The 285,391-nt window shown below is 48.3% G+C and overlaps 3 protein-coding genes and 4 non-coding genes across 10 annotated transcripts; 3 read left to right on the top strand and 4 right to left on the bottom strand.

The window, feature by feature from the left end:
• Positions 1-8,805: 8,805 nt before the first annotated feature.
• LOC144153630 (uncharacterized) lies at positions 8,806-72,192 on the top strand. Of its 3 annotated transcripts, XM_077685281.1 has the most exons (9): positions 8,806-9,003; positions 40,433-40,528; positions 52,418-52,722; positions 54,594-54,776; positions 58,103-58,237; positions 59,383-59,472; positions 63,547-63,643; positions 63,734-63,800; positions 68,844-72,192. In XM_077685281.1, coding segments are annotated over exons 1-8 (957 nt in total). In that variant the 5' UTR covers positions 8,806-9,001; the 3' UTR covers positions 63,783-63,800; positions 68,844-72,192. The 3 variants fall into 3 exon arrangements, with proteins under 3 accessions (XP_077541407.1, XP_077541405.1, XP_077541406.1); XM_077685279.1 differs by lacking the exon at positions 63,734-63,800 and having other exon boundaries at positions 8,808-9,003; XM_077685280.1 differs by lacking the exons at positions 8,806-9,003; positions 63,734-63,800 and adding an exon at positions 27,857-28,320.
• Positions 72,193-72,515: 323 nt separating this feature from the next.
• LOC144151416 (protein 5NUC-like) lies at positions 72,516-116,400 on the bottom strand. 2 transcript variants are annotated; one of them, XM_077682460.1, is made up of 9 exons: positions 116,265-116,400; positions 115,661-115,798; positions 109,477-109,702; positions 101,405-101,667; positions 100,791-100,917; positions 99,309-99,590; positions 92,023-92,193; positions 76,796-76,996; positions 72,516-73,266 (listed from the first exon to the last, which is right to left on the bottom strand). In XM_077682460.1, the coding sequence occupies exons 2-9, from the start codon at positions 115,796-115,798 to the stop codon at positions 73,091-73,093; spliced, it is 1,584 nt and encodes a 527-aa protein (XP_077538586.1). In that variant the 5' UTR covers positions 116,265-116,400; the 3' UTR covers positions 72,516-73,090. The 2 variants fall into 2 exon arrangements, with proteins under 2 accessions (XP_077538586.1, XP_077538587.1); XM_077682461.1 differs by lacking the exon at positions 76,796-76,996.
• Positions 116,401-150,836: 34,436 nt separating this feature from the next.
• LOC144153609 (protein 5NUC-like) lies at positions 150,837-263,499 on the bottom strand. Its single transcript, XM_077685258.1, has 9 exons — positions 262,778-263,499; positions 172,015-172,152; positions 168,333-168,552; positions 165,159-165,344; positions 163,937-164,137; positions 162,536-162,796; positions 158,992-159,147; positions 153,490-153,684; positions 150,837-151,390 (listed from the first exon to the last, which is right to left on the bottom strand). Exons 1-9 carry the CDS (start codon positions 263,030-263,032, stop codon positions 151,197-151,199), a joined length of 1,806 nt encoding a protein of 601 aa, XP_077541384.1. The 5' UTR covers positions 263,033-263,499; the 3' UTR covers positions 150,837-151,196.
• Trnat-ggu (transfer RNA threonine (anticodon GGU)) lies at positions 215,627-215,699 on the bottom strand. The gene has a single exon. It is a non-coding gene; the product is annotated as a tRNA-Thr (tRNA).
• Positions 216,091-216,163, bottom strand: Trnat-ggu (transfer RNA threonine (anticodon GGU)). Its single transcript has one exon. It is a non-coding gene; the product is annotated as a tRNA-Thr (tRNA).
• Positions 216,933-217,005, top strand: Trnat-ggu (transfer RNA threonine (anticodon GGU)). Its single transcript has one exon. It is a non-coding gene; the product is annotated as a tRNA-Thr (tRNA).
• Positions 217,397-217,469, top strand: Trnat-ggu (transfer RNA threonine (anticodon GGU)). Its single transcript has one exon. It is a non-coding gene; the product is annotated as a tRNA-Thr (tRNA).
• Positions 263,500-285,391: the final 21,892 nt, after the last annotated feature.

The following is a 285,391-nucleotide window of genomic DNA, read 5'->3' as shown; positions in this document are numbered from 1 at the left end:
GGATACTCGCGAACAAGTTAAGTACGGCAATATCTCATGTACAGTATCACACCGCCAAAGCAACGAACCCGAATGTCAACGGGCGCGCGCGTTTCGAAAGAAGCCATTAATAAAAACAGCGCGCAAAGGACGGGACACGAGTGAAAACAGACAGGGACAGCGCCCGTCCCTGTCTGTATTCACTCGTGTCCCTTCCTTTGCGCTGTTTTTATTAATGGCTTCCTACCGACTCGCCCAGCTTCGCACTCTCGTTTCGAAAGAAGGTTGCTATGAATGTGTGATATCGGCTCCCTTTTCTCTCGTAGTTATCTCTCATCACTGCGGTAGTTGATAAGCATATTAGGTCCCCAAAATCACGGAAATGGCTCGTGCCATGTTCAAAATATTCCCAGTAACGCACTACGTGCGCGGTGCGGAGTAACATACGGCTGCGGGGTAAGGCACAGCGGAAAATTCCGTTAGAATGCTGGTTATAAGATTAGAATGCCGTTAGAAGATTAGAATTCTGGTGGATGAAAAGCAGTGAGGGGAATATTTCCAAGGACAGTTACCACCTCTATTAGGAAAAGAAGTATTTTGTGGCGAATAAGTTTTTGGTGCCTGCCCTAAGCAGCGTTAGCATTGAACCAAGAGTGGAAAACATCGGTATATTAATCTTTTTTGGTAAGGTGACACGTCATCACCCCGCTACAAAGGAGAAACCAATAGCAATCATCATCATCATCGTTGATATTTTGAAGTTGTAACCGAGTATAGTGACGGAACGCGTCTTGCTCCCGACCGTCAAATTTTGCTCTTGTGTGTACGGCTTGGTTGAGTGTGCACGGCCAGAGCTTATCAGTTATAGTCGCAATCCAGAATGTGAAGAGCGTGTTTCAGGATGTTTGACTGCGTTTTAGACTTCGATGTAGTATCAATTGTAGTCAAGTGTGTTTTCACGGGGTATAAAAACCGTTCCCACGCAAAATAAAAAAAAACGACTGTAGATCGCTTCGTCGATCAAGAGCGGTGAACAGAAATAGGAAATAAAGCAAACAAATCTTAAAAGTAGTTGTTGCTATGCCTTCCTTCGTAGCACATGGCCAATTGCTAGATTTACCCGTAATTGGGAGCTTTGAAGAGCTAGTGTGTCAGGTTCGCAAAATTCATAACACTGCGAATTTGAAAAGTAAATGCTGTAGAATAGTGCGTGCCGTGCGACACGTGACCATGACGTCAGGACAACGCGACAGGTGCGCACCACCCTCGCTGAACCACGATTCTAGGGAGGCTGCGGCGTGCTCCAGTGTGGTTGCTGACGCAATTTACGCAGCAATATTAACAAATAAAACAGAAGAAACTGACGCCTAAACGTTATAGCAGAAAAGAAGCCGTTGGAAGTAAGGTTGCGAAAAAACAAAGAAACAAAACCGAGAAAAAGGCGCAGGCAGTCGTCAATACGTATCGCCATGCGCGTAAGAATATTGAGTTCCAAGATAAAATATTGCATCGAAAAAACGTAACACCGAGAAGCAATAATTTTTAAGGTGGCGCGCTTCCATTACCGCTTTATTTTTTGGCAGTCGGCCATAGTCACGTGATAGTATTGTGTGCCACCGACGGCAGAAATTGCCTGTCCGGACCGAAAATTTCGAAGAAGAAGCCTATATTAACCCCTGGAATGAAAATTATTGAATTTTGTAGTGAAATACTTCTTAATAAATAAAAAACGCAATTAAGTAAAGCAGTTGGATTTGCTTGCCTTCAGAAGCCTAAGGCGTTGCGCTGCTGAGCACGAGGTCGCGGGTTCGATTCCTGGCCGCGGCGGCCGCTTTTCTGATGGAGGCGAAAAGCAAAAACACCCGTGTGTACGAGATTTCGGCGCACGATAAAGATCCCCAGGTGGTCAAAATTAATCCGGAGCCCTCCACTACGGCGCGCCTCATCGCCTGCGTTGCGTCGGCGCGTTAAACCCCACAATCAATCAATCATCAATCAATTGCCTTCAGAAGCCAGTGGTTTTAACAGTGGAACGAGAGAACGCACCAAAAAAATGCGCCACGCCCTACTCGCGCATGCTTGAAGCGCGCTGCCCTGGAGTGGTTACGTCACCTCGATAATCAACAAATAGAATGAATTGCATTTTAAAGTGCTTTAAATCTTCCGCGAAATGTTATCATGAGCTTATTATTGTTACCGCAGCTCCGTTTTGCCGGAGTGTCGCTCAAATTCCGGCCTTGTGGAATAGCACCCCAGAGCTATAACAATACGCAATACTAAGCATTTCCTTCCGCGTAGACTCACTCTAGCAACACGGCATCCAACAATTCAGCATTTGTGGGCGCCGTGAGTAACCATGTTTGTTGAGAATGCGAAGAAACGAAGTTAATAAGCGCACAGTTGCGTCATGGGCCCGCCTATCTTAATCGACCCTGAGTTACACGTCATTTATGAACAATGGTATATTCCTCGCCCAAACACATCTGAAAATCTGTTCACGTACGGTTGAGGAGGCATTCTCACGCATTGCTAAAGGAAATGATACGCAAGATTAGGCAGGACATAACTTACCGAACCCATGACTTTCGCCAGCCAGTTTTCTTCTTCGCTTTGATCGATGACTGCGATAATGAGGATGGTGAAAACCCTCGTAGGCTGACACATACCCAATTAGGAGACTTGGATGGGCAGCTTTCATTTTTAGAAAGAAGTCCTCAAGGCCGTTAGGAGCGAGGGGGTTGAGTGGGTACGAGGAGGGACGGTCCTTTAGAGCAATCCGTTTGGTTCAGCTGAACACGTGACCTAACTCGCAATGGGCATGCAGTAGCCGCGCGGAATGGGCAGGCCCAGTCTCGCACAAATATACCCAGAGAACTGTTTATTACGACGACGGGCGTTTGAGAAGCCTGCTACCAGAGAGTTAAAAAGAGAGGGGATATTGCCGCCAACCATGCATTAGGTTGTTTATTTATGCTTTGTTTTTACCGTCCTGTCGCGCCGGGATGTGTTATCTGTGTGCCAATGGAGCGCGTGTTCCATTGAAAATTTTGTATGCCGCACTTCTTATCTCTTTTATAGAGAAAGTGTTTCACGAGCCTAGAATAACCTTGTTTGATCGACATTGTTCTCTATGTAATTCGAGGGTTCGAGAAACACCCGCGCCGAAAGATAAATACCCGCAGAGCAGAAGCCATGGTATTCAATTCTCGCCTGCGAACGTCACTTTGTTGACTGCTCTTTCGCCGCCTGTGTAATCGTTGAGTAGCCAGGCAAGTTCGCTCGAATAAACTTGTTTTGACTTCAAGTCAACCGCGTCGTCTTTGGCTACGTGACAATATTTTAAGTGCGATTGCCCAATTGGGCCCGACCCGTTACCCCTATATTTCTAGGTTCTTCGCGATGAAATCCCGAGAAATGCACTCGACAGGCATAAATCCCTCACAAGAAGGAGAAATCACACTTAGACAGCTACAGACCAATACTTTTCTTTCCCAGCGACGGCGGCTGTGAAAAAACTCAAGAACACGTCGGAACAGATTACGAGCATGATCAGAAGAGTTGCCAACCGCAACAGAGGACTCAAGGAAGAAGACGCCCTGCGCCTGGAGCAGGCTTTCGTCGCGTCGCGCGTCACCTACTCCCCCCCTTACCTACGGCTGGCGAAAACGGAAAGGGAAGCTGTCAACGCGACCATCAAAAAAGCAACAAAGACCGCCGTGGGCATGTAGATGTACTCGTCGACGCAACGTCTGATGGATATGGGCACGCTGAACGCCGCGGAAGAGCTGCTCGAGGGTCACCTGTCGAACCAACGAATACGGCTGAGCAAGACCGAGCACGGCAGCGCCGTCCTGAGAAAGATCGGATGGCAGATCAAACCACAGCCAGAGACGGCGGCGCTCCCCAAGGAGAGGCAAGAAGCAATCGAGGCTAAACCCCTCCCTATAACATCCAAGCGGGAAGGCACGACGAGAGGCGATCGGCACGGACTCGGCAGCTCTAGCCCGGCAGCTGGAAGAGGACCCTCGGGTACTCAACGTCGACGCTTCGCTCCCGAAACACGGTACGAAGGCAACGGCGGTCGTCACCACCATCGACAAGCTGGTCACCCGCGCGTAGGTGCGCATGACGGCGGACAACGACAACGACGAGGAGGGAGGGAGAGACACAGCCCCGAGCATGAGAGGCTTCGCATCTAAAAGCCTGAAAGAAGAAAGACTACCATGCACTGTTTGCGGCAGCTGCACCAAATAACAGCAGTGACGTCAATAGAAGATACTACGTGATTGGACAATGTCGAACTATAAAATTCAGACCAGTTTCGGTTTCGGTTCTGGGAAACAGCATGCTTGGCATCCGACGTTATTGTTGGATGGGCATTCTCAATATCTCAGTAATCGGCATACCATGCTTCTGCCATGTTGTCGGCTGTAAAATGCGTCACTCAAGCCTACCAGCACGGCTTGGAATCGTAACAATCACTAGTCGAGGCGTACGCAGTGTATCTCTCCGCTCATCTGCTAAAGCTCAAATGCGATGCGCTTTTACCCCATCTTGAAAACTTGCCTGGCTCGTACATCGTAACAGGCGTGTGCGCATCAGGTCAATGGTCGGCTGATTCGAGACTGTGATCGCGAACAGTCGGTGCTATGGCAGCACCACGCCAACGAGAACTCGCCTGCGCGTCAGTGTCAGTCTGCACGCTTTCTGCCAATTCACTCAAGCAATGAACGTTACAACCAAAAATTGTGAATTTAGTATACGAGAACACTAGCCAAAAACGAATAAATCAACTGAAAAAAACATTCCTTATTAGGCATTCAAACTAGCGACTTGAAAAGCAATATTACCAGTGTTCCAGACCACTCGGCCAGTGATGTCAGGGGCCGAATATACAATAAACTGGCTATACAATGTATAACCAGTTTACATTTCTATTTAGTTTTAGCATGTCAAGCACCTTAGATGACTGTTTATTGCGCTCGGCTGTAAGCGTCCCCCAAATTCCCACAATATGACTACATACTTTAAACGAAAAAGCGTTCGCAAATGTGCCGTCGTGCTGCTGACCGATGTGCTAGTTCACCTAGCGCAAAAACTCCTTGCCGCGCCATGGTTTCACGTTGTACAACCAACGTTTTGGTTGATTTTAATTCCTTATTACCTATATTAACTTCGCTGACTCTTCTCCCGCCTTCACTTGGCCTTAGAGGTTTCTACTTGCGCACCAGTCAGCGAAGCGTCGCATGTGCGCTTGTGGAGAGTGACTTGGACTCAGAGCTTTATACAGTCTACAAAGTAATTGATTGATTGTGGGGTTTAACCTGCGGACGCAATGCAGGCGATAAGGCGCGCCGTAGTGAAGGGCTCCGGGTTAATTTTGACCACCTGGGGATCCTTAACGTGCGCCGAAATCTCGAACACACGGGCGTTTTTGCTTTTCGTCTCCAGCAGAAAAGCGGCAGCCACGGTAGTCTCCTTAGTAACAAACTAAAGGCGCATTATTTCTGGTGCAAACGCGCCATTGTTTAGTTTTAACTGAGCGATCAAATTCCGACGACCCGCGGGCCGCAGACCGACTGATTTTGTCGGAGGGTCGGCGAGCCTTGAAGTAGCGCAGTCAAGCCAAGCCAAGCCATCTTGTTTTGACGCCATTAGAAACGTCATAGGAAATCGGAAAGGAGTATGCAGAGAGGAGGACAGCATATTCGATTTCATTTTTCTACTGAATAAAGTCGCGTAAACGCAGCGAGAGTGGTCGAAACATTACTTAGAGACTCCAGACTACAATTTCCGCTCGTAATCCCGCAATGTTTACAAATCACTTCAGTGTCTCTTTAATAGATTCTCGTCCTTACATATTGCTCGTGATGACATTTTTCTCTCTAACGATAAATTACTGCCACTGAACCTTTTCGAAGGCCTCCCATAGGACCATCAGAATGATTTCTCTTACCACACCCTTATTGCAACCGATGCCTCTGTTCGGAATGAGAATGTAGGCGTGGGTATTTTTTCTCCCGGTCTGAAATGGGCGTTTTTCCTGCAGTTGCCTAACTTTGTTACTTCTTTCCACGGAGAGCTTTTCGCAATGGTCTTGGGCGTTCGTAGTCTTGGCTCTTCTAAACAATGGCAATAATTCTTACGGATTCATTTTGTTTCTTCTGCACTTACTTCCAGAAATTCATCTCCCTTACATCGAGCTCTTGCTTCTGTATCGCCCTCCTCCCTCCGAGAACTTGGTTTGGTTTGGGTGCCTGGACACGCAGGTATCTGGCTCAATGAATCGGCGGATACTCAGGCGGGAATGGCACGTGGTGGTTCACTAGTGGAGGTTCTACCGCCAATTCACCTCATCACTTAGGCTCCCTTTCATAGGCTGTGCCTACTTCCAAGTATGACTGGTTAGATTTGCGAAGACTCGGAGCTGGAGCACCTCCGGTACTCGTGGAATTGCACCATAAGCCAGTCGCGAGCTTGCGAAGCAACCGTCACTAGTTTTCGGAGTCGGGTGCCGAATTCAAATTTTTACTTGCATTGCAGTAATTTGGACCCTTCACCACTATGTGCATTCTGCAACGAACCAGAAATTACTGTTTTTTTTCTTCTTTTGCTAACGGCTCTCCTCTATACGACGAAGGTACTTAGAAAGCATACGTAAGCGGCTAAACCTCGCACTGTCTGCGACGCTATTTTTTATTTTTTTCATTTCGGTGTGAAGGTACAGGGATTCACCCAAAGGGATCTTTGCCGCGCGTTACACTCATTCATTCTAGAATCGGTCGTCTGCCGTGATAGCTGTCAATTGGCTCTGCTGAATTCCCTTGTCAAGCCTACGCGCAGTTTGCTCAGTTACTCGTACCCCACTCTCTCCCCATTATCTCTTTGTAATACTTACTTTCTGCTTTTCCTGCAACTGTGTTTTCTTTTACTTCTGTTTATAGTCTCTTCACGTTTATTTCTCTAGTAATCTACTGCTGATGCATTTTCATATTTGCATTTTCCCCCCAAAAAACCTGTATTGTTTCTTTTCTCAAAGCACACATGTCCTGGCCAATTCCCCTTAAGGGGTAAGAGCCACCTCATTGGTACAACCACCATGTTGAGTGATTGCGGGCACAAGTTCACCTGGTAAAAGACCCACTCTACTCTTCTTACTTAAGTTCATCGCTACGACATGTCGAAAACGTTGAGCCGGGAACAGCGCGTTTGAAGAGAAGGGGGGGGGGGGGGGGTTAAATAAAGGCGGATGCTCACACTATCAAATTAATGCTGATCGGCAAGGATATTGCGTTGAACAAGCCCATCTGTAAACTGGTTCTAAGGAAACTGGGGTTGTTGATAGACTGTGAGCTTACCATTTATTGCGGGTGCCTGCAAAGGGGGGGGGGGGGGGAGGGGGAAGGGGGGGGGTCAGAAATCGCTTTTAGTTGTGGCGCTTTTTGCAAAGACTATGCAGTTCAACTGCCACACCACAAGAAGTTAGTACGAGCTACTCATCACTGTCCATTTCGGCTTCGGGCAGAGGGTATTTGTAACGGAAAATTGGCGGAGGGAGTATTGTAACTCTGCACTCCTTTGGTTTAGCGTACAATATGTGGCCGCCTGCTTGACCAAGAATGTGTTATGGAGGTGTAGGTATTCATCCCGCCGATAATATATTGTTTATTCAAGCGTAGAATTCATTTCGTCCTGCGTAGTAACTGGCACTGGGCTAGTCGCGGTCCGGTAGCGCCTTTCGGCTGGTGGTGACCATACCTGCACACACACACACACACACTAACTGCTGCCTCCACGAGTTCAGTGCTAGGCAAACAACTTTTCCAGCCAATATTAGCCCCAATGATGCTGTTCATGCCGAAGAAAGAATTCAGCATCGGCATGATTCTTGCAGCATACATGACATACAGCCACACCATGTACACCGCATTATGTCACAAACATGTGCCGCGCGGACCCCTTTGGTTGTACTACTACATTTTGTAACACACTTCCAGTTCCCTGTTTTGTTTGTCACCGTAGCCTGTTGTTGACTGAAAGGACGAAACAAATTTCCTAGAAAAACCTGGACAACCCGCGGTGGTGGCTCAGTGGCTATAGTAGGATGCTACTGAGCCCAATAACGTTGGTTCGATCCCAGCTGCAGTGGCCGTTTTCCTGATGGAGGCGAGAAACGAAAACGCCTGTGCGTAGAGGCTTCGGTGCATGTTAACAATCTCCAGTTGGTCAACATTAATCCAGAGCTTTGCACTACGGCACCCGCATTACCAAGGTGTAGCCACGGCTGATGAAACCTACACAATTCAATTCCAAAGCCGAAACACTCGCCTTATCGCACTGCGGGAAAAAAATTGAAAGAAAGTACGATTCGTGTTTGGAAGAGTTTATTTGGTTCATACATAAGAAAGTGGTAAGGGAAAACATAAGGTATCGCCTCCATCTGCGCGAACAAATAATCTCCGCCGCACTGGTGTCGCATAGTCACGTGTCATCCACAACACGCATTAATTTAGCAGACAAAGCGAACGCAGGCCGTGAAAATATCTGCTGACCCTTTAGGTCCTTAATCACTGCACATAGCGACTCACGTAGACAGAAAAAGTACGACTATGCAATCGGACAATAGGACGCCCGGTGCCGTATGGCACACAGACTACACACCTTCCGCTATCGCAGCACGCAAGATTTTTATGTTCGTCTCAGTGCGTGCGTGTTCGGTGAGGTAACGGTATCTCCAACGCAACCGCCGTTGCCAGGCGCGGCGCGCGATAAGGTCGATAGCCTGGATAACGGCATCAAGGTTGGCGTCTCGTGGAAGCCGTTCGAGCAGCGACGACGAACTGCAACAGCGGGGACCTCCGGTGAGGCATGTGTGGCCGAAGAACATCTTGCGTAGATTCATCCGATTCTAATACCGCACGAAATGTGACGCGGAGGTGGTGAATACAGTGCAGTGACCTGGATACCTTGCGAAGAGGACGACAATGCGCCCGGATTGCACCTTTAAGCGTCATCCCGAGAAATGTAAGCTTGTTTGCGCGAGGGCTGCTCAGGACCTGTCCCGTAACTGGGCCGAGTCATGTAGAAAAGCACGCTCAAAGCGGAGAGTATCTACCGCGGGCAGTGTGACTAACCTGAAATGAAGGCGCGTGGGATGTGTACCTTTTTCTGGCTGGCTGCACGCTACAGGGAACGCCTAGTGTATTCGACCGATTAGATGTGCCTTCAAAATTCCGATTGAAAATTGCAATTATGAGAACACGCAGTCTACTCAAGTCTTTAAATTAGATTAAGGGAAAAGAAACTGTGCGAACATAAGTTTGTTGAGTTCACAGGCATTTTTTTTGCGTTATTGCAGCATGACTTCGGCTCTGGATAACGATGAAGGAGCATGGTTATCTAAAACTGCGAACATTAGCAGGAAGAAGTTCCTGGAACCTGCCGGAAGGTGTAGTTCAAATTTATTTCTTTAGTCGATATAAAAGAGCTGATCCACAGCCGCGGTTGCATAGGCGGGATTCAATTCGGGTGGAAGGGTGGCTTGGCCGTTCCCCCCAAAAAGGGAGCGGAGAAGCTTCAGGGAGAGACAAAGTCAAAAATGGAAGTAAAGAGAAGCCCCACAAGGAAGGAAATCAAAACTGAAATGAGTACTATGGACTATAAATGGGTTTGTTCAGCATTGCCTTTCGGATGAATTGACCATTTTTTTCATAAAAGCACTGAGAAACGTCTTGTGTTGGTTACAGCGGATTTCAAAACCACATGGCGCGTAGCTTTCGAGACAAAATGATTATCGGTAGTAGCTATTCGGGATATGCAAAATTTGTGACCTCGACCCTTGCTCGAAAATTTGAAGTTCAGGGGGTCGTGGCCGCCACGCCCCGCCTCTCTGCGTGCGGCAGTGCACGGCCGTGTATTTTATTTTATATATTTATCATTTCCGATTTCAATTAAATTTTAAATGCACTGCCAAAGACATACTAGCATTGCCTTCCGTCAAAGGAGAAGCCTGGAAGAGGTTACAGCCGAAACCAGGTAGGAGCGCACGATAACAATTTCGACAGCTCAGAAATAAACACATATACAGTAAAGCTTCCATTAGCAAAAATACAGACTTCTTTGACGTAATACGTAAGCTACCGGGAGATGTAAAGTGTACATTGTTGTAGCGAAACGACTTGCTGAATAGGGACATTGAATCGTGGACGGATTCAGACATTTTCAGGGGTTCCGGAGATAGCTGTCCACCGATATTATCATGGGGTTACATTTCATTCTGTATTTCTCGGTAATTGTATGCTCTTTAATGACTAAGTGGGGATCGCTTAGCCTAAAATTACCAATAGCTCAGCATTGTTGGCTGAGCCTTCCTCCCTGACATGTACTGCGGAAGAATGGCAAGTTGGGCTAGCTGGTTCATGGTGACCATATCGAACAGACAGCGCAAGAAGGACGGGACAAAAGAATTAACGACGACACAGCGTTGACCAGCTCTGTCGTCGTTAATTCTTCTTTTGTCCCGTCCTTCTTGCGCTTCCTGTTCGATATGGTCCCTGAAATGACTGTTTGCGACCTGCACAATATTGTTGCTATAATTACAATCACAAAAAGCCGGGCATGATAAGACCCGACCTCGAGATATTGCAGTTCATAAAGATAAATTGGTCCCGCCGGTTGTGTCAGTGCTACCGCACCTCTACGACTGCTAATATTCCAGGATCGTGAAATAATCGATAGCATGCCCTAAATATCAGCACGGGAAAAACCACATAACAAACTACCGCCCAGAATTCATCCTGTACCTTCTGACACATGTTCTAGAAAAATATATTTTAACGGATATACCGAAATTCTGTAGCAAACAAACTGCGCGCTGCCTTCAAAGTCACTCATAAACACACAAGCAGACTGTTACATTGAATGCTTGAAAACTACATGCAAGGCAACAAACACAAATCAAATTTTTATGTATCGGGAGCCCTTACATGAAAATGCAATTGCAACGGAAATTGTTTCTCCACTTTTGAAGCTATAATGAGTTCTTGTTCATCTGTAGCGTAGAGCTAATGAGTAAGATACTTTAGTTTGTACATAGAGGGGTTTTTAAATTTGAAAAAAATTGATAAATTGAACTTGTAAAATGCCAAATAGGGTATCTGCGTATATTTAAAATACGGACGTGCTAGTCGCTTGACAAAAGAATTCGGCGCAACGACATAAGTGCATGTGGAAATTGAGAAATTAGTAAGCAGGAAAGGGTAATATTTTCTTTTCGCAGAATCGTCAATAACGTTGCCTACGTTACCCACCCGCATGAAAGGAAAACAGCAGACGACATTTGCTAACTGCGGATACTAATGCTTTGCCATCTGCATACCGCGATGTTGTGCCAAGTGCAAACTCTCATTCATGGAATATAAAATAGTAATTAGAGACCGCACGTTAAGGCACTAGGTTAGTTTTCACACACCACGAATTTTCACGACTGGCGGAAGAAGTAGAAATAATACGAGCCATCTTTGTCCAATACTGGCAACCATGTAGGATTTTTTTCAATAAAGCCCCCCACCCCCATCTCCCTCCCTCCCTCCCTCTCTCTCTCTCTCTCTCTCTCTCTCTCTCTCTCCGTTCTATTCGAGATTCTTAAGTTAAAAAGCCTAAAGCGGCGTAATACGCTAATAAAAACTGGGGTCTTATTTTATGAGGATCCCTGATGAAGTTTTTATCACGGCCAATTTCAACAGCTCATGGTTCTTGCGTTCCACTGATTACACTCCACGGCTACGTCACAACGGCCTCATGGTGGGTCGCTGCATTCAACTGTACATACGGTCATACATTTCTTTACTGTTTTTAAAGACAATTTTTTTTATTGGGCTACCTAAGCACGAAAAGTTTGGTTTGTCCGTCACACGCTTCAGCCGCAAGGCCAAAATTCAGGGACACTTAAACGCGAAGTATCTAAAGACCGTTTCAATTTACTATAAGGGCTGCTGGCACGGGTAATGCATGCCCATAATACTTTGCGCGAAGGCAACCCCACGTCCATTTTAGGCAAAATATAAGTTCATAACCAAGAGTGCCCGTGTTTCTTTAAGAATAATCTCTGGGTTGTTTTTTTTTTTCGGCAGCTGATGCAAGGCCGAGGCGTTAAAAATGGCGTAGAAGGGCGGGATAAGAGCAAACACACAATGAACACAGCTCTGGGCATTTCTGTTCCTGACAGAACGAGAAACAAAGGACAAATATGCCTGTTGTCCCAACAGATGTCGCGCGAGTAGTGCGAAGGCGAGAGAGAGAGAGAGAGAGAACAGACTTTATTGTCATCCCTTTTAAGACGAATGTACCGTGCGGAAAAGTCCGGTATCTTCGTCCCATTAGACGGCGGTCAGGAACCCGTGGTCCCTGGCGGCGTCCTCTGCCAGTTGGATGACAGCAGCTTGTATCCCGGGAAGAGAGCTGAGCAGAGCGGCCTCCCACTGCTCACTACTTCTTATATGTATTACTTGTTCAAAGGCCCGTGGTTTATTGGGACATTGCCAGACCATATGTTGTAGTGTGGCTGCTGCAATGTTGCACCACTTGCATCTGTCCGTGTACCTATCCGGATAGCTGCGGTGACACAGGGCGGGGTGAGGGAACGTATTTGATTGTAACCTGCGCCAAGCAACTGTCTGCCATTTGTTTAGAGCAGTGTGGGCAGCCGGAAATTTCAGTCGGCTCAGCCTATAGTGTTGAGTAATCTCTCGGTAAGTTGCCAGTCTCTCCCTCCCCCCCGTCACAGACGGCACGTTGTCGGATTCGAAGTCAGCCTGGTTCGTGTATCCTCGGGCTGCTTCATGTGCCATCTCGTTCCCCGGGAGAGACGAGTGAGCTGGCGTCCATACCAGGCGGATGTGCCTTGAAACTGGGGTCGCGCTGTTCGTAAGGATTTTGGCGGCTGTGGTGGAGATCCTACCGCGCGCATAGTTGCGCAGGGCGGCCTTCGAGTCCGAGATGATGGTAGTAGCCTGCGTGCCCGCAATTGCAAGAGCTATGGCCACCTCTTCACCCGTTTATGGGTTGGACGTAGGGATTGAACAAGATGAGGTTGCATTTCCCTGCTGATCTACCACCACGGCCACTACCGCACGTTGGACAGGGTAGCTCGCCGTGTCGACATAGCATACCGCTGGGTTGGCACTGTACTGCTTGTGGAGCGCCTTCGCACGGGCAAGCCGTCGGTCTTGATGGTACTCCGGATGCATATTTCTAGGCAGTGGGGCCACACTTATTTTGTCTCGTAGGTCCGCTTCAATGACGCCTTTGGTTCCATTCTGGTCCGCGAAAGGTATATGCAGCGACTCCAGAATGGCCCGCCCAGTTGGGGTCCCCGCCAGCCTGTTGTATTGGGCAATGCGTTGTGCTTCTATAAGTTCATCCAACGTGTCGTGAATGCCCATCTCCAGTAATTTTTCTGTGGAGGCAGCCATTGGAATGCCTACAGCCGCCTTGGTGGCTTTGCGAATTATTCGGTCTATTTTCTCTTTTTCTGCTTTCTTGAGTTTCAGGTACGGAGTAACGTAAGTTATTTTGCTGATGATAAAGGCTTGAACTAACCGAAGGAGATTATGTTCCTTGAGGCCATGGTGTTTATTGGCTATCCGGGCGATGAGTCTGCCAATTTGTACGGCTGCATTGTGCAGGCCCTGTATGGTAACCGTGTTGGTTCCTTTCTCATGTATTCTAAGCCCTAGAATTCGTATGCATTCAGTTCTGGGTACTGGGCTGCCCTGCAGCAGGATTTCTATGTTGGGGTCATGTCTTTGTCTCCGGCCGGGCCTAGCTGGGTTGTAGAAGAGGACTTCCGATTTTTGTGGTGAACATTCGAGGCCTCTTTGGGTTACGTATTCTTGAACCGTGTCAGCGGCTGCTTGCAGGCGTTCTTGTATGTCCCCATCGCTTCCTCCTACGGTCCAAATCGTGATGTCATCAGCATAAATGCTGTGACTTACATCCGGAATTTGTCGTAGTAAAACAGGTAGCTTAATCATTGCCACATTGAAAAGAAAGGGCGATAAGACCGAGCCCTGTGGTGTTCCGCGGCTGCCCAAGCGTATGGGATCCGACTGGAGGCCTGGTACGGTTAGTTGTGCGGTTCGTTGCGCTAAGAAATCCGCGATATAGTTATAGGCCTTCTTGCCCACGTGGAGGTCGCTCAGGTTGTGGAGAATAGCGCTATGTTGCACGGAGTCAAAAGCTTTGGTCAGATCTAAGGCCAAGATTGCTCGAGTGTCTAGTGGGGATACAGCGGAGTTATCGATGATTTGATGCTGTAACTGGAGCATGACGTCTTGCGTTGATAGTGATGGCCGGAAGCCCACCATGGTATGGGGGAAGAGTTGGTGTTCTTCCATGTACCGATGCAGGCGGTTCAACACTACGTGTTCGAGCAGTTTTCCCAAACACGAGGTCAAAGAAATGGGCCTAAGGTTCTCAAGCTTCAGTTGCTTTCCGGGTTTGGGAATAAACGTAATGAGGGCGCTTTTCCACGTAGGAGGAAGACGGCCGTTGTCCCATACTTTGTTCATGTAAGCTGTGAGGTCTTCTATGGATGAGTCGTCCAGATTGGTAAGTACCTTGTTAGTGATGCCATCAGGCCCTGGCGCAGAGCGAGTGTTCAGTTTAGTAATGGCTTCACAGATTTCAGCTTTGGTAATAGGCCTGTCCATTTCGGGATTGGGGTTACCAGCATATGGGTTTGCTGACTCCTGAGGGGCTTCTTGTATGTAAAGCTCCTGCAGTTTCTTCAGTAAAGTAGATCCCTGTCCTTGATGTGCATGTAGGATGGTCAGAAGGTTGCTACGCTGGGTTACCCGCCTTCCGTCCGGGTTCAGAAGGCTGCGGATGCTGTGCCATGTTTTAGGCATATTCATTTGTACGTCCATTCTTTCGCACAGTGCATTCCAGTGTTGGTTAGTAAGATATGCCGCGTGCTTCTCGATCTCCTTGTTTAGGCGCGCTATCCGACGGCGTAAGGACCGGTTGTGCCGCTGCCCATGCAGCCGTTTCTGAAGGCTGCTCTTCGCTTCCCACATGTGAAGGAGGCGAGAGTCGACCTTGTCTAGGTTCGCTTCCTCTGGTACGATTCGAGTAGCCATCGTGGCGTGTTCCTGTAAGCATTCGACCCATTTTTCCAGATCTTCAATGCCGGAGTTTTCTACTTTTGAAATCTCGGCCCTCCGTATATTACGGAAAACATCCCAGTCGATAATTTTTTGTTCCCGGCCGCTGTACTTTGGCGGCCCCGCAATGAGTGCGGTTTCCACTATATAGTGGTCACTGCCTAAGTCTTCAAGGGTATTTGTCCACCACGCATCTGAGACATTTTTCACGATGGTAAGGTCAGGGGTGGTGTCGCGTTGGACACTGTTACCTCTTCTCGTGGGATGGGCGGGGTCCGTCAGAATTGTCAGGTTGAGTTGCTGTATGGTGTCCCATAATGTCTGGCCCTTTTTTGTGGGCCTTGCATATCCCCAGGCGGGATGTGGCGCATTGAAATCCCCCACGATGGCTAATGGATGACCATGGGATGTGTGGAGGGCTTGTTGGAGGAGCTGTGTAAGGTTACGGGAATGTCGGGGCGCACTGTATACATTCAGTATGTATAGCCTCCGCTTTTGCCTTGCTGATGTGGGAAGGATTTCCAAGAAAACATATTCTGGTCCTGTGCTGGAAACATGCAATTGATTAGCCGGTATATTCCTATGCAACAAGGTGGTTACTCCTCTAGCTTGTGGAGCATTCATGGTGGATACGGATGAGTGGTACGCTTTGTATCCCGATAACTTGGCCGGTATTGCTGTCTCTTGCAACGCTATGACATCGGGTGCCGATTGGGAGTTTTGAACCAAGTGGTTAATGTGTTGTTGCAATGCTCCCCGTTTAGATCTGTACCCCCGACAGTTCCATTGCCATATGTAGTATCGATGCTTATCTCTGTTCGGGTGCATATTGTCCAATGTTTTGACCTGAAACAACTTCTTGGATGGTGGCACTAGTATGTGGCCCTTCGGTGCTGGTAAAGATGGACGGATGTACGAGCCCAGTTGGGTTGTTCTGCGCTTGCGCCAAGGTGTATTCCAGGGCGGTAACCTTTCCGCTGATCATTTCTCTGAAATTAGCGAGGGCTCCCGCCAGGGTGGTAATGCTGTGATTCATCTTGTCGAAACGCTGGTCGAGTTTCTTTTCTAATTTAGCTTCAAGAGCATATAAGGCCTGTTGTCCTGTTGGCTGCTGGTCAGCGGTTTCCTGGGCACGTCTTTTCGGGGGGGAAGGGTTGGATTCCGAGGATTGTGAATGCTGTGCTGTGGGCAGCCTTACGGTAGTCGTCGTGGGGGTGCAGCTACTTTTAAGTTGTGCGAGTTCAGCTCGAAGCTGCCTGTTCTCCGCCATAACCTGTTCTAATGTGGCTCGTATGCTATTTAGTTCAGCAGAGGTGGTGTCGGGGGGTGTTTGTGAGGGAAGTGTGAATGTATGTGCTCCTGAATTTCTTATGTGGGAGGCCTTAGCTGCCCAGCTCACCTGTGAGGTTGCCGCTGGGGTCCTGGTGCTGCTCTGGTCTCTTAGTTGAGCCGCCCGGCCCTTGTCGGAGCCTCGTTTCTTTGACTGGGAGCGAGACTGTCGTTGGGCTTGAGCACGGTTGTCGTCTCGCCTTGGTACTGTGTTTGAAGGTGTCTCGGCGCGGGACAGTCTTGGGAAGGAGGCGGAGCGATCTCGTTGCAGCCTGGCGTCCCCCGCATCGCGGCTGTGCTCTCGTTCTCTTCGCCAGTGGCGTTGTTTTGCAATGAACGCAGGGCGGTAACGTTTCTTGCACTGTTTGTCCCCGGTGACGTGGTCGTTTCCACATAGGGCGCACTTTATTGTGCACACATGCTCGTCCATGGGGTTCGCAAGTCCGCAGGAACTGCAAAAGGCTCGATCCGGCCAGGGGCAAACGTCCATTCGATGCCCAAGCCTTCCGCATGACGAGCAGACTTCGTGCTTCCTTTTGTGAATATAGCAGCGATATTCCGCTCCCCGGTAGTACACAAAATAAGGAACTCTGTAACCGGAAAATGCAATAATGGCAGAGTTGGTGCGGCCCATGCGCCGTGCATGCAGGGCGGTAGGGTTTCTCGAGTAAACGACGCTCTTGACGATGTCCTCCGCCGAGTCATATTCGGGGATGTTATGGATTACTCCTTTGACCGCGTCATCGGGTGTCGTGACGTAAGCCCGCGTAGAGTATGAGGTTTCGCCTATCTTGAGTTTCTCTATGCGCGCATATCGCTCTGCTCTGGCAAGGAGTGGAGTGCTCACCACGAGGATGTTCTGCTCGGGATTAGCCCGGAGGAGATCTTCAGTGGCTGTTTCTGGCTCCAGACCGGCAGCTAGCAAGATGCTGTCTCTCAGCGTGGCGTCACTAACTCGTGCCACGTTCAAGCCGTCCCGTGGACGGATGACGACTTTGATGTCATCCCTGGGTAGTTTGGGGCACCGAGGGCGTCGGGATTTGGTGGGGTGGACTCTCTGCGTGGTAGCTTGCGCTGTAGTGTTGTTCCTTGCGGGTGTGGAATTAGCTGGTCCGGTAGTATTTTGCTGCAGGTGGTGTAGGTCTCGACCACGCGTGCGCCGGTGGCATTGAAGCCAGCCAGTAGAGTCTTCATACTCCTCGGTGGGGATGACTTCGCCGTCCACTGTAGTCACCATCCGTAAAGCACCATCGACTATTTGTTGCGACGTAGAAGGAGCGCTAGCTGCAACCACGCTTGCAGCCGCTGGGCCTGCTCGCGCCACCGCCAGTTGTTCTGCCATAGCACGTGCGGCCTCCCTGCCGCCTCGCCGAGGCTTAGCGAAGCTGCAGTGTAAAAGCCGTGCTTTCGGTGGTGCTGTAAAGGCTTCAAAGGGTCCTACTTGGTGCTGTTTGGCCTCCCTGGGTGCACGAAGCCATCAGGAAGGTCATACGATGATCTGGCAAGCGATGTTTTGTAGGGATCCGACGCTTGTTCTTGAAAACACAGAGCCGATGTGAAGATCGACCACTCCGCTCTGGAACCTGCGAAGGCGAGAAATTCGAGTTGCATTGAACAAACCTTCATTAAACTCATGGTGATAGAATCGAGGGAGATGAATAACGTGAAGAATGGGAAACGGAGAGCCGAGAAAGAGTTACGTGCCAGGGTCAACAAAAGTTAATTGTCTTTGGACAATTAACTTTGGACAATTAACTGCTAGTTAGGCAAGTTGACACCCGGGACTTTTCTTGCTTTTGCTTGGAACTGGTGGCCTTTGTTTTCTATTTCAATGACGACTTCCCTGTGCAACGCGGGTGTATAGATGTTTCTTAATTTTTTTACCTACTGCAGCATTCTACAAGAATGCACCGTATACTATGCCCTATTGCTGTTCTACGCTCTGCTATGTTGATATTGCGGAATTACATTACTGTTAAATTTTGTTAGTGTAATCTACCGCTTTTTTTACGGAATTCCTTCGCAGTTTTTGGAAAATATAAAACACCGTGTCGCGGTATAATTGGTTCATTTGTTTCTTTTGTATTCTAAACGTAACAAGCTACATGTTTCTCGCGGTATAATTGGTCCATTTGTTTTTTTTTTTGTATTCTAAACGTAACAAGCTACATGTTTCTCTTTTGTTATCGCATTTGTCGTTGCGCCCCTCATCTGCATGCAGGCTCACAGGCCGCGCGTGTTTAGTAAGTCCGTAAAGGGTGCATTTAATAAATAAATATTACAGCCCTAATATCAATACTGTTTCATCTAATCATCACTAGTAGATTGAATTATTACCATTATAAACCGAAATGAGTGAAGTGCGTACGTCAAAGCCTTTTATAGTGATTTTGTTTTGATATGGCGCCCAATGAAGGTAATGCTAACGGTTTCCCAATAGAAAGGGAACATAACTAATACTGCATTCATTCCCGCTGACTATAGAAAGTTTAGAGACAAGTAACACTGCTTAAGCTTGTGATTTGGAAGATGTGCGATGCTGTTGGCTTAAGTGCGCGTGTGTCCTCATTACTGTATACCTCCGGTTTCGACAATGTCTTCATTATCCGCGGGACATATGTCTGACGTGTAATCTGCGCATAGAAATGCTTAGGTGGTGTCGGCAGGGGCGGAATTAGGTGCAGCAAGCTTCCGTCCCTTTACTTGCCAGGTGTCATTTTTTCCCTGCTGAAGCGTACTTCATTAGGCGCCCCAATTCCGAGCTGCCGCACAGGAATTAGTAGATCCTTCTGACTGCATCGCCGTACGGACAACTGACGGCAGAGTGGGGTGACCATACCTCGGCCAAACTGGGCGCCGCTCACTCACACTAACAGAGAAAAATATATATTTCCTCCCTCACTCACTCACTCACACTCACGCTCACCAGTCACCCACACCACTCGCACTCACACTCACTATGCGTCCACTAAGGCTCACACCTCGCCGTTACCACTTGCGCTCACGCTTACCATACGCCGTCACCACTCGCACTCACTCTCGCTCGCGCTCAACACTCGTCGTCTCCCCTCGCACGCGAGTGTGTGCAGCATACCCTCCGTGAGTCATGAAAACGAACAGTATTAGTGCATTACGGCATCAGAAGGCCATCGAAATCGTATTTTTAAATGAACCCGCCACCAGAGAATTAATTCCAGGGTGTACTATAGCAGGAGCTCAGTGAAGACGCAATTCAAAGCTAAAAGCACTCGCGCCATTAACAATCATCATAGCGAGTGGCTCCTGCGACGAATAACAAACAGCGAGAACAATTACAATAGTGGCGATCACCGCGGTAAGCCCCGCAAATGGCGGGAGTAGCGCGAGTGCACTGGCGAGTGGTCAGCGTGGCTCACGGCGAGTGGAACTCGCCCTCGCGTGGGATGAGCCGGGCTCCCCGCGAGTTGCTTTCGCACTCGCGAGTGGTGAGGGGGGCTCGCCGCGAGTGGCGCTGTCACTCGCGAGTGGGGAACGGGGCTCAGCGAGATTGGCGCCCGCACTCACTCGCACTCACGCTTGCAAGTCCAAAACGATGGCGAGCCTCACTCAACACTCACTCATGAGTGGTGAGTTGGGGTGTGGGAGTGCACTCGGGAGTGAGCCGGGCGACCTTTGGGAGTGACAGTGTCCTTTAATTACAATCGTCATGATTCTCCTCCCATCACGTCTTCTTCTTTCTGTTCTTTCTATAAGTGAGAGGTTTGGGCAGTCGCCCTTGTCTGCTTTCTACGCCCGGTACTAGGTGATTGTTACTTCCTACTTTTGCAAGCAGCATGTTTAAATTACTTCTGTGTGCCTCCAGTGGGGCGAATGTGACCTTTCAGGACCGTCGTCCGTATCCTTTCCCTTTCGGTCGTTTTCTTCCCCTTCGCCCTTGTTAGCACTGTATAAGTGCTATAAGCCTAAAATAGCTTTGCTACTTGGGTACTTACCCTGCTCAAATTACTCTTGTAAGCCTCGTGCACTTCTTTGACATCCGTGACTACGTCGAACGCCATAACGCATTCATTTGGTCCAGGTTAATGGGTACAGCTTGTAGCACCCGTACTACAAGTGTAGAGGGACCCCGAAGCTGAAGCTGTCGAACCCCGAAGCCGAACCCCGAAATGTCGAAGCTGTGTAACTTTTGAATCCCATGTTATGCCTCCGCATAGCTGCGGCTGCTAAACCCAACCAGCCAATCTTCTCCGTACATCTAGAGTGGGAGTCATTGATTCGCGGCGCTTACAGTTGTAAAGCGCAAAACGCGGGCATGGATGGGGCCGGAGCTCTCGAAATTTTGGCGGCTGGAGTCTGCAGTGTATTTCTAGTTTCTAAACTTGTTTATGTCATGTGCAGGTCTGTGCTGCGCTCGAGATAAGGCTCAAATGTTCCGTAGAACGTCGGCTACTTTCGTGTGGCGGTCCAGGTGGGAGCCAATGTGTCGGGATAACTATTTAACAGTGAAGCTGTTGAGAAAGTTGTTTAGGTATGGTCTCTGCAGTAAAAATACTAATAAAATGGCGGACGCTGTGCGCGCGTGCCTCGAGCCATCGCCTCCTGTATTTTTACAGGAGGCGATGCTCGAGTGCACATTCTTCAGTCTAAGCATATCCACTTTGGGAGACAGGTGAACATTGGCCAGAAAAAGGAAGTGTGTTTACAGTAAAACAATCAAAAAGAAAAAAATTCTCAAAACATCCCCCTCGCGAGGGGCACGGTCAAATGCAGAGCATTTTATCTGGTTCGAAAGAAATTGACAGTGAGAGCGAACGCCGAGGACCGCCCCATCACGGCACGACCGCGCCACGACCACATCACGACTACGTCACGATCACGCCACAACTGTTGTTGCTCCCGCGCCAAACTACGACGCATGCGCGCCCCACCTGTTGCTGAACGCGATCCGAGCACGCAGAGAACACGCGAGGAGCAGCGGAGAGCAGGCGAGGAGGAGTGGGGGAGAGGGTGCACCTGGAACGGCTGTTGCGGACGCCGAGGCACGCCAACGCCGACAACGCCGGGTGACATCGTGAGTTAAAGAAATGCTCTGCATTAAAAAAAACTCAAGCGCTCGCTATATCCGGGCAACACTTGCTCGGAAGGAGAAATATACGTCACAGCGTATGCCCCTCGTTCGTCCGTCCTCGTGTCGTCGTGCGCATGCGCTCTGTGCCGTATAAGAGCCTCGATATAAATGTCGAAGCTGCGGTAGGTGATCATTGACTCCACATGGCCCCGCCACGGATAGTTCACAAGGCCGTCGAAGAAGACGCGCTTTGAGAGACTCGTCGTGCAAAGCATAAGCTAGAGTCGATAAGTCGCGCGTGCAGAGTGGCGTGCGTAAACGTCGAGCAAAGCGACGAGGTCACTCTGGCCTTGCTCAACATAAGGTGATTCTAATGCCGTGCCGCCGGCGTCAACCACGACACTACAACGATACGAAAACTCAACGTTATGTCCGCCAATGACCACCTACAAGAGCATCTCCAGTGTAAGCTTCCGTTATTTTTTGAAAAATACGGCCAGTGACCCGTTTTTAAGGTTATCGCTTCAGAATCCCTTGAGTGTTTACTTGCAGTACTTTTATTTGCTCCTACGTGCATCGGAAATCCTAAGCCACCTTGGGGTTCTCGTAAAAAGGTGGCTGACACCAAGTTGCTCAGTGTGCGTGCTTCCTAGAATGCCTGTACGAACTCTCCAGGAAGAACTTGACGCGTGCATGACTTGATAGTTTAGTCCATGCGCCCATTTACTGTCAACCGTACATAAAGACTTTAGAGAGTAGTGTGGTACAGTGTGTCAACCGCATGTTCCTTCAGTCGAATAGGAAAACTTTCTTTTCAAGGTGCATACATCTACGTTTCCTGTGAAAACGTGACCCAATAGTAAAGGGGTATTTGTTTTTTTTTGTCTGTTAACTGCCTCTTATGCAACCACCCCGAGATAACTGACCATAGCTTCGTTTCATTCCGGGATGGTGTGGTTTTTGGGACGTTCTCCAGCGCACTCCCAGAAAAGATATAGACATCACCTCACATATCAGGCGAATTCCTATACTATACTACGGTTACTTGCGGAACCACCGCTGCGCCATCCCGCACGCAAGATTCGTGAGTAATCGCGCATTTAATGTGTTGGCCTTATGACCATCGTCTTTTGTAGGCACCATTCCGTTTGCGTGGCGTGCTGGAATGTGTGCCTTACGGCCTATGCACGTGACGAACTCACCCATGGTCGGTAACTGACGTCGCCGGGACAACGTGGTCAATGCAAACGCATGGGAAATTCAAACTCGGATTCGAGCAGTAAACGACAGTGTGTTCGTCCCAGCTTACGGTCGTTGCCACACGCTGACATGGCAGCGGGGAGAGAGAGATAAGGCATCATGCGAGAACGACCCTTGTTTGCGACAGCACTGACTTCTCCAAGTTTGGGAACGCGACAGGCAAAAGAATACAAATGTATGACAGCGCGCATCGACTGGCCAGCGTTAGGAAACCTAGTATGATTAGTAGCCGCTGTGTTCTTAAAAATGCACAACTATTTCTGGTAAGAATAGTGGAACAGCGCTGACGATTATTGGTCCGTGGTGTCGGCAAACGAGCGAATGAGTGCAGAAACCCATGGAGTTGTGCTACAAGGAGGCGATCGACTCAGTCACTGGTTCGGTCCGTCTTCTGAGGATTACCTCTCGGTCTCACTGAGTGGCATCGCCAGACCACAATTTATTATCTGAGTGGTTCGTAAGGCTGAATGTCATTCTGTATTAATATAACTGGGTTAAACGTTCGTTTAGTTATCAATTAGAATACGAAAGATCCCGGCAACCACTCAAAACACTGTTAACCGAAGTAAGTCTTCCGTTCTTATTCGCAAGTTACCAAGGGTTCAGAATTTTCCGGAAAATATTGGGAAAATTTCAGCAAAGAAAACCGATTACGTTTCGGGAAATAGAAAACCGGAATGGAGTATGATTTTCTTTAACATATTCTGGACTTCGGTTTTTGCATAAGCGAGAGCAGAATGAAAATTTTCAGCAGGAATGCCTTTCGTGACACGGGAAGCTTAAAACACGCAATGTTGGCTAATCACGGTTAACATCTGAGAACAAGAGTTTCAAAACCTGAATACGTCCGTAGACCATTACGGCGTCGAGTTTTAATTAAGAAGGGCGTTAGCGCAGCACCACCTCCGGGTTAATGTGAATGCCTCGTCGCCTTCACTGAATGCCAATACTTGCTTTAGCCATTCTTTTCAATAGCAATGAAGAGCCTTACAAATAGGTTTTCGGAGCTATCGCTGCAAAAGGTGAGATTTTGAAACGGTCATACACTTCCCCATTGTTACTTCTGTGATTGGGATTGGCCATCATTCTCAATGTGTCTTGGTAGGTCCAATGCTCCCTTAAGTAACCGCCGCACATTGCAGCCCAAAACATTTTTGTCGGAGAAACACTTTCGCGGGTCATCTGGAAGAACCCAGTGTACGTGTATATTCGACTTGGAGAATCCGACGGAATATTCCCAGTTTAAGTTAGAATATTGACGATGGCGTCATTCACCGCAATCAAACGAAGATATTGCACACCAAGGGATAGTTATCATAAAAAAGCATCTCGTAATTACAGTCATTTGACGCATGAGCTCAGTGTTATACTGTACGTCCGAGTTTAATGAACGCTAGTAAAATGGGTTCAAATCTTCCAGTTTCTTCGCTAAAAAACTTGGCCAAGGGGTTTTTTGTTGTATATTTGGCGTTTATTTGTCAATATCTTGCACACACACTAAACTCTTTTACACCCTTTTTGGCCGAAAAGGGTGTACAAATCTTGTCCCATGGCTAGCACCCTTAAAAGGTGTTTTGGCAAAAAAAAGGTTGTACAGATGAAAAAAGCGTGTTGAGCCCAACACCCTTAAAAGGTGTTCTGGCACAAAAGGGTGTACGGATGAAAAAAGGGTGTTGAGCTCAACATCCTTTGTTGAGCATCTTCACACCGCTTTTTAAAGGTGATGGCATGCGCAACGGCAATCTCAATCGGCTGATCGCGTAGCATTCAACACAAGCAGTCAATACGCACAAGTTACATTTGGAACACAAATTAATTGAGCAAGAAAACCAACGGGACGCAAACGATACAGGGAGTGCATACTTAGTAATATATGTGCTGTTGTTGCTTTAAATCCAGCAGAGTAAAGCCCCCGATCGAGTCGGTGGGCTTGTCGCAAAAAAGAGATATTTTAGCGCTAATTTTGGAAGTATGGATTTTACTATGAGAATGTACAAATCAACACGCGGATTTGCAAACATTTTTTAATCCTGAGGTAGTTTTTGTATTCCATAACTTACAGAATTTTATTAAATACCAAACAAATCTTTCCTGCTACCTCAACACCCTTCAAAAAGGGTGTTCAATATTTCAACCCCCGTCTTCCCAGAAGGGTGTAAAGCTACAAATAAGGGTGTTCGAAACGAAGAAAAAGGGTGTAAAGAAAAAGGGGTGTAAGAAAAAGGGTGTAAGAAAAGACCGCCAACAAAGAAAAAAGGTGAAGAGACCTCCAACTTTGGAGTCATTTTGCACCTGTTTACACGGGTGGACTGAACATTTTCTAAAAGCGGGGAGTGTTTTATACCTCACGATGTTTAAAGCAATATGATTCGGTGAAATTTATTATCAGTGGAGCTCTTTAAGCTTGAGCTAGTTTCGGTGGCGTTAGCAAAAAAATACAAGAAAAACTGCGGCACCTGTAAAGGGTGCACCACCGCAGATAGAGTATTATAACAGTGAATTCGGCTTTCGAGCTTGTTGGAGTGTGAGCACAAGGGGCGTATTCGTATGCTCATCTCTTGCTGTACCATTTCATAGGTACTATCCTTTTTGGATTCTAAAAGGCAAAAAAATTGGCGCAGCCAGCTTGCAATAGTGGTGCAACGCTGGAGAAACAGCATAGCTGGGGGCCGACCTAGCTTGTTTCCCCCTTGGACCCCTGGCAGTGGGGAGGGGGGGAAGACACTGGAACAGCCTTGTAAAATCCTGTTAAACTTGGCCTCACCTTTCAGTGGTCATCCTAGCTTAGCTAGAACATTGCAAAGCTTTGCAAACATAACAAAACTTAGTAACACCGGAAGAAACTACGTCGACCCTCGGCTCCGCTGTTCTTTTTTTGCAACTGAACACCTTTTTTACACCGTGTCAACAACCTACAGAAAGCCAAGCGTGTTGCAGTCGATAAACATCCTTTTCGCCACACGACTAGTCTTTTTGATTTTGAAGGTTCAAACTGGTGTTTCACCTGGCAAAGCTAAACTTGGGGCATGAGGTGCACCGCATATAGAAAGAAGCAATCATTGCATACGAGCAATTATTTTTTTGCGTTTGAAAATTTTTTGCGAGTAGAGGAATATATAAGGGGATGTCTTGTACTTTACAGTGCTATTATGCATCCAAGCATGGCCTTATTCAATGAACAGCTGAACACCTATTCCACACCCTTTCAACACCCCCCCCCCCCAAAAAAAAAACCAAGGGTGTTGAAGTTTATCAACACCCTTGTTTTCACAGTAAAATGGTGTAGGGCTAGAAAAAGGGTGTTGAGATTAAAAAAAAGGGTGTAAAGGCCTCCCAACACCCTTTTTCACTTATGATACACCCTTTTTGGCTAAAAGGGTGTAAAAAGTTTAGTGTGCACTTCTTGGTAATAGAGTTTTAGCTTAGCGTGTTACCGTGCCACCGTACTGTTTCTGGTGTACCGTGAGCTGATTGCGCATGCGCGCGTGGGCGCGGAAAGGTGGGCCACCCCTCGGAACGAATGCGCGGTCATGGCGAGACGGGCCGCCCGTCCCCGGAACTAAGTCCCCTTACCGGAACGAATACGCACATGTCACGTCTGACCGAGGTAAACAGAAACGGTAGCGTAAAACGGTAACACGCCAAACTAAAACTCTCCAAGCATGGCACGGGCGCAGCTACGGTAAAGTTGCTCGGAGAAAGCAGTTTATTTTGTTTTATCAGCTGTGCTAATCATTGCACACGAAAGGCTGCAGGGATGTTTTAAGCTAGGTGATAGCTCTATTAGGATCAGCTAGGCGAGCAACATTCGCGCGTTTCTCTTGTGGGCTCCATTTATTATCCCGTGCCCCCTAAAATGTAACTGGGCATTTTGCTGATTGAAAAGGGGAAAAGAAATGTGCTTAAACCAGTAATGACGCTACAAAGTCTAATTGGCCCTCAGTTTTTTTTAGATGCTGTTGTAACTTATATCTAGGTAGGATCACTTTTCCCGACGTATCCAGCTCAAATGTGCAGCGATGCATTTACAGTCGAACCTCGTTATAGCCAACACTGTTATAACGATTTATCGGATACAGCAAACTAAATACGAAGTTTAGTTTAGTTTACGCTTCATTTCAGTGACACCTATTCTTTTTACAAGAAAACCGAAACCTCAAGAGCCGCGCGATAGAGGCTCTTGATGAAGCAATAATGAAGCAATGAAGCAATATTTGGTTCCCGCGAGGCTCAAAACTCGACAGCTGGCATAATAAAAGCAATATTTAAAGAAAGTGAGACAAAACAACCGGTTTTTTAGCAGCTTGAGTCCCTGTATTGCGTTGACTCTGTGAAAAACTTCATTCCGCTCAGACTGTAAAAAGCCACTGTGAAAAAGAAGGCCGACCTGTTTTGCCGAATGAACTTTGATCTGTTGTAATTTCACGCCCTCACGTTCCGGTCTGTTTAGTTTGAAATGCCACCAGGAGACAGATAAGGACTAGCTCGTAAAGAGTGGGTTCGAAGCCTAGAACAATGCACTTTTTATCTAGGATTGTGGCGCGAGCCAGATTGCCAATTTATTAGAGCCGCTTTTTACCTCAACGGTTATAACCAGTATCGGATATAACGAACGAATGTACTGCCCTGACGCAGCTTCGTTATAACGAGGTTCGACTGCATTAGACTTCCAATGAGAAATACTGTTTGGTTGTCCATCTTTCACCGCAGCTCTAATAAATGAGTTTTACCCTCCCCCACCACCCCTCTCGTCCTTTCTAAACATCTCCTTCCTCTCGTAAACAACCGTTTACGGTCCCCCGCGTCGCACATCATTCCGCATTCGCTAACGTCCCAATCAATCAAGCGACGTTTCGCGCGAGACAGCGGTGGATCGAGGACTCCCATATGGACGCCATCTCCGCAGCTGGCAGCGCAGAACGCCGCGACCGCTAGGTTCGCGCACGCGCAACCTCCGTTCCACAAAAACAAAGCCCGATGGCAAACAGCTTCTACCACGGCAGCGGCTGCAGTGGTTGCGCAACGGAATTATTGAAAGGGCAAAATCCTCCGGAAAATCTGGGCCGCGCGGCCCGTGCATCTGCCGTATACGCGGGAGAGCCGACGCGAGTTCCGGTCGCTTTCCGGGTTCCGGTCGGGGCCCCGCGCACGCTGCGCCGTGCCGGCAATCGGGCGTGGAGAACGGCCGCCGGTGACGCCTTCCCGCAAGTGCACACACCGCCGGCGCCGGCAGCGAAACCCCGTGCGCGCGAAACTCCCGACGCCGACGCCACGCCAGCGGCGTTCTCTGCGCTCTCGAGAGCGCTGCTGCGTCTTGCGCGGCGGAGTTTCGAGCTATGGCTGGCGCGCCGTCGACGCTGACAGCACTGCACAACACGTCGTGCGCACGGTCGCAGCGTTTCCGGCTGCTTCGATCTGCGGCGGTTGAACCTCAGCCTGGCGGGGATGGTGGTGCGGGCCTAACCGCAAGCGGTGATGCCGACGAAAGTTGCCTGACGCTGCCGTCGTTGGTCTCGTCGGGACGGTGTTCTGAACGCAAGTGTGAGTTGGTTTTCTCGTCAGGTTTCGAGCCATGTTCGCGGTTCAGTTTTTCTAGCAAGCCATTCTGCATGACTTAAATGGCCTTTGGTAAGAGTCACGGGGCCCCGCACGGCTGTGGTATTACAGTAGCAGTTCAACTTCCACTTTTAGGGTTGGTACTACGTTCATTTCCGTTTGAATAAGTATTTCCCGTGAAGGCTGGCTTTTAGATAGCAGCTCTGCGCCCTATTCCGTTCACGCAGGAAAAAAAATGATCCCTCGTGCACGAAAATGAAACTTTTGGACAAATTTATGACACTCATGGTAGGTTCCAGAGCTCACATCGCAGAAAAAATTTTCGCACAAAATGCACCAAAAATTTTCAAATATTGCTTCTGACATAAAGCTAACGGACACTTTTAGCCAGCCATGTTGCAATCGTCCAAGTTTCTATTTTTGCAGGGGTTATGATTGGAACCCGCCAGTTGTCGTCATTATTGGCAGGAAGAAGAGCTTTGAGTAATTAGCACACAGTTTTCCACACATTTCGCTCCGCGTAATTCGGTAAAAGCTAGGTCGATGTGCAGATTAGTTAATGTCAGTAGACACGTCATTCAATGAGAAATGCCAACGTCCGCAGACAATTCTCAACTACAATGCTTTTCGATTAAGGAAACATAAAAAAGCCTATTTTATTCGCACGATTCGGTTGAATGTTTGCGATGTTTTAGTGCTTTTATTTTGTTAAGGTCATCTTTCTGCTATCGTAATTGTAGATCAGTAGGAGCATGTAACCAAGATGAAGGCTAAGCAAGCAGTCATCCGCGTACACTTGGTGCATTTGTGTAAGGCTAACTTTTACGTCGTCGTCTTGCCTAAAATACATTGTTTTCCTTCTAAGCCGCTCACGTGCAAGGCGAAACACAGTATACATTTACGTTCACTGGTTTTATAGCCGATGGCCTCTCTTGAAATGTATACCTTGACGCGGAACTTTGGGTTTGTCTGCCTCTACGAGACTCGATGCAACCGTCCGTCCATAAAACAGGTGGAAGAGGGCTTCAAGAAGTATGTGCTCACACGGCCATTCTAAACTAATAAAACTGCTGTCTAGAATCACGTCTGTTCTGTGCAAAAAACAAACAAAAACACCGGCATAGGCAACAACATTCCCGCATTTGTCCTGCGTGCATCCTTTAATGTCACGTATTGTCACATGCTTCCTTTATTGTCGCGAACCGAGTACCAGCGTTCTTTTATTAATAAGCTCAGGTAGGATTTCTTTTAGGGGGGACGCCCTGTAGGCGTTCGGGCTTTCGGTGTCTCATGTCGTCGTCATCGTCCCTATCGTCTCATGTAGTCACGTTGCTAAAACACCCGGACACTCGTTTACGCCTCGTGCTACAACGCTTCGTGCTTTGAATACACAAGACTTTTACAGCAAAGCTCTACCTCCCAATGGTTTCACCTCCTTTGGCAAAAACGCCATGGCGCCAAGAATGCACCCATACAACGCACACTTCACCCTTTCCCAGGTTTCACGCTAGAGGAGATGGCACGGGTTTTTTTTACGTTTGCAAATGACAAAACAAAATCTCGGCAGAGAAGGTTCTAAAGAGCTAAGCTTACGGCAAAGAACAAAACATGTCGGTTCGAGCTGTTAACTGTTAAAAGCTTAACAGAAACAAATGGTTACACCAGATGGCGCGCGAACTGTGGGAACGTGATCACCCTGCTACAAAGGGGAAACCAATAGCAATCATCATCATAATCATCATAATTATCATCGTGAAAAAAATGGATTTTCACAGAGCAAAAACTCGTGTCACTCATCATAGGAGCAGCCAAAGTGGAGAGGAAAGCCATGAGGAGTGGGAAGGAAAGAAATTGCACGTCAGCAGAAGGACACCATTTTAGCGAAGCAAGCAGACCCTCTGCCAATTGTTGGCTCAGTACATACGCTTTTGCGTGCAATGGATCCCGCGGCTTGTTGAACAAATATCGGCGAAAACTGCTGCTTTATCACAGCCGGTGTCGTCCTGTTAGGACGCCGATCGGAGTCGACATCGGGGCCGACATCGGGGTCAGCAATCAGGTGTTACAAAAAGAATAAGCAAGCTTTTCTAAGGATTAGACAGGTGACAGTAGTACCTCGGCAGTGGCGCTTGGGCTTCTATGCTGCAGAAAGTGTATCGGTGAGGGCAGCCGAGCCGGCTAAAGAAGTATCCCAATAGGTCACCGGTGAAACTATAGGAAGGAGAATTCCCTTAAGAAGAAGAGATGGCAAAAGAAAGAAGCTTTTGAGCGAGAAATATGCAAGCTTTATTATAGAGTCGTATGTGGTGGCAGCTTTTTCAGTTATAAATCACTGATTTTTCATTATTTTGGAATCTATTTTATTGTAAACGGTTACTGAGGACCCAATCATAAAAAAAACTGCAGTGCAGTTTCACGGCGATGGCCGGTTTTCTTGGAGTTTTGTCCTGTCAATTACTAGCGGACGCATTTAAGGAACCAAAATAGGCTGCTTGAATATGACTAGGTGCAGTATAAGGTTATCTGCCTCAATAGTGCGCTAAAATAATATGTGCTTCAGCCGCGAAATGTAATGAGCAGGTCTTATGCACATTTGTGAATTGTAGGTTCGTGCTTGCGTGCATGGACAAGCGCAGTTGCAATTCCACAAAGGAAATGCGTTCTCCATAGCCGTAAATGAGAGACGAACACACTTCGCAATGCTTTAGAGGGGATTAATTAATTGTAGGGCTTAACGAGCCGACGCAACGCAGGCGATGAGACACGCCGTAGTGGATTCAGAATTAGGGACTCGTTGAATGAACATAGCAGAGAATGCCATCTGTAAAGCGAAGGACACCAGTGAGTGCAAAGAATGAGCATAGTAACGTAACCGCTCCATTCCCCTTCTTTCAAAATTTGTAGTTCACACTAACAAGGAACAAAATTTCAAGTTTATTTCAAGTTTATTTCAAGTTTTTTTCCAGCATTACAGTGTTGGGGGTCCACCAGGCGAAAAAGCCTGTCAGTGACCACTTTTTCGCCTTATGGACCCCCAACACTGTAAAATCGTACTACTTGGCCCTCCCTGGCGTTCTGTTGCTGTTGTGTGCGTGAATGTGTATGGAAGAGAGAGAGAGCGAGAGAGAGAGATTCAGTTTCAGGGAGTTTTTTTTTCTTTTAGATTTAACATTTGAGGAAGTGGATTTCCAGACGACTCTGCGCAGGAATACTGCAGACGCCGATGACCCGTGAATGCGATGTCTCCAGTTTTGGTCAATGTTTGCGAGGCACAAGTAAACGGCCAATTAATGCAGAGAACGGCTGGGCTCAGACGACCGAATCTAAACAATTTTGAGCAAACAGCACAAGTTTATGTACAACAACTAGAATCATAAGCAAACAAAACAGCAACGGACATCAACGTGCGCATATTCTTGAACTTCTGCAAATACCATCTGTGCACCCCGCTGTGACACACGTCGCGCGACAATCCCGAGGCGGGCGCCGACCTGAGCGACGACCTCCGTACACTTGGCGCCGGGCGCCATCGCAGCTGCGCGGCAGCCTTAAGGCGCTCCAGGTGGCCCAGACAAGCCCAAGCGAACAGCAACAACAGAGGCGTGATTGAAGGCGCGAGTGACACCTCGGCCACGTGTGCGCGTTCCTGGACACAAAACGTCTCGAGCGGCAGCCCAGCGCGGTTTCTTTTCAAGGCTCCGTACACGGACTGATTGGTGTTCGCACAGCTGCGTTTTCTAAGTCGCCCAGCAACGGCGCGCTCCTATACGCTTGCATTTATTGCAGAGAAGAATGAAGAAAGTTCAAAAGGATTTTTCTGTCAGGAGCGTTCAACAGCTGCCGAGCCTGCCAGGGCATGGACCGCCGGAGATTGCTTATTTGTTCGAATTACAGTGGAAACTGCGAGTTCGTTGGAAGTGTTCGGCACTTAGCAATGTCACACAGTTGTGTTCACAGCCAAAGACGAAACACATTAACCTCATGGAAATTGAACGCGAGTAGCAGTCGCTTTCTAGGAACAAGCTCTGTATTATGAAGGTGGTTGTCTGAAAGCCAGGTCAGGAAATATGCTCAGATTAAGCCGGAGCGGGGTGAACAAAAACTAAAATTACCCACTTTGTCTTCTGACCATTAGTTGTATATTGGGACAGCACTCACCATGTTTCGGTGAAAAAAAGAACTACTGAACTGCACTAACCTTGAAAGTAGTTACGATTAGTCGACCGTTGCTACAAATTTGCGATACTGAACTATGGTGGCATTTCATGACTGTTTTAAAATGAGCCCAAAATTTTAGCTGACGCATACAAGGAAGTGAAGCAGCGAAACAAGGAACTAATTGGTACTCGTTTAACATCGTGGATTCGACATTGGGACGAAAACGAACTGCTGAATTTCGGTGGATCTTCGTTATTCTTTGTATAGCAAAGTTATAGTTGCGTAAAGGTACTGACGAAACTACTAATTAGCAAGGAAATTCACGCTGCTCACAATTTGATCCAGGATCAAATATACAGCTTTATTAGCACATTCCTCATGGGTAAACTTTCCGAGAAAAAATAAACGAGCATAACTACGCGCAACTAGGCTAACTGATAGTTTAGTTGGTTAAAAGAAATTTGTCTCGAAGTTAATCTACGTTATGCTAAGCTATATATGCGTTAATCTACGTTAAGCTGCATTTAAACTATGAATGGAGTACGAAGTTGGCAAACAATAAAAGTAATTAAGCGGACGAACTAAAATGCAATATTTAGATTTATGTAAATAATTCCTTTATTAGACAAATAAAGGTAACAGAAATGAGAAAACACGCTCACACTAAATATAAAGGTTAACTTTGGAGAACGAAGTTCTCAGTTTTTTTTTCTTGTTTACTCAGCTACTAGAGGTTCGTTTCAATCGTGGAAACGACCAAGTGGCGGCCGCGACTGCTACCATGTGCTTAAACTTTAAGCAGTATTACCGAGTCTCACGTTATCAGAACACGCGCGTGATGTTCACACCATACAATAACTACATTTTCACAACAGGCAGAACCCAGTGAAATGGAGTTTTATTCGGGTGACCTTTGTGTATGCTCCCAGAGCTTATTTTTCAATGGCAGGAAAAATACTTTTGTTGTGTTTCGCAGTGTGAAAAACTTCCCTACCGCAACAAATCCTATAACATACGCTGAGAATTGTTTAGAGCAAGTTCAAAAGCATTACGATTAAGCGTGTTCATGTGCAAGAAGCTGGAGGCGCCAGCTGCACACGCTACAATCGGGTGCACGTTAACATCGGCAATAGCACATGCTGTGCGTCACTTCACAGAAGAAGCCAAACCGTGACGTCACGCGCGCGACCTTTGAAATGAGGCTAGAGATGTAAGTTTTCATAAAATTTTGAGGGGCCTGAAAAAACAGACACTTCTCATTTTTTTTTTCAGAAAAATATGAAAATTTTTAAAAAGACGATTCTACAAAGATGTATAAAATTTCGAGAAATTTGTTGAGGCGAAAGCCCTACATGTCTCATCAAACGCGAAAAGTGACCATAGTGGCTGACGACTACACGAATGGAACCAAATTACGTGCCCTGTGAAAAGAAAATGTCTCTAAAATGAACATAGAGCCTCAGTTAGATTCTAATGTAATGTGAACACGGGTCGCCAAGAGCCGGAGCCAAGTGTGGTAACCACAGCACTGACACTGTATCGTGCCAGGATGGAACAAGAATTATCTGGACGCGTGCCGCATGACAAGTGAACGTGACGTCACTGCAAACACGATGTAGCAGTGAAGACGTCTTCGATAATCGCTGGGTTTTACCTTCAAATGGCTTAAGCGACTTAAGTGCCCTATAAATTTTTTCGTGAACGCTGAAAAAAAGTACAATTGTTACATGCTGCATCCCAAAAGTCCGCCCTCAAAATCTGCGCATGGTTCCACGTGAAGGAATTGATTTCAGAAAGAGTTTTGATCGCTGCAGATTGGTCGCATCAAAACGAATTTCGGGGTGGAAGCGGTGTTTGTTTTAAATTGCTTCGAGTTGCTTTTTTCCACCAGGAAACAAAGCAACAAAAAGTGTTTTAAGACTTTCTTGTTTTTGTTTTTCGACCGCTCACGTGTCTAAACAAGACTGGGCTGATTGTGTGGAAGCATGGGTTCTCTAACAAGTTTGAGTTCCAAATTTACTCTTCTGAGAGCGCGAAGTGAGGCAGTTTCCTTTTCGCACTTTCACTTCGCACTTTCGCACTTTCACAACAGCGGACGCTCGGCTCCTTGCGGGATAGCCGTCATTTTCGGTAATAATGCGCGCAGGTAACTCTCGTTTTCGTTCTGAAGTCGTAACCGAGTATAGGCCGCAATTTTCCCACCGAAGCTGTAGGTGACTAGTTTCCGACTAATCCTGCATCAGCCGACACAGTCGCGCAGTGTACGAATCTGCGTCTCCAGAGGTGGTGTAAAATGCTTTCTAGCTTTCACATAATGCTAATATCTCGCTACAAATCTTACTAAATTTCACCACTAAAAAGACTATTATTACGCCGAGCGTCCTTGACATGTCATAATTAGTTCAGAGTGAAGTTGTCAACTTTAGAGCATTCCCGTTTTCTGCCACCCCATGGCCGTCTACGTGTAAAATGTACGGTTACAGAAAATGGCGGTACATTGTGTTTTCTTGTCCATTCCATGTTGTGAGAATTGCGATGAGATTGGAGTACATCAATACACCCGCAAACGTTCAGCTTAAAAATCAGTCTTCTTGCTGTTTCGTCGTGCTAATTTCAGAAAGATTGGAAGATAATTGCACAGCCGCAAACGTTCAGCTTAAAAAGCAGTCTTCTTGCTGTTCCGGCGGGGTAATTTCAGGGAGATTGGAGTAGAGATGATTGTGCACCCCCAAATTTGTTCAGCTTAAAGACCAGGCCGCTTTATCTTCGGACAATAGGAACTGCAGATGTGCCGTACACTAAGCTAAGCTGCTTTTACGGCATTCCCTGGCTGACAGCAAGGTTATGGACACTGAAGGGAACGAGAAAAAAAAAAAAGGAACAACAGAAGGAAATCCACCTGACAAGCGAAGGTCGCGCAGGAAGAATGAGAGGATTGTTCCCAACGATCACGTGACGGATTGGCAAGCCCCTCACGACGGCCCGTTGCGAAAGTCCTCCCTGTTGAAGCCATCTTTCCTGAAATACCCAGCCTCGGAGAACAGCGTGGCTAATAAAATGCTGAGGAAACGAAGAGTAACTTCAGAAGCGTAAAGGGACCGTGCAACCCGCCACGGTGGTTCAGTTGCAAGGGCGTTGCGCTTCTGAGTACGAGGTCGGGGGTTCGATTCCCGGCCGCGGCAGCCGCTTTTCTGATGGAGGCGAAAAGTCCGTGTGTACGAGATTTTGGCGCACGTTAAACATCCCCAGGTGGTCAAAATTAATCCAGAGCCCTCCACTACGGTGCGCCTCATCGCCTGCGTTGCGTCGGCGCGTTAAACCCTACAATCAATCAATTAAAGGGACCCTGCAACACCTTCGATAAGCGCTTTCACTCTTTCTTTCGCGTCTGGAACCACCGAGAAAGCTATAGTTATCGCCAGCACGGAGCGGCACTGCATTATTTGATCGTCGCGCCAGATACACCTTCCGTTTCTGGTTTGTTTTTGTGGCTTTATTCTTGAAGTTGCTGTCGAAAAGCGTTCATTGCTGCAACTGAAGTAAAACCAGCCAACAGCCGCTACATGGCCTCAGTGACGCAATTGGAGACGTCGAAGAACGTCAAGACCAGAAAAGCGAGAAAATTCTTTTGAGCGATTTTACAAGTTATCTGATGGACATAGAGGACTTATTTTTGGCTGAGGTACTTTGCTACCCCCTAATCTAAGTACTGGGTGTGTTGTGTGGCCATGTTCTGCAAGCATTTAAGATTTCAAAAAAAAGTTGAGAACGTTTTTCAGGGGCCCTGTAACAGAAACATCACAATGTGGTCTCCGTAATTTCAGATCTTGCTAGCCAAAGACGTGCGCGAAAAAGATGCTGGCTTCCTGGGTGTACTTATTACACGCACATAAAATAAAAATTTCGTTCTTAATGAGGAACAGAAAAATGCTTCGTGATTGCTGTTCTTCTTGTGCAATGAACAAACTCCGATAATACTGTTGTATTTGGTGAACGGAATGCTCCTTATCGCTGTTATCGATTTAGCTCTTATGGGCACAACGAATTACAGGAGCAGTTAATTTACAGCGATTGACATCATTCGGCGTAAGTGGCAGTGCCGTTTCAGTGCAGTTCTCTGTTACACCATGAGCGGGATAATGAGTGAAGTCATGCACCATCTTCGCACCTGATAAAAATGCCGACGCGTCTCCAGGCTATCGATGCAGACGTAAAACATCCAAAAGGTGCCCAGCAATGCTCCTAGCAGGGCAAAGCAAAACAAAAAAACAAGAAACAAGAGTCGCATTATTAGCATGTGCCCAAAGGTGCTGGCGTTCATCCCTGTACAATAAGCAAAACAAGTGGGCGTGTACTGGCTAAGCAGGAAATTGTAAGCGATTCTGTTTTGTATATCACCCCTCTCACACGCGGCCTCCGTTTAGCGAGTTAGGAGGGCGTTGATAATATTATAACATAGCATTAGTCAACTGATCAAATACAATTCCTGTAACTGCCCGAGTAAACCTGGAATCTAACCTCAAACGCCATTAATCATATAACGCCACCGAATTAGTAAACTTATCAAATGAATTCCGCTGGCTGCCCGAGTAATGCAAGAATTTAACCACAAACACTATTAAATATGTACGTCACCGTATACATAAATCCTGTGCGCGGCCCTGCCACTATTGAAAACCTTTACGGTCATTACAGGTACATATTGATTGCCGTGCCGCGCACAGTCAAAATTTCATCAATTTTACATACCATCCAATCTTTCCTCTGTACATGTCAATTCTGTGCGCCGGTCAAGAATAAAAAAATGTTTACGTGGAAACCCAAGCAATAATGTACAGAGTTTTAAAAAATTCTGCAAGGCTTCATCGTGTTGACAAACGGTGACAAAGCAAGAATGTTTACCGCCAATAGCGTCTAAATTACCTTGCTTACTTATGGAAAGATAAACGTCAGATTCCGCATTTATATATGAGATAACGGCACCTATCACAGGCCGAGAACAGTATCTGCCCACGTTCACCAATCACCACGCTGGCGGGCTAATTGAAACGGTGTTTTTTGAGGTCGGTCGTTCATATGATGTAAGTACAAGGCTCGAAGATGGCTAGGCAACTCAAGTGCTGGGCGGGATGTGCACCAGGGGCGTAGCCAGGAGGCGGGGGGGCGGGGTGTATGGGTGTCAGGGCAGCCCCCGAAATTATTCTATACAGAAACATAACTTGTAATTTTTGGGATTTCGGCGCTGTCTATCTTTCTTATTATTTTTTTATTTTCCGAGTGGTGTATAACACCTCCCGAAATATCTTTCTGGCCAGGCCACTGGCGTCACGCTTGCTGAGGTCCACCAACTGCACGCAAACTGATTTCTTAACGCTTACTGCGTCATGTGTTGTCTAAGAAGACGGCAGATTGGGGGGTGCTGAGAAAAATTTTGCTGTGGCCTAACTTTGTGCCTTTAGAAGGCGCGCATCTATTTCATCAATCTCCATAAGCTGATAGAACTAATCCCTCTAGTTCTGGGCTATTCACACCGCATACCAGAGGTCTCCATCAACGTGGAAGGAAAATTTTAACTATCCAAATACATCTTTAAACCATTTATAACTGCAATACAAGTTATTTCTTGAATTTAACAAGTCCTTAACAGTGTTTTTCGGCCTGACGTGCGGCTGACTGAGGGAATCTTCATCAGGGTTTTTGCATATAATTCTTCGCACTCGGTTCACCCATTCTTTGCGAAAAAACTTTTAGGGTGCATAACCTTCACCATTGAGCATAACACATGATAACACTCATGGGACACATTCGCATCGCGTGAAAATTTTCTTAGTGGTGAAAACTTTCCGCTCCTGCTTTCACGCCATCTGTTGGAGCAGCACCATAAGATACCAGTGGTATCAGTGGGCGCCGCAAGGTGGTGCTACCGCATTTATTGCTCACAGAAACACCGACGACAGCCCACTTTGTGCTGCACTGGCCTCGTCACGCCAGCGTTGAAACTTGGCTGACGCGTCGTTTGGTGTCATTGCGTCCGGTAAAGGAGAGATGCCTGCGGCAGGCTGCATGCAAAATACAACGGCAGGCCTAGTCGCAGGAAGTCGGACATCGGCACAGCGGTGACAGGCAGGTTCAAGCTCAATGCTCCCTGTTTTTCTTGCATTGTCTGGCGCCAGCAACACGACGCCTGTGGTTTCTGTTTTTTTTACCCTTCTTTCTGTGGCCGTCAACGTTCAAACTTGTTTTTTGTTGCCGCTTCAGGCAACGCGTAACGCGAGTAACGGTGCGGTCCAGAGGCGGCAGTGTCGACAGTGGAAACAGGAAACTCGCGGGCGCAGTGCGAAGTCCACGTAATTTGCGGATGGGAGGGACCGCGGGTGAATGACGCGTCGGGGAGATAATATTCCTATCAATGTCGCTTGGGCAGTAGAGTGGTTTTCTCCTGCTACTTCCACTGTACAGTTAGAAACTACAGAAAGAGAAAATTGTAGCGACAATGCTACTTTATTTTGGGGGAAGATAGAAGCAGTACCGATAGGAAAGGAGGCTACCAGGAACTTTAGCGACAGCGAACTCAAAATGGAGGCAACCAGAAGAATGGGCCACACCCTATTATATTTGTGTTGTGTTCTCCTCTTCTTACCGGAGAACACGTTTACTTTGTTCTTTCATCATCAATGTATACTAACAATCTCAGATCTCAACGACCTGCAATACGAACTATACTGCTGTCCATTTTATCTTAAAATAACTGTTTTGGTTACAGAAACTAACCTTTATCCGCATTTTGCACAAATTACGATGTTTTGTTTGCGTTTTTCATTTTTACAGTTCCGGCCTGTGTTCTGTCCCGGACCACGAAGAGCCCAGTTTAGCACGCAATGGGGCATTTAATGCATTTCCCTTAGAAAAGAAATACGCGAGCTGCCTCGTGAAATAATTTTTTTTTCTTGTCGCCTATTCCGACGTACAGTAACGTGTGTCATCCTACTAGACGACAATTAGCCGTTATAGCTAAAATATCTTTATCCTCAACTCTACTCATACCTAACCCTGGTCTAGTGAGCCACTGGCTGGCTTCGAACATTTCCTTACTACCAGTATGTCTAGCAGGGTGGCTGAAATCGTGATATGACGCCGCAGCTTTCTGCCATACTCGGGGACAACTTAAGAACAAGAACGAAAGTTGCCCCGGCGCCTCCTCACCGCAGTGGGCTGTTATTCCACGCGGCGAAAAAGTGTCTTACTAGGAGTATTTTCAAGGTGACACGAGTCATTTTCGTGATTTCTCGCAATTAATCTGCTTTTAAATTCCTGCAGCGGCTGCAGAAAGACTAGGTGTGGAAACGAAGACGATGTTGCGCAATAAGCGCAATCTCGTTTCAAAACGCACGCGCTCTTTGACATCCGGGTTCGTCGCTTCGGCGGAGTGATACAACACATGAGCTATTGCTGTTGTTAACTTGTACCAGAATATAGAACAGCTAGCACTAACTAATGAAATGTGTCGCCTTTTTACTTTATGGAGGGAAAAGCACCACGGGTGAGTCCCCGCGCGCCGATGTCTTCACGTGTGCAAATTGTAGCAGGAAACATTCTTTGAAATCACCGACGAGGTTTGCTGACATCGTTTGGAGCACTGAAAAAATCGCATCATAAAGCATACGAGGGCCTCCGGGTGTCAGTATCGACAGGCGTCGGTACACAGGATGGTCCGAGCGCGTTCGGTCTCTGGAAAAGGAAGTTCGGGTTTAACGCAAGCGTGTCGACGCCGAGAGAAAATATCAGCGGAGCCGATAGCAGACATGCATTGGACTTCAACGCCCGTCAACAAATGATATCCATTATTGCATGAGCGTACTTTGTGGCAAACACGTTTCGACGAGGCGATAAAATGCTCCGGTAACGTACTGAGTGTCCCGATACTCTGCTTTTTGCGCAGGACTTGGAGGATGCCCCGGTGTCTCCCATTGCTCCTTGAGCTGCTTTGGATGCTGACGCCGTCGCGGGCCTCTGACACCATTTTGCTCTACCCAACGTGAGTGGATATGTTCCCTTGCTTCCAAAAAGATACTTCTTGCATGCGCTGCGCTGGAAGCACAAGTTGTGCAGAATTGTGCCACCTAAAGTGCAGAAAATGGCGCCAAATTATTGTGCCAGAGTTTGTTCTGGAAACCAGTTTGTTCCACAGCGGAAGTCGTGTATATCACTTAAAAACGAGGAGGCAGGAGGGCATTCAAGCAAGCAAGATTGACGGCTTGATCAGACCTGCCATGAGAAATTACAGACAATTGGGTTTTTTTTTTCGATGTGCAGAATTTCTACCTATACAACGAAGCTTGGAGGGAGCATTGAGTTTGAAGAGGGGAATCGAGGAGCGCTGGTTCATTATTGTATTTAAAATTTATGTATTTGAGCAGTATCCAACCCATCTTAAGTTTTGCCGCTTGGTAGGACACTGATACGACACATTTAAAATATCAAACATATGTTAGTACTGTGCATCGCAGCGAATTTCCAGCGGGTTGTTAACTGGAACGAATAACGCACAGATGACGAAAATAAAATGTCGTGGTTTTATTAACATTTTATCTGTCTTTATGACGTGGGGAAGCCGGGGAATATTGTATCATGGTCTGTGTAAATTGCTGAACGAGGCAGTACGAACACAGGCACTTGGTAGATATATAAAGGCGCTCACCGGGTGCAACGCAAAGCTGCCCCATGCCCATAGTCTCATATCGCACATACCTACGGGGAGCATTTACCGAGTGTTCAGTGAGCGCCATTTGGTTGCTAGACGGCCTTGTAGAGGGAACTGCTGCGAATACAAAGAGGTTCAGCTTTCCGGCTCACCACAGTTCTTGGATAGGTGAATGACATTGTTTATTGAAATGTAAATGATTTTCTTTTAGATAAAATTGATGGAAAAGTGTTGCTTTATGCGCAGTCTCAAGTTGAGCACGACAATGTACCATGTCACAGATCAATGATAACTATCCCGCTAAATGGTATGGGACGTGACTTTTGAAACAAAAACTATTTAGAATTTTTCAAAGTGTTTATACACCGTCCATGTCCATGTAGACTCCTTTCTCTCTGCCAGAGAAAAAGAAAGAGAAGCGAGCATTAATTACACTGGTGAGCAGGAGGATGTTCTTTGGGCCTCCACCCAGTGAGAGGCACCCTTAGCCTGGGATGCCTTGGTGCTAGCTGGTCGTCCGGGCTCGTTTCACCAGTCGGCGCTGTTGCAGCTAAATATCATTTCTTGCGATGGTTCGTCGGTATGGAATTTTGAGCGAGAAAGCAGGGGATGACATGTGGATCACGTGGTGTCACTCCATATACAGCGTAAACGGAGTGGTATCTGACCATGTCACACTTTTAGGACAAAAAGCGGGGCGGTAGTCTGCGTTCGTAATAATGCCACTAATTGTTTTTATCCGTCGTACCTAATTGAATTTTGTTCGTTAGTAGAAAACCGAGGAGATACAGAAGAAAAAGGCTGAAAGGAAATGTGGAACACAAAAAAAAACCAGCAAACGTTTCCCTCTCGTTCATAATAATTGAATTTGGATGCCCGGACTTGTTTTTGTTTTAATTTATTTTGTTTTTCCCTAAAATAATGAACTTCAGCTACCTTCCATTATTTTCTGGAAAATTATTTTTATTTTTATTAGTAGCTCTCCGAGCTAATAAATATATCCATCCTCCTAAATATCTCTTATACAGGCGTCATCGAATGTTTAAACCACCTAACAATATGTTTAATTGGGGGAATAATAACTAACTGCCGGTACGCTAAAATAATACTCAGCATATTCATTCTTGAGGCTTTCTGTGTAATTAGTATTTACAGTTTTTCTGCACGTACAATCTTAGGTAGTCAACGTTTTGTTCATGACGTCAAGAAATTCTTTTTTTATAGATCGGCGCTCCGCGCGCAGTGTTAGCGCATTCTATGTTGGCTTCACGGTAAATCAAACGACCCCTTTAGTGTCGCCGGTCGGTATGAACTTCTGGAAAACCAATGATTTGTTTGCAGACGGAGCGTAAGCGCTAGTACTTTTAACCGTGAACGAGATGGTACTTTCAAACAAAACGTTTTTACAAAAAACAGTTTCCTTTTCATTACGCCATACTCGCGGCGCGACCCGCGTCCATTGAAGGTTAGGAAATCATGCTGTGCTTGCCTAGGTATTCAGGAGATCGGTTCAAATTCAAAACCTTTGTTTCAAAACAGGCACCACAGTACCCGGCCCCCGTATTGCGCACGGCTGTTTTCGAAGGTGGAATTCCAAATTTTAGAGGGAGATTTTACATGTCAAACTACACGTGGTCGATGAGGCGGGTCGTATTGGAGGGCTCGGGACAAGTTTAGACCACATGGGGATTTTTACGGGCACTAGAATCTCGACGCACGAGTGTTTTTAACCGCAGAGCTGTTTGGGGTTTTGGTTCCGCCTCCGAGCGTGACCAGAAAACTCAGCCCCGCCGAGCGCACGTGAGAGTGCCCCTCGAGAGGAGCGCCCGGCGTCGGCCACCTCGACCTTCGAGAACACTGTGCCCAGCATTCGTGGCGTCATCTCTCGCGTGATGTTCTGTTCGCCAGTTCACGTGCGTTAGCGTCTAAAGTGGGGAGCACAGACGCCGAGTTTGCGATGCAGACGCCTGGTTCGCGAAGCAGGTTCATACGGCTTCTAGCACGGCCCATTTTTTGAGAGATTTCAAAGGCTGAGGACGAGACTATCCGGGCCTACCAGTTATGGAGAACTTACAGGGCAATGAACTGCGTTAGAACGGTGGTTTGGGCCAGTTGGTGGTGCATCTTATATATTGTGTGCGATGTTCGATGCACTTCTTTTTTTTCGTGCTCTTTTTCGTGCTTCTTTCTTTTTTATCGTGTTCCTTCTCGCCTTCGTTTCTGGGTATATTTCGCAACCCGCGCAATAAACCAACCAGTTGTTAGTCAGCGCCTTGTGTCGTCGTTTCCTTGTCCCGTCTTTTTGCGCTGTTTCGAATTTCAGCTTACAGGGCAAAATTGGAAATCCATGTGAGGTCCAGCCTCTGGTTCTCCGACGAAGGGAGAGGGGCTTCCAGCTCTGCTATTTCTCCAGCCTTGCACCACTAGTGCAAGCTGTGCCTCTTTTTTTTTTTGCTGTTAATCTCCATCCATAAATTGGCAGTAGCGGCCAGGGTAAAACCCGCGTCCTTCAGTTCACCAGCCGCCGCGCTACAATACATGCTCAAACTGACACTACATGCTCAAACTGAGCGTCCAATTTGAAGTAAGTGGCTTCGCACATTGTCGATGTAGTACTGCACGTGCGTTAATTAGTATGTTGTCCATGTCGCTATTTATTCCGGAGAATTTTTCAGGTAAGCTGGAGCACAGCAGATTTCTAGCAAGGTGAACTGAACCAGACCTTTCCCGAGCGACATATGAGGCCAGTCTGTGACTTACATAAATCCCTACAGCTGTGAAAGCATGCTGGTGTGTCGCTTGAGGCCCCGAGTGGCTTTCATAGATTAGTGATAGTAGCAGCGGACTCGTGATTTGATGTGCAATCATAGACATCTACGGCACGCTAGTACTAGGAATGGTAAAGTTACAAAAAAATGCTTCTTGTTTGACAAATCGTTACCCGAATTGGAACTCGTAACTGAAATATTTATAAGGACAGCAGGAAAAATAAATATGCGTGGAGGGGGAGCAAAGGAATCCACGCTCTTAGAGCAAAGTTGTTTGGTTGACCACAGGGGAGGCGGGGGCTGGGGAGGCTACTGCTTAGTCCAGGAAGCCCGGGGTCTGCGGGGTCTGTCTTTGAGGCTCTACCAGATGTAGCTTGTGTTCCGGATTGCAACTGGTCATCCGACCCTCCTAGTGTTCAAATGAGGGGCTGGCACTCGGGGGAGGGTGTTGGGCGGCACTCCCACACCATGCAGTAAAAGGTGCATAGCTCTAAGCAGAATCCCCAATTGTATGTGTCGGGGGTATAAAGTGTAGTAATGTACCACATTGAAACGTGCACTTGTCTGGAGTTGTCGATAGTTGACCGCATCTTCGCGAGGCATTTTGACACGTCGATGCGAAAATGTTCTTCGTCCCATGCAGTAATAAGGCATGATGGCGGTGTATCTTCTGGGAATAACTTCGTGTGTTGGGCTCATGGAATACTGGCTGCATTCCCAGAAGCTGACACCGAATTTGTGTCAGCTCGCTGTGCCGCACGAGTCTGGTAATTACTTTTGTTGTTGAGCACGCCAAGGTGGGACTGCCGGTCTAAGAAAATGCGAAATATCGTTTTGTGTTTCGTAAACTTTAATTAGTTGCCTAACTTCCGGAATTCTTCACTGATCGGTGCTATTTTTAATACAGAAGATTCTCTGGCTACTCATCTCCTAAATCTGTGTGTCGTTATGTTAGGTGTTGCACGGCGCGCTTGATAGGTACACATGAGGTCACATGGGTATGTGAGAAAATGCATTATAGCCTCCATATTCATGCGAGAGTACTGGTTAACTCAACAGGTCGAAAATATTACGTTCCCAAAATGGCCGACAAATATCACAGAAAATGGCTACAACAACAACAAAAAAAGAAGGCTAGGATTATTAAAAAACACTTCAAGATCTAACGTATATTTTTTAAAGAAACTTCAGTAATTGGGATGACCAAAAAGACAAATTTGGTGTGGGTGGGCTTAGAATGTATGCCTCGGTAATGCCAGAGAAGTACTCAAACCCTACACCATAGCAGTGCCTAAATGCAAGTCAACAATGACGGACCAACTGAATGCGTTAAAGGAGCCATGAAGAGAAAACACAAGTTTGGTTCATTCAAAAGATTGTCTCGTTAGAATCATACTGACACCACTTTTAACGTAAACTTCGCTCAAATAAGCTACATAATTAGGAAAAATGGGAATGGTCATGCGAACCACCAGCTCATTTCCCGCAACAGAACCTGTGATGTCACATGGGCTAAGCTCTGCGATTGGCGGAGGCTGGCAGAAGCAGACGCAAATTAGGTAGAGCTTACAAACTAGACGAACGAGCGATTTGCGCTTAAATTTAGGGCACATTCTTTACAAAGCAATAAGAATGATGGGACAAACAGTGGAAGTTACGAAAGCACATGTAAACATAGAAGTACTGATGCGTTCTGCTGTTCGTACTGCGCACAGCATGCTTTGGTTTAGCTGCACAGCACTACGGAGCTTGGGGTTGTCGCAGACGACACTGGCCGATTGACGCAAGCAACGGTGTCTTACGTGACCCCATTTGTCGAGCGAGCACTGTTTCAGGGAACGAATATTTTCTCCCAGAACAAAAACAAGGCAGGTTTAAATGAGGGCAAAAACAAACCAACGCTTGCCACGGTATGGTGGCGCCATCTAGGTTACAGAACGTAAAGAAACGCGGGAACAAACCAACACCGCTGTACAGGGTGGAGACAATTTTTGAACGGTCCCGTGCCGCCGCAATTGGGCCAACGGGCTCAACGCGTTATTCTTTTCGTTTCCCACGAGACCTAGCAACGCGAAACAGACAATATGATTCAAACTTCTTCAGTAAACCGCGTTGCGGCTATAATTTTAGCGCGGTTTTGACACAATGACTTGCTTCGGCGGCGAGCGAGCAACCGAACATGGCGGCGCCAGCGTTACGTGTCTCTAACCCTGTACGGCGGATGCGTGAATGAAGGTACTCTAGGCTGCAGAGTGGTCGGTTCCTGTGATGTCACTTGGGACCACGAAAACGCACGATTGAGCGGGAAAATCAAAATTTTAACCTAAATTGTTTAATTTCTCAGTGAATAAAGCACCGTTTGTATCCGGACAAGCGCTGGGGGCACTATAAAACACGAAATCTTTCGAATAAAACCAACTTGCATTTTCTCTTCATGGCTCCTTTAAGGCCTCCCACATAAAAACATGACCTTAAAGAAAAGTGCCCAACGCTGCAGGAGGACTTTCGGCCAGTCAAACTGAGGTAGCGAAGAGGCGAACACCAAAGCATGTTTCCCCGTATAGAATACGCCTCGAGCTTTGCGATCGCTGCGCCACCTGCCGCCGCTTCTCCGCGTAGTTGACGGGACTAGCGCTGCGCGGCCCATAGGGGCTCATGCAGTGTTTTGGCCCTCTTTCGCTTCTTTTTGCCCTTCCAAGCGCTAAAAAACTTGTTATGGTGACGTCTATAAGTAAACAGTACGTTTAGGTCACTTCAAAAGTCGCTGCGTCTTGGTGGGGTGCTCAAACACCAACAATAGCTATCCGGGAACGCGGCTCTGCGTCCTCCTCGGCCGCTGTTACGGGCGTCGGCGACGGCAGCAGCATACCACCACTGTCACCTCCGAATACGTTCGGCACAAGTGAATTTTATTGTCGCCTCGTTTAAACCTGATACTGGCACAGTGAGAGGTGTGTTTTGTTTTATAGTGCGGACAACGAATGCGGCCTCATTACGAATATATGCTTCGAAGAAAAATATATTTCGGGGATGCGATTACCCAATACCTGATAATAACTTGTGCCTTTTATAAGAATATAAGCCACGCGAAAATGTTAAGTATATTCCAAGGCTCTGCGTCGTGAAAGAGGTGCACTCATGCCTTATAGCAAGGACCAAGAAAAGTGAATTAAACCACTAAAAAATTAATGGTCTGCAAGCCCGGAAGAAATAAATAGCTCGTACAGAAATAAAAAAAAACCTCAGCGCAGCTTCTGAAATGCTAAAGACGTTCGTATAAACTTAACCCGGGTAGGACTTACGAGACCAACTAGTGTGCGAAATGCACTGCTATTTCGCGAGACATGGGGAGGAGGAGGGGGGCGCTTACGAATTGTTGTGTACGACTGCGGAGCGAAATAAAGGAAAGAACGTTTTAGTAATCACACACACAAGCTACTCGTTCACGTCACTCTAGTCTTTAGACTTCAACTAGCAGCTGATCCCTCGGCGAACGCATTTTTTGAGGTATACAAGTTCAAAACTGATAAAAGGTGTCGTTAGAAGAGTGGGATACCTGATAAGGCCTTCTGATTTCCGTTTGTGCTAGATTCTGCAGGCTCCCTGCGTCATATGACTACGCTTCGAAGAAACGTGTAGTCGCGAACGGGCATTACTGTAGAAGCTCTTCTCCGGCCTGCTCGCGGAGGATATATGTAACATATATGAATGGTTGTGGGCGCTCAGCTCACGACAGACGCCACAGCATTTTTTTTGTCGTGCGCTGATCCCGGTTATAATTTGGGATTATCCAACGTACGTATTTCGTAGAATGTTCGTGAAATTTATGTCCAGAGTAGTGATCAATATCTGAGGTATGATATTGGCAAGCATAAATGGCGTGCTGTCAGGTATGAGCGCTCCACTAGGTTATACAAGCGCACAAAACTGATTTACATCGTAGTGTATAGTCATGGCATGACCATCTAGGGTTATTATGCTTACAGAGACACTGTTAGTAAATTTCAGGGCAGGGGAGCGGGCCGGTGACTCCCGCGGCTGCTTTCGAAACGGGCCGCTAGGGGGATTTCATTGGCGCCCCTACAGGCCGCGCTCGAGGCGTATACACATGACTAACATACGTGATTGGCCAATCGTGTCATTCATAGAAACAAAGATAGGAAGCAAATTTCAAACATAAAGAGGAAATGATTATACTCACAATGAGATGCCACGGCGAAAACACTCGATGCTTGCCATCCAAGCTGATAACAAGTTTGTTGGCTATGTAGGCACCCCCTCATGACAGCATACATAAACTGGGAGCTGTTCCTTATACGCAACACTTGTTCAAATTTTGTTCGGAATGGTGCATAATGCGATGGATTGCGAAATGTTGACAAAAACAGCAGCAGGGGAAGGTGAATGCGCGCGGCACAGCCTCGCAGAAGGGGCGGGAAAGAGAGCCTCACCACCAGCCAACCCAACGCCAAAGGAGTGGAAGCGAGGCAGAGGAGATGGTTCCTAGGATGAGCTGGGATGTGCCTAGGATGAGCTGGGAAGCTACAGCGATGGACTATGAGGCGTCTACCTCTCTGAAACAGCTGCGACCTTATAGCGCTGCCCTCACAGATGGTGCGCAATCAAACACGCCACCATGCCACTCACATTACAGAACTACGGCGCACAGAAGACCGGGGCATCCGTTCCAAAATTCAACACTGATGCTTTCGCTTTCACTACTTGATAAGTGGGACTTACATGTTCTAGGAACTTTTTGGTTTAAAGCGACCCTGCAAAATTTTTAGGCGCGAAAGTGTTTTATGCCGGGGTACACAAACCTCATCAATGTTATATCCGTCACGGAAATGATATCAGCAAAAAAAGTTCTACTGGCACTGCCGCGCCAGGTTTCGAGCCCACGATCACCACGGCCGCAACGGGAGGTGTGAAACGCTCTACCGACTGAGCCATGAAGTCACGCCCGGGAGGCTGTACGAACGCGCGTTATGTCCTTTTGTCTAACTTTTCCATTCAGATGGTACTGCCGTCTAGGAGAGGTGAAGCGAAGTAGTGCGTCATCACCCTAATGAGCGCCGACAGTTGGCGCCTCGACAGGGCAGTGTATAGCAGCGGAAGCTGCTGTGTTTATCCGTCCGCCGCCTCCGTGGAACGCCGTCCGCTAAGCTTGTGGAACGTCGTCGACGCGTTCCACAAGCTGAGTTCGTCGCAACGCAAGTGTCTGGCGTATACGCCACAGAGCAGGACCAATGTGGTCGCACCTTTGCCTAAGCGACCCCCCAGCAGACATTGCTCGTCAAGCACACCCATATGACTCCTGCCTACCCGGAAATCATGCTCCTTTCACTGTAGCGTACTGTGACTTCACCAAACGATTGGCTGACAACCCGTTCGGTTTCGTTCGCACAGTTTGCGAGCGTCTGGGTTTCCAATCGAATTTGCGCAATGCTCCGGTGCCTGTAATCGAGTGTCTAATGTTGATGCGTGTAACGGTGCCATACCGACGAAATGCAAATAGCGAAGTGCACGTTTAAATCGAGCCACAATAACCCCTCAATAGCTCCTGTGATGGCACATTTCACTTTCGTGTTTTACGATTCCTATTAAACCAAGATCAACCACATTTTTTCAACTTTTTTTTAGTTTTAATTACTTGCGGAACTTAGCCAACCAACACATCCAGTGCTTAAATTAAGGGGGAGCAAGGTACTTCAGCCAAAAATTACTGCTTTATGCCCACCAGATAACTTGGAAACTAGCTGAAAACAGTTTTCTCTTTCCATATGGAGTTCTTCGAGCGCTGAAATCACGTCATTACAGCGGTGTAGCGGCTACTGGCTGGCTTTGGTTGAATTAAAACAATGAATGCATTCGATAGACAATTTGCTCGATAGACGATTTGCTCGATAGACGAGCAAATCACAGAGTGCCGCTCCGTGCTGGCGATAACTACAGCTTTCGCACTGCTTTCAGACGCGAAGAAAAGAGTGAAAGCGTCTATCGGAAGTTATGCAGAGTCTGTTTTCTTTCTACTTTGATTCTGTGGCGATATTTTAAAAGTGGCTGCCGAATTCCTTAATCGCTCCAACTCGAAGCAAGCCGGCCAATACACCGTTCTAATGACGCCGTTCGAGCTGTCGAAGACCGGGAGAGAGAGAGAAATCTTTTGAGCAGTTTCAAAGTTATTTAATGAGCGTAGAGCAGCATTTCTCGGCTGATGTAGCTTGTGACCCAAGTACTGGATGTGTCTGTGGAGTACGTTCCTCAAAGCACGTTTTGGTCGCCCGTTTCTGCTACTATGTTCACGCTTACCTTCTAAGCTTCAGGTTCACCAAGTACTCTAACAGAGTATTCTTCGAGACATTAATAAACACCATCATATATTTTTTAATAAGAGCGGAGGTGGTAGGGCGCTACTCTGTGGTCTTTAATAAGGAATGAATCATGGGCCATCTAGCTGAAAGTACGAGAGAGAGAGAAAGAGAGAAAACTTTATTCTCTATACAGCCCTAGTCCGGGCCGTCGTGTCATAGTCACTTCATTAGGAGATGGATGGTCCGTAGAATTCCCAGAGGTCCTCACTAACACGAAGGTAGTGGGTCGCCAGGAGTTCTTGTGTCCACTTGACATCCACGCTAGGACCCGGGTTCAACCAGTCTTCCCAGGAAGCGATACGGGAACGCAGGTCTGGCGGTAGTTCTGGCGGATGACACTGGCAGTAAAGGTGTCGTACTGATGGGTAGGAAGGGCAGTTGGGTGTAGGGCAAGTGGGACGAGAGAGGATGCCTAGTATGTAGTGGATACGGGATAGAGGGATAAGAGAGGATGTTGTGCTTTCGGGACTACAAATGCAGCTTCACGGAAGAGGGTTAGGCGGGGGACCGGAAAACACTACCTACTTGCACATAGCGCGCATAGAGGCTGTTGGCCTGCCTGACGTTCTAAAATCTTTTGAGTGCCAGTGTGGTACACATTTGGCCACAACATGGACAGATCTGGGGAGAGTTCTCGGGCAAGCACGCGTACTCGAGCATTGCCGTCCAAGTTGGCGTGGCCAGGGACACACACCAGCGTTATCTTGTAGGGAGGCCTGACACCTTAAGCCGCGAAAGGCGCAGTTTAAGGTGTCAGATGTATAAGGGTATGTGGTGTGTCGAAAAATACTTCGTAGTGCCTTGTGCGAGCGCTAAACACGAAAATTGGGATGGCAGGTGGTTCGACTTCGACAGCGTATTCGACGGCTGTGGCTGTTGAGAATTTTTCAAGGGTTGTACAAGTTGGGGCGTTTTTGAAGTGGACGATGGTGCCTACGGATCCGTACGGCCATGGAAGGCGATAGCACCATCTTGAGGAGGGGAGTCAAGACAGGTGTGCGCGAAGTAGATTCCCGCTCCGTGCTGTTTAAGCCAATTTATGCGACTGGTCAATGCTTTGGTGTGTTGTTGCCTGCGGACCAAGTTGTGAGCAGGGTGCATGTGGCGAGTAATATGCCAAATTAGTATATTTGGGAATAAGGACCAGAGAGGAGGTTCGAGTGGTATTTGGGGACGACTGTCTGTTGGGTAGTTTAAGTTGAGAATCGTCCCACCTGAAGTAGAGAGCTTTAAGCGTTCGATCTGAGCCTAGAGGTGAGAGGCCATCCGTTCCTCGAGGGTATTGTGGATTCCCACGTCTAAGACGCCTTGTGTGGTGGCATAAAGAGGTATTCCCAGTGCCAAACGATACCGGGCACGGAGGGCTCCTTCTGGGAAAATTTGTCTGGGCAAGTGAGAGGCGGAGGTAAGGTACTGTGTACAGGACGCGAGATGCCGCGAAAGAGTCCACAATGCAGAGAAGGTGAGGCTCCTTGATGCCTCGTTTGCGGTTAGAAGCGCGCTTGGGGAGATGGGAGACCTGAGAGATCTGGGAGTGGAGGATTTTTAGTTGAGTAACAGCAGATCCATTGCAGGTAAGGGTGAGGCCCAAAGTTTTAGTGAATCCACTGGTGGTACGGATCCCCCTGCGCAGCAACTTTTTTCACGTTCATCTCAAACGCGGACGATATTACCCTTTAGTTGTCAGTAAAAAAAAATGCTCCACAGCAACACAGCACACATGCACTCGTACCCCTCCAGCAAAATAGAAAAAATAGAAAAATATCTTCTAAACATTATCCAGGAATGGTCTGCTGGCTGGCTTTCTTGCTTGCTTTCTGCCTTACATGATCGCTTATTTGCTTGCTGCGTCACTCAGTGAGACAAAGTTCTTTTTTTTCATTTTTCACTCTGTAGCCTACTCAGAAAAATGCCAACTGTAGATTTTGGTGGGTGGCGCTAATACAATTAATGTTCCTTGCTCAGACAGGCTTTTTCGGTAAGCTGGCCACAAATATGTGTCAGCGCGCGCGAATTCCGGTTCGGTGCTTCAGAATGTTAGGCTCGTCTTGGCTGATGTCGGCCATTCCCCTCTATCGCAGGATTATATGGCCAAGAAACATCACCATGGGCTTCGGCACGTTCGTGAATTTCCGCTGCGAGCTCAACATCAGCGCTGGTTCTGCCTCCGAAGTGTTCTGGCTTCACGGCGGAGTTCGACTGCCTAACGATAGCCGCCACTACATGCGGCTGGAAGAGCCCGCCAATGGACAGTACGTCAGCTACCTCGAGGTGCGCGACCTGGAAGAGGCGGACGCCGGCCGCTACACGTGCGACGCCACTGCACGCCTCAACAACCTCAACAGGCTGCGAATTATACCAGACAACGTGTACCTTAGTCTCGCAGGTTTGTACCCGGAACCGCTACTCGGTCGTTTCTGGTGCTTCTTTCTGTGGTTATCATCATTATCGCATTCATGTTCTCTTCTCAACTACAGGCACATGCTTTCCGGGTAGCTTCTATTGATTGCAACCTGTTGTTTAAAGGAGGCTAGGACAGACTAAAAGAGAGGAATAATATTGATAGTTACCCAGAAATTGAAACTGAAACAGGTTCGCATTAAATTTGCGTTTCACCTGCAACAAGTACGCATAAATTTCGAGGCACGGCCGGTGGATGGGCATGTTTGAGGTGTGCTGTAGGGAGAGGCTGCGATCTATTCTAGACCACTGAGGGATCGTTTCTGTTTGCGGAAACATCGCCGCAACAGGACTTCCCTTCTTCGCATACGTTCGGAAAACAGCTGTAGTGTCACAGCCTCGGACCGGGGCATCCTGCTAAAGAGCGAAATGTCTGATCCACTCAGCTAGGAGCGTCGGTGTGAGGGGAAATAAAAAAATGCCCCCAGGCACTGCGTACATATGTTTAACCAACGTCCGGCAAGGTTACAAAAACGGGAAAAATTCCTACATTTAGCCTTCTGCCAAAGCCGACACCCCGAAGATTTCGGATTTGTTTTCGTCTTGCATTTTCACTCTTGTCAGTTATTAGTAGCTGGATGTTTCCTTCGTTCGAAAGATTGCTGGATACAGAAACTGACGCCTAGCTCCAACTCTTCGGGCTCCCCACAGGAACGGCTTCACAATGTTCTTCCGGAGCGGTATGAAAAACTTTACTTAAACTAATGCCTCAGGCTAGTGTACGCGATTTTGAGGCTTTTATTGTGATAAAAAGTTATGCACATTCAAAATCTGGTGCGGCCAAGCATCAAAATTCAACCGAGCGCAAAGAAACAGCAGTGAGAGCGAGCCCGAGGGAAGCAGACGACAAATGCGAGAATCCCTAAGCCGAAGTCACGGAGCGCCGCCTGTAGTGCTCACCGCTCGCTGTTTCAGACACGTGTGTCCAACAGCGTTTGTGCGCGCTCTAACCAAATCAAAATGCGTGGTAACAACTGCAGAAGCAAGATAGAAAATGCAAGTGGGCTTCTGCTATCGCTCCGTAAGGTTAGTTAAATCTGGAAAATTATTGAGTTTGCAAAATTCTTTCTCTCAAAAATGTCTGCTCATATTTCCCCTGTGAGGCTGCGTGAATGTATGGACAAAAACAGATGCCTTGTCAGGATCTATCGTCTGAAATTGCCATTCGTCTCTTCACTGCAAAATCCCTTCATATTTCTTGTGCTGTTACGAATTACACTTGGTTTGGTTCGTATATCAAGCACTGGCGAGGGGTGAGAACAACTGGCATCAGAAGCTCACGCCCTAACGAATTTCCCTTGACTGCGCCGTGAGCATACTAACCCACAATCCTCGTAACACTACTGACGGGCATTTTCCAGTGAAAATGACATCTACGGGCAGCTCATGAACGTTTTCCCATTTCCATTGACTGCGACGCCAACATACAAACCACAATTTTCGAATACCAGTTATGGGGACTGGCCAATTACGCTAACACCTTCAACCAGAGGCTCACGCGTTATTGACCGATTCCCATCTGCTCCAGCGACATCATCACGACGCACAATCTCACATTCACATACTCGAAGTAACAGGCCAGTGATGCTATAGCCTTTAATGCACGTGAGACGTTTTGAGTGTTGCTCCATATTTTTGTTCCGCTGGCCTTGTCGGACACGTACCTTTGCGCCACATGCGGCACCTGGAGGGCGGCGCATAAACCAGGATTGTAACCGACTACGGAGGATATAGTGATCTAATCAAAGGTCACAATCAATCCTGGCATCTGTATACAGCTTCTTTCTTATCATGCAGACTACCAGGCCGCGCACTGGGGCGAGCCGTGCCTGTCGCTGTCCGGCAAGGAGACCTGCCTGGACGCCAACACGGGATGCTACCCGGACCGGCGCTTCAACAAGACGGTGGCCACGGGAAACGCCTGCCAGTGCAACTACGGCTTCCCCATTCACATTCCACAGTTCAGCAGGTGTGACACTGGTGGGTGCGCAAATCCGCTTCTCATTATGTCTAGTGAATGAGGGCGGTTCATGTTAGAAGTAGCTCCGGAACTGGTACCTTCAACGCAAAAGCTATTGTTCTAAGCAAGGCTTTGACCGAGGGTAAAATTCAGGCGCGCCCCAGCAGTGTTTCTACGATAGCTGTGTTAGCAATATAAGGAATACAACGATTGTGGATGTCCTGCACAACCAGGCATGAGAGTCTTGTATGCCTGTAGAGTACAGATTATGTTGAACAATTTTAGCACTAACTGCAAAACAATAAGAGTGTACGGTTGTTCGTTATAGTAACCTCTAAGCTGAGTATTTTTAACAACATTACGGGCATAAGCCCCTTTCGAGTAGCCCAGTGCGCTGATGAAAAATGACTGCCTTATTTATGGCAGGAAAAGATAGCGAACTATTTAGGTTGACTTTTACTTCTTACCATACCAACGAAAGTGTACCTGAGCACTGAATAAACACACTGCTATTGCCCTTCTTCTGCTAACGTGAAAGGTGACCTGCTCTTACGTCCTTGGCAAAAGTAACAGCGGCACCCACACTTCACCCTACGCAGCGCGCAGACTGGGCCGTAACTGGTAATTACAATTTAACCTTGCACCTTCGCGGCAAACTAGCACATTACGTCTTATCAAGAGCTGGCTCAAGCGAAACGCTCTAGCACTTTTCTTGTTCTCGTCATGTAAAAACCAAACCTGCTGTTGCTTTCCCGCACACCTTCAGTATTATTCCAATTCTTGCCGCCATAAACACTGCAAGCTTTATTTTTTGGCGCAGCGAAGCTAGGCTTTGCTTCCCACTCTTTGCTTTAATATTCGGGGTCGAATCTCTCCACGCAAAAAGGAGATGTAAAATGAAACAAGTATACAAAAGGAGTGAACGCATAATGAAATACTAGGTATAATTGGGCCGTGTGAGTGGCAAAAAACTTGAGTAATGTACTAAAATGGCATGGGTCGTTTTTCAGCTGTCATTTATTGAATCCTTCATTTCGCGGACATATGTTGAAAGCAGATCAGAAAAGTACAGCAGTATTGAGTTTTATTTGGAAGTGGAAGCCCGAGAAAATAATAGCGTGCCTTTCGTACTAAACATTCCGCCTTGTGGGTCCACTTGTTATGTTTGTTGTGCCAGAATGATGAAATATATTCAAGACGCTCAGACGTCTATCTACTCTTTGAACCTTTGCTTCTTCCGCAGTCTCTTATTTTGTAAAGTCTTTGAACACAACTGCATCATTTCCTTCCGAAAGACACTATATTAGTTTGCTCTCCACAACGCAATATAAGTGTTTAGAGTGGTTTTGGAATAACAGGAGAGGAACGTGTTTGTGCAGTGCTTGGCCATATAGAATAGCTGAAAGGAATGTCGCTGCCGGAACCGTGTAGAGACGTTAATTGTTTTTTTAGTTCTACCAAAAGTGTAGAACAACACCAAGACAACCTTTCCAGTGGCACAGACGTACACACGGAGCTCACCAGAAAAGAACACATCATGTACTTTTTCCCCACCTGTACCTCATCCTTAAATGGTCTCTTCAATACTGAGGATACATTATTTCACTCTTTCCTTTATTTCTAGAAGCGCTCCGAAAGTTACAGCCATGAGCAAAAGAGACTAGCATTGGTGATTTGGTCTTTTCCGAAGATATTTCTTCCAGTTTCAGCTTTTCTTTTGTTGCGATTTTTTGAAGCGGCTATCCATATCATCAGTCGCTCGAATAGAAAGAAAGCTGCACCATATCTGCGATATAGCTTGAGGTACATCTTTCACGCGTGCGAACAATGCCAAGATTGAGCAAGAGGAATGGAGCGGATGATTTTGAGCATGCAACTCGCGTATCCGATGGGTTTACAGCAGTAATATCTGGTTGGGGTACTTTGTGTCCGCGAAATTTAAGTACTAGATGCAGCTGTTGAGTACGCTCTGAAAGCAATTCATACTTCGAAAAATGTATTTAAAGTGTTGCAGGGTCCCTTGGGAATATTCACATCTCTGCGCAGCTAAAGCTTCGATAACTGGTCTGGCATAATACGGAAATTGAAGCCACTATCGAGGACTCACTCGTACGTATATGCTACACCTGGCCAGACTGTAGTAGGCGCGCTTAACAACGCAGTATTCAACTCACTCGCACGAATGCCCCTCGGCTAGTTAAGCAAAGCGTGGAACAGCGGTACATCAACAGAAACGTAAAGAATCAATTGCGCTTCCGCAAGGCATATTGACAAAGCCGCCACAGAACCTTCAACACAGTTCCGTTGATGAGGTGGAACACCAGAAATTTTATGAATTATGAATCTAAATGTTCCTGGCCGCACCAAAACAGGCATCGGTGCGAAGTAAGGCACTTGTCCACGTGCGGGCGGGATTTACACCTCATCCTAGCGCTCTCAACAGCTGTCATGTACCTCCCGACAGTAATCCCTAGCCGTTATCTACAGTGCTTTTGGACTTGAGGTTATATAAAAAGTAAAGCCGTTCCACTCAATGTGGAAGCTGCCGTAAGTGCAGATCAGGTATTCACCATAATGGGCTGTAGCGCCGTCATCCGCTCACTGCTACTACCCAATGAAGTTCAAATTTCCCGCCCTCGCAGTGTTCGCGCGCCCCCTGCCTGAAGCTGCGCCAGCGGGAGTTCTGTTCTTTCTGTGCTTGCCTTTCCTACCGCACGTGGCGACGTTGCACTGCCACTTTTTTTCGCTTACTATCGTCAAAACCAACCCAACGAGCGTTCCTAACTAAATGAACAGGGGCGCTGCCGGTTACTTACGTATATTTTGCCTCAAATTTACCTACAGTTTTCTTTGCGCTAAACAACGGGAGATGTATGACAAGCGCAAGCGGTTCACGAGTTTCGAACGCTTAGGACAATATTAATCGCTTGGCTTTCAAGGCCTCTGGGTTATGCCGTGAAGACAGCCGCTACGACAGAACACCGTGTGGTTCTACTTGGGTCCGGCGGGCGAGCTACCACGACAAGGCGAGCCCCTTAAGTGCTGTGTACTTAAGGGCGCAATATACTGCAGGCCTTGGTTTCTAAGCCACGTATTCTGAATCCCTCCCCCACGTGAGCCTCCAGTCAAGGAGATCCTTGAAAGCTATTTTCACATGCACAAGCATTTTGGTATCCTCCCCTCAGCCGAGTGGAGGAAATGCATGGAGTGGAAGGCTGACTGGGAATATGGCCTTAAGTGTCTCATTTTTTGTTGCAAAATATTTAAGCTGCGCGTACACTGAGAGCACGCAAGTGTCAAAGTAGATTGAACAGAAAAATATATTTTTTCGACCCCTTCACATCAGGTGCGCACCTGGGAGGTAGCTGCGTTGACGACAGCCAGTGCACCTGGTTTACGCAGTATGCCGTTTGCAGATACGGTTACTGCCAATGCGCCGACGCCTACGTGACCAGCCCAGACGGCACAGAGTGCAATCCTGGTAAGTGCAATGCGACCACTTGAGAAAGCGAAAGGTTTTTTATGGGACCGATGGTGTCCTGTCAAAAAAGTAATCCATTTTTCCATAGACCTGTTGCCCTACGGAAAAGATCGATAAGATATCTGGACACCCGGTGTGTGCATAAAACCGGGCTTACATTGTGTCAAAACGACTATTTGAGCATCACGAAAAAGCAACGGTTCCCCATAGGAGTATACAGGCATTGATCATGAAGGAGCAATGCAATAGTGTACCTCTATCTCATAAACCTCGTGTCGGTATACATTTAGATCATTCGCAGATGTGTTTACTTAGTGCGCCAAAAATTGCCGCATGGGTTGGTTCTTCGTTTGTGGTTTGGTTCTTTGAAGGTTTCACAATCGATTGGACGCACTTTAAGCGAAGTTTGGATGCACTTTTTGCTTTCCAGCTTCTCTCAACTTTCCCTTGGAAATGATGGTAAATGTTTTTTTATGTAGCAGGAATTCAAATGGCTCATTTGATGACTTTAACTATGTTGTAGCCTGACATTGCAAACTTGGAAGCTTGGTATCGTGACGTGAGTAGATCACGTGGTTTTTGTTTTCCCTGAGCCACCGCTATAAAAAGGCGAGGCTCATAAAATAAAGCGTTCACTATCACGGCGATCTGCGTGCTGTGTAGTTATCGTCCGGCCACCCTCAGTCCCCGCCGGCCCAGGCGGGATAGAAAACTACTAGCCGGCTATCGTTAGAACACTATGCTCGATTCAACATATCATAAGGTAGACATAATCATCTGGACCCTTAATATGCACATGCATATAAATGCTAAACAAGTTTTCAAGGCCGGTATTCCAGACTGGTGTCATGGGACTGTATTGAGTGTGTTGCAGCTGCTGCGCACCGTTTTTCTCCTTTCTTCAGTTAACAATGCATAGGCTTCATATTAGGCTATGTTTACTGTGCTCAATTGTACCGGCTGTCTACTATAATGCTTTGGAAACAATCACCTATTTTTAAATCTCCTGGTAACCATAGAAATAGAAGAAAGAATGAAACTCTGGCAAAAATTTTTGTGCACCCTGCTAGAAATCTACTTTTGTTCCTTACTTTCCATATCGCGTGTGCTATTAACACATGTTTTTGCCTGATATTTCTGTACAGTGATACCAGAGGGTAAAGAATGCAACATGGACTGGGAGTGCGAGCGCTCCGGCATGCTTTGCATGGAGCGCCAGTGCCGATACAAAGTCGGTAAGTCTCTTTAAGATCATTTCCATATCTATTGACATTAACTGGCCTTTATTTCCTGTTGGTTTTCCTCGTTCTTGTTAATTTTTGCTACTGATGTACGTTAACCACTATTACCGCCTTTATACGTACTTGTAATACTCTTGTACGTATTGATGTATAACTTACCACTACCCTCATTAAGCGTTGTTAATACCGCCTGCATCTTGCCCGCTGCCATGTAATGCCTTCTGGCCTTAACATTCAAATAAAGACAAAATGAAAGAAAAAAATGAAACTTCGCCCGGTACGTTCATGTTGCTAGACGTTATAAGAAAAACTCAGGACCTATGTTTATGTCAGGCTGCGGATTTCCTGTCATGGAAAAGAATCGAACGTTCAGTATTTTTTCCCTCCGACATTACTTTTACTACTACAAATGAATGTATAACCTTGTTTGCTTTAGTAAGATCTAACAGAAAAAGGTCGTCAAAGAACCCCACCATTGCCTGAATCTTTTATCCTTATAGGTATAATTCTTCCTGTGATCACAGTATAAAGAGGAGGGCAACTTGTTCTTTAACGATATGATTTATGCCAACTTACACTCAATTGTAAGCATGGGTGCCTCAGTACCGTCAAAAATATTCTACACGCGTTGACCGGCCACACGGAGAAGGTTTAGAATACGCGAACAAAGGTGAATACCTACTGCAAACCCAGTCTAAAATCACAACAGGAATACCGCTGAAAACATAAAAAGAATGTCTGTCGTACGACAAAAAACTTTATTGGGACAACAGAAGTCCGGTTATTACGACAAAGCCATATGTTGTAACGACACACGTTCCTCTCGTAACGATGAAGTCAAATTTCTCAACGACAAACATTCCTGTAGTCCCTACAGAACTGCAGTTTATGCTGCTTTTCACAGTGGGCCATAGCATTCAAACCACGTGCAACTACTAATGTAACACGAGGATCACGACAAGACAGGAATTCGGCTTGACGGAACATCAAAATCGGGACAGAAATACGACATGCAACAGAAAGTCAGAATCATCACACGACAAAACAAGAACATGATAAGAAGACAGTATACGCGAAAATACGACAAACTACAGACATTTTTCTTGTCGTGATTTTCCACTGCAAATCCCCATTGTTCCCTTCTCTCCTAGCATGAGTGAGGCTTCACAGTTCACTGAGCGTCACAGCTACAAAAAGGAAGGCTCGACTGGGGTGGCCGAATAATTTCACGGTGTTTTGCTTTTGTCTTTCACGTTAATTGAACCCTATCTAAATGGTTCAGTCGTTAGTTGTTACTCTAGTTTTCGCCTTTTAATATGTGCTGGGCAATGTCCGGAGGCGACAAGAGTGAAAGCTTTCTTTAGAAAGCCAGTATATCGCCACAGGGGAAGCACTTCAGCTTCACTTGGTCAGAATGCTATACCTACCAATGTCTCTTTTTTTGTTTCAATATACGAAATCAAAGTAATGCATACATTTGAGGCCTCCACTTCCCACTGGTCTATTTTATTTTGAATACACGCTAAGGCATAGACACGCTTGCAATTTTATTTAGTGGTATTCTCGCGTACCTCCTCCAAATTCATAAGGTTCTTGTATGCGGAAATTTCTTATATACCCCTGTGCACGCTTTCAGCGAAACTTGTGTGAAGAACTTGTGCTTTCTCTGCGTTTATTACAGGCAGGGATCGTGTTGTGCCTCAGAAATATTTCTGGCAAAATTTATACAATTCAAGAGCTAGCGGGATGCTCATAGTAACATGGCTTAATCGGAACTTCGTTCTGCCGGAACATACAACCGGATATTTTAGATCCCCTTTGTGAAGGCAGAGATTGCAAATGCACTTTTAACACGAGTTACACACCAGATTATTCATAATGACAAAACTGCGGTTTAGAAGATGTAGTCGCAGGCCCCGTCCTTGCTTGCTTCTCTGTACATGATATTCCTGAGGCTATACATACAGAATTCCTAAGCGACGGACACTGATGGACGCGCTCAGTTGTTCCCTTCAGCTGAAGCACGCCATGCTACGTACATCGCCCCACCAAACCCAAGCTCCCTAAATTTTGCCCTCTATCACCACCATATGCTAAACTGTCTGTGCTCCTCATGGCTTTGGCTGCATGGCGTGTACCGTACCACTGAAAAAACACATTAATAGTATAATGGGGGGGTACTAAATAGCCACACTACCTCGTGTGTTGTCTCTCCCTCCCTCAAGATATTTTGTTATTGAACAGCCTGTCCACCAATACATATTCATCGCGTCCTAACGTATATGCCTACAGCCGCCTTCCTACGCACATCACCACGGCTTTTCACAGAACATGTCAGTAAAGTTGTGGTGATATTCGTTTCCCCGAAGTTCCGTGTCCATCAGGAACACGATTGCCTAGGCTTCGATTGATTTGGGAGGAGTCTGAGCAGGACGATGGTGTTGATGTTCTCGAAGATGGTGGCCGAATTGACAAACTCGAGACGGTGTTCATATTGCCACGGGAAGAAGAGAGTTGTGTCCACAACCTAAGGTAAAGAAGAAGCTGTGTGGGACGCGAAACTTGCTTGGCCATCTTACGGCTTCCTTGTACAAAATATAAATAGATTTCACATCCCTCTTAACCATGGTCCCTGTCACTTCTATTCCGAGGCCACGTACCTTGTTTGGGTGGGGATTGAGGCTTTCATTGCCATCCTGGCCCCCAGCTTCGCCCCGTCTCGGCTCCTTAAGCGATCGTCCCAAGGTTCATTTATCGCGTCGGCCCGTCCCCAACACCGCTGCCATAAGATTTTACTGGGCGAGCATGCCGTAGAACAATGTATTTGCAGTAATTACAAGACAAGATGCTCGCCGCCATTAGCACACAAAACGGATTGCGCAACCACACCTCGTCGTCTTCTTTCGCCTAAACCCCTCGCATAATCTAATTTTCTTTCAGCTGTGGGAAATCCCCCCATAACCATGTAGTTTTCTATCGTCCTTTTCGGTGCTTCGTATCAATATAAAAGGAAAAAGCGAAAAGCTTGTACAAAACTATTTGCAATAAATAAACGCCTACACGAGTAATAAAACTAAAACTTCAAACTCCAACTAGAGCCTAACCTTAACTGCGTACAATCCACTTGAGTGCCCCGTACTTCGCCGCCAAACTTACCTATGCTCCAACTGTACTTAACGGCAGCGACTGTTCCCCCCGCGGGGCCTGTCTAATTTCCAGGTACCCCGCTGTACCCTTAAATTCCGAGGCGGACACCAACTCCGGCTCTTCGTCTTGCCGGGTCTACTTATCTCAAACCTATACCTTCAACGGAAGATACCCCCATTTTGCAGCAATCTACTTAGCTCGAATGCTGAGACAAGAACGCTCTTTTTGAGAAAGTTTGGCAGCGTAGAACCTCGGCCTTTCTTACGCGGCTACGCCCCCCCCCCCCTCAACTTCCCTACATGCGTAAGGGGACGGTCCAAAGTCATGCGAACAGCTATCACTCAGGCATCTGCCGAAGATGCCGAACAAGTCACCACCGCTTGCGGGCCAAACGCCTGTACGTTATCCGCTCAGACGAGCAAGAACGCGTAGGCGGTTAGAACGCGCGTCGATTTTGAAGAAAGGGAAGTCGTTTGCGAAGAGCAAGCGTTCTCACGGTCACTCACAAGAGTGGAATGTTTCGGAAGACGTCTCGGCTGCCGTGAGACGTCTCGGCTGCCGTGAGGCCAGACGACGATGATCGGCCGTGTTTGTCCATTCCGCACGCAGTCATCGGAATTCAGAGGATGCCGCTTTGGTCGCGACGAAACCCACCAGCCCAGTGGCCTTTTCGTCCAGACAAACTGGCGCCACGAGACGCCGCAACGGATTGAGACGTGATGAGTTGTAGTTTCGTAATGCTAGTCTCCACGACAGCCGTGCGGCCACGGCTATTGTTACCTCGGGAGGAGCAAGTTGAAAGCGAACGACCTCGCCTGTGACCTATCATTGCCCATTACTCCCCCATAATGTCATTATGTCTGAATTACGGACATAATTTAAGAGAGTTTTTGTCCGTCTTCCCTTTTCTCTCTTCCGCAGTTGTATCCGGTGGCCAAATTGCGGTTCTGGTACTGTTATCAGTCATCGGATTCTGTCTTCTAGTCTACCTGGTCATCCTTCTAGTGCGCCGTTCGAGGTAAGCTGACACTCATTTAATGGCGCACGCAAGTGCGCATTAGTCTGTTTAAAAAATGGGCGCTCAAACACCAACTTGTGAACATCACAGGCGACGAACTAACAGGACTAAGCCCCGAATCCTTTACCAAGAGGTATGAGAACACACGAAACAAAAGGTAAAAACGTGCGGGAGTGCTGCACTATTTTTTTTCTTTTATTCTTTTAGCCAGAATTGTTGTAATGTTTGGAATCAAAATAAAAAACGAAACAATCGAAAAAACGAAACAATAGAATGTGAGGGTATTCATGCAAATCTACATGAAGGGAATATTGGGCTTCCAGAAGCCCTAGGATTTAAGGGTATCACAGAGGAAGTTAACTGCAAGGCTGTCGAGGGGACGAAAAGAAGATTAGAATGCTGGTGGACGAAAAGCAGAGAGGGGAATATTGCCTAGGGCAGCTACCACCTGTAACAGGGAAAAAAGTATTTTTTGCCTAATAAGCTTTTTTGCCTACCCTAAGCAGCGGTAGTATTAAACCAATTGGGTGTAAAACATGGGTATATTAGTCCTTTTTGGTAAGATGACATGTCATTACCCCGCTACAAAGGGGAAACCAATAGGAATAATCATCATCGTCGTTGTCCCTTTATCGTATACCTCGATCGCCAGACCCGTAAGGGTGAGGTGTAGTGACCACCGTATGGTAAGATCTTGAATTAGGCTGTATTTGAGGATGGACCGTAACAAGTTAGTACGAAAGAAGCCCATGAACTGCTAACTGTAAGACGGAAAGTTGAAGAATTCAGGATCACGCTGCAGAACCGATATTCAGCTCTAACCGAGGAAGCAGAGTTTACGACACAGGAAGCCAGCGACAATCTCAAAGGCATTATCACGGAGTGTGCAGTAGAAGTCCCAGGTACGATCGCTAGACAGGATACTGGTACTTTCCCAGGAGACGAAAGATTTCATTAGGAAATGGCAAAGCATGACAATCTCCACCCCAGATGACAGAATAGCACTAGCGGAGCTTATTCAAGAAGCGTAAGACGACTGACATATGGAAGTGTAATATGGAGAGGGTCGATCATGCTCTAAAGAACGGAGACAGCCTGAAAGCAGTGAAGGCGCGTCTAGGTGTGGGGAAAAATGAGATGTATGCACTTAAAGACAAGCAAGTCAATGACATTACAAATAGGGATAAAATAGTATAGTAGCTGGCGAGTTCTTGAGGGATCTGTGCCGTAGCCGCGACATCCAGGATAATACCGAACGAGGAAGTAGTTCAGAGGAGATAGACATCCGACCAGTAACGACCGAAGAAGTAAAGAAGCCTTTAAAAGACATGCAAGGGGGCAAAGCACCTGGTGAGGATCAGATAACAGCAGACTTCTTGAAAGATAGCGGGCAAACTGTACTAGAAGAACGGGCAAACCTGTACACCCAATGCCTAATGACCGCCGGTGCACCGGAATCTTGGAAGAACACGAACGTCATCATAATCCATATGAATTGCAATATTAGGGCTTGAAAAAATACAGGCCGATCAGCTTACTGTCAGTCGTGTACAAGGTACTTGCCAACGTAATCGCTAACACAACTTCTGCCACCTTAGACTTCAGTCAACTTAGCGAACAAGCAGTTTCTTAAGGCTATTAAACAACGGACCATATCCACACGATCAGTCAGGTGATAGAAAAATGCGCGGAGTGCACTCAATCCCTATATATAGCCTTCATAGATTATGAGAAAGCATTTCACTCGGTCGAAACCTCGGCAATCATTGAGTCATTGCGGAATCAGGGTGTAGACGAGCATTACGTGAGAATTCTAGAGGGTATCTACAATTGGTCCACAGCCACAATCTTCCTCCATAAGAACAGCTGTCAAACACCGGTAAGGAAGGGCGTAAGGGACACAATCTCTCCAATGTTATTCACAGCATGTTTACAAGTGTTATACAGAACAATGGACTGGGAACAGGTGGGCATAAGGGTTAATGGAGAATACCTCAGTAACATCAGATTTGCTGATGACGTCGCCTGGCTCAGTAACTCGAGGGACGAATTGCAAGGCATGCTTACCGCACTGGAAAAGCACAGTACAACCCTGGGCCTGAAAATTAATATGCGTAAAACTAATGTAATGCTTAATAACTTCGGGAGAGCACAGCGGTTCGAGAGAGGTGGCTAGGCAGTGGAAGTGGTAAGCGAATATGTCTACTTAGGCCAAGTAGAGACCCCGGATCCCAGCCGTGAGGCAAAAATATTAGAAGGATCAGAATGGGGGGGGGGGGGGGTGCATTCTGTAGGCACTCTCGGGTAATGAATGGCATCCTACCGTTGTCCCTGTAGAAGAAAGTGCATGAAAGCTGCATCTTACGGGTACTCTCCTACGGGGCAGAAACTTGGAGGCTCACCTAAAGGGTTCAACTTCAACTGAGGACGACTCAGCGAGAAGTGGAATGGAAGACGATAGGTGTATCATTACGGGACGAGAAAAGAGCAGAGTAGGTCTGGGATCAAATTTGTGTTAAGGACATATTAGTAGAAATTATAAAGAAATGGGTGTTGGAAGGGCACGGAGTTACTTGATATATACGAGTTGCGAAACTCCCCATAGGCCCCATAGGCACAATGTATCAAAAGCCGGTCTTTGGTTTCCCCCCTGCGGCGGGACAAGCACGGGGCAAGTTGACTAGCCTGTCGTCTGCCGGGAGAACGTTGAAGTAGCACTCCAGTGCTTGCGGCTGCTGCCGTAAGTCACAAAAAAATTCCGCAAAAACACAAAAAAATTTCACCTAATTAATGTATTCTCATTTAAAAAGCAATATTTATTTTGTGAAAAAATTTGAATAACAGTAGTTTAGCGAAGTTCAGCTTTTGTCTCCTAGGTCCCGCGCGCTTCGTCTTGCCCCTCACCTTCCATGGAGCAGGGAGGCTCGCGCCGCCAGGATTCTGAAGCGGAGTTTCGCAACTGTATATATTGAGTAACTCTTGGCAAGGCATGTAATGCGAAGGCAAGATAACCATCGGTCATATAGGGTAACAGAATGAATCCCTAGAGAAGGGAAGCATGGCAAGGGGCGGCAGAAGGTTAGATGGATAGATGAGATCAAGAAGTTTGCGGGGATACATTGGTTGCAGTTAGCACAAGACCGGGAAAATTGGAGATCAACTGGAGAGGCCTTTGCCCTGCAATGGGCGTAGATAGGAAGGTGATGATGATGATGATGGTGGTGGTGGCGGTGGTGGTGGTGAAGATGAATCACCAGACACGAGTCTAGATGTGGAGTACCGCTCAACTCTGTTTTATATTTTGTAGGACTAGAATTTCGGACTTTCTTTGAGTCGTTGCTCTCTGAAAAATATTTGTGCGCATACAAATTAGAAGGAAAGACTTCACTTTTAGTTCTTTGAGGTTTGATCATAGCACAAAAGTACAGTCTGGTGGCCATGCTTGGTATCTTAGTGAGTTTGGGATCTTTTTAAACATCAAAACAATGTTTTTACCGGTTCAACGTGGTTACGAGTAAGAAGCGTGCTTAGATTCAAAGTATTTGCCTGTAACTGATGTCCAGTGGTACTCCAGTGGTTAGTTTTTTCTACTTTAAACATGCATAAGTCTTACGCTCTCTCACTAACCCAAGGTTAACAGGTTAACAGACATTTTTGTAATTTAAAGCTTCTTGGAAGTGTCATTGAAATTCTATCAAGTGTAACCATAATTTCTTTAGTTATTTAGGATGCGCTCATTCTAAAGGCAACACAGCTTTGTGCGCGTTTTGTTGGTATATTTTCACATAAGGAAGCAAAGACCAGAGAAAGTAACAGAAGCCGTATGAATAAAGTTTCCATAAGAATCCTAATAGAAGATGTTGAAATTCTATGAACACTTTCATAGAGGTGTGTCTCCTAGATAAATTTTTGATTAGTATGCAGCGTAAGATTTGTTTCTCAGATTTTGCTTATTTTTGAAGAATTGAACCGAAAGTGAAGAGATGGAAAAACGCACATACGAATCGTTGCGTTCGTTATTTCCATAATTACAGGTGTTAAGCAAATGGAACGGCTGATGTAGTCACATGCCGCTGTTACAATCCTCATGATAACGAGAACTCCGTAACCTCGGAATTCCTGAATGTAGGACACACCACGATGTTAGTGAATTCCGAAAACAAAACAGGGCAATGAACCTGCTTGTGACGTTTAAAATTAGTTTAAAGGTAATGCACCTACGGAAGTGACAGATTATGGTCCTTAATATATTTGATACATAGTTCCCTATTGCATTCTGGCCGATGTCGAGAACACGAAAACACTGTAAAACAAGCTTAATGACTGAAACAATTTTTCGCTCGTGCCTTTCTCGAGGATATCTGCTTCAGTGAAGCTCAAACCCTCGAGCTCTGCAAGAATTCCAAATTCCGAACTTTTGTTTTCATAGTTCCTGCAGAAAGGGTGTAATGAATGGGAAGCATATCCGTAAATATAAGGACAAAACTACACGGCTCTGTTGAGGTAGTCAATATGGATGTACGGCCGGTGAAACGTTTTTTTAAAAAAAATTTGGGATGTGGCGAATTATTGAATTGGATTTTTTATTACATTGCGAAAGCGTTTTCGAGTTATATCTAACAGCCCTGCCATCAATTAAATTAAAAAACCTAACCAGAAGATTCATTGCTTTCAATGCGTTCTTTCAAAACAGACCGTCGGTACGGTCTGTTTTATACTCTTCGGGTGCTCTTGGTCATTGCACAGCCGCAACATGCAACATGCATCTGGTGCAAATGAGCGTATGGGCGCTATTGACCAGCTCCATTTTACTTACCAAAAGAAACGTATGTGGTATTTGGCAAGTAAAATACCAGAGTAATAAACGTAAAGCAGATGTAAAAAAGTGTCTGCAACAGTAAGTTTAGTAGTAGTCCTTCGCGCTGGCAAGAATTCAGTGGATTAGAACACGAAAAAACATTCTCTAGTTTGGTTATGAGGCCTCTACGATGCCATAATCGTAATTCTTCTACCAGCTACATGTGGTATTACACTGAGTAAACCCTGGAAGTGAAGTGTGTGGACGAACGGCTCACCTTTAAAACGTCATCTTCTTTTGGTATGCAAAAGGAATCCATAAAGGCCTATTTGAACTTTCGTTTATAGCAAACTTTGACCAGCTTCATCAGAACAGGATCACGCATTACGATCTACATTACAGGCAGAAGAAGAAGATGCAATACCCGAACGGACCACCCATCTACATAGTACCATTGAGGACGTGACGTCAGGTGCGACCTACAAGATACAGCCCAAGTGATGTGGGACGGTGTGAACTCATCTGCAAATGTTTGCGGCTGCAACGGACATATCTTCCTTGCCGGTGGCCACGGTAGCGCAGTCCTGCTCGTAACAGTTCCTGCCCGCACGAAATTTGTGCATTACGTTATAGGAGGTTGCAACAGCATTGTCGTATTTTTCTGATTTGTTTTTCCTGTGTTCCAAACAATTCCGCGTTACTGCCATTTATGATGTATTTACACTCCAGTTTACTAATGACAATTTGTGCTGAGTTGAAAGCAAATGGCACAAAGTCATATTTATTCACCCTTCTGCTTTACTATTGTTGGGGGTCATTCCATTGGTACAGGAATGATGGAGCTCAAGCACATACCTATATGCTGATCTCTTTTGTTTACTTGGGCTCTTGCGAAAACACTTGCCGTGCCATCTTTTCCGGATATAATCATTTGCGTGGTAGGCCGTTTCCACTCCTTGCACTGCTTATTCTCTTATTAATTTATGGCAGACCGACAGCAGCAAAATGAGTTAACCCTAGTCGTAATCCAAATTAGCATTAGATAAGAACACGAGTGCCGTATTATGGTTAGCGACATATACGTCCAGTATTGGTAGAATATATAGCACCCGTACACTATAAAGATTATAATACTAAAGCAGAAGGGAAAAGAAAGTCCCTGGTATACTTTTAATGATAGACAGGGAACGCGTCTTCAGGGACGAGAGCATTCTAAGGATGGACGCACCCCATAAAAAATGCTGGCTAGAAAACTCCCCGTAATCTCAGGTGAATATGCCGGTTGGTGACAACACAGTGAGTGGATACCACAGTATACGCACACACAATATTAATATTGCACGAACTTGGTAAAGTTATTCCGCAGGATTCGGCTACGAGCGTGATTTCACCGCAATTGAAATGAACTTGAAAGCTTTAATTAAGCAAATGTCTCCCCCCCCTTTACGCGAAAACGCCTAAAGTTAGGTTGTGAAATCACCGCACGGTGTTCATTTTCCGCAGTTCACAACACAAGTAGCGTTGTGGAGACACGCGTTCGGGAGAGGTTGTCTCGAGGAAAGCGGTTTTGTAACATTTAAAGTTAACAATATTCATACATGGATCCGGTGTTTACATGCAATTGTACGTTTTGTGCACAACAAGTCATTGGGGTACCAAATTTATAGCCCTAGGATTATAGCGCAGCTAAGGTAGTTTTTGTAGAGATAAGTCGTTGGTAATCATTTCGGTAATCATTTCTGCGGCCCTAGTGGGTCTCATTAAAACATTGCGCAGTACCCACCTCCACTAACCCAGAAGTCGCGAGCGACCACTTCACGTTACCTTGTTCACCATCCATATTCCAGTCATGCAGAATTGCATACGAATACACTGTCGTCGCACGAAAGTTAACACCCATCAAGCTCAGAAGCCTGCCCCACTTCCCCATCCAATGGTGAAGGTGAGCTCGCCATGTAGGCGCGCTGGTACTGCTGGTTTCCCGCTCACCTGCTTCATTTAAAAGTTTCATGGGGACACAATAAAAGTTTGCTTCACTAAAATAGCTGCTCTGCCTTGATAACAACGATACCATGTTTATCGCAAACTTCGAGTAAATAAGGAAGATAAGAAAAAAACTCGAAGCAGTGGCGACTCCCAAAAATTTTCCAGCAACTTTTTTATGACGTCATAGAATTTTTTTTGTGCGATTGGCGGCACCCAACCTAAATCATCGTCAAAACACATAGCTTGGTAATGGAAGTGGGGCCTCTAGTTCTGTTTGATTGCAGCACAGGAACGTTAACGTGCAGACAACAGACTGAAAGTGAGGTTTTTAGTGCTTGCCTGTATGACGTCACTCCCGCCTATTGCACCTCACTGCAGTGCGAAATTTGAAAGTTCTTCAATCCTTCATGCATTATTTTCTGTTAGATAACGTCTTTCGTGGGTGGAATAGAGCTGCATGAGGTGCTGAAGCGTAGTTCTTTCAAATTGAACGAAGCTGTGTTTTGTTTTCGTGCCGCCTTTAAGGCGGCAGAGCCATTCATATAAAATGCATTCCCACATATTCACATTGCGTAAAATTGCGCTATATGGTTCAATATGACTATCACGCCCACCCTTCTGAATGAGAGATGAGGCAACAGAAGGTAGCCGTAGTGACCCGTCAGTCTAACATTATTTCTTTGTGTTCTTTCTATGACGACTGTTTGTTTTTTGGTTCCTTGATGACGGTCGCAACTTCTAAAAGCAACTTGTTTTCATCCTGTATGAGTTTACGTATAATGCTTCCCTAAAAAGCCATGGCGGTAGAATCACAGCTTGAATGCAGAACTCATAATAAGCACGAAACTCAAACTGACAACGTGGGAAAAAAAACAGTGAAAAGTACCTCAATTAAGCAATCGACAATTTCAAGCCGATAGGTACACATGAACGTTCGAAGCCAGCGGAGCCACATTGTTGTTCCGTTGGTTCTAAACTTTGAACGTACTGGAAGTTTACCGAGGACCGGCAACGTTGCTTAGGACCCTCGTGTTGAAAGGAGCTGCCAAATAAGGGAGAATGAAAAATGTGCGGTGATAAAACAGAAGGTCCTGTATTGTTTCTTCATGCATGCAAAACTGGCCGAGTGCCAAATCAATTGTTCTGCACGCCCAAGTCTTACTGGTACTCTGGTATCCTGCAAATTGTGAGCCTTTACGACGTCTATGTAAACGCTGAAGAAACATTTTTGTTGTGCAATCAAACAGAAATTATGTACATACTTTGCGATAGAGCACATGCTTCGTTGAGCTAATCAATGTGAGCCTGATTCGGTGCACTCAAACGTTCCTCGTAAATTTCATCGGCTTTCTGTACCGCGTGGTTAAAAACAGCAGCAGAATACCCGTAGTTGCTCCATTACAACTGAGTCATAAGCAGGTTTGCAATTTTCATACCTTGACAGCTCTCCAGGGGTAGGCTTAGGACAACAAAAACAATTAAGCCAATGTATGTGCGACAACCTGCATACAGACACTGCCCTCACGGTCTTAGAAAAGAATACCATAATTGTTTGTGCTGTTCAGCTCTGCGGCTTTTCTCATAGAGAGAATGAGTCCTGTATGGAAAGCGATATGTGTAAATAGTTATTATAACCCAAAGAGAGATTTATATTTGCTATTGTTGCATTACGTCACTTTCCATGCTTTCGAAGTGTATTTAATAAAAACAAATCTGTTGCCAGTTCTTCTGTGGTTCCATCTTACAATAAAGTGTAATAAAAGCCGCTCTGTATTTGAAAGCGCCAGAAGTAATCTCCCATGTTAGCTGTGGCGAGTCTTAAAAGCAACTCAAAGCCTTGTGAATTTCGGTCTACAAATGCTTGCAGGCAGCCTCGCCTTCATGGCATGTGTGAACAACGACTCTCCTGGTATAATAACACCTCTAGCATAGAACTAAAGTACAGAAACGCAATGGCCTTTCAGCGAAAACACTCCCACGCCATTACTACTCATATTGAAATTAACAATAATACACCAGTACGTAATTAAGCAGCGTGGTAAAATTTTAAAGGCAGTGTATGTGTTTTTCGTATCAAACTGAGGATATTTATTTTTTATTTGTGTAATAATTAGCTGTCACATTGCAGCCCAGGTGAACCTCATCGGTAGTTTTAGTGTAAGGAACAGCACAGAACCCCGTTTATTAAAACAGCGTGATGTAAACACAATATTGAGGGCGAGAAATGCATGATATCAAAACTACGAGAAAATCCAAAGACCGAAAACGAAGCCCAGAAAAAATTCCTGATACAAGTACAAATTCAACAATTCGAAATTCACAGTACAAAGTACAAAAATTCCTGATACAAGTAAAAATTCCTGATACTAGGCTACACGAAAAAACTACCCGCTAAAATTATGATTACAACGGGTAGTGCAAATCTACGACACCTTTCTGTAAATTTCGCGTGAAGCTTTTGTAAGCATGGGCGAAACACCAAATAAGGTAGTAAAGCATCATTAGCACAAAAGTGCGCTATTCAACAAATTCTTAAAATTAGGCCAAATTTGGGCCAGTACTATTGTTCAAATAAACGACATAAATAAGCGGAGTCCATGCAGCACTTCTAGTGTTGGGCATAACTTTTCGGGGTAGCTCCACACGCTACCCACGCGCCTCTGTCAAAATTTGTTGCGTGGCCCCGAGTTCAGCAGGACCAGGCCGGGCACGCCCAGCAAAACAGGTAGTAGTGCAGAACGGTGAGAGGCGCTCGTGATGACGATTCGGTCTTCGAGCTTGACCTTTAAGGGGGACGACTTGTTGACGTACCATCGGATCAACTCCAGCACGGTAACACCTGCACAAACAGCGACAGGCTGCCAACGGAACTTCACACTGAGTTTTTTTAAGCCCGTAAGAATACAAAATGCCCTTAACCATTTCAGGCCATCATGTGCACTCTAAAAGGTGAAGGATCACTTCAGAGCACTATGTTATGAGCCACCGTTTATTAGGAGCCTCCGGCAAAGGATCAGTGGATGCACGACACTAAGATGACTACTAAAGATCCTAGGAGGAGGGGCTGGCGGGTCTGCTAATGATGATAATGCTGTAATTATTACGGCGAAGCACTACAGGCAGTGCACAGTTCTTCTACTAAAAGTGCTCACGCCAATTAGTGATGGTAGAATAACCAGGGCCGCCAGGGCTGCCGCTTGGGCTGCTGCAGCGAACTGGCCGCAAGTCACCCTGCAACCAGGCTTCTAAAGGGCTTTAAGAGGACAGGTGGATGATTTGAACACCACGTTGACAGTGGTCTGATAGCTAAGAATTAGTGTTACGCAGCGTTTCTTCGAGTAGGACGCACAGACCAAAAAAGTGCATAAAGGGACTCTGCAACGCTTCAACTTCTTTTGAAATCTTAAACGCTTGCAGAACGTAGCCAACCAACACATCCAGTAAGATTAGGGGGCGGCAAAGTATCTCAGCCAAAAATTACAGCTCCATGACCGCCAGATAACTTACAAAATTGGTCAAAAGCTATTTCTTGCTCTATGCATATCAGATAACGTCGAAACGTGTTCAACAGAATTTTATTTATTTATCTATCTTGGCGTTGTTCGACCGCTGGAATTACGTCATTAGCGTGATGTAGCGGCCATTGGCTGGCGTCCTTTCAGTTTCCGCAATGAACACACGCGAAAGTCACTTTGAAAAAGTGTTGCTAAAACAAAACACAAACAAGTGTATCTGCTGCGACGAGCAAATTACGCAGTGCCTCTCCGTTCTGGCGATACCTACAGCTCTCACAATGCTTCCAAGTTCGAAGGAAATGGTGAAAGCGTTCATCGGAAATGTTGCAGTGTCCTTTTAAGAGATTTTTCACACAAATTCCGGGCTTGCACACTGGAGTTAAAAACACAACCTCACACCCCGCGCTAAAACGAGGACAGCAAAGGATCAATGGTGCCGGGTCTTCCATAATACTGGTGAGCTTCAGTGCAGACGCATGCTTGTCGCCGGCAGTGTGCAAGTTGTGACGTGTGCTGGTCATTGGCTGGTGCGGCACACGAAACTGGTGCAGGGAAAAAAAAAGTTGGCTTTAAGGCGTATAGGGCGAGCGGCCAAAGACGAGAAAGAGGAGACGGTAACACGTAGTAGGTTGGAGTTCAGGGGTATAGGCGAAGGGGGCAAAGGGCGCGCTAACGTAGACGTAAAACTGCGCAGCGGACGGGAGAGGGGAGAAAAAGACAGGACGAGGGCAGACTGCACTAGACTTGTCTTTTTTTCCCCTCTCCCGTCGGTTGCGCAGTTTAAGCCTAAGTATGAAGACCAACTAGCCCAACAACATGCTTTACTGGGCGCGGTCACGTCGCAGATGCGATGGTCGAGGCTTATATTATTAGAAATAATATCATACAGGGCAAATTCATGCCGTTTTTTGGGACCTAATAAACGGGGGTGGTTTGGTGAATAATTTCCGAGGCACGCAGGAGCTCTTAACGTCGGGCAGCAGAACGTTACGTCCACAGTCGTTAAGGACCATGCGTCGGTGCGGCACGGTGTAAAATGCCGTGGTGAAGGATAAAGCCGGGAAATTCTGCAGTTGGGCCAGAAACACTAATGCGCTTGTGGTGTATTTTGTAAAATGTAAACCACAGTTACCATCCGCCGCTAGCCAGGTCGCATCGCAGGAAAGCCCCATACAATACAAGAAAATTCTGAGAGCGTGTTCGGCGCAAATGGACAGCGAGGGAACTGAAGCCGTCCGAAGGAGCCATCGAGAGATTGCTAATCTAGCCAGAAGCACACAAGGGCTGTCTGTCCAACAGACAGACGCGGAGTGACCCTGCAACAGGTAGCGGCTAGAACCTCCGTCATACAACTTTGCAGCTCCAATGTGCCCAGGGACTGCATCGTCGTGGCAAGTTTGCATAATGAAACGGTAAAGCGCTAATGGGGCACGGCAGGCTGTCCTCATGTGGCCAGTAAAGTGGTGATTGGTACGGAAAACTGTGCTTTGCCAGGGCCATACGTTCGATAATTGAAGACGGGAACGGCTGTTTGAAGGCTACAAGCCGCCGGTAGGTACCATGGTTGATGGTGTACACAGTAAGCGCCCGCCCACTGCAGAAACGGCAGCTCTGGGAGCCCGGCTACGCCAGAAGACGTGACGGGTGCCGCAGGGAGTGCAGGTTTTGGGTACTGCAGCACAGCCAGAGATGACGCGGACAATGGGTATCGAGGCAAGAAGTTTGTGCGGGATGTTTTCTGTCGGATCTATATGTAACTGCGAAATAATGCTGGTGATGGCGGCCAACCCAGTGGCTAAGGCGTGAGCACAAGTTCTTAAAAGCAACTACCAGAGAACGTTACGGTACCTCACGACCAGTGACAGCACCAACGCTAAAACGGGGGCTAGCTATATACCAGTTGTTCCTTTTTTGCTTAAATCCTAAAACAGCGCGATTCAAGAGTAAGGGACAGAAGTATTGGTGTTAGCGCAACTTCCGAAGAGCCCAAACCAGTCAGGTACTTTTACTCGTAATGGTGGACTTCTTGCCAGCGCTTGCCAGCAAACGACTGGCGTGGGCAGCTATTCCTTTCTGAAATTTTCCGTCACGCTGGATAAGCATAGCACTATTTACACGGTGCTGGCACCCGTGGGAAGTATGGTGGGCAAAGTCCACCATTCGATCAAACGTGGCCGCTCAATCATTTCCAAACAAGCAGCGTCCACCATCCGGACTTATTACAAATGCCATTTTTTGCGATTATACTGACTGTCTGGCTAGAACTTTTCAGGTTAGAGTGAACTGTTGAGTTTTCGATAATCTCGTTAGTTGCTGTGTCTGCAGGTGATTCACTCGAAAACAGGTAGCGATTTTTACTGCGGTCACATTTTAAAAGAAAAAAAAAAGGTGATTTCTGTACCAGCAAAAAAATATAACAACATCTGTGCAGGCTGCTGTAAAATATTGTTTTTAACGAGTTTTATTATGTTAACTACAGCAATACCTGCGCCGACGTCAATTTTTAATTTAAAGAGCAATGCCTTGATTACGCATGTATTCATGCGGTGTGTCGAACGGTGTTTCGAAGAATGTTCAGAAGTATGAAGTATTCTACCAGTTTCAGCAGCATGGGAATATCTTGCCTCTATAAACGCCTCGTTTAACAATTCCTTTTCTTATGCTAGCTGGCTAAATCGAGGAATAGACAGTCAAACGTTGTCTCGTTTAAGTTGCCCGAGAAAGGCTATCGTTACTAAACATAGCGTAAGCTCGACCCCTAAACAAGAGTTGAAATCGGTAAGTACGGCACGGCTCTCCTTTCCTCGGGCTCTAAGTGTAGCACAGCGCAAAACGGCAATCGCATCGACGAACCTGTGTTGAGGATGTCGCTTCTCGAGAGCCCCTGAAATATGTAATTCTCGCTGCCGTTCAACATGGTCTGTGGGACGACGTAACTGTAGGTCTTGTCGGCCTCCACGTCGACGTAGGTCGGAACACGGCAGTCCGTACACAGCGTCTTTAGGCTTGCCACCCTGTCAGTACTGCGCTTCACGTTGTAGGTGACCCGGATGCCTGCGTCGACACGGTGAGTTTTGAAAAACAAAGCTCGCACTAACTCGTAAGACTTGAAGGTAGTGAAGCTGTACGAAACCTTCACCACCATCACGACGGTTTAAGTCCACGATTGCAGCCGATTTGCTTGTTTTTCGCTGCCGCACTGATCCATACTCCAGCATTGTTGCTATTAGTGTGAGCTTGCTTCATTTTTTGCAATAGTTAACCATTCGATATCCTCTTGGAGGGGCGTACGCTATGACTTGTCTTTCTCGTGCCGAGAAAGTGTCCCCACGATTACGGCGCACGCTGAAATCTTTTCGTTGCGAGCAAGTGTTGAACCGATTACGGCGAATGCTGAAGTTCTGTTTTTTTTTTTTTTGGCCAATCTGGGCCAATCTCTCTAAGTAGGTATGCTTGGCTTGACAAATGGGCACCAGGGACGCTGGGTGGTCGTCGTTAGGCCCACACGCACGAGCGCTTGTTATTTTCTTGGTCTTTTGAACAGCCGGGCGATCGCTGCGAAGCTTGCGGTCACTTGCACGCGCTCAGCATTTTCTTTGGGTTTTAAACGGCGGACACGAAACTCTAAAGATCTGCTAAACTGCTTCACTGTTAAAACAAGTTGTCGGAATGACCCTCCTTGTACACGCTTTCATTGCTATGAACATTGTTAAGGGGGTTGGCTTGGGTAAGTTAGTACAGTGTTCTGCTTCATGAAACGGCGAATTACCGAACAAGGGAACAGGAAGAAGACGCAAGAGCGCTGCTAACAACTAAATTTTTCTTTCGATATGCACAACCTATTAACACTTTCGAGGCAGCTGCAAGCAGGTGAAGAAAAATAAGAAAGCACGAAAATACACCATGTGAAGCAACCAGGCACACCTCCCCTGGATAGCCGACAGCTAATACAGTTCTGTGACACCGTCCTTTCCGTGTTAGTGCAATGTGTTTTGTAGCGTGAGCTACGCTGGCCGAGGTTGAGCAGTTTCGCGTGGCTCCTGGAGAGCCGTGCTGCGCATGCGCGAGGAGCAGTGACGTCACACTGCGCACAGAACGTTGCTCGCTGCCCGGCGTATCTCACACACCCCACGCGCCAGGCGTCTTCGCCGACCTCCGTTCCGCACGTGGCGGCCCGGTACACTTGATGATCATGCGAGGGGTGGCCGGGTGTGTAACCGATGGTTCGTGCGTCGCTGCAACACCGGCGTGCGCCTGTGGAACCAGCTTAGCTCTGGGGTGACTGGCGACGCTGGGCCGGAGCCCCTTGATAAATGTACATGTGTCACAAAATGCGTATAGCGTGTGTGTGTCTCATTGAAGCAGCAGTAAGCATGATATTCAAGCTATGCTAGACAACCAGGAAAGCTAACAATAACGAGCTGAACCAGGGGGATGAAACTCCGCCGTTTTTCTGTCCCGTGACTGCAGCGATCCTAACGTTTGGGGGCTGTACTACATACGAGCATAAATGAACGTTGTTGTTGCATTTTACATTTATTACCAGGTTACTTATTAATTACGGAGTTTTTAATATAGAAGTGAACTTAAAAGTTGAAGTGCGATACTGCGAAAATACGAGCGCCACCCGGAGTGGAAAACCGGAACCGCGCCTTTCTGCTTCGCACTGCTGAAAAGGGGCGTTTCTTGTCGCGCCCACAGATATGCTGCGATCCACGGTGTTCCGAGCGCCGTTTTTACCGCCATAAAGCTCGTTCCATCGAAACAGACGCATGAATGGATTCGCGCCGTCATCACAGATTGTGCTGTGCTGAGTGGTGTGAAAATTCTTCACGCCAGGCCGCATAATATTCTTTTGGATCCCGGCGGACGCAAGGTACGATCTGCATGCTGCTCGTTTTGCTTTTCTGCGCTTGCACGAGATAGCAGGATGCGGTTGCAGCAGTAACTTTATAATTTATGTGAGCATAGACGTGCACTATTTATTTATTACATTATGATTGTCTTCTTTGACTCTTGAATTGCACATGAAATGCGCGGCAGAGCATCTGGTAATTAATCCAATGTCTACATTAGCTACACACGTTTGTTTATACGTGGGTTATTATTTAAGGCGTTTCGATCGTGTGTTTGGGATTTGAGCGGAAGTGAATGCACGGTATGCAGCAAAATGTATATGAGGCAACATATACAATAACTAATGCAACACTGTAAGCTTATCTGCACTCTTTTTATTATCTTTTGATTGCCTGTGTTTAGTTTGTTTTCGTAGCATGCACTGTTGTTGTTTTTATATTATTAATATTATTGTGAATATTATTATTGTTACCAGTATTATTTTTATCGTTTTTATTATCAGCCTATTTATGTCCACAGCTGGAGGAAGGCATCTCCCATACTCATAGGCTCAAAGGATGGGTCCGTAGGTTCATATCGTGTTGTTAAATATATGTAACTAAGTAGTGACTACATAAATTATTTTATTGCGTTTCAATTGCGTGTTCTGCATTTTCTCTTCACGTGAATCAACGGAACATAGCAGAATGAATTTGTAGCAATAAATATACAAACTAAGCAATTACTGTTTATGTTTATAATAGAATAATAACTATAATTCCGCCACTTATAATTTATAATTTACGCTTCAGTTCCATGCTTCGAGTTTCAGCTTTAAGTACAAGAATGATATATTAAAAAAAAACGCAGTTACAGCTATAAGCCGATAAATATTTAGACAATGCAAGCTTAACCTTTGCTAGTAATTGGTTAGAGGTTTTTAAATAAGGTTTTTACAAGCAATTTACTGCAGGGCTCGAGAAATACCTGAGGAATACATAGTGCGCGAAAGTATATATGCATGAATAATTGCTTAGCGATTCTGGTGTGTGATGGCTGCTATTGTCTGCAGAAATGTATTTTCGATTAGGAGGAAAGGTGGGTCGTTGCCACCGAAGATTATGATCGCACAAATAGAAAAACGTATCCGCGTCTCTTAATAATAAAGAGTGATTTTAATTTAAAATTTTCCTTTACGATTGGTGTTGTCAAAAGTCGTCTTTGTAGCAAAAATCAATTTAAGAAAGAAAGATTCCCCATATACCAGATAACGCTTATTTCGGATACAGATGCCAGATTTCACTCAAAACTATGTGCGCCTGAGAGCAGCATTAAAGTTAGTATTCATCATCATCTTAAAGCTAGTATTCATTTAAAGCTATTAAAGCTAGCATCCATTTTAACCCAAATACACAAATGTGCTTGTTGATGTTCCAGATCTCACGTTTGGCTGCAGTGTGAGAGAAGGCAGGACGTGGCTCATTTACCACCTCGACAGATCTACAGCAGCTGCCGGGTGTGCCCTTCCCATTTCACCAGCAGAGAGTACGCGGACCTTCGACAAACAAGGCACGGATATATATGCACTGGCTGGATACCTAGTTATTATCATGCGGCCATGTGCCATACACGTTTGTTTGCCACTAAAAGCGCAAAATAACCAAGTTGTGTTTTACTGTATGAATGGTAAATTTAGGCAATAAAAATTAAAACTCTACTCTTTATTCTTGTCTAGATTGTGTGTACCAATAAACCAAAACAATCTTGTACTTAGAAAAAGTGATGCAAAAAAGTGCACGCCAAATCTTCATCAATCAGAGAAAAACAATTGCCCTTTTGATAATGTGGCGGGTTGCGCATCAGAAACAAGGTCGTGCGCTGGCCATCTGAATATCTTCCACTTACACAATTTACCTTGCATTTGCGTCCCAATTGAATTTGGCGCTAAATTGCCCCCCTCCCGCTCGGATTTTCAGTCCTCATTAAGATGGCGCCTCCCATGCATGTCTGCAACGCGCCGCCATGTTTTTAGTACCGCCCCCAAACACCAGGGGTTTGTCTGGCGCTGCGAGCGAATTTCGCGTCCCATGCAAGGTATAGGAAATTTCACTCCCCTGGCTGAACCCTTAGCTCAGCCTACGTATATCCTGGCATAGCTTAGCTAAGCCACTGCTAATTTTTCAAGCAAAGTTGTTTGTGGCTTGGCTTGTGTGGATTTTGTATGCGCAGGAACAAAAACTCCCGATGCTACACGTGTCTATAATGGAAAGCGTTCGTGCATGTACGTTTGCTTGCGTACTTCCTTGCTTTTCTTTTATAGCATAGCGTTCAATACATAGCGTTCGATAGCGCGAGGTGTGCGTGTGTGCTTTTCGTTGTTGTGTGTTTGCAGTGTTGTAAACGTTCCCCTAAAACAGGAACTAAAGCTCGTTCGCAATTTTGAAACGAGTTCCCGTTACAAGTTCCTTTATTGCCAAAGGAACGCGTTGCAGTTCCACGTAGAAAATTGGAATGTTTGGTTACATTAACGTTACAGTTCATTTTTTAAATTAAAATATGGTGTCGGATAATCGTGAGGTTAATTAAAGTGACAAAATTTAAAACTCCCATCGAACTACGTGTACTATACGAATAGGAACACCGCTGGCAGCAGATTATCTGGAGATAAAAGGAATCTAAAGAAACGCTCCTAGACTAATTTTTCAGGGAGCACCGGAAAATCTCCAGACATATCTAACTGCAATTTTGGTGCTCTTCTATTATGGGTGCAACGCATATGACACTTTCCACTTCGTTCTTACAAATTCGCAGTTAGGTTAGGGCGCTTCAGATGTGCAGATAGAAAGTTACTCCCATGCGGAACATCATTAAATTTCTTGCTAAAGAAACTGTGTCGAAAGAAACAATACTTGGGCGTTTAATGAATGTCATATTCCAGGTTATTTAAAATGCTGTACAGGCCATTTGCAGGGAACGAGTAAGAAGGTTACAAAACTGAAGCTTTGCGGATCATACAGCACAAATTTGCGAGTAACAAAACACAGCACAACAAGTAATGGCTACGAGGTTCTCAATACAAGTTTAAGTCGGAAGACGGTAAGAAGAAGAAAAAATAAAATCAAAAGCGTAGTCACACATGAAATCTACGCGCAAGAATTAAAAAGTGTACCGAACAAAATAAGGGCAGTTTATAAAGGAAACAACCATAGATAGCCAAATATGTGGACGCAGTGCACAAAGCAGTTGCTGTGGTTAGAAATACGCGCAAGGGAAAAGCACAATAAATAACGCGCTGCCTAATCACGGACGTAAAAAACATCTACACTGTAAAAAATCAAAGCACAGGTTGAAACCGACACACTAAAGAAACTCTGAACGCTGGTCGCCCACGTTCGGGCGGCCTCTCTTAGGTATTGTTTATACGGCACGCGACGAAATTATGCCCTACAATAACGAAATTCCTGACCTTTGTAAACACGACGCGTGCAATACAAAAGGACCTGGCACTCCCATCGACCCCTTCCCGCCAGATCGGCGACAGACCGCGCCGTGACGAACTGCTTACGTACTCTGTAACTTCGAGCAGTCCAGCATCCCGAGACACTGCTGTGCGCCCGGCCCTATGGCACTGGCCCTTCGAATGGGCACTAGCCCATTCGAAAAGCCAGTGACTTTTCGAATGACTTCTCCACTAGCGGGACTCTCAAGACAGCAACGCATCCGCACCTCGCGCGCACTAATGCGGCAATTACCCCTGTCAATATACAGATATGGTGGTGAAAAGCATCGTCAAGGCTACGCTATTCACCCGTCGCACGCTGCGTAAGCTCAACCGCCATAAAAGCAAGCAGAAGCAGCGGCTCGCTGCGTGGCTATTCTTCCGCCTTAGACTTTAGAGGAAGCACGTTGCGCTGAAGGGCACGGGAAAATTGGCCAGCTTGTAGGAGAGAAACACAGTAGCGACTTTTGGATTTTTATACTCGAGCCTTGGCATCAAAAACAGCCAAATCCTAGCAATGTAACGTTTGCAGAAGGAACGCCGTTGCTGACATTCCTTCAAAAACAAAACGAGTTACCGTTACAGTTCCACCGGCCCTTAAGGGAACGGTAACGTTCCTCCGTTCCTCCATAAAGGAACTAGTTCCAGGAACGCCGTTCCTTGGAAAGCCGTTCCGTACAACACTGTGTGTTTGCTAGCTTTCTTTTGATTGGGTCAGCACTTTCCTTAACTTGAAAGATCGCACGGCTACACCCGCCTCTCTCCGCCATAACTAGTATCTCATAATCGCCGTACCGAATGTCGTGGATGCGACGAAGCAAGGGACCCCGACAGCCGGTGGCCCGTTCGCTGAGATGATCACGAGCCACTGCCCAAGCGCGAGAGTCCAGCTGGCCCGCGCCCCGGTGCCCGTGTGAGCCGCCTCTTTATTATAATCATCAACACACCGCCAATCCATTGCGCATTCATCCATAATGATCCGACTGCCCATCTATTGCCCACTAATGAGGGCCCGGCCACCCGAGTTTGGGATCTTGTACCGGGAAAGGGTCAAGGAGGCATCAGCAGCAGCTGCATCGGGCGGAACAACGAGCGAGTAGAAAAATTACCCCACCTTCCCGCGAGGGGAACCCTGTGGAGATGCGACGCATCTTGGGGGTTCACTTGGTGGTTCCGTTGGGCTGATTCTCTAATTGCGTGAAATGTGTGAGGAACGCGTATGATGTATTCTTTATTTCTTTGGCCGGTGCTGGAACGATCGCGGCTATGACGCAATGTGGCGCGGCTATGATGCAACACAATCGAACACAATCCACTTTAATCCAATCCAATCCAAATCCAATCCAAGCCAAGCCAAGCCAACCCATCCAAGCCAAGCTAAGCCAAGCCAACGCAATCGAATCCAATCCAATGCCCCTCGCGAGATAGTGTTCGCTACCGGAAAGGAGAGGGGGTGAGCGGCGGAGAGCGCAGCTCGCGCGGCGAGAAGAATGGGGGAGGGGTGTGGACGGACAACAACAACGCCGTATGGAGGGACAAGGCGAGTGAATGAGATGCAGTCGCATCTAAAAGGGTGAGGAAAAGCAATGGGTATTTTGTACTTCCCCCTCTTCCATGTGAGGGTGCGCAAGGAAGGGCAGTTTGATCCTCCGAGTGCTCCGCAGCGGCCAGCCTTGGCAAACACAAGCCGCCGCCTTCTAACACGTATCCAGCACCCGCCATTGCCTTGCCTACTGTGTTGGCGCAGCCTCTCTGGCTGACAACACCTCAAACTCTGCGCCGGTCGTCGTGTCAGCTTTGCGCTGCATGTAACCACAGCTGACAGAGTGTGCCACGCGTCTAACAGGCGAATACAAGAAAAGGTTGCAAGCTGCCAGGCTCTGCTTCGGCCGCGTCAAGCGGAACCCTTTCGCCCGTGTGTGCCGCATAGCGACAAGGCTTTTTTGCACTTGGTGCTCACGACGCCAACTGAGGTCCCTCTGCGGCGTTACTCATGAAGCACCATAAGGCAGGTTTCTTCCATGAACGGCTGTCACGACAGTCGAATTTCGAGGGCGGCGCCTGCGAGACTTCCACGTCGGTAAGCGCCACCCTGCTCACCCCAATATACCTGCAGACCGCACGCGCCAGGGGGAAGGGACCTACTGGTCAGCTGCTGCTGCGCGCTGTTCTCGACACCGGCAACCAGAGCACGCTGATTCGCAGCGATGTTTCTGCGCCTTGGCCTGTCCCATCAGAGAGCCGAGCGTATCTCACTTATCACGTTTGACCGGATCTGTTCGAGGGGAACCACGCCATTTCAATATCGTCTCAGTGGCTCTGCAGAGCCAGCATGATGATGAGGTCGTCGCAATCGATGCTATGGGCCGTCACAATCGATGCTAGACACAATCGATGCAAGAAATCTGCTTCGTTAGAAGTAAGCCCATCCACGACGAGGTTCTCCAATCACTACAACCCCGAGGTCTGGCCCCGGCGGACTGTTCCCTCTTCGACACATTTTCGGACGACCGAGTTATTGTCTCGATAGGTGGCGATTTCTTCTGGAAGGTATGGTTCGGAAGAGTCTGGCGTTTGACTCCCATCTCGTTGGCTCCGAAACATTGCGTGGTCGGACGGTGCAGGGCACATGCGCTGTCAGGAACATAACGGCAACTGTGGCCGGTTCTACTTCGAAGCAAAGCTGCAGCGCCTGGAAACCTCCCGCAAGGACGGCCAAGGCTGCTTGTGACCGATGACAGCAGTGATACCCTCTGACAAGTCCGGCCTTCAGCCCGATGACTCGCGCATCCTTCGCAGGGGCCGAACCGGCCATGCAAATCGAAACGTCCCCCAGCCGGAGGAGATACTCCGCAGAGTTGCGGGCAGAAGCGCTTCGACACAAATCCAAGCTCCGAGAAGTCAACCGCACCCGATTTTGCGACATCCTCGAATTCTACACTGAAGTCCCTAGAGACCAAGATCACCTTGCGACGTCGCTGGCTCCTGATGGTACAACGCACGACCCAGAAGTTTCCAAGCTGCCCAAACCAGTACCGCTGGCTCGGAGGAGTTCCCCGCGTGAGCCACAACACCGCGAGAGTCCCTCGCGTTAATGCCAGCTAAATGAGCGTGCGTCCGGAATGACACCTGCTGACCCGCGCATCCCGCCTCGAGTGCCAGCAAGCAGAATTCGAGGGACGAGATGCATCGTGCCACCCAATTATGACAATTCGCTCTCGAACAGCGGCGTGGCCCCGCCAGTCCTATTCCCGGCAGCTGCCCGTGAGAACAGCGCTCTTCGTTCCCGGCCGTGTTTCCTGCGAACAACCCTCTTCCTCGGTCGGGCCTTTCGTCAAACGTGATGTGGTGCAGACCGGGGACGAGGAAACTCATGGAGGTGCCGCTAGCTCATCCTGCATTCTCGATGGAGTTGTCGCGACGGCGACAGAGAGATGAGAAGACACACGTCTGCACGCTACAGCGCCGTGGACCCAAACTGAGGTCCCCGCTTTATTCCACGCTCGTGCCCAGCGCGCACCGCAAGCGCGTGGTTAGCACTCGCCACTCGTGGCTCAGCCCCAGCGTCATCGTTCCTGGAGCGTGCCCGTTTGCGGCCGCAGACGACGCAAGCTGCTGGGGCGCCGCCACATAGCCCCCCCCTCTTCAGACGGAGTGTCGGCAAAACGGACAGTCTTTGCGCTGGGATGTTCACGGGTGGGGCTGCGAACGGAGGGGAGAGTGGTGGTGTTCAGGGTGGAGTGGTGGATGGTGGTGTCGAAGGCAGGCGGTTCGGCCTCGGTGAAAGCGGGCTTGAGGCGATCGATGGAAACGACAGTGTCGCGGCCGTTAACGCGAACTGTAAACGTCTTTTCGCCGCGTGAAATGACGCGATGAGGGCCGGTGTAGGGCGGTTGAAGTGGCCGGCGGGCACTGTCGACACGGATGAAAACGTATTGGCTGACAGAAAGACTTGGGTGAATAAAAGTGGGTTTTGTGGAACACGGCCGTGGCGGTTGGGGACGGATATAGCTGAAAAACCGGGTTAAATCCTTTACGTAGGATGGGCCAGGAGAGGAAGGGTTGTCTTGAGGCTGCGGAGGGACCAGGAAGTCTGCCGGTAATCGCAAAGACGTGCCGTAGACCATTTGGGATGCGGCACAACCAAGATCATCTTTGATGACAGTGCGCAATCCTAGCAGCACAAGAGGAAGGTGATCTGCCCACTGCTCAGGTGATTCGTGAGCCATCAGCGAGGCCTTGAGCTGACGATGAAACCTCTCGACCATGCCGTTGGCTTGAGGATGATAGGCCGTTGTTTTTAGGTGAGTAACACCGAGTAGGCATGTCAAGCGGCGAAAGAGTGTGGACTCAAATTGGCGGCCACGGTCTGTGATAATCTCCGACGGCACGCCAAAACGGGCGATCCACGTCGACATAAGCGTGGAAGCAACAGTCTCAGCCGTAATATCGCCGTTTGGAGAAGCCTCCGGCCAGCGGGTAAAACGGTCGATCACTGTCAAGATGTAGCGGCAGCCCTTAGATGGTGGTAGTGGGCCAACAAGGTCCACGTGAATTGTGGAGAACCTTGAGTCCGGTAGTGGGAAAGTAGCCAGAGGCGATGTGGTATGCCGAGAGACCTTGCATTGTTGGCAGGCGAGGCAGGAACGGGCCCAGGCGCGTACGTCAGTATTCATGCCCGGCCAGACGTATCTCTCGGCAATCAAGCGCCGTGAGGCACGAACTCCAGGATGACAGAGACGGTGAATAGAGTTGAAGGCAATGCGCCTGAGAGACGCAGGAAGGTACGGCCGTCTGCGGCCTGAGACCGGGTCAATGTCGCAAATGATGCTGATTCCCGAATCAGGGCATAGAATGTCCTCGAGTTGCAGAGAGGAGCTGTTTGAAGAACGTAGAGTTCGGAGCTCCTCGTCATCGCTTTGGGCTTGGGCCAACTCCTGAGAAGTGAAACCGGAGCGCTGTATGGCGGAAATACGGCTAAGGGCGTCGGCTGGAATGTTGTTAACTCCCTTGACATGCCGAATGTCCGTCGTAAACTCTGCAATATAAGCCAAATGTCGCGTCTCTCGGGGAGAATATGTAGTCTTCGATGACTTGAAAGCGTTCGTAAGAGGCTTGTGATCGGTGAAGATCACGAAGCTGCGGCCTTCGAGAAAAAAGCGGAAATGCTTCACAGCGAGGTATGCCGCCAGGAGTTCCCGTCCGAAAGTGCTGTACCGTTGCTCAGTGGGAGAAAGCTTCTTCGAAAAGAAACCGAGCGGGTGCCAGCTGCCGCGGATGTGCTGCTGAAGTACACCTCCAATCGCACAGTGGGAAGCATCTACCATCAGGCTTGTGGGAGCGTTGTGGCGCGGGTGCACGAGGAGGGTAGAAGAGGCCAGGCGCTCCTTGATGGTAGTGAATGCGCGATCAGCGGCTTCAGACCATTCAAGACTGCACTCGGGAGACTTGGGAGTTTGAAGGAAAGTTTCGAGAGGTTGAACAATGGCCGCACATTCCGGGATGAACCGTCGGTAATAATTCACCAGCCCTAGGAAACGGCGCAGTTGGCGCAAGGACTCAGGTCGGGGAAAGTCGATTATGGCCTTCACTTTGTCTGGCAGAGGGCGAATTCCATTGCAGTCAACGAAATGACCGAGAAACTCCAACGACGGCAACCCGAACGCACACTTGTCGCTATTAAGGATGAGGCCATGCTCTGCTAGGCGTTCGAAAACTATCCGCAGATGGTGCAGGTGCTCAGATAGCGATGAACTGGCTACAAGAACGTCATCTATGTAGGCGAAAACAAAAGGTAGACCACGGAGGACGACGTCTATGAAGCGCTGAAAAGTCTGAGCTGCGTTGCGTAACCCGAAAGGCATCCGAGTGAATTCGAAGAGGCCAAACGGTGTAATGATGGCAGTTTTCTTGACGTCATCCGGGGCTACGGGGATTTGGTGGTAGGCTTTTTGGAGGTCAAGCTTTGAAAAGATGGTACATCCACTGAGGTTATTGGTGAAGTCCTGTATATTAGGTAGGGGGTACCTGTCGGGTACAGTGGCCACGTTCAAGGAGCGGTAATCACCACAGGGTCGCCAGTCTCCTGATTTCTTCGGGACCATGTGTAACGACGAGGACCAGTTGCTCGATGACGGGCGAGCAATGCCGATTTCAACCATGTGGTGAAATTCCTGTTCCGCGATTTTATGTTTCTCTGGAGCCAGTCGACGCGCCACGGCGTGCGTAGGTGGACCGGTGGTGATGATCTGATGAACGACGTCGTGCTTCACTGGCTTTGTCCAGTCTGGAGGGGCAGTCAGGGAAGGAAACTCGTTCAGCAATTCCCGGTACGGAGAAGGTAGGTCGCAAAGAAGCGTGAATGCGAACGGATGGACTGGAGACGATTTGCCGATGACAGAAAGGCCGGTTGTGGCGTCCAGGATTCTTTTTCGGGCCATGTCAACCAGGAGGCCGAAGTGCGAAAGGAAATCGGCTCCTAGAATGGCGTGACTCACGTTGGCCACGAGGAAAATCCAGCGGAACGCGCGGCGTAGGCCGATGTTTACCATCAGGGATTTTTTTTCGGTACACGGGAATGCTGGACTTGTTAATAGCTTGGAGATGACACAGTGGTGCTTGAGTGCGGTCACAGGAATTAGCGGGGAGCACACTCACTTCAGCACCAGTGTCAACTAGGAAACGTTGACCACTGGTTGCATCTGTGATGTAGAAAAGGCGACTGTCGCTGGCTTGGGAATCGGTCGCCGCCGTTAACGATCCCTCGTACCGTTTCCCGGCCAGCCGCAAGGACGGGTGCAACGTTGCGCCGCTGCACCGAAGCGGCGATGGTACCAGCACAATGAATCAGGGTGTTGAGGTGGCTGGCGCGTTGTGCCTTCCTGGCGAAATACTTGCGGAGACGGGGTACGGCGAGAAGGGCAAAAACGGCGAGCTCGAGGGTTGCGAGGCGGCGGCGAGCTGTAACCAGCCGAGGCGACAAGCTCCTCCAAGTTTTGCATGCGCTCTCGGAGCGCGGCGAGGTCGTCGGATAGCGGTGAGGGCAAAGGAGTAGCAGGCGCCGCCACGGTGGTATGGTCGGAAGATTGAGCGGATGCCACCGTGGACAAAGGCGGATGCAACGTGGCGACTTCCATTATCTTGTCAGCATGCGCGGCCAACGCGGATAAGGGAAGGTCAGAAGCAGTCGCGAGGATCATCTGCACAGAAGAGGGGAGCCTTCGCAGGAAAAGTTCCTTCAACAAACGGGAGTCCGTGGCAGAAGGTGCGTCGCCGAGCAGGGTTTGCAGTTCGTGAAGGAGCTGCGAAGGTCGACGGTCACCCAACTCCTCTGCAGAAAGCAGCCCCTGGAAACGCTGCCGTTCCGAAGGGCTCGTGCGGCTCAAGATGGCAGCCTTCAACGTGTCGTAAGGGTTCGTGGTAGGCGGGTTGGCAAGGATGTCACGAACCTCAACCGCGATCTCAATAGGCAGTGATTGTTGTAGATGGTTGAAGCGGGTCTCTTGCGACGTGATGTGACTCACTCGGAAGCTTGCCTCGGCCTGAAGGAACCACACGTCGGGGTGCTTAGCGCTGAAGGGGGGCAAATGGCAAGCGACGGCGGAGATGCCAGGTGAAGAGGCAGCGGAGGACACAGAAGGACCGCTGGCGTCGCGGGGAGGGTCCATTCTGAGTGCGTGGCTCCGCTGCAACGTCCGGGTCACCAATGTCGCGACGGCGACAGAGAGATGAGAAGACACACGTCTGCACGCTACAGCGCCGTGGACCCAAACTGAGGTCCCCGCTTTATTCCACGCTCGTGCCCAGCGCGCACCGCAAGCGCGTGGTTAGCACTCGCCACTCGTGGCTCAGCCCCAGCGTCATCGTTCCTGGAGCGTGCCCGTTTGCGGCCGCAGACGACGCAAGCTGCTGGGGCGCCGCCACAGAGTTAACCGGCGCCATGCTATTAAGGGGGAGCGCGTAGGATTCTTTTCCTTCTAGCGTAGCGTCACGGGCGACGTACCGCGGCCAAATACTCTGCGATAAACCTACCAACTGGACGCAAGTGTGGTGTGCAACGACATGTTCCTACTCCATATGCATTTTTCCTCATCTTTTTCCGCTACATTTTCATCGCAGTACTCCTGCTGAACTTCCTAGTGCTGCTTCTAACCGCCTGTTTGAACTGTTGTACATGAGTGCATTTTTGACCGCCTCTACCGCCTATGAGTTGTTCGCTCGCGCTTGACCTGCGCACCTTGGCGGCGGCAATTCATTTCGTTGTAGCGGCCCGAACCGCACCACGGTGGCAGCGGAGTGTGTCCATAGCTAAGGAATCAACAAAGCCAGACGACTGGGTGTCCTCGGCACGAGCACAGGCGGAGGGCAGCGTTCGATGACGAGGCCTGCAGAATCGGACAGCCTCCGGGGAATCCCAGACCTAGCGTCCTCGAAGTACTCGCCGCGTCAGGTAGGCCTGCTGGTGGGTTGCCTCCCAGGTTTTGGCACCAGAATATCGCTCATGCCATGCAAGAAGGCAGCCCGACAGCCGGTCGCACGTTCGCCGGGCTGATCACGAACGACCGCCCGAGCACGAAGGCCGAGCTGGCCCGTGCCATGGTGGCCATGTGAGCCGCCTTTTAAGTGCAGAGCACTTTAGGGGCTCGCCTTTTCGTCGTATCTCACTCGCTGGACCCAGATTGAGCCACACGGCGTTCCGTCGTCGCGGCGTAACCCAGAGGCTTGGATAGCGAAGTGGTTTTTATAGCCATAAGCGTTCGAAACTCGTGAACCACTGGCGCTTGTCATAATCTCCCCGTTGTTTAGTGCAAAGAAACTTGTAGGGACATTTGAGGTAAAAAAATATACGTGAATAATTGGAAGCCCCCGCGCTCGTTTAGTTGAGAACGCCCGTTGGGTTGGTTTTTACGTTAGTGAGCGAAAAAAAGTGGCAGTGCAACGCTGGAACGTGCGGAAGTAAAAGCGAGCACAAAAGGAACAGAACTCCCGGTGGCGCAGTTTCAGGCAGAAAGGGCGCGTGCACTGCGAAGGCGGGAAATTTCAATTGCATTGGGTGTAGCAGTGAACGGATAACGGCTCTACAGCGCATTATGGCGAATCACTGCTCTGCACTTCCGACAGCCTTCACATTGTGTGGGACGACTTTAATTTTTTATTATAATCATGAACACCAGGCACTTGCGTGACTAGTTGAATTCCTCATGCCCTACCGTCATGGCGGATAGGCCGCTACCTCGTGCCTGTCTATTTTCCGCCATGTGGTGAGCAAGCCGAAACGCCAGGCGTGTCCATTTTCCTTAGGGTCCTCTGGACGGCGTTAACCGTCCATGCGAATGTTTATACAATCACACCTAACAACAAAATAAATTTGTTTGCATACCGTTAGCCCTGACGCCGACGGATTGAGAAAATAAATGTGAATGAGCTCTCCCCTGTGTTAAGTATTCTGTGTCACCTCGGCCTGGCCTGTTGCACGTTCTCACGGTGGAAGGCCTTATGGCTTTCAGCTTTCGCACGAAGAAAATCGGGCGAACCGGGCAGCAACCCCGTTACATGTGGTCGCGTTATCGCTGCTCCAAGTGTGAACACCGCGCTACCACGCGACTTGCGCAAGTCGATACATATCTGAAATGTGGTCTTGCTATGTTCCCGAAGCACTTACAATCGCTGCGGTCGTCTTGTGAGTTTACTACACATCTCCCGCGCGACCATGTCCCCAATTATGGTCGAGACACTTTAGACAAACCTGACACTTGGAGGAAGTCCGTCACCGGGTTCTTGGTGATGATGTCGTATTCCCGAATGGAGTGCTCGAGCAGGCGTTTCAGGATTCTCCCCTGCATCGTGACCTTGAAGGCGTGGTTGACGTCGTCGTGGTACTGCAACACTTCGATGATGTGCTGCATCAGCACTCGACCTGTTGATAAACATCCAGTAATGGCCGCATTCATTTATAAAACCTTTGTCACTAGTCGTATCTACAAGCTGCACTCTGCCAAAGGTAAAAGCTTCGTGCTCCGCACAGTAATTTAGCACACAAGTTAGCAAAATGCGAACGAGGACGTATCAACCTTTTCAAAAACCATTACCAAGACAAGGGCTTTATACTTAGCGTTGAAACAGTACCTTAAACGACCTTGGCGTCCACACAAAGAGTAGCGATCAATAACTGAGATGTAACCCTATGAAGGCCAGAAGTGAGCCAAAGCATGTTAACCGGGTATATGAGGTTAATTATAAGGATCAAAGTTAAATAAACCTTTAATTGATTATTGTTGTCAATGATTAGTAAAGTGGATTACGTTTGATTCAGGTGAATTAGAATGAATGAACATGTGTAAAGACTGACTGAGAAGAATAAAGATTCATTACTGATTGGTAGTGATGGCTAAAAGGTCAGAATATGGTTGATTAACTGAGAGTACGGTAGATTAGGATGACATCAAATGAATTACGACAAATAAGTTAGAGTTACGTCGATCACGGTGGCAGAAGAGTAGATTAAGGTGGATTAAGATTAACTGAAGTGGGGTTAGGCGGGCCTATATGTGGACGTCGATTGAAGAAATGTATGGTAAAATAGTGAGGCGGTAAATACCGCGGCTCGTGTGCGGGCGACCGGACTTGTATATAGAAACCAACCCCGCCCCCCTACCCCCTACCGGGAGCACGGGCGCACGCGAAGCTGGTCCAACCCTGCGAAATCGTAAACCATCCCTTGTAAAATCCCTGTCAAACCAAATGTCCAGCCCCTCCTTGCCGAACCCCTTCAGCGGCGCGCCGTTGTCGCTTCGCCTGGCTTAGTAGAAGCTCGCCGAGCACGCGCACGTCCGCGGGCCCGCTCCCGTTATCGTGCTTTCAGCGCAGCCTCCTCTCCGACTGACAAGCGCGGCCTACCCATGCCGCAGCTGGCCCTGAACTGGCGGAGAACGGGGCGCGGAACGAACTGATCTCCTTTTACCTTCTCGGGAGGGAGGGAGCACCTGTCATTGGCTGGGAGTATGGCGTCATCCGGAGCGCCAATTTTGGGCTGGGGTGTAGTTTTGCGGCCACCAACTGCGGTCGAGGTGGGGCTTCCAACCACCAGCTTCAGGTAACGAGGGAGTTTTGTAAGCGACGCCAACAGAAACAACGACGACTATGCAAGTAAGCCAATACAACCTGCGTTCGGGAAGGTACCCATTACAGTACCACAGCAGGTATGGGAATTGCCCCGTTTACGATCTACTTTAATAAGTATCGCCCAATGATGAACTTAAGCGCATGTAAGGAGACTTAAGTGCCCGAAGAATTTTTTTCTAACCCTGAATTGCGTGGTTTCGGCGTTGTACGGGAGCGTACTTCTTTTCTAAGCCTGTGGTACTCATCGGAAACCAGGCAACTATAGAAAGCTCCTCAGCCCGTGCTTTTAACAGTTTTTAAGTTTATTGCGGTCAGGTACCTCGTAATCTCTACGCGCGTGCAACAGATCCGCTGAGGGTGAACTCTCCTGTGGAAAACGAGGGCTTTGGTTCTCCCGCGAAGATTTTAGCGCTCGGGATAAAGCTGCAAAGAACCAAAGAACGTATATCTGCTAAGGGGAAGCACTGTCGACTTCTCTTTTTCACTCTTGAATTCTTCAGCGTTGATGTTGTGGTCTCTTTGTCTCACAATATGCACCACCCTAGCATTGCACAAGCCATGCACTCATGCACACTGCGAGAAACCACGCGGGTTCGAGCTAGTTGAGCACGCTACCGATACTGAAACGCTGTCGCGCCAACTTAACACCGCCTCTGTTGGGCAGGTGGAGAAGGGGCGACAAAGCGTAGGGAAAACAGGAGCAGCCTAAGGCGCGCCGGCAGCCGGGAGGGCTGGTGGGCTTTCGCAGGCGCAAGAGAGTTGCACCCGGCTGGTAAAGAAAGCGTCACATACCTTCGGCCAACGCCTTCGGCGTCCTGGAAGCGTCCCCCCGAACGGACCCCCGCGCAGGGCGCGCGTTCACGTCCCGGCGAGAGCGGGGTTCGGGAATCGTTCAAACGGGCCGATGAGGTGAGGTTAGCTTCACTTCCAGGCCGGAGCGTCCGCCGGGTGGCAGTGTTTTATCGCCGCAACGGTCGCTGCAGCCTTCACCTCAGGCAGGAGTTTGAGAAGACGGCTAGGCTCTACACAGTGGCGCCGAGACGAGCCGGCATTTCGGGGAGAGAGGGGAAAAGCGCCGCGCAACGGCACAAACCTAGTGATCGCGCAATGGCTCGGGCGCCAGGATCCCCACAATGTTAATCGGTTGCAGCAATAACAACCGTGATGCAATAAGGAGTTCGATAAGTATCCAAGCTGTCGTTGCTTGCTAAATTTAAGACTGCGCGGCCGGGCGATGAATGCACGAACCATGCCCTTATCCCCGCTAGTATATGGGCTACAAGAGCTCCACAACGAAGATGAGTTTCAGCCCTAACACAGTGCTCTTGGAAATGTGCGTTCAATCTCCTCCTCATGCGTACACCTAGACGAAATGCCACCCAAAACGTTGCAGTGAATCGTTAAGCATATTTCAATGCGTCAAGAACACAAAAACGTTTTTTTAGATGCAGAGCATCTGATTCACTCGCCTGGTACCTCCGGCGTCGTCGTCGGCGGCGTTGTCCGCCCCTCCCCCATTCTCCTCGCCGCGCTAGCTGCGCACTCCGCCGCACACCCCCTCTCCTCTCCGATAGCGAACACTCTCTCGCGAAGGGCATTTGGTTGGATTCGATTGAATTGGCTTGGATTGGATTGGGTTGGATTGGATTGGCTTGGCTTGGCTTGGCTTGGATTTGATTGGATTGGATTTGGATTGAATTGGATTAAAATGGATTGCGTTGGATTGTGTTGTGTCATAGCCGCGGCACGTTGCGTAATAGCCGCGGCAGACGCGCTGGGGCCGGCGCATGTGCAGTACTCTCTTATTTCGCGGTTTCCTCTCCTTCGGGCGCGCTGCGCATATAACTGGTGTGCCGTTCTCCGGCGAAGCAACATCCACGCTTGGCTCAAACACCTAGAGTCCACGCCGCTTTACAAGTACGCCAACGTCGTCATCGACTGGGACCGGCTTACGCAGTCCCCTCAACGTTATGCGCGCTATAAAACGCGGTCCCTTCGCCGCTCCGCATATGCGTCGCATCTACACAGGGGTTCCCGCGAGCGGAGGTGGGAGTTTTTTTTCTCGGCTTGGTATTGTAGAGAAGGGATGCTACAAAGCGGTGTTGACGCATTGTGTTATTCACTTTTCGTGCCGCTGCGGCCTGCCTACACGGAATCTAAAGGTAAACTGAAATAGCAAAGGAGAGCGCACGAAGACACAGCCCCGATGAAAATTGAACTGCAGGTCCTGTCATGTCACCCACCCTGTCGTCTTCTGCGCTGTATTTATGCGTTTTTCTTCATCGTAGCAGTATATAAGCCGGGGCTTCCCCTTCTGACGCTTCTGTTGTAGGGGTTTCCTTTCTCCTACGCCTCGGCTCGAGGCCGCCACTTTACCTCTGCTGCAGTAGGTTCTCACGGCGGTGTAGGCTCGAGCGGAGTGCTCACCTTTTGGTGTGTGCGCCCGCGTCAGTTGTGGTTGTAGGTCGAGTGATTTTTGATCGCACATTCAGCGGGTGCGATCTTGGTGCCCGCCTTGTGGGCGACTTTTGCGGACGCCAGCTGCGAAACCGCTTTCGCGTTCAAAGCCCTTGTTATGTTCCAGCCATATCTGCTTCGTACGTCACGATAAAAATGCGAGAGATACTACTAGGGTGGAAAGCAATTTGTCGTATTACTGAGTGCGTCAAACCTTGTTTCACGGTGGAGTTTGTGTAAGCCTCGCCTGTTTTTGCAGAAAAGCCGTATACCCCTACCCCTCCAGGGTTCCGTCTCCGTGAGCAAAACCGCCAAGGTGTCCAGTCCTAAGACGCCGAGCGCATGCGCCAGATAAGGCATAGAGCATACAGCTCAGAATTCGTTTAAGGAAACCACAAAACCCGCATCGAAACCGCATTGTGCATCCCACGGCGCCTGTAAACAATCGGACTCCCCACCATGTGTTCATGGTAAAGATTATGTTTGCAGAGTAGCTTTAAAGGCTAGGCAGGACTAGTGTCACTAAATAGAGCAGTTCTTGCCAAAGATTCCGAGCATACGTATGCGTCAGGCCAGGCAGGACCGAGCATTTGCCACATCTTTCAACACACTTCTACCACAGAAGTGCTTTCACAAGCGTTATGCTTGATTCGCCTTCGCTACGACGTCAGTGTTCCGCAGCCGCAGAGCTGGAAGTTGACCGACTAAAACGCATAAACACGCTGTAAACAAATGTCACGTAATGCGAACTGACGAAGATCACCGCGACGGCACCGAACAATACAGAATAAAAAAGTGCCGACACTCTGTACCCTCATACAGCGACACCAGCCCGGCGCAAGCGCTAGGCCCGCCGAGACGACGGGAAACATTTCAGACCCTCCTCCATCTCCATTTGTCGCTGTTTCCAACGGCTTTGCTGGACATCCACTTCCGCGTGGCGGGATGGTGACCATTTTTTTTTATTTTTTCTTCTTTAAGCGGGGGTTACTTTGGTACCATTATTCTTGAAGGCGACGACGGTCACATTTCGAGTTCCACGGGGCGCGAAGGTTTCACTTTAAAAACGCGAAAAATTAGGCGATATTTCCCGCTGAAATGAGACCTCTGCAATGAGTTGCGCCATATTAAAAAGCTATTCATCAAGTCAGAGCGCAGGTGTATCTTTGAACGTGAACGTTTTCGTATTTCTCTTCCCACATTGAAACAGTGGCTGTAAACGAACCCTTGTCCTTGAGAGCAGGAGTACAACATCTTATGCGTCAGAGTCACCGCCGCGGGTGTTAATAAAGTGCGGCAGGCGCCAGCATTGGATATGGTGAACAATAGGTGATACCAGAGTAAAAAGCATTGACGGACTCTGGTGATACTGTGTCGCGTTCGAAATACGCAGTACATTATTAGAGTGAGTAATAGAACTACAACATTGCGCCTTCTCGGAATGGGAGCGGCTTTCTTGTTGTTACCAGTAGGTCTAAAAGCTGATAGACATCGTATACTTTGAATAGGCTGCTTTCTCCAATTACATGCCGTGAATCAACCGCGGTTTGTTAATGACGTACTTTTGTTTTGTAGCCAGCGCCCAGTTGTGCACGGTTATGTTATTTTTTTGAATGCTTAGTGTTTCAGTCATCATGACGCCCTCAGATATACTGTATGTTTAACAGTGAAAAACTTTAAATGCCGGGTCACTCGAACGGCTCTTCTTACTGATCGACAATATTCTGTATGTGATTCAATGTTTCTACAATTAAATTCGTGCATAGATAAATGCATGCAGCCCAAGCCCCAATACGTCGGTATCATTCATTCATTACTGTGCGTGTCTTGGTTTAACCGGTTCTCTGTTTCTGTATGTCTATTGCAGCAACAAAAAATGTAGCACCAAACTCTCTCAGTAAGCAGAAGTTTGTGTCATTGCTTACTTAAAAACGGCATTGTTAAATTTGCCCTAACGTTCTGGGGCCACGATGAAGTTTGGCAGTAGGAGCAGGTACTACTGGGAAGCCGAGCATTAATGAAGTGCGCGTGATCATTCGATGGTGCGAGTACAAATGAATGACGAACTTTCTCCATTTCCCTTCACCGTTATTTTTCCGGTCCATTAGCTACTGTCTCCTTCACAGTCCACCAGACATAGGTATAGGTATCAACATTGCTTAAATACTGATATTAGACACCAACGCTTGGACAAGACGGAAGAAGTGAAAGACAGGGCCAGCGCCTAGTCTGTCACTCGTTCTGTCCCGCCCAAGCGCTGTCGTCTAATACCTGCAGGTACCAACAAGCCGACATAAGTAGGATTTTTCAGACATTACATAAAGCGGCCACACAGACAAAATACAAGTCGCTTTATTCCAAAGATTTCGTGCTTTGTGTTCCTCCAGCGCTTCTCCGGAAGCGAACGATGATTTATTCACTGACAAATTATTCACTTTAAGTTAAAATTTCCATTTTCCCGCCAAATCGTTTGTTTTTGTGACGTCTGCAAGGATGTCATATGTGCTGGGAAGCCTTGTTTATCGTTCATCAAACTAAATGGCACTACTGTACCGCAAGGGACCGTTTTCTGCCTTTGTTCGGGCCTTTATTTGTACCTGGCTTGTTATTGCTCTGGTAGAAAATAATTGATTCGGAAACATGGTGTTCGTTCGACAAAAAAGGTCACGTAAGACACCATCGCTCACGCCAATCAGCCATTGTCGTCGGAAACAACCCCAAAGTGCCGCAGTGCTGTGCAGCTAAAACAGCATATATATAGTGCACGCAGTACCAACAGCAGTAGGCATTGGTATTTCTATATTTACGTCTACTTTTGTAAATTCCACTGTTTACGCCACCATAATTACTGCTGTAAACAGAATGTTCCCTAAATGTAAGCGCGGTGGCTCAGTGGTTAGGGTGTTGCGCTGCTGAGCACGAGGGCACGGGTTCGATTCCCGGCCGTGGCGGCCGCTTTTCTATTGGCAGCGAAAAGCAAAAACGGCCGTGTGTACGAGATTTCGGCGCACGTTAAAAATCCCCAGGTGGTCAAAATTAATCCGGAGCCTTTCCCTACGGCGCGCCTCATCACCTGCGATGCGTTGGCGCGTTAAACCCTACAATCAATCAATCATAAATGTAAGTGCAAATAGCTCGTTCGGCAAGCTTATAAGCATGCTAATTTGCGTTTGCTTTTGCCGGCCTCAGCCAATCGCTGAGCTGTCACATATGACATCATAGGCTCCGTTGCGAGAAATGAGCTAGTGGGTCGCATGGTCATTCCCTTTTTTCCTAGTTATGTAGGTTATCTGAGAGAAGTTTACGTCAAAAGTGGGGTCAGTATTATTCGAACGAGGCAATCCTTCGAATGAACCAAACTAGTGTTTTGTCTGCATGGCCCCTCTAAACCAGTCTCAAAGCGCATGCAGAAGGAAAGAACGGGGTGCTATGATTAAGAAGGCCGAGACCCACCGTTGGTGAGGCGCTCGTCGACGGAGGAGTGTATGTCTCGGGCGGGCACGATTGCGCCGTTGACGGGGCCCCAGAGTCGGTCGTCGGCAGAGGCGAGCCCCGCGTACCACTTGAACAGGGCGTCCGCCAGAAGGTTGCCCATGGGGCACTCTTCGAGACGGCACCTCTGGCGGCTCCCTTCCAGCAGCACTTTGGTCGAGCCGACGGCCCGATTCCGGTCGGCGTCCGCCTGGGCACGTGCCATCTCCAGGCTCTTGGCCAGTCTCGTGTTTTCAGCGCGCTCTGTGGAAATGCAAGAGTTAGGTCCCCGTACCGATTACCTGCAATCTCCGGGGCTTTTGGGTGGACTTGGTCCTTTAAAGCGTTAGGAATCAGGCGACACTGCCTCTTTGAGTTGGTACCCAGTATACAGGGCACTTGTCAGCCGACTGTAGACCTCCTAGCTCACGCGTAGCGCCGGCGCGCAAAGCCAAAGTTAAATGTGTCTGCAAAGTGTGGCAAAAAGTACACCTCTGAATGCAGCCATTTTTGTTGCAATATTGTACTGCCATAAATTGCTAAAACGTCAGACGCAATGTATTATGCAACGCTTTTTTTTGTTCTGTTAAGGAAGATCAGTCATCCCCCCTGCTTGGACCCGAGATGTCTTCGCAAATGTCTTCACCCATGGTACCACTGAAATCGTCGGTATAGTTATGGGACCAAAACTGTTCACTCGCTTTTACCGCAACGCCAAAACTGTCATGGCAGTGCTGTGTCACTAACAAATTATAAGAAAAGAAACAAAACCAGGGGGAAGTATTTAACCATTACCCTTGGCCGACGGGGCGTGCGTTCTGGCAAACTGACTCAGCCATATTAAATCTCGCGCTTTTCAGCCCTCCAGGCAGTTTTTTCTTTTGTTTTGGAGTCATGGCTTGACTAATCGCACGAAGACCAGGGGCGGCGCAGCCACTTTTTTTAACAACAGGGGAGGTCGACCCGCCCCTGATGCCAAGTCGAAAGTGTTCTGAATCTGGATGGTTTCAACCTCCATTATTCAGGTATGCGTAGCCAGAAATATAGCGAGAGTTTTGTTCCAAGGTGAATTTTTGACGCGCGCGATCTTTCTCAGTTCTGACTGCGCAGACCAAAATTCCCTAGGGCCGTCGTTAAGTAGCGCTTCAAGCAGGACGAAAGCAGAGAAGACACACACGACGGCGCTATACAGGGTGTTCCAGCTACCATGCACCAAGATTTAAAAAAAGAGCAATGGCGCTACTCGAACAAAACCTAGTGCATAATGTTTGCAGTACTGTGGAGAAGCGGACAGAAATTTTTTTTTTTTGTTAATGAGACGCAAGGACCAAAAAACTCGCACCGAAAGGCTTGCAAGACACATTTCGCACATAAACACAAAGCAAAAAAGTTTTCGAGAGATGCGCTCCGCGCAAAAGTTGTTTCACAATGTGCAGAAGGCTAAGGCCCGTTCGAGCAGCTCACCCTCTTTGACGGTGCTGTCCATGAGAACGGGAGAACCTTTGTAGCTGACCATGTTTCCCTTGTGGTCGAAGACCACTTCGAGATTACCCATGTACTTGCCGAACCAGAAAGCCGTCACCACCAGGGCCTGTAAATTCGCCGTTTTTCTAAACGCCTTTGGTACATAACACAGTCAGGTGTTCGTAAACAATCCACGCTTAAACAAACACGGTCCCACTACACTTATAATTCATAAAATGCGAACGGTTCTCTTCAGAAATGTGCCATAATGCATTCCTGCCATTATGGGCGTGAAACGCTGATCGTAAGAAAGTTTAAATCGATATTATTGACGCTGTTTCAGGAGTCTGCGAAACCGTTATTCAGGCGCTCTCTTTCGTCAAACGGGCTGGGGCTGGCCGGGACGGAAATGTGTACACAGCACTCAAGCGGCGCAAGTGTGGCAGGTGTGAGCGAACTTTCATAAAACACCGTGTTCATATTCCGTGCAAAACCATATCCTACCAGAAACTTTTCTCGTGGCAACAAGGATTACAATTCGTTAAACCTGGCCCAAGTTTTGGATGAACTCGAGTGAAGCGGGACGCACGTGATGGTGAAGGCAACGTGCTTACCTGCGTTCCGTCCGGTCGCTGTACAACGACGGGGTACGGTCCGTGTATGGGCTCGGCGGCTATGGCGAGCGGACTCCCGCTGTACATGTAGTAGTGCGAGAAGCCGCCCACCACGACGTCGACAAGGGGCACCTCCGTCGCGATTCTCTTGTCCTCCTCGAGTCCCGAGTGGCCCAGTGCGATGATGATGTTGACGCCTTCACCGTGCAGCCGCTGTGCTTCTCGTCTCACGCACTCCTTGTCGTTCAGGAACTGCGTGTGTCCTGCGGTGACGTCCGGTTGCGAAAAAGGTCAGTGTTGTGCAATTCTGACAATTCCGGTACAATTCTTAGAATCTGTTAGACAACCACGTGTCCTGAATTGAACAGGATATGTCGTCACGTGCGTCAAATCGCTGCTATGCGTGAGGGGTGATTCTTAACTTTGCTTTTCACCCTTTTGCCAACTAGGTCAGACATTGCCATTTCTTTAACAATTTTCAAATGTTCACCATTCCTAAACATAAAAAGGTAACATTGCGACAGTTGTTTTGTTTGTCTTTTCAAAGGTGGCTACATCAGTTTTATGGTCACTCCAGTTCGCTATCTTCGATATGGGTAACCACAGTCGTTCGAACCCAAGGACCGCGTGAGCGCAGCAGATAGTGCTGACCTGCGTTGAGTCTAGGAGCAAAATTAAATTCACCGCATCCTCCATATAATCCGTAAATCTATTTCCCTTCTCACGTTCTGGTGTAAGTGTACAATTCCCATAATTCGCTTTCCGGTCGTGGAAAGAGTAGCGGGTGCACGGATGCTACTTCTCCACTCTCGTTCGCGAACTGATTCATCGTAACGCGCCAACGATTTGTAGAACTTGCGAGCAGACGTGGCAAAGTGCACGTAACACGGCGGCGCCATGATGCAACGCCAGCGCAAAATGGAGATTTGCGGTTAGGCCCCGGACACAACTCCAGGAATGGATAAAGACGAGAAAGAGGCGCTTTCCTTCCTACCTTCCTTTCCTCTCTATTCTTTTTTCGCGATGTGATTGTCGTGTAATGAAATGTCGCGATGATGTATACCAGCTAGCCGGGAGCACCACCTTGGTTTAGTTCATCGCCATATGAGGCACGTGCGGCGTCTCTACCGCGACAATTTCCCACAAAATGGTAAGGTAAGGTGCGCATCTGTTCCAACCTTCTTCTAAGAACACTGCAATATTATACAAACGGGCCCTTTCCGTCTGCTTTCGTTGGATACGAGTACGAGCCATCTTTCCCACCTGGCTCGGAAGGGCACGTTAAAGGAGCCATGAAGACAAAACAAAAGTTTGTTTTATTCGACCGGTTAGGTGTTTCATAGTACCCTAAGCACTTTCCCGGTAGCAAACGAAATTTATCCACTGAGAAATAAGGCAGTTTAAGCCAAATTTTTAAATCTCCCGCTAAATAGTACATTTCGTGACGTGAACAATGGCGTCATACGAGCTGGTACATGAAACAGATACTTAGTATGTCGACTCCATATAGCACCCACGCGCAGGAAAGAAAGAGGAACCGGAACTCGTGCCGAAACCGAGACGGCAGCCATTTTAAAAATACTAGTAAAACTTGGTGCACCCGCAGCCCTAGTCTTGCAATCGCCTGATCCAGACAACAAAGCTCTCGCCGAGGAGCTGGGGCTTGGATTTAACAACCTCACACCACTTCAACGCTCAATGCTTCTAAGTGCACGAGCAGCAGGAGTTGTGGGATACACGGATGGACCGGAAAGCGACCATTCCGCGATACCCACAGCCGACAAACGCTCAGCCGGGCGTTCGTCGGCTGTGTGCGTTCACTACGTCGGCACCTCGACGTGAGTTTTAGTAGAACGTTTCATCAGCTCTCCGTCCTGGTATAATAACGTTTCTTGCGCCATCTCTTCAATGTTTTGCGAAATGAATTCCCTATAAACCCATCGGCCAAAAGTGTGCCTAGAGCTTTTACGAGCGCCCAAACCACTATAAACAAATGCCTTGGCACCAGTATTGAATGAAAAACGCACATAACATGCCACAAATATTATTTTACCAAAGTACGCACCGTAGTGGAAGCAGACAGAGCAGCACACAACACCCTGAATCTAAGGAGCCGGTTTGGCGCACACATTTAATTCAACGTCAAGACAATCAACAAATGGTTTCGAATAAACCCATCGTCATGACATGCGCTTTGAGGCCGAAGCGCGTAATTAATGGCCCGTTCACACTTGCGACTGGAGTGATAGAAGCGACGTGATTTCTGTCGCTTTGTGTTCCCGGCAATCGCTTTCGTCGCTTGGTCTCGACCAATTTTTGAACTCGCGTCGTTTTTGTTGCTATAGTGAACGGGCCGTAACAGGCGATCAATTGCCCCCTGCCCGTCGTAAGGGTAGCACTCGCTTCTTGAGATTTACGGAGACTAACAAGTCATTTCACTCCGGCGCAAGCCGACGAGGTTTCTAAAATATATCCCGCACAGTTTACATGCCCAGTGAGGGGTCTAATCGTCGGTAGTGATAATTCCAACATAGCGAGCACAATGCGCTCTCAGGAGCACGCTGTCGCATTTCACCGCGAAGCGAACGCTACCATACCACACACACAGCTTCCGCCACCGGCCTGGCTGCAAGACTTCCTTCGGGAAGACAGCGCTGCGTGAGGGAGCACAAAATTGTTCTATCAGTAGCAAGTTACTGCCCACAAAAGAGCCGAAACGTGGAAGGCTGACGGGCTACTTCCCGCCATGACGTTTTAAACAAGGAGATAACAGGCATGTGACTGCACCGAACCTCAAACAACCATCGCAACCGCCACTGGTGCCGCATCTTGGCAGCTTGCGAATGTCGGCATCGCTTGAATGATACCTGTAAATTTATAATTTTTTATAACTTCCGAGAAAAAACGTGCAAAGGAAGGTTTTGCGTGTTTCTTAGAGAGATTGTGTGCACGTTTCTCGTTATGTTGTTCGTAACGTGAGTCTTGGCACATTCGTTCAGTCCCCCGTTTACATCATCTCTGCTGGGCAACTGATAGCTGCACATTTTGAGTATTTAGAGATATTTCGAAAGTACACGCCCCGGAGACGGGATGCCAACCTATCTATTTAGACCAACTTGGGTTCTGTCTTCGGTGTCCCTTTAGCGAGAACCGGGCGATGACCCGCAAAAACTGCATTGCAACGCCAGATATGCCTGCACGTTCCACCTGACATCCACACCATATATATGCGCATATTTGATTTCAGAGTCGAAGTAGTCCGCGCTCACACCTGCTTCCTAGAGAGTACTTGAGATCAGGAAACCGGGTGTAGAAAGCCGTAAGTAAAACTCTGGACCAAGTGACCAGCATGTGAGTGGTTCCGTCGAGGGCTTCCAGCACCGGCATGGAGGACCTTCCGTTTCCGAAGGGGCATGCGGCAAGCCAACGGGACATCTTAGCCCATCTGCTACATTACCTGGAGACGGCCGGCCTCACGCAGCTGCTGTAGCCTGGAGTGCAGTGATTGACTGATGTGCGCGGACTGACAGCTTTCTAGGACTGACAGCTCTCTTTATACCTTTCTTTTTCTCTCTCTGTCTCTCTCTCCACTTTATCCTATCACTCCCCTTCTACTTCCCTTCCCCTGCACTGGGTTGTATGCAGGCGAGCTCCCTGCGGAGCTCCAAATATTCCCAGTGACTTTACTTTCCTTTTCCTCTCCCGCAAACTACTCCTCCCCCCACCCTCCAATTTGTTGGATTTCATGCGATTCTTGCCTTAGTTCGCAAGAAAGGTATCACTCCTTAATTTCGTCGTAGTGATGGGCTCAAATGCCAGGTTCCAAAATGGTGATATCAAGATTTCCAAATAAATGACCGTGTCTATTGATATCCTTGGAAAACAGGTCACGCACGAAGGTGTTTTGCATGAGAGCGGTACAAATTCAACCGAATTCGAAACGGTGCTTCTGTCAGAAGGTACTCTACCTACAGGCCGCTGATGGTGCATCCTGAAAGCCGTACCTCATCAGCGTCATAGCTAGCGATACGTTTTAAATTCACAGAGTATCCAAAAGCCGTCAAGGCGTAAATTTAGGGGGTGGGGGTCATTCTTGTGTACTGTTTGCAACGTGGCTAGTAGGCATGCCAGGAATCAGTTGTTTGTAAAGGAGCTTGTTTGTTTAGTAAGAAAACAGCGCAAATTCGCGTTCAATACCTACACGATGCGTGGTAGTTCCAAAAAGTGTGCATTTTAACCGTTACCGCGGAGTTAAGACAGCATAGAGTTTTTTAGCTTGCCTCATTATTTCGCAGCATGCGGTAAACTCGTTAATACAGTCAAATAAGAACTCGATCTAACGAAACCAGATCTTACGAATTTCCCCATCTAACTAACAAATTCTGAATCCCCCCCCCTTCGTTCCTGTACTGCTGAATGCTTTTATGAACTCTAACTAACAAAATAGACACAGCACCATTCCAGATTCAACGAAGTTTTTCGAGAGAGAGACACATTTAAAAAGGAGCAATTTGCAATGTGTTTCGTCAAAACACCATGAAGATTATTGCACGACGTCAGAAGAAGACAAATAAGACATCTAGTTTCGTTTTTACGGAGCTCTACGAGATAGTAAACTCGGGAATGCCGGTTTTCAATACGGCCCAGAATTTGCTGAAACTCCTGGACCCTTTCTAGACCATGTGATAGACGCTATTGACTTGCTCAGGCGGTTTGCTGGAGCTCACAAAGGAATACAGGACCAGTGATTTTCCGTATGGGGAGTTTTTCCTTTTTCGGGGAATTTTAGGCAGTCATTTTGACCAAAAGGGAAAAAGAGAATCTGTAATAGATGGAGGGAATTTCGGGAGTCATGGAGTAAAAAAAGAAAAATGAAGCCAGTAAACCGGACCTTACACCATTACTTCCTTAACACTTCGCCAGATTTATGTTCAAATACCCGCAGTCGTGTTCGCGCAAGCCACAAGCATCCAAAACAGCTTTCAACCCACTTCATAAAACAGGAGGGAGCATAGAGGAAAGAATACTGCACGGGCAAGAGCTAGAGAATTGTGAAGCGGCGGTGGCTGAAGGACTCAAGCTTGCTCGCATGTATTCCTGCGCAATATAGAACCAAAAAAAAAAAAAAAACTCCCACCTCCCCTCGCGGGAACCCCTGTGTAGATGCGACGCATAGGCGGAGTGGCGAAGGGACCGCGTTTTATAGCGCGCATAACGTTGAGGGGACTGCGTAAGCCGGTCCCAGTCAATGACGACGTTGGCGTACTTGTAAAGCGGCGTGGACTCTAGGTGTTTGAGCGAAGCGTGGATGTTGCTTCGCCGGAGAACGGCACACCGGTTATATGCGCAGCGCGCCCGAAGGAGAGGAAACCGCGGAAGAGAGAGTACTGCACATGCGCCGGCCCCAGCGCGTCTGCCGCGGCTATGACGCAACGTGCCGCGGCTATCACGCAACACAATCCAACACAATCCACTTTAATCCAATCCAATCCAAATCCAATCCAATCCAATCCAAGCCAAGCCAAGCCAAGCCAAGCCAAGCCAATCCAATCCAATCATCTCCAATCCAATGCCCCTCGCGAGAGAGTGTTCGCTATCGGAGAGGAAAGGGGGTGAGCGGCGGAGAGCGCAGCTGGCGCGGCGAGGAGAATGGGGGAGGGGTGGACAACGCCGCCGATGACGACAACGACGACGACGCCGGAGGGACAAGGCGAGTGAATCAGATGCTCTGCATCTAAAAGAGTACTTCGGGTACGCCTTAGTGCACGTGCTGTCAACAAGAGAAGGCGCCAGCAGTCCCGGAGCTCAGCTAAAATTACCTCACTTACCTAGCAATGTCTTGTTCTTTTACATGCGGGCAGTTTTAGCTTAAAGATATAGCTAGCAAAGTAAGCATGCTTCTTGGTACGGAACGTGAAACACATAGTCAAGTGTTGCTAAGCGGTAGGCGTTGTAGATGTAGTGCAATTTAGTTCACACTGAAACTGATTCTCTGAACGGCGTCTTCGTCCTGAAGGCTACGTAAAGTAGATATAGGTGGCGCCGGCCTACGCCCAAATCGGAACAGGAATCCTTGTAATGATCTGCCAGCTGGAAAAAGAAAATAAGGGAAATTTTCAGGGAATACTTGAGAAACCTCCGGGAGAAAAAGGGTAAAATTAGGGATTTTCTGAACCTAGAAATGGGATTTTTTTTTCCCAGTACGGAACATCAGTGTCGAGGACGCCCTCAACGCGTTTGCTTGCTGAAAAATGTATGTCTGCCAATGCAAAGAAGCGCACGCAGGCGAAAATCACAGGCTTTTAGTGCGAAGCACTTAAGCGTCCGCTACTGCCGTTTGACGGCGTCGCCGTCCTCGTAACCCAGCGAACGAAGGAGACACCCAAGACAAAGAAAACTGAGGACGAAAGTGTGGCGAAAGTGTGAGGCTAGGGCGGTATACGGAGGCGATACGAGACGCGCTCCCGCGGCGACGCACTACTATACAGGGTGGTGCGTCGATGATTGGAACATTTTAAAAACTTTTCCTGAGCGAACCGCCGCTCTGTTCACGCTCAAACTTCACAGGTAGGTCGAATTTTGTGGTCTGTTTTGTTTGACATCGAGAACAACGACGGTACTTGCCTGGTTATTCTGAATATAAACAAGAATGATTTTCGCCTATGGTACAATGGAGGCTGATTTGGACGTGCGAGCCAGCGCAAGTTGATCTTGGAAAAACGGCGCCACCTGAAGTATGCAGAGCGAAACGCACAGTTGAGATTCACGGTAGGAAGGAGCCAAATGGTGCAGCAGACGATCAGAACATTCACCTATAAAAGAGCCAAATGAGCTAGTAGACGATGAGAAAACCCACTTTTACATTTTCTTTTCGTCTGCTACACCATTTGGATCCTTCCTACCGTGAATCTCAACCGTGCGTTTCGCTATCATACCCCAGGTGGCGCCGTCGTTCCAAGATCAACTTGCGCTGGCTCGCACTTCCAAACCAGCCGCCATTTTCCCTTAGGCGAAAATCGTTTTTATTTATTTTCAGCATAAACGGGTGAGTACCGGCGTTGTTCCCGGTGTCAAACAAAATATACCACAAAATGCGACGTTCGCGTGAAGTTTGAGCGCAAACAGAGCGGCGGTTTGTTCACAAAAATGTTTGAAGTGTTTCAATTATCGTCGCACCACCCCGTATAACCGAAAGGACGAAGAGGCCACCGAACATGAGCCCGCAGGGAATCGGAGGATGAACGAATGGCAAACGTGTGAGGGGGAGGGCACTATGTCGAGGCCACGGCACAGAAGCCCAGCACGCGTTGCGTGATGCACGTACCACGTACATCAGTCCTTCGGCGGCGTCCTCGCTGTGTGGCTCATCCGAACCACGCGAAATTTGTGCGGGAGGTTCAAACACGATTTACAACATTCTCGGTGGAATCTACGCGCTGCGAAATAACGGCAGAGTAGGGTGCGACGCCGTGCGTTCGCTGATCACGCGATCGCTTCCTGAGACGGAGAAGCTATGCGCCATAACCGAGAAGGCTGCAGTGCGCGATCCGCAAAAATATCACATATGGGAGTATAGTCATCGTCGGCACTTTTTTTTTGCCAGGAATTAAATGCGTTTCCTCCAGAACTCCTAGCGTTTCATTGTTTTTATTCTAACGGCGGACTTTTAGCGCATGGGTAAATTACGGGCATGCGAGCGTCGCGGCCGCCGCAATTACGACGTCATGGTAGCTACTGGGGTGGCCCTTTTTTAAAACACGAATATATGAAATCAACTCCTGTAACATGTCAATCCCAATTTGAGGAAGTTCTCGATATGCCGGAATAATTCGCGGTTCCTGGTGACTTCGTTAGAACGAGTTTTATGTGGAATGTTCGTCTGCGTTTCGGCGTTTCATCGTTCTCACCTTGCCTGAAGGGCTTCGACTCTGATTGCTAGGTCTATTTGTGCTACCTACTAATCGTTCACGCCATTGATTGATGATGTTTATTTGACAACGGGACTAAATAAGTGCTGGTGGTTTTGAACACACAAGGATGAAAACAGGCCACACTGTGATGATGTATCGTACCGGGGTAAGAGCGGTAGGCGGTCTCCGGGTTGATGTAGCCGATTATGCCGATCCTACGGCCGCCACGCTGCAGCACTATCGAAGGTTTCGTAGCATCGTTCGCAATTTCCTTTTCTCCGCGGACGTCCCCGTTGCACATCAACACGGGCACGCCAGCCTTGACCATTTCTTGCAGGTAGATTTGAAGATCTCCCGGGCCTCGGTCAAACTCGTGCACTCCAATGCCCTGCGGTGCGTCGCCACGCAACGCGAAATCAAATTATGAGATGCCACTCGCAGAAGCTGTACCTTGGTCATGAGGTGCGCCACAGTAGAGGGCTCCGGATCGTTTCCAACCACCTGGGTATCTTCAGCCAGCGCCAAAAGTCACTATACGGGTGTTTTTTTTTTTTTTTTTAATTTTCCCCTCATCTGAAAAGCAGCCGCTGCGGCCGGGAATCGAACAAACGTCCTTGGGCTCAGCAGCACAACGCTTTAGCCACTGAGCCACCGCGGCTGATGGACGTCACGATATAAACTGTTTATGTAGACGGCAACTAAATGCGTTTATTTGAATTAATATTCGAAGTTACAGGAAAACTACTTTCGCAGTAAACCGCGAGCAAGCAATTAAAGATATAAGCCTGTTTCACGGCGTAGCACAACCTTCGACACCCGAAGTGACGTCAGCATACGACTTTGCTTGCTTCCAAAGGGCCTGCAAGAATCACAAGTTGAGCAGCGACCTGACAGGGCTGGGTCAAACGCAGTGCGTGTCGGGTGGCGCCGGTACCCAGATTTGGTGCAGGCGTCTATGAACAGTGCCTTCAGCAATAATGCACGCGCAATAATGCACACGTGTCGACTAAGCCTCGCGGCCAAGTTAGCACTTTTCAATTTGAGCTCTGTAAGTTCTAACACAATTGTTGGTCCACTGTGAATATTTTTGGGTCATTGCTCATTGTGCAGAGATGCGTATATTTGTAATGAAGAAACAACCAATGTAAAAAAAAAAAAAAAAAAACATGAGGACAAGGAAGGCTACAAATACAGCGCTGTGCTCTTAACTAACGTTTTTAATGGAAAAGTAAACGTATATACAAAAACCCGCGCATATCCCAACCGTTCAGTTCCAGACGGGATCAATACACAAGACAGCAACTTGTCAAGTCACAAGTGCAGCAAGATAATAGAGTTCGCTTTTGTGCAAGGTCACAGAAGGTTGGCTTACGCAGGATTCACAATTTTTAGATATGTAAAGAGCCTCTGACACCTCCCGTGCATGCTGATTAGTCTGTTTGAACAACACGGTTGTGTGAGACAAAGCCGGTGTGCAACCACAGCTAAGTTAGAAAGGGAAGAGTTATGGAAGGACAGGTGAGAGTTTTAGCTGACCGTTTCTGACGGTACGCTCCGCTCCAATAGCTAGCGGGCGCGCCATTGCGCATGCGTGGTGCGCTAGGGCGCTAGCGGCGATACCGGAGCGCCGCTCCGCTCCGCTAGCCGGGGCCTCGTAGCGGACCGTCGCGGCAGCTTACGTTACCGCGAGGAATTTCAACATGGCTGCCCCCGCGATCCGAGTGCGCTGCGGTGAACTCCGTTTCGTCACTTGAAGCATGAGCGAAAAAATTGCAAAAGCGCTTCCGAATAGGCAAAGGTGCCACACGTCTCAAGGAGCTTTAGAACGGAAGGGAAAAAGTCGACCGAAGCGCGAGCGTACTCCTATTGCTTCTATGCAGCTCCGAGAAATAGAGCCTTGTCTTGGCTATTCCAACGTTGAATGGCTGCTTTTATATTATTTAGGACCATCATGCCGTGTCCTTGGCTATATACATGATATTACAACGGAAAAATAAGGCACAAAACACTGTATTTTACTTTATTGAGTGATTGAAATATTAATTCTTATCTTTATTTTGGGCACCACCAGTGACGCGAATGATTCCCCGTCGATGGAGACACTGTTATCGCTCAGGTAAAAGCATTTCGGCTGTTGACGCTACGGTCGTGCTGAGCGGGCCGCCGATACCGGAGCGACCGTCTAGAACGGTCAACTAAAGCTCTCCAACACTCGCGCAGTCGTTTATTGACGCAACGACCGCTTTGACCAATATAACAAAAACCGACAGACAACGGGATGCAATACACGACGCCTAGAGCACACGCAACATACTTGTAACTACGTGTAGCTGATGGTGCACTTATTAACGGACTTTTTATTGCTATCTGCTATCCTGCAGAACGTGTGACTTGACAAGTTACTGGCTTGTGTACTGATCCCTTCTGGAATACAACTATCACGACATGCGCGGCCTTTTCTATGTATGTTTACCTTTTCGTTAAAAATTGCAGTTGTGAGTGCAGCGCTGCGTTTGTAGCCTTCCTCTTCCTCGACTTTCTAGCGCTGGTCGTTTCTTCATTGTGAATCCGTGCCAACTCGCCCAACTTGCCACCATGATGTGCATATTTGTGCATGCAATGCCTTTCAATGAGACGCCTCTCTTCCAACGGCTGTCCGTTTCACTGCTACAGCGTCGCTTGGCCTGTGCTTGGCCTTCGCCTTCTTCGGGCGAACGAATGTTAAGATCCCACTGAACTATACGAGGGGATTAAGGGCACCTGATATTCAAGAAGAGGATGCTGATATACACACCAATACGGATTTAAATCACCAGTGATCCGTGTCACTATTATTGCCTACAAGTATGACACAAAATGTGAACATTTGTGTTCTTTCTGTACGTCATAGGAAACTGTACTGTTGCAATGTGAGAAACACTACGCACATATGCAAAGGGGTGAATAGGGTGGAATTGTATGACACGAACCTGTAATAGCGGTTGGAAAATGAGGTGTAAGGGCGTTTCGAGCCCACGAAATGTCCCTTTCAAAGGCACCAAAAGAAGGCAGGCGATACTGGTACTTTGAGTATATTCCCATCATACAAGGCACTCATCAGCCCTCTGCAGCCCTCTGAGGTTATGTGTAGCGCCGCCGCGTATAAAGCGCAAATTTAAATGTATCTGCAAATTGGCGCAAACGTAGATGTCCGAATTGAGCTGTTTCTGATTGAATATTGCACGACAATGGCTTACTAAAACATCACACACGGTGTAATATTCAACTCTTTTGTTCGTTTTGTTAAGGCAGACCAATCATACCGTCTCCCTGACACTCGCAATCTCCTCGCCAACGTCTTCACGCCTGGTACAATTGGACCCGGTTCTATCCCTTACCGGAACTCCAAAACTGTTATGATAGCAAAGTGTCAGTAATTAAAAGTGTCAGTCATTATAAGAAAAGACACAAGAGCGTGGGGAAGTGAGTAACGATTAGCCGCAGTTGCTCGGTTAACGATTATCGACAAATGTGGTTGATGCCTCTTTCATAGGAATCAGTAAAACATGAAAGCGAAATGTGCCTTCACAGGATCATTTAAATGTTTATTGTGAATCCATATTAACTTGCACGTCGCTATTTATATTACGTCGGTATGGCACTGTTAGACACATCAACGTTAGACATTGGATTGCATGCGCCGGAACATTGCGGAAATCCAACTGAAACCACGCCCCCTTGAAAACCGTGCGAACGAAATAGAACCGAAACTGAAAGCTGTAGGTGGCGGAGGGTGCCTCAATTCACCCATGTCCCTCGTACACGAAGACGCTGGTGCCGAGGCGCCAACTGTCGGCGCTCATTAGCGCCATGATCAACTACTTCGCTTTGGTTCTCCTAGAAGGCAGCACCATGTGAATAAAGAAGGTAGTGTGACGGACATAACGCGCGTTCGTAAACCTCGCGCTTGAATTTATAGCGCAGTTGGCACAGCTCTATATACCTCTTGTTGCGGCGAGAGAGTTAGTTGTTTTATATCCGGGCGTAGCCGCGTGAACGGAACTTTTTCTGGTGATGTCATTTCCGTTACGGATATAGCACAGCTGAGATCTTGGTGTACCCGGGCACAGAACCTTTTCGTGTTAAAAAAGTTTTTGCAACTCCTGTTTTACGTGCCGGATCCATCTTTTTAACGCGGAAGGACATTTTTGGGCTCGGTAGCCGGTTTGCAGTTTGCAGTGTCAAGGGATCCTGCGCGTGGTCAATCATACGAAATTGTCTGAGGTATGGCAAAGGAGTTACTTTAATTGCGCAACCACAATCAGCAATTGAGTTGCACTGGGCATAATACTGCCACGAAGCCAAGGACGACGCAGTTGTCTTGAAGGAGAAACAAGTTTATTGGAGCGAACTTGTGCTCCCCTAACAACTCAAAAGAATACAGGCGGCGAAGCAGCGGTCAACAAAGTGACTTGCGTCGGCGAGCATCGCAGAATCGAATGCCGAGGCGTCTGCTCTGCAGGCTTTTTATCTTCCGGCGCGAGTGTTTCTGGAACCGTCGATTCACATCCAGAACATGGTAGATCACAGACGATTATTCTGGGCTAGCGACTTTAGGGGGAAACAGTTTGCTTATCTGAATGTGATAGCCCGTGCGGCATAAAAATAAAGAATGGAAGACGCGCTTTGCTTGGAACGCAAATAACACAGCCGGGCGTGGCCCGGAAGTAAAAACAAACAATAAATAAGCAAGCCCATACATGGTTCGCGGCAAAACACTGCCTTAAACTTCAATTGCGGGGAGATTAAAATAAATTTTGAGAGGCGCGTTCCAGGAGGCCGCATTTATTAATCCGCTCATGCAATCCGAACATTCGGGGAAGAGAGCGAGCACGATGATGATGAATATACGAAATTGTAACGACGATGACCAGCTGGTTTTGAATGAACGGAAGGCGTGCCCCGCGGTGTCCACAGTAGATATGCTAGTTATGATACCCTGTTCACCCATGCATATTCCTAAAGAACATTACTAATGCTTTAAAGTGTAAACTTGGCGAATTCAGCCCTTACTGCAATCAGTCAGACACGCCAAGTTTCAGAAATGGCAACGCCAGAGGCGCATACTTAACAAAAAGTAGCAATTCAGGGTGGAACATAAATAATTATGCAATTGAAAGTTATCGGTCTCCTGCAGTTCGCGTAATGCCGTGCCGTAAACAGACATAAGTTTGTTTATCGGTTCGAGAAAAAAACATTCACAACGGAATCATTTGATGTGTACATGTTGTCAGTATATATATATATATATATATATATATATATATATATATATATATATATATATATATATATACAGGTTCTTGCACTAGCAGTCAACCGCAATACTTTTGGCAACTTCTTTAAGTTTTGTTAGTTTACACACATTTTGATCGCAAACATATACAGCAGTACGATCGACATAAGGTTATAATTAGAACAGCCAAGGCAATTTAAGTTGACGTACACGAAGAAAAAGAGTTTTCCAAAGCGACAACCTCGTCGTCGGCCACTGCGGAGGACTAGGCAGTCAAGACACGTTTTCTGTCTTTTAGAATTTAACTAAAGGTAGGAAAATCACGGTTCATGGCACTTGGCGCAGGATCGCAAGCGCAATATGAAAAATCGTGTAGAACGCCCTTGTGAAACCTCCAAATCAAACCATGGTTCAGTATCCCTCATCAACAATGGTCTTAATGGCATCATGAAAGTTTACAGAGCAAGTGGCGTAGAAAATCTAATTCAAAAAAAGAATTGCAGAGGCGCTGTCATGTCGTACACATTGATCTTTATTGATTGTGGGGTTTAACGCGCCGACGCAACGCAGGTGATGAGGCACGCCATAGTGGAGGGCTCTGGATCAATTTTAACCATCTGGGGATCTTTAACGTGCGCCGAAGTCTCGTACACACGGGCGTTTTCGCCTCCATCAGAAAAGCGGCCGCCGCGCCCGGGAATCACACCCGCGACCTCGCACTCAGCAACGCAACGTCTTAGCCACTGAATCACCGCGGCGGGATGTCGAACTCATTAATCCGGTTTATCGAATGGTTCAAAGTTTTTTGTTACGTGCGTCGGTAAGAAAATATTTTATTGACGATATTGTTGTGTACGATGCATCCGTTGCGATGTCGCGGAGCAATCCTCCACTGCCTATCCTATTCAAGCATCACACCCTGTAAATTGAGGCTTAAGTTTGCAGACATTTCTTTTCAATTTTGGCACAGCTTCCGCTTAAAACGGGAACTAGCCTAATGAAAGTCAAGTTTTGTCCTTCGCTGTCCGCAGGTCTCTTACAGATATTGTTGCAGCCAAAGGGCCCACTTACGATAGCGTCGTGCTCCATCAGGGCTATGATCTGCGCGAAGAAGCTCATGTTGAGCGTGCTGAACCAAGTCGTTCCCTGGAAGTAGTCTCCCGGGTTCAGGAACAGGACGTCTTTGCGGGTCGCCTTAATTTCCTTCATCTGCAGATGAATGCAAGAAGAGAGCAACAACATATTGTGTGAGAAACTCGTTACACTTCACGTCTCCGTTAAAACTATGCATATTCCCTCTGGCCTACGGGCAGACACACACACAAATGCACACAAACTTCCTCTTAGCTGACACAATGTTTGAGACGGCCTCATTGCGCGCTGACCACTTCTGAGAGAGGGAGAATAATCCTTAAGATATTATGCGGACTATATTAGTGGCAGGGTCTACGTAAGGTGCCTGTACTTTGTTTTTGTCTTCTTTTGAGCTATTTGGTCTCTACATGTGTAGCAAGAGCGGAAGGTTGGGTGAGTTGGTCATACACTGCAATCGGCGCGTAGCGCAAACTAACACGGGGACAGGAGCCGGAGAAGAAAACAAAAATTTTGGTGGTGATTACGATACTCCCTAATGTGACATTTGGGCGCAGCAGCAGTGCACCGAGGGAGCACTCACTCGTGGGTTTTCTCGACTGCAGCGACGATGAGCCTCTGCATCGGCGGCGCGAAGTGTGTCTCAGGAAAGTTCCGCAACCCTCGACTTAGGCAGGGAACGCACACCATCACCACGCTCACGCCCCCCTCATGTTTTCGCCAGCGTCACGCAGACAAGCGCCTCGTGCGGGCACATCAAACTGCCCACTCCCTCCCCTACCGCACACTTTTGGAGAGCACTCGCGCCACCACGCCGACAAGCCCACCCCCCCCCCCCCCCCCCCCCCCTCCCCTCATAATGTCTGGACACGCTCCTCCACTGTTTTCTTTCATCGTTCGCTTTTTCTTTCACTCACGGGTCCTGCCGTCGTTCACTCGGGTACGCCGACAACGCGGCTCAGCCCAGAGACGATTGTAAAGGGCTGCGCCTTAAAAAAAAAATTGGCCGCGTATCTGCTCCTTTCGTTGCAAATGACGTCAAAAGACGATAGTCTTTATCGACTTTTGCCAAGTAAATGCCTCCCTTCGCTTTACCGCTCACCTCTCATGTTGTTCCTCTTGCGTCGCGCTCCTCCCAAGGTAAAGACACCAAAGGTTTGCTTAAATCATTTTAAATTTCCCGCGTTCCACTGCTCCAAACCGGGTGACTCGATGCGAACGCTGCCGTACGGCGAAGACGCGCGTTAATCGAGGCACCCTACTTCAACGTTTATAGAACCGCGTTTCCCTACTCCACGTGCGTTGCAAGCAGAACGTGGAACCTATCTAGTGGAACCTTGCGTAACTGTTGCCGGTTGATTTCTTCAAATGGCGCCAGAAGCTATAGTGGCGCTGGCGACAGCAGGCGACGGCGGAGTGAATTCTTTTTCTGCAGTTGATGAAGTATTTAATTTCGCAAAAGTCAAGCATGTTTGAATTTTTATAAAGGAACACTGCAAATATCACTTCTGTATTGATTTGTTGTCTCATATTTGCGTAATGTCTTGTTCTTCAACAATGTTGACAAGTATGAACATTACACCGGACCAAGGCGGGTAGATTTAGCTGTGACTATATAAGACTATTGCGCAGGCATTGTTTTGCTTTGGCCGGGTGGCTGAATCGAGTCACAGACAGACAGACGGACAGACATACAGACACACAGACATACAGACAGACCAAAATTTCTGGGTTTAAGTAGCCCAAGAAAGACTATCGTCTTTAAAAAAAACAGACGAGACGAAGTAGCGCCGTGTTGATAGTAGCGCTTCGTCTCGTCTATGTTTTTAACACGAAAGTGTTTTATGCCCGGGGAGGGACACAAATCTCACTCACGTCATATTCATCACGTAAATGACATCACCAAATAAAGTTCCATTGACGCAGCGGCGCCAGGATTTGACCCCACGATCACCCTGGCCGCAAGGGGAGGTGTGAAACGGTCTGCCAAATGGGCCATGAAATCAAACCCGCATTGCTGTGCGAACCCGCCTTACGTCCTTCCCTCTAGGTTCTCCATTCAGACGGTGCTGCCGTCTAGGAGTGGTGATGCGAAGTAGTGCGTCATCACTCTAATGAGCGCCGATAGTTGGCGCCATCCGTCCGCCGAACTCTGCAAACACAGCGACGAACTCTGCCTCTCGCGTTCCCCAAGCTGCACAAGCTGTGGCGTGCACGCCACGTAGCAGGACCAATATGGTCGCAAATTCGCAGAAGCGACCCGCCAGCAGGTCGTCGCTCGCCAAGTACACCCACAAGATTTCTGCCGACCCCCAACTCGGGCTCCTTCCGCTGTAGCGGACCGTGACTTAACCACACGATTCGCTGACAACCCGTTCGGTTTCTTTCGCACGGTTAGCGAGCGCCTGTGTTTTCAATCGCATTTAAGGCAATGTTCTGGCGAATGTAATCCAGTGTATAATGTTGATGCTCTGACGGTGCCATACCGAACAAATATAAATCGGAGTATGAAAGTTCATATCGATGCACAATCAACATTAAACTGCTCCTGTGAAAGCACATTTCACTTTCGTTTTTTTTTTTTTGATCCCTATGAAAAAAGGATCAACCACAGTTGTTGTTTTCGTCTCCTGTCGCCGTGTTAGTTTGCGCTTCCCACCGATGAAATGTCGAGCGTTCACTCTTGTAACTTTTGTCAATCTCGGGTGCTTAAAAGAAGGTCACCGAAGAACTAAGACATGGTGAGTTGGAGACGAGATTGTTGTGCTTACGGAAGAATAGAAAGTTAACGCTTTGTTGGCGCTTTTTTCTCGAGACGGATGTACAGATTTCGTTCCAATGAAATGCATACTTTTCAAGCAGCAGCGTCTACAATAAAGTGGGCTATATGGGAAAAAGCAGCTTTCCTTAAAAATAAAACCGGTAGCACGGGTCACTCAGATCACCACTGCTTAAGGGAAAGAAAACCCTTGTCCCATTTTGCGAAAGAGGAAGCATATCCCTGTGGCAACTAGATGATATTTAAGAAAAATACACCCTTCATATAAAAAAAATTGGAATATTCGCTTCAAATGTCGTCCACAAACAGTATGCTACAGCAGCCTCTGCAACATAAGTGTGTCTATTCTCTTCCCCGCCAATCTTTCATGCTTTTCCTCTTCCGTCCTGCTCCTCCACAATAAACACAGTGGAAGTTTGCTGAAGTTGATTCAATTTTGCCGCGTTCCACTGCTTGATCGCCCTCCACTGGAATCTTTTATTACAGTTGGACGTGTTGGAATGCAGCCCCTACAGCCCCGAGGGTGCGCCCCGATAACTGTTTTGTGTTTTTCGACCAAACATTTCAAGGCTTGCTTTCTTAGTTGTTGTCGCAATATATCCATCATCCATCTACTTTTATTTAAAAGAACACTGCAAATATGAGTTATGTGTTGATCTCCTGCTTTGAATATGCGGAATGTTTTCCTTGTGCCCAACAATGCCGACAAGTATAAGCATTGCCACCAGGTTTAGTAGTCTGGAAAGGCTTTGCCTATACAAACATGTCGTTCTAGATTTCTCTGTAACATTTGGCCCGGCGGCTGAATCTAGGGACAGATGTCCCTCTATTCAGCCGCCTGAAATGACGGCGAGAAAAATTTCTGTTGTTTGTCGTATTTTCGGGGGTCGTAATTCTGATGTTTGTCGTGTTTCGTATTCCAGTCCTGGTTTTAATGCTCCGTCGTGCCTATTTCCTGTCTTGTCGTGATTCTGATGTTCCATCAGAAGTTGCTCATGGTTTGAATGTTATTGCACATTGCGCAGAGTAGCGTAAGTGGCAGTTCTGTTGTGACTACAGAAATGTTCGTCGTTGAGAAAATTGACTTTGTCGTTACGACGGAATTGTGTCGTAACAACAGATGGCGTTGTCGTAACAACAGGACTAGTGTTGTCACAACAAAGTTTCTTGTTGTCATACGACAGGAATTCTTTTCAGGTTTTCGCGGTATTCCAGTTGTGATTTTAGAATGGGAGACAGACAGGTAGACCAAAATGTTCGCGTTTAAGGAGTCTAAGAAAGACGACCGTTTTTAAAAAATGTTCCCGTGCACCCCCTAGAGATTGTTCACTAGTGAAGCTACAACTTGCCACCGGAGTGTTACTCTTTATGGTTAATTTAAGGCTTTTTCATTATACGTTCGGTGGTTGTCGCATTTTCTTTCGTTCCTGTTTCTGCTCCCGGCGTCAGTGATCTTAAGCTGCCCGATGCTCGGAAGTACTATCGTGATAAATTGAATTACGAACAATGGAGCGCGTGGCTTTCAGTACATGCCCTGCATCCTGGCCACGGGCCGCGCATGCGCAGTATGAACAAACTACGAGAGTTTCTGTCCAACATTTATATGGAAACCCCGTCGTTCGGCGTGGGAGCGTTTTGGTTTCTCTTCTCGCTGCGTTCTTCGCACGCTCACGCAAGCGTCACCTAATTTTGTTGCTGCGATGAGTGAAAACGGCGCATGCTGCTATATTTCCTTTATTTTTAAGATGATAGTCTTTCTTGGGCTACTGAAACTCAGAAATTTCGGTATGTCTGTCTGTCTGTTTGTCTGTCTGTGACTCGATTCAGCCACCCGGCCAAAGTGAAACGAAGTCTCAGCAACAGTCTTATATGCTCACAGCTAAATCTAAACGTCCAAGTCCAGTTTCTATGTTCATACTTGTCGACATTGTTGAACAAGAACAAGACATTACGCAAATATAAGACAGAAAATTAATACACACGGGATATTCACAGTGTTTGTTTATAATAAAAAAAAAATCACAGATACTTGATTTTTGAGGAATGAAATACTACATACACTGCAGAAAAAAAAACTTCACACTGTCGCCTTCTGTCGCCCGCTCAACTATAGCTTCTGGCGGCATTTTAAGACTTCAAACGGCAACAGTTACGAAAGGTTCCACTAGATAGGTTCCAAGTTCTGCTGGGAACAACTCACGTGGACTACGGCAACGGGGTTCTATAAACGTTGAACTAGGGCGCCTCCATTCACGCGCGTCTCTGCCGTACGGCAGCGCTGGCATCGAGGCAGCCGGCCTGTAGCAGTGGAACGCGGTAAATTCAAATCGCCTTGAGCAAACCTTTAGTGTGTTTACCTTGTGAGGAGAGCTACGCAAGAGGAACAACATGAGAGGTTAGCGGGAAAGCAAAGGGGGGGGGGGGGTGCATTTGCTTGACAAATGTCGACAAAGACTATCGTCTTTTGTCGACATTTGCGAAGAAAGGAGTGGATACGCAGCCAATTTTTATTTCGTGCTGAGAGCCCAACGGACTATCGAAATACGATGGTCTTTCCAGATCAAGGTTGAACACGAACTCTCATAACTCGTTAGTACTGCGCATACACGTGGCTCGTCGCCAGAATGCGCGGCATGAACTGAAAGCCACTCGCTCCGCCGTTCGTATTTCAATTTATCACGATAGTACGTATGATGCCATGGGTTAATTGGCTTCATACGTACTACCGTTGGTCATTAAGGGTAACAGAGTGGAACCCTAGAGAAGGCAAGCGTTGCAGGGGGCGGCAGAAAGTTAGATGGGCAGATGAGATCAAGTTTGCGGGGATAAATTGGTCGCCGTTACCACAGGACCGGGATAATGGAAGATCCATGAGAGAGGCCTTTGCTCTGCAGTTGGCGTAGATAGGCTGGTGATGGATGATGATGATGGTGATGATGATGATGATGACGACGGCGTATGACGCATGGCTTTCCCATTTCTATGACGCCCGTTCCGTCCTTTTCACCGCCCGTGTCTTTCGCTGCGCTAAATCTTATTTCTGTAATAATTCCCTTTTGTAAGTAACGTGCGGCCAGCGTTCGGCATTGCACGGTTAACACTGCTCCACCCGAACCACTGGCCGCCCCCACTCGCCGCTATTTCTTGATCTGTGCTTCACATGCGCGCGGGGTCTCCTACGACCGAAACAAATCCTGTCACACTTTTAATTCCTCTTAACCCGTTTTGTTTTTCACCCATACTCATCGGGTAGCGTACACAGGACCGCTTTCGCCTAGCCGTATAGAGCTTTGCTTGACAAACAATGTTAAGCGTAGTTCCCACACGTTGCATGTCTGACTAAGTGCGATCAGATATGCCGCAATCATCAATCAATCAATCAATCAATCAATCAATCAATCAATCAATCAATCAATCAATCAATCAATCAATCAATCAATCAATCAATCAATCAATCAATCAATCAATCAATCAATCAATCAATCAATCAATGTTTATTATAGTGCCCAGGAACAGCGGAGGCCTTCGTGCTGGAGCACTCAGAGGGGAAAATGCAGCACTGTATGTAGTACATCAACAAATTGCTAATAAACACTCAGTGAGCAAAAAAAAAAAAAAAACCTGCAAAAACGGCAAAGAAGATTAGAAATAAAATAGTGCAATCCAACCGACTTGACACCATCAATTCGTGCTGGCGCACGCAAAAGGTATAAGACAGCAATGAAATGCAACAACAGCTGGCAAATCAACAGTGAGTGAGCAAAAAATAAGAAGAAACTACAATTTCAAAGAAGACTATATCATAGTGTAATTTTAGCCAACATTACACAATCAATGGAAACTGTAATGTCTGGTCAATTGCAAGAAGACATCTTACAATAAGCGTAACTATACGGAATGGTGAGTGAAAAGAAGAAAGTTTTTACAAGATTCGGGAAGCGTACATTTTCAGTTTCAAATGGACGCATGAAGTGAATATGGCAACTTGTAATGATAAAAACGGCAGAAAAAGAAAAATTCTACGATAATTACAGTCGCAGTATCAGCCCAATACACGAATAACCAGGAACAAGAACAAGCTCGGTGAAATCAATGCAGTCGAGGATAGACGGAACATGAAAGTATGGAGCCGCTAACCATAGGTAGTGCGAACCCTCGGCGCAACAAAGCGATCTCGTAAGTGGAGGTCACTTTGAGGCGTCAACAGTATAGAGTATTCATGATACCAAATATATTTCAACAGCACTGTTTATTCAAACAACACAAAGTCGGGCATTCTTGACAAATGAAAAACGTCTACATGCGACTCAAGCGATGCACCGTACATTACAAACCTAAGAACTGATTTCAATAAAGAGTTAATTTTATTTTTCCAGAAGGCGGTACAGAAGTAAAAACTACAAACGGCACACCGCAAGACACTACAAGCAAGTGCATGTATATTTTTTTGTGTAGGTATACGGGACATGAGAGTTTAATAGGAAAATGAAGGCAAGCAACCTAAGCAAGCAGGCCCAATACCCGCATGCAGTCCCAATAACACCCCTCCCCCGTTCTGCAGCTTTCGACGTCTAAAGCTATAGTCCGCCGCAGCTTTCCACCTTTCCGCAGTTCTTTCAGGAGTGTTTAAGCTGGAATTTTTCGGTTTAATCAAAACAATTACCAGTGGCTTAGCTCGGCTGTGCCAGGATATACGTATCGTGAGATAAGCTTCAGCTGGTTATTATTAGCTTTCCTGGTTGCCTAGTAGAGTAGAACCCCAATAATAGGACTTTCAATGGACCAAGAAAGCGTCGTATGACCGGGGTGTCGTACGACCGGGGTGCGGGTAAATGCCGGCCTAGTAGGCGGTCTCAGACAACAAGAGGGCTACAAAACTATTTAAACTGCTATATTTAGCGCGTTCTTCCGTGTTTTGCGAACCTTTAGCTGAAATCCTAAATTAAATAAAACGAAACGCTTATGCTGTGCCCCCTCTTCTTCATGCGTCCGAGCTAGCCCGCCAGCACCGCGCTTTGCGGGAGCGAGATAATGCCGATGTGGCCGAGCGAATTGAGAGGGAGAGAGGCGAGTGCGAAACTGCCAAGGACAGCGAAACGAACGATAGTACCAGGCGCAAATAAAAAAAAAACAGCATTCCCGTACATGGTGGAGACACCTTTGAAGGTGCTGTGCCGTCGCTATTGGGTCAAAGTGCTCAACACAGCTGTTTTCGTTTCCCAGAGGATCCAGCAACGCGAAATTGAATGATTGTGGTGTTTAACGCGCCGACGCAAAGCAGGCCATGAGGCGCGCCGTAGTTGAGGGCTTCGGATTAATTTCTACCACCTCGAGTTCTTTAACCTGCGCCGAAATCTCACACACACGGGCATTTTTTCTTTTGCCTCCATCATAAAAGCGGCCGCCGCGGCCGGGAAAGCACCGAGAAATGGATACGATGATTGAAACTTCGCGAGCAAACCGTGTTGCGGCGAAAATTATAGTGCGGTCTTGCAACAGTGACTTGCTGCGGCGGCCACCGATTGACCCGAAATGTCGGTGGCAACGTACACGTGTCCCCACCCTTGCGGCGGACGCGTGTGAATTCAGACACTCTACCGAAGAAACGAGCGGAGTGACAACGCGGCTCTGAAAGATACTGATCAGCAGAGAGCAGAAATATGGGGAGAAAGAGCGTCGTGAAAGGAAGAAACTTGGATTGAGCGAGCGAGGAAAGCGGGTGTTCGGTCATCACCGTGGGGTTGCATAATATGTGTCATGGTCCGCCTGCCACCTCAACTTCGACTTGTCTACGCCAACGCGCCGAACGCCAACGCGTTCGGCGCGTTGGAGTACGTCTGCTGCCGTGTGGGGCCTTCGCATGTCAACTCCCGCTCATCAGTACCGGCCTGCTTGCTTGCGTCTGTTCAGCAAGTCGCCGGACCCACCTGCGGACTGTTGCACATTAAGCAGTGTCAAACGGGGGTTCAAAATAAAGAAGGTCGGGACGAGGCGGCGAAGCGGTGTGAAATATGCGAACATCGCCAGTTTATCCGCGCAAGGGTCCCCCGTATGAAGTGGACCACGCGCACCCGAGCGTCATATCATCGGGGTTTTTATGCATTGTTTCTATGAGGAGTTTTCCGGGACCGTGGTGATCCGCCGTAAGAAGCGGGTCGTCGTAAGTCCGGGGGACGTGTCAGCGGGGATCCACTGTATTAGCTCGATTATCATGCTTACTGCTGCTTCAATGACACACACACGGTAGACGTATTATGTGACACATGTATGTTTATCAAGCGGCTCCAGCGCAGCGTCACCAATCGCCCCAGAGCTAAGCTGGTTCCACAGGCGCACGCCGGTGTTGCTGCGACGCAAGAGCCATCGGTTTCACAGCTGGCCACCCCTCGCATGCTCATCAAGTGGTCCGGGCCGCCACGTGCGGAACGGGGATCGGCGAAGATGCTGGGCGTGTAGGGTGTGTGAGAGACGCCGGGCACCGAGCAACGTTATGTGCACCATGAGACGTCACTGCTCCTCGCGCATGCGCAGGACGGCTATCTGGGAGCCACGCGAAAGTGCTCAACTTCGGACAGTGTAGCTCATGCTACAAAAAAAAATACCACACCCAACGCTGAAGGCTAAAGCTAGCTTTCTACGAAGCTTAAGGTTCTGAATGTTGCTCTACCAGGAAGCCCAAGGACGAGAGCTCGCATCCCAGCCATGGCGGCCGCTTTAGAGCCGGAGACGAATACCTAAAGCACCCATGTGTTCGAGATTTCAGCGCTCGTTGAAGATCCCCTGTTTATCGAAATTAATCCGGACTCCACTACTGCGTCCCACATCGTCTGCGTCGGCGCGTTAAAGCTCATAATCAAGCAGCTCTACCAGGTTCTAGGGGGATAGAAACCTTCCCATTGAAATGTACTGCGATGTTTTTGGCGGCGAAGTATTACGCCGGAACTATTTAGATTCGTGCATAACATTTTGATTGTGTTCATAAAAAAGTCGACTTCCTGCTCTGTGCACAATACCACTTTTCTGTTGCAATTTTACTAGGTTCCTCGGTGGACTGCTGATTGAGCGGGAGCGCTGCGAATCTGAGTCCTTTTTCCGACACGCTTTTTCACACAAAACAGAAAATCATAAAGGGGAATATATTTTGCATCATCTAGCATTATTACACATTACAACTGCTGAGGAAACCTGGCGATGGACTCTCTTCATTTTTATTTGGCGTAAAAGCGAATTAGTGAAATGCCACTTCTGTATTCCAGGAATCTGCGACAGTGTGGTCTCGGCAAAGTAGTCGAGCTGCTTACGTAGACGTAGTGACGTTGCAGTCCGCCGACGCACTTCAGGGATTGCTCAAGGTCGGGAGTGCACAGGGAGCCATCGGGAGACACTTCGGTCAACCTGAGTGCGAGAGGAAAATGCAAGAAAGGCTCCTGAGAAGAGAAGCAGAGACAGGAGGCGGCCGTTCCGAGCTGCTACTTCCTTCTTTACTTCAACCTCTTTTTCTAGATATCTCCTCGACCGCCTCCACCCGGAAAGATGCAGGCCTCACACCTAGAACATTTTAAAGCCAAAGCTATCTTAGTGCGACAGATGGTGACGTCTAAAAAAAAAAATAACCAGTGGCTTTGCTCAGCTATGCCAGGATATGCGTAGCGTGGGCTAAGGTTGAGCTGGTTATTCTTAGGTTTCCTGGTTGTCTAAGATTAGCTGATTATTATGCTTACTGCTGCTGAAACGATTTACATTCCAATCCAATCCAGTACAATCCAATCTAATCCTATCCAACTCAATCCAATCCAATCCAATTCAACGCAATCCAATCCAATGCAATCTAATGCTATTCAATCCAATTGAATGCAATCCAATCCAGTCACAGCGGCGGCGGCTCCGGCGCGCCAGGTGTGCTCCGTGAGACGTCATTGCTCCTCGCGCATGCGCAAACTCCAGGAGCCACGCGAAACTGCTCAACCTCGGCCAGTGTAGCTCACGCTACAAAACCTAATGCATTTCCCAATAGGCCAGTTAATTGACCAAAAGACTCCGATGAAGTATCTAGACAGAGGGCGCGTGCGTAAAATAGGGTCTTCATAATGTAAATACGGTTACATGAAAATCGCGAAAAAGTAACGGCTCTAGATACGACAACACGCGCATCGTTCATAAATAAGGAGTACCTTAGTATACCTTTATCCCATCAACCACATACTATTGGTATACATTTTGATCATTCGTAAAAGCGCTTACTTTGTGCGCGAAAAATCGTCGCATGGGTTGGTTCGTTTGCCATTTGAGCCTTTCAAGGTGCTGCGATCGATTGGACGCACTTTTAACGAAGGTTGGACGCACTTTTAACTTTCGCGCTTCTCTTAACTTTCTTCCACGCGAGAACGTGCAACGAAGAAGGTTTGACAAACGTGCCCCATGCAAGCACCAAGGAGCGAGTAACCAACGAAGGCGTAGGAGACGCCAGTAGCCATTTGCTGCTTTCAATAGATTTTAGAATGTCCGCAAAGTAAGCAATAGGATGGCGACACGTCCCGGGTGACATATGTTCCCGATGATCACATGTGTGTTCCTGGGAGCAGGTACCTGCTGCCTTACCTGGAATGAACGTCGTTTGTGTGGAGGATTGTAAGAGAGAACTGCTCCTGGGCTGAGCACGTCCACCACACAGCACCCAGAAATGTCATCATCGCCTCGGTCGTCGACATTGCTCCAGAACCTTGCCTGTAGTGGCAGCGCTGCAAAGCAAAGGCATGCGGGTGAACTGACCCGTATAGTTTCGGTCGACAGTGTTTATTTATTTATTTATTTATTTATTTATTTATTTATTTATTTATTTATTTATATATTTATTTATTTATTTATTTATTTATTTATTTATTTATTTATTTATTTATTTATTTATTTATTTATTTATTTATTTATTTATTTATTTATTTATTTATTTTAAAATACTGCCAATCCCTTGTCGAGGTTTTCGCGGGAAGGGGATCGAAAAAAACACACAAGAAAAATTGAAGCCGTTCCACTCCACCTGAAAGCTGACGGAAGTGCACAGAAAGGGATTCGCCATAATGGGCTGTAGCGCCGTTGCCCGCTCACTGCTACCACCCAAAGAAATTCAAATTTCCCGCCTCGTGGTGCTCGCGCGCTTCCTGCCTGAAGCAGCGCCAGCGGGAGTTCTGTTATTTTTGTGCTTGCTTTTCCTCCCGCATGTGCCGGCGTTGCACTGCCACTTTTTTTTTTTTCACTTACTATCGCAAAAACCAACCCAACGAGTGTTCTGAACTAAATTAACGCGGGTGTTGCCGGTTGCCGTATTTACTCGTATAATGATCGCACTCGCGTTATGATCACACCCGTGAAGTTTGCCGTCAAAGTTCGATTTTTTTTATTTCCCGCGCAATAAGCGCACCCTCAACTAGCCGCAGCAATATGTCGTACGTGTGCCAAGTCTAGCTGATGATAGTCTTGCGTATCTCAGTTTCTTTCCCTTTCAAAGTTGACATGGCTACGTTATTGCAGCAGACTTGCCGATATTAGCGATATCTGCAAGCATGCATTCAATATTGATGAGGAAGAAACTCGCTAAATGCACTAATGTACTCACGAGACACAGAAAAAAACGCGCTCACGTTGCTGCGTCGGCAGCCATTTCTGTTTTGATGTCTCGCACTGTCACAGTGGCAGCAACTTAGAGGTCGAACTATTGGCACCGCGGAGTAAACTCGTTGCGCTGGTGTATCCGGTAATTCATGAAAACAAAGCATTTTGCATCAATTTGCAGAGCGACTGGCGGTGGTGTCCGTAGTTATTGTTATGTTTTTTTATTATTACTTTTTGATTGTGGTCATGAAACCTATCGTAGATATTTTGACCTACAAAACTTGCTTGCGTTTTCTCTGCTCAAAACGTTCTCACGAAAACTACCCCGCTTAATGAACTCACCATTAAATTTGCATCAAGTTTTTTGAAAAAGAAGTGCGGTCATTACGCGAGTAAATACGGCAATTACATGTATTTCGCCTGAAATGTACCTGCAGTTTTTTTTTTTTTTTGTTCCTCTCGAAGGCGGCGGTGTAGAGCAGCCGCCCTGGCTAGGCGGCTGCTCTCCACCGCCGCCTTCGAGAGGAGTAACAAGTGTTCTACGTAGACGCCGCGGAATACCCAGACAGAGCGGCCATGAGCATAGTGGCAGTGGATCAGCAGGGTTATTCAAATGCCTGTGGTTCAGTTTGTACAATTCACGCCGAGACCGGGGAGGAAGCAGCCATTGTACTAGCCATATCCTCCACATCCGCAAAAATAATTGTGACTGATTCGAAAACAGCCATTAGAAACTTTGAGAAGGGTAGCATTTCACCCCAAGCGCAGCGCCTTCTTAAAACCTTTACTGGCTCTAAACTCCGCAAGGACCTTCTTGTATGGACGCCAGCACATTCACCCTTGCCAGGTAATGAGCATGCTCACAAAGCGGCCCGAGGTTTCAGCTACCGGGACCGCCTCGATCTTGATGAGCAATCGCTACATACGGGGTGCAGGGACAGGCTTGTGACATATAGGGACATCATCGCTCACTATCGGTTAGGCCGCCTAAAATACCCGAGGGTGCATCCCTCCCTCAGTCGATGGCAGTCTGTGGCCTGCCGACTCTTGCACAACACCTTTCCGAACCCCGTAGCCTACAGCTGCCTATACCCAGACCTTTACAAAGAACAATGTAGATGGTGCTCGGAAGAGCCAACCTGCAGCACATGGTATGGGCCTGTCCCGAGAAACCACAACACACATCACAGACAATAGTGATAAGGACTCTGGAGCAATGGGAGGCCGTGTTGCTCAGCTCCGACCAAGACACTCAACGCAGCCTTGTCCAACTGGCAGAAGATGCCGCTAGGGCTCACGGGCTATTGGCCACCATCTTACGGGGAAGGACCGATGAACACTCCCTTTAGTCCACTTCCCTCCTTGTTTAGTCCCCTTGTTTGGGCAAAATAAAGTTTACTCATCATCATCATCCATCGCATCATGAAAAAATACAAACCTCAGGTAATTCACTCGTCAAAGCTGCACCTGGCTACGAGGTGCGCCATAGTGGAAGGCTGCAGCGGATTATTTTCGAACACCTTGGGATCTTTAACGTGCACCAAATTCTCGACATACGGACGTTTTTCTTTCCTGCTTCCACCAGGAAAACGGCCGCCGCTGCCTGACATCAAACCCGCGTCCTCGGGCTGAACAGCGCAACGCTTTGATACTAAGCCACCTCGGCGTGTTTTCCACCGGAAGTGATGCCCGCACCAACATTGAGTCATCTAACTAAAAAAAGGGGGTGGGGGAAGGATTACCGCCCGTCTCTCGGAGATCAAGGAAGGTAGTGATCATGAGTAGAAACGACCTAACATAAACCCCAGTCATCCTCATCATCATCATCATCGTCGTCGTCGTCGTTGTCATCAGAAGCATGGATGTGCCCGTTGCAGGTGGAGGGCCTCTAAAGATCTCCTGCCACGTCTGTCGGGTGCTACAGGAGTCCACCCTTCCCCCAAATTTACCCCTTTCCCCTCCCCTTATTTTCTCTTTTCCCCCGGCAATAGACCGTAAACGCAGTAAGGGTCGGCCAAGGACTCCATGCAGGGGTGAGCTACGAAACCCCAATAGTATAATCACATGAATTTTCAAACTACTTCTCCATTTTCCCGTGGTTCTATCTCCGCCGCAATGTCCGTTTAGCAAACGATGGAGGGCGCCACGCGGCCAATTTAAAAATCTCCATAAAATAGGCATGGGTGTTCTCCCAGATAAATGTCGCGTAAGCATTCACGGCATGGCTTGGAGTCAAGCGGCAGATCCGAACTCACAATCGCCAAAAAAGTGGACATCTTTGGCCAACTGCCCACATTATAGAACGCCTAACCAAGAAAAGAGCAGGAAAGAAAAAGGAAGAGACGGGAAGACTCATTCAGCCAATTATCATGAGCCGGGTATTGCAGATCCTACCGTACCACAAATTTACCTGCACTGAAGAATTTCAAACAAACAGCATCATCGGGATAGCATATACGGCAGTCTTCAACCTCGCAATTTCGGCGTGAGACAAATTGACAGCCGTTGGACTATCAGCACAACAGAACGGACAGCCAAAGACGGGCCTAGAAGGGGAAGGCCATTGCCTCGATGTAAGGACGAAATACGACTTTCCGAAGAAAAAATGGACTCGGGCCGCGCAGGAGAGGAGCGATGAACGTCAATAAGAGAGGTCGTCATTCTGCAGTCGGCGTAAATAGCATGCTAATGATGATGGCGATGATTATGGTGATGGTAATAAACAGCTGTGTCTCAAATTGGGTCTTGATAACGCATTTCTAAAGAAACAAAAAAAAACCCACTCTCCTTGCATAGAGAGAGCGGCTGGAAAAACAACATCGGGACGAGCCATCGTATGTAAAAAAGACTACCCCAAAAGAAGCAACCGCGCGCCATGATAAGCATGTAACCAATCCAGTGACTCCGGGTTATAAAGCTACTCTACCAAAATCATGGGTCCAAATCTACACAAAATTACGCCCATCTTCCCGCGAGGGAACCCTAGTGTGATGCGACGCATCGGGGGGGTTCAATTGATGTTTCCGTTGGGTTGATTCTCTAAATCGCGTGAAACGTGTTGTGAACGTGTATGATGCATTTCCATCACATGCGGGTGTTCCTATACGCGGGACAATGGGCGTAATTGTTGTGTCACCCCACTCACTGAAGGGACCGTCGCTTCCATCCCGTCTTCATCGGAAGAATCAAGTCAAGCACGAAGTAGTCAAAGCAAGGTCACGTCAGTGCGAGAGCGAGCGCTTGACTGAACCGCCGCGGCGCGATACCCGCTTTATATTCACAGCGATTGAAGGAGAGGAGACAACGGAGGAGAGTCGCGCATGCGCGCACTTGCGCGCACCGGAGCAGTTGTTAACGAAGCGAAGCGCGCGCCAAACAAGCGCACCAGCTGTGGTATGCTAATGAGCCGGAGTGAGAGTGTTGCACACAGCTGTGGGAGAGAAGAACGGAGGAGGGATGCGGACGGACGCCACGACGACGACGCAGGAGGGACAAGCCCGAGAGCAAGAGATTTGTTGCATCTAACAACTGGTGATATGGCAGGATCAAGCGACTTTGACAAAAGTTCTAAAATTATGAGACTACAGTATACACCGCCTCCTGCATGTACGAAAGTACGAGGCAGCAATTGTCGTAGCTGACTAGTCAGGCAATCTTCGTGACTGCATAGCCCTTATCCGTACTGGAACAAAGAAATGGAAGTGGGAGACATCATCTTGGCAACCCTACTAGCAGAATAATTGAATAGAAGGGAAAAGATCATTGCAGACTTCTAAAGGGCACTGGGTTGTTTTCCGCAGGCAGAATACCTAAACGCTTCTCTATGACACTTCCTTCCAAAATTCAGAATGTTAATAACGTCACGTGGACACACAAACCCAAGGGTCTAAAAAAAAAACGAGGCACCGACAAAGAGGCACGCACACGCACATACCATGCTCCTTGCGACAACGACCATCGCACTCCCTTCCATGAAGAAGGCTAAGAACGTCTGCTCATCCTACGCCTAAGAGCACCATTTTTTCTCTTGCTTCACGCGGGACTCAGTTCCGAAGAATTGCAAACTCTGCCGAGGATAAGTCAACTCAAGTATCTATAAATCTATGTGGGCGAAGACGTTCGGTTGGAGCATCCGAACTTAAAACTGCTAAAATGGGCGAAACATGCACCCTCGTTCCCGCAACCTAGCCATGTCCAACTGTAAGCTCAAGGGAGAACAACTCAAACATTAAATATTCCACTTCTTTCGAGACACGGGAGGCAGGTTTGACGAGCTCGTTTCCTCAAAAAGGGCGCGAGCTCATGAGGGGAAAAGGGAAGGAGCTGCGGCATCCGGCGCCCTAGACTTCAGGTTCCACCGTTGAGCTCCCTTTCATCTCTTTACCCCCTCTTCCTAAACCACAACAATTTCTTCCGTAACAAAGATCTCTCTCTCTCTCTCTCTCTCTCTCTCTCTCTCTCTCTCTCTCTCTCTCTCTCTCTCTCTCTCTCTCTCTCTCTCTCTCTCTCTCTCGCTCTCTCTCTCTCTCTCTCTCTCTTCGCAAAAAGCAAACATGTTCAGTCCAGTTCAGACGTCAGACAATAAACGCTATGAAACAGTGAGACTGACACGTTCTTGCTCAAATACACTAACTCCTCCCAGCCGCAACCTATCACGCTCACATCTTAAGCAACAGCAGCGCCAAGGGCTTTTATCGCTCTTGGGCCACGGCGATTGAAAACCCTCGCTCCTAGTTGTTCTCTCTTCGCTCACCTTCAGTGCTCGTGAAACTTACATCCTAATACTGCAACTGAGTTACAGAAATGCTTCCTGGGGGTCGAGGGAACGCTATCGCATCTGACATCTTAAGACCAAAACGTATATGGCACCTGCAACATTTTTAGGGTTTTTGTTGCGACTGGCCAAATAGTTTTACAGCGAAGCTGTGTATGTCCAATCCCCCAGATTTCGCACCTTCTGGGACGAAAACTCTAGTATTTATAGTCAGCGTAAAAAAAATCTTAAAAAAAACTGTAATACAGTGGAGCACTGATAATACAAATTTTAAGGGACTGCGAGAAAGCGTCGTACGACCGGGGTGTCGTACGACCGGGGTGTCGTACGACCGGGGTGCGGTTAAATCGCCTGTCTCACGCGACGGGTGGGCTAAGAACTTACTTACACTACTATATTTAGCGCGTTCTCGCGTTATTTGCGAACTTTTGGCTGAAATCCCAATTTAAAAAAAAGCAACGCCTATGTTGGGCCCCCCTCCCCTTTATGGCGTCTACTTCAGCTAGCCCGCCAGCCAAGCGCCACGCGCTACGCGATATGAGGCCGACGTGGTCGAGCAAATTGAGAGAGGAAAAGGCGAGTGCGAAACTGCCTAGGCCAAGCGAAACGAACGATATTACAAGGCTGGGATGAACAAAAAACAGCAATGCCGTACATGGTGGAGACATCGTTTGAACTTCCCGTGCCATCGCTATTGGGTCACAGTGCTCAACACATAGCTGCTTTTGGTTTCCCACGAGACCATGCAACGAGAAATAGATAAGATAGTTCAACCTTCGTGAGTAAACCGTGTTGCGGCGAAAATTATAGCTCAGTCTTGCTGCAGTGACTTGCAGCGGCGTACAGAGAGGGACCCAACATGACGATGCCAGCGGCTACGTGTCTCCCCCATCGCCTCCTGTATTTTGCTCCGCCCTTGCGGCGAACGCGCGTGAATTGAGGCACTCTAGGAATGAAAAGAGCGCAGTGGCATCGCGGCTTTTGATAGCAGAGAGCCGAGATATAGGGAGAAACAGCGCCGTGAAAGGAAGAAACTTCGATCAAGCGGGCGGGTAAAGTGGCTGTCAGGTCATCGCCGTGGGGCTGCGTCGTATGTGTTTCCGCGTTCGTCGGCGGCTTAACAAGAACTTGAAATTCGCGCTCCAGCTGCCACCTGAACTTCGACTTCTCGCGGTTGGCGCGTTGACGTAGTGCTGCCGCGTGGGGCCGTCGCAGGCTGCCTCCCGCTAGAGTTCCTATATATAGCTTCCCTAGGGGGGCAGATTTGCGTACCCATCCGCCATCTTGAGTTCCAGGTCGTGCGGGAAAGCCAACCGTCTCGCCTGTAGAAGCTGCGCCTGGGCCGCCACTCCAGCGGCAGCGGCGAGGAGGAATGGCGAGGAGCGGGGTGAACAAAACCTTGCTCACGATAGTCGCCTGCTTATCAGCCGAGCGGCCGCTGCTGCCGCTGCTTCACAGCCGCCGATGCTCAGTAGAGCAGAACTGACTGAATACGCGGTCTTGTGCGCAGCACTGAAAGCGGGCTTTCCTGTTGAACTGGAACCCGCGTCATGTGGCAATCAGACGCGCAACTCTTGCGCTACGCCATATACAGGAACTCTAACTCCCGCTCATGAGTACCCGCCTGCTTGCTTGCGTCTGTTCAGTAAGTGGTCTGACCCGCCTGAGGACCTTTGCACATCAAGCAGCGTCGAACGGGAAGGACGGGCGGAGAAGCGGTGTAAAATATGGGAAAAGCGCTGGTTTATCCGCGCCAGGGTCCGTCTTATGAAGCGGACCGTGTTCACGCGGACGTCATATCATCGGGGTTTTTAATGCATTGTTTGTATGGGTAGTTTGCCGGGACCGCGGTGATTCGTCGTAAGAAGCGGGTCGTCGTAAGTACGGAGCACGTATCAGCGGGGTTCCACTGCACAAGGTCTTAGGGCTTAAATTTTGATGCCTTATATTGCCTCTGAAAGAAAACCCTTCCCAGGAATACATTTGAGCTTAGAAGTGAAGTGGACTTCGGAAGACCGGGTTTATAAGCCTGTTTGGGTTTTCTAAGCTGGGTTTCCAACATTGCGTTGCGCAGTGAAGGATGCCCATCCACGGAGGGAGTATGCGTTACAGCCCCACTTTATACTCTCCACCACGCCTCCCCTTTCTCGATCCGCGTATACTGCTCGCCAGGTGCGGCGTCTGTCTACCTTGAATTTAAGTTTGCCGTTCTCTGCATACTTGGACGATGAACAGGGACCGTGAAAAAAAGCAAACCATGCTAACTAGCAATAAACCAGCTGGTAGTTTGCGCACACACATGTGGTTTGTCTTTATTCAGGCTCCCTGTTCTCTGTACAAGTATGCAGAGAACGGTGAATTTGAATTCAGTACCATACCAACTGGCCCCGAAACAAGCCTTTGTTAACGACTATCTACCTCGTGCCACTTTTATGCGTGACTTTAAGGGAAAGGGGAGGGGACAAGGAGTGCACGCGCAGGCAGGCTTCGCGCGCTCATTGATGACATGCACATTGTTCTGGCGGGAGATTTAAACGTGGATGTCTCACCGCCAGATGTTGTCCTCCGTGAGATGTTGACCTGCCTGTTGTCCTCCGTGGTCGAGCACCTTGGGTTGGTTCGTTCCACAGACAGTAAAATAGCTAAAACGCGGGAAGGAAACGTTTGTCTGGTAGAATAAAACTCGGATCCTTCCAAGTTTCATTCGACTAATTCGCTAGGAATAATTTTAAAACGCAAATCACAAGCAAAGCACTTTTGTTTCGTGTACTGCGCCCACTTTCGCTGGTAATCCTTCTTGAGAGAATAGAAAAGCACGAATGTTTTATTTCCTTTCACTTTTTCTTTTTTTAGGTTAATACCGGAAGTGCGTCTGGTTACGTCGATCTGCGCCATTTCTTAACTTCAGTTTTTTTTTCCCTCTATCAATTTTACTTTTCTGGCGCGGGCAGTGATTTCAGAATTTGGTATTGCCGGGAACCATGCATTGGGTTTGTTTGTTTGTTTGTTGATGTTTTTACTTCCCCGCCGCTCCCGGCTGTATTAACTGCACTCCAAGCGAAGCACGTGTTCCATTCTTGATATTTATGTCGCATGCTATATCATTCAGATAAGCAGACTGTTCGCCCAAACGTCACTAGCCTAGAATAATCATCTTTGATCTACAATGTTCTGGGTGTAAATCGACGGTTCGGGAAACACTAGCGCCCAAAGATAAAAGCCTGCAGAGCAGACGCCGCGGTATTCGACCCGCCGACGCTCGCCTGCACACGTCACTTTGTTGACTGTTGCTTCGCCGCCTCTGTATTCTTTGAGTTGTTAGGAGAGCACAAGTTCGCTCCAATAAACTTCTCTTTCCTTCAACACAGCTGCGTCGTCTTTGGCTACGTGACTGTATCAATTGCCAAATGAAACGACAGTTTGTTTTATTTGAATGTAGTATTTCTTGTGCTTTAGCTGTAAACATCACTATTTCCGCGATTATGACGAGTAAGTATCTCCACTGGCCTTGGGCCAGTTATGTGTTTTAATTCAGAAAGAGAAATACGTTTACTCGTACTACGGTACGTGCCAAAGAATGGCTTAGTACCAAAATAACGGTAAAGTTTCTGTCTTACCCTAAACTAAGACCAATTCGAGTTTCATTTCAGCTTACGACGCTCTTTTCTTAAAGGGGACAGGGTTCACTAAAAAGATTACTTTGTCCCGACAACAATGATACCAATTTTATCGGAAAACTTTAAACAAATATTGGGGGTTATAATGAAAATGGATGAAGATGACGTGACACAGCAACACTTTCCGGCGTTTTCATTCCGACACCGCAAAATCACGTGTGTGCGATTGGTTGCATCCGTCCTAAACCACGGCCAAGAAAAAAGGCTCAACAATTGCGGGAGGGCCTTTATTTCAGTTCCACCATCATCGTCAGCCTACCTACACCCACCGCAGGCCAAAGACCTCTCCCATAGACCTCCAATTACCCCGGTCCTGTGCTAGCAGCGACAAATTTCTTCCCACAAACTTCTAGATCTCATCTACCCGTCTAACTTTCTGCCGTCCTCTGCCACGCTTGCCTTCGATAGGGATCCACTCTATAACTATTAATGACCAATGGCTATCTTGCTTTCGCATTACATTCCCTGCCCACTTCTATTTCTGCTTCTACTAATATGTCCTTAAGACGCCTTCGTTCCCTGATCCACTCTGCTCTATTCTTGTCCCGTAATGTTACACCTATCATCTTCCGTTACATTGCTCGCTGAGTCGTCCTCAATGTAAGTTGAACCCTCTTAGTGAGCCTCCAAGTTTCTGCCCCGTAGGTGAGTACCGGTAAGATGCAGCTGTCATACACTTTGCTCTTCAGGGACAATGGTAGGCTGCCATTCATTATCTGAGAATGCCTGCCGAATGCACTTCAGCCCATTGTTATCCTTCGAATTCTCTCTGCCTCATGATTGGGATCCGGTGCCACTACTTGGCCTAAGTAGATATATTCGGTTTCATACTACCACTTGAATGCCAACGTGCAGCTAATTCTCTGAAAACTATGTTTTTAATGCTTGTCGAGAATACGTCACTGCTGACCATATTACGCCACCGCAGCGCTAAGTTAGAAATTTTTTCAAAATTAATTTTGTTTTTCTGTTAAAATCGTCTTTAGTGGCTGAAATCAGTTCAGTAAGTCGCCAATGTCTAGTTCTTTCAAATGAAACAAAGTTGTATTTTGTCTTTATGGCCCCTGTATTCTTTCACCCCTCTTCTCGCTCTCATTTTGAGAGAGATAAGCTCTAATTCACCTCTTTACTGCAAGCGCAATGGAATGCCTGAAAAGTGGTCGTCGAAACACGCATTTCTCGCGTTCCATTTGTAATACGAGGCTTAACCTCCTGCTGAGAGCGTGAATGACATACCACTTAAACCCATCCCTTATAAATTCTACACCGGATTGTTTCCGCGCCGTCCTGATCTGAATCAGCAATGGTCGAAGATCTGTTCATCAACCTTCTCTGAAAGGCTGCCCCTCAACTTGGCTTTATACCATTACTTTAGAAGTCTTGATATTTATGCCTTCCCTTACTCCAACTGAACTTCCCACTTGGAGGTCCGCAGTCACGCTGTACATGTTTTCGCTGCCCTTAGTCGATATGACAATGTCAGTGGCTTAATTAAAGCCCAATTACTTCTTCTAATAATATTGGGGACGTATTAAGTGCTTGTAATTCTCCCAAACGTGCATCTAGTGCTTCAAAAGCCTTATTAGCGTACTTAACGGACACAATTCTTGATCAGACTTTGTCAATAGTTAAAATCGTATGTATTCCTCTTCGTCCTTATAATCTTGAGTGTCATCACACTCATCTGGTGTAGCAAGCCAGGCAGCCTAGCTCGGCTGGCATCGCCAGTTGCATTAAAGATATCTCTCTCTCTCTCTCTCTCTCTCTCTCTCTCTCTCTCGCTCTATCGCTCTCTCGAGGTCGAGATGCTCCTAAGACAACCTTTAAGTAATTTCACTATGAGGATGCTCTTAACTCTGATATTTAATCATCTTAGTCTCAATGTACAGCCGGTAAAAGGCTTGTCTATAACACAGCGTTCGTACTCTAAGCCCTATCCTGCCCCGCCGGAGCGGGATTTGAATAAAACTACTGCGGAATTCTGAAGTCTTAGCCCTTCGCTTTTGCCTCCGACATGTTTGGAACGAGTTTGTTTTGGCAGTTTTCGGATGTAGCTGGTTGAAGTCGAAATCGCTGTTATAGACAAGCGTTTTACCGGCTGTACCTTTTTATTAGTTCAATACAAGCAGCTAACGTTCTTTGTATACACTATAAAAGAACCCTAGAGGCTGCCTTTTGCATATGTTGAGTCGGGTATACGCTACTGGAATGTGAAGAATTCGAAGTAACCGCTGCAGCAGAGCTGCTGAACACTATCCGAAGTTGAGACTCCGTCGAGGGAAAAGCGGACGATCCATTGCAATAAATGTTCTGCCGCTGTTACCTAAATCCGGAATTAATTCTTCTCCAGCACTTACCGGCGTGGTGACTGGGGCCTCGGCCGTACTTCTTCTTCATCTTCAAACGTTCGCGGCGCGTGCGAAATCGACGGGACAGTGCCGCCACCCTGGCGCCAACGATTGGCACCACAAAACGACGCGTACCCACTAAAGGGAATTGGTATTCCAAAAACGGAGCTTGCAGCACCTCTCCGGTTACGCTAATCCACCGCGTCGGTAAGTGTCATGTGGGTATATGTTTATGAGTCGGCACCACAGTGCAATGTAAGCACTTCAAAGAGCCCCGAACAAGGTTTTGCGAAGACATGCATGTTCACATTTTCAGGTAAATCAATGCCCTAGTAATCACCTCCTCCAAATTATTTTGGTTGAAACGATGAGTATTACAGCCAAATCTCAATACTACGAATTCCACATTATTGAATTTCGCACATTTACGAACATTTTCAAAATACTCGCCAGAGTGCCTATATTTTCAATGTAAAAATATTTCAGACCCACAAATTCCAGTATAACGCATATTTCAGAATAACGCACGTAATTTATTTTCTCTTTTACAGTCTAGGAACATAAGTATTACGAATCCGGGTAAAGCAACCGCGCCACAACGCTCGCGTCAAACAGAAGCCGCCGTTTCCAAGTGTGTTCTCCAAACTGATCATCACCATGTTTTGTGCCAATTGCTAGCGCCACCACAAAGCTGCAGTTTAATGTGGAGTAGTCTAGCCAGCCCAGCCGCCATTGCCCCTTTTCTCTCGCGTTGCTTTGGGTGTCAGTCAGTGGCCGGTCAGTGATGCGGTTGTTTATCAAGCTATTCACGTATATGCGGGCAGGTTTTGTTGTGAGTGATGTTGGGAAAGACGATCCCACCGCTGGCACCACTGTTGGGAATGGGAGTCCCAGGGCGGTCGCCAAGGTTGTGACTCGCCTTCCTGCTCGTCACCGAGGTTGGGAATCAGCCATCCCGACGCTGTCTCCGCTGTTGCGATGTTGCCTTGCTCCGTCCGCTATCGACGCGGCGCAGAGCAGAGCGACGAAGAGTTGAAGTAACATTTATATACAGTATATACAGGGTAAGCAAAAGTTACATCATTCGCACAAAGGCGACAGCACCCTTTCACTCGGTGCTTCCGAAGAGACTGGTGCCGGAGAGAAGCCGCCGAGGAATGCCGACGATGAGAGCCTCCGGGCTTCTTTTATAGCCCGGGAGTTCGTTGTGGCCCCAAGAAGTTCGAAATGCTCCAATCAGGGCTCTCGCTGCCTGAAGTTTGAATTCCGACGAATGGTAGCGAAGCGGTGAGTCAGCTGCGCCGCCAATGGGGAAAGGGAGAGCGATGCCGCCGCCGTCTCCGTGACCTCGCCTCCGGGCGTAGCGACATGCCCTTGTTTGGGTCGTTCTCCGCTGAGGGTATCGGCCGCGCCGCAGCGTTTCAAGATGCAGGAGTCGGCCGCGCCGCAGCGTTTCGAGATGCAGGATTCGGCCGCGCCGCAGCGACAAAGGGAGAGGCGTGACTCAGCCTCGCTGTCGGCGCGTCGCCTCGTGCAACGCCTTTGGGCCAGGCGCTCTGGCACAACAGCACCCCCGCGGCCAGACAATGCGCCGTGAAGACGAGCTGCCTCCACGTGGCTCGGATGCCGGGCGCGCTCGTTCGCCAGGCTCATCCCGGTACACCTCCAGTGCCCCAGGAAAAGGGCGGCTCCACCAAGTTCCTCTCCATGAACGGGTACCGCCCGCCAGGTCCGGATCACAGGTACCTCGCCGTGCTGCCCAGGTGTCTCCACCAGCTTCGTCCGGCTCTTCCTGTCTGTCCTCAGCACCGGTAGCTCATCGTTCTGGAGCTTGCAAAAGAACCGACCGACAACAGGCAACACCCAGCGCAAGCAAGCACCCTCTGTCCTCCGTCAGAACACCAGACTCCAAAGCGTGACAAACTCTCCTAGCTAAGTGTCTATCCCCAATTTGGACCCTCTACACCAAGAGACCCATGCGGGACGTAAAACTCTTAAAAGAAGAACTCACACTAAGTGTCAAACGTAACACACGACATTAAATGATAACTAAGGTTGATTACTTGAAATCACGCGGTGCGGAAAATAATCAACTGAGGCAGCAAATGAGGGCAATAATTTTGCTCCCATCTACCTGCTAAGATAAAAGCTGCTCATGAAGAAACGAAACGAAAGACACGGGGAGGACGAAGGCGGCCCTACTTAGAACGCCCGGCTTAGTGCGTCTGCGTTACCGGCTACAGAGCACGCACACTTCTGCACTGCCACACGACGCAGCCACGTTCCTTTCCGGAAGTACTCTGAGCCTCTTCCCTGCAAGTTAGCTTGCGGCTGAAGTACAAACTGGTCGTTCCCGGCCATTCGTATCCTCTTGGCATAGTACAGCTTCCATGCCACGATCGCTCGATCGCACTGAATAACGAACATTTAGAAAAGTCGGGGACCGTTAGAACTAGCTCCTCGCTCAAGGCTCGTTTCAGCGCTTAAACGCGCCCTCCTTCTCTGTGCCCTTTCCACCTTAACTGGCTCTTCTGAGAGCGTCAGTCAAAGGACTAGCCAGTGTGGAGTAATCTCTCACATACGCTTAGCCATATCCAGTCAAACCCGAAAAAGGCCTTATCTCTGACCTAGTCGTTTGGCGGCGATAGTTAACGAATGTGGCAACTTTGAATTACGACGATCTGCGTCGGCCGCGCTACCACCGCCACATGCGCTACATACGTTACTTCGGCGCATCCTATGTGACACTTTTGAATGTTTGACTGATAGGCCTGCTTTGAGCCTGCTCAGCACGACTCGTAAGTGCTCTACTTGCTCCTTACCATGTGCTAGAAAAGCTGGCGACATCGTCGAGGTAATGGAGCGCGTACTACGACAGGCAACGAAACACCCGATGCGTTAGTTTCGAGAAGCAATATGGCGCGCTTTTGAGACCGAAGCTCAACATGACGGAACAGACTGTTCCGAATAGGGAAACGAAGAACGCAGCCTTACAACTGGCTCTTCCCCACAGGCTAGTTTCGTTAGTCGAAACGCGTTCTCTTTCCCCGGTCATATACAAGCCTCACAAAGCTGACGCCCGTAATCGCGCGCGGAGCTGACTTCAAGGCCAATATAGCGGCCGGCACGCATGCCTCCCAATCGCGTTTCCGCTCATAGCAGAAAGCTCTGAACTTTCGCTTTCGCACTGAGCGTCTTCGCTCCACTGGCTTGAAATGCGGGTGAAAGTGCCCCACCTTGCTTTCAAGCAAGTCATTGCGAACTGGGGACAACGGCGAGTTCGCCTCGCAACGCGCGGCCACCTGGGTTTCCCCGCCGATGGGGATGGCGCAACCCGCTTCGGCCGTCGGCGGCTCCACTAAGCTACTGCCAGAGCTTTCGTTCCGCTCGCCGCTCGGCCTTCGTTGCTCGCTCGTCTCTCGTGTACCGCTCGCAGGCTTAGCCACCACATCGCCCGCGTTAGAGCTCGCACCCGAAGGAACACCTTCTGTTTCCGGGGGCTCTAGCGGCTTCGTCCGGCTAGCCTCGCTGTCCAAACTTTCACGCGAAACCTCGCCATCTCGCGCACTGTGCGCGATCCTGTTGGAAGCCGTCTCTGCGGCCTCTTCTGATTCTGAGCGTTCTGCCGAGATCGTTGAACCTGAGACCGACACATGAACGCGATCAGCGGACCCGTACGGCCCTCTATCGGACGTCTCAGCAAGTGCGTTATCTACTTCAGGTATGCCATTGCTCTCCGAGACGGCGGTACAGTCTCTGTCAACGTCACTCGCTACGAGCTCACCGGATTTCTCTGTCGGCCCTGTCGGCAGCGCTCCGACCTTGAGCTCGTGTTCGCGTAACCTCTCATCAGAAACCGGTGACAACGTTTCGTTCGTCTCGCCCGGCTGCGTTTCTCCACTGAAGGATTTCGCGCAACCCCGTTCTGTTGCTGGCGGTTCAACTAGCCTACCGCGATGGTTTTCGGTCGGCTCGTAGTTCGGGCTAAGCTTCTCGGCGTCCTTTCGCCTCTCGCTCGCTGGGGAAGAGTCAACATTCTCCGAGAGCCTCCCCGCTTGCGAACTCGAAAGTGCCATGCCCTGTGCCATGCACTGGCCACTGCTCGCGGACTGTGCGCGCGTTTCGAAATCTTTATTTCGAAGCGGCTTCTCTGCCTCCGCGCCGTTCCCGCTCTCTTGGCTCGCTTCTCTGGCCAAGAATACGAGTGCGGTCGCTTCGCGTTTGGCCTTGGACGCTCCGTCTTCCGGCCCTGACCTCTCGACAACGAACGGCGGCCGTTGGTCCTGACTTCTCGGACCGCTCGCCTGAACCGTTAGACAAGTCACGCTAGGCGCCGGCGAACCCTGCCGGAGCTCCGACTCTAGCCTCATCAACTCGAGCCACTCGAGCTGCCTTTTGGCTTCCCGTTTCTGCCTCTCGGTTTCCCGTTCCTGCCTTTTGGCTTCCCGTTCGTGCCATTCGGCTTCTTCGCGCTCACGGCGCTTTTTCTTTTCGGCCTCCTCGCGCTCACGGCGCTCTTTGATATCCTCCCTGGCCTCATTGACTTCCTCAGCCGTTACGTTCTCCTTCCGCATGATCTCAAGGATCGCATGCTTCCGTTTCGCACGGCCCAAGTCAAGGCCCAGCTCCTCGCAAATTTCGATGAGTTCCTTCACTTTAAGGTCCTCCATCGTTTGCACTGGCCTCTTGCTGCTTACCCGCGTTAGAATTCCCTTGCCGTTCCTATACTATCGAGCTACTAGTAATTAAGACACGCGCAAGTAATTCTGTACGCTCCTTTGTTTCCCTCTCGGCACTAGCTTTGGTTTCAAAACACTTTCTCTAGGCTTGAAACACTCAAAGCTATACAGTGCTTCACCCAGCCCTTCTCTAAACTACCATAACCTGTGCTAGAGAAGTCTGGTGAACCGAGAGAAAACGTCGAGCGCTTACCACACCAGGTAGTAGCCGTTGCCGGTCGATCCCGCAGCTGCCATCCACTGTTGGGAAATGACGATCCCACCGCTGCCACCAATGTTGGCAATGACTATCCCAGCGCTGGCACCACTGTTGGGAATGGGAGTCCCAGGGCGGTCGCCAAGGTTGTGACTCGCCTTCCTGCTCGTCACCGAGGTTGGGAATCAGCCATCCCGACGCTGTCTCCGCTGTTGCGATGTTGCCTTGCTCCGTCCGCTATCGACGCGGCGCAGAGCAGAGCGACGAAGTCCTCGAGCAGACGAAGAGTTGAAGTAACATTTATATACAGTATATACAGGGTAAGCAAAAGTTACATCATTCGCACAAAGGCGACAGCACCCTTTCACTCGGTGCTTCCGAAGAGACTGGTGCCGGAGAGAAGCCGCCGAGGAATGCCGACGATGAGAGCCTCCGGGCTTCTTTTATAGCCCGGGAGTTCGTTGTGGCCCCAAGAAGTTCGAAATGCTCCAATCAGGGCTCTCGCTGCCTGAAGTTTGAATTCCGACGAATGATAGCGAAGCGGTGAGTCAGCTGCGCCGCCAATGGGGAAAGGGAGAGCGATGCCGCCGCCGTCTCCGTGACCTCGCCTCCGGGCGTAGCGACATGCCCTTGTTTGGGTCGTTCTCCGCTGAGGGAATCGGCCGCGCCGCAGCGTTTCGAGATGCAGGAGTCGGCCGCGCCGCAGCGTTTCGAGATGCAGGATTCGGCCGCGCCGCAGCGACAAAGGGAGAGGCGTGACTCAGCCTCGCTGTCGGCGCGTCGCCTCGTGCAACGCCTTTGGGCCAGGCGCTCTGGCACAACAGTGATCTGGGTGTGAAACGATGAATGCAGCTAACGAAAAAGCCAAGAAACAGCGGCAGCCGTCATCGTACCGACGTGAACGAAGACGTCTGTGGGTCAGAAAACAAAAACGAACATGAGATAGTGTCAAAAATTGATGTTTTACTGCACATGAACAAACTCCGCTCTTTCATCGCTCGTTACTATGATGTAGCCGATGAGGTATTGCGCAGAGTGGAATCCGACGGGCGTGCTGCACGCGCCAGAAGCAAATAAATAATTTCTTCAGAAAGCTCCTTTGAAGTAATTGCGACATTTTGATAAGAGCGTTTGCTTGTCTGCACACACGCATACTTCAAAGGTACGCCATTTTCACTCCTAGGCATGAGCACTGGCGTATAGCCGCAAGTTTTTCATTACAATGATATTTCAAAATAACGAATGATTTTGGGCGGTCCCGCTTGATTCGCGATATCGAGGTTTGACTGCAGTGGAGTTATTGCAAACGAAAACATCGCACTCCTTCGTTTTGTCCACCTCCTCGCCCCGCGTGAACGTGACTGTCCATGATCCGGTCATACTCTCGGGGTACAGGTCGTTGTCTTCGAGATATTCTTGCCAGCGCGCTAGTAGGACGCGCTCCATCACCTTACCCACGCAGCACGGAGAAAAACTGGCACAAAGACTCATGCCACAAGTTTTACCAAGTGCACCAAAGAAGTTGTGTACGCCATCTCACTTCATTGCGGTCGGTCGTATATTGGGCAAAAAACCGGAAGATGCGTGCACGACCGGCTGCATGAACACGCAAACACACTGAAGACACGTAGGGGAAGTGACCCCACGGTTCATTGCACATCTTGCGGGTGCTTGGCTTGTCTAGAAGGCTGCGCCATCATGAAGAAGTGCAGGGGTGCGCACACGCGGGAGATATACGAAGCGTTTCAGATTGCTGTAAGGGACGACAAGTGCATCAGTAAGCCGTCAGTGGCCTTAACATTGAAAGACAAAGTACTTGAAAGGGTGAACTAGTAAGTGTAGTAACGACACGATGTGAATGCGTCTATCTTATAATTGTGTAATTCCTTAGTTTGTTTCTTGATTCTGTTTGGTGTGTGACAAGCGTATTTATCAGCAACCCGCAATAAATATGCTCAATTGTTTGTTCAGCGCTTGTCTGTACATCCTTGACACTTACGCCTCGCGTTTTTGCGCTGTTTCGTATGTCGCGATAATTTGATTAGCTTCGGAGTTAATGATTTCCAACTATGATATAAACCACCCACGTGTCCCTTTGCAAGAAGAAACGACAGAAACCAGGATATTTACCTCTGGTCTCGTCCGGTTATCTAGAAATTAGCAAGAAGCATCTGTATTGAAACCGCGTCGAATATTGCTGTAGTTTCGATAACGACGTCCCCTGAAGCGCACCGAAGCAGGCGCGTAGCCAGGATTTTTGTTCGGGGGGGGCTAAGATTGTTCTCGTCCCCCCCCCCCCCCCGAACAAAAAAAGTGCGGTAGTTTGCAAGCGCCCTTAAAGGCTATGAAGATAAAATACATGTTTGGTTCATTCAAAAGTCTGCCTTGTCCCGATATCAATGATACCAGTTTTATCGCAATCTTCAAAGGAATAATCAAAATATTAAATTAAACGTTTGAAGCAATGGCGAATCCCCGCCCACTTTCTGGCGGCAATTTCACTATGACAGTTCAGGATCTTGTTGGTACGATTGGCGCCCAACGACTTAAGTCACCGCCAAGGAACATGATTGCGCGATTGTAGACGGGCCTCCATTGATCTTATCATTTCAATTCTAACGTGCAGCTAACACACTCATAACTACGCGTTAGTGCTAGCCTATATAGTATATACCACTCCTGCCGATATCACTTCACTGCAGCGCTAAATTTTAAAAATTTTGACATTTGTTGCATTGCTTCGGTTTAAAAAACGCCTGTGATTGGAATGGAGCTGTGCGAGTTACCAAAGGCTAGTTGCTATTCAATTGAACAAGGTTGTATTTTGTCTTTAAAAGGCTCTTTAAGGTTCTCTCATGATATTGGTGTTGATTATGATTGTATTTGTGCCAGCTGAAGTTGTAAACTGGGCGGAAATCCGCAGACCACGTGGTACAAATCTCTGCCCGTGATACGGGACGTACATTGCACGCACAGGAACCTTGTGCAGGCATTGCATTAAACGGCCATAGTTTCATGCAATTACTTGCTTTATCTCAACGTGTGGAGTATGATAGGTGTGACAACCGCAATAAAATGACGTAGGCCGTAAGAATTAGATTTTTTTTATTTAGTTGTCCTTGTCCAAAATGCAAAATAAAACGCCTGCACAGTAGCGGCCAGTGTCAGGCCAATGGAGCTCATTCTGTGCAGTATACATCGATTCTATGCACTTGCGTTATCTGTAGCGCAGACCTTATCTTTAAAAATGAGAGGCTATGAATTATACATGCAAGAAGCGTTATATCTCTAGCAATAATTTTAACAAATATCAACCCTAAACACACAGACATCATGCGCAATAACAGCGCTGTTAAGCACGAAAATTACATGAACATGGCAAGATTAGTCCACACCAAAGCGTAATAATTCAGCCATTGGTATTTGTTAAGTCATGCCAGTTTAAATTTGCGCTTCTGTTTTGAGTCTCAACACAGTCCATTTCGTAGCTTCTATCAGGTCTCCGGGCGGACATGAGAAGCTTGTGCTTTGTAACATAATGGATCTGGTTTACATTTCGGCACAGCCTAAATGTAGAGTGTGCTGTAATGAGCTTGGTGTTCTCAAATAGTTGCATTATTACCTGTCAAGTTTTCAATGCTTCGTGCATAAATGCCCTATAGTCTGCCTGAAGGCGTGTACTATCCAGTAACGTTTCTGGAGCAGCCACCCCATTTAGCTACCACTCCTAGATGAGGTAGAGCAAGTCACTGCAAAGTTCACCATTCGATGCTGTATCGAACTTTATATTTAGCAAGAAAAAATAGTAACGCAAAGACGACGATGCCTGACCGTACTCTTGCGGTTAGGCATGTTCTGTGCAATCTGAGCAAAATATTGCTGTTTTGAATTTTGTCGTGAGATCTGAGGAAAGAGCTATAATGCGGTCCTACCATTTTGGTTTCAAACTTTAATGAAAGGACATACTTTTTTAGCTGACGCGTGCACTGCCATTTTTCAGCCGAGTACACACTGCCGGTTTTAAAGCTAAACGATAAAAAAATATCAGTGCATAAGCATGGGTTGCTCTGGAATGTATAGGGCGCACATGAGTTTTGTAGTTTTTGTTAGAGACGCGGTAAATGGAAATTATGTTGGGAATCTCCTTGGCCCACCAGAAAACGGAGGATTGGGCAGCTGTGCAGAGCCAGCATGACCTTCGGGCGTGGTGCGATGCGCGAAACAAGTCAGCATTTTGTTTTCCGGAGTGCACCAAGAAACCATGCGCATTGGCATGGCCCCGTATACAGAAAGACCAAAGACTACCATGCTTCAGCATGAAGCGGACAGTAATGACATAGTTAAACTATTTCCTTGGTTGACAGCGAGCGTGATGGTGAAACTGAAACATGGTTTGAGGCTATACGACAGGATAGATTGGCTAAACGTTGCAAAGTTGTTCACCGTGATAATTCCTCGGTCATTTCGGTTACTTAGGAAATGCTGACGATTGCTCAAAATGTCCTTCATGCAACATTTTAGAATGTATAAGTAGCAGTTGTGGATTCAGGAAGAAAGACAACAGCGCGCACCCGTATGTGTGTGTGCGGGGCGGGGGGGGGGGGGGGGGGGGGGGAGGTGAGCGGAGGAGGAGGGCGGAGGTGTGCTGGTGCTCTTGAGGGGGCCTGCTGTCTGTAGCCCGTTTATTTAATTAGGAAATTATGTTGTCTTGCACGACCGATTGAGCCTTGAAAGAACAATACTCCTGCGTCCACAGAACTTCAAAGAAGGCCAGGAAGAGTTAAAGGAAAATTCTACCAGAAAGGCACGTTCGTTTCTTCGCCACCAGTACGAAGGTCCTTCACTTGCGCTGTGCACGTACGCTGCTATGGGTTTAAAATAGGTGTAGCAGTCGATGCACGCGTAGATAATAAACGCGGTAACAAAAGTCCCGATAACGCGCACACAATGCAACAGCGGCTACATCACATGGAGTTTCGTTCCAGTAAAAGCAAACTATTAAAACTGCAGCCAGAACAAATATATTTTTCACTCTTCATGTACTGATACTCACGCTGTCCCGATACACTCTGAGTAACGCTCTCCAACTTCGTGCATAATAAAATATTTAGGCGTTACAGGAGTTGAATTTACGTTTTCCCTCATTAAAAATCACCTATCCGCTCCACCGTGGGCGCTTTTAACAATCAATTCAAACGCAAATACTGCATTCGGAATAAAATGAAATACACAATTTTAGCTCGCAGACGCAAGGTACTGGGGCATCGTATAAATATAAAGATATTATTATTTAAATATCACAGAATGCATACCTGATCTCCACTGCACAACTTAACGTACAATGCAACCTCCATCGTCAAAAGACATCAGTGATCACGGAAGGATTAATCACTGGAAGGAAATGACTTACAATTCGAGGCCTCTTTTGGGTGTTGGCACTTGGAACATGAGCTTCTCAAAACCAGGGGCGCTTCTATCCTCGCGACATATTGCCGTTGTGTTTCAGGCCCTTAATATACACTGGTCTGGGCAGCCGCCGTCCAGAGAAAAAGCGGCCGTGGACGCAATGGAGGGGCTTTAGTTGTGATCGAGGTAGAATATGGCCACCTGATCATTGTTACTCTCGCGACGTCGTCTGCCTGTGGCAGGGCTAGTGACCGCGGTGCCTTCACATTTAGGATAAAGTCTGGGACTGGCTCGGGGAGCTGCAGCGCGCCTTTTTTGTCGAACCGCTGTTCTCCAGTTTCCTAGGTTAGGGGAGAATACCGCCGAACAAAGCTGCCTAATCGCAGGGGGGAAATTGATTGTCGCAACATCGCCGTCGGAAGGGGACACTCAGTGCGCGCAGTCTGAGCCCACTCCTACAAAACCCTCCCGGGATCGACAGAAACGTGAAAAAGGAAGAATGAAGGGCTGACGCGAGGAAGAGGGGCGTACCTTGCTGTGTGTCTCATTCGCAAAGGCCCTTTGCCCGCGCACGACATTCATCCAGCTAAACTGCATGTTTCATCCATTACGTAGCCCCATCGCATTCTTCAGTTACCTTGCACGAGTCTTGAATGTGCACGTGCCCACGGCCGCTTGATCTCCCCTTTTCTAGGAGATGGAGCGGCCGTGGTCAGCCACCGCCGCGTGCACGTTGTTCTGCTTAACATACAAAGATCGTCTGTTCCCTTACGGGCCTGCATCGTACCAGTCTTAAACCATCAATGACCGGCGGTCCCTCTTTTTTTTTCCCGCGAGTTAGTGCGGACCACTCCTTGCTTCCCCGGCCGAGTCAATCTCCTCTGCTGAGAAGTACCCAGCCGGCCTATTATTCTCTGTGTTGCCACATGTCTCGCACAAAGGGACACAACGCATGCCTGTGTCGTCCCGTGCGCTGAGCTTACCTGAAGGCGCCGTGGCTTTCAGGGCTGCCCCCCTCCGCAATCATCCCTCTGCGGTTCGCACCCTTCAGGGGCTTCATTTTGTCACAGCCGGACTCGACTCCCTTTCCGCAGCGCGGAAAAAGAGTCGAGTCCGGCCGTGGTTTTGTGTAAACACCCTTGCGTAGGGAAGACATTGAGTCGTGAATGCTTCTACTAGTGGCACTTTCAAAGGATATGCAGCTTTGTTCGCAGGCGACGTACCAGGCATACAGGCAGACCGGCGACGGCCGGAAAAATTTCGGGGGGGGGGGCTGAAGCCCGGTCAGCCCCCCCCCCCCCCCCCCCCCCCTGGCTACGCCACTGCACCGAAGTATGAAGGCAATCCGGTCTAACCACGAGGAAAGCTTTACACTTATCCAGATATTTGATGTAGAGTGTTTCAGACAATTTAATTTTTCTATTTCGCCCAAAAGTCAAGTGCTAAACTATGTTCTTGAAAGTCGGTGCTGCCGCAGCTGTCACTGACATTCGCGCCAGTTCAACAGAATGGCGGTGTCTTTCACTGTAATACATGCCCTGCCCGCAGTTCTGTGCTCACCCAAATATCCGCATCCATCCAAGGAAGCAATTCCAAAATAAATACGGGAGTTCAATGACAAAAGCGTAACGGCGGCTGCAAAATAGGGCAAAACATTTATTGGTCGTTCATTGGCACGTCACGTACATTTGAGGAAAATACTTTATTCGCTGCAAAGATGGCTTTGTTCGTGGTTTTAAAGATACGAAAAACAGAATAATCTCAAACAAAATACGTCGGTACATAAAAAATGTCTGGGACTCTTGAATTTGAAGGCCTGTTTCCATCTAGGAAGGGCGGAGACGGACTGGACAGTAGATGCGTCAACTTATTGCTAGAGCACTGAATTCACTAAACTTTGGGTTCGGTAAAAATTGCAACGGTTCTTGCGGGCAGACTTTTTTTGTCCTCTCTGGATGACTTTTCCTTGCATACAGTATCATTTGTTTGGCTACGTTATTAGTAGCAGCGACAAAGCAGCTATCACTACGGATGAAATGGCAGTGGTAGTTGATCCATGACCAGTGCTGGCAGGTTGAATCTGGGCTTGCGGCGACTGGACAAACACAATGCGCTCTTCTAGCGTCGGGGCTACGGGGCTCAGCTTCCGAAAGTATTTGACGAACACGTCGATGTCCTTATCACCTGAAAAAGCGAACGAAAAATAAAGCATACACCAGCAAAATCGCAATAACTAAAACACGAGAGAACCTAAAGCCCTGATGCTGAGTCAGCGGGAAATGAAACCGAATGTGGTGGTTGAAGAAATTTTAAAGAGCTGCGCGGCTTCTCAGGTCTCAGTCGTAAATAGGCTAAAGGTAGCAAGTAGGCACAGCAGCCTATAAGCTGCCACATTAAAGTTTCAGGCTTTGGTCATGGATGTGCTTGCACGACTGTGAAATTTAAGTAATCATAGAAGAGTTCGGTGTTGGGCCTGCTGGTGCCTACTTTTAAGGACGGTGAAACCCAGCCCTGAAGACGCGTACTCGAGGAGAGAGTAGGACTACACACATGCTGGGACTAGCAACAGTTTAATGAATAACATTTCGAAGGAAAAGAAAGGTCAGGGCATGTTTTTACGGCTTTAATTTAGTTTTTACGGCGGGTGCCCTGACCTTGCTTTTTCTTCGAAATTTTATTCATTAAACTGTTGCTAGTCCCAGCGTGTCTGTTGTCCTTCTCTCTCCTCGAGTACGCGTCTTCAAGGCTGGGTTTCACCGTTCTTCTCAGTAATCAGTTACCCCAACCACCGTTCTGTTACCTACAGTTATTGCATCATTAGTTTGCCCTTTTTTTGGTTTGGGTATATGTGATTTAGAGTTTTAGCCATTTAGTGCTGTATTAGCAACAGATAATACTTCCCGCTATCTTTGTGCTGTCTACGTGACTGCTCGATCGTCCAGAGCTTATAAAAATGTTTCTACCCCGGGATGTTAGTTTCGACACGCTTAGCCTGCGAGCTAAGGAAACGACATATAATGATGTAGTGTTTAGATGTCGTTGAATTACATGTAAACCACTTGTAACGATAAGAATGTTTCTAATAGCAAATTTACATAACAGTTACGGTTTCTTACCCCATGTATACCCCAGCATATATTCCCCAGCATAGCAGGATAGTCTTCATGTATAAGCACAAGTAAAAATTTTAGGTATCTTGTATGCACGATGCCAAAAAAGTCAAAAAGGAATAGCAAATGAGCCGCCAACAGGTGTTAAACTTGGCCTAGGATAAAAAAAAAGTCGCCCGCAACGTTACACCAACATATACTGCCCAATGATGTTTTGATATCATTTCCAAGATGTCAAAAATTAATAACGACAAATTCGACTGATCGCAAATAACTCACTACAAAACGAGATTTGATATACGTGCCCAACTTGACAGCAAACGACATGAATAAAAAATGCGCGCCAATCCACCCTGTGAAGGCGGTTGGAAATTGGAGCCTGTAAGCGACACCCACAACGATTACCCATGCGACGTCACTTGAATTCACACGCGTGGCTCTACAAAGAGTGAAACCAGAGACAAGTAAAATGCACTCAACCACACCCTTTATTAATTCAAAGAGATATTCCTTGCTAAGGTTAAATCACTGCGTGATTCCTGAGCGGTGGTTGATTGAGTTGTATTAGTGAAGCACATGCGTGGAAACTCTTATTTAAAGGACGCTCAAATTCGGTGTTCGATGACCTCACTTCTCCTCCATTTCTGCATCCGTCGACGGCGGTGACGAGATCGGCAGAAGAAGCGTAGAAGTGAGATGTCACGCGCTGGTGTGTGCTTCCTTTAATTTTTTTAACTCCTAGCGCATGCCCAAGGCGCGCACATGGCCGTTACACGTGCCGTGGTCGGAGCGCACAGCGGCGCGAGAGGTCGCGTGACTCTATCACGTGGCATTCAGTGAGAACACAAGTAGTAAAACCCGCAGATGTGCTTGATGAGGACACCATCTGTACTCCCTGTCTCGGCGTGGGCTCGTAGGTCAATCGGTAAGACAAGTGCTCTCGCTCCGTTTCTCTGTTCGTTCCAGGTTCGTTTCCTGGCCATGCGAAGTAGTTCTTAATTTGTTTGCGGGAGTTTTCAATTGACACCAATGGTCGTGACAGAACCCTTGGGTGGTAGAGGTAAAAAGCCCCGCTTTAAAAAGATCATGCTTTCTGGCTGTATCTTAATTTGTGACCTAGTGGTACGCAGCACATGGCTGAAAACAAGTGAAAGCGCACGTCACATCACTTACTGTATTCTTCTATGTGTGCACCGCTGAAGTTGTAGCCATCCCCTCCTTTAGCAGCGTACTCGATTGTGGCAATGGAGTAGTGCTTGTTAGCGTCCACCGTCTCGAGAGCAGGAACAATGCAGTGCGTGCAGAGGACCTTTAGTGAGACGACACGCTCCATCCTGGGTCGTGTGACGTCGAACTGGACGCGGAAGCCTGGAATAAAGAAAGTTTCGGAACGATCTCACGCAGATTCATTCTCAGTGCGCAAGCAGGCCCAGTTTGGTTTATTTACGTCTGGGGTTTTCAACCATCACCGTACCAGAGACCACCTTTTAGCATCCACAAGGGATGGAGGGCTCTTCAATGACCTATGTTTATTTATTTATTTATTAAATGCAGAGCACCTTGGGCTCCTGCCCTGTCGTCGTATCCCGTTAGCTGTCCCGTTGTCTAGCCGTCGCCGCAATTAGGTGGCGTAACGACGTAATGGGCCCAAACAGGGGTTTCAAAAAAATTAAAGCCGCTCCAGTTAACCTCAAAGCTGTTGCAAGTGCCGAGCAGTGATCCGCCATAATGTCAGTGTGTCAAACCGAAAGTAATACTGTTCGGTTACTTTTCGGGTTAGGGTCAATTCATTTCGTTCCCCTTAAGTTCCGGTTCGACTAAATCATATACCGAACTGGTTTGCGAACCCGTCCGGAAGCTTTGAACCGTTTCGCGAACCGGTTCAACGAGTTGAATTATTAGCAAAAAGAAAGGAAAAGCGGAGTAGTTTCAAAGGACAGTTAAAACAAAATGCGAACTAAAATTCGAAATTCGGCTTTTAAGCATTATTTTCATCATTTTGCGATGTTTGTGCCACTTTTAGTTTCTGTAGCAAAAATGGTTTAATTTCAAAAAATGCACTGAACTGCTAATAAGTCGGGCTTCTTGCTCTAATTTTAAGCCAACATAAAGAACGTCTTATTGATTTTTTTTAAACGTCAGAAATCGATGCCAAGGTTGTACTTTGTCACATTCCTGAAAAAAATCTCAATATTTGTGTAGTTCTGTAGCTACAAAGCACAAAACATGACCTTGTAGCTGTATTGCGGTGAAATACTGGAACAGTTTGCAACTTCTAATATCAACGTAAGAAGAAATGGCCAGTACAAACGTATCTACTCTACGTGTACTTAGTAACTGACCATTATACCAGACATTATAAGCAGTGATGACAAGCCTTGTAATGTGAACGTTTCAATAGAAGGGAGGTTTAGAGAATTTAGCCAAATCGAAGTTTGGGACTTCGCCACCGGCTATATTCCCCCGCCATGTCACCCCTGTCCCCGCAGTTTACCACGGAGGGACAGAGAGAGATGACTTTATTTGATGCCCGAGATGGGTTCTGAAGGGTAGACGACCTGTATGGTCTCCCTCATAGCTTTTTTTTACCAATAGGGGGTCTTACGCATAGCAAAAGCAAGGAGGGTCTTACGCAGTTTACCACGGAGGGACAGAGAGAGATGACTTTATTTGATGCCCGAGATGGGTTCTGAAGGGTAGACGACCTGTATGGTCTCCCTCATAGCTTTTTTTTACCAATAGGGGGTCTTACGCATAGCAAAAGCAAGGAGGGTCTTATGCATATCAAAGGGGTCTTATGCATTTGGGCAGCGCTTCCATTCATTTAGTTAGGAACGCTTGTTGGGTTGGTTCGTACTATAGTAAGTGAAAAAAGTGACCGCCAAAAACAATGCGTTGCAAACTGCACACTCCTCTTGGGTGAGATAAAAGCAAACACACAAAGAACAAAACTCCCGCTCACGCTGCTACAGGCAGGGGGCGCGCGAGCACTGCAAAGGCGGCAATTTTGAATTGCATTGGACAAACCTCCGTTCAATTCATCACGGGAGGAGTTCGTCACGGTCTTCGCCATCCTCGAGGGAGGCGAATAGCGTGATGGGTGGTAGCAGCGAGTAGATAACGGCGCCAAGGCCATTATGGCGAATCACAGCTCTGCACTTCATACAGCTTTTACGTTGAATGGAACGGTGTTAATTTTTTTATCGACTGATACTGATATTTATACCGACATAGATTTATCGACATTGGTCCGTGACGTACTATCCCACAATTTCCACATGCAGCTAGAGCTGCCACACGTGTTCAATGGCCGCCTTTTGATGCTTACCTATGCTAATGCAAGTATTATTATAAAACGACTTCTTCTTGTGGCTAAAAATCGCCCCAATGTTTATATTGCTACCCGTAGGTTTTGCTTAGCGCCGACTACGAAAGCAAAGGACGTCTTTGGGCACTTGAACGAAAAATAGGGTCATTCAAGATTCCTCCCTGCCTTGCTGTCGACTGTAAATGCTCTAAATACTGTTAATACTATAAATACGGAGCTGGCGTTCGTGTTTCTAGTGTTTTCGCGTAGCTGCTATGCTTTGCAAAAAGCCGACGTTAAAAGCTGTGGTAGGCGGAGAAAAATAAACGTACTCGCCATGTAACGAAGCAAGACAAAATTTGTAATGTCAGTGAAGTTACGTAAAAGGGAGAAATGGGTGGGGGGAGAGTTATGAAAAAGGCTTCGTAGACCACTGAAATGCTATTGCGGGCGTTCATTTGAGAAGCACTAATTTACGTCATTATAGGAAATTAAATAGACCATGCTCGTTCCCGTTAATGCGTATGCATTAGACATAGTAAAGTACTGCTTACTTAAAGCATTGTCAAACACACGTCACAGGACATGGGCCTATCGTCAGTATCCAATAATGCGTGCTTACTTCATGGTACGTGCGCATATTTGTTGTGGAACCACCCTTCTATGTTTCCTCACGAATAAACAGGGAATTTAAATATACTTTTTGGCCCTCAGCTCCTTCTCATACATTGCAAATATATGCTTAGGAAGCACTCCACAAGGCTTGCGCCCTTCTCGAGTGCTTCCTAGCGCTCTTGTCATGTTGACAAGCATGTGGTATACATTGCCCACAGGAGAAAACTGTGCATGAAGAGCAGCAATGGGAATCCTACAGGCCCTAACGTAGATTGCTGGGCCACTTGGTTCATGATTGCCCACAAGGAAAATGAGGGTACGCTGCACATGGGAGTAAAAAAAGAACAATCCTCCTGCCCACAAACAGCTTCGCAGTAAAACTGTTTTATTTGTACAGTCCGATCAACTGAGTTAGCTCGTATTCAAGCGATTGTTTAATTTTTTTTACGAAGAAAAATTCGTCCTCAACTGTCTGCGTAGTGTTTACTTTTACGAAGATGTGGAATACACAGGGCACATTTAAATAGAACTATCTATTGAAATACAGAGAATAAAATGCCGTAGTGCCGAATCAAGAGTTCCGTTTCTTAGGCTGGGAAAATAGGGCGGAACTCACGGTTTCTCAATTAAAATGTAATTCCTGCTCCAAAATAGACAGTCCCTGCATGCCATTTATGCCTGTCTGCTCGAATGGTGCTCACTGAGCCTGAGTAATACAGAGAATGGCCAGTATAGCTGTTTAGAACTGGGAAAGAGAACTAGTTTGCGCAGAACATTTCGCTGCGCCAACGCAAAGCTCTCCAATAGCCCAAGTAAAATTTGTAATTTATTGAGATATTTGTTTCTGTGCCCTTGGGTTTATAAGCACATCATAACTCCTTACCATGACCATAACCACAGTCATAAGCACACCACTTATAAGCACACCATAACTCCTCAATATGAAGTTAATGAGTGCCGCGTTAATGAGTGCCCAGATGAGTGCCGCGTTTAAAGACCAATATTTGTGGACTCCGCCACTGACCCCTGGAGTACTGCTGACTGCGGCGTCACTGGGTGGGCCAGTACTGTGAGTGCGAAGATTGACATGACGGGCACAGAGGTTAAGTGTCCTCTGGGTATCCTTTCTCGCCTTTTTCCGTTGCATCGTCTGTTTATTTTATTTTTGTTGTTGTTGTTGTTTTTGCTCCGATACACTGTCTCATAGCCTTGCAATCGCTCTTGTCGGGCCTTTATCTATTTACCACTGGACAGCCCAACAGAGGGCTTTATGACGTACCAGTCCACGTGAACTTTTTGTTTTCCGTGTGTCCGAGTGCTCACAGTCGCAAGCCGTTGTCATTTCGCCTACGTGGCCATGGCGAGTCCATTTATTTTTTTTATTTCAACCATGATATCCTCTAATCGAGTTTGTTCTATCATCCAGGAAGCGCATTTCCTCTCTCTTCACGTTACTCCTATCATTGTTCTTTCCGTGGCACGTTAAAGACAACCTAATTTTGCTTTCAAATTGTTTATTAAGGCTACATGTTTCGCTGCATATATCATCGCACGCACGACACATTGGTTGTATATGCTTTTCAGTGGTAGAGGTAGCTCCTTTTTCAATATCTGGGGGTGTTTGGAAGGGCACCCCAGCCCATACTTATTCTGCACCGCATTTCTGTCTCGTGGCTGCGTTCACTACAGACAACCTGTCCAAGGTAGTTATAATATTCTACGTGTCCTACCCAATAGTTACACACGCTGAACAGGGCGCTTTCAGCATATTTATGCTGTAGAAAATATGTTGCGCACATTTAAAGAACTTTGGTGAGCTCCAGCCACAACGGGGAAATCTCCATATGTGGGTATGCGCCGCAAGTCGCGTGAGTAAGAGAACGCTCTCGTTCGGTGGCAGCCTCGTGTGGAGCCCGCTGGTCCCTTCGGCTCGTCCCTTGTGTGCTGCGCCTTGGTATCCTGGCCCGGGACATTCTCGACTCTTAATGTTGCTTTTGAAGTTTTTTCCTCCCCTGCTTTCAGCCTTTTATCGAAACAACGACTGCTCCCTTCGACCGAAACATTGACCGAAACATGTTCCCTTACAATGCACCATTATTTTAGATTTATTCATATTTATTTTTATCCCCACGGTCATGCTTTCCAATTTCAGTTTTAGTTCCAACACATAAGTGAATTTGCGTTAGGGTGCATTCGTAACTACTATGCAGGCATGTTCAGTTTTGTGTGTATGCCAACAATGACACAATGCTGCCATTGTAGCACTTGGAGCAGTTTTATTGTAACGCGGCTTTACGACGATAACGCAGACCAATCACATTTACAGATTATATTGGCACTAAAAGTTTACATCAAGGGCAATGATTTTGATCCAACTAATCGGGACCATCACTCACGGAGCTGCTGAATTTTTGGAGCTAAGAACGCATCAATTTGGTCCATATTTTTAAGGATGAGTATCACGTGCCACTGAGGACGCGGCTAGTACTAGTAATATTGCGCAGAATCGAATAAAGGCATCTGTTCTTTAATAAAACGAGCCCTGAAGCTTTGTGTTATTATTAAATCATGCGGTACTCCTTCCCCACATTCCCGAAATGTGAGCAGGCAACGGTGGTACATACATTCTCGCTGAAATGCGAACAGTCGGCAACCTGGCCTACACTGCGAGCGTCGTCTTTCTCGCGTCTGGCTCGGAAACAGAAGACGCCGATGCTTTCGCGCGCTCTTCCTGTATCAACGAGAGTACTCACCCGACACCTGCGGAAAGCTTCCGCTAGGTTCCAGAGGATTGTAGCGTTCCACCCCGTGCTCGAAGAGTCGGTACAGGTGCGCACCCGTCAGGTTCACCAATGTTATTCGGTTCCCGAATGGCAGTGCAATCATCACGTCCTCCATTATGACCCTGTCTGTATGATTCAGAGAAATGCAGGATAGAAAAAAATGTCTTCAGGCCAGGTTTATGTTGGTGAATCCAAACAAAAGTACACTGCGGAGGAGTAGCATGCAAGGCGATTTTCTTGTTTAGTATTTGAGTGGTTGTGCTGGAAATATACATCCAAATTGAAAATATGCATTGCTGGAAACATACATCCAAATTGAAAATATGCATTCAAACATCCGAGTAACACTTGACACAAAAACGTTGATAGCAGTGTCTCGCGCTTTGCTGTATCACTGAAGTGAGATGCCAAATGTGCTACAGTGGTACTGTTTGGTAAAAAATATTTCAGCTGATTTTTCGGACTGACAATTGTTTCTAGCACCCTCTTTTTTCTTGAATGGTAAACTGTTCAACCAATCAAAGCTTACCATCATTAAACCTGTTGAGACCTACGAATTACACATTGAAGTGGCATGGTACACTCTGTGTTTACGCACTATTCCAACTCTGAGTACGGTTAAAATGTGGTTGTGAGATATACGTACCATTGTACTTAATTTTATGTAGTCACAAACGTTCCTATTCTACTAAAAGAGTCTTGTTAATACTTCTCTATCCTTATATATTTATGCTTGAAGTGGCAAGAAAACGTGCCGGCTGTTGGAACCTTCTGTTCCAAGCGAAAATTGTAACTTTTTCTTGACAGTGCATCACTATGATGTCCGCAGCAAGCCAGCGTTTTACACTCGAAAATAAAAGTAAAGAGGAAATAATTCTAGAGTTCTAAATAATGTTTGACGCCGACAACGTTACATATCTAATCAAGACTTCCAGCATTATATTAGCGCCTGCTTGGAAGAATTGGTTCGAAATTGATGTTGACAGGGTATTCCCGTGCGGTACACAGGCAATTGAGTAAATGAGAGAAAGAATTTTCTAGTAAAACTCAAAATGGCGGCCCTCCGCAAAAGTCGGCTTGCTGCTTCAGATGGTAGGTGAAAATAGAGTGAGGATTATATGTGAACAAACATTGTAAAGAAATACAAAAAACACAAGGAAAAAACATTGGGAGAAGGAGACATGCGCAGAGCGAAGGCAGGTGAAAGCATTGCTAAATTTTTGCCGATTAGTACCGGACACCCTTACAATATACTATTATCAACATAGTGAAGAGGACTTGTAGTAATTGGGGCATAAAATGGAGTTGATAGGTTAGAAGCAGCACGCGGAAGAATACAATGTTGGACAAGTTAGTACTCAGCTGTGGACCGAATTACAGCTCGAAGGCAGATGAAGACTGGGAGAGAACACGGGGCAAGCGCTGAAGGGGGCGAGTGCGTGAGGAACACTTCTATTAGCCCAACGCAGAGCGTGCTCTGCCGAGCGGGCTTTGTTTAATAGCCTGCTGTGGATGTTTCTCATCGGCCTAACATCAGCTGTCGCCTACAATCTTGAAGGTCATAGACTCAGTGCTGGCCATAGCTATGCGCATCTGCCTCTGTCTACCTAAACGTACGCCGACGGTTGGAACTCTGTGCGAACCTCGGTGCTTTTCAGCCACAGTGCTACCACGCCAATAGGTGCTTCGAACGTCTTTGCGCCATTTGACTCGGTGTCATACGCATCCTTCGGAAGACATCGCAGCACAGCATGTAGGACGCCTGCTTCCGGCGAATTTTCAAAGACCTCAAAAGTCTACATTTGCACTGTGGATACCGGGGCCGTTCAAACTTTGTACCACATTATCCGCAATCGGCAAAAGGTCTGCCATGCCCGCGGCCGCGCTCCAGTTCTTCACAGTCGAGTGTATCTTCAGTACTTACAAAGGCTACACACATGTTTATGCAGATGGCTCGGTTCCACCGGGCTCATCCGCCATCGGCGTGTGGATCCCATCTCCCGGTGCACTATCGAAAGAACACTAAGCCACGAAACACCCTCGACTGCTACCGAACTGGCCGCTGTAAGGGCTGCCCTTCATTACATCAGCGGACATCATGCCCAGCAATGTGTAAGACTCCTCGGCTCGCGTAGCACTTTACAAGCCCTCCGAAAGCTTCAAAACAACCTCAGTCAGCTTGTAGGTCAAATATCCGAAATTCCCGAAGTGGCAGTGCGCGAAGGTCATGACATTATTCAGTGGTTGCCTGGTCACTCGGGCATACAAGGCAATATTAGATTCGACGCAGCCGCCAACGCAGACCACTTGCTGAGCAACACGACCCAGCTTCCTTTCTCCCGAGAGGACAGCGACACCTTTATCCTCGCAAATGGATGGACTGCACAAATGTCGGAGTGGCAGGACCCTCACCGCAGGTATCCACTCACCACTGCAGGCTATTCATCCGCACTGTGACATCCGCTTTCCACGCGGCCTCAACAAGAGGTGTGAAGGAGTGTTGCACCAAATGCGCCTAAATGTAGCGCTTACTCGGAATTTTAAGTTTAAGATATGTTGTGACGATTCCGGCCTGTGCCGTACTATCGCCATGCGTGAGGCTGTAAATCACCTATTGTGCATCTGCCCTGGGTTCGCTGCTACGCGAAAAACTGCAGCGAGCTCTCCGTCCTGTGTACGTCATGAAGGCAGGCTCCAACTTTGTCATTTTCTTGGGCCCTGGTCCCATAGTGCTGAGTGTACCTTTGGTACAAAATTTCTGCTCTGGTTCCTACGCGACTCTGAACTGGACAAATTTCTCTGGATCATAGCGCAAGTGTCTCATGATATGTACTCTTTCTTGCTGTGGTGTTGATACATTTTTGTTCTTGGGTTGGCGTTCTTACTATTTTGGGTCATTTACTTTGCATTTTGGTTCAGCGATTGGATTAACGATTTTCTTTTCAATTGTATTTTTTTTTATTTTTTTAAGTCCGCACTCTCCTAGCAGCCTTCCTTTGTTTCTCGTTTCTAACGTTTCTTGTTTGTCTTCTTCTTGTCGTACCCATAATGTCTAATATTCCCCACTCAGCATCGTAGTCACCCCCATCTGGCGTAGCAAGCCATGTCCCTAGCAGGTCTGACCTCCACAGTTCCCATTAAACAGCCCCCCCCCCCCCCTCTCTCTCTCTCTCTGCCTCTCTCTTCATCCTAACCTGCGGTTTCTTAGTTTAATTCGTGTCTTGCGCTGATTAGTGCTTGCGAGTGGCCGAGGTGAATGTAGATTGGGCGGGATGGCTAACATTGGTAGGTCGCTTGCTTTTTGCTGCTGCGCCTATTCGCAAGATATACGTACCTGTGCTACCCTTCAAATAACACAATCGATAGCAAGCGCATATACCCCGTTCTCTCCTAATACTTGTCTACATGCGCGCTGTAATGTATTCTATAACAATAGCATTTCCAATCTCACGGTCACCAATAGTGGGTTGATGAGGAGGAGGTGGTGATGGTGATGACGATGAATTAGACTCACCTGAGCGCCCTATGGATGTTCGGATGGAGCCACCATTGATCAAGACCCCGTTGATAACGGACCATATGCGGCTGGAACCGGTCTGCCTGTCGAGATAGTGCTCGAAGAAAGAGTCGGCCAGCAAGTTGCCGATGTTGCACTCCCCACGTCGACAGGCGCCATCGTCGGCGTTGAGAAGCACCCTCGAAGCACCGACAGGTGCTCTTGTAGCAGCCATCACGTACTGTTCGTACTTGCTGAGCAGGTTCCGCATGTCATCATCTGCACGCGTGGTTCGCAATTGTTTCATCCATGGTGAAATAGTTTGCGATTACGGTAAGTTCTGCACTGCTCACGAGAACCAGGAGTGCGAATAAAGCTAGAAGCGGGAGGGACGTTCGTGATACCAGGAACAGGGGCAAACAATGCACTTGGTGGATTCCGGACCTTTTTTTTTCTTTCTAACCAAAAGTGACTCGTGATACAACCTATTAGCTGCAATTTTTCGAACGTGCACACATAAACTTGCAGTTGCCTAGTCTAACTGTAAGCTTACAAAAGTTCCACGTAAACATTGTAATCTCCAGGGATAATTTGCTAGTGATGTTACTTTTTACAGAGCCTTTCAGTTTCTTGAGCTCTCTCAGACAAGCTTCTTGTTCTGAGTAGCTTACTCATGCCATTCCCCTTGAGCGGTATTAATCGTCGATAACGACAAAATGGTTGAATAATCTTCCGTCATGCCACTTCGCAATGTGCCATTCGCTTATACTCAATAGATAACGTATTTGGTGCAGCCCAATACCCATGCTCTCCACCCCATGTTATAGCTCATATAAAACTGTACAACGTTACTTGAAGCCTGCATAAAATGCCACGCTTTGAGCTATCTAAAACATCCTTGTTTTTAAAGGTAATCAGAACGTTGAACTTCCAGCTATTGGCCGATCGTGCAAATGACACCAAGATTTAAGTACGTCCGACAGAAGTACATTCCCTCAACACCAGACCTTAACGATATTAAAAGTAACTTCATACGTGCATCCGGGTTTCAAACTTCAAAATTGCACTATTCTTTCGAACAGTTGCGTTTTCGCCTCGAAAATGGCTTTACAGTTCATTTCCGGCACAAATGTGCACGCTTGAGAATTGCAGCGAACGTGGTCCTCCTATTAATAAGGTACTGTGGGTAAAACATTGTGAGCCATTAAAATGTTCCTTTGAAGAAAAATTACGAACAATTTTTCTGCAATCCATCCTCCAAGGAACGCCTTCACGAATTATCCCACACATATATTTCGAACCCAACACGGTAGCCCATCGAATGAAAAACGCGGAGCACGTGGCACAACTTTCGTTACAGCCACCCTCGTCCGTGAATCAAGCGCTGCTGAACAGCCGACCCTGAGCACACAAGCATACCTTCTGGAATGGTGTTCTCCACGAGTATGGGGTTGCCAGACCACGCCGCCACATTTCCTGCTTCATTGAAGGTCACGTTTAGAAATCCAATGTACTTTCCGTAGCAATGGGCCTGGACAACGAGTGCTTTTGTTCCGTCCGTCCGAGTCACGATCGTCGGATACGGACCTTTTGGCGTATCCTCCTTCGGATGCGAATCGCCTGCACAGATGAAATTTATTCACAACACAGAATGTAATCCTTGCGATGAAACACTCATCGTCAGGAGCATGTATTTTAGTTACAATGGCGGTGCTTATACGAATTTTTTTCTACAGTATATGATGTCAAAGCCCTGCCAAGGTTTCCAACTCTAGCTTTAGGTATGACCAATGTCATTCGCGTCAATGTCACGCGTATTTCAGTCATGCGTACCGCATTGCGAATAAATTATTTCTTTTGGTTGTTTTGGGATCTATCAAGTTTCCTCCTCACATTGGCTTTTTTTTAATTCCACCCTGCGCAGTGCTTTTTTTTATTGCGTTATCGCATCTTGTATATCACGTCACGTGACAAACATTGCTGCATCTTCGGCCCATTTTTAAAAGTGCATACGTACAATCTACACAAAAATGAGGGCGCACTGGCTGGGTTTGGAGCACGTCAAGGAGCCATTGAGAGAGTAAACACATTTTTTGTCTGCTGGCACAAGAACGCAAGCCAGATCACTGCAGGAGTTTTGCCCTCTCTTCCCCCTACACCTCGGCGGGGATTCACGTCCGTCAGCGCTCCAAACCGACTGAAGCGGTTGCTAATGTCGGTTCGCGTACAAACAAAGTTCTCATAAATGTCGACATGAACACGTGATGACGAACACAGGAACACCGCAAAAGTAAGACAGAAAAACGAGTAAGGAAGCCTTCTCTTCACAAAACGAATTTAAACTTGATACAGTAGTTACCTGAGGCATGGAAATGTAAAAAAAAAATCTGAAGCCTGCGCCATCCGATTTAAAAGAGGTGCCCAAACGTTTTCAAGCAGGCTTTGGAGAACGGATTTCAATATGCTGATCCTTACATCTTTATCCAGTTATGTCACTTCTTGAGCAAACATTGTCGCTGCACCGGCAGTTCTGTATGTCGCACAGTGGGGAGATTTTTTAAAGATAGCGGCATGGTTGTAAGTTTACACATCTATGCGTCTGAGCGTTTCTGCACAGTGAAGGAAATATGCTCCAGCTTACCTGTGTATAGGAAGCTGTGCGAGTGTCCGCCAACGACCACATCCACGGCGGGCACTTGCTTGGCGATCTGCTGGTCCCTGTCATAGCCCACGTGGGTCAAGGCGATGATAATCTTGACTCCTTCTTTTTGAAGTGCAGCCGCTTCGGTCCGGATGGCCACGATGTCATCGGAGAAAGTAACGTTGCCTGCACGGAACCGAACGTGGAATGTGAGTTATAGGTGCACGGAGATAAGTGTGCAGCGATTGAGAGAATTGTGTACTATTGCACAGCTTTTTTACGCCGCTCGCATTTGTTGTTAGTTTTTAAATCCAGATTTAGCCGTGAGTTCTGACATACGTGGACGTATTTTACTGTTTTATAGTTGTACTTTTTTTTTTCGCTTATTATGTACATTCCCAGTATGATAGCGGAGAAGTAACTGAACTTCGGTAACTATGTATTTTTGGTAAGATACAATGCCCATGCCAGGTATGGTTATTTGTCCACAATTTTTGTTCGGATTTTCGTTTGTTCCTTCCAGAAGTGTTTATTCTTTTCTTCTTTTTTTGACGGTGGCCACCAAGTGACAATTTTAATTTTGTTAATGTGGTTTCATATATGTTATTCCTTCATTTTTGTTTTTTTCCACTTTTACTAATTCAATTCCACCAATTATCTCAACTTCCGCTACTACAACGAATCAACGTGTTAGGATTTCCAATTATGCATTTTCCTGCAGGTGCACGGCGTTTACACGGTTGCCATGTGTGCATTTTTATGTATTTAGGGTTGCTTTTCAAAGCTTTTTAATTTGCTCTTCAATGAGCGAGGCCGGTGTACACGATACATATTTTTTGGCTTTGTCTGTTAATTTTTCCATTTATTATGTTTACTGTTTTTGTTTTTATATTTTTCAGTTCTCTTCGAGCAATTGCCTCCATCTACGCTCGCTATTAAAATGGCAGCCTTCAGCTATGCTTTAAAGATTCAAACTTCATCGTGCCTGAAACTAGAGTTCCTCGTGGTTCCAAATGATGCCTGAAGATTTCGTACTTCTCATAATTCCGGTCTTCTCTCTCTTTTTTTTTGCCTCACGATACTTAAGTATGCGTCCAAAAGTCAGGTGTCATAAAGACCTAAAGACAAAATACAGATGAGCAGGTTTAGAACTCAATCCGAAGATTTCATTTCACTGAGCGCAAACACGGCGTAGCAGATTTGCGACAGCACACCCAGAATATTCTTCGTATACCCGTGAGTTCTGCCTGCGTCCGCTTGGGAACAACTCGCAAGAACACAAAGGGGTTTCCCAGTCCGTTCCTATGCCCACGTGGGTTGTCTGCGGCTCCGAGACTAAGGGATTTGGCACCATGGTCCCGCCAGGTTAAGAATATCTCGCCACAAGGGCTTCGCTCTTGCTTCTTTTCGGAAGCCAGCTGTTTCGCCTAATGAGAAAGACGCAGTGTTATTTTTGGCTGCATACTTCCGTTCGCGCTGTACGCTGCTTGCGTTTTTGAATAGAATATGACGCAATATGCGGAATTGCAATTTAAGCACTTTTTTTTCCGACATTTAACTGTTAGCCGTAAAGTTCCAGCTTCCTTTAGCAGTTCTGATGCGAAAGCGTCCAGAATTTTTTTCGTTTCTTTGTACTCTTCACACAGAAGCACAATGGCAGCTCAAAACCTCGCTAGCAGAGTACTGAACTTCGCCTGTATGGTTTTGTAAGGTTTACGATAACCAATCATGATAGCTAGATCAGCTAGACCTAGAACGTTCTATATCTAGCTAGAAAGTAAACGGAAATGGCCTCACGTGATGAGCTCGCGTAAAGGGCATAAGCTTAGTCCTCTCTTTCGCCGTTCTTTTTTAAGTATGGGAAAGTGCGGGATTATTTGACTTCAACAATGCTTAAGCGCAGTAAAAATGCCGAGAAAAAATCCAAGAGCTGAAGCCTGGAAAATAATACAGTGGACATGTTTGTTTCATGCTGAGAGTACCTGCGATATAAAATTACTTGTCATATGACGCTTCTATATCGTCTCAATATGTTTATGTTGTCAAGAAAAATATTTTAGTATGCTATATGTACAGGTGCCGTCATAAGTAATTGGAACAAGCATATGTGAATATAACAAAATATTGGCCTTACTGGCTTTATGACAGCCATTACTGCTTTATAGGAAGCCTTTTCTATTAGCCAGGGAGGACTCCTCTAAGCATCCACCAATGAAGCCAGGAAGTTTCCGGAAGCGGAAATTCCTATACATTTACGAGGCTGTGTAGCAATTACTTCTGACGGCACCTGCACGGACCCCAGTAGTGGCAACAACATATAGAGACATGTCCGTCTATGCCCAAAGCGGGAGCTTACGACAGCATCGGGTACACATTATCGTCACTCCATCGAGGATAGGGGTTCCCGTCACTAATATATATCGCCAGTATGAGTGACTTAACCCCCAGGCGCCCCTCAACAATTAATTTATTACAATTTTATTAATGCCCCAGCCGGAGTGGGTAAAAGTATGTAACGCGAAATTAATTGTACTAGGTAAGAGGCGAAAATATTACCAGGCATGTTCGCACTGGGGTTAAAGTCCCCACTGTTCTTGAGCTCATTCAGCTATAGTCTAGCTTTACCACACACCCTAGACATTCGTCTCACTCATCCGTTTGCTTAATATGAAGCCTACAAAAATATTTACCCAACTAAAAGGTCCCTTTTGGTAACAGTCCTCTTTAACTGTGCGATTTTTCAACCATTAACGTATGAAACTAACAAATGCCGAATGTTTTGCGGGGAAGCCAAACAATACAAAAAAGAAAATCGGGTAGATGTCGCTACGAAATATAATAATAATTACCGAATTACCGTATTGACGATGTTTGCGTCTGGTGCGATCGTAACCAACACTTCAATCATGTCCCGTTTAATGATGCTTTACTGTTCCCATCGCAGCAAAGTAGAAGAAAGTATAAAGAAACTAATGCACTGTTTCGGGTTCATTTGAAGATAACAAAAATAAATTGAAAACATTGTGGAGGGTAATAGATTAATTAAAAATGACTATAATTGTTTTTTTGGTAATTGCCGGTTAACATAAGTCCGAACAGCGTTTTAACACCTACCAAGCGTAATTTTTCACGTATTCAAAATGTATTCATTTAAACAGGAGCCAGAATTCTCACCTGGTGACGAGAGGTTGGTCGTATCGGGTGTGACGGCACCGATGACACCGATGCGATGGCCAGCGACCGTCAGGATAACGGACTTGTTGACGCTTGCCTGGAGTGCCGGCTCGGAGCTGAAGTCTGCATTGCTAGCCAACACCGGTGTGGTGCTCCTCAGGCGGGACACAAAGGGCTCCAGGCCACTGGGTCCATCGTCGAACTCGTGGTTGCCGAGGCACTGCAAGCGAGAAACAGGCAGCCTTCTACAACGCGTTTATATCTGGAGTGAAAAGGTAATGAAAGGTTTCGGCTTTTCGCACAAAGTTTTGCATTATGGCAGCGAATTAACACTGCCTTATCCGTTTCTCACTGAAAAGTTTGTGAGCTAAAGATGGCAGTGCTGCTGCTCTTTCAAAACGTCAGTCTAACTTTTCCAGTCTCCTGCACAAGCGCGCATCAGACGAATTCTCCCGGTTTGGTGCAACCATGCAAATAAAATATGGGATATGCAGTAAATTCATAGCTACATGAGCGCCACCGAAGCCGCACTGACGGCGAGGTGTAAAACGAAGTAAAGTATCCCTAAGTACCAAGGTATGAATTTCCTTGTAATATGCACCCGGAGGACGAAATTAAACACAGTGAGCATCGCGCACGTGTCCTAGCCCGCAAATACCCCATAGGCCAGTCCACCGCCTATATGGACGACGCTAGTTATAGCCGTCACGACGCCTACGCAGCCACCGCTGTCTTTGATCCAAAAGCGACCTTTTCCCACTCATTATCCAAACGCACTCCACTGCCACTGCGAAAGTAGAGGCTATTGCCCTAGCGCTCACTGATCAGCATACTCCAACAACTGCCATCTTCGATTCGAAAACGGCAAACCGAAATTCGCCATGGGGGATTATTTCCCCGCAGGCTCTCACAATCCGCCTTCAAAATCCTCCCACCTCCCACGCGGAGCTGCTTTAGAATCCTGCCCATGCGAGGCTGGAAGGAAATGAAGCGGCTAACCTTGCAGCTTAAAAGCTAACCAACCGAACCGGGCCAAGCAGCACCCCTTCCTATGGAACCCAATGAACCCGCGACAGCCTTTAGACTTTTCATGAAATCACTTGCCACTGCTTCCTTTCTCGCCGACGCTACCCTCAATCGCACTGCTCACTCTCTATTATGAAGGAACGATAGTGGCGCCCTCTCCAAACCAATACCCTCCCTTGTTGCGCCAGACTACACGCAATTTATCCATCTACAATTCCATCTCAGCCATTCCCCGAATGTGCAACCCATGAAACAATTGCTCATATCATTTGGCAAACACCCTCACAACTTATTCCCTCTTATCTCTTATGCGGAAAACTGGGAGGCGACGTTAGGCAGCTCGGATCGTCGGGTCCAGCAAGGACTCGCTGAACGAGCAGCCCAGGCCACCGGCGTTCTTCAAGCGCTGGTCACCACTCGTCGTTGACCCAGCTGGGGCAGAATAAAGTTTTCTCTCTCTCTCTCTCTCTCTCCCTCTCTCTCTCTCTCTCTCTCTCTCTCTCTCTCTCTCTCCCCTCAGTACGAAGCCCCGAAGACCAATGTCTGAGATAACAAGACTGTGGCTCTCCCCTCTAACTAATGGTAAAAAAGCTCCCAAACAATTCTTCGACAAATATTTTACGCTATATTCGCTTCACATACAAATCAGCTACTGCCACACCCAGAGCAGATCAGAAGAACACCGCTTTGTTAACTCATGTCCGCAGGGCCAGACGCCAGCGGGTCCATGTTTTTTTCTGACAGGAAAGTCAGCTTGAGGTCCTTGCCTTCACTGCGCGACAGCCAGTGCACAGAGAGCACGCGCTGCTTCGTGACACCATGACCCTCACTAATAACACTTGAAGCTACCAGCACACGTGATCTATCTTGCCTGTTTTTTCTCACTGCGACACGACTGGTTAGGTCCTTGATATTAAGTAAAAGATTAAGACTTCTGCAGTGAAGTCAGCCAGATTAACTGCATACGCTTCAGGTCCCTATCGTAGAAAGCATACACCTTAGTTATAAATGCTGCTAAAACTAAGGCGCTGCACGCTTGAGTTGTTAATCTTCTCACCAGTTTAGAAACCGCCAGTTTATCGACTGCGATTACCTCACAGAAGCTTCTCTGGTGCGCTCCAAAGCCATTGTGCGATTAAAGTAAGCCCAGTGCCCGAGTGTGTGGCTTTACGGCGTGCTATGATGTCGAGTAGATATGGTCAGTCTTCCGTTAGGCGGGGAAGCCTTGGCAGTTCGTGCGATCCGCAGTGAAAACCCCGTCTCTATCCCAACAGGCTGGGTATATCTGTGTGCTAACACTAGCCGTCGATATACGTGACAACTACAGACACCTACAGGCTTTGCGAGTGCGGTGGCAGAGTGAAGCCAGCGTTAAAATATTCCTATTCCGCCTCTCAAGGCGACGGATCTATATGTGTATCGCATTAAGACAACTGCTCCTCTAAAGCTCTGTGCTGTCTCAACTCCAAGCGATGTTATGCGAGCGAGTGACTTTCATTTAAACGTCGACGTAAGTTACCGGTGACCGTATTCCCATTTCGAGTGCCTTAAAATATCGATGGATTTTTTTTGTTAGGCCTCAGTTTAAAATCCGATTTGTACACATAGTCGTTCAACCAGGAGAAATCGCGCGTTGTACAACGCACGTGAATATTCCCGATGACCCAAACTTGCCGTAATTAAAAACCAATTTTCGAAAAGCCCTTGATTACGTTGATTTAAGTTTATTGAACGTGGCAAGGTTTTTGAGAGCGAAGTTACCCTCCGAGCAGTTGCTGGTAGACATCAGTAAAAATGAATTTCCGTATATTAGTGCAACGGTTTCCATCGCAGCCTTTGCTTGGTTGGATGAAACATGTTCTGTACTACATTATAAAATGATGCAAAATTATTATTTATTATTTCTAACCGCCAATTGTCATTGTTGTAGAGAATATGAGTGTTACTTTTACCCGCACAAAACATTACTTTATTCGTGTTCGCACTTTCGCTGTGTCGACATCAATGCATAACTACGAAATGTCAAGATTGCATCAATCACCTACAATGTACGCTAGCCAGTCAGAGATTGCAAGCGTGAACAGGCACACCCCAAAAAATAATGCCAGTGTATTTTTACCATGATTGTGACGGTGGCGTTATTGCTCACCATGAGAGAAAATTCATTACGAAACAATTAGCACTCTAACACGATCTGCCTGTCTTCCTAGGCTGGCACCCATATCTCGCGTTATCTGCAAAAACCTTGTTTTGAGGGATGAATCCAGCGCTAATAGCGCTAGTTAACCTTCTGTACACTGCCTCTGTAACACCGCCCCCCCCCCCCCCCCCATTATCCATGTGATACCTAAGTAATCCTATTGCAGCCCTATACGTGGACGCGCCCTGGCCCTTTTTCTTCGTCTCGTCTTCTTTCAAATAATGTTACCAGGCTTCGGACATGCAAGATACAACTTCGGTTTAGAGAATTGAGGACGTAAGTGCAAGAATTTTATTTTTTTATTGCAAACTCAGTCGCATCCCAACTTAGTACACCCTTTCGTTTGCTTTTTCAAAGCTTACGGATTCACTCAGACTCATAAATGGATGTGGCATTTGATGACGGGGCCTAAGTGCGCACAGATTTAACGCAATCAGTCAAGTAATTAAAGCTCACCAAGGCATCGTAGCGCATCAGTTCCGTGACCTCGGTGACTACCCGGCTCTTGAAGACACTGTACCACGGCGTCCCTTGGAAGTTGTCGCCAGCGTTAAGCAGTAGGGACGCAGGATGCTGCTTTCGAAGTTCCCGTGTCTGAAAAAGAGCCACACGTCAATCAATCAACCGATCAACTGCTAACTCAATCAATCGTTCACTTCATCAATTTGTAACTGCAGGTAATAACAGAAGAAAATTACGTTTAAACATATAAAATAGGCATTTACGCTCCTGCACACACTAAAATTTCTCAGTGCTGTGAAATCGCGCACAACTGCAGACTCCAGCAATATAAAACGCATTGTGGGGGTTGAAGAAAGTATCTTAAAGAAGCAGTCGCACTAATTTCTTGCAGACAAAAGCAACAGTGTCTCAATCTGCAATAAGGTCTACCCGTCGCGGTGGCTCAACGGCAAAGCGTTGTGCTGCTGAGCTTAAGGATGCGGGTTCGACTCCCGGCCGCTGCGGCGGCTGCGGCCGCTTTTGTTATGGAGGCAAAAAGCGAAATCGCCCGTATGTTCCAGATTTCGGCGCACGTTAAAGATCCCTGGATGGTACAGGGCTTTTTTCATACTGAAGCGTCTTGACCTCATAAACTAAAATTAGCACGACAATTGAACAAGGACAGACGAATAACACCAAAAAATTTCAACTACCTAGCTCCGGGAAAGAAAAAAAAGCCTCTTATTTGAGCAATTTTCCTAATTTTTTTCTCATTTGGGAATATAATTGAAAGGAATTCGCTCTGCAAGCCAAAGACAAATATGCTAAATCATTTGAGGGTTAAAGTATTTACATAACGATAACTAGGGCGATAGATGCAGTAATTTTTGTTTTACAGTGGTAAAAGTTTCCAGTTTTCTGCGATCCGCTCAACGCGCCAGTGCCACGAGGCGGATTTGGAAATTTTTTTGAGAAAAGTATTTCTTTTTTCATAAAACAACTTCACACAAGCTTTTCCCTGTACTTAAGAACCTATATATAAAATTTTTGTCAAACTTAAGATCTCGACCGGACACGCCTGTCCGATCTCCCGTGAGAACACTCCAGTGCCCCTTAGGATATCCTGCTGGTTCGGGGCGTCATTTCTATTGTAAGACATGCTACACTCCTCATGGCCTCTGGTCGTGTCATTCAATTTACGCAATTGTCGGCGCACAGCCTGACATATCGACAGCCGTGATTATCATTAGTCTAGCACGGGCGCCCATACAAAGCAGGCATCTAGGGTTAGTAACGTCCTGATGACAAAGGCCGACACGAACGAACAGTTTAAGGGGCGCAAGAGACAAGCCGTTATTCGTTGATATTGAGGCCTACCAATCAGATTGCAAATACTAGCAAGACCCCTGGAAAAACCAATGCATTCATCATGGCCGTCTTTCTTTACGCCTTGTCTCGTATAGAAATCGCCACTTCTGTATCGATGCCTTAACGTCCTCTCAGATAGCTTTATTAGAAGTGTACTGTGCTCACAGCAGCCCTTTTCCGGTGAAGGGTTCCGGTGAAGCCGACATTGGTTAAGGCGTCAGCGTCGGAAACCATCAAACAGCTCCCAAATGGCCGGTCTGGCAAGCGTACCATGGCGCAAGTAATTCCGTAGCAGCATAAAAATATGAAATTGAACAGCGCCTGAAACTACGAGGGACACAGAAAAAAATTACAAGCTGGGAGCTGACTCGCAACTGGTATTTTGTTGGAAAAAAACACATCATCTCTTCTACTGTGTCCCTCATCGTTCCTTGCGCTGTTAAATTTCAACATGAACCTCCGGCAACTAACTCACCCGACTTTCCATTTTGTTGTTATAAAAAGGTGGCCGTCCACGCCAGTACACAACCATTGAAATAAAGGAGCGGAATCACGCAGTCCAGCGAGCTAATAGGCTGGCAGAGAAACTGCCCACCATCATCATCCTCATCATCATCAAATCTCCCAACGAACAGTGGCGCAACAAGGAGAAGACCGATCGAAGTCGGTCAAAAGCGGGAAGACAGAAGCGGATCGCCAAGCACAACATGAACAGCGGCTAGAGGACGGAGGAGGAAACGCCTCTCACGTGTCCAATTAGACATTATTGTTTCAGAACTCACAATCTACAAGAAGCGCTTAGGTGCCTTCGAAATTGTGTCTTTGTACATTTAATGGTGACTCATCGATAATCCCACTGCGGCTACGCGGAAAAGAGCGGCAGGAACGGTACGGAAAATGCTCTTAGCTCCCTCCCGGAGCTGTAACAGCCATGGAAGGAGTAACAGCAGTTCGAATGTCGGCTGTTACTTTAGGCGACTGTTCAGACGCGTGCCTGCGCACCGTTGGAAACCATAAAACTCCATTCGTCATCTGTAGGAACCATATTGCAATTGGTACTAACCGAGGGCATGTCGCAGCAGTCCAAAAACATAATCACAGGCACAACAGCAGCGCAAAGATTAAGAAAACGGATAACGCTAGCTGAACCAACGCCGCCTGTATAAACATTGCCCAACGCGTGAGCGAAAAATGTCCAAACAGCCACTCTCCTGTTGCTCTCTCCTACCCTTTCCCGCTCCGTAGCCTTTCTGCGGGCTTTCATGTCCACCAGCCAGCGCCGCTTCTAGGAAAATATGCAAAATAGCTGACAGTTTGTCTAGCGTTCCCCAGGCGGCGCTACTACGCCTTCTTCTTTATCCCCATGCCTGTCTGTCGTGGTCTCTCGCTGATAAAACCACCTGCGTTACGGCGGACGCAAAACCAGCAAAAACGTGCGCTTGTGCTGCCGCAGGCTGATGCCGGCTTTGCGCCCTTACGTACTGGGATCACGGGTCTCGACATTTTCTGAGTGGGGCATCCCCCGTCTGTCCCCTGTGCGTGTTGGACTTGTTTCGTCCACGCTGTTCGCACTCCGCATCGGTACGCAGTTTTTGAGATTGAGGACTGTACTAACTGTACTGTAGAAGCGCCCGGACAGCGTGGCTGGCCCCACAGCTGCTTATTCTTTTGTTTTCTATAATCCCGTATATTTACAAGCACGTAATAGTTTTAGAAAATAATGGTAGAGTGTACTAGAAGTACACTCTAGTAAAGGCATGCAATTGAGCGCTTGAACAAAAACTGTGCATGCAATTTTTTCTTCACTAAATCCTCCAGATAGAAAAATATCAGTAAAATACAAAATACCATACAAACATACTGTACCATACAAAAATATCGTTTTCTGTTTGCTATTTGTCGATCCACAACTGATATGTTCTTGCACTATTTCAGCTGCGCCTCCATCAGTCATCTTTCCAAAAATGCAGCAGGTATGAAGCGAGCGACACGTTAAACGGGATCCCCGGTGCGCCCCAGAACTAGCGCCTCGTCGCGGCTAAGATGCGTGCGAAAGGGCTCTTAAAACCCAACAGCCAAGCCGACAGACACACGTCGTAGAAGCGGGTGCAACGTTCGCGACTCGCGAGCGGTGACGTAGGGCGGGACGTCCGCCGGCGCGCGCCACATAGCGGATGAGTGCCTGAACTAAGCGTCCCTTCCGTTCTCATTGGAAAACGGGTGACGCGTTAGGCAATGTTTATACAGGCGGCGTTGGCTGAACAAATGCGCGCTGCGCATGAGTGCAAAGAAATTTTCTTTATTTACAGCAGAGCTGTTCAGGCCGAGCTTTGTCCGCCCGTCACACCAAAAATCCTCCGAAGCCTCAAGAAAAAAATGCGGCTCGGAAGGTGCCGGTAATCGAACCCGGTACCTCTACGCCTTGAAACAAGCAACGTAACCACTGGGCCACCGCAAGAACCCGTGGGGTACGAACTTAGCAGCGGCGGGGAAAAATAACATGCGCAGCCAATTGGAAAGAAAAACAACGCCATCCGTGGTCGCAATCGAACCTGGGGCGGTATTCTCGTAACTGCCCCTTTTGAAAACGTCCCTTTTGAGTCCCTTTCATCGTGACGTACTTCCGGTTAAGTAGTGGGCGTTGGCAGTAGGTTTGTTGCCCTTGTGTTGAGTCACTTCCGGTTGCTTTTGCCACTCAAGGCTCGCCAAAAGGGACGCAAAAGGGACAAAACTCGAGAATACGGCCCCTGGTCCCTCGCGTTACGAAACCGGCGTCTATCCGATTGAGCTATCATTGCATTCCGGCCGCACAGCATTTCCGTTGGGTTCGCAGCGCGGGCGTTCGCTTTGGACTTCACCGCGGGTTCAGTTCGTGCTAACGCGGTCCACTTTGGGAGAGATTTGAAAGCCTGCGGACGAAACAATCCGGGTCTCACCGTCACAGAGAACTTTTAGCGTCAAGTTCGGAAAACTATCTGAAGCGCGAAAACCAGTTCTCCGACGAAGGGATCGAGAGGGGCCACCATCTCTGCTGTTTGACCAGTAGAGAAAGCTGCGACATTTTTTTATTCATTATTTAATTAATTATTCTTTGTGGGCAGGTACGTAGTTCTGATTCAAAGTTCCTCAGTCATAATGCTTTCCGAGAACCGTCGTCTAGAACTCGCGGGAACAGATGAGAACTTTACAACAGCACAATCACGCAAAGAGGACGCAACAAATCTGTATATACGTGCTTTGTTTGGCACCCGTTCACTTCAGTGGGGGCGTTATGTTTTCTAAGTTGGATGGTTGCGATCAGAAACAGATGGATGGAAAAACGTTTATGAAAGAGTAAAAGAAGGAGTGAAAATAGAAAAGGGGGGCGACAACGAGGGCCCTATTATCTACAGCACAAATTCGCAGGGAATTCGCCATACTTTTTGAGTAAGCACGACGTAAGCAATCAGTGGCGTGATGCACCTATAGCTATGACGACAAGTACAATTTGACGCTTCGCTCATAAAGATCAAAACCAAGGTATCAAATATGGCACATAAAAGATATAAAAACACTTGGCATGTACTATAACAATTAAGACGGTAGCTGAAGCTGGCAAGAGAAACACATTTCTGCAGGTAAAAATCGGCGTCAGTAGAGTAACGTTGATCCAAACGAGAGCGAAAGACGGATGTTGAGCAAAAGAACATCGCATAATTTTTTTACCTGTTCTATTGTTTTTATTTCATTTTTTACATTATCTTTTTCCTTCTTTTCGGCTTTTGTTTCTAAATCACTTGCTGTCTGCTTCAATGAAATATTTGTTGTGTTATCACCTTGCCTTATCACCTACCCGGCCCCCACCGCTGCCACGCCATCGTCTGCTGCTGTTACAAGTTTATGGCGTGATCACATCAAACGACGGCCGCGACCATCGCTTGTATGACACATAAGAGCAGCGAAGCGCTATGCCTGATAACCGCGAAGCGTAGCAATGTCCCCGATTCACTCATTCGTCAAGCTCAACTTGAATCAGCGCTGTCATGAACAAAAGAGTCACATTTCTTTGTTATTTTTCTCTTGATTGATTGTAGGGTCTAACCCGCGGACACAATGCAGGCGATGAGGCGCGCCGTAGTGGAGGGCGCCGGATTAATTTTGACCACCTGGGGATCTTTAACGGGCGCCGAAATCTCGTACACACGGGCGTTTTCGCTTTTCGCCTCCATCAGAAAAGCGGCCGCCGCGGCTGGGAATCGAACCCGCGACCTCGCGCTCAGCAGCGCGACGCCTTAGCCACTGAGCCACCGCAGCGGGTCGTTATTTTTCTCTTGAGTTCGATCATGTGACCCAGAAACTTACTAGGAGGAGTGTGGACAAATCCCATGCATTGGGTTCTCTTCGTCATGGAGGAGCTTGTACTGCCCTCTTAGTTGCGGTTACGCCAAACAAATAATTTTTATTTTTGTACCAAACATAAAAGCAAACATTAAGCAAAGTGATTCATAAAAGCAAACTAAAGTAAAGTAAAGTAAAGTGATAAAAGCAAAGTGATTCATAAAAGCAAACATAAATTGCCAAACATAAAAAGCACGGTATTTGTATGCTGCATGATCGCTGACTTGTAAACAGTCTAAACTATTATTTCTTTCGGTAGAAAATATGTTTTAAACCGCGCGTCATGCGCAACTACGCCTGTCGCAAATTCACGGATATTTCCAGACGCGGAAGGTCGGTGAAATTTTTTGCCCTGTTTCGCGGCAAAAGCAGCCGCCATTTTCAAGCTGTTACGTAACATTACGTCACTTTTACGCAGACTGAAGTTGTCAATGTGTGAAGTGATCGTTCCCGCCAGTTGTTTGAATTACGTCCCGCCTTTTCAGCCAATCACAAAGAGGGCGTGTATTACAAGTAGTATTGTTGTTGAATAGCAAAGACAGGCCTTGGTTGTCATGTCCGGTGCATTTAGTCTAGTTTTGCATTGCCGGCCAAGAATCATGCTCTTTCAGTAAAGAGAAATAAGGCAAGCATTAGAACTGGTGCCCGTATACGTCATAAAACGTCAAAAGGACGAAGGCACACACAACCGCTTTGTCAACCGGAAGCACGTGACCAAAACTGAAATCCCATCAGAAAAGACTTCCGCAAATTATCAGTTCCGTGCTAATTTGTGCAGTCGAGAATAGGGCCCCGAGAGTTCATATGTGATGATAGCGACGACGACGATGACGACGACGACGATGACGACGACGACGACGATGATGATGACGATGATGATGATGATGATGATGCGTAGCGGCTTATTTTTTGCAACGGGGTGGCGTGCACAGCGACCTTACTCGTAACATCACTGTACAATGACCTCGACACACAAAAAGAAAAAGAAAAGAAAAAGGAAACATGTCAAGCGGTGTGCCTGTGACGCCTCACGGAGAGAAAAGCAACTGCACTTGGAAGTACCGTTGCTCGCGCTAGTCGCCAGATGGCGCGTGCAAAATTTGGGAGCGTGGAATCCTTGAGGGTAGCTGAGTCTGTTAAGGCTTGCGATTAAAGGAAGCTACATTACTTTCAGATACATAAATCTGGGACACCGTCTGTTCATTCCGGTAGTTATCCTAGACCATATAATACCAGTCCTGTCCAACGCAGCGCCAGGCTAAAACAACCTGACCTACCTAAATGGGCATTTGTTGGATGAAAATGATATGATAGTACAAATTCCACCCACCCCCCTCAAAACACTTTTGTGGCGTTTCTTGGAACAAAATGTTGGTTATCATTGTTATTTATGTACTGTCGTTTGTACTTCGACTTTTCCTGTTGAAAGTAATCCACTTTGCCCTAGCCTTTTCTCGAGGACTGCGGGTTGGACATGCTTCCCATTGATCTTATGGAACCATTTCCTCAATATCCCTCGCTGAAAAGTCATAGGTTCTTATGTAAAGGCGTTTACGTCCGTACGAATGACGTGGCGAAAGCATCCCCAATTTTCTTCTCGGACGCCGCATTTACTGGGTGACCTTTGCTGCCCTACCTAGACACTCTCAATACTCTCTTCACAATCCTCCGTTTGTCTGTTTTCATAATTTAGCTGTTGTATTGAATCAAAACGGTCATTCCCTGGCGGTACTCTACGCTAGAAAGATTTCTTAGGCGTGTTATAAGCCTCTGCTTCCACAAAGGACTTGTGAAATCTTTTCGTGCTATATTGTACACACTGCTCCTTAAGCAGAACAGTTGTAGAAAGAAACGCTTTACTGCTAACAATCTCGTAATTTCTTGATGGCTGAAGGGCAAGTCACATATTCCAGACACGAGACCTGTCATGCGTACCACACTTAATCCTCCCCCCCCCCTCACACATAAATGCCACCACGCAATGAACAGGCACACGTTATCAGTTGGGGCTGTTCATGGCGTGGTGGCAAGCACGGGAGCAGAAAGTCGAAACCATTGCCCTCGGCAATGAGCGGAGAGGGGAGGTCATCACAAACAGTCGCCCTCCATTCATTCCGCGCCGGTCTGACAGCTAGGGCAATTACGACCTCTTCGCTATCATCTGCTCTGCGCAATAAGAAAAGAGCACTGCAGCGTCAACAAAACAGGCAACAGCGGATTATCTTGCCGCAGTGTACGCCTAGTTGGGTACAGCACCGAGACTACAAAGAGTGCAGGCTTTAGGGAAAGTCCAAAAAATTAGTGCCCTTCCACTCTATGAAGAAGGATGACTTGAGAAGCTGGACGCCGTCCACGGAGTGCACGTAACAAAACACGTTTGTTTGCAATTTGCGATTGAGCATACTTCCTAGGCTAATCGATTGGATGAATGGAACTTGGAAGACACCAGGCTTTGTTCTAGAGGACAAACATGTGGCTCTCCGATTGGCTATCGCATTTACGCATGTAACTGCTTGTGTAACACACCAACCCAGACCCAAACCATTTTATAACAAAACACAGTTGATAGGGAGCATTGAACCATGACACTCCCATGTTTAAATCTCGCGCCAGCACAGCGGGCATGTCACCGGTAGCGGCATGATGTCCGGCTGTGAGTGCACGCATAAACCGGCAACCGGTGATGGGGCATATTTGAGGTTACAAAACATCGGCGATTATGTCGCTCGGAAAGCCTTTGAAGCTGAATAAGAGTTATGGGCTCACGGTGGCGTTTCAACCGGGCAAGTGGCTCATCAACCGGGAGGGATTAGCAGCTACTCGAGGAGATGGAGTTTCAGGCGACAACGGTGGCTACATGTTTGGCAACGGCGGCTTTCGGTCGTTTCAAAGCAAAGCTTTACTAACGTAGTCAAGCCGAGTTTTGCCGTTGGCAGTAATTTGACCTTCATTTCACCGCAGATATGCCGTAGCCTTAGCCACGCATCATGTGACACTCCGCGTAGAGCTCAGCCGCCGTTACTTGTGCTAGACACCCCTGCCGGCTTGGAGCATGCGCTCTTTACATCTGGGTCGCCGCCTGACCGCGTTACTCGTCGCTCGCCTGGCTAAGAACAGCGCCGCACTCGGCTGGTCAGTGCGAGCTTGTACATGGATAAGAGCGAGGCGGGGCCACCTTCTCTGCGCGTTGCGCGGAACCGGGAGGCTTTAATCCGTCGTCGGAAAGCGGCATCTGACCACCCCGCGTATATCATCCGGCGAGATGCTTAACTTGAGAGGGTACTGAATGCGAAGGGCGCGAAACTAGCGTCCGACACCGAGGAATACCTACTCACGGTCTTGTGTATCCACTGACCTAGGCACAGCCGTCATACCTGGATTAGCAAAGATTGTATTTTATTTATTTATTCAATGTACCCCTAAAGGCCCTCACGCAGGACGGTATTACATAGGGGGTGGTCAATGCACCAGAAACAAACATACGAACGAAGATATACACTGGGAGAAATAGAACATAAAAAGAACAGCGCAGGCGCAAATTTTATAGTTAGTGGTGAAGAATAGACCAAAATCAGGGACTAACCAAGTGAAGCCTAGACTTAACCAGGCTAAATCAAGCCTTCCCTGTGCATATATAGGGTTAGCTGAGATAAGCCGCAAGCATTTGTATGTTCGTTCGCGCTTGTGTTGATTCTCCGCAGTGATCTGATAACGTTACTGCCGCCGTTCTCAGCCGATCGCGCCACTAGTGAAGTAAGTTTTGGTGGTGGCGAGGCGAACGACAGTTGCGAAAGAGGGGTCGGCGGTGGCGAGGAGGAGCTCTGGATCTGCGCCGAGGAAATCGCTTCACCGGAATTGAGGGGGTTAGATGATATACATATACCGCTTCGCAGTAAAAAGACTGTGCTGTTATTCAGGTAGAATATTTTCTCTGGCAACTGCCATTCCCCCCAACTTTAAGGAACCTTTTCAAAATCGGCAATGCTTCCAAAACGTTGTCAACAAGCGCATCCAGTATTGAGACAGACTTGCCGAAAAATTGGTCGCCCTCCCGCCCTGATAATATGGATCTCCAGGGAAGCTGTTCTAAACCATTACAAATGGTGATGGAGGAGGGTACGAAATGTTTGTCATCGTCTCGGCGGGCTTGCTGACTGCGCTCCGCTAGTGTCACTAGATAAAGCTACATAGTATCGGCACTTTTTAGATGCGGAGCATCTTATAGTCTGGGCATGTCCCCCGCGTCGGCGTCCGCACTCACACTGCGCATGCGCAACTCTCCTCCTTCCCCCTCTCCCACAGCTGCGCGATACTACACTATAAAAAAATAGTTAGCGGCGCCCGGTTTCGATCCCACAGCTCTTTGGCCGCAACGGGAGGTACGCGGTGCTCTTCCCACTACGCTACAAATCCGAGACAGGAGGAAGTGCTACGAACGCGCCTTATGTCCTTGACTCATTCAAACCACGTCAAGAAGCTACTGATACAACGAAGGCACGCGAATCTGAACGTCAACGGAAACGACGAACTGAAAACTTTAGAGGAGGATGTTGAATTTCCCGTGGTCGAAAGCTGTGGCGGGAAGCGCTACGCGCCTTGCAGCTCAACCAGCCCCGTGCGCAGCGCCTCTGATGCTGATTGTGGCAGGAAGCCCCTAGGGATTGGCCAACCAAAGAATCCATCACGAGATAGCTTCGCGTTCAACCACCGTCGTCATCTTCCCGTAGGGGAACCGCCGAAGAAGAAGAAGAACGAGAAGACAAAGCTGCGAAGAGGAGGGCGTGTACATTGCTCTCAGCCGGTGCACCAATGTCAACAGCCTTTACCTCACCAATGCTGACGGAGACTTCCGATTCTACCACAGAGACAACCTCGACAAGAACATGATGGACGAGTTTCGGCGCCTCGAGAACCACCGCCTACTCACCGTAACACAACAGCACTTGCGTGCCTTTGCCACCGGTGTGTACCTGGACGCGGAATTCCCTCTGGCGCTAGTAAAAACCAGATCACTCAACATAACGGCAACACAATGGAACCACACGGAACCACCACGATGCTTCGCATCCTCCTCAGGGTTCACCACGGGAAGATGGTGTAATTTTTTTTCTCCTATCGTTCCGTGCCACCGTCCTCATTTGTTAGTTCGCATTACGTGGCATTTGTTTACACTGCGACAGTTCATGGGTACCACCAGCCATTTTGTTTATGCTTTTAATTCGGTCAACTCTGGTAGGCTCAGCGCGCCCTCCCTGCTCGGCGGCAACGCGCGACTGACGTCGCTCCGAATGCGAATCCAAGATAATGCGTGTAACAGCATTTCAGCAGCGGAAGTGCGTCCAAAGATGCCGTTTTGCTGCATCTTCGGTAATGTGGTTAACAAACGACCCGGTTGAAGTTAACGGCGAAGCCGTAGATCCGTCAATCTCGCAGCACCGATGAACGACAAAATGGTCGCCGTTGCTGACTTGCATGCCTCCGTGGCGGTACCGTAATGTCTTCTCTACTGACGCTACGCTCGGCTGCTCTGGCGGCAAATGCTGGGTCCTGCCGACACACGCACTCGGCGTCTCGAGCAAGAACTGCTCTATATAGAGACACTAGTCCTGCCTATCCTTCAAAGACAACAATCTGCAAACATAATATTTACCAGGAACACATGGTGTAGGGGGGTTTCATTGTTCACAAGCGCCTCATAATCCATAATGCGGTTTGGATGCTTGTTTTGTGGTTTCCTTAAACGAATTGTGAGCTCTATGCTGTTTGCCGGATTAGCCTGACGCAGGCGCTTGGTGTCTTAGGCCTTGGTGTCTTCCGTTTTTGCCCACAGAGGTCGTTTCTGCCCACTGCGATGAAACCGTTGGCGGGGTAGAGGTATACAGATTTGCTGTAAACATATCCCAGCAAAATATGCTGCAAAAAGTTACAAAACAAAAGAAAAGTTCATCGTCTCTTCGCGTTCTCGCGCACGAACCTTCTCTCAGAACGCACAACAAAGTGTGTTCAACCCGGCGGGTGGGGTTCACTTCACCAGAGTTCAAACTGCACGGCATCCACGCCACAAAACTTGCACAGGGTAGGGCCCCACTTGTACATTCTATGGCCCACCATGACCACACGGCAACAAAAAACAATGGGAGCAACATAACAACATAAAAAACAACATAAAACAATGGGAGCCACTCGACCCCTTTATCGGAAACAAGTTCTCTAACGTACCCCACCCGCTGCCAAACCTATCAAAATATATAACAAGATAGGCGACCCTGGAGACACAACCCGAGGAAGAAGAGCTGAACCACCCGATATCCAAACACGCATATTGCAAACTGGCATTAACTGCCTCTGCTCAGTACGTTAACCTAAGTTTACTAACGCTGAACTACGGATCCAAAGATAAGATTCATAGTACAACCACCGAAATGTAAAATGAACAATCACACAACCAGAGAAGTAACGCAATTACAGGCCGCCCTGACACTAACCCTTAGCCGTAAGTGATTCTAACACACAAGAAAAAGCAAATTTACAGCTGAGTGTGCGCAAAGCATTACTGACTGTCAGAGGTTGTTTACCGCAAATTGCAGTCAGTGTGCGCGCTTCTTCCGTGGCGGAACACAACGACCATTGCATGGAAGCTGATCCAATTCCAGCTGACGAAAAACAATACATGGTGAGGCTCGCAGTGTCCCTTGCTCCAGGGAGAAAAGGAACTGCCTACTCTGCGGAACCGAGTACGTTGTCGCCGCACCTGCGACTCAGCACTTTGCCTTCTCTTACGCTTTCTCAGCTTTGTCCCCACTGACCTACGGACACGCTGCGCTGTTGCGGCAGGGCTTGCAACTCTTACGCACTTCCCAGTGACAACTAGTTGGCCAATCTCACCACATGCGACATGCACCGCCCCCGTTTGGTTGGAACCGACCTTACACTCTAGGACTTCGCTACACTTTGGCGCTTTGCCTTTGTGTGAGCTGCGGCTAACTTCAGTTCCACTAGGAACGTGCGCCCCGTTCCCTCCACACTCGCTCAGCGCTAGTCCTGGCTCCAGTCCCTCTCCTGCTGGTTTCTCGCGGTCAGCCGCTTGCTCTATGTGGGCGCATGGAGTGGCGCTATTCACAAAACACGGCTCCGCCGCATCACCAACCGAGAGCTGCTCAGTATCCGCGTCCACTCAGGTAACGATAGATGTTAGGGCCGCTATATTTCGAGAAGTTACGACCTCTTCTGTCCCAACGGGCACGCTAAGTCGTTTCTGGGCAACTGAACTGGCTTGATCCTCAACTGAAAACAGCTCATTGCTCGCCTCCACAACAATGGGAGCGCCAGATGGATTCCCAAACTTTGGCAAAGGCCGGAGCAGCCTCACCTGCCTCATCTGCCTCACCTGCCTCCTCGGGCTCCTTAAGCTCGCAAGCTTCTACGCGCGTCCCTCCAGCCTCACACTCTTTATTCTAAAGCGCTCTGAACGCCCACGATGGAGCGAACATGGTCACTATCCGGCTACACTCGCGGATATGCTCCGTGAACTGACCGTTCCGACGGAGCTTCGCTTTTTCATAAGCGATTTCGGCCCTTCCGACCGCCAGTTGAGCACTGAGATCATCACCTGACCAATCAGAAAGACCGCCAATGCCCCGACTACCCGCTAGCCTCGCCTTTTCTAGCGCATTCTGGGCATTCCGGAGAGCCAGCCTAGCTCGAAGCTCTTCAATGTCCCAAACCATAGCCATAGGGATCTGATCGGACCCCGACCTTCCGTTAGCGCAGTGGCCATGGTGAACCCGGAGAAAACAAATCAGGGCCCTCCTGTGATCACACCGCCGTCCGGCCTGACGCGATGTCTTCGACGCGCCCTCTCGTCGCTGGGTTGGAGCCACGCTCAAAGAGCCTCGCACAAAGTTGTCGCTCCGCTCGAGGCTTTGCTCGAACACTCAGACGACCCTCGTTGTTGCTTCACCTGCGACGCTCGTTCAATCTAGCGCTCGAACGCCCGCCGTCGCTCGATCCTGGTGCTGCCTCCCAGAAAGCAGCCCTATCTCGTCTTTGACTTCGTCCTTGTCGCTGCAGCCTTGAGCTTCTGCTCTCTGGGGGTCTCTCACGGAGATGTCACCCCGGAACCCGGCTTGTCGCCGCTGAAGCTCAGAGCTTCTGCTCCCTGGGGCCTCTCACTGGGATGTCACCCCATCCGTGGAGTAGCCTCTCCGTCGTTCGCCGGAAGCCTCTCGATCCATCCAGGTCACGGCTACAGTTGAGATAAGTGGATGATCAATCGGATGATGTTGATGAAGATGTTGATGATGGCTCACTAATCGAAGGCACATAGCTGACGACGGCGTACTCCACGATATTTACACTTTATTACAATATTTACAGTTAAGTTACAACCGAAATCGCAGTAGCACTGCTCGAGGAGAACTGGGTATGAGCCCGCATCAAGCGGGGCTCTCTCCGCGCTCTCTACAGCAAACACCTTGGCTTTATTAAAAAAAAAAAACACGCCTCCAAGGAAGGGGGAACCAAAGAGACAGAAGAGAACACATACTGAAAATATCGGCCCATTCATAGGACACACAGCCGCCACAGGCGGAGGTCATAATTAAGCAATTGGCCCGCCCCTTGTCCCAAACTCTTTTCCCATTCCCACGCAAACTAGACGTCGATACTCGGAAACGATTCCCACCAGAAGCCGCGAGACGAAAAACAAACAAACTAACCAAGTCTGAGGCGTTCTTACACGATCTCGGAAGTGGCCCCAAAGGGCCCGACAAGGCCTACACTCCCCGAACCCCACATGCCAAAAAACGCGTGTGGCGTGTCGCCGCTTGTTTCCCAAAGGTGCCGCCGCCGTACAATGCCTGTTTCCGCGGCACGGGTCTGAGAATTTATGTCCAGTTGTCGCTCCGTTCCCGGTAATCCCCGAATTACCCACTGCAAAACAAAACTGAGCGTGTTACAGTTTCAAAGAAACTGACATTTGTTTCACAGTTTCAAAGAAACTGGCTTTGACATTTCGCGTCTTCGTGACGAGTCCACACAGCGATTTATGACCCGGCCGCTGCGCTGCCGCTACCTGTCCCGCGCCGCAGCCTGGACACTCAACGCGCCCGGTGCGAAACCACATGGCCCGCGCCCCTCGCATGCTTCCGAGAATTAGGGCCAACCGATTCCCAGTTGGCGCCGAAGCGCTAAGCGGTGTCCGCCGCCCCGAGAGAAAAAAAAATGCACTCGAACAAAGTGCTTCCATATGCGGTGCGTAGCGCCCCTAAGGCCCTCTAGGCCGGCTAGTCGACACTCAGTCCGAGCCTCTACGAAAATGAAACAAAAAAAAAACATTACAGACCAGTCCTAGGAATTAGGCGAAGCAACCTCCAAACTTAACAGGCACCATTGCAGGGCCCTCAACAAACGGACACACATGACGCCAAGTATTATGTAACAAATGACAAACCGACGGGCAAAATTCAGTTAGAATTCAAAATTCAGTTAAAATTCAAAATTCAGACGGGCAAAATTCAGTTCAGTAAGACTGCGCCGGGTTCCATCCCTTGCTTTGCCATTTGAGCTTAAACTAAACCGGCCAGCCTGATACTACTTTTGCTGAGATAATTTTATTCTGCTCCATCTCAGAGGCGTCGTCACTTCAATCGTATTTGCCGCCGCACTCGAGGAAAGACAGTAGTCATCACATGGAAACCTGTATGTAGCTTCCGCGGGCCTCGTGTCACTGTGGAGAAGGCCAGTTTGAACAGGGAAGAAACTTATAGGATGCAAAGTAACCTAAAAAATTACGACATCAAGATGTTCAGACGCCAGTGATAATGAGAAAAGCGTCCGGATCTCGAAATGATAATGGGGCACGTTGACGCCATTTTATAGGTTCTACCCAGAAGCATGTCAATGACTCCAGAATTTTAGGGTGTTAACATGCAAACCATCTTCAAGTTGAAATAAAATGTGCTTGAAACACTAAATCTTCCTAACACCACCCCTTAAAGGAGGACTGACACGAAATTTCAAAGCTGAGATAACTATGTAAAACGCTTCCTTTTTAAGTGTGAATACACTTTATAAGCGACCCCAAACCATCCACCGCCGGCGGCGGCGTTGGCGTCCGCAGTGCTCCTCTATATTTGAAAAAGAAACAGCATCCGGCGCCAGGTTTCGATCCGAGGACTTTGCGGCCGCAGCGCGACGCTCTACCGACCAAGCCACGGACGCGACAGTGATATCAGTGTTAGACGCGCCTTATATCTTTAACGCATTCAAACTACGTCGTCAGCGGCGTGCGTTGGCGACTCAGCGGCGTTATAGCGGCTTGATAACTGCGTGGTGTACACGTGATACTACAAACCCGATGGAAGAGATGGAAGAGAAGGCGGCGAGGCGGTGGGCTGCGGGGGCCGAGCGCAAGCGCCGCAAGCGGGCCGACAACCGTGCATTCGCACTTTCACATTCTCCCCCTGGGGGAAATGCGGGGTAATTTTTATCAGGAGATATCTCCCAGCAAGTTTCAACAGCAACCGTTCAGCGGAACATATTTAAAATCCATTTTAATCTGCGCCCGCACGAGAAAGCCCAGAGCGGGCCGACGTGACATCATCTGCTACATGCCCCAAACTGCCGACGTCGGGGCTCCCGTGACGAAGCCGACGCGCTGGCTGTGGTTGGCGCGCGCTGCTCGGGCGTGTGTACACGTCATGGTTTTGGGACTGACGTCATGCTGCCCGGGCCTGTGGGGACGGCGAAGACCTCGGCCGGTATGGGCGCGCGCGTGCGCTCGCTCGCTCGCGCTTCCAGAGAGGCAGCGATACGGCAAGAATGGTGACGGCATGTGATACATCCTGTCATGGCGGCCGCTCGGCGTTTTTTTGTCGAAACCGAAACTGGCACGAATAAACGAAGCCGTAAATGAATATTTACGCTGCGCTCGACCGTCTAATCTGTCATTCTATGCTTAGTGGGCTGGTAGGCACGCATATCAGCGAAAAAAACGTAACATGAAAATTTCGTGTCAGTACTCCTTTAAGTTAGTGTAAAGCTCAAGCTCACTGCAGACTGATTACAAAAAAAAATTACAGCATCTTCCCGTAGGGGAACCGTGAGTAGTATGCGAAGCAGCCACGGGGTCGACTGAAGTTCCAGTTAGTTTTCAGTTCGTCGTTTCCGTTGACGTTCAGCTTCGCGTGTCTTCGTTGTATCAGTAGCTTATTGACGTAGTTTGAATGAGTGAAGGACATAAGGCGCGTTCGTAGCACATGCTCCAGTCTCGGTTTGTAGCGCAGTGGGAAGAGCGCCACGTACCTCCTGTTGCGGCCAGAGAGTCGTGGGATCGAAACCGGGCGCCGCCTAACTATTTCTTTTTATAGTGGACTGCGCTGACGTCAGCCCAAACGCTGACGGGGCTGAAGAGACACGCATGCGCAGTAGAGTGCGGACGGCGGACGACGACAACGAGGGAGGGAGGGACACAGCCCCAAGCATGAGATGCTTCGCATCTAAAAACAAACAAAAAAGAATATGCAACACACAACCCCACCGCGAACAGCAACAAAATTGTGAAATTACATGACATCAATAAAGGGGGAAGTGGATTTACGAAGAGCCCTCGCTCAAACTATTGGTGCGATTAGCTTTTTTGATCAAATGTAGTCATGACTGGTTGCTTGGGTTGTTGCTCACGGCGTACTTCGCGCCCCGTGATTGCTGAATTACACTATAGATGCGTGTTTTTATTGAATAAACACAAGTTGATAGTAAGCCCTTGCGTGTCAACCTTTGGTTTGAATTGCCCTGTTTAATCGTTCAAGATGTTTAGGGGCTTTCTGAACGTCAAGTGTGACTTTTCTGAGAAATTGCGCCCGAGAGACTTTCGCGCGAAACAAGGGATTGGTCTCTTTAACCTCTTTTAACCCAATTGCCCCATCAGGCCTAATGACCCCGCTGTCCCCCGTAAAACTTTTTTCTGTCTCTCTCCAACTTTCACGTCTGTGGTCCCAGCCGTATGAACTAGGCCACGATGAGTCAGTCAGTCTCGTGAACACCAAAATGTATCCCACGTGACATTAATCTATACCGACTGCTTTGAAAAGTAGCAAAGTTGTTTCGAAACCAAGGACTCGTGATTGCTGCCTGTTGCAAAACGACCTGGGTCGTCTTCGCTCATTGCAACATACAGTCGAAACATCGGCATAGCAAGCACAAACGACCCCTGCGTCTCGAACGCAAATCAGTCGCCCTTTAGCGCGCGCAATGCAAGACTCGATGCGCACAACTAGGGGGCAGCGTAGCGTGCAAGCGATGCCCAGACGCCTGCGTTATGTTACGCCACGAGCCGGCGGGGAGAGGGAGCACGAGTCAAGATGAGCGAGAATTGCCGCTTATAACTTATGACCGACCCGCTGGGGGCGGCGGCGGCATCGGATGATGCCGTGGGAAAAAGCTCTGCTCCGAGCAGCCTCCTATAGACATCTCCCTGGCGGGGTCGAAAGGACGCGTGGAGAAGGCGCGGCTCGGGCCATTCGTTCCAGTCGACGTGCGTTACTCGTCGTCGTTGGCACTCTCGTCCTCGGCGTCGGGCGTCGGACACTTCTCCTTGCGGCATTTCGTCGCAAATGCAGGCGGTTCCGAAAACCGAGCGAGTCGTGCGGCACGCGCCGTTGAGCCCGATCTCCGGATGTCACGCTCTCTTGGGTCGTTGCGTATTGATGCCGGAAGAGGATGACAAGCGCGCTGCAGACGTACCATTCTGCGAATCTTTCCGGAGCAGGGAGCGTAACAAACAAACGAAAAAAAATAATCGTCAGTAAAATACTGCAAGTGTGAATTCTCAGGCCGGGTTCAGACTCTTGCCGGAACTGTCGTAATAACTTTAAAGAATTACGTCATTTCACGTCTCAGCCAACCGAACTGAGTGACATGCCGTTTTTTTTTTTTTTTTTGCGTCCATACATCACGATGTGGTTTTTACTTTAGTAGTCTGAACATAGCCTCACAGTTCATTTACAGTTCTTACAGCTACCCTTTGGCGATGGTTGATGTTTGTTCGTCTAACGAGTCACGTCGACAAAGTTTGTCCTGAGTTTCTTGCGAATGCTCTGTAGATCTCAATCAAATCTAAGTATTGCAAAAAAAATTCTATCGAAATTGGGCGCTAAGACGGCTCTATTGTTATGTCGAGCTTTATACAGTCTCCATCTTCAGCTTTTCAGAGTAGTCTGCCATTTCACCACATTGTTGTTGCGAGATGATAGAGTAAGTTATAGAGGATAGATAAGATGGATACGTCAGATAAATACGACAAATCAGCCACTCAAACACCCACAAGTTTGGTAAGGGCTGTTTGTATTCTGGGACGACGTTTCAGGGATCGTTCGTATTTGTCGATGAACTGTGGAGGTAAACAATGTAATACTCATTGCGGCCGAAGTGAATATACCAAATCTCAGTCTTCGAAACAAGGAATCTTATGCCGGCATTTTTAAAATTCAAAAGATCTGCTTTTCCTTTCTCTCAAAGAATGCCGCTACTGCTTCATACATCTGGCCACGGCATAACCGTAAATATCGTTGTGATGAAAAGCGGGGCAGTTAGGCTAGGTAGTAAAAACACGAGAAACCACTATGAATCAGACAAAGAAAACAGCGAAGTTGGGTAAAAAAACCAGTAATTATCTCCCGAAGAAACAAGGGGAAGAGTCACCGCGATCGCCTTGTTTGCAAGTATAGTGAAATGCTGCGAAATCAGTCGCTCACGGTTAGAACGACAAGACCGCCTTTCTTTCTTTCTTCTTTTCCGTGATCTCACTGCAAAGTGCTCCCAATTAAATGACCGGTCGTGCCACCACTCACATTTCTTCGCTGTAAGCTTGCTTGCAAGCTAAACGGCAGCCTTCTCTGTCACAAGTTCTAAGAAACAACTTCTCAAGGTTGTTAAAGAAATTCGCGGTAACTTTAAAAAACTGGTCGGCTGGCAACGGCAGTGATTCCCGGTGCTCATTTGTGCGCACACCCCTCGATCACCCCTGCAGATGTCCATCATCTCGTCTGGCAGTGCCCAAAATTGACAAAACGTGGACTTTTCTTACCCCCTGGCTTTAAGACTACCACTGCTTGAACTTAGCACACTGGAAAGCACACTACTGTTCAATTTGCGCCATTCGGTGTTGCCAGCGGCTTCTAACGAGTGCTTTAATGCTGGTCTACTAGAAGCGGATAACCTCCTCAAAAGATCCCGAGATTCGGTTCATTGTACTCAGTACTGAAGAACTCACAACCTCAATTCCCTCCCTACTTACCAACCACCCCGTCAGAGCTTTGCACCTTCTTTTGGTCGATAACGGTTTACAACTGCAACAACAATCTAATTAATGCCCTGTTGAAGTGTTATTTCTTTTTTGTTTTGGGGTAAGGGGCGGGGCGTCAGCTTCCCAAGCTACGCCTGGGCTATGAGGAGTCACGAAATAGTTAGGAGAGACTCCGGTGCAATATCGACAACTTCGGGGGCATTCAACGTGCGCCGACATATCGACGGTTGGGCGTTTTCGTTGTTTACCTTGGGTCGGTGTTGTTATTCTTTTTTTTGCGTCGTGTACTTTTCCTTCTGATTCAGCGCTTGCATTAACAACTCTCTTTTCAATTGTATTTTCACGTCCGGGCTCTGCTGGCAGCATTCCCATGTTTCTCGTTTTTAACGTTTCCTCTCGTCTTGATCATTTCCTCCTGCTACAGTACCCCTAATGTCTAATATTCACCCCTCATCATCGTAGTCTCCCCCACCCCCCATTCGGCGTAGCAAGCCTTGTCCCTAGGAGGGCTGACCTCACCAGTTCACATTATAGCGCATTCTCCCTCTCTTTCTTTCTCCCTCAGGGTGCTGTTACTTCCGAAAGATTCTTAATATCGAAGAAACCGGTGGAAATTGGCAGTACAGTTAAACTTGTATATAACGATGTTGACAAAAATTTGCATTTTTTCGTTACATCCAGGTTTTCGTTACATGCGGGTTCCGAGTTAAAGCTCGCAGGAATGAATCAGAAAGGAAACCAATATCCTAGGCATCAGTAATGCTGAACTCACCCTTTTTGAAGGATATATTTCACACCCAAACACTGCGTGATTTGAGCTTTCTGTTACTACACGGCCCCCGAATTCCCAAAAAGTAACTATCACATTTGCTTTTTCATACTTTTCGATGCCTTAACGCGTTTCAAGAACCGAAATTGTGCTGAAAGGGCGCCTTTTCGCGATCTTCATGCTCTTTTCTGCCGTCAAAATTGTTGAAGGGATGCTAGATGGTACACTGAACCGGGCGGTCACGCTCTTCTTTCTCGCCGGCGGAGAGGCCATTTAAAATGTCGAGCTTGTCTTGAAACGACAAATCTTTTCGTATTCAGGCAGCAGAAATCATTTACGAAGCCATACCACACATATCAGGGGACACACGCAACTACACACCGACAGGCAGGCCTATAGCACTTAACCGACACCGCACTCACACCTGCACACGCCGGAGACATTGCGGTGCGTGCGAAATTCGCTTAATTATTGAATTTCGGCAGCCGATTTTTCAGAAAAATGGCCAGAAGCCGTGACTCATCAGCGTAGCGAATGCGTTACATCCAGGTTAACCGTCGCAACTCCTTCGTAACATGGAGGTCGCAAACACATGGGCTTCAATGAAGGTAGAAATGGGGAATCGAAAAACGTCGTGAAATGCAGGAATTCGTTCATTGAACCCGCCGCGGTGGCTCAGTGGCTAAGCAGTTGCGCTGCTGAGCACGAGGTCGCGGGTTCGATTCCCGGCCGCGGCGGCCGCTTTTCTGATGGAGGCGAAAAGCAAAAACGCCCGTGCGTACGAGATTTCGGCGCACGTTAAAGATCCCCAGGTGGTCAAAATTAATCCGGAGCCCTCCACTACGGCGCGCCTCATCGTCTGCGTTGCGTCGGCGCGTTAAACCCTACAATCAATCAATTCGTTCGTTGAGGTTTGTTGCATCCAGGTTTACCTGTATGTATTTCGACTGGAGGGGGCTTTCCAGCTCGCTTATCTTCCCCATCCCACTGCCTTGAAAGCGTATCTACCAAAACAACATTCGACTAAAGACAGCACTAGAGTGCAGAGCTAGCTTCATTGCCCTTCGGTGAGCCGCATGTGCAGACTCCGACATTCCGCGTGAGCGACGTATTTCAAGTGCATGTCGGCAAGTGCGCCACAGCTGACATGCTGACAAGCATTTCCCGTCATTCGAAACGCCAACGCACGTGCCAGGCCAGTGAACTAGGGTTATCGGAGCGCTCGCTACGTGTATACCTGAAACAAATTTTCCCTATACGCGTGCCAGTCGCATCAACACTTACTACATGTTTCTTTCATCGTTACTTAATCGGCAGAGATAAATTTGGTGCTGCGGGTTTTTTCTTTGCGACTATATGGCCTGCGTGCATGTTTTACAACCTCTGACAAGACAACCAAAGCAAAGGTTCGAATACCTATAGGAAACGGACAAAGTGCTACAAAGTTCAAACTGTAAATTCAATAAGCAGACATATTTACGCGTTTGAAAGAGAGGGAAACGTCATGCGAAGAGATAGCCCGCTAAGCTCATGCGCAAATATAAAACGCAAACTCATCACTTGGATGGCTTTTCACCAGCGGCCGTAATTCAGAACTTCCTTCTGTCAGCTCTATCGGTTTCGCGCTTCCTTTGGGTAGTTCCTACTCTTTAGCAATTTTGCGTGGCATTTGCTGTTGTTGGCACGTTTCCTACAACCACCTCTAAAACAACTTCGATTATGTTAAAAACGTTTCTGTACACATATATGTTGGGAGCAGTGGAAAATTCTGCGTCTCTGGGGAAAAAACACTCCTGTTTCGTCTTTCGCCCATTTTTTTTTTTTTTTCAAATGCCTATATCCCAAGCCACAGTCGGGACGCACAGCGCACTTGTTGCAACACAATACCCGAACCTTTTCTGAGCTGAAAAAATAAACTCTAGCCAGAATTTCTTAATCTGCGCGTGACCTCTTATGAATAACACAAGTGCGTATTATTCTTTATTCTTCAGACTGGACTCAATTCTATATATTACTATGCGGGTAAGCAATTAAGCAGGTCTATGAGGGTTGCCTTATGGAGCGGGCGAACAGGTAAGGAAGAGACGAACCGGAACGACAGAAGCGCTATTTCAACTAGCTTCATATTAGTCTTAGAGCAAACAAAAACACAGAGAAACCCCTCATGACGCGCTTTCAACTGCTCATACAAAGAGCGCTACAACCGGAGTTCACTCAGCCCTAATGGTCCTGATAGTCTGTCTGACTCTAAAGCATATATACAGAAACCTTTATTATGAACCAGTATCCCATCTTGTTTTGGGGCGCAAACCTCAATGATTTCAGCTTCCTGCATTTGGCCATATACTTTCAACGCACCAGTTAACAGAGCGCCTAAGACCATTGATTAAAGATAGTTCCCTGGCCATTGAACTAACTCAGCGATGTACCAACTAGCCAGCCAATAGAAAAAGTAGAGAAACAAGTGAAGCGTGCTCTGCTGCTAAACCAAGAGTTTGCATTCAGAATAACCGCATGATAGGTATGTCCTAACAGCTGCATTCACTCAGGATGAGAGGACTAATACCAGTGCTACACGGCCGTTTCAAATGCCTTCCGAAGGCCTTTGAACCAATTGTCTATGGAGTGCACCATTGTAAATACATAGGGGGCACTTGACGGTGACCGCTCATCTGCCAATCGAAAGTTGCCGTGTAGCACAGGTATAAAACAAGTAATGTACGATACGAGGTACTCTACTGCTAACATTGCTAAGGGACTTACTACTTGAGTAGCAAGGGGCTTAAGAACCAACGGACAACAATACGAAAAGTTTTATAAATACAGTAAAATGTTCACAACAGCCCATTTTGCTTATTTTAGCAATATGCCCACTGATAATAAAAAAAAAAAAACTCTCGTATGCTAGACAGCTAGCGCCATCTGGTGAAGGCTAGAGAAACGAAAATGCGCTTCTTGTTTATTTATTTTTTTGAAAATTAAGAAGTGATACCTTTTGAAAAGCAGACTAGGTCGTTACGGACATTTTCATGTCTTCGTAGAAATTTTCTCATCTGTACACGATGCTCTTGAAGCCTGCGAGTCATGCATTCGCAGCTCTCATGGGAATGTAATCAGGGGAGTCCCTCTTAATGCCTGGTCTGCCGACCGCGCCAAGGACTGCTCGCTAAATCACATGACACGTGTCTTTCTCAATCAGTTCGGCATTCGCTCTACGTTAACTACGTGAGAGCTTTCGCCATATGGGCTACTTCTCTGCGTCCTTATCTTACATTCCGCTTTGAGCGCGGAACAGTGTGTTACGGGACGGATATTTGCCAATGGTTCCTGTATACCTGCACAGTGCAATCCCATATGTAAAAACAGCTGCACCAGTTTTAAGAGTGGCTGCGTAACTGCCTCAAACTAAGTGAGCAAAAAGCCGGAAGAGATGTGAGGACCCTTCTCTTCCCCCTTCTTCTCCCTTGGCGCTTGATGTATCTTTCTGAACCCCTAACCACATCGCCCGGGTTGAATTCAACCACAGCGGTAGACTTCTTACTACACTGTGGAATGTTACCGGAGTTAACACGGTTGGACATTGTTAGTCGGAGAAATGTTTTTGTGAGCGTGCTGTGCAGCTGCCAGTGAATTCAGGAATGTTATCGCATCGACATTTTTTTGAAGTTATATTCTGAACATTCGCTTCACGTTTTACCCCCGATCATTTTCGCATTGGGTAGACTTGAATAGTTAATGAACCAGCTTTTTTAACGCTTTCTACGTGTGTCAAACAACACGTACATTACACATAGTGACCAAAGGCGCAAAAATACCCAGGATATAAGAGAGCAGCTATACAGGAAGAGCGTAGTTCCTGTTCTGTGTAGTTCCTCTTTTTCTACCGCGTTTTTCTGACCTTTTAGCCACTATGTTTCCACACCAACTTGCCCACATGTCGGTGCTCCTGCGCATAGTATACTATTACTTATTCCTGCCAGCAAAAAAAGCCCACATCATCCAATCGTTACTAACACATTTATAGAAGGAATATACCAACAGACTATGTTCGAAACACCAATTCAGAAACGTCACAGCGAATTTCACGAAAGTTGCACACACGGTAAAGGATTGAAGGCTTCTAAGCATACGCCGCCTTCATGAGCTTTTGCGAGAAAGCCAGTGTGGTGCGTGTATACATCATAATTGCAGCGAAAGGACTCGCACGCTCTCTCCGTGACACTACCTACAGGAAGTAGGCAGTGTCACGGAGACTACCGCGCTCACTCATCGACGCCCTGCGTTACGCGATGTAATCGGAGCATCTCTTCCACAAGCTGCAATGCAGAACTCTGTGCCTTTAGTACTTATTTAGCGCATGACCGACATACGTGGCCACGTGATGTACTCAAGTGGGCAACATGTGTTCTTGCCAAGACCCCATTAACGCGCGAAATGGAACCCGCTTCCAACTGGTTCCTCCTCGCTGGCTCGTGCCATTTGGGTGGGAGACAACAAGATAATAAGGCCCGTGAAGCGCCGCTTTTATTGAAACGACCTTGCAAGACGCCTGCACGCTCTCGTAAAAAGAATAGGGGGTCGGAGAGAGTTTGCTCCTTGCAGCGCCTGTTGAGAACTACACAACAGATATTCTTATTACAAACAACGCAGTAGCTAAAAAACATTACTGAGCCTAATATATTCGGCGGGGAGATCACCTGCTGCGAACAGCACTGAAGCAACGTAATGAGCAACCTGACGGAATTCAGCCATTTTCACTAGATTAGAGACAGTACTAATATAAAATCGTCAATGTTATTGATGATAATAGAAGAATTAACCTATTAAAGCTGTAGTTGCCGTTTACACAAAGTAGAGCAAAGGGCGTGCAAACTAAAATTTTGGACCCGCCAACATTGCACGGTGCTCGCAGATGCTACACATTCTTTACCGGACGTCCTGGAGGGAAAGTACGGAGATTTCGTTGCTCCGTGGAAACACAACCGTAGGAAAGTTTTTTGGCCACCACAAACCGATCGCATACATCGAGCAACCAATATTTTGTTTTTCTCCGTCACGGATTTAGTACTATGGAAATTCAACAATCCCTAATTACTATTCCGCCACGTAGACTTCGTGACACCTCACCAAGCTCGCATATTTTTGCTGGTGATCTGAGCCGCTATCATGTCCCCTTTTGCCAATTTCCGGGCCTCTAACTGCCTACGGCACTTCTTAGATATGACCTAAATCTGTCTACGCACGGGCAACACACAAATACACTAAATAAAGATCGGTTCCGTGCGGCTAACGGCAGTGCGCACCTGAATACAAAGCTGGCAGTTATTAAAACCAGTTTGACCAGTATGATAAACATTGATCAACAGTTGGACAACTAAAGTTTAGGTTTGGGCTAGTTGGTTCATTATTAAACTGTGAAACAGCGCTTTAAACGAGGACAGCGAGAGAAGACACAGACACGAGCGCTGACTATCAACTGAGCAATATTTTATTGCTGGTGGAAATATAAAGGAAAAATATAATGACGTAACACCCGTGCGTGAAAAAGAAAAAGAAACACAAACAAACTACAGGCGCATCTGCTATGCAAATATAATATTGCAAAGATACGCATAGCAATGTTAGACAACCTTATAGTCCACACGAAACGCCTTACTGCAATGAGGGTGACAAGGGAATTTTATTAAAGGGAAAGAGAACGGGAGATAAAGCTTTTTATTACAGGACAAATCTGAGATGGTTGGGGCATGTCTACATTGACATTGCACTGAGAGATGAAGGGTGGGGGGCGGGAGGAGAGAAAGGGCTCTCTCGGTAATGCGGAGGAAAGGGTAGTGAAAAGAGGGAAGAATGAACGTTCAGTTTACGTGGAAAGTGGAATTAAGCATTCAGAAGAACCAGATGTTATTTTAGATTATCGCAATCACACCGGTGTCTTTTGCGACATAAGATAGCGTTCTACGTTAAGCCGAAGCAGCAAAGGGCTATCGACAGAAAAGCAAAATTGAGGTCACTGGTCCCAAACCGAGGGACTCGATTCTCTGCACCAGACGGCACCGTGCTTGCGTATGAACGGGATGCTCTAGCAGCAGGAGTTTTACGATTTCCGCTGAACAGCAGTTGTGGCAGTAAGGGCTGAAGGTCGTTGTAAGTCGAATAAGGTACGGCTTCGTTTAGCGATGCGCTTAGACGTTGTCACAGGGACAAAGTCTGTCGTAGCCACCCAAAGTTGTTCTGGCAGCTGCCTCGTGTGCGAGAAGACATCGTGGTGCCCCCCCAAAGGCGAAAGGTTGTGCGGGTTCGTAAAAGCAAACGCCTTCTTTATAGCGGTGCCATCATCATGAATAAAGAAAAAGTTACACCACTTCGGCTTACAGACATGAGAAAGCGAACGGAGAAGGTATCATGCTGGCCCTAGTAGGAAACCACGATCTGAATTTCTTTTTCTACTCCTTCGTTTAATGCAGAACATAATGTAAAGAGTTATTAAGTGCGAATGCACTTTATAAGCGACCCTGAATTCCGGCGACCGCCATCCGTCCACATAGCAACAGCTGCGGGTGCGCGCGCTCCTCGTCTTCCTTGGCAACGGGGGGAGATGGGCGCGCGCTGCCTGGCCGCTGACATGGCACATACCCACGTGGGGGATTGGCCAGGAATCTCCTCGTCTTCCTTGGCAACGGGGGGAGATGGGCGCGCGCTGCCTGGCCGCTGACATGGCACATACCCACGTGGGGGATTGGCCAGGAATCTCCTCGTCTTCCTTGGCAACGGGGGGAGATGGGCGCGCGCTGCCTGGCCGCTGACATGGCACATACCCACGTGGGGGATTGGCCAGGAATCTCCTCGTCTTCCTTGGCAACGGGGGGAGATGGGCGCGCGCTGCCTGGCCGCTGACATGGCACATACCCACGTGGGGGATTGGCCAGGAATCTCCTCGTCTTCCTTGGCAACGGGGGGAGATGGGCGCGCGCTGCCTGGCCGCTGACATGGCACATACCCACGTGGGGGATTGGCCAGGAATCGGGCGTGAGAAGGGCTAATGCACCCGCTTAAAGGAGTACTGACACGAAATTTCAAAGCTGAGATCCGCTCTAGCAATCAAGTACAACGACAACACAAATAGGTGTCTGTGAATAAATGCATCTTTCTTTCTTTGTAGTTGTGTGTGTGTGTGTGATCTCTCTTTCGCGAACATTACCGAACCGCGCAAATTCAACTCGTGCATTCGCACTTCCACATTCTTCCCCTCGGGGAAATGCGGGGAAATTTTTACGATTGTGCTGCTCTTCAAACATTGCCGTTACATCTTCCTAATCGCTATCATTATGTCTGGCTAGATAACCGGGCTCTTGATGTGTTTCCTTGTCTGGGGTGTGGTTACCTCTATCTATACGCACTACCACGCAGGCCGAAGTGGGGAGCGGAAATGTTGGAAGAAGCACTACAGTTTTTCTTGCGCATGGCTACGTATATTCCGTAGAAAAAACTCTGTCGGGATTTGTTGGAATTGTGTTGAGTATTTACCGTGTCACTACGACATCAACAGAGCACCAAGCCTTACTGGTCTGGCACAAAAACAATTCAGCAAAATACCCGTTCGGCAGTTGGCGAATGTTTTTCCATTTCAGGTTTTTTTTTTGCCCAAGTGTACCATTACATCACGACAGGAGAACACCAAACTATTGCTGCGTTCTTTTTAAGAAGGAAGGGCTAGTAGTTTTAATAGCTGGTTACTAAGCCCAGAAAACGCTGGTTAATTAATTACGTAAGCCGCATGTTGCCTGATATATCTCTGTACTGTTCGCCCCCCTTCTTGATTGAATGTTGGAGCGATACAGGTGGTATTCGTTGAAAAGTTTAGCTGTCAATTTCTTCGCTTGGAACACTAGAAACGGCCACAGATATGGCGGCTGCGACACTGCACCCGCACACCGAAGCAAAAAAAATAAAAAAAAATTCCCCCGCATTTCCCCGAAGGGGAGTATGAGGAAGTGCGAAGCACGGGGTGATGCTATGAGGGGGAGTTTGTTGAAGTTTGGTGGCATTTTGCCCGTTAGTTACATTAACACCCCCTCGTGATCACGTTCGGCTTAACACGCCTCGTTTGTCCCTCTGCGGAAATCTTGGTGAATTAACGTGTATGTTCGAGAGGAGGAGCGCACCGCACCGCAGCGCACCGCAGCTGCGAAGCGCCGACCGGAGTGAAGGGAGAGGAGGCGCAGTCACGTGAGAGAATGCAGAGAAAGAGAGAGAGAGAGAAAGCTCTTTATTAGAGGAAAGCAGAGAGGTCTGCCGGCATGTTGACGCCGACATGCTACTCTGCGGGGTACGGGAGGAGGGAAAAAAAGTTGCAATAGGAAGAAAGGTGGAAGAGAGAGAAGATAGGAGAAAATAAAAGAAGTGAAAAAAAAAAAGGAGGAAGCGTGTGCGTTGGGGTCCGTCAGTGCGACACGTGAAAAGTCTATGGGCGGTTGTACAGTGCAAGAATGGTCTGGTCCTATATCAGCTCAGCGACGCCGATGTCATTGAGATATTCAAATAATGCGGTTAGCACTTTACGCTGAGAGGAGGGAGATGGCCATGGTCCCAGAAGTGCTTTTAAAGTCAAGGAACTGTGGTTGAGGCACTCGATCTTCTGTGCGAGGTTGTTTCTTGCTTGATAGTATGTAGGACACTCCAGTAAAATGTGCTCTTGTGACAACTGCGGTTCACCAGAAACCGTCGAGAGAATGCAGAACTAGCGGGTTTGTAGTATCACGTGTACACCACGCAGTTATCAAGCCGCTATAACGCCGCTGAGTCGCCAACGCACGCCGCTGACGACGTAGTTTGAATGCGTTAAAGATATAAGGCGCGTTACTAACACTGATATCAACGGACGAGGAGAGGCCGGGAGAATTCTCTGAAGACATTCGTAACGTGAAAGCCGACATCCGCATTGAGCTCGAAAAACGGTATTGGGGGGCTCTTGTGCGGAGCAGGGAGCAACGAGTGGAGTCCGAGGCACAACCATCGAAGCTTTTCGGCGCCTTCGAACGAGCAAAGACCGCCACTAAAAGGATTCCCGAGGTGAACCACGCCGGTGGTCTTGCTAGTGGGAGCGAGGAGGTGGAGACGGCCTTCAGTGAATACTACGCAAGGCTGTTTTCCCCGCACGCTCATCTTGAGGCTCCTCCACCGGAAGTCACAGGCGCGCTGCCAACGGTTGCAGAGGACGTAAAGGCCACAATAAACGAACCCATATCGGTAGAAGAGGTCAAGCGCGCGATCAAGAAACTCTCAAAGAATAAGTCACCGGGGCCTGACGGCATAATCTCGGAATTCTATCAGGTGTTTCGTGAAGAGATCAGCCCGGTATTGGCGGCGGTCTTTGAAAACATCAAAAGCACAAAACTGCTACCACCCTCCATGCGGAGCAGTAACTTAGTACTCATTCCCAAAAAAACCTACCATAACACGCCACCCAACGTGGAAGACTTCAGGCCTATCAGTCTTCTGTCCACCGACTATAAAATCCTAGCCCGCATCCTGGCCCAACGCCTCGAGACAGCCCTCAGTAGTGTTGTGGGTCCTCAGACATGCGGGTTTAAGGGACGCTCCATCAACACCAACCTGCACCGCATGCGGACCATCTGTGAGGTGGCGGAATCAGGCATTCACCCCTTAGCTGTCCTACAACTCGACCTTAAAAAGGCCTTCGACCAGGTTGACCACGCCTTCCTGTTCACGCTCCTCGGTCAATGTGGGGTAGGGGATACAATGGTCGAGTGGATAAAAATCTGCTACACCGCCATCACCACCAGCATCATCATAAACGGGGAGGTGGGGGCGCCCATCGACATCGGAAGGTCAGTCAGGCAGGGCTGCCCTATGTCCCCGATCCTTTTCGCATTGTATATTTAACCACTTTGCAGGATGGCAATAGCGTCCAAGTCAACCAAAGGCTTGCTTCTCGGCGACGAAGAGCTCAAGGTGTTGGCCTATGCGGACGATGTTGCGTTTGTGTGCTCCTCGAGAGAGCAGGCAGGGGAGGTCGTCGCACTGGCTGAGGCATTTTGTCGATTCTCGGGGGCCCAACTCAATCTTTTGAAGTCAGAGGGCGCATGGCTAGGGGAATGGCCCACCAAACCACAACAACTCTACGGAGTTCGATGGATGGAGGCCATCACCCGCTACCTCGGGGTAAACCTAGAAAACCGCACAGCCACCGCCCCCAGGTGGCAGACGAAACTGGCAGCTGCTGGAAGGAACTTGGAACCCTGGAGAGCGCGACATATTGCCCTCTTCTCTAGGGCACATGTCTGCAACGCCGTGGTATACCCAGCCATCTTGTACGCGGCCTGAGTCTCGACCATTGACGCATGCTCAGTGGCCAAGTTACATCGGTTGTTCGCTGTTTTTGTCTGGCGATCCACGTATGAGCCCATGCGCCGCACCAACGTTTTCTGGAGCGCTGAAGCCGGGGGGCTTGGGCTCGTTAATGTAGAGCTTAAACTAACCGTGCAACGATTTTTGTACTTCCGAGATCACCGAGATGGCTTCCTCCAGGCGGCAGTGCAAAATGTAGGCGCTTTGCACCTCACCCCTTGGCTCGCAACAACAGCGGAGCTCATAAGTGGTGCCCGTGCAACAGGTTTTTACAGAGAAGTGGCGGGGGCGGTGGCCTTCGTACAGGAGCGATTCTCGTGGGAATACCTCTGCTCAGTGAAACCAAGGAAGCTGTATTGGGACCTCGTAGAGCAGACCCTCCCACCGCCCATGTACCGCCTGCCACCCCTTGGTCGGCCGAAAAGTGACGTCCTGCGGCGAGTACGGAAGCTCCCTATCCCGACCGGCTCGAAGGACTTTTTCTTCCGCTTTCACACGTGTATACTGCCTACCAAGGCAAGACAGGAGGAACGCGGGTTTTTTTTGCCGGGAGGGGCCAACTGTCTGCTGTGCGGAGGGAGGGAAACGGCCGAGCACGTATTCATGGACTGTAACACGGCGTTCTACTTCTGGGATGAGCTGCAGTGCTCCTTCAACACGCGCGGGAGAATCACTTGGACAAATCTGAAGTTCCTAGACGCGGCCTCAGAACGCCCGCTCCTTCGCGACTGTGTCCACGTAATAGGGCTCCACTCGCTATGGAGGGCGAGAGTCGACGCCGTCGAATGTACTGAACGCCCCCGACCGGCGTGGCGACACTTCGTCCAAAAGGCACAATGGGCAATTGCCGCCCTCGACGGGGACGAGGCAGACTCCGAGCTACGCGACGCACTGGATCGGGGAACGCGAGCACTCATGGATTTCAAGTCACAACAGCAGAGGAGATGGGACGCAATTTGAGGGCTAGCCCCGGGTAACGCTGGTGCCCAGTTATACCAAGAAATGGCTTTACCCAAGAGCTCTATTTTCTCCCTTCCCTCTATCCCGTTCACTTCAAACTTTGTGCAATGACACAGTAGCCCTGTTAGCAATCTCTCTTGCTTAAGTTTCACAAACGCTCTGTGACTTCGCGGGCAATACTCCCCGATTGGCTTACAGTTACTTGGCAAAGCATTCTGACCCTCTCCTCACATGATAGCCGATCGCCTCATTTTTATGTTTAAGTGAAGCCATGTTCTGATGTGCTCGGAAACCACGGTAATCACTGGATACGGCTCTGTATATATTTGTAAATAAAGTTATTGTTACAAAAAAAAAAAAAAAGTCGCGTCCGTGGCTTAGTCGGTAGAGCGTCGCGCTGCGGCCGCAAAGTCCGCAGATCGAAACCTGGCACCGGATGCTGTTTTTTTTTATATAGATATAGTATCCCACCCAATACCCTGCCACATGCAACTCCTGCCCCCACCCAGGCACCCTGTACCACATTGTATGGGAGTGCCAGCAATCCCCTTCCCTCACCCCTAACCCCAACCCTACTTATGAGCAGTGGGTGGAGCTGCTGACCAGCTCCGACCTTCCACACCAGCGACGATTGGTGGAGAGGGCACGGATGTCCAGCATAGCCCAAGGCATCCCGGACTAAGGAAGCCTCCCACCGGGCGGGTGCCCTAACATCAGCACCTGGTCTCCAATAAAGTTTATTCATCATCATCATATAGTGTAGTGGCCTGGCTGGCGCGCCGAGAGAGGGTGTTGCGAGCTGGAGAGTAGTAAAGGGGCTTTAGGAGAGTAGGCGAGGGGGGAGAGGAGGCGCTATGCGAGCGCGACGATTCAGGCTCGCTTAAGAAGTGCATTCGCACTTATTCCTGGCCAATCTCCCACGTGGGTATGTGCCATGTCAGCGGCCAGGCAGCGCGCGCCCATCTCCCCCCGTTGCTAAGGAAGACGAAAAGCGCGCGCACCCGCAGCTGTTGCTATGCGGACGGCGGAAGGTTCGGGGTCGCTTATAAAGTGCATTCGCACTTAAAAAAATACAGGCGTGCGTCGTCTATTCCGTTTCAACCCGATTCTCAACGGTGGTGTTAATAGAGACGTTTTTCATCGCACTAACAACGGACTCAAGGCATAACTTTGCGTTCGCTGTGGTAGAGTTTGGAACATCCAACAGACATCATATATGCTTAGCACGGACAAGTTCCGCCATCCCGCGGAACCCGACGTAACCAGTGACGGTGCACTCACATGGTTGCGTGAATTCGTGCCTCTCAACTGAACACAAGCCATAGGTTGTGAACTAACAAGCAGTGCTTTCAATGGCTGGTAACTAGCGCCTGTTTAGAGAGGGAGGGGTATTGTCTCTTATTTTGCTTTCGCACTTAAAATACCGAAAAAATATTCAAGAAATTTGGTGAGACAGAGAACGCCAAAATTGTGTGTCAGACCTCCATCCAAAATTATCAAGTACGTTGACGACAACATTGCATTTTAGCGAGAAATGAAATCCAGCTGGTGCAAGGGCGTAGCGAGGAATGGGAGGTGAGGGGGGGGGGGGGGGGGATATCAGAAAACACCGCGAAATTTTCAGAGTGCTGCATACCCCTTAATCCCCTCCTTTCGACGTTTTGTTTTTTTCCCTTGCTATTTGCACCGAATGAATGTATTAAAACGGAAAAAGGAAAATACAAAAAAAAAATTAAAGCCGTTTCACTCAATGTGAAAGCTGACAAAAGTGCAGAGCAGTGATTCGCCATAATGGGCTGTACCACCGTTATCCGCTCACTGCTAACACCCAATGCAATTCAAATTTCCCGCATTCGCTGTGCTCGCGCGCCCCCTGCCTGAAACTGTGCCAGCGGGAGTTCTTTTTGTGCTTGCTTTAATTTCGTGTTCTGGGACTGCTTTGCGTCATTTAGAACGCGTAATTTTTTTCTCGCGCAGCTGGAGCCTTTAGACGGGGGTCGACTCATTGACACCAATCACTGCGTATAAAGATATCATTACAATGTACAGGGAAAATAGACAAACGCTACCTGAGCCTCATCACTCCCTCAGCCGCAGGGACCAGACGATAATACGCGGAATACAGGCAGGGTCTCTGGCCCACCCAACACTACTACATAAGATGTATCCGCACCAATACTCCGAGCCGTGCCCGTTCTGCAACACTAGCAAAGGAACGTTAAAACACGTCATCCTAGAGTGCACCGCACTAAAGGCACCAATACCCGACACACCCTCCCCTTCCCCCCTTCCCCTTAATGAGCGATGGGAGATCCTTCGGCTCAGCCCCTCCGCAAACGTCCACGTGAGCCTAGCGGCCCGTGGGCGGGAGTTGCTAGCCCGGTACGGGGCCTGGGAATGAGGCTCCGCTCCCATCGACGGGTCCCCCCCACCGGAGGGGGCTCACTCTTTCGCATAATAAAGTTTGATCAATCAATCAATTTCTGTAGCATTCCAAACGCGCCATATTTTTATTGCGCGGCCGCTTTTTGCGCTTACTATCGTAAAAACCAACCCAACGAGCGTTCCTAACTAAATGAACGCGGGTGCTGACGCTAAATTACGTATATTTTGCCTCAAATGTACCTATAGTTTTCTTCGTGCTAAACAACGGGGAGCTGCAGGACAAGCGCCAGCGGTTTACGAGTTTCGAACGCTTATGACTATGTAAACCGCTGGGTTTTCAAAGCCTCTGGGGTACGCCGCGACGACAGCGCTACAATGAAACGCCCTGTTGCTCTACTTGGGTCCGGCGAGCTAGCTACGAAGACAAGGAGAGCGCCTAAAGTGCCCTACACTTAAAAGCATCGGTTAATATTTGCTCGGAACCGCAGTGTGAAGTTTTATTTTAATATGGAAGTCACCGTGAGCGAAAGAACTAACCTTTCGCCTTCATTAAACACAAAAATGTCCTAGATATATACAGTTTGGGCGCGGGCTCTCTTTGTATTTTATTTTTTCTTACTGGCGGCGTATAAGAGCCACGAAAAATATTGATGGCTCCGTCACTAAAATGACCAATAGTATTTACATGCAAATATAACATTATTTGGCATGAGCATTCACGAAAGATGACGTACCAACTTCGGGCTAGAAATAAAACCGTCACGATAACAAAATAAATAACCTTCCGCTCAACATCCCGCCAAAATTGTGCGTAGTACTGATGAGTTACGGGGTGCAATTAGTGTTTGCGCGACAAAATTAAAATTGATAGTGGCATTTGCCCGACGTGGTGCAAACGTGAGAGCAATTTCGACCTCCTAAGAGCTGTTATGACTTTGAGCACAAATCACACGGGGTGAAGTTGTCAGGTCGGCGGGAACATTTCCGCAGTTTATGGTGAACTGGTACCGTTCGCTCCAGAAAAGGAAGACAATTTTAACAAGTACCTTTTTCGACAAATGGACGATGACAGTCGCATCCGGGAAGCAATGTGGAATTGTTTCAACTGGATGTTTACGTTGCAGCGACCCTCTCGGAAAGCCTCCACGTCACGGCAAGAGGCGGGAGGGCCGACGGTGCGGTGGCCGTATAGCTTATCTTTTAATACTGTATCCGTACACTGCGCCGATACCAGAACTCGTGAAGAATTAAAATACCGTCCGTGAGGAAAACGTGACGGAAGTCCACTCAGAAGGTTCAGGCTGTCGCATAGCAGCTACAGAGTGCCGCTGGAAGGTGACGGTCTTATCAGGCTGCGCAGAAACTTCGTTAAACGTCAAGTAGATGAAGCAAACTGAGTCTTTCATGAATACATTACATAAAAACGCGCAAGAAATTTAACCGTCAGTTAAAGCCATTGTATTGGCAAAGTGAGCAACCCTGTGATGATGTGCCCAGGATTTGCAGGTACCACGAGGAAAGTGTCCATGGGAACAAGAAAAAAAGAAAAAGAGAGTGCTAATGGGATTCAGAGTATATTTCTCTAAGGAAAGCGTTGCGAATCGACGTCAGTGTCGTTATTTTAGGTGCGGAGTACCTGAGAACCAGACAATCTCCGTCCGCGTCCGTGCGCATAGCATTTACAATCGCTTGAATGGAGAGCGCTTAACCTTTGACTAGTAAACAAGGACGTTTAATTATTCTTTCCAATCCAAGTTTAAGCGCTCTCCATTCACGCTATGCAGCACCAACTTGCCCCTGCAGATGCCCTATTTACAATCGCACAAAATCACACAGGCACCGACATGATTCCACCCTGTGTCTGGTAGATCAGACAGAGTTAGTGTCAGTCGTCTTACCCATTGGGTTACGACCGTGAGTTAGCAGGCCAGAGTCAAACGGCTTACTCGCTCGCCTGTAACGGTGCGGAGTACCTTAGGACCTTCCAATGTCCGTCCTCGTCCATCGGCGCGCACACCACCATCAAGCCAAAATCAAGCGAAATTCGATTTGAGCCGTGAGTTGCGGTTTCATTTAGGGAATAATCAAGGTGCAACTCTCGGCTCAAATGGAATGACGGTCGGGGTGCAAATCGGATGTCACTCGGTGCGCAACTTGGATATCCTTTCGAGTCCCCGTACTACGCACCCTCGCCATCATCCACGGAGTGTAGATGCTGCCATTTTAAGGTAAACACAAGCTAATTGTGCAATGCTTGCTTCTATGTATTGAATGGCACTGCTCCTTGTGTGCTTGTTTTTTCTTAGTAGAATGATGGGACTCAGTACGAACAAAGTACATTAAAGGAATGCTCTATTCAGATCAACAAGGTAAAATTCACGTCGCGGGAGAAATGCTCGCTAATCGTAGAGTGGAAATAGGTCCGTACTGGGCGTCCTGTCGAAGATATCATCAATCACGACTGCGGCGCTGGTCTTATTGACGTTAGGTGCGTCCGTCTCAGCGAAGACGTCTCCGCCGGTCGTCGCCACCGCGAGGTCTTCGGTGGCGTCCGTACCGAGCAGGAAGCGTGGAGTGGTCACCCTCGTCGTGGACCGGCGCGTCGTCCTCCTCGGATACAGGTTATCGGGAAACTCGTGCGCCGAGGGCACCATGAAGAGGAGGAGCAGCGTGAACGCGAAGGACATCAGACACAGCGTGCAGCAGAGACACGGCCAGAACATGGGCAGCTCGTGCGCCTCTTCCTCCGCAATGCGCTCCATCTCGGCCCTGCATGACTCCTTCCTCTGAACGCTGCAATCCCGTAATCAGCTCGGCGGTACAAGTGTTCCTATGGTTGTTAAAGGAACCTCGAAACACTGGCGATCAGCGAGATACCGTTACCCCTGCGGGTAGCCACCGCAACCTACTAGTTCACTTGGAACCCCCCTGAGCATTAGACTCGCTGTTCAGCCTCAGTACCTTAGGGGTACAACCGCGGGTTTTGGTGCCAACAAGCTCGGTTGGAGCCATATCAGTGACAAAAGTTTTCCAAGACCTGTGATCCTACTAAAGGGACCCTGCAACACTTTGGATAAGCGCTTTCGCTCTTTCCTTTGCGTCTGGAAACACCGCGAGAGCGATAGTTATTGCCAGCACGCAGCGGCACTGCGTTATTTTCTCGTCGCACCAGATACACCTTCCGTTTCTGCTCTGTTTTTGTGGCTTTACTTTTAAAGCTACTATCGAAAAGCGTTCATTGCTGCAACTGAAGGAAAACCGGCCAACAGCCGCTACTTGACCGTAATAACGTACACTCTTAGGCAAAAAGGACTAAAATAGGGACTAAAATACAGCCGTTAGTCTTCGCGGGCGACCGTTCATCTTCAAAGGGAGTATCTGCGGCAGAGTACGTGCCGTGTGCATAAATTCGGACTAACTGTTCGTCCCCGCCGATCTATAAGGAGTAACGGGAAGACGAAACGCATGCAGTTAGTCTCTTTGCTGCGTCGTTAATCCCCTAATGGCGTCGTCGTTGCCCTTTCGCGCATATGTCTGCGAACAGTTTTATATTTCCAAAACACAAGGCATTGCAGTCACTGGGTGCTTTAGATGGTGCCACGGGAGAAAATATTGATGTTAGTTATAAGAAAATCGCCTAGGGTTAGTAGAGCGGCGGGTAATGGCAAGGAGCGGCGAAGCGCGATTGTCATACGCTTCTCGGCGAGGTTATGTTGATACGCTGTGTTGCATTCGATTCGTGCGAGATAATAACGGCCAATGAAAGCTTTCAAGCGCCTTAACAGTAACTCAAAAATTAGTGACAGTAGCAAAAGTGGATTCCTGAGCGTAATGAATATGTATATGTTTAACAGACTAGAAAAAACGCATGTTGCTGATGACAACTGCAAAACAAAAATGCTCGCTACAGGTATACGCGTCTCGAAGTTATCTTTTACACTCGGTACATAATTGCCTTGGGCACCAAAGCTATGACAATGCTGCAACTGCTGTAAAACCCGCTTGCATTTCGCAGTCGCAATCGTCTAGCGACGCGAATTTGAAGAATTCAGGCTAAGCAACACCAAATTCGCTTTCGCCGATGCAGGAAAATATGGCATGTTTCCTTATTCTGACACTCACACAGACGACACCTTTCACATACGTTACATAGAGCACTTAACATATGTATCGAACACTAAGAAAGCACTTAGCTTGCGCTAATTTGTGCGGAAACAAGTGAGTCGTCCGATCGCCCAGCTACCTATCTCAACTAGGCGACGACGAGTTGATTGTTATTTACGAAAAAACTATGGTTGTGAGGCTCTACTTCGAATCGAACTGAGCAATAGTCCCTAAACCTAGCAAAGCGCTAAGCGCAAGGCGCAAAACGCGGTCACGTTCTCTTGCACAGATAGAAATTCGGGCACCAGTTGCAATGGATCTGTTGCGTTATGCACAGAACTACACCCTGTACACTTGAATATTATCGGCCGCAGGAACCATCCGGCGGCGTGGTCTAGCGGATAGCGCGTCGGGTTCCTTGTCTTAATTCCGGGCGTCAGGGGTTCGATCCCTGCCGGTGCTGGCGTTTTTTTCTTTTTTTCTGCACTCTACGCAGTTCGTCCTTGGGGAGTATCGGAACGGACCATCCGGGTGGGGGACTAACCGTTCGTCCCCTCGCAGTTAGTCCCCAAAGGGACTAATGATTGTGGCAGAGGCCGTTAGTCCCCGAAAGGACGAACTTTTAGTCCTTTTTGCCTAAGAGTGTAATTCCAGCCGTCGAAGAACGGCAAGACCACGAAAGAGCGAAAAAGCTTTTGAGCGAGTTTCCAAGTTACCTGGTCGACATTGAGCACTAATTTTTGGCCGAGGTACTTTCGACCCCCTAATCTAAGTACTACGTTCTGCAAGCATTTACGATTTAAAAAAAAAAACTGAAGAAAGCGTTGCAGGTCCCTTTAAGGAAATCACACAACTACCGTACAAAAGTTTCGCTCTGGTGTACCCCAATTAAGATAACTGCTCTTTAAGATAACTCGGAGACATGGTTAGAAACATTTCAAATGGCAGAAGAGCGACAAGACCACAACTTTCTCGAAATGTGGTGCGTGTGTACCTGCGCATGAGGATAAGTTCGTCGTGGGAGGGCATGGCGCGCATAGCTTCGGGAGGCTCGGCGATGTGTCGCTCGATTTCCTGCCGACTGCACCAGGCGATGGGCTCTTCATTCTCGGGCGGTTGGGTCTCAGGTTCCGGCCGATTCAGCGCACGGGTCACCCGCTCCTTTAGCGTGCGAAGGATAACCCCGGAATACTCGACAACACTTTCTCGGCGCCCACTTCTCGCCGCCATTTCTGCCTTCCTCCTTTTCTTCTTCTTCTTCTTCTTCGCGCTTCACAGTGTTCTACGTCATCAGCTGGCGCACCATTCCTGATTAGGATTATTATGATGATGATGATGAAAAACTTTATTGTCGTCTCTGTTCAGACGGAGTCACTGCTTGGGAATAGCAGTGTCCTCGTCCCTTCAGATGGCGGTCAGGAGCCCATGGGCCCTGGCGCCGTGTTTCCGCCAGCTGGACTTCTGCTGTTTGGACGTCGGGTCGGGAGCTGAGCAGCGTTGTCTGTCATTTCTCGTCTTGTAACGCGCACACCTGGTTGGGTGTCTCTGGTTTACTGGGACACGCCCAAACCATGTGTTGGAGCGTGGCGGCTGCGCGCCGCACCATTTGCACTGATCTGTGCATGAATATGGAAAGCTGCGATGGCACAGGGAGGGGTGTGGGAAGATGTTCGATTGTATACTGCGCCATACAACCGATTGCCTTCTGCTAAGTGTTCGATGAGCGGCTGGAAGTGTGCGTCGGCCTCATCTGTAATGCCATTCCCGAAGCGCATGGCAGACCTGTACTTTTATTAATATCATAGCCTGGAGTAACATGTAACCTGAAACGTACACGGACACCTGTAAATCGTGTAAGAACAATGCGTTCGTTTCTTACATCACATCAAATAAGAATATTCTACCATTCCACACTATGCTGAGATCAGCGCGCATTCACTGTGAAGCTTCGATAGTGACCTTCAAAATTCTCTCGCCCAGCTAGACTCTGTCAACGCCTGTCGTTAAGGTGACGGGCGGCATCTGAGGACTGGCCAGTGGTTCTTGGATATCCCACTCGCTTGACTCCATTATTTAATGTTTGGCCCAAATGAAGTTGTTTATCACTACCAGCGTGTCCCGTGCGAGCACGCGGCCAGTGGACTCCCGAAACAGAGGTGCGTGGCCCGGTTTTACCAGCAGGTTTAATCTGAGCCATCCAAAAGGTAGCAACGAGCCGTAGTCAAAACGAGGGTTGCTGCAATTACACCATCACAAGTATAGTGTAAACAGATCACAAACATGTAGATCTGTCCGCAACATATTCAAGGTTTATCTCGGTAGGCACGAAACGTAGGAGGACTTTGTTAAGACAGATGGAAAAGCTTTCCAATGGGGAAATACAATGTTTCAATTGATGATGTGGATGGTGGCGAGTCGCATCCCGCATAATTTGAAAACAATTTTTACAGATTTCGTTCCCGAACCGTGGACACTGTCAGTGCGCCCCTGGTACTCGTCGTCCAGAGGGAAGCTGCCATTACCTGCACCTGGCGTCGAGTTATACAGCGAAACCCGGTTATAGCGAACTGCAATGTGCGCCGCGATTAGTTCGATATATCGAATAGTTTGATATAGCGAAACCCGCCGATAACGAGCTTTTTGTTGCGAGTTCGCAATACGCGGGACACCCCCCCACCATCCCCGCATGCGGAAACCAACACAATTGAGTATGTCGTTACCGTACACAAAACAATCGATTTATTTCAAGTAATAAGGCTACTTTCCGCCTCAACTGCCTACTTCGCAAAAAAAAAAAAAAAAGAAAGGTGGTTGTTGTTTGCACTTTCATTTTGGCGGCGCCAACTAGCACAGCATTCGAGTCCGTGTCCTTCAATATCGAAGAAATAATGGCGGAGCATATCAACTGCCGAAAGCGCTTCATTAAGCGACGGACGGCTATCATCCGCGACATCATCTGCGTCTTTGGTGCTTTCAGCAGCGCCAGCTGCCATGACATCGGCGACGGTGTCTCCGCCAGAGGGGCTCACAGTGACGGCAACCTGGTCGTCGTCGTAGACGCTCAGGAAATCCCTGCAGGAATTCTATGGCCGCGTTTTATTGCGCGGAGTTGCAGTCATGAACCATTTTCAAATAGCCCGGCTTCCCACTCTCCTTCAGTTACGGAAAGTGCCCGGCGTCTCTCAACGTCTCAACCACGGCCAATCAACATGTCAATTACCGCTATGAGACCATGTGTTTCGGCGGCAAGCCTAGGTTTGCCGAGTTCGATATATCCGATGTGGACTTCGTTATAAGGAATATGTTTTTCGTGTAATTTCGTGACTGATTTGTTTTTGTTCGATATATAGCATAATTCGCTCTATCCGGGTTCGTTATAATCGGGTTTGACTGTAGTTCCCTTTTAGGGCGCAGCCCTTTGGCGGCCGTCTCTGGGATGAGCCGGTTGTCGGCGTAACCGAGGGAACGATGGCCTCGACCGACGAGTGAAAGAAAAAATTCCCCCGCATTTCCCCGAGGGGGAGAATGTGAAAGTGCGAATGCACGGTTGTCGGCCCGCTTGCGGCGCTTGCGCTCGGCCCCCGCAGCCCACCGCCTCGCCGCCTTCTCTTCCATCTCTTCCATCGGGTTTGTAGTATCACGTGTACACCACGCAGTTATCAAGCCGCTATAACGCCGCTGAGTCGCCAACGCACGCCGCTGACGACGTAGTTTGAATGCGTTAAAGATATAAGGCGCGTCACTAACACTGATATCACGTCGCGTCCGTGGCTTGGTCGGTAGAGCGTCGCGCTGCGGCCGCAAAGTCCGCGGATCGAAACCTGGCGCCGGATGCTGTTTCTTTATAGAGGAGCACTGCGGACGCCGACGCCGACGCCGCCGCCGCCGCCGCCGACGCCGGCGGTGGATCACTTAAAAGCGAACGACGAAATAAAGGAAAGGAGGAGAGTGTCGCGAAATTGGGAGGAGAGGGCGGTTCGCCGTACCACCTCCTTGGTTCGCCGTCGCGAGCCAGCGCTCTCCGAAGTATGCGGTGGGGGTGGGTAAGGGGCAATACGCTGTGCCCGCACGAGGCGTTGGACAGCTTGTTCGGTGTCGACCGCTTGATGCGTTCGTTGTGCGTTCCCTTAGATGCTGTGCGCGGTCCCTTCCTAAGACACACTTCGCGCCGACGACGCAGAGGCTCATTATCGCTGCCGTCGAGAAAACCCACGAGTGAGTTCTGCCTCAGCGCCCTGCTCCTGCACGCAAATATCGCATTAGGGAGTATCGTAATTGGCAGGCAATTTTTTTGCTATACCCCTCCCGCGGAATGCCAGGTATGGACAGCACAGGAAAATTAAAAATTGCATTCAAGGCAACAGTGAACCAATTGTGACAAGTAGATAAAGCTCGGTGCAATACTATAGTCATCATACCAGCAATTGCACCTAGTTACTATCTGACAACACTTGCTCAATGGAATTAGCAGCGGCCTGTTAGCCACTCTGTTGCTAAACTTTGAGGAGGGGGGGGGGCGGGGGGGGGAGTTCGGCGCAGCTTGCAGAGCATTCCTTTCAAACATTCGGGAGGGTTGTCGCGAGAGGGAAGTGGTAGATTAAAATAAACTTTAAATACGTATAGGATCAAATTTCTCAATGGCGCAACATGTATAGCTAATTTTTTAACGTTGTCGAGAACATCAAAGTGTATTCTCACAATCCTTTATTAACCCTTAACTCTTCAGTTGAGGAGTAAGTTGACGTGTTCATGCCCCACTGACAACCTAAGAATAAGCGAATGCAGATGGTAAAGACTATATATATATATATATATATATATATATATATATATATATATATAAAATGGGAAATGAGGGGCTCCGTGAAATAATACAGAAAATAAGGGTTGGCAGTCAAGAAAACCTCGGAAAGCAAAGGGGAGGTTGTGGTGGGTCATAGAAAGAGATGAAGAATTTTTTGAGTCGAAAAGAAAGTGGTGAAAAAATGCCCGCCGGGTGGGATCCGAACCCACGACCTCCAGAATACCGGTCTGGTGCGATAACCACTACGCTACCGGCGGGGCTGTTTCCCCAGCACTTTCTCGGGTATTTATGTTAAGGTATTTTTGTTTCCTGCACTTGGGGGTGGTAGCCAGCGCCACTCGGACTACTCGGGGTGAAGGGGACCTTCTTTTTAACCCCCGGGCCGTGACTCGAGTGTCTACGACATGTCGAGAGTGGTCGACCAGCGTTGAACCCTCTTAAGCTCCCTTTGGCACCAAGACTGCCAGAACAGAGGCCCTCGCTAAGCATGTAGCGAATCAGAAAATGGGAAATGAGGGGCTCCGTGAAATAATACAGAAAATAAGGGTTGGCAGTCAAGAAAACCTCGGAAAGCAAAGGGGAGGTTGTGGTGGGTCATAGAAAGAGATGAAGAATTTTTTGAGTCGAAAAGAAAGTGGTGAAAAAATGCCCGCCGGGTGGGATCCGAACCCACGACCTCCAGAATACCGGTCTGGTGCGATAACCACTACGCTACCGGCGGGGCTGTTTCCCCAGCACTTTCTCGGGTATTTATGTTAAGGTATTTTTGTTTCCTGCACTTGGGGGTGGTAGCCAGCGCCACTCGGACTACTCGGGGTGAAGGGGACCTTCTTTTTAACCCCCGGGCCGTGACTCGAGTGTCTACGACATGTCGAGAGTGGTCGACCAGCGTTGAACCCTCTTAAGCTCCCTTTGGCACCAAGACTGCCAGAACAGAGGCCCTCGCTAAGCATGTAGCGAATCAGAAAATGGGAAATGAGGGGCTCCGTGAAATAATACAGAAAATAAGGGTTGGCAGTCAAGAAAACCTCGGAAAGCAAAGGGGAGGTTGTGGTGGGTCATAGAAAGATCATTTTTTGTGGATCATTTTGTGGTGGATCATTTTTTCACCACTTTCTTTTCGACTCAAAAAATTCTTCATCTCTTTCTATGACCCACCACAACCTCCCCTTTGCTTTCCGAGGTTTTCTTGACTGCCAACCCTTATTTTCTGTATTATTTCACGGAGCCCCTCATTTCCCATTTTCTGATTCGCTACATGCTTAGCGAGGGCCTCTGTTCTGGCAGTCTTGGTGCCAAAGGGAGCTTAAGAGGGTTCAACGCTGGTCGACCACTCTCGACATGTCGTAGACACTCGAGTCACGGCCCGGGGGTTAAGAAGAAGGTCCCCTTCACCCCGAGTAGTCCGAGTGGCGCTGGCTACCACCCCCAAGTGCAGGAAACAAAAATACCTTAACATAAATACCCGAGAAAGTGCTGGGGAAACAGCCCCGCCGGTAGCGTAGTGGTTATCGCACCAGACCGGTATTCTGGAGGTCGTGGGTTCGGATCCCACCCGGCGGGCATTTTTTCACCACTTTCTTTTCGACTCAAAAAATTCTTCATCTCTTTCTATGACCCACCACAACCTCCCCTTTGCTTTCCGAGGTTTTCTTGACTGCCAACCCTTATTTTCTGTATTATTTCACGGAGCCCCTCATTTCCCATTTTCTGATTCGCTACATGCTTAGCGAGGGCCTCTGTTCTGGCAGTCTTGGTGCCAAAGGGAGCTTAAGAGGGTTCAACGCTGGTCGACCACTCTCGACATGTCGTAGACACTCGAGTCACGGCCCGGGGGTTGAAAAGAAGGTCCCCTTCACCCCGAGTAGTCCGAGTGGCGCTGGCTACCACCCCCAAGTGCAGGAAACAAAAATACCTTAACATAAATACCCGAGAAAGTGCTGGGGAAACAGCCCCGCCGGTAGCGTAGTGGTTATCGCACCAGACCGGTATTCTGGAGGTCGTGGGTTCGGATCCCACCCGGCGGGCATTTTTTCACCACTTTCTTTTCGACTCAAAAAATTCTTCATCTCTTTCTATGACCCACCACAACCTCCCCTTTGCTTTCCGAGGTTTTCTTGACTGCCAACCCTTATTTTCTGTATATATATATATATATATATATATATATATATATATATATATATATATATATATATATATATATATATATACATGAGAAAATAGTAGACGCACGATTAAAACAAAAACAGTGGTTTACTGACGTTTCGACTGCGGGACCAGTGGTCCCGCAGTCGAAACGTCAGTAAACCACTGTTTTTGTTGTTAATCGTGCGTCTACTATTTTCTCAAGTATTTTTTCTGGCTGCTCGAGAAGTTTTCTTTTACTGCATACATACATATATATATACTCCCTGACCACGGGTGTATGCTTAACTTCAGCAGTAATTTTGATCTCATTCTATCCCCTCCGTTAAAATTCACAATTGAACGGAACACATTGAACCTCACCACGCACTGAACACCGGACCTCGCCTCACCTCACCTCATTTTCACAGCGTGGGGCGTGGTTGAGGTCAATTTGACGTGGAAGTCTACCTTATGAGGTTTCCCAACGTTGCTGCCAGGAGCGTTGAGCTTCCTTTCGCGCAACTGGTTAGTGAGCCTTTAAAAATGAATCAGACAATTACCAAATCTTCTTACGTGTGCTTTAACACCTCCACAAGCAGTCAGAACAACGGCCACTTTTAAATTTTACCACCTTTTTACACTACAAAAATTTACCCTCCCCTCCTGAAGAAAGTTGGGAGAAGCGCGAAAGCTAAAAGTAATTCCAACCTTCCCTAAAAGTGGTCCATCGCTCATCACACCTCCAAAGACCCAAATTACCCACCGCGGTGGATTAGTGGCTAAGGCGTTGTGCTGTTGAGCACGAGGACGCGGGTTCGATTGCCGGCAGCGGCGGCCGCTTTTCTGATGGAGGCGAAAAGCAAGAACGCCCGTGTGTACGAGATTTAGGCGCACGTCAAAGATCCCCAGGTGGTCAAAATTAATAGGGAGCCCTCCACTACGGCGCGCCGGATCGCCTGCGTTGCGTCGGCGCGTTAAGCCGTACAAACAACAACAAACAACCATAAAAGACGCACATTGCAAACGAAGGACGAAAACATGTGCCCGCGAGAATTTTTCGCGCATGAGCTAAACGTATCTACGAACAATCCAAAGACCGACACGTAGTTTATGAAATAAAGTTACACTATTGCAGTCCTTATCATGATCGATGCGTGAATGTCTAGAACCGTTCCTTTTTCGTGATTTTCAAGTAACCCTTTTCATAAAATAAAAGCTCAGTGCCACGCACGCGCCATGTGTCCAGGCATCTAAGATCTTTTCGGTCGACCAACTACTCCATAGGGAAATGCATTAGTTTTTTGACAGAACGCCATTAACCCCACTAAGAAAGCTTTCGCTTTACATGGCGCTGCTAATTCAAAGCCCACCATGGGACCCTAGCCTTTCGCGCGAAGAGTGAGTGAGTAGGAACTTTATTAGAGCACCCAAGAGCAAGTCAAGGGGAGGCTACCCTGTTAGGGGCGCCAGTGAGAGTGACCAGTGCTGAGCCGTCAGGTGAGGGGGATGTAGTTGTCCCAGGCACTGTCAAACCCAAGTACCGGTGGTGTCCCGTATTATCGTGGGCGGTGCCATGGGTAATCCCCTCTGGACGGCGAGCCGGCCTGTATTGGTCTAGTGCGTTGTTGAGTAGTCTTGTGGCCCGGGCCTGTGTCTCGTAGTCTTCGCTTCTCATCGCAGCTTCAAACTGCGGTGGGAACGTCGCAGTGGTGCTAGTAGGAGGCTGGCAGTTCCATAGTAGATGTACCAGAGTAGCTCGTGCTTCTTGAAGAAGCACGCTTCTTTGCCGTCCAAATCATGCACGTCTACGCAATCCCTTTGTCCTTTCCCTGTCATTCGTCCATGCACAACAGCTGAGGCGAAGTGCGACGTAATTGACGGGCACGGCAGCTGCGAAGTGCGCGGAATACCGGACCATCTGGGAGGCACACGTTTCCACGTGCGGATGGGCGGGAAGCGAAGAGGCCACCCGCGGTGACGGCCGGCTCCACGCTCGGGCGCCCACGGCGGTGCGAAGCACGTAATGAAAAGGCTTCTCCTCGGACCGGACCATATTAGTTCCAAGGTCGCCCCCGGGGTGCCCAGAATAGCGGGACCCCTAGGGCGGACCCCTTTGCCCGGTTTTATGCGCTTGCTTTTAACACAGTGCCCTGAAAGGACTCCGTGGCTTATCGTGCCCCTCTCTTTTCTTCTCTCTCACCATTTTGTGTCTTCCGTCTAGAAATTCCGTGCAGCGTGGTCAAGGGACGCCCTCGCCACAAAAAAAAAAACATGGCACTGGCATGATCTGGCTCAATTGCAGGTTGCGTCATTTTGGTCCTTTTTAATAGAAACGTCTCTATAGGGCCGTAAAACGGATTAAGGCGAAAAAACGCGGATACGGAAGGAAACATACAAAACATTGTGATTGATTGTAGGGTTTAACGCACCGACGCAACGCAGGCGATGAGGCGCGCCGTAGTGGAGGGCTGCGGATTAATTTTGACCACCTGGGAATCTTTAACGTGATCCGAAATCTCGTACACAGGGGCGTTTTTGCTTTTCGCCTCCGTCAGAAAAGCGCCTGCCGCGGCCGGGAATCGAACCCGCGACCTCGTGCTCAGCAGCCTAACGCCTTAGCCACTGAAGAAACACAAAACAGACAAGGCACTATAACCAACGGAAATTTATTGTTAAGAGACTGTGTGTTTGTATCTTAATTAAGCACACATGACCTCTGCAATTACAATTTGGTCTCCTTTCAAGATATTCGCCTCTCTCTTTCTCTGTCTCTCTCTGAAAAGGGAGTAGATGATTCGCTGATGCACATCTCAGCCGCTTTTTTTATATAGTCATCATCATCGTCGTCGTCGTCAGCCTGCCTACGCGCACTGCAGGGCAAAGGCCTCTCCAATAGATCTCCAATTGTCCCGGTCCTGTGCTAACTGCGACCAATTTATACTAGGAAAGTTCTTGATCTCATCTGCCCATCTACCCTTCTGCCCCACCTGCCATGGTTGCCTTCTCTAGGGGTGCACTCTGTTACCCTTAATCAGCAACGGTTATCTTGGCTTCGCATTCGTTCCATTGCTCACTCAGTCGTTATCAATTTAAGTTGGACACTTTTGTGAGCTTCCAAGGTTCTGCCCCGTAGGTGAGTACCGGTAAGATAATGCAGCTGTTATACACTTTCCTCTTCAGGGGCAATGGTAGGCTGCCATTAATTATCTGAGAATGTCTGCCGTATGCACTCCACCCCATTCTTATCGTCCTAATTATCTCTGCCTCATGGTTGGGATCCAGGGGCGCCACTGGGCTTAAGTAGACATAATCGCTTTCACTACTTGGCCTAAGTAGACATAATCGCTTTCACTACTTGGCCTAAGTAGACATAATCACTCACCACTTCCACTACCTCGACACCTATTCCCAACCCCTGTGCTCTGCTGGGGCTATTGATTATTACTTTAGTTCTCTGCATATAAATTTTTAGTGCGGTAATCATGCTTTCCAATTCGCCTCCGAGTTACTTAGTAAAGCAACGACATCGGCTAATCTGAGATTACCGAAGTATTGCTCATTTGATAAAGTATCATTCGCTAATTTCTCGCTCAATCTTATCGCTAACCCTCCGAAGAAATCTCGTTTGCTCTAACAAAGAAACTGCACCTTTTTCAATATTCAGACATGCGGCTTCCAGCATTGTTTTCCAGAGTGCAATTATTTTCACGCGCTCTGTCATTAGAGAAACGACCTGCCTGACATATGTAAACTAAGGAGCTACTCACGGGGATTTCGCATAAAAAATGTTTGTGCAGTCATTCTATGCGACGCAACGCGAGGTTTCAAAAATAAAGTGTCGTTGGATGAGGCGCCTTGCCTGTCTTTTTGTTCCTTCTTGCGTCCGTCTTTTTTTCGCCTTTAAACCATTTTACTTATGCCGAGGCAACTGTCCCAGATGAAGCTTTTGGCAGCTGGTGCAAAATTGAGGGTATCCTATATTGTTTTCCAGACATTTATTGTCTCTTGTCTGACCTGTTCCTCATGTCACTTCCTCGTGGTACACAACGCCCGTAATTGTCAGGGCAAAGCTTTGACCAGCAGTATCTTTAAGTAATAACCAAATACCAATTCAAACAAGTTTATTTTTTATGTTCAAGGGAATCGCCCCGACGGGGGTTCAGTAATGAAATCAGAATGTTGTTCTCGCAGGTCACACAGTGCTTGTTGGACAAACCGCTCCGGAATTCTTTGGTGATTTCTACGTTAGGGACACGCTGCAGCCAAGACAAACCAAATAAATTGACGACAATGCTGAACGTCTGTTCGGTGATACAAAGATGGCTACTGACAGTGTCGAGCCATTACCCATTGCTGGTACAAGTATCTAAACACCTACCATGTCTTACATCCCGATGTTGACGGTCCTATGTCAGCTGTAGCTTTCGCTTCAATTAAGCGGGCTTGTTTGCGAGACGTAGTCATTTTATGCTGCTCGACGCATTGCTCGACGAGATATTGCGGCATTTCACCATTTCACCACCAAAGGTTCGCGCAATTTTTTAAGCTTCAACGTGCGCGATGTGCCGCACGCCTCAATCGTAGTTATCCGACGCGACAGACATTAAACTAGGCCACGGTGGCCGTTCTGGGAAGTGAGAATTATCTACTGTATGCCGTATCGCTTGCACACTGCACCCACCAGGCTCGCCTGAAGAAAGGGCGAGCGGAAACGGGCAGACGTTGCGATAATCGGGGTGATCTCTTCAAATGAACAAAAATTCGCAAAGAAAAGCACACGGTGGCAGCTACTTGGAGAAGCCACCAATCCAACTGTTCTGTGCCCGCTACCACTGTGTACGGAGGGGGGTAGGGGGGCATTTGGTGTGAGGTCGAAGTCATAAACACCTTTAGTCTCGCTGTTAAGATAGATGACAAGCATATGATTAACCTTTTATTGATTAGAAATGAAAAGAAATAAAACAAAGCCCTTTGATTGAAGCCTTTGTTTTAATGACAATAATTCGGTGCCGTTATTCTTCTAAGGCGAATGTCTACAAACGCTGAAAGCTGTGCCGATTACAGACCAAAGGTAAGATACCGTTTCATGAAATTATGTTTACCGAAATGTTTTCTTGAGGAAGGGAGCTTCGTAAAAAATCTTTTGAGTTTGAGGTCCGCTGAGGCGCCCGCATCGTGCTGGGAACGGGGTAATTTCTTTTTGTGAAAACTACTTGGAACATTAGAACACCGGTTGTTGGTATTGTTATTGTTTTACTTTTCCTGTTTTACTTTTCCTGACTGCTCGCGATCGTCACCTGCAACAGCCGCGCAATGACGATTACTGCACCTTTAAAAAAGGAAAGGCGGTGTAAGGGAGTTGCTAATGATTCTCATATTTTCTCACTTGCGTCAGTTTCCGTTAATTATGCATATAAAAGCTTCATTTAAAGCTCACTATTTGATGTTCTGCTTTTTTTAGGGCTCTGAGTTTGTCCCGTGAGGGACGCTGCAGGTAAAAACGAAAAACGAAAATATGAATGGCAAGTATTCTAGAAACCAAGCATAGGGAATAATCAACCGCCTGTTCACGGGGAAGCCTGCAGTTCAGACTACATATCGGAATCAAGTATCATTTTATTTTCTACCCACATCTACGCTGACGTCCCTAAAGAAAACAATAATGGATTGCTTGCTGCACCGCAGTGTACCTGACATCACTGCACCTGACATAACTGCAGCTGTGCCTCCAGCTGGATGAGCTCCAGCTGTACCTGACATCACTGCACACACCGCTGCCACTAGTCACAGTGCTCACTGGGCTCGAAAAATATGGGCGGGGAACGTATTCAATTCTTGAACAGCACATTTATTTTCTACCTGTTGCAGATACTATTGTTTTTGCTCCCCTGAACGCCACGCCATAGAGCCTTTTGCTCGCATTGCAGCATTCAAAAGGCCCAAGTACACGACAAGAAAAAACGCGAGCAGAATTAAACGCGAACATGAAATTCAGGGCTAAGGCCTTCACTAACAGCGTGAGCTAATCAGCGCTGTCACTTCAAGGTAGCGTTATTTATTCTGCTACGCGACTTGGTGGGAAAATGCGACAAAGGAACTGAGCATTCCCAGCACGTGCGCTGCACTCTACAGCGTCTACAGGACCCAGTTCGCACACCCGCGTCCCTCGCTGCCGCGTTGCCTCAGATTGACCATGAAGACAAAATATAACTTTGTTCACTTTGAAAGAACTATAGTTTGGTGACTCACTCGGCTCCATTCCAGCAGCTAAAGGCACTTTTTTAACCAATAAAATGCAATAAATGTCGAAAAACATTCAAATTTCGCGCTACAGTGATGTAATAGGGGCAGCAGCGACGTTATACGCGCAGCACTAAAAAATGCGTTATCAGTGTTTTAGCTGCACATTAGAATTCAAGAGATACAATAAATGGCACTAGACGCCCGACTACAATTGCCCAGTGGTGTTCCTTGGTCGTGGCTTGTGTTGACAGCCGCCAATCGCGCAAACAAGAGTCCATGACGTCACAGAGAAACCGCCTTAGAAGAGGGCGGGACAAGGCCAATGCTTCATCTGTTTTCTTTATTACCTCGATTATTCCTTTCAGTTTAGCAGCACAATTAGTATCACTGCTTTTCAGGACAAAAATACTCGTTTTAACGAACCCAACTTGCATTTTGTCGTCATGGCATCTTTAGGCGCGAGGGCCGCGTGCGTGGATATATTTTTCTTGCCTGCGCTACACGGCGACATTCAATTGACAGTTAAACGGTCGTCCACAAGCGCGCCCTACGTATTTAACAATGGGGCATTCGACAGACAGTTGGTTCAATGGACTTCGGCAGGCAATTGCAACGTATTTAAGAATTGGGCACCCGATTGACAAAGGCTTTCGGCAGGCACTTGGAACGGCCGTGCAGTACTGGTATTAGTCGCTCCGATTGGCTGGGCAGTCGCCAGCCACACCTTCAGACGTTTTCGTTAAAATCACGATTATTTGTTTAAACTTCGCGATGAAATTTACATCATTGTTATCAAGACAAAGCATACGTTTCAATAAACCAAACTTGAATTTTGTCTCCATGGATGCACTTGAACTGCTACCGCAGGACACCGGAATGTTCCCTCTGCACATAACTAGACACACTAGCGCACGCACGTCGTCGCTGTTCCTTTTTTCTCGCAACCGTGACGCAACCGGCGAGGAAGCCACAAGCAAGAGCGTGTAGGAGGCCCTTTCGCTTTTTTCGCATCACCGACGTGCCGCTAGGGCCAGCTCTCATTCGGGACGGTTTGTTTATCCGAAGCTTCCCGGAGCAGCAGGCGGCCCGGATAGGAAACGACCGGATCAGCGGCTATACACACGCGCTGATGTGGCGCCGTTCTCCGAGACTCATCCGCCTTGATCCCCCTCGTCCTCCTCTTCCTCGTCCTCGTCCTGCTTCACCGCCGCCTGGGTTTCCTCTGTCTTCTGTCGTTTTTCACAGCTTCCGCAACGAGCGCGTATGGCGGCTCGAACCCCGGGTGCGAGGGAAAGAGTGGGCTGTGGCTCACTGTTGTGAGACAGCCGTGGTTTGAACAAAGAAAAAAGGATCACATTGTGTCCGTTTGGTTACTGCGGGGTGTAAAGAGAGCGCGGTTATTCTTGGCACTGCGAGTGCCACTTTCTTTCTCGAAGCCCAGCAGTGCCCGTGCTTCGAAAGTCAGATCTGAGGTAGGCACAGATGGAAAAAGATGCTTTTTTAAAGGGCGGCCACAAAAATAGGAAAAAATTACCCCGCATTTCCCCGAGGGGGAGAATGTGAAAGTGCGAATGCACGGTTGTCGGCCCGCTTGCGGCGCTTGCGCTCGGCCCCCGCAGCCCACCGCCTCGCCGCCTTCTCTTCCATCTCTTCCATCGGGTTTGTAGTATCACGTGTACACCACGCAGTTATCAAGCCGCTATAACGCCGCTGAGTCGCCAACGCACGCCGCTGACGACGTAGTTTGAATGCGTTAAAGATATAAGGCTCGTCTAACACTGATATCACCGTCGCGTCCGTAGCTTGGTCGGTAGAGCGTCGCGCTGCGGCCGCAAAGTCCTCGGATCGAAACCTGGCGCCGGATGCTGTTTCTTTTTCAAATATAGAGGAGCACTGCGGACGCCAACGCCGCCGCCGGCGGTGGATGGTTTGGGGTCGCTTATAAAGTGTATTCACACTTAAAACTTTTTTGCGGTGATCTGATTCCTAAACGGGAATTATGCCAAAGCGTACACCTTCGTTTAGAGTGAACGTGCCCTATCTGCACATAATAACACACAACATTAAGAAGATAGCCGCCAGACAAGCGGTGACAGTTGTGTGCTCAGCCCCAAACAAACGGTATGTCATGTGCCGCCGCGTCAACCAGCCAATGATATAGCCAGCCAGTGCACAACCAACCACCGTACCAAGTACCATAGAGTTTACCAAGTACGCAGCATGTGTGCAGGGGGTTGTGTACAGGCTACCGTTATCGTGCGGGAAAAGCTACATTGGCAGACTGGCCGTTGTATCAACGACCGAGTTGGAGAGCACAAGGCCTCATCAAAGAACGTCCTGTCAGGACATTTGGCCATGCACCTCCGAGATTTCCCCAATTGTGAAGCTGACTTCCATGGTGTCATTACCATGCATAAAAACAACGATAGGCTGGCGCGCGAAATCATCGAAGCTATGGAAATTTAAGAGGGCGCCGACAATTGTGTCAGTTCTGCGTCGGTTGCGCTAACGGATAAAGAAAAACTATTTCTGCGCACAGTTGCTCCGGGACCACGTGGCTAGTGGGTATAAATGTACAAGGCGAGGCGTAATAAAAGTTCATTTGGTAGTGTCAGCACTTGTGCTTCGTCTCTCGTCATTGTCAGCGTCCCCAGTTAAATTTAGGCAGACCAGTATTTAATCAATTATGGTCCAACTAGCTCAGATTCTGCCTATTCTAAATTTTTTTTTTAAATGCGAACGCATTTATTGGCCGGGGGTTGTCTTGCTCCGTTGGCCGGCGTGCGCCTGCATTCCTCCAGCGCGAGCGCACGTGAGCGCGCGCCTCGTAGTTCTGCCTTCGTCGTCGTCGTCGTCGTAAATGCGAATGCATTTCTTAGTCGGGGGTACACACAATGCAACGTGAGCATTACGCCTCTCCCTGGCGGTGACGTCACTGCAGTTGCTTCCACGTCAACATCATCGGTTGGAGAAGAAGAAGAAGACAAGTCTGCGAAGCGAAGAGCACGTAATGCCGAACGCGTTACGCGCTCGAGAACATCAAGAAGGAGTCTAGTCGTTTGAACGCGCTTCGGGTTCTTTGGAACGAGTTTGGAAGAGGAGGTGATGAGAACGGTGACGCCATCATCGCGGTCTGTGACGACAACCCTCGTCTGGCGCCGTTCAGGTCGTACAAGGACTCCGTACAAGGACTTGTACACCCTTGCCTACACCGGAGACGGAGTCTTTGTGGTGACCGTGTACCTCGCGCCCAACCTCGCTCGAGACGCCGTTGCCGCGCAGCTGGACGCGGCTATGGAAAGTGAGCGCGTGTGCTCCAAACCCTCTGACCCCATAGTCTTGGTTGGCGACTTCAACGCTGACGTGCGCAAGAAGAGTGGCGAGTGGCTGGTCGAGAACATGCAGACCAGGCACTCTATGCATTGTCTCTCTGCCGGCTTCGACACGTGCCCCACTACCATTCACGGGAATTGCATTGATCTGGTCTTTACGCGAAACTGTGACGCGCGTATGCTTCTCAAAGACCCTTTGACCGTGCACTTTAGCGATCACAAGGCAGTGATTGTGGCCGTCAGGTACAACGATAACACAAACAGGTGATGATGAATAAATGATTACGTTCACACTCTCGTCATTAATTACGCCATTACTCGCAACACACTCATCGGTGCACCCAATGCATTCGCATTTCTGCACGATTTCCTTGGGGGAGGTGCGGGGGAATTTTTTTTTTTTGCTTAGAATTTTTCTCAAAGCAGCGTCAAATGGATAGTGTATTGGAGTGTCCATATTTAACGCCCGAAAGATTGGAAGCGGTTCAGATATTTCTGTTTCACTTTTTTAGGGAACATTAATAAAATAAGGTAGCCACAGCACTCACCATCGCTTCGCAACATCGCGTGCATGCGTGAACGCAAAATAGGATGAGATATTCATGTGTTACTACGACTGAGATATTCAGGTGTTACCCACTCCGAATATCGTTTCGTTCGCTCGGCATCACTAGGAGCCTCCTGTTCACCCCAGAATTGGTACGTTCTCCTGTTTTGACGTCTCGTATTGCACATGCGGCAGTGGCCCATTCTCCATTGGGGCCACCGGTTTCCTTTCCCGGCGAACGCTCCCTGTCAGTCGCTCCTATTTTTGGTACCTCACGATTTTCTGTACCTCACAATGCGCGTGATTGGAACGTAGAAATCTAAGGCTGACGGCTTAAAAAGCTACAAGATTCAAAGAACAAGCGACATAAGAATGCATAGCATTTTTATGCAGCTTCTTTAGGGTGTGACTTCTTTACAGCCAAATATGGCTCGGGTAGCGAAAGGCGGATGAATATTTTATTCTTTTTAAGTTTTTCTTGTTCCTTTCCGTCGAAAATGTAAATATATACCATTAGAGCGGCGAAGTGCCTTTATCTCACTAATTATGTACATTGTCCGAAGAAGAAAGCTGCACTGCGGAGTTGGTCCATTTACGCTATTTTTATACGTATTTCCAACGTTATTTTGCGAACTCTTCTTGTTTATTCTACGGTATTTTGAGGAGATGCGTATTAAAAGAGTGAGGGACGAGGTGTCTGAGACGACGTTTAATAACCCGCTCAGACCGAACGTTCCGGGGTCTAGTGCAACGATGATGACGATGATTATTCACAGAAGAGGTTGAGAAGCGTACCCCTCCGTGCTCACACCGGCAGTGAGAGTGATGATATCGCCTGCACTGAGTATCACATTAAAGGAACGCCACGAATGCTCACGATATATTTAATTATTTAATTTTCCATCATTTGCGTCAAAACGTTTCTAACTTTTTAAATTTAATTTTCAAAATTCTGTTAAAGTGACTCTCTCCATTTGCGCTATTATAACTACATGGGTTACTTCCGCAAAATACGCGTTTTCGTGGAAATGCAGGGTTCTTCATAAATACATAATCCTGGCTTGTTCGGGGGGTGCCGGGGTGGCGGGGGGGGGGGGTGTAACATGCGAAGAATGCTAGGCATTGAAATACGCCCGCATAAAGCACTCAACTTAAACAACACTAATAGCAACCCGCGCACTTCGCTCACCGACGCCGGTGTATCCTGACGCGCATAGCTCGTATGTTCTACAAAGGGAACCCTTTCCTGCGCACGTTGCGACGACAGGTGGCTGACTAGCACAGTCACCTTTTTTTCTCTTTTCCACGTACGACTAGGTTATTTGTCGAGCCAGCTCGTCCTCGTATTTTTCTGCGGCTCTGTTCAATGTTAAGGGCGTAAAACGAACAATGTGGAAATACCCATGTACACGTGTCCATCAACCGGTCGTTCTTCTTGGTGTGCCAATAGTTCTGGCGTCCTTTTGTTCATTGTGTGAACGCATCTTGAAACCCGGCCTCATTATTCAGCGCAGATTTTTTCTTGTAGCCACTTTTCTGGCGTTTATTTCTTTAACCCCTTGTTCCGGGGGGAGGGTATGCCGTAGACAAAAAACATTTTGTGGGAAACGAAGACCAGGTACACGAAGTGTATACGGGCAGCAACATTCCAACACGCAGACACGGTTGAAACGGGGCCTACATGCAACATTGTTTAGCACGAAGGAAGTGTCGACGTAGAGATAAAGCAAACTACATGGCTGAGAATACTAGCGTTTCGTTGCCAGAACGCACGCAGTGCATGGCTTTTTAAGAGGGAAAAGGTTAAAGACGGCGTCGGAAAAATACGAAACAGAAGCCCTTCAGTAGTTACCAGCCCACCTAGGCACAGTTTTTAATGTAGTGCCCACGAAAGCATTGATGTTTAACTGCCGAACGTACTCTCTTACTGCTAGCATTGTCATTTTTTTCATCGTCTTTTCATTAATCTCTCCGTTAATGACAGTGCACGTGTACGCGTGATCACATAGCCAAGAAAATAGAACATTTAGCCAGAGGCTGCTTTGCTTCTTGCCTAGTTGGTTTCGTGTAGGTCTCATTAGATGTCGTGTAGGAATATCATGCAGGTTGCATTACAAGTTTCTTAGGTATCATTACATGTCGCCTGTGCTACACGGCGGCTTTCTATCGGCAGTTAATTCACCACTATGTATATCGGCAATTGATTTCGAATCCCAGGCCTTTGAAACAGCCGTGGAAAGCGGAAATAGCAAAATTACCCGAGTCGAAGGTTACAACGCAGTCATTAGGGCCAGCATTTAGTCAGCTGGAGTGAGGGAGCTGACTGGTGTTGGATGTGTTCTCATCTCCGACACTTCGAAGGTTCGGGGTTCGGTTTCCGACCCAGATTTACCCACCTTTCGTTTGAACTCAGTTACATTTATTTATTTATAACAGCCTCCCCGAGATATACGACGCCTCAGGCCGCATTCTCATAGTTATTTTTACTCTTTGATTCATCGACAATTTCGTTGTCACCACGTGCGGATGTTGGAAATATCTAGTCAAAGAATGCTTTCCCATTAGAAGATAGAGAAAACAAAGACACTGCCCTGCACTGTCCGCTTGACCGGCGCCAATAAATACGCCCATGTGGCCTTGACTGCAACACAAAGAGACCTAACTGTACTCTCAGAAATAAAGGGGTATGGTAGTTCCTCCTCTAAGGGTGAAATAGGAATGTATCATATATTGCTCCCTAAAAGGTAGAAATTTTCTCCTTTCAAAAGGGAGGAGCATGTTTCTACACCTGGGGCTGGAGGAATATTTCCCCTTTAATGAGCTAATGGAGGAGCGTTCCTCCCCTGGCGGCGCTACCCGAGCAAGGCTTGTTATGCGAGAAAGGCTTAGCGAGCTGATCGGTTTCAGGATCGAGGAAGTTCGTATAGGTAAATTACTGTTGTTGGGTGCGCATAAAATGTGCTAAAACAACCAAGACATTATCTACCGAGCACCAGAAGTGCGGTTAGCTGGCAAGACATGACGCCATCCGTATATGCGCGACTTCTTCCCTACGTTCCGGGAGGCGCTTTAACTTCACTCTCAGTGCGAACGCGCCGCCACTCATGGAACATAAGTAACATGGATTGCCTCTAGAGTGCCCACTTTATTTCCCATAGGCTTGCAACCCCGGAAGTCCCCGACACACGAGATAACAAACATCCAACAACTAGTTGTCGTTAGTCCCCTCACCTTGATACGACCGATGCATCGACACGCAGAACACCTGCAATCGTGCATCTCAGCGCGAAGACGACGCAGGCGGCGCAAAAAACAAATACGTCGCACCCGTAGACCGTCGGAGCGAGGACGCCGCTACACAAAGGAATTCACCAATGACACTGCTCGCCATCTAGCGAGCTCAAAGTAAACCAAACAGAAATGTTTAAAAATGACCAATAGAAGGGGGAATCTGCTAAGCATGAAACCTTGAAAAACAGCGCGACAAACTCTCTGTGTCTGTTTGCTCTGTGTCTGAGTTTTTCGAGCTGTTTTTCAAGGTGTGATGTGTACCCAATTAGCCCAAAGTCAAGCTTTACTGCTAAGCATCATTATCTGGGGGCGCTTGCATCAAGGCGTTTCCTCTTCGGCTTACGTAGGCAACATTAAAGAGGCCACACATTGGCGGACACAGGTTGAGAGACGACATAGCGCAACGCAACAACATTATACTTCATTGAAGGAATTGCCAAAGCACAATTCATGCAATAGCAACAGCGGAAGCATAATGCACGTATACATACACATTGCACAATACATAGTACACATTTCATATGTTCATAACATTCGTGAGATCACAAAACCCAAAAAATAAACTTAAAACGGCTACGAAGTATTTATAACCGTGATCGCAGAGCATGCAAGTAGCAACGACGAGCTTGTTTGTTCGATAACCCACAGCAATCCGTGAGCCTCTCCTTTGTCTTCTTATTTCGTCAAATGTTACCTGTGCAATTGCAACTTTTTATTAGCGTCAAGTTTTGTAAGAAGCAGTAGAACAGCTCTTAGAATAAAGAACGCGTAACGAAACAGTACGGCGCGTATGTTAGAGTAATGACATTCGTTGCCTTGCCTCCACTCTTTCAGCGAAAAGCACCCAACTGGTCTGGCAACCATTTAGAGGCGTCATCAAAAATGCTACCGAATGGGGGCCTTTTGTAGTTGTAGTTTTGTAGGCAAAGGTGCGCAACATTGGTCTTGCTCCGTGGCGTGTACTCCAGACGCTTGCGTTGCGACGAGCTCAGCGTGTGGAACGCGGCGGTGGCGTTCCGCAAGCTGAGCGGCGTTGCACATAGGTGGCGGATGGGAAAACACAGCAGCTTCCGCTGCTACGCGCTATGCTATCGAGGCGCCAACTATATGCGCTCATTAGCGTCTTGACGCACTACTTCACTTCATCTCTCCTAGCCAGCAGCACCGTCTTAATGGACAGGTTAGAGAAGAGGACATAAGGGGCGTTAGTGTGACTTCATGGCTCAAGCCTGACTTCATGACCTAAGCGTGACTTCATGGCTCAGTCGGTAGAGCGTTTCACACCTCCCGTTGCGACCAGAGTGATCGTAGGCTCGAAACCTAGCGCCGCCGCGCCAATCAAACTTGTTCTGGTGATGCCATTTCCGTGACGGATATGACGCCGGTGAGTCTTCTGTACACCGGCATAAAACGCTAAAAACTTCCGTAGAGAGGGCGCTACATGTAATAAGTTAAAACGAGAAACTCCCTAGGATGGGGGAGAAAACCCGCGATTTTTTCCCTTCTTCTGCCCTTTTTTCTCATGGTTGACGTCCAACCAACGTTTAATTGAGCAAACAGGGAAAGGGGAATAGAAGATTCCCTGCGCTGCCCCTTGCCCTATTCAGCGGACCTGCTGACGTGACGGAGGAAACGTGGCCGGACCACTGCTATAATGATTGCGACACAATCTTGGGCGCTTTGTTACGGACGTGCCCTTACCTTAGTTCCTTTGTACAAAGAGAAGGCGACATGTAAGATGAAGCTTGTAGAAATAAACCTCGAAAACCATGCAGTCAAATAAACTGTTTTAGGCGATTAATTTTTCATAACTATCCCATCCCCTGCGCCAACCGTGCAGGGATATCGCCTACTCTTTTTTTGTTAGGAGTGTTTAGGCGGTGCGATGCACGCGGAAAATATAGTCTAGTACAGGAAGGACGGTTGCCCCAGTCGGGCTTGAACTGTTTAACACAAAAGCTTAATAAACTAGCTGTCCTCCATGAAATTTTGTGCCTAAAACGTCTGCACTTTGTGGGGAACACCCTGGCGCAATACCTTCTAGACCAAAGGGTGTTGCTCGGCGCCCATTACCGCGAGATCTATGCCCTCGCCCTCCTCGCCAGCCGAGCGGCACCAAGAGCGGGACTTGGGGATGTTCGCGCCCGTGGGATGGCGCTAGTGGGGTTGCGGTGCCGGGTGGTACTATGGAAGAAGCGTGCGGGTGCGCGGAGACTCGGACTCGGTACTCCTGAGGGACTGGTCGTGTGTGTGCCTAGATGGTGTGGCTAAACCTAGACACGATGTTAGTAAAGAGTTCTCTCACACAACCGCAGTGTCCCTCATTCGTTGGTATGCGGCAAAGAGCGCATCCACAACTTATACGAAGCAGCAAACGATGCGAACATGACATTTGTTCCCTACTCTAGCTCCAAGGAAAAGACCGTTTAGTGCACTCGTTTATAGAAATCTGCATTGTCGGCAAGTACAAAGTGGCCTGAATCAAGATCCATGCATTATTTTCCTTGAGAATATATACCAGTTTACGGCAGAAGCCCTATTATCTAAGCTAGTATCTATGAACTATGTTTCTGAACTCGTTCAGGCAGTATGAAAAATAAAGTGACAACACAACACACACCAAAAAGGCAAGCTGGGCGAGTTGGTATTGGTTCATGGTGATAGAAAATAGCCAGCGCAAGGAAGACGAGGACGAAGAAGGTAACAGCCACAGCCGCGCTGTGTCAGCGCAACATCTGATTTCGTCCCACTGATAAGACGCTACAATGATTGAGAACATCATAGAGCGCAAACCATAATTTATTTGCTTCCTGCGAAATCGCATCTCCCTCGAAACGTGTTTATTTCGGACAAAAATGTGGGGGCCAATCTACGCTGTGAAGCTGATAGTATAGCGTTAGCGTCGTGTAAGCTTTACAACAATGAACCCACTCGAAGTGCCGTGTTGTCAACATTTCGAGCGCTGTGTGACTGCACAAAACGAAAATCCCGGGTAAAGCATTTCACAATATATCACTACCACATGCTGTGGGAACAGAACTCAGTGAGTGCTGAGACTTGTAGCAAGCGATAAATTCAGGGACCAAGCGCTTTCAAGTATACCTCCTTGAGCAGCTGTTATAACTTATCACCGTTTTGGTTTTACCGTTTGGTAGCCCTATGGTTGACCAAAACGGGGTACCGAGCGTTGTAAAACTCATTTTAGTCAATCTCAACGCACGGGTGAACGCCGTTAGACATCAACATGTAACGATTACTCCTAACGCGAGGCCGTCGCATACCAGCGATCCGTAGCTTCCTCAGTGGCGCGAGCACAAAAAGCAAAATACGGGAGTTAAACATTCGGTAAAGCGCTTTTGCTATGTGCTGGCTCACACGTTGATGACTAATTTTGGTGCTCTAACACACAAAATAAAACTCCGGGGGTGCGAGTTGGGCACCGCTAACACGGTTAGAGAATAAAAACGGCGGTTGGCGCTACGCCAGCGCCGCGATCACGACGATGCAGCCGCTTTGAGCGGGTGAGAGCGTGGCATGCAGACGAGGAAGCAGACGACTACACAGACGGCGGGTGTTTTGAATACGTGGAATTTCTTAGGCAACCCGCACAAGCCTTGCGTCGTTTATGCAGTGTTGTCGGAAAACTCAGTGAGGCCGCATTAGGGTGCCTCGATGCGCGCCCGCTCCGCTGAGGGTGGCGACACTCTTTGAAGGGGTCGCCGCCGCCAAGACCGGTTCTCGGGAGGCGCCGCCGCCATTTTCTTGCATCCCGCCCCCGCCTACTCCCGTGCTAGGCGCGCGAAAAGCGGCGCTCTTCACAAAGTCTCTTTGCAGAACGCCTGGGTGCTGCGTTCCCCAGTGTTCTAACAGCTCTAAAAATTTTTCGAGGATGTTTTCGTTTCTTAGAGACCCAAAAAGCGGCTTCTAAGTTCTGTGGACGGTGAAGATCAAGCGGAACAAGTGGCAGCCGACGAACCACTTCTGCATATGCAGTGTAAGTACAGTGGTGATCTCGCTTGGAATGAAGACGGGTGCGCATGGCCACCGGTACTATCAGAGCAGCCTACCGTGGGATGCGTGAAGCCGCACGCATGCGCTGTGCGTGTAGAGCGAGGCTATACTTCTAGCGCGCGCATCGCGTCATATCGGAGCGTCTGAACGTCGTCTGCTAACTTCATCGTGCTTGAAGCGGTGGAGAAATCGGGCGCTGTAAAAATAAGTGTAAACTTGAAACCGCAAGAAAACTGTTTCTTAGTGAGTGGTTATCCGTTCATTAGCTTGAATGCAATGCAATTGGTTCGTCACATCGCAAGTTCGCAACTCGCCAGCATGCTTCAATGAGACTCCATAAAAAGATGACGTTAATTGAAACAGCAGTTTATTTGTTTTAAGTAATTGCCGCTGAAACCAAAGGAGCCCATGCACACAATGTTTGTCAGAAATAAATTGAGAGCTTAAAGTGAGCTGGGGCACTACAACCCCGATTCAATTTACGGTGGAAAAGATACTTTGTGGTTTTTATTAGGCATGTTCGTACAAGGTTCGAAGATTCGGGGTTCAAAGCGAGGCACCATTAGCAGACGACGCACAGCATATCAGAAGATGATCAGACGCTCTGATGACGCAATCCGCACGTTCAAAGCAAATTACGGCTCGACACGCACAGCGCATGCGCGATGCTTCGCGCGGCCGACGGTAGGCTGCTCTGATGGTACCGGCGCACGCGCTCCCATGTTCACCCTAAGCGAGATCACCACTGTACCCGGCTTCTCAGCAGTGCCAAATCCATTTGGGGCTATTGTCAGCAGTGATTTCCCTACACCCCCCTAGGGGGTGTGTAGACCCCCCCTAGTTTTTCTGGACACCCCCCCTTGAATCCCCAAATTTCACTCTTGTCAGTCCTTGTATGGACCTTTTTCAGTATCGATCTGCGCATGCGCGGGCTGCCCGTCTGCTATTTTTGGCAGTAGCCTCGGGCAAAATAAACAAAAGTGCGCCCCCCGAGCTTGCTGTTAGCGTTGCACGTATTTATTTCCTTTTTTTCGACAGCTCGTGGCACGTTCGTATGTGCACACAAAAAATGCTTTCAAAGGAAAGGGGCAAAGTGCGTCACGCTGCGTCAAGTAAGACGTGTGCAAGTTTAATTATAAGAACTGCGAACAAATAACATATAGATTCGTCACGGGGATGAGCGTTTGGTTAACAGACGTTTATTATTTAACTAGTGCGATAAAAAAACAGCTTTTCTAGTTATGAACCCCCCCCCCCCCCAGAGCCATTGAGACACCCCCCCTTGATTCGATGCCTGGGGAAACCCCTGATTGTCAGCTTGTCTGTGTGGCTGTTTCTAGATACCAGACGTACGGTTTTATGCGTTTATGTTGGAGGTTTCATCATGCTTTTGCGGCCTTTTTATATTTGATTGATAAAAACGGACGGGCCGATATGAAACGTGTGGCGCTTTGCATCTTCAGTTCTTTCATTTTGTATCATGAAATAAGGCGCTCGTTGTAAGAAGGTGTGCGACCTTTCTCAGTCCCGAAGCGTCATCCCGGCGCATCACGCTTACTTCACCAAAAGTAAAGCTGTAGACTGGGCTAGTTGGTAATTCATAGTACTCAAATGTAGCGCAACAGAAACACACGGGATACACCATACCTTCGCTAATCATCTCAAAATAGAGAACCCTTCACCAAAACCGTACTCTTCTGTTCATATACCCTAGAAAAGGAACGAATATCAAAAGTAAAGCCAAATCAAGCCCACACTGTTAGCGAGACCAGCTCTATCAAGGCGCGTCACGCAGCAAACGCGCGCCCCGCGGCCAGCGGATGCAAGAAAATGGCGGTCGCGCTAGCAGACGACGCGGTTGTCCTCACCCTCAGCGGAGCGGGCGCGCATCGAGGCACCCTAGGCCGCATAGACATACCTCGGCTAAGCTGGACGCCAATCACTCATGCTCACACAGATGAATATATTAACACGAAAGTGTTTTATGCCTGGATGAACCAAGATTTCAGTGACTTCATATCCGTCACGAAAATGACGCCAGTACAACGAAGCAAGCAGCTTGTAAAGGGCGCACCGCTGCAAACAGGGTCTTCTTTCGGGAAAGCAACCTTAATACTTATGTGTACGTTATACTTAGGGTTGTTCGTTTTCGAGTTTGATATTTTAACACGAAAGTGTTTTATGCCGCGATATCCCAAGATTTCGCTAACGTTATATCTGTCACAGAAATGACGCCAGTTAACCTTCGCCGAAGCGACCCGCCAGCAGGGCGTCGCTCACCAAGCACACCCACAAGACAGCCACCGACCCGCAAATCATGCTCAGCTACAGATTTCGCTGCACATTTCACTTTCGTGTTTTACCGATACCCCTGACAGAGGAATCAACCACAGTTTTTTCTTCAGGCACACACTCGTGCTCACGCTCACCGCTCGCCGTCACCACGCGCACTCACTTGCGATCACCTTCACCACCCTTCCTCAGCACTTGTACTTACGCTCACCCCTCGCCGTCAGCACTCGCACGCCAATGAGCGCAGCAGACCCTCCTTAAGTGATGAAACACAACAGTATCTGTGCATTACTGCGTCAGAAGACCATCCAAATCATATTCCTAAATCAACACGCAACCAGGAGTGCAGCGACGACATATTTTCGAAGCTAAAAGCAATCGCGCCTTTAAAAACCACTGCAGCGAGCGGCTCCTGCGACGAATAGCCAGCAGCGAGTACAAGCACAATAGTGGCGTTCACCGCGGTAATTCCCTCAAATCGCGCGAGTAGCGCGAGGCACTGGAGAGTGTGTGAAAGGGGCTCCCCGTGAGTGGCGCTCACTCTCGCGAGTGGTGAGCGGGGCTCACTGCGCGCGGGGCTCCTGCTCACTAACACTCACACTCGCCAGTCAAAACGATGGCGAGGCTCGCTCACCACTCAATCATGAGTGGTGAGTGGGGTGTGTGTGTCAGTGCACTCGTGAGTGATCCTGCCGATCTATGCGTACAGACGATCATATTCGCCTATATTACGAATTCAAAAGACAGTTATCCGGAATGTAAATTCAAATATCATAGCAAGGTATAGAGCGCTGCTTAATATTGTAGCCTTTCTGGAGCCTAACTAAAATGTTTCGTGATAGGGCACCATTTAAAAAAATATTAAATGTTAATGCGACGCAGTGTTCATGCTTTTCGATTAATTACATAAGCAAAGGTGTCGATGTTAACACGCCTTGTGACTCGATGCCTTGTGACTCGATTTTTTACAGTTGAAAACAGCGTCATAGTGCGCCTCGCATTCACGTACTATGTGTTGCGGGCGCTTAGTGCTTCTTGATTGCTTACGTGATATTCTTTTTGTACTTTGTTTGAACTCACTGAAGTGTTGCCAGAGCTACGGCCGGCATGAGCACTGTGTGCAGTAGCCGCACAGGTATGAACTCATTGTCTGGTTGTACAGTTTAACGCGCCCACGCAACGCAGGCGATGAGGCGCGCCGTAGTGCAGAGCTTAGGATTAATTTTGACCACCTGGGGACCTTTAAAGGAGCCATGAAGACAAAATACAAGTTGGGTTTATTAGAAAGACTGCTTAGTCCCGATAACAATGATACCAATATCATCGCAATTTTCGAACAAATAACGGAGATATTAAAGAAAACGTGTGAAGCAGTCGCGACCCCCAAGCGAATTTCCCGCAACTTTTCTATGACGTCACGGAACCTTGTTTGTGCGATTGGCGGCCGCCTAACTGACCTGTCGCGACGACACATGACTGGACTTCTGTAATGGGACCTCTAGTTCCATTTGACCACATCACTTGAATGCTGACGTGGAGTTAACGCACTGAAAATTATGTTTTATTGTTGGCCCGTATGACGTCATTCTTGCTCATAACACGTCACTGTGGCGCAAAATTTGAAAGTTTTCAAATACTTCTTGCTTTTTTTCGTTAAAAAACATCTTTTGTGGCTCTAATCGACCTGAGTGAGATACTGAATCCTACTTCTTTCAAATTAAACGAAGTTGTATTCTCTCTTCATGGCTCCTTTAACGTGCGGGAAAATCTCGTACAGACGGGCGTTTTTGCTTTTCGCCTCCATCGGAAAGTCGGCCGCCGCGGCCTGGAACCGAACCTGCAACCTCGTGCTCAGCAGCGCAACGCCTTAGCCACTCAACCTCCGCGGCGGGTACAGGTATCAACCAGTCCGGGGAGGTGACGCAGAGGGCCGCCATGTCACTCCACACCAGCGTTGCTTGCTTGCATGAGGCAGGAAAAGGCGCTTCGGCTTGAAACTAGTTTTTTGTACGCATTGTTCTGATCGACTTTGTTCCACTAGCAGCTTTTATGCAAAGACGCTCAAAATCAGTGAAGTATAGGGGTCACCAGTTCGTATTCGCTAATAATAATGCCTGTGCAGCAACCACCACTATTTGATATCTTTGAAACATGCTAGTGCTTGGTCAATCGCTTTTTTTTTTTTAATTTGATGCCGATGACCTCCCCACTAATATCTGCTCCGCCTCAATGTTTCCCGGAAGTAAGTTCAGGTCCCGAGTGAGGTCGCCGAGAAACTACTTATAGGACTCCGTACCGGCAATTTTGGAACAGCATGAAGGTCAGTTAAAAATATCCCCTCGTAGAGGCCATCAACTTACAGGGAAGAAATTTATAATTAGGGGCAAAGGCCAGAATGAAACCCCTTACAGCCTCCATCGCTGTCATCACCGAAACAACAAATTTAAAGCCTGCTGTACGCAGACACACGTTATAATTTTCTGCATTGATATGCTTTTATGCCTTTCATTATTTCGTGATCGTTTCTTTTTATGGTAAAAACCACCCTATTGTCTGCAAGGACCTCGTGGTTCTGAAAATGAATCAATGAAATGAAATGAAATCGATCAGACGAAAACTATTTTTCTATAGCGCTGTTGACACTGCGTTCGCTTACTCGCTTGCTTTAATTTCTACCTATACATCTGGGTATAACCACTCCCTAACAAGGGTAAATTTACTCCCGTGGCTGTTACTCCTGCCTTGTTTCGTGTGTTTCGCTGTTGGTATTTTTCAGCGAATGTGCGGATCTCCCACTTCACCATTGCAGCCCACGTCAATACAGTCGACGCCCGCGTACAGTTACGAGCAGGAAAGTTGATAACAAAGTGTACATTGCACTCTACAATGGCAACCAGCAATAGATTGCCGGAAAGGCCACCCAGCAATTGCGGTTTCCCAGCACGTGCGTACACGCGGAAAAGGGACCGAATAAAAACAAAAAGAAATCTTTAGAGACCGAGGCATACAGAACAGGAATGTTAGGCCCACCTTTCCTAGAAAAACGCAGCGTTGTGGCAACTGGGAAACACAGGCGTGTCGAAACGCGGACGCCGATTCAAAGTGTGCTGACGCCTCATGCAAGAAGCACACTAAACATTACCATGCAGATTTTACAAATGAACCCGTAACCCTCTACTACGGTGTGATTCATAGCACACGTGCAGCTTCGGCGCGTGAAGCTGCACAGAAAAACTCATGGAAGCCTGGGGCAATTCTGTGTCACTTTCTGAGCTGTGCGTCTCACAATGGCCGAAGCTGGGACACGTGTTATAAAACCGCGTTCTCTGGTAACTGCAATGTATTTTACGAATGAACGACTAAAATCTAACAAAAAATTGGGGGCAGCAAAAGAGAAATTTGGGCCAGTTTGTTTGGAATCATGGTTTAACAGCGCAGGAAACTAGGCCAGGAGCAGAAAGACACAGGACGAGCGCTGACTAACCACTGAATGTTTATTAGGACAGAAAAATAGAAAACACACAGAGATGCGCGCGCAACATAAACACATTATGAAAAAAAAGGCAAATAAAAATGTGGAGAGTAGGCTTTATCGTGTTGGCTCCAAAAATTGGCGAACGCGACGGGAGTATATAGACATTAAACCAGGGAACTGCAAAATAAGGCAATAATTATGCAGAAACAGAAAATTTACTAGTAAACATGCAGGAACGCATCGGGTGCAGGCAAGCAATCATATGGTGTACGACATACTTTGGCTGATAGGACTGGGACCGATTCAAATACGTGTTAGCTTTATGAATTGAGTTGGCAGACGACGCAGAGCGTACACTTCAGTAATGCAACTATCGAATGCTAGCCCATTGTTTTTCTAGCCCGTTGTTTGCCGTACGCTCGAGGCAGCGAAGGCTTTTGTGGTACTGGAACTACGACGGTCGTTTTGCGCATTTTCGCAGATGGCACCTCGCAGTTCACCTCTGGAAGCGACATAATCGTGCATGAACACGCTTCGTGCTTCAGTCTTTGATACGTGTATTAAGGGTGAGCCCCGCGACGCAGGTCTTGCCGTTGTTATTTCTTAAAAAAGCAGCCATCTAAGTTTCCGTTGGCTGTGACCTACTCAAGTGGGTTGGCCTGCGGTGAAGAGAGCCGCCACTGGAACATCCCAGCCCATTCAACAATTTTAGTCTGGCTGCGAATGTGCGGCAGCGAAACGTCCTCATTGAGTACATCACGGCCCGACATCATGGCCACAACGTTACGCATTGATGTACAATGAAGTAGTGAACCGGTACGCGCAGCTTGAAGTAAAACGACTTTAAGACTTTCACGCTGCCTGTCTCATCGTTAGGATCAACGTTCAAGTCGCCTAACGTCAAGTCTCAATGAAGCGTAACAACAAACCTACTCAGGTGGACTGATGGAAATTATGGATCAAAAGCTCACGACCGATTCACGACAATGTTCTAGTGCGCGACATGATGCCTGACCCGAGATTAAACGCGTTTTATTTCAAACACACCATCACCCATTGGGTCACGACGTCGACATGCCCACAGCAATTCTCACGTACTCACTCAAGGAAACTGGTGATCGACAATGACAACAGTCGTCAGAGGTTCATCCTCCTAGCCAACAAAAGTTGCAACAACAACAATGGCCGATGCACTAATTACCATTGGCAGTGCCAGCGACATACCCACCCACACATTAGCTATCGAAATGATCGCTTCAAATATCCCAACGTCGAGCCTTATGCTTTGATAGGTCAACCGGAAGCCATGCTTACGCATCGCGACATCATATGTTATGCTTAGGTGCCGCCGTCACGTTAGCTTGCGTTTGATGAAGATCAAATTATGCGTTTAATTTTGCACAAGCACGCTGCGCGCGTCAATCAGGAATCAAATCTGACGTGCTACTAGGGAACGGCACGTCCATTCCGCATAGCCGTTGCAGGCTTCTGCACCCGTATGAAAGACTGTGTCCAAGCAGATTGTCCATTGTTAAGTTCCACCCGCCATGGTGGCTCAGTGTCTAAGGCGTTGCGCTGCTGAGCACGAGGTCCCGGGTTCGATTCCCGGCCACGGCGGCCGCTTTTCTGATGGAGGCGAAAAGCAAAAACGCCCATGTGTACGAGATTTCGGCGCACGTTAAAGATCCCCAGGTGGTCAAAATTAATCCGGAGCCCTCCACTACGGCGCGCCTCATCGCCTGCGTTGCGTCGGCGCGTTAAACCTCACAATCAATCAATCATGATTGTTAAGTTCCCTTTGACCGGAGTGTATACGGGCAGGGGTCCGGCGATTAAAAGAGCAGCAAAGGAAGGTTGCGAGGCAGATGCATTACCGCAGACACTGCGCTGCAAAATAAAAAGAAATCAGCGAGGGAAAGTGCGCAACAAACGACATACCCAAATCCGATCATCGAAATCCGGTGATCGTGGTATGTCTTTTCCAGGCCATCATCTTTCCTCTTACTTTGAATCATATTGTTGCACATAAATTCCAGCATACTTTTCCAGCGCGTTGCTGGGAAGAGCATGAAATTTCACTGAAAAAGATAAATTTTTTTATGCACGAAAGTTGAAGAACAACGTCCTCTAAAGAAGGAGGCGGCTGCCCGCAGTTTCTGCGTGTGATGTACGTATATGCATATCTACGCTGTAAAATGATATAAACCGTTAAGCGGAATTTTCACTGCTTATAATGAACAGTCTTGCACCCTACAAGAAAAAAAAATTGGCGAAGCTTGCACTAAGTCCCGCAACGCTTCAGCCATAGTGGAGCTGGAGGATTTCGTTCCATATAAGAACTGAAGGACACACCACCACGCATTGCATTAGGTTGAAATTGTTTATTGCCACGTACCGTCGTTGCTTTTCACTGCGGTACTAGTAGTCATGTTCATATCCATATATATATATTCGTCTTTCTCATGCATGACTCGCAGCCCCGGACCGTTTTGTCCGCAAGCTTTCACATTCCTCCCAAAGTGGAACACGTCAGCACGCGCTAGAACCGTCGGCAACCGGCTTCGCGAACTGAGCGTCTGTAGCACGAGCTGTCTTGTGCTCCACCTTGAAGCGCGGACAAACGTGAACTGTTTTTGTGGTATTTTTTGCGAGCGCCACGCGCAAGCCTGGACGACGCCAGGAGCTGCTTGTAAGGCGCGTGCTCACGAGGGCGGTAAACGGCGGGAGTAGCTTTGACCCGGGGATTTTGATGACACCGCACACATTACGACCAGTAACAACAGCTCCGCTGTTCATACACAAGAAAACAACATTTTAAAGGTTTTTTTGTTCTTTGCAAAGCCTTTTAACGCGGCGTTTTTTGTGTTTTTACGGGGGTGTAAGTGTGTTTTTATAGAAAACATTTCCGTCAACGGCGAACATTACTTGACTGAGTATCATCCAGTGATATTTGAAACTTCAGAAGGAAAGAAGAATGTTTTAAGCATTTATTTCTGCTTTGAACACGTAAGTTAGCGCCTTTTTACATTCCCCTGTGTGTTTTTCCCATTTTGGACCTTGGAGCATAACTCGGCAGGCTGTGGGTGATAACCGGCATATGTCCACCTTCGTAGATGTTCCTCACACGCTCACCATCGAGAATTTCCTCACCAAAACAGCCCGATCGTATTCGTGGGGACCTTTACTGAAGACCAGATTAATAGGCAGGCCCACGTCGCGTGAAATAGGTTGGATATATTTCCGCATTTACTTAATGTTTTTTGAGCGTTTGAGAGAACGTTTTTTCTAGCGGCGACTTTGGCATAATTTGTCTCAGTGTTCTCAGTGGTTGAGTTTCCGCGCCACGGAGGTTTTTGTCCGGGTTGGGGTGGAAGGTTCGTGCAACCGAATTGGGTCGTCGGGCGTTCTCCGAAGCCTTTTGGGAGAGGCTGGAGAAGGTTGGCACTGTCGCAGGGAACCAAGACCGCGATTTCATCAGCGTACTTGCTGGAGTGACGTACCAGCACTCTATGCTGTTTTTTTGGCACTGTTTTGTTTCCCGTGACATCTTTTCATCGTTGTAAGGGCAAGACTTACACCAGAGTTTAAACGCCGAAAACTAATACGCCAGAAATTATGCTCTACGCTCATCTTCAGCCTATGCATACGGGGAATGCTCTTAGGCGGCATAGATTTGCAAACCTTTGTCGGCGAAATTTAGCCCCAAGCATTTCATTGTGCAATTGTTCACGCTAAAAGACACAGACAACATTTTCTTGGCGTATTTCCCTCATTAAATGCGCGAAAGCCCTCGCCTTGTGCACATGAACCAGGGAACTCGCGTAAGCAACGATTGCCACCACCTGTAACCTAAGGTTTTCAAAAACGTACCTGGACATCATAAAACTGCGGTGAAGCGAATGCACCAGCTATAAAAAATGGAGTCCATTTACCACGCAGATCGCTGAAACTGATGTGTCTCACTAAATTGAAAACAGCGGTATCAGGAACAGGAGAACAAAAATGCTACAAGGGAAAACAAATTACTCATGTTTAAGCAGCACAGGCAGAAAAGCCATAACTAATTCGATCCACATCCAGAACAGCTGGTGGCCACTAATTGGCCGAGAAATTTTGTGCACACTGGATTGTTTTTTGGCACCATCACATACACAGCCGCGGTGGTCAGATAGATATCTTACCAGTGGCACGGGGTAATCAGCACGGCGCCATAACCACGGAACTGTCCCGGCGTGCGAAGGTAAACGACACGCCCTCTTGTCGTGTAGCCTTGCATAGTTTTGTCTGTTGTATTCGCATTTCACAAGCCAGAGTTAAGTGTCACTTTAATTTTAAGAGACCAATTTGCAGGCTAGACCGTACCCATGCGTAATATAAAATAGGTGGTACATTAAGAGCCACACGTGAAATACGAAATGTAGTTTAGAAGTATTCTTATGCGCGTGTTCCTTCATCTCATTTATTGAACCAATGAAGAAAAAAATAACCAAAACTCCCAAACGGTAATTGTCAAGTAAATTCTTAAGCGACTCTGCAGAACACCGTGCCCCTTTAGCATCTGCAAAAGTATCGCGCACAAAATCACTGCTAGGAAAACAGTTTCCCACGCGTCATATAAGCGGCCTTGTACCAAACTAGGACGTCCCTAACTTGCTTGTTAAATACCTTCATAAGATCTCATGTACCCGGATGGAACGCTATACATGAAGCCCTATAGAGTCTTCCTCCCCATTAGACAGAAATTCAGGGCTGGGAATAAATTTTTCTTGGGCAACATAACAAATCGATGTAAAAGTTTGGTGGCGCACAAACCGTTTAATAATACCTCTCTAAGACCGCATGCGTCTCAACGGCACGCTTTACACCGATCCCTTTTACAACCAACTACACAACTATACACAAGTTTACAGCTGGAAAGAGACTTTTACAGAGGCGATATAAGCAGTCTGATATCAAAGTGTGCAGGCCATACCGCCTTTATTAACAACATTTCGCGTGTGGCGAAAGGTGACACCCGCCACTTTACACATGAACCGCCACATTACAGACGAACGGAAACTTTTCCTCCGTAAAAACAGAGATGTTTGTTTTGTAAAAACGTAATTTGGTCTTCGTTCTTTCCCCCCAACCAGCCTCCACCCCAAGACTGGCCGATGTGACATCTCGCAAGGGTGGCAAGGACGCAGCAACGCAGCAGATAGGAGTGACATTCACCCCGGCACGGTTTTAACTTGCGACTCTCGACGCGTCACTAGAATGCGCCGAGAAAGATAGGATAAAACTTACAGGACCTTGCTTTAAAAACCGGAAAAATAGCAAAAACATAAATACATTTTTGGCCAAAATGTGTAGCAAAATGAGAGTGATATAAAACCAGATGAATTAAAGGTAGTTTCTTGGTCTCTTTGATTAGTCCAATATTGAATTGAATGACCCACGGACATGCGCAGAAAGAAAAAAAGAAGAATCTTCTTTAAATACCACATTGTTTTTTCGTATATTATCCTCTTATGATTGCGAATGAAGAAACGAGAACTCATGTTTGCGTTTTCTCGAGGGCGATGAGTACTTTTCATCTTTTGGGACGCTGGGTGTGGCGTTACGGTTTGTTTCACCGTTAACGTCTGCTCCTGTAATTATGGTGGGCTCGAGGATTCCTCGAAACCCCAACAATCGCTAAAAACCGCCAATGTGAAATCTGAGAACTGAATACGAATCGATCTTGAGGGACTCAGTGGTCTTCAAAGCTGTCTGGCCTCAGCCGCTACGACACCGATGAGCGGTTAGTCAGCAGGACCATGTATCGATGGAAGCACTGAGTGAATCTCGTAGGTAGATATTATCCGTTTGAGCAAGACGCAACTTTTTTTCAGTTTGGAAGAACTAGCCTCTGTAAACTCACTCAGCTTTATCCCGCTATGAAATTCTTTTTTCACAGCACGCACGCACAGACGCACACGCACACGCACACGCGCACACACACACGCACACGCACACCCGCACGCCCGTACGCACTCACACACACACGCACACACATGCACACGCACACACGCACACACTCACGCACGCACACACATGCACACGCACGCACACACGCACACACTCACGCACACACACACACACACACACGCACACACACACGCACACAGACAGAGAGAGAGAGAGACACGCACACGCACACACAGACACACACACACAAACACACACAGACACACGCACACAGACACAGACACACACAGACGCAAACACACAGACACACCCAGACACACATACACACACACACACACCCAGACACACAGACACACACACACACACCGACACACACACACACACAAACACACACGCACACGCACACACACACACACACACAAGAAATTGTGCAAGATTTTAAATATCGCGCTGCAAGGACGTGCAGGTGCGAAAATGATGTAATATGCGCCAGACAATGATGTAATATGCGCCAAACATTTCCGTCAGTTTTATTAAACGCACGTCAGCATTCAAGTGATACTATAGCATTCAAGTGATACAGCCGCCCGACCATGCTTCTCGGCAGAGGCTGAGATCTGCGGCAGCCAATCGTACAAACAAGATTTTGTGACGTCACAGAAAATTACCGGGAAGTGGCTTAGAAGTCCGCACTCGTTCATATGTTTTCTTTAATACCTTAATTTTCACCTTGAAGTTTGTAATAAAACTGCCACATTTGTTGTCTGGACAAGGCAGTCTATTAATGAACACAATTGTTATTTTTTCATCGCTCCTTCAACATAAAAAATCCCGGGCCATCTCCACTAACGTGAAACCTGGGGAAGGGCGAAGCATGCAGTGCGTAAGTGTATTCCTAGCCCCTTGGCGTTTTTGCCAACGGAGATGAAACCGTTGGGGGGTACAGGTGTACAGCTTTGCTGTAAAAATCCCTGCTCTTCGAAGCACGGAGCTCTCTAGCGCGTGACGTAAACGAGTGGCCCGGTGTTTTTTAGTACACGTTACGTTCTAGGGCGAGACGTAAACGAGTTTCCCGGTGTTTCAGTACTGCGACTACATGAAACAACAATTATGACGACGACGACGACGACGACAGGAGACGCCACTGCGACGACAGATACGGCATATCTACCTATGTGTATGCCGATGATATTGCTTTTTTCTCGGCTGATAGGGACATCCAAGCGTTATATCAGCGACTGCCGGACTATGTGGTTGTCCTGGATTATTGGCTTAGCACGTTACACCTCTCGCTAAATGTCAGTAAATGTGCCGTTATAGTATTTCCCAGCAATAACCCTATATCATTACGTCTAACATACCGGTTGCAATCCATCCCTCAGGTCACGGAAATTAAATATTTGGGTATAATGTATGACGGCCACCTCACATGGCGTCCCCATATTTCGCACATTGCTGCCAAAGGTGAAAAAGCTGCGGGAGTGCTGCGTAGGCTATGCAATCATAAATTCGGTATGCGTAGAGACGCCCTGCTAATGATTTATCGTTGCTATGTTCGCCCAGTATTGGAATTTGGTTGCGTGTTATTTTCTGGCTGCGCGACGTACAAACTCCATCCCCTATTTCTTATTGAGAGATTGGCGTTGCGTTTATGTTTAGGGTTGCCAAAGTATGTAGCTAACTCTGTATTGTACCTTGAGGCACGGTTGCCTTCACTTCTGTATCGATTTCAATTGTTAACTGTTGTAACATTTCTAAAACTGTTTGAATCTCCATTATACGAGGCTCAACCCATTTTCCTCTTGAGGCCTGACCTTTTTCGAGGATTTACGTGGCCCCGATTTCAGCGTCCTCAGTTGGATTGCGTTCAGGCATGGCTGCAGCCTCTTCGTGCAGATCTTTTTCTACTCCAGCCCTATTCTGATAATTTGTCGCCTGTCGACATAAGCTTGGACAACATTTGTCCTTCGCATGCGAAATTATTGCCGGCCCGATTACTCAATCATTTACTTGAAGATCACTTGGCTATTCTTCATACTGATGTCGTCATTGCCACAGATGCCTCGCAAAGTGATGAGAAGGCTGGGGTAGGAATATATTCTCAGTCTCTAGATTGGTCCTTCTCAATCAGGCTGCCAGACTATACCCCGATCTTACTGGCGATAATCTTAGCCCTTAATAAACTACAGCACAGATTTGCGGGGGTGGTTATCCTTTCGGATTCTCTCTCCGTGTGCACTGCTCTAACAAATGATAAAGATTCTTCCCTTCTCAGGTCATTCCGTTCATTCATTCCTTACCAGCTTCGCGAGATCCGGTTGGTGTGGGTCTCTGGTCACGCAGGGATAATCTTCAATGAAGTGGCAGACCAATTAGCCAATTTGGCTCTTGGGGGTCCCGCCGTCGTGAATTGCCCAATTGACAGTTTTCTTTTGGGGGCGAGGTTCAGGCGCCTTCAAGTTTTACAAATTAATCGGCAAGATGCCCTTCGTTCATGCTCCGACTATATTCACCTCTCTCACTTATGGAAGCCTAAATTCTGCGAATCTCGTAAATGTGAGGTCGCAATCACAAAATTTCGTTGCAGTATCCCCCCTTTAAATTTTTATCTACACAAAGCTGGTCAGGCGTTATCTCCTCAATGCCCTTTCTGCAAGGTCCCTGAAACAATAGAACACTTTCTTTTAAATTGCCGCAGCTTTTCCTCGATGCGACGCACGCACCTTGAATACACGTTTAATCGGCTGAATCTCCCTTTATCTTTAACCGTTATTCTTTCCCTGGGTGCTTCTGTCATAGGATATTGCCACAGAGATGTCGTGATCGCCTTTCATTCCTTTGTTGCGGCGACAGGCCGGATGCCCTGTCGTGACAATCCTGTTTTATCCAAAGATTTCTTTTTCTACTCTCAATGTTTTTTCTCGTACTTCTTCTTTTTTCTTTCTCTCTAAAATAAACCGGGTCACAGCCTAATTATTACAGGCAGCTTCTTGGCCAATCCCCCGCGTGGGTATGCGCCATGACATAAGGAACCAACCAACCAACCAACAGACAGATGAATGAAGCGAACCGCCACCATAGACGAGAAAAGAGGTAACAAAAAGAAGAGAAAGAATACTCTCAAACAGGAACATTCAAAAATTAAGCCTGACCACTTAGGACGTGAGCTTAATGAATAACAAAAATACTTCGAGTGATAACAAACATGTGATTAGGAGGAGGAAAAAAAAGACTGACGGTAACCATACTCCCTAATCCAGTTTGTACGACAGCACGAACTGCATTCTTCTCAATCACGGCGCATAGCTTCTGCGTCTCAGGAAGTGATCGCGTCATCAGCGAACGCACGACGGCGCGCGCTGCTCTATCGTTATCTCGCAGCGTATTGCCGCCGCCGAGCAGCCTGTTGTGTAAAGCGTGTTTGAACCTCCCGCGCAAACGTCACGTGGTTTCGATGAGCCACGCAACGGGGACGACGAGGAAGGCCCGATGTACGTGCGTCACGCAGCGCGTGCTGGGCTTATGTGGCGCGGCCTCGGGGCTGTCCCTCACACTTTCGCCATTCTTGCATCCTTCGCTTTCCTGCGGGCTTATATTCGGTGGTTTCTTCGTTCTTTCGGTTATTTCACAGAGCATCGCCGCCGGACAGCGTCTCGCGCCGCCTCGTCATACCACCCTCCCCCTCGCACTTTCGGCACACTTTACTCCTTAGTTTTCCTTCTGTCTTCGTTGTTCCCTTCGTTCGCTCGCTTACAAAGCCAGCGACGCTGCCAAACCACAATACGGACGCTCAAGTGCTGCAAACTCAAAGTCGGAACAGTAGGAACCACGGAGATTACGACGTATACTAAGGGAGCGATGCGGAGCTTTCACGTAACAGGGTGCTGTCCGCGTAGCGTAACAGATTGCTGTCTCTTCTGTCTTCCCGTGTTCCTCGCGCTGTTTCATACTCAGACGTGCACCCAGTGGCTCGCCTATAATCCCTTTGCGCAAAATAGGGGCAACAAAAATCAAAACCTCTTTCTTAAGAGAAATATGGTTAAAACGGGAAGCTGGCTACTACAGAACTTGATTCAAAGTCCGGGATCCCAACTGCTTCGACCATGTCTACATTCCGCAATAGAAAAGACGTCTACTAACGAGTGGCAGTCAGGTCAGATTAAGACCACGAGAAGCGCTTTCTTTTCCTTGATGGGCTTCACGTTTCATCATCATCATTACGCTCACCATTATCATGCTGTGCCATTTGCAGAAACCCATGATATAACCCTGGCTTTAGTGTTGTGCTTTCTGATGTTACGATCTACCGTGCAAGTGAGGGACAGAAAGCTTCGCTTTAAAAAGTGCACCAAAATGCTTCAATATTTCACCAAGGTTATCGTCTGTCAATGACAAATAACAGTGGTAGCCATGATGCCGGTAAAAATACGCTATGTCCTTGTACATCTCGTTGATATTCAGAGCACATTACCCACACTTTCATATAGACGTACTGCTTATGAAAGCTCTAAAGGTGGTACGCCGATGGAACGCTATTGAGTTGCCTGCCCCTTGTTTATTTGCTTGGATGCTTGGTGCGGGCGACGAAGTGGCGCCGTCCACCAAAACATCGTGACATCAAGTTGTGGCCTCGACACCTGCTTTTCTGAAGCAGGAGCGAAGTAATAACGGCCGCCTGCCGCGCGGGCGTTCAAGATTACGGCTCGACCTGGGCAAACCCGCCGCCTTCGACTACGGCGCGCCTCATGTATTCTGGGCGTATAGATTCCTTGGGTCAAGCCCCTTTTGAGCTTTGCTAAGTTACACCAAGTGTTTAATGTTCACAGCACGCACACATTTTCAGTTGATCGGTCAATTGCGCACCACATTTTCCAGATATATTCAAACTGATAAAGAACGCCCGCCTGGCCGCTTACAACGTGACATGAAAGAGCCACAAGGGAGATATCTCGACATTAAATGACTGTGCCTACTATAAAAAGTGTTACTAAACAATTGAGAAACAACTTATTTAGGTATTTATTTATTTATTTATTTATTTATTTATTTATTTATTTATTTATTTATTAACATACTTTCAAGGCCCTAAGGCATTACAGAAAGGAGTGGGTGAACGAACATACTAAAAAAATGTGCAAGGTACAAAGAAATCTTTCAACATGGCGTTTCATGAACGATGGTTTTGAATGTGTTGGTATCCAGGATGGCGGCGACAATGGCGGGAAGGTGGTTCCATTCTTTGCTTGTGCTTGGGATGAATGAATTGCTACAAAGTTTAGTACGAGAAGACGGCACACCAACTTTGAAACGGTGGTCAACGCGAGATGAAATGCATGACGGTGGGGGGATAAGCTGTTCTTTCAAGAAAGGGTTGTGGTGGTATATTTTATGAAAAAGTGAAAGGCGGAAGCATGTACGACGGAAAGAAAGTTCTGGCAGTTTAAGTGTTGTTTTCATTGAAGTCACGCTAGCATATCGGGAGTAGTTGGATAAGATAAAACGTGTTGCGCGATTTTGGATGGCTTCAATGCTGTGAACGAGGGTGATGTTAGACGGGTCCCCAATGGCGCATGCGTATTCTAGTTTGGAGCGAACTAATGTTTTGTAGAGTGTTAGCTTCAGAGATGATGGCGCAGACGAGAAATTCCGACGCAAGTAGCCCAACATGCGGTTAGCATTGCTGCATATAATATCGACATGCATGTGCCAGGATAGGTTGCTGGTGATGTTTAGTCCAAGAAATTTGTAAGATGAGACAAATATAGTGTCATCTGCCTCAACCTTGTGTTCCTAATAGTTGCGTGCGATAGTAGCGAGATAGCGACGGGCGCCTGCGCGCCGTAAATACGTAGCAATACCGTAAATGCCTGCCAACTTCACTAGTAAACGCGTACCAATGTTCTGGATTTCGGCCGCAACGCTCCGTTTGTCTCGAGAGTAAGCACCCTGAGGCGGCTTACGTGCCAGGACGAGCGAGTGGCACGATTCGTGGCAGGGTGTGACATGCGGTGAAGCTCTGGTTCCGTGCGCAGCTCCTAGATATCGTCGTCAGGCGATCTTTTATTGGTAAGCATTCTTCGCCGAGTAGCCCACACAACCAACCGTGTGACGCCCTGAATCTTCACAACAATGCATTGGTCCGGCGCTCGTTAAAGATCCTGAGGTGGCAAAAATTAATACCTAGCCGTCCACAGTGGCACGCCTCATCACCTGTGTAGCGTCGGCGTGCTACACCTCGTAATTAACAATGCATTGGCGTGGTAAACGCAATTAATCGCAATTGAGCGAAAAGGAAGATAACGGGATTTTTAAAACCGGAAAAGACGAGAAATTATGAATAACAATAAGAAAAATGGCCTCACAAAATCAAAGCTATCACTTACACACAGCCATCGCAGGACAAAGACAAAAATAAATAAAGAGACCTGAAGAAACAAATGCAAAATGAATAAAAAATACAATAAAATCAACCGACCACGTAACGCCCTGACTACGCATAAAAATGCACAGATGGTGAAGTCAACAGGTTTAATCGTTATTACAGTGTAAACAAATGTATAGCTATAAAAAAGAAGTGCCCGACTGACTGACTGACTGACTGACTGACTGACATGCAGTTTGGCTTGCCGCGGACATTACCTGATAGGCCTTTTCGGCTCGTCAGGCGTATCACTTGTAAAAAAAATTTGCTTCTTTTACCGGCGTCGCAGGGCGAAATCCTTAAAACTGTTTTCTGCATTTTTATGAGTAGCACACATTAGCGGCACGCGTTGGTCATGAAGAAGGAGCGCAATAGTGTACTTCCATTTCATAGACCACGTATCGGTAGACATTTAGATCTTTCGTAGATGCGGTTAAATAGTGCAGGAAAGAATTGAACAGGGGTTCGTTCTTCGTTCGCCAATTGAGTTTGAAGGTTTGGCGATCGTTTGTACATTTGTAGCGAAGGTTGGACGTACTTGTAGTATTGGCCTTCTCTCAACTTTCTTTAGAAAGGGATCGCATTTTTGTCATTCACTGCGACAGGCAATAGACAAAAAATTACATATGACATTCTACTTGATGTCATGAAATCAATAAATGAAACAACCAAAATGATTAACTAAACACAATAACAGGTCAGTGCTCCTGTTTGTCTCTATCACCATCCCCGTCTTCGCGATGTTCTCGTCTCAGCATGTTCAACTCAAACCAAGCAGCCCAAATTAGTAACTTAGATACGGTGTTGCTCCGCGTGGTCAACAGCAGCGGCGGTAATCTGGCCCCCTGTACCGGTCTTCAAGCTGTCTGAGCAGCCGGACCACATTCAAAGTCTCACATTAGCGAGTTTTAGCTGACCGTTTTTCGCGGTCCGCTCCGCTCCGATAGCCAGCGGGAGTGCCATTGCGCATGCGTGGCGCGCTTGGCCGCGAACGGCATTGGCTCCCGTTGGTCTGAGCGGACCGCCGAAAACGGTCAGCTAAAACTCTATTGCTGTGGAGCCGCAATAAGCAACACTGTTCCTAATTGTTACCGGGGTCTAGGTGCAGTACCTGCCTTGACTCACCCCAGTAGTGATCAACAGGACCAACCCAAGGGCTCGAATGTTTACCGTCACAACAACCATTAGACCCGCCACGGTGGCTCATTGGCTAATGGGTTCTGCTGCTGGCCCCAAGGACACCGGTTCGACCCCGGCCGCAGTGGCCATTATTTTGATGGAGGCGAAAAGCAAAAACGCCCGTGCGTTGAGATTTCGATGCACGCTAGACATCCACAGGTGGTATAAATTAATCCACGGTGCTCCACTACAGCGCGCCTCAAAGCCAACGTATAGCTTCGGCGCTCTGAACGACATAATCAGTCAAATCAACCACCACCGTTAGACGCCCTCAACCCGAAACAATAGAAGAACAGGAATTAAAAACAGCGGACAATAGAAACCCATACGTCAGAGATAACTGTCTGACACTTAAGGCAAATATTCGCCGAATAGGCGTCCGAGGTTCTTTATCTATCACCGCGGCAACGCCTGAAATCGTTTGTATTCAGGCCGTGAAAATGCCATCGGCAGCTCATGGTTATCGCCAAGTTATCGCCAGGCCGCCGCGCTACCGAATAAAAGGTTCTTCAGGGCGGGCTCTCAGGACGCGGCTGGGATAATAAAGATTGGGATGGAACGCCTGCCTAGAACGCATGGAATGCCTCAGCGTTTTTACGATAAGACATGCTCCATCTTGATTCTATCATTCAGACTAGCACGACCTTGGTCAGAAGGCCGCAGACTTTATTCCCTGCGGTTTTTACCGCAATGGCAATTAGCACACATCTTACTTAAGTCTTTAGCTCGAATATCTTCGGTCATTAATCATCACATTTGACCCGTAACCTCAACGAGATTTGCCTACGAGTGATGACTAACTCTAAACACGCTTTTTCATCTAACGGGCGTTTGTTAAAAAGTTTCTTTCATAGCGAGGGGCCTCAAAAGCCCATCAATAAAATTCACGAAGTTTTGGGGCTCCGTTATCCGAAACGATTTTCGCTCCTTTTGGATAAAGCAGAAGGTGGTTTAGGGGGCACACAGAGCCCCATTTCTCGCCGTGTTCCCAAAGAATGCTTAATGTTCTAATTTCGTCGAAACCCACAAATTCTGTAAATATATTACTGTCGGTGCTCCGGTCCTTTCAGGTGCGCCGCAAAGACGCAAGAGGCGGTACGAAAGATAAAAAAAAAAAATCCGCAGCAAGGAATACAACCAACGCACGAAAAAGTACAGGAAAGTTTACAGCTGTGCCTTGATGAGAGAGAGAGAGAGAGAGAGAGAGAGGGGGGGGGGCGATCTTTAATGAAGTCTGGCGATGTTAGCTGGGCTAAAATGTCTAACTTGCTACGCCAGTTAATGACGTGATGAAGATGATGGCGATGATGTTCAAGAAGTTGATGCGTACAGATACGGCGAGTTATTCACAGCGACTGGTCTAGACCTGTGTGTTGAAGGTACTCTAAAACGTCCTTTAGCTGCATGTCCACGGAAAGCGGCGGTCCCAAAGCCACTGCGAGGGAGACTCTTTGAGCACTGAATCGAGCACATTCACAGAGCAGGTGCTGTAGCGTTTCTCGCACATCATAGGGTGGGCAGAGGAAGTTGCGCGTGTATGCGACATTCAACCGCATGCGATGTAGAATTGCTTCTACCCGCTTGGAGAGTCCTGGTGGCATTTGAAACTTGCAGTTGGGATCGATGAAAGATAGCAGCGCGTAATGACGCGATACGTCATCCCAGGCTGCACGCTGCATGTTCCATGCCACACTGGATGCAAGTATAGATGCATCTTTCCTGGAGAATGGTATAGCTATTGCCGATGCACGATGCTTATGCGCAACGGATGCAGCAATGTCCGCCTTCACATTGCCAGTTATCCATACGTCGCGACCCACAAGTTCTTGGGAGTGACATTTGATAGTAATCTCACCTGGTCGCCACATGTTCACCACCTCAAGGACAAGATTACTTCGTTCGCCCGCATATTCCGCATGCTCTCCACCAACACTGGCCGTTGTTCAGTCAATTCTCTTCTTCGGGTATACAAAGCGCTTTGCGTTGGCCTGATGAGTTGCAGCATCCCTGCTTTGGTCCCTCTATCAAAAGGCACTGTACTTTAATGACTGCATTCATTCTCCCTTGCGAAGATGACAAGATGACGCTATGCCCGCTTAGCATGCCTTGCTCTTGGTTTTAAAAACCCGCAACGCAGTGTCTCTCGCAGGCCCCTCGATCTCCGTACCAACCGCGCTTTGCGTTCTAACTTTCTCAGTTGTCACGTTTCCTGGCTTATAAAGCAGCGGCATTGGTTGCCTTCGGTCATTTGGTTGTTTCTATTATCGGTGCCTTGTCGCCGTCATTCCCTTTCCGTCTTGTTTTGCCGCCTACTTCGCCCTGCCCTAGCATCACACCCCATTTTCCAACGGGCACAAGCGTAGACGGGAAGTATAAAAAAATCCTCCGGACCGGCGCGACAGGGAGTGGCAGTTCCAGTGGCAGCCCCTGCCGACGCTGCTCATGGCTCGGCTGACTGTCCCCCTCTCTACAAGCGCTCTGCTGTTCACTGTATTCTTCTGTCGCTCTGTGTCCACGGATCTACGGCCCCGTCTATTGCAAGCGGAATAATCAACAGTGCTGCTAACATCGTTCCTGGGAAAAGCCTTCGTGCGAGTTAAAACTCGTTCTTTATAACCGCGTCGCACGTTTGGTACACAGACACATTGTATCTCCAGAAACTAGCCGTTAAACACTTATAGCGGTACGAAAATGACACTGGTTATGTAAAGCTATCGTATGGTCGTGCCTGCGCGGATGTATTTAAGGCCGGGCTCAGACTGTTGCCGCCAATGTCGTAATAGCTTTAAAATGACGTCATTTCCCGTCTCAGCCAACCGAACTGCGTGACACGCTGTTTTTTACTTCCATAGATCACGAAATGGCTTTTGCGTAGGTAGTCTGAACAGAGCCTAACGCACGCACACACACAAACACCCCCCAAACACCATCCCCACGCACGCACCCCCGGTACACACACCTCCATACTCCCAACTATACACACGCATAAAGCGGTGAAAGTGCCGCACTGATGATGAAGAGAGAGAGAACAGAGTACTGGCTTCCATTCATAAAATAAAAGACAAACACATGAAAATGAACTTGACGCATCAGCGGGGAAAAGTGCACAAATCACACTTGTTTGCGCGACATATGCGTCGTAGGTAATGAATAGTTCTGGCAGCGACGCATACGTCCTGACCAAACGTACTTCGTCCACTGCACTTGTTTACAACGCAATGCGGCCTTATTATGATGCAGCCAGGTCAAAACTAATGCCGGAAGTTCACACACGGTTGTTTTCGTTTAGAGCCGGCGGTGTAGACGATCTGCGGCGTATCATCTCCCAGCGCAGACAGCGCGTTTCCGCCCAGATCACGACGTCATCAATCATTCTGCCACACCGAGGCATCCGCCTCACGATGTACGTCTGCTGCCAGCGGTGTGCACTCGAACGCGTCCAGTGCACTTGTGCATTCAGAGGCCCTTCGCGCAGCTACCTGCTACAGATAAGCGCACATCACGCTGCCTGTTCGAGTGCATTCGTAATCTACAACTTCAGGCTACTGCACGCAGAATATGCGACATGAACACAAAAGCCGCTCTCGTTTCTCAACATCGACTCCCTTAGCAAAACGGCAGCCCGTTCTCGCAATGCTCAGTTACTGACAGTAGCACAGCTCTCATTTAGGAAAACAGGCTTCAAATAGTCAGAATGTGACCGCAAAAATTTTGGCCCTTTCTTCCCGCACTTTCCGCGTGAAAATATCGTCGAAGAACCAAAAAACACGGATTTCTACGCGCGGACACTTTTCTTGGCGCGCGTTTCCGCCTACTCGTCGCGTAATTTTCTGGTGAATGTAACACGAAACAAAGGTGCACGAGCTGACAGACGGACCAAGGACGAATGCATGGTGGGCTCCCGAGAGCTTCCACATCGCTTGTCACCCCGCCCCCGCAAACAAGAAAAGACGGCCTTGCGGTCCTGACTATTGTCCTCTATGTCATGTCACGGACTCATTTCCGTATGAAATCACCTGCCACAAACACCCGACACATGCTTCTTGTCGAGCTTCCGGGATGAAGGAGCCACTCGAAACGGCGAACGAAACGCCTTATACATCAGGCGGCCGGACTCTTTGCTCGTGCCCTGCCGGGGATTCCGGAGACAGGTATAGGGCGTGGCAGTTGCAGGTGCGGGTCGAAAAAGACTGCAGCTGTAGCGCTGCTACTCATGTCTGTTTTATTGCGTAGCATTCTTTGCCGGCTACCCCCACAGCCAAAAAAATGTAACGCCCTGCATTTCCGCAAAAATGCACATTTCACGGAAGTAACACCTTTAAAGGGACCCTGCAACACATTTGATGAACGGTTTCACTCTTTCCTTCACGTCCGGAAGCACTGCGAAAGCTACAGTTATCGCCAGCATGGCGTGATTTGCTCGTCGCACCAGATACGCCTTCCGTTTCTGCTTTGTTTTTGTGGCTTTATTTTTGAAGTTGCTATCGAAAAGCGTTCATTGCTGCAACTGAAGGAAAATCGGCCGACAGCCGCTACATGGCCTGAGTGACGTAATTCGGTCCGTCGAAGAACGTCAAGACCGGGGAAGAGAAAAACATTTTTTTATCGAGATTCCATGTTATCTGATGGTTATAGAGCAGTAATGTTTGGCTAAGTAAGCTGAATCTAAGTACTGGGTTTGTTGGGTGTCTACGTTCTGAAAGCATTTAGGATTTCAAAAAAAAAGTCAGCAAAATTGTTTCAGGGTCCCTTTAATGGTTATAATAGCGTAAATGAAGTTAATTGGTCGGACAGAATTTAGAAAAACCAAAACATTTGTCTGTAAAGAGCTCAGTCACACCCCAAAGCAGCATAAGAACGTTACGCACTAGTAGACAATTCTCTGAATTTCTGCAGATCTTTTTCCAGGGTATTTTATGGTAGTCCCGCTTGTAATAGGGATATTATATTTATTACACAATCAAAATGCCACCGGTGGTAAACACAGATAATACTGACAAAAATTGCTAATACTACTATTATTACTTTTGCCTCTTTGGCCGCAGCATTAACAGGCACTACCTGTTTTTCGGTTATCAAGTTGATTAACTATTTATGCTAAGGCGGTGTTGATGCGGACAAAAAGATGTGCAAGGCGTTACACACGTCCTTGCTCGGTTGGCATTGCCTTGCATTTCTTTCGGCCCTCACTACAAGCCAGCTACTACAAATAAACACCAAAGCTCGCCTACTCTCTGGAAATGAATGAGGCACGGCTTCTCAGCGGTGACGAATGTGTCTGCAGCTCCAAGAGGTCAAGGGAACGGATGTCCGGCACGAAAGATATCTTACCAACAGCGATATCAACTTGTCTCTTAGGGGTACGGGTTTCTCGACAGACTGCCCACGTTTGATAAAAAATAGAATTGTGTTGTGCGGTGTTTTCTGTGTCAGAAACTCCGTTGAGCTAGAAACCTCGTAAGTACATTGTACCGCAGAATGTTTTCTTGCTTTTTGTCGAGAGGCACGAAAAAAGAAACGCTGAGAAAGTATTTTCTATAGCCGTTCTATGTTTAAAACCTGATCACATAGTGTTGGCAAGGACTCGCGTAGACGAGAACCCAGATAATATCGGCCGCCTGATTCCAAGTGCCCGTGCGCCTTAATACAGCCGATTGAAACTGGCGTGCTATTCGTCGGAAACGCTCACCGTGGAAGTCTTTTTCTGAGGTTCACTGTCCGTTTAGTGAAAGCGGTACCGGTGTTACTTCTACTGTCTGTCTTTTCCCTTAGTTCGAACTTTTCACACAGATCCTTACGTTTGAAACAAGAAAAAATGTACCACTGAAGCAAGAAGTCACATTTGCGGATAGCAAAATTTACGGATTGACTGTACATGCAGGCTAACAAGGTACGTCCTGGCCCGCGGGTTTCACATTAATTTAGTCAACCCAGGGAGATTAGTTTGCCGTAAGATCTCGCCACATAAGCGGTTTTGTTTTCCTCGTCCGTGGAAAAAAAAAAACTGCTGCCGACGTAAATACAATTTATGACATCCTTCTCAGTAGTAGAAGGGCTTAGCCACTGAGCCACCTCGTCGAGTTCTGTAAACTGGAAAAGCCAGCCTTGGCGTCTTTTGCACGTTTACGTTTACCTTAGTTACCTCATGAATGCAACCGCTTGAAATGGCGTAATTTACCGCCCACCGATATTGATCCCTTCAAATTCGCCGAATGAGAAACTAAATAAACGAGACAGCGGCTAGTGCACTCACCAAGAATGTCCATATAAAATTAACTCCTGTTGAAATATTTTTGTTTAGAACGAAAAGCCTACGAAGCGTAACGGACGAGCCAAGCCAGTTATAATAAATCCTCACTCTGTTTCGACACTGACGCTGCAAGTTAAGAAAGCTCAGATTACACAATATTACTGTTGGCTTGATAATGCTGTCGTAGTCTTCACGACAAAGACAGGTGTATTACGCAAAAAGTCAATAATAGTTCTCGGTTTTCCAATTGTTCTCGTACAGGCGGGGCAAAACTTTACCACGCCAGCGCGAAAGGAGGACGACGTCTGTCGAAACTGATACTGGCGCATCCTTGCGCACTCGCCGGCAAGCAAATGTTGATTGATTTGATTGATTTGTGAGTTTAACGCGCTGAAGCTACGCCTGGGCCATGAGGCGCGCCGTAATAGAGGGCTTCGGATTAATTTTGACCACCTGGGTTTCCCCAACGTGCGCCGAAATATCGGCACACGGGCGTTGTCGATTTTCGCCTCTATCAGAAAAACAGCCACCGCGGCCGAGAATCTAACCCACGACATTTGGCTCAGCAGCACAATGCCTTAGCAACTGAGCCCGCGAGGTAGGTGGAAGGAAAATTTAGTCACTTCTGTGAACCGCACTCCGATTGTCAGTGAATCCACGACGGACCCGCCGTGGTGGCTCAGTGGCTAAGGCACTACGCTGCTGAGCACGAGGTCGCAGGTTCGATTCCAGGAGGCGGCGGCTGCTTTTCTGTTGGAGGCGAAAAGCAAAAACGCCCGTCTGTACGAGATTCCGGCGCACGTTAAAGATCTGCAGGTGGTCAAAATTATTCCAGTGCCCTTCGCTACGGCGCGCCTCATCGCCTGCGTTGCGTCGGCACGTTAAACCCTAACATCAATCAATCAATCTCATCCACGACGGCGCGACGTTTTTGTAGCATTCCAAGAGTTCCTGTGACACATCTGCGGCATTGGGTGCGTGCCCGTTGCGGTAGCGTTTGGGCAAGTGTTTATGGCGAAATAGTTGCTTACAGTTTTTCTTTTTCCACTTCATCATTTTAACATAGGATTAAAGGCCCGTTCACACTTGCGATGAAAGCGAGCGAAAGCGACGGGAATTCGGACGGTTTGTCGCGCGGCGATCGTTTTTGTCGTGTGGCCTGGACCAATTTGTGTCGCCGTGACAGAAATAGCGTCGCTCCGTCGCAAGTGTGAACGGGCCTTAACGCTTCCCACACTATCAAAACACCCCAAAAAAACTTTCTAGAATAACGAGTAATCAGAACGCGGAACAGGTGCAAAAGCCGGTGCTACCATCCAGTCATGCCGCAGAGTGATACCGCGGTTGAAGAAATGTTACAAATACATCGAACTGCGACGTTTTACTCACAATCAGAGCGCGTGTGTGGGAACTCCGAAGCGAGAAAATGTCCGGTTATTGAGTATGCATGCAAGGCCGCGCACGTGCATCTCGTCGGCTTCGATATCAGGCGCATTTCCTTCAGAGAGTGCCAGGGGGGCTTTCCCCACGGGCTCGCGCGGTGCGGAAAATTGCGTCCCAGCCTATACCAAGAGGAATCTTACCGGGAAGGTGCACCATTTCTATCAGCGGTGAAATCTACTGTGGAGGAGTGGACAACTTTTAAATTGCTTTCACCCACCGAAAGTGTCCAATCGTATCGGCCCCTCCCCTAGCGGTGAATGTGGCTTTTGGACATAGACGCTTCTGCGTAGAAACTACGTAGGTTAGTACGGATTACAACTGTAAAAAGGAGTACATATTATTTCAAACGGTTAAAATATACATTTATGGCGTGATTTTGCAAACATCTGCATAATATTTCTGTTACGTTAACAGCGCCGCTATTCTCCAAAAGTTACAGCATTGCTTATGAAATGGGGCTTGTTTGGAAGCATGTAAAACAAAATTCGATAGTTGTATTTTGCATGCGCGGAGTGCAGATCTTTCTTAAGAGCACATAACTGCCAAAGCTAATAACTGATCCTTCGGTTCTACGCCTCAAGTGATCAGTCAATGCATGTCAGCCTAGAAATTTCCATTAACATCGTAGGTAGGGCAGAACGTGAAGCGATAAAAAAGGTAGGCGATATAACACTTCAGTGAAGTGAGTAGGTTATCTCCAGCGCGCAAGGCCGGTAGACACGATTCGAATGGCGTAGGCGCCAAGCGTGTACCCGTAATAACCCCTACGCACCAAGTGGAGGTGCCTCGCCGCGCCGCCCACGCATCTGTCCTCCATGCCTGGTCTGCAGCGGCCGCCGTACGGATCCGTGGGGTCGAAGTGAGAGTGCAGGTCGTTGATATGTAGGATGGTCAACGTGAAGGGCTCGCTGTTGGTGTCCGCGCCGCCGACACGCGCCGCAAGTTCCAAACAGAAAACCAGGAGGACCACGGGCCAACCAAAGTTGGTCCGCCCGCTGGTCGAATCCTCTGTCCGGTGCACGAACATCACGCCGGATCACTCACTGACAGAACACAAACACGCAGCGCAATATCCTTGGTGCACACTCTAGTTCACAGCCACAGTCCTGTTTCGTGCGCTGGTCGCTCAAAGAACTTGTACGAACGTTGATCTGAGCGTTGAATTTGCCTGTGATCTGACGGCGCTACGATTGAAGTCTGGTGTCGATGTTGTGAAGGCGAAACTTGACTTATTGTCAGGCTTTATCAAGTGGTTTTATCCTGTCTTCGGGCGGGTTTCACAGGACGAAACGCGCGGATTCCAAACGCGAGTGACGAGAACACACGGATGCTGGCGACGACGGCGCGGGATGCGGAGGATCTAAGCCGGGACTGATGCTGATCTCGAGCAGCGGCGCGGTGGTGGAGTTGGAAACGGGGCGCTGTCGACTGCGACGAGAGAGCGGCTGGCTGGCCGCCGGAGGTTGGCGGGAGAGCGAGCGTCGCCACTTCAGCCGCCCGGAGCGGAAGCACAAGAGGGCGTGTTTGTACGCGCGCCTACGCCAAAGAGGGCGAGGGCGTTGGCACTGTTGCGTATGCGAGGGGGTTCGTTGCCGGATCGTGCCGCTGTGCTCCCACGAACGCGGAGAAAGCGGCCCGCTCCTCGGGGCACGAAGCCTCGTCGTCGCCGCGTTGTGACAGCTGTTTTCTGGGCGACTGGGCCTCAGACGAAGAACAGTGGGGCGGGCGCGAAATATCACGCGATTCAAAAGGGGCTTTCGACAGTCTTACCCCTGTGACTCGGCCCTGCACGAAGTGGTATGAAGTAGGGGAGAAAATATTAACGCAGTCTTCGCACTTTCGCGCCAGAGCTTTTTAACGTCTGCTGTGTGCCAGGGCTCCAAAAATGTAACTTATTCAAAGCGTTCTCGCAAGCAAGAAAAATAAGATTCTATCTTGGGGTAGGATGCATCAATCCAACTCCCCTCAATTTTTGGTATAGAAGAATGACAGCTAGTGGGTGAAATAGCAGGCTATTTTAGGGACCATCTGGCGGGATTGTTTTACGTCGTTTCCTTATAGCGTATTATTGGCTGCGCATAGGAGGCACCGTCGTTTTGAAAGAGAGGAAGAAATAAGTTTTATTGACAAAAATGTTTAGGGCATTGTGGGCGCGACCCTGAGGTTGGCGGCAGTTTCAGCCGCTCTAGCGACGAGATCCTCCTGTAGCTGCGGGTCAGAGCGGCCCGTCGCCTCTATCCCCCGGTCAGGGGAATTAATGGAAACCGATGGGTCCTTGCACAATGTCACTTTTTGGTGTCGGACCATGGCCCTTTCACTGCAGCGGGGCAGAGCGGAAGGGGGGGACATGATACAGGCCGGCTCTACAGGTAGGTATACCGCTTGGAATTGACGCCGGAGGCTTACCTTTTCCGGAGTGAAGGATGAGAGGGCGAGAGTAGGCTTGAGTCGCAGGTGGCGTTAGTATACTGTGGCATTTTTGAAGGTCAAGAAACTATGCTTGGTCGATCTTTCGAGCCGACTGTGTGTCTCACAAAACTTTCGGCGATCAACGTAGCTGTTAACGAAATAAATCAAGTAGGCACAACATAATTTTCTTTCGCAAGTATCAGTGAGGTCGCCCATACATTTAAACTTATTTCATCGAAAAGAAAGTATTGGAACATCTAAAGGCAGAATATTATTCCATAAAAAAGGTGCGAAGGCGGTTTGCTAGTCGGGAGGACTCGTTTATTTGCTTAACGAGAAGAAAGAAAACAAGAACTCTGATGTGCGCTAGGCTAACTGCGCAATAAACAGAATGGCCGCGGAAAATATTTCTTCTTTTGTTAGACCCGTACCGGTTCACCGCCAACGGTACTCCTCACGGGTGCAAAGTTTCGTGACAGCTAATAATGCCGGAAATTTGCTTTGTCGTGGGGTCAAAAGACCTTTAAGATCGGTGCATATTTCTAGCGCGTTATACACAGAGCACTTTGTGATCAACCAGCTTACTAGGAGCAGTGTGGGAAAATGCCCTGAGTTGGGTTCTTTGTAATGCAGTAAGGTCCCTAAAATTTCCCAATCATTGCAGTAACGCATAGAGCCTGTCTGGTATTTCGGTGTTTAATTCGATCATGCGACCCACCAGCCTCCTAGGAGGAGTGTGATCAAATGCAATGCGTTGGTTTATTTTGTAATGGTCAGGCTTGTCTACCCTCTTGTGTTGCTTTTGCGCCAGAAAATAATTGCTCCGTTTTTGCTGAAGATGAAAACAAAATACGCGATGTTGTTTTTTTGCTCCGTTACTGCTTACTTGCAAACAGCCAAAAAAGAATTTTGTTAGAAAACATTGTAAAACTGCGCGCCGTGCGGAACTACGCCTGTTGCAAATTCACGAGATTTCACAACGCCCAACATCGGTGAAGTGTTCGCCTTAGGTGACAGATATGGTAGCCGCGATTTCCCAGCTGTTACGTAACATCACGTCACTTTTAGCAGGCTGTAGATGTCAATGTGTCACGTATACGTTCCCGGCAACTGTTTGTATTATTCCACGTTGTATCCGCCGATCACATAGAGGGCGTGACCTACAAGCCCTATCGTTGTTGAATAGCAAAGACAGGCCTACGTTGTCACGTCTGCTGCATGTCGTCTAGTAGTTTTGTAATGCCGGCCAGAGATTATGCGCTTTCAGCAGAAAGAAATAAGGCAAACTTGAAAAGTGGTTTTACAAAGCCGACAATTGGGCCCCTAGAAAAAACGCGGCCCAACACAATTGTCTAGGCTCTTCCCACAAACGACCGAGTGATAAGCTTCCCGAGGTCGAACCATTTCGCAAGACTGTATTCGGAGCTCCACTTGACATGTGCTTGCACATTGTCGTATTAGGACGTGACGGGCACCGATGAGTGCTGCTAAGCATAGATAAACGCTTTCAGCTGTCCGTAAAACATACGCTTCATATTTTTCTTGCTCTTAGCACTCGTCTCAAAACATGAACCTAGTTATGTGCAGTATAAGATATAAACGTGTTGTCAGGTGTCACAAGGAAAAGGGGGAAGAGCACATTTCACGATAAATATTTGTGATGCGGAACTATTACGGATAGCAGCGCTTCGAGCGGTCGCGGCTAACCGGTTCATTTCGCAACTTTTGTCTGTTGCAGTCTGTGGTCACTTACTGCTGTCATCACTCTTATTTTTCAAATTTGCAGTGTCACGTTTGATGAAACACCCTCCGGGAGTTAAAACATTGCTCGCGGCACTGGCTACAACAGAAGTAAGCCAGGTAACTGCTGCTGGCGTAAGTGCCACGCCCGATTCTTGGACTGCAAAAAGGACCACGCTCTAGGTTCGTTGACTGTCAGGATGACACACCCGTACCTTGTAGTATACTATTAGTTAGTAGCAAGAAATGGCTGGAGCATGCTGCAAACTCGGTCTTTTTGAAGTTTAAAGTGTATTTCAATCAATGTGCGCCCCTTGAACAACCCCTGCATGTATGACCGAACGGAACGGCAGTGTGGCTCACCGAAGGCTGCTGCTAAGTGTACAGGGGAGGCCATTAGCCGAAGGCTTACACAGATCATGGCGGGATTAATTGCGGTTAATAAAGAAAGTTTTACAACTGCAGAAATACAGTGACCTATACTTATCTTCCCAGCGCAAAACATTCAGGCCAAAGGGAAAATAAAACATAGTACGAGCGCAGAGGCAACACAGGATCAGTGCTTGTCCTGTGTTTGCGTTTCCCTTTGTCCTACCTGTTTCGCGCTGCGAAGATGAACCTTTACCAAATCGTCCATTTTACAACGTTGCTATAGCCCGTGCTTATGTATAAGTGAACAGCGAGGCATAGAAATTTAAACTTTCCCACTTGCCTTCATTCCTGCTCGCATTTTGGTGAATTATGCAAGTTTTCTGTTCAGAGACATACCTGTGTAAGCGGAAGGGTAGTTGTGTGAGAATCACCAACAGAATCACTTCCCTGTGCGCCTTACGAACTAACACTCACAGGGACTTCCGCTCCCCGTCGCTATGATTGACAACTATATTTTTAACTTTTACCTGCAGTTCTCTATTGGCACCAGTTTGTAGCCCGGAATCCGAAAATTTCACGCGATCCATTTGCCAGTGCACGGAAGTATTGCGTCATCTGTGGATTTCGCGTTATATATTGCGGCGCAAAAGACTGCTGGCAACGTAGACAACAAAATAGGCGTTCACGTGACTACCTTAACAAACGTGCTGTCGGAAGTGAACAAAACAAAATCTTCCCCCTTTCAGTGCGAAGAGAACCACAGACAATGCAAAACGTAAGGCGGTTGGCAATGCCTGGAATGTTCTTAAAATGCACATGAGGAAGGTGCACAGATCGCGAGCGACGCAAGCTTAGCTTGTTGCTTTTTTTTGGTCTCTCCGTCTCACTGCAGGCTGTGTAAGAACACAGGATGCAAAAATAGAAAAGCAGAGACGGACCAAAAGAAAAACGTGTGCATTTGCTAAAACCCATAACCGTACACCCGTTCTGCTTTTCATTTACTTTATTTTTTCAAATGAAGTTTTGCCCTTTGATGAAGAAACTAATTACGTTGTTCCAGCCGATATGCTGCAGCGGCGTGTTGATCGCCTTTAGAACTGCTGTAATCGTTCCTAACCGCTGATCGCAAATGCTCCCCCCTTAGGCTTTTTGCTGCGTCTGAAAGGCGCATCCTTCCATTTGCACACATTGTTGATATTTTTGTTTGGCATTGATGTTTCATTTAGGAAATTATGGAAAACAGAAATTCAGAGAATATGACCATAAGATGACAGGCCTAAGAGGCACATGCTTACACACAACTACGCAATTACAATGGGTGGCACCGGACAATATTTCATACGATGAGTTCTGTAGTGGCATCTTTAAACGTGAGAAGGAACCCGAAATGGCGCACGGGTCAAGTGTCCATATGGCAAAGCGGGCCTGGGACAGACCATCATCAGGTCACAATATATTACTGCTGGCATTTTCATTTGTCACCACAATACCATGGAGACATTTGGAATGTGGTGTGTGCTCATAGAGAAATGTGTAGCCGCTCTCTCTTTTTCCCTCTCTCGAGAAAAAAAAAAGTATGTTATGTCAAAGAGTTAGGTACTTGGCAGACTACTTGCCTTCGCACGCCTGAGGATGGTGATAACGGCCAAGAACACGATTTCAGAAAACTTTACCACCCCTTCCTCAAGAATGCTTAGAAAAGCGCGAAAGATGTCTCACATCAAAACTGCGGCAAAATGTTCACTGAAAGCGCGTCCAACCATGTAGCGTGCGTTCAGTACACCTTCAACTTCCCGCATTTCCAACGAAGAACGAACCCATTCGACGATTTCTCGCGCACTTGGTAATCGCATCTAGGAAGGATAGAAATGTATAATGATACGTGGTTCATAAGATAAAGGTATGCTATTGTGCTACTTCTTCATGGTGGATGCGTGTATTGTCTTATCTACAAACGCGCGTTTTTCGCGATTTTCGAATAACGGTTTTGACACAATAGAAGCCTGGTTTTACGCATGCGCCGTGCTTCCTGGGGACTTATCAGAAATTTTCGGTCTACCAACCGGTCTATGAGGAAATACATTAGTTTTTTGACAGGATGCCATCGGTGCCACTGAAAAAGCTTTTGCTTTAAAAACGATCACAAGCACGGGGGAACTAACAAATGCAACACCCTCGCAGGAGTAAAAATACCGTCAACATGAGCAGAATTAGATCCAAATCGCAGCCACGAACAGAATACAGAAAGGCATGTCCAGGCCATGTGGCTGCCGCCACTGAGTGTCGTGGCTCGAGGACGTAAATAAGATTTCGGCGTGCGTCCCCCGCCTTCTAAATGGTTACCTTCATGAAGAGCGTTATTATCTTCACGCATCACGTGCTCGATGTCATCACGAACAGTGCAAGCCTGGGGGAGGGGAGGACACTCGGCGCGTCTCGCACCGGTCGTCCTTGGCAAGACCGCGATGAGACATGTGCGGTGTGTGATTACTTTGCCACGCTTTTTGAAGTTATACGGTACCAGGAAAGTGGCGGCGGGATCAATTGCGGACATTGGCTAGTAGGTTTTTCTAGCGTCTGTGTCACTTGACATCTGCGTGTGCCGCGCTACGGATTATTCAAGCGCCGCGGCATAACGCCAATTGAATGCATTTGGAATATCTATGGACGGCGTGACGTATTAGAATGGCCACCACATTTTCAATCATATGGTGGTGTGCTGGTAGCCGCAGGAGCACAGCGCCTTGGAGCACGCAGGAGGCCTGATTGTCCGGGAAGAATATTTCTTGCGCTGATTGTTCACGCGGGAATAAGGCAACCAGCCCGTGAAAATCACGTTACATAATGCAGCTCCTTACTACACAATGTCCCGAAAAGCGGAACTCATAACAGCAAGTTCAGTTTGTAGCCGCAGATTTTCAAGCGAACCTTCTATTGTCTGACTCGTGCCACCGCCGGTGTTGTGGTTGGCGCCGTACGGCAAAACTCGCTGCTCACCCCCTCACTTTCCGCCTTACCCTCAGCTGGAAGCAGCGAAACTTTCTGATCTCACAAGTGGCGCGCCGGATAACTCTATACTCCCAGCCAATCACATGTGCTCCCTACCTCAGGAGCAGGGAAGGGAGGTTAGCTTGCTCCGAACGTCCCGTTTGTCACCAGTCAGGGCTGCCAACTCTAGGGAAATTTCCCTAGATCTAGGAGATTTGGGTTGTCTTTAGGGAAAAAGGGAAATTTGTCGACATCTGGGTAATTTTTTGAGTCTTCGTGGGTTTGTGCATTCAGTCGTATAATGGTGTCCTTTGTTAAGTTTAGCATCCATTATTTTTTATGTACCTATGCATTTCAGTTTTTCGACGAAGCGAAGCTACCTATTTCCCATTAATGGACAGCGGGCGGAGCCATTTTTTTTTTTTTATGTACCTATGCATTTCAGTTTTTCGACGAAGCGAAGCTACCTATTTCCCATTAATGGACAGCGGGCGGAGCCATTGACATGTGCTCCCGGGATTTTTCCGCATAACACGGTGAAATCGGCCTAAATGGTGCTTCTTCCCCGCCCCGGGGCTCCGGTATCGAAAGCGATGGCCCGGGGCGACTCGCGCTCGAGCTCTCCCGAGCGCGTGGGCATCGCGGAGAGCGGCGACGGCGGCCCCGGCACACCGGCGACCGTGGAGCCTTGCGACGAGCGACAGCGGGCCGGTGCGGTGCCCACGCTGGCCGAGATCGAGGGCTTTCCTGATGACACCGAGGAGAGCCTGAGCCCCACAACTGACCCGACCGTCTCGGAGTTCTCCTCGTGGGATATTGGGAGCTCCCCGAGCACCTCAGCGGACGTGGAGCGCGCGGCAGTGGACGCCGAGCGGCAGCAAGCCTACGCCGCGGTGAGGGCGACGCTGGAAATGCTTCGCCGGCAGCTCGAGCACCTGCGGAATCTGGATGGGCGTCCGACAGCACAGGGCGAGCGCGGCCAGCGGGCCATAGCGCTTGCCGCCGTCGTCATGGGCGAATTGGACGCCGTCCACATCGAGCAGGAGCGGGGCAGTCGGCGAGACGGCGAGGCGACCAGCGGCGCCATGTTCGACGGAACGGGGGAGGATACCGCAGTGGCGGCGGCCATTCGGTCCCTCCTCGCGGCTGCAGCGGCGGAGGAGCCCCGCCCGGTGGTGACAGTCGGCGCGCGGCCTGGGGACGTTCCGGGAAGCAAGCGAGCCGCCCGCCGCAACTACGCGGACGCCCTGCGGGCAGAGCCACGGAGGCAGCCGCGGGGAAAGGGACGGCCACCACAAGGGAGAAGCGAGAAGGTGGCCAGCTCCCGTCGGGACCCTCCCGCTACCGTCGGAGGAGAAAGCAAGCAGACGGGAACCGGCGGAGCGAGTGAGGAATCCGCAGGTGGCGCTGCGAGCTCTAAGAGCTGCCCACGCGAGTACGCAAGCGGAGCGCGGCCTCCTGCCGAGGCGGCCAGCGGCGGAAGCCGTAACCAAACCACACAGGACGGATGGCAGGAGGTCGTGTCGCTTTCTAAACGTAAGAAAGCGGCACGAAAGCTTCGCAACGAGGGGAAAAAGCTTCCCCCATGCCCCACAGCCCTCGGGACAGTCCTTTTTCGACCGAAGGAACCGAGGGCAACGTTCGCGAAGCTGGCGCGCGACGCAATCGCTGGGCAGCTCACGACGCAGCCTGGTGTGTTGGACGTGCGAGTGAATGCGCGCCGTAACGTCGTGGCGGCGGACGCGGGCACCGAGGAGGCCATGGAGGCGCTCCTGGCCATTACCACCATCTGCGGCATCGACGTGAGCCCGCGAGAGCCGTCGTCGAGCAGCACGGGCGTCATCGTGGTCGACGACATGGCGATCACGGCCGAGGCAATTGCCACCGGCCTCGAAACGCCCGTGCCGGTGCAGTCAGCTGTTCGCAGGGGAACTGCAGTATACCTGCGCTTTTCGGCGACCATCCCCCCTGCGGAGGTTGCGCTGCACAAGCTCCGACGGCCGGTGAGAATGTGCCGACCGCGACCACTACAGTGCGGCAGGTGTGGCAGGCTGGACCACGCCACCGCGAGCTGCAATCGCGAGAGGAGGTGCTGGCGATGCGGGGGTTCCCACCTGAAGGCGGCGTGCAAGGCCGCGAAGCCTTATTGCACCAACTGCGGGGGCCCCCACGTCGTGCTCGACCACTCCTGCCCGCGCTGGCAGGAGGAGCGCCGTGTGTGTGCAGAACTAATACGAGCCCCGGCGCCTGCCTCTCGCTTTGACGTCCGTGCGGCCCTGCGAGCGGCCACCCAGCCACAGCCAACGCCTGTCGCTCCCGATACGACGCGCCAGCAGCCAGGCAGCAGCAGCAATGCCGCCGGGACGCAGCAGACAGCCCAGCGACAGCCCAGCAGCCAGGCAGCCTCGGCGCGGTCGAAGCGAGGTCAGAAGAGCGGATGCAAGCAGCCGCCCTCGCGGCCACACACCGAGTCCCCCCATGGCTAGGAGCCGCCGCACACAGCCACTCGTGCCTACAGTGCTGCAGTGGAACGTCAATTCTCTGCGACCGCGTCGTGCGGAGCTGAGTGCGTTTCTGCTGCAGCACGAGCCCCATGTCGTGGCTCTACAGGAGAGCTATGTGCGTGCGGGAAGGGACGGCTCGGGGGGGATTCGCCTGCCGGGCTACATCGGCTATCACAGCCCTACGGCGTGTGACAGTGCCCAGTGCTCGGCGGTGGTGTGTGGCGACCCGTCCCACCCCCCAGGAACCTCGCGTGCCTCATTGTTTGTGAGGAACGATGTGCAGCACGCAGAGCTGGATACCAGTGCGGTGACGACAGTTGTGCAGGAGTGCGTGGCAGTGACGTTAAGGCTGAGTGCGGGTGGTGCAGACATTACAGGGTGCAGTGTGTACGTGCGCCCTGGTCAGCGCTGGGACGCGTGCCTCCTGGATCGGCTGGTGTCCCTGTGCGCAGCCCGCCATCTCCTCTGTGGTGACTTCAACGCACACCACACTGCGTGGGGAGATGGCCGGATGGACGCTCGCGGTGAGCATCTGTTGGACGCCATGCTGCGCCTCAACCTGTCTGCGCTGAACACTGGTGAGAGCACTTTCCGGCGTGGCAATTCCGCAGCCACCGCCATTGATCTCACCCTAGTGTCAGCCGGGGTTGAGGCCACCTGGAGGAGGGAGCCCAGCACGTGGGGCTCCGACCACTACCCACTGCACATCGCACCACCCGACAGGACAACCAAGCGAGCCGCACTGCACCACGTCACCCACTGGGACCGGTTCCGGCGCTGCCTCGCCGAGCAGGACCTGGGGGAAGGAGCCGAGCTGTTCCGGGGCCTGGTTTGCTGCGCCAGGCAATCCACACAGAGCTGCACAGTAGCCGAGGGGGCCACCACGCCGGACCTGAAGCTGCTGCAGCTGCGGGCGGTGCGCAACCGTGCGGAGAAGAAGGCCCAGCGCTCGGGGGAGCGGGCGGACTGGACGGCGTACCGGCGAGTGGATGCGGCGTGCCGCCGTCACGCCAATCGCCTGAGCCGGCAGCGCTGGGCCGAGCTTTGCGTCAGCTCGGAGGCCGACCCACGCTGCCGCCGCCTCTGGGGCATCTTCAACTCCATCCTGAAACCCCAGAGAAACCGCAACCCCCTGGCTGCCATGGCCATCCGCAAGCAGGCCAGCTTTGCAGAGTTGGCTGACCTCTTCGCTGCACAATTCCTGCCGCCACACCAGGCGGAATCAGGGCCCGCTGCTGCTGTTGCTGGGACGGGGGAGGTGCACCACCCCCTGAACAACGCCCCCATCACAGAGACTGAGCTCCGCAGTGCCCTCCGCAGCTGCAAGCGTAAGTCGGCGCCAGGAGCGGACGGCCTCACCTACCAGATGATGCGCAATCTGGATGAGGTGGGGTTCGGCCGACTCCTGGCCGCCTACAACGTCATATGGGACACGGGCCAACTGCCACCTGAGTGGCTGCTGGCCATCTTGCGGCCCATACCAAAGCCAGGCAAGGGCCTTGTGGCAGTCACGGCGTACCGGCCTGTGGCCCTCACATCCTGCGGCTGCAAGCTGCTCGAACGGGTGGCACTGCGGAGGATGGAGGCCATCGCTGCGGAGGAAGAGGCCATCCCCGAGCAGCTGACGGGCTTCCGGAGGCACCGAGCAGCCACCGACTCCATCGCCGACGTCGTGGCGGCCCTTGAACACGCCAGGGCCACCAAGCAGGTGGCGGCCCTGGTGCTGCTGGACGTGAAGGGCGCCTTTGACAACCTGCAGCGTCATGCCATCTCCCTGGCCATGGAGGAGGCTGGCATTGCGGGCAAGCTGCGGGGCTTCGTCGAGGCGTTCCTGACGGGCCGCACAGCGCAGGTGCAGGTGGGGGACGCCCTGTCGGCTCCCCGGCCGGTGAACGTGGGCACCCCACAGGGCTCCGTCATCAGCCCCTTCCTTTTCAACCTGGTGATGGCAGCCCTGCCAGGCTGCCTGCCCAGAGGAGGGGGCCACCGAGTGTACATTTCGGTGTACGCCGACGACATCGCCCTGTGGGTGCTGGGGCCGAAGGGTCAGGGCCGAGCCATTGTACAGCAGCTGCAGGCGGCCATGGAGGCAGTTCGTGCCAAGCTGGCAGGCGTCGGCCTACAGCTGTCGGCGACAAAGACCGACGCCATGCTGGTGCATCCGGATGCCGCCGCCCGTGGATGGACCCGGCGCCTGACCATCGATGGCGAGGAGCTCCAGTGGAGGACCAGGGTGCGGTACCTGGGGCTCACCCTGGACCACCGACTGAACTTCCGGCAGGCGGCCAAGGAGCTCCGAGCCAGGGCGCAGCTGGCCACCACAGCAGTGCGCAAGATGGTGGCCCGGGACAGCGGCTGCTCGCAGCGGACGGCCCTCCGGCTGTACAGTGCCTCGGCGGTGGGTCTGCTTATGTACGCGCTCCCACTGGTGACCCTGCGGAAACCCACCTGGCGGCAGCTGGAGGGAGACCACCGCAAGGGGGTCCGCGCTTGCCTCGGCCTGCCCCAGAGCTCACCGTGCGAGAAGACGCTGGCCGAGGCGGGGGCGTGGACCCTAGAGATGACAGCTGACTTGCGGGCACTTGGCCAGATTGACCGGCTGAGACGCGCCGAGGGGGGCGGTCCGCTGCTGCGGCGGCTGAAGAGCCACCACCACTCGCGCATGGGGCGCATGCTGATGCTCTACGAGGAGGTGGTGGGCCCCGTGGACGCGGGACCTCGTGGCCCCGCTCCAGCTGTGGCAGCTGACGTGCGGCTGGACCTTCCGGGGCTGCACAGCAAGCGGCGGACACCCCACTGCGGGCAACTGCAGCTGGCCCGGGGTGTCGTCTGGGGCGACCTAGACGGCCACGCCCTAGTATACACAGATGGCTCGGTGCGGGAGCAGCAGGGGTCAGCCGCAGCGGCCGCCGTGCTGGGAGAGGCCACCCGACAGGCGCGGCTGTCCTATGCCTCTTCCTCGGCCACGGCTGAGCTGGTGGGGGTCGGACTGGGCCTGGACCTGCTGCTGGAAATGGAGCCCTTGCCCGAGCGCTGCGCCCTGCTGTGCGACTCCCGAGTGGCCCTGGTGCGTCTTCAGGACGGAGACTCGCACTCCCTGTTGGTGCGTGGCATCCGGGAGAAGGCGGCACAGCTGGCGGACCGGGGCACTCAATTGTGCCTGCAGTGGGTCCCCGCCCACATTGGTCTGGATGGCAACGAGCGGGCGGACGAGCTGGCCGCCGGGGCACACGCGCTGCCTCCGTCGGACATGGTGGCTCAGGCGGCAGCGGACGACGCCCGCCTGCTCATCCAGCGACACATCCGGACCAAGCATCCGGACCCGCGGCTGCGTGTCGGAGGGGGCCTACCGCCTGTGCGGGCCTCACGCCTGCCTCGACGACTGCGCTCGGCCATCCTGCGCCTCCGAGTGGGGGACGTGTGGACGGCGGAGCGGAAGCACCGTCTGGGGCGGGCGACCAGCCCCTCCTGCACCCACTGCCGAGCGCCCGTGCAGTCCCTGCCGCACGTGCTATACGAGTGCCCCAAGTTTGCGGCAGGGCGGGCAGAGCTGCTGGTCGTGCTTCACGGAGCGCGGCCACTTGAGGACCTGCTTTGGCCCCCGGGCAGTGCTAGGGAGCGAGACAAAGTGCTCGAGGCCCTGGGTACATACCTGCGGGCCTCGGGGCTGCACAGCGCACTCCACTACAACTCTGCCTAGCTGCCCAGATTGTGGAGGAGTGCTGCTGCTGAAGCAGCTTCTGTACTTGTGTGTGTGTGCGTGTGTGACCCCTTTTACAAGCGTGCTGTGTCCTTTGTAGATTCATGTGTTGTCTATATCTGTAGAGTTTCTCTGTATTGTTAATTTTCCCAGTGTGTAACCCTTAGTTTTTTTCTCTCTTCTGTGTTTTATATTTACCCTTATTCCCCTTTTTCCTTTTTTTTCTCTTTTGTGTTTTATATTTACCCTTGAGCGAGTTACATGCATTGTAATGTCAACCTTCTCCCCCTATCCTCCTATTCCTATGTATTCTTTTCTCCCTTTCCTCCCCCTCCCCCCCTACTCCAGCAGGCGTTCCGGTGTCCGCCCCCTAGGCGAGACAAACTACGCCTGTTGGTGGCTTTTCCTTTTCCTAAGTACAATAAATACATACATACATTGCTCTTACGTTTGAAATTGGTGATGTAAATTTCACAAGAACATGATTGATGAATTTCATAAACTTGCTTGCCTGAATATCTCATGCACATCATCATCACCACCACCATCATCACCAGCCTATCTACGCCCTCTGCAGGGAAAAGCGTCTCCCATTAGTCTCCAATTATGCCGGTCTTGTGCCAACTGCGACCAATTTATGCTCGCAAACTTCTTGATCTCAATTTCACATCTAGGTTTCTGCTAACTTTCTTACTTATATACTTGCATGCTATTAGAAGTCCACACTGTCGTAGTGCAAGATTTTTTGTTTGCATTGAACTGCAGTGTACTTGAATATGTTATTTTTATAATCCAGCATGTCTCCTGCTTATATAAAATGGGCTGTAACACATAGTATTTCTTGGAATGTTGTATCGTTTTGTGTACGCACAGCGATTGCTTTTCCATTTTTGATAATTTTTCTATTATTGACCGTGAGATGTTCCGTCCACGTGATGACCACTATTGCCTTTGTGGTTCTATGAAATAAAATGCTTAAAGCTTTTACAAATTGTGTTGCAGCATTTCTTTCAGCTTCATCACCGTTACTTCAAAAATGCTTTCAAACGAATTTATAAATATGTCTTAAAAGTAAACTCTGCAGTCGTATCGCATAACACGAACCTGATATCTGAGTAGAAAAATCTAGTACAGTAATAGCTTCATTCAGCAAAAATCTAGGGGAATCTAGTGAATTTATTCATCCGAGCTAGGAGAACAGCGTGTTCGCAGGTTGGCAGCACTGTCGCCAGTTCAAGGACAACTCCCCGTTGGGTAGGCCGTGTTTGGTATGCTCCGCCAAAGAGTCAGTAGCCAGTAGCCCTGAAAGAGTCAGTAGCCCTGAAAGAATGACAACGTGATCGGGCCCGTGTCAACGTGCTCGGCGAGCCAATTATGAGTTTCGGTAGTTGGAAAGCCAGAAAAAACGACAAACGGTCGCCGCTCAGGGGGTTTGGCATTTCGTTGGAAGGCGATATTACAAGGGATTGGTTTACGGTTTCATAGGGTTGGAGAATCTTCCCGTTCACCTCTGTTCCAGGTATTGGAGGAGTTCAAAATTTTTGTGGCTCACCGGGGCCAGAATTGTGGTCTGCGCAGATGACATGGAAGTTCGAAGAGCAAATGATCACAAGTATGTGTACACAGTTCCATCAGCGTACACATACTCGCGATTTTCGCAGCTGTTTCAGGTGTGCAGCATTATAAAATACTTGAGTGCTGGCACAGGTAACTTGGTTTTTCTTTCGACAACCCATGCCACGGCGACAATGCGTAGGGGGAGTACATCCAATACAGGAGTCGAAGTGGCACAGCGGGCTTCTTACAAAAGCGTAGAAGAATGTGCTGAACGCGGAAGGCAGGGCTAAAATTTCACAGGTTTTCTTGAACCCTCGTCACCAGCACCAAATATTCCCAGAGCAGCTCTTTCGTCGCAAGTACACTGAATGAAAAGCACCTACGTTCTCTGCCCGCTCCCATGGTGGGGCTTGTTTTCTGCAGGCCAAGACAACATACCAGGCTCGGGAGTGCAGGCTCGCTAGCAACTTTATTTTGACCTTGTAAGGGGTTCTGAGCGCTGGGGGACGACCAGTGCAGTCCCACAGTAAGTACTGAGTAGTGCTGTAAAAGAGACGTGACAGAGTAACCTTTCGCACTGCTACACAGCACGGGAAAAACACTGTGCACAGGAGAACAGCTTCGCTCTTAGGAGATGAAAGTGAGCTGACAGCGTCCTCAGCCTGTAAAAGTTTAGGCCTGTAAGTCGACGGGAGTGGACAAGGGCCACATGCACCTTTGAAAGCACACAGCTGGAGAAATTGCTGCAGAATTCCTGACTTATGTCTCCAGACCACGTGTTGCCAGGAAATCCTCTTCCGAGTTTAAAGTGTTCTGAAGATGCGATCGTAATTCGTGCCTGTAGTGGTGTGACTTCCAGCCACAGGTGTCGTTGTCATCAAATGGAATCTGAACAGTTGGGCCCGGAACTTCTCAATTCCAATAAGCTGGTGCGGAATAGACTTGGGCTTAAAAAACCACCCCTGTCCCTTCACGCGTAACGTGCCTATAGATGCGGTTTCGTCGTTCTTTGGGTTTTCGCCGTTAGTTAGACGCATCTGAAAGCTCACCTGATATCTACATATAGCCGGTATTCAATGGCCTGGAATGCATGCAGGCAACCATGCGAGTGCGCCGCCATATCTGTGGCCAAGCGTCTGTTGCCAAGGCGACGTGTGCGCACGGCCCGAAAATCAGGCACCCCTCTTCTCCTCCATGCCTTTATGGCGGCCAGGCAGGCCGTGGGCCGCGACGTGAACTTGTGTTTCCGTGCAAGGCGTGTGCGAGTGATTCGATAGTCAGTTGTACCGCGATAGCGTTGTTTACGTGAAAAGTCATTATTCCGCTCATGAATGTGACGACCTTATCTGCAATTCAACCCCAGCCTCCGCGCACACCTACGAACGAGTGCGAGTCGGTCGTGGCACAAGGGTTTGAACGTGAGCGCAGTGGTCCGTTTGACAGCGGGAACTGCTTCATTTCCAAACAGTTGCCCACTAAACGCAAAGTAATACCTCGACGCCAAGTGCTGTTGATTGCAACACAGTACGATCTACCTATCGCCAGACGCGTGTGAAGTAGCCGCCACAGATCAGCTGATTGCCAGCCGCCGCGCTGTAAAGTCAGACGTGAGTTGTTTTGCTGAGTGTGAAACATTTGGCGCACGAGAAAGCCAGCGCTAAATCTGTGTACGCGTGAACCATTTCTCCAAAGAAATTGTTCGGTTTTTGTACTCAACCACGTATTAGAGGGCAGATACCAGACAAAGTCGTGGAAGCGGTGCGGATGCACTTGCGTCGACATCCCCGGCGGCAGCCAACTACAGCGTCGGACTTACGCTGCTTATACGCGCCGTTCGCAGCCGCGGTTTCATCCTCCGTGGATTCGAAGTGCTCGAGGGTAGGTAGAGCGCCACCACTTACGTGAGTGCGATTAATATTTGATCTGCTGACGCCACTACCGATAATCGGGCTGAGACGCAGCAGACGATGTACGCTGGTGTTTTTTTTCTTCTTCGAGATGCGGGCGCAGAGCGCATGCGATGGCACTGTGGCCACCGACATGGCTGTTTTGAGTGTGGCCAGGCGGAGAAATCGCCCGCTAAACTTTTCATTGAATACCGCCTATACAGGGTGTCCCAGCTATCATGCACCAAGATTTTAAAAAAGAGTAAAGGCGTAACTCGAAGGAAACCAGGTGCATATTGTTTGCAGTACTGTGGAGAAGCGTACAGTATGTTTTTCTTTAATGAGACTTAATTGACTAATTGTAATTAATTGTCTAACTCGAGAAATACTGCCCTAATCACTAACGTGTCAATGAGGCACTTGTAGGTACCCACGAGGGGCATCTAACTGCGGCATTTTCAGTGATGAACTAATTGCGTACAAAATTATTCTGACTGATAAAGGAAACCCGCGAAATATGAAAAATACCACGTGACGGCGCCTTTGCGCGCACCGTAAAGCAACGCCCTCAAACAGGCTGCCTCTGAGTTAGCCAGAATGAAATAGACAAAAGAAAGAAAGAAGAAATCGCGACCGAGTTTGTCCCTTATCTGCACACGCGTCCCGTGAATCTTGCTGCTGCTGCTCCTTCCATTCATTCAATTATCAAGGTGATGCGCTGTCTCTTCGGGCGGGTAACAGGCGAAGCAGTTGCTTTCCATCAGCTTTGTTTGGGGACGCTGCTTTACAATGCGCGCGTAAGCGTCGTCACGTGGTATTTTTCATATTTCGCGGGTTTCCTTTATCAGTCAGAATAAATGTGTACGCAATTAGTTCGTCGCTGAAAATGCCGCAGTTAGATGCCCCTCGTAATTACCTACAAGTGCCTCATTGACACTTTAGTGATTAGGACAATATTTCTCGAGTTAGATAATTAATTACAATTAATTAAATAAGTCTCATTAACGAAAAAATTACTCTCCGATTCTTCACAGTACTGCAAACATTATGCACTAAGTTTTCTTCGAGTTACGCAATTCCTCTTTTTTTAAATCTTGGTGCATGATAGCTGGGACACCCTGTATATGCGTAGTCCCTAATGCCTACTTTTGATTGGAAGCATGTTCGCTTCATGTGTTCCGCGGTCAGAGACCATTGAAAAGACGGTAGCTTTTCTTTGGAGATTTATATGGAAAAATTTTGGTTTCTATCTGTCTGTCTGTCTGTCTGTCTGTCTGTTACTCGATTCAGCCATCCGACCAAAAGTCGAAGATTCTTCAACAAGAAGTATATATCCGCAACACCGTTTTAAACTGCTGAACTATTTCAGTTGGTCATACAAGTTCACTTTAGGCCGCCACAAGAAAAATCAAGCATGTTTGAGGCAACACGCTTGTTCTTTATTAAGAGAAACAACGTTTTTCTAACTAGGAATACCTGGCGCTATTATATATATTTTTTAAATAAAGAAACTCAAAATACCGAGGCGGTTACAACGAGAGGCAAGCTGCGCTGTTTGCCGCAAGACGGCGCGCGAGCACTGAGTACTGCAAAATTCAATTGAAGTCACAAAAATTATAATTCCTTCGTAAACAAAGTTGAGGGAAGCGCGAAAGCTTTCTGACATCAAAATTGCGTCGAAAGCGCGTCAGTACTGTCGCTAAAAAGTGCGTCCATCCTACGCTGAAGGTCTTCCAATCGATCGCCAATCCTTCAAAGACCGCATTCGCCAATATGGAACGAACCGACGCGACGAATTTTGCGAGCTAAGTAAAAGCATCTACAAACGATCTAAACGTTTACCGATACCTGGTTTTTGAGATACAGGTATACTGTTGTACCACTTATTCATGATCGATGTTGTGCGGTAATTTTGTCTAAACTATATAATCGTTATTTTTTCGCGATTTTTAAATAACCCTTCGCACACAATAGAATCCCGGATTAACGCACGCTCCGTGTGTCCGGAAATCTTATCAGAGACATTCGGCCGAACAACCGGTCGACAGGGAAATGCATTCGTTTTTTGGAAGGACACCATCGGTCCCACTAGAATGTTATTGCTTTAAAACAATCCCAGTGCATTACCTGTGGTAGGAGGGAGAAGGAAAGAGAAGAGCCAGAACGGCTGGAGGGGGAGAGGAATTAGCGTATATGTCGCATGGGCGGCGGACGGCTGTCGGCTTTCTAGGGGCTTTGCGGAAGGCCAAGCCGATATGCGGCCAAACTTTTATGTCACGAACATCGCGATAGGCATGCGACGCTCGGCTCTTCACGCTTTGTATCATCGATTTTCATACTAATATATACTAGAGGGAAACCTGGCGCCACTGTCTCGGGGAGCCGCGCTTCAGCGTTCCGTCATGTAACGGGCAGGCACATTCCACTGGTGCTTGGCATGGCTCATGAACAGGCTGAAAAGTTTGCTCTGGCTACAAAAAAGCTACAACATCAGTGTAGAAGGTTCAAATTTGTTTCGTGTTATAAAATTGAACCTCCAGAGAGATTAATTTGTCAGTGATTATTCAGAAGCTTCGTGTACGATAAACAGAAAAAAATCTTTCCCTTCTTTGTTAATTTTTGTTAACTAGGCGAGGAACGTTGCTAGCGGCAATGGCGCCGCACACGGCGGCCCGTGACTGCAGTGACAGATTCCCCGTTAGTATATATTAGTATAAAACTCTATGCTTCGTATATGAGTGACGAGGGCAAGAACATAATCGATCACGCTGCGTGAAATCCTGAATCCCGGCACCTGTGTGTCGTGCACATTCTGGCTTGTCAAGTCCTTATCTAGACGAACACGAAACACTTTCACCGTCGGATTTTTCATGCAGCTCGACACTGCGGGTCAGTCTACGATGTGACCTAGCCTGGTTTTACTGGTACCGGGACACAGCGACCGCGCTTCGAATTTGATTGAAAGCTGCCAGTTTCCAGCTGTGCCCTTGGGCCGAGAAAAATCCTTTAACTCTATCGTCTGGGCGTCACAGAGATGCACAGCTGACGCCATCTGGACTGGGGAATGAACCATTGTTGGCTTAACTTATGCCTACCGCCGGGCCCAAAAAAGGCGAATGCGGTACAAGAATGCGAACGGGACTGCCGCTAAACATAACAACGTGAGGGTTCGAGCTCGGTGGTACTCCATAATGCAAATTTAAAGCGCAACAAATTTAGACAGAAGACGAACGACACCAGGACAAGCGCTGAACTGGAAACATGACATTTCTAGAAATATAACTAGAAATATAACATTAAATTTGCACTATGGAGTACCAACTAGCTCGAACCGTAACGTTGTTAAGTTATATTTCGAGTTGAGCGCTTGTCCTGGTGTCGTTCATCTTCTGTCTAAATTTGTTGCGCTTTAAATTTGCACTATGCCGCTAAACGTCCCTCACAAAACAAAACAACAAACCGTAAGACCGCCGCCACACAAAAACGCACGCTTAAGTTCGTACACCACATTGCGGGAACTGTTGTCGACTTCGTCAACTCTCCGTGGGGTCACTGGGGGTATTACATGGTTGCCATTCACTTTTGTACACCGCTTCCCGCTGACTAAGTCGCCGTGTGCGCTACAGTCATCTTGACGTTTAATGAAGTTTTCTAGCCGCAGTTATACGTTTTGCCTTTGTTTTTCCGCTACTGAATACATGCAGCAGGGCCGAGCTATTTTTAAATGGGACACCTTAAACAGCGATTTCGACCCTGCAGTCTTTCCTAAATCTATCCCACCTTGGGAGCGACCTGTAATCGGCCCTATCCGACGACGATCCATTTCCGATGTCAACGAGCAGCAAGGGAAGAGTACGTCCACATCCTGGCCAACGATAAAGCGGACGACGAAGTTGATGTGTTCACCGATGCCGCCATCCACGACACAACAGCCGCTGTTGCTTAAACGTGCCCCGAGGTTCAACAACTCGGTGGTTCTCGCAACATTACGAACATCTACAGCCTCTCAGATGAAGTGGAACTCTGGAATTCTGGGGGCCGTTCAAATAATCTAGACCCTATATTCAGCCATACAAACAAAGAAGTTCCGCATCATCACTGAATCGCACGTTGCCCTCCGTGAACTGAATAGGTCTTCCACGCCTAACTCCACGGCCAGCAACATCCTCTATATAGTACAGGAACTCTATCATGAAGGAATCACGATACGCATGGTCTGGAGACCTGCGCACACGTCTGGAGCGAACGGTAACCGACAGGCGTACAACGCAGCCCGAGAGTGCCTAATAAATCCTCCCACGGTTCTCGACACCGCTTTAGCACTATCTGGCCCACCGAGCACATGGGAACCACATTGGCAACAAATACTTCGTCAAACTAGAGCCCGGCACCGGCGAGCCGACGCCTCACCCCCTGGTTTCTTCGCCCCGCTGAAGACCCTTTCCAGAACAGGCAAGGTCTTCGCTAACAAAGTTTATGCCAACTCGGCCTATACCCCCGACGTGATTTATAAGTGGACGTTCCTCCTTACTCAGGTGCCCCCACTGCTCAGCAAGGATACACCCAATTTGTTCCCCCTTCTTTGGCAATGTGCAACCTTCTCAGACGCCCGTGCGCAGTTACTCGCAAGCGCCACGGTTCCGACGTCGGCGTTAGAGCATGTCGAGAATGTTGGCGACGACCCCGTATTATTAGAAAAACTAACAGACTTTGCCCTAAAAAACGGTATCTAGAAAATGGTTTGATTGCTGACCGACTACCTTTCAAATTAACCAGCCACAAATGATTACCCGTGCGCTTCCATCGTGCACGTCAACCGTAATGCGCCTTCAACAACTAAGCCGGACACCCGGGGCCTCCCCTCAGGGGAAGGCGTGTGTGTGTGTGTGTGTGTGTGTGTGTGTGTGTGTGTGTGTGTGTGTGTGTGTGTGTGTGTGTGTGTGTGCGTGTGTGTGTGTGTGTGTGTGTGTGTGTGTGTGTGTGTGTGTGTGTGTGTGTGTTGCTCCAACGGGACCTCGAGACAGCTACATTGATAATGAAACTTCAACATTGCATAGTCAGATGTACTACATCTCGGGATCTTTAATGTGCGCCGAAATCTCGTACACACAGGCGTTCTTGCTTGTCGCCCCCATCAGAAAAGCGGCCGCCGTGGCCGGGAATCGAACCCGCGTTCTCGTGCTCAGCAGCACAACACCTTAGCCACGGAGCCACCGCAGCGGGGTCTGCGTGTGCGCGTGTGCGTTTGCGTGTGTGTCTGTAACGGTTTTAGTTATTTCTGTTTAGTCTCCCATCTACATGTATTATGCGTATTTCAGAATTTTCTCCCTGCTATAATGCCTCCTTGGCGCTGCAAGAAATTGTAAATAAATAAATAAACCTCGCACCATGCTAGAAGGAAACCATAATCAGCCTGGTACACAGCACGTGACCTGTGAACTTGAAGGCGCGGGAGTAGAACAGGTCCATGAGTTGGACGGCTTTTTCTCAGGGGAATCTGCCGTATGAATTGTGGCCAATCTACCTTTCGAAGCAGTTCCCATCAAAAGAAGAAAAAGGGAAAGCTAGGACAGAGAAACGCCAACACAATGTAAGTCTAAAGTCGTCCTTGATAACCGCTAGAGTTTCGCCTTTAAAGCATGCAAGAAGACTTGGTTTCCCGGGTAATGTCGTGGCTCCCGAAATTGTGAAGGGGAGGGCGGCACGCGCTGCTATGGCTGCTTCTTTCTCACTGTCTCCCTCAGCGCTTTCCACAGGCGCTGCTCCGTACGCCACTCATCCAAAACACGTGACATTTGCACAGTAGGTTCAAAGACGATTTGCAACAACATGCTTGCCGGCGGCTGCGACGCGCCCCGAGATAACAACACAATAGCGCGCGCCGCCGTGCATTTGCTGATCACGCGATCACTTGAGGCGCAGCAGATATGCGCTGCGACCGAGAAGCTCGCACTGCGCACGAATTACTTATTGGTATTACAGTCTAGTCCACTTATAACAATATCCAAGTGCCAACAAAATCCAATTTTTGTAACCGATAGTTGTAATAAGCGGGTTGCGAAATAAAAAGACGGAAGAGAGCTCGAAACATTTTATTCGCATGCCAGCAAGGTCGTACTACTACTAATTTGCGGAAAAGAAGCCACAGTCGGTCACCTTTGTTTGCCGCGTGTGAAGCTAGCGCAAATTTTTTCCAAGGGCACCTATAGGTGGTTCACCTAGCTGAGGTA

This window comes from Haemaphysalis longicornis, unplaced genomic scaffold (genome assembly GCF_048455015.1).
Source record: "Haemaphysalis longicornis isolate Haplotype H1 unplaced genomic scaffold, Haemaphysalis longicornis Haplotype H1 scaffold_9, whole genome shotgun sequence".
NCBI classification, from domain to species: Eukaryota; Metazoa; Arthropoda; class Arachnida; order Ixodida; family Ixodidae; genus Haemaphysalis; species Haemaphysalis longicornis.
Note: the sequence above shows the minus strand (reverse complement) of the source record. Positions and strands in the feature narration are given on the sequence as shown.

Coding starts and splice junctions, on each gene's coding strand:
- LOC144153630 (XM_077685279.1), top strand. Junction 54,777..58,102: donor GTTCAGCAGGTGTGACACTG/GTGGGTGCGCAA, acceptor CCTTCACATCAG/GTGCGCACCTGGGAGGTAGC. Junction 59,473..63,546: donor CCAGTGCCGATACAAAGTCG/GTAAGTCTCTTT, acceptor TCTCTTCCGCAG/TTGTATCCGGTGGCCAAATT.
- LOC144151416 (XM_077682460.1), bottom strand. CDS start 115,798: ATGAAGGAAATTAAGGCGACCCGCAAAGACGTCCTGTTCCTGAACCCG. Junction 101,668..109,476: donor CGCCTACCGCTCTTACCCCG/GTACGATACATC, acceptor ACGTCACCGCAG/GACACACGCAGTTCCTGAAC. Junction 99,591..100,790: donor GGACAGCACCGTCAAAGAGG/GTGAGCTGCTCG, acceptor GCATTTCCACAG/AGCGCGCTGAAAACACGAGA.
- LOC144153609 (XM_077685258.1), bottom strand. CDS start 263,032: ATGTTCGTGCACCGGACAGAGGATTCGACCAGCGGGCGGACCAACTTT. Junction 168,553..172,014: donor TGATGCGCTACGATGCCTTG/GTGAGCTTTAAT, acceptor TCTCGCTTGCAG/TGCCTCGGCAACCACGAGTT. Junction 165,345..168,332: donor GACCAACCTCTCGTCACCAG/GTGAGAATTCTG, acceptor GGTTCCGTGCAG/GCAACGTTACTTTCTCCGAT.